At 45.0% G+C, this 288,358-nt stretch overlaps 1 protein-coding gene across 1 annotated transcript; it reads right to left on the bottom strand.

Annotated features, from left to right (window-relative positions):
* Positions 1 to 9,731: 9,731 nt before the first annotated feature.
* Positions 9,732 to 194,021, bottom strand: TMEM168 (transmembrane protein 168). Its single transcript, XM_078674392.1, has 5 exons — positions 193,851 to 194,021; positions 133,897 to 135,182; positions 68,100 to 68,242; positions 39,255 to 39,529; positions 9,732 to 10,542 (listed from the first exon to the last, which is right to left on the bottom strand). The coding sequence occupies exons 2-5, from the start codon at positions 135,031 to 135,033 to the stop codon at positions 9,974 to 9,976; spliced, it is 2,124 nt and encodes a 707-aa protein (XP_078530518.1). The 5' UTR covers positions 135,034 to 135,182; positions 193,851 to 194,021; the 3' UTR covers positions 9,732 to 9,973.
* Positions 194,022 to 288,358: the final 94,337 nt, after the last annotated feature.

Genomic DNA, 288,358 nt, shown 5'->3' on the forward strand with positions numbered 1-288,358 from the left:
TTATTCTTTAACTGGTTCCAATATTCCTCCTTCTTAGTTAAGGATTTGATCCAGGGGCCCTTTCTGCAGTATAGCTACATTCAACTCCTCCTCTGCCTCGGTCAACATTTTAATAAGCTTTTCAACTCTTTCCCTTTCCTGTTTGTTCTTATATATTGTGTAGCTCAAGGTCTCCCCTCGTACCCCTGCTTTGAAGGCGTCCCAAGCAATACCGGAGGAGTTACTTCCTCTATCTCCCAGTATGCTCTAATCCACTCCTTCATATGGTTAACATATTCCTCATCTTTTAATAGTGTCCTCTCAAAAGTCCAGTTGTTCTCCCTGCTAGCGACTCTCCCTAGCTTAAGGGGTGATTATTAGAGGATTATGATCGGAGATTATTTGTGGTTGTTTTTCTATCCGGGTTCTTGCAACTAGGGAGTTAGATACTAAGAAGTAATACAATCTCACGGAGATCCTGTGTGGTGCTGAATAAAATGTACTACCAGTGCCTCCCGGATTAAACCGAGCCCAAAGGTCTGTTAGTGAGTTATGATATGCCAATTTAACTATTTCGAAACATGTCTTTTTTTTACGGCCAGTGTATATCTGCCTCACCTCTGTGCCCAGACCAGTCAGGCCATTAATGTTGAAATCCCCACAACAAATGATAGGTTCCGGCCATAAGGGTAATTCTGAATCCAAAAACTCAAAAATATCTGGGTCATCTTCAGTAGACCCAAAGATTGATACTAAGGTGAATGTATCCTCCTTAGTAGTGCATTTGAGTAGGACCGATCTCCCCCATTGAACCTCCTTCTTTCTCTTGACTATTGCGTCCCCTCTTTTAGCAAGTACAGCCACTCCCCGAATTTTGGACCCTTGATTAGTATGTGCCAACACAGAGAATCCCAACTGCTCCAGGAGGTAGCCTTTTGTTCCTTCTATGTGTGTCTCCAGTAGGCAAGCTAGAGCTAAATGCATTGACCTAAGGAGCGCTTCAACCCGCTGCCTTTTTTGCCATCATTGAGACCGCATACATTTACTGATGAGATCCGGATACTCATTAGAATACATCATGTTGCTGTCCTGCCTTTCCCAACCGTGCCCTGAGAGATCTAAAAGCGTGTGCTGTGTATTCCCCCCTTAATCCCTCTCCCTCCGCCAGCCCCCCACCCCTCCAACCCCTTCCGACAGCCCTTCCCCCAGAGCCCCCCGAGCCCCTCCTTACAGGCAAATAGGTCAGACATGACCTATGAGTGACCGCTTTTAGATTGCCGCCATTGCATCCTTCTCCCTCCCAAATGCCAGTCAAACCTCATTGTGGATACCCCCTGACCCCTGGAAAAGAAAGAAAACCTCCCCCCAGCACGACCAACTTATTACCCAGCCTCAAAAGCCCCTGTGTAGCCCAGAATCCCTAGCCCATTGCCTCGCCTTGAGCAATTCAACCCCCCTTCTGTTCCTTTTAATTCCTCCATGTACTGTTGCGCTTTAATTTCTGAGAAGAACATTTTAACCTGTCCCTTTGTAATCACCTTGAGCCTGGCGGGATATATTAGGTAAGCCTCCGACCCTAGGGCCTGGAAGGGAGCTATTAACTGCCTAAGCCTCCATCTTCTCTCCACAGTAGAGTGCCAAAAGTCGGGTCTGGCAAAAAAAGTAATGTCTTTAAATGAGTGCTTAGATTCCGGCTTTGCCTTGTCCATAATTTGTCTAGGCAGGTAGTTATCCACGTAGATCAAGATTGCCCTGGGCCTATCCTCCTGTGATCCCCCACGCCCTTTCCTCAGCGTGAATGGAAACCGGTGCGCTCTCTGAACTTCGTTCTCCCACTGCCAGGATGGTAATTCTGGGAAAGCACCCTTCAGCAAATTGAGAACAAATAACCTGACATCTTGCCCCTTGGGCACACCCAGTAGACTTATATTGTTCTGCCGCTGCCGGTCCTCAAAATCCTCCATCTTCCACTGAACGTCCTCCGCCATCTTTTCTTGTGTTTGTTTAAAAGTCTGCCAGCTGCTAACGTCGTCCTCCAACTTCCCTGTTCTTTCCTCAACATGTGCCACTCTGTCCGCCACTTCCTCATACAATTTGTTCATTTTCCTCAGAAAAATTTGTATCTTTTTTGTTGCCTGCCTAGCCCTGTGGCTCTCCATCCTTGCTTCCCCTGCATCTGTTTTAAGGTGCTAAACAGTAGCTCCAATGAGGCAGGCTGAGGCTGGGGGGGGGAGGGTGTTGGATGCAAGCTCTCCTTCTGCGCTGAGTGGATTAGTACCATCATGGTACATTTGTGAAGTAGCTGAGTAGTGCCGGACTAATTTCTTAGCAGTATCTGAGGGGCTCCCAGACGGTTGACTCTTATTTTAGATTTTCGCTTCCTCTGCGTGCTCTTTCCATCAGAAGCACTGGTCCCTGAGACGGAGTCCGCATCTGAGCTAGCTTCGCTAGAAACTATAGACTGAATCCTCATTTAGAGAAAAAACAGTCCCCCTCCGGTGAACCCCCCCCCCCCCTCTCTCTGGTAACTGTTGCAGAGCCTTCGCATCATCCTGACTTGCCAGGAGGCGGTCACTTCCCCACCTACTCAGTTTGGCATGGTGAGTTAAATGCAGCTCTATCCACGGACTGCACTCTGAGTTCGTCTTGTTTCCCGCAAAACATGTGACCGGAGTTCTGCTGTTGTCAGCGAGCACCTTCTGGGCACCTCCGACCTTTTCATTGCCTGCCGTGCTGCTCCACTGCTCAAAAAGTGGAGCTCGCACTGCTGAGTCAGTGCGTTGCTTGGCAATCATACTTTCGGCGTACTCGAGGATGACGCCGCTTTCACTTTTCCCTTTCCCCACGTCAGCGTCTGACAGCTCCGGCAGTTTGGCGGTGAAGGCTTCAACCACAGTAGGCTGCCTCAATAAGGATTCCTTAAGTTTGCCACTGTCTCTTTGAGGCTTTTGTAGAGAGGTGTTTCGGGCATTGTCACAAGCCGAGGCCTCGCTTGCATTTCTGCGCTCATTGCCATTCTTCTTCTAAATCGTGCTCGGAGCCCTCCGTGTGCCTGAAGTAAGCTGAGCAGCAATCGGGCTGGTGTGTCTTTACTTGTTATTTTCTCATAGTGGTTCCCCGGTTCCTTTTGCTCTTTCACCTGCTTGGGGGCGTGCGAGGGCATTGTGGTTGTTGCTCTCGTTCGAGAGAAATGCGGACATCCTTATAAAGCCGATTTTGATGATTGCTATTAATGAGGCTGTTGGGTACGCTAACCAGCTTGCGGTCCTGGGATCCTTTTGCCTCGCTGCCGTCTGTAATTCCGAGCCTCCAGGGGTGGACAGCATCCAACTCAAAGCTCCATCCTAGGTCAGGGAGGGAGAAGGAGGGATTTGCGACTTAGCGCTACAATCTAGCAGCGGCCATCTTGCCGAAGGAGCCCGGACTCAAATGTCCAGACTTCATGTAACGTGGTAAGTGTTTTGTATTACTTCTTGATACAGCCACACATTCAATACTGTTGTTCCGGATATTACATGCTATAGATTCAGCCAGTAATAATAGTTACAGATGATTCAGCCGAAACATGTGATGTCCCACCTGTGAACGTCTTCAAAGCTATATCAGGGAGGGTATTGAAATACCAGACAAAGTAGTAAGAAGTAGATGACCAAGATTCTTTTGAAAAATAGACTAAATTATACTTGGAACAGAACAGACATGTTACAAACATGATTTTCCTGCCTTTTAACCGGACAAGTCACTGAGCGTCATGAGTAAACCTCCTAATATGAGACAAAAACGCTCTAGATTTTCGGATTGGTCTGTTTCCTCTGAAATCAAATACTGCCAATGATCTGTCTCATGTAAGAAGAGATCAGATCCAAAGAAGAGAGTGTCCAAGTAATCCGCAATCGAGGTCAAATGCCTCGGAACTTGAGAAGTCTTAGAGCGCACCATGATTTAGCAGGTTGGCGTCAAACCGTCAGTAATATGCAGCATTTGATTTCAGGGGGGTTGGACAATCCAAACCACTTATCACGTTACATGAAGTCTGGACTTTTGATTGTTAAAGTAATAAGCAAGGATTGGTAAGTTTCATATATTCGTTGCATTGCTAGTGAATAGACTGTCATTTTTACGAATTAATCGGTTCATACATACAGCGAGTACTCCACTATCAATTTTGGGACATATCCGACTGACATCAAATTACAATGTACTTGTAACAATTTTTTTCACTCCACTATCAAATTTGTGCCATTGTTTGGGCTAGGGTTAAGGGGCTGTATGGGAATTGCCAAAACACATTGTGGCAACTGATGTGGAATAGTGTGTGAGCACCAAACCAATTGTAATCACTATGCCATAAGACACTCACACCAGACTTGCCATGTGTATTAATGTCAGAAATAATGTTAATTCATCAGTTATAGTCCAGTGAGCTAACTAGAACTTGCAACCCTACCATGCAGGGCTTATATTATATCACTCATGACCTGTAAAATGTAAGTACATTTAATATCCACATAGGTCCTCTTGGACTGCATACTATTCACTGCCCAGCTTGAAATCTACAATTTTTGTTGACAAGGCAGCTTTCCGAATTTCCACTGACATCATTTTTTCTGCATGTGAAGTTATTGATGCTTGATTTTTGTTCTATCTTACGTTTACTTCCCCAGTATAAATATAATCAGTTGACCTACCACCATACAGGCATACTTTTCATGGACATCTTAAAGTTTCCTCCTTTACAAATATGGCCTTTTATACCCCCTACCTGCACAGGTACCGGAACCTCGGAAATTCAACTCTTATCTAAAATCATTATTGAACTAATACCTTAGCCTCAGCTTTAGTTTTCTCCCATGATCTAACTATGATACCATATCTATGAGGTCCACACATTCAGGAGCAAAGTAAGCCTATACACGTAAGTCTTTAAACTCACTTTCTAGCTCGTGATTAAATAATGATGCTCTTTTCTGTTCACGCAAACCAGTCTAAACCACAGATGGTGATGTTTCAAATTTAATAACGCATTATCCTGAGAAAGAGTTTGTGACTTCAAATCTGTTCGTAGAGAAATTAAATAATATTAGCAGTATTACTCTTTAAATATGACGAAACAAAGGCTTCTTTGTTTTGGTCACCTCGAAACGTCATAGGGTTACATAGTAAAAGGAACCAATACTGATTTAGAAATATGAACTTTTCTGATCTCCCAAAGAGGCTCTATAGTTTGTATAGGAATAACTTTGGGATATGAACGTAAGTAACAATTAAGGGCCCGATTAGGAGTTTGGTGGTCTTACCGCTGTTCTAACGAGAGACTAACAACTCTGCCGCGCTGAAGGCCTTCCCGCCCGCTGTATTATGATGTTGTGGCTGTTAACATTTGAGAGCACTCTGCGACTACTGTCTTGGTGGTAATACCGCAGAGCAGATTACAATGTTCCCGATGGGCTGGCTGAGTCTCAGCGGCATTGTCCCGGACAGCGGGGGACCCATGCAGGACGCGGTCAGCAATTCACAATATATATGTGTCAATGCAGGTGTGTGACATGTACACATATGTATGATACATGTGAAAACATATTTTGTACAAGCACTTTAACATTGCTGGAGTCTGGACTATATGTGACCAGTCCAGTCAATGAGAGCAAAGGGAGAAAGAAATTACCTGGAGTTTGCACCCCATTTTCTCAGTTTCTACTGACTTGAAGCAGGCGGTCTCTCTGCATATTCGGGTCAACAGAAAGCCACTAAGTAAGTTGGACGACAGAATCATGGTCTGTACCGCCCTCTGGTAGATGGTTTCCCCATGCCGCCATTGAGGCGATCAGCGTATGTCTGGCAGTGGCATTTCATTCTGCAAACAGCCAACATAGTCATAAGGCGGGCGAACCACCAACTAGGCAGCTGGGAGTCCAATGCTGTTTCGATGGCAGTTCCTTCACTGTCAAATTCGTAATCAGGCCCTAAGAGTACTGTGACAGGTCGTAGGTCCCCAAAGTCTGTTTGTAGGATCTGAATGTAGTTACCTGGCAGGGTACAAAGGTTTAAGTGATAAAATCTATAGGCAAGAAAAGATGTGCGATTTTGTATTCCTCTCATGCAACTATGGCTAATACTTTCGGTTGCATATGATACACATTCAGAATTTCGATTTCCAGCTCTCTAGGTTCTGCTGGAATGCTGAATCTAAATATTATCAATGAAACAAATATTAAAAGTATTTGACTATCTTATTGCTGGTACCTTATTTTATGAGAATACACTCCCTGATTCAAAAGCAATCCCTTTTCCAAACTAAATCATACCTTTAGACAATATGTTGTGCAAGAAAATATGAGTATATAAATCTTAAAGGATAGTTTTTAAACTGTACTAGGAGTTTTTCCACAAATAAGAATGGATTCCTGAGAAGTCTGCTCTAAATTCAGACTTCCATTGATTCCAGAGACGATCACAAAATGTTTCGAAGGGTTTTCATAACGGTGGAAACAATGTCCTGTCTTCTGAAAAAATGTATACTGATTGCTTGGAAAGAACTATCTAGATTATGAGGGACTTCCACTCAGGAACTTCAAAATGGTTATTTCCACTCAAACCATGTACGAGTTTGGTGGCTTCAGGGGACACATAATTTTATTGACTATATTGCTTCCTCGAATGCATACACCGCTTGAAATTGGGACGTATAGCACTCACTATATCCTGCCAAGGGACCTACTTTTAAAGACACCAGTTCCTGACTAGTTACAAAACTATTCATGGTGGCATAATGCAATGACCCACAACAGTCTAAGACCATCTGGACAGTAGACACAATTTCATTCCGATGGCCACAGGTGAAATACCCTGAATAAGACACAAAAAATTTAATCAAAAGTAGCCCTCTAACAATGTCCCTAATAATGAGTTCATCCTCAACCCTTAAAGTGGTTGTTGAACTGTAATAGATCATTTGAAACAGTCTGAACAGACATTTTTTCGGCAGCAAGGAACGGCTGCTAAAAGATCTCCTGAAATAATAAAATGCATAAATATTTAAATTCTAAGTCTGGGGACAGGTTATGCTGATTTTTCAATAAACCTTAAATGCTTGCTTACCAAAGGAAAGTATTTAACTTTTGCCAACTTTAACGTAAAGCTGTAAGACAATAGGTGTATTACCTAACTAACATATCAGCAGCACAAAATAAGATTGGTACTATGATTGGGTTCAGGGTTGTGGATTTATGCAATCTAGGCCTAAAGACTACTTTCAAAGGTACTAAATAAATATGGTGAGAGGAGACAATCTTGCCACATCACCCATGGAAAAATTGATTTTATTGGATTCATTAAAATAAGTATCAGGTTTTAGAACTGTACATGTATTTAGATGTAATTATGAAAGAATATGAACCAGCCAGGACTTGGGAGCACCCAGCAAGGCTGTTGTGTGTCGATTTAGATACCGTATATAGGTTTCCTGACTTATGCCCTTAGGCACAATCCACTTTGCCCTTATTTAGGCATAGAAATCCAATCCTTATTTAGGCATTATCCATGCTAACCAAATACAGGCATGGACACATCCATCCGTCCATCCACGTCACAACGAGTTCTTGGAAAACCAGACTCTTAAGCCTTTAGGACTTCCCCTTGCTTGGATTATTTATTTCTCCAAGAACTTATTTATTATGCATGAACATCTATTCCTTAGGGGTTCATTCATGACGTTCCCCTGCCCGACTTTTCCGTCAATACTGGCATTCCTAAACACCTCAAGGTGTAAATATACCTTCACTTGCCATGGCAAGTCACGGCTGCATACTTGCGTGGCTCGCCACGGCAAGTTCGGAAGGAAGTTGAGTCCCCACCTGACGCACTGACCAGACGCTGTTATCCTCCTCGCAGAGAATCCAGCTCCAGTGTCTCTGACTCCCCTTGCGAGGTGTTAGAGAGGTGTTAGAGATCGAGACCCAGAAAGAGATTCCCACCTCTCTCATTCTAAGGTATGGAGCAGACTAGAACCTAGAGGGACTTTCGGCAAATCTTGGCAACACCAATACTAACTATAGCTAAACTAGACTATAGAAAAACAGCTCCTACTTCTTACCTCGTACTACACTAAGGTTAGGTACACTGGGGTAGAACTAGCTAGAAGCACCAGATGAGTATTCACATTTTAGCCTGTTATTTATGTATGCATTTTTATGAATATATGTCATAGCTACAAAACATGCTATTGTAGTATTATTTTATCTTACTGCTAACGCTGTACGTATTATACTTCGCATTCTGTCTTACGATTGTAGCAGTTCATATCTCTCGCACGAAAAAGAAGACTGTTCAATAAACCCTTTTGATTGAAACACCCGTCTAACTATTTCTGTGTAAACTCTGTAGAAACAAAGCATGCACGATTGACTGAGTGAAACTGTTGTCTATTGTTTCCACGATTCTGAGACTGTTCCGATTCTAAAGGGAAACAAAGTTGTCATGTTTATGCGGTTTTCAGAAACAAATCCCTTCTTGTTTATTTGAGATGTTTCTAGTGACCTCCTAGTTAGCTGGCACGCACATGTAATTAAGTTTAATGTACTAGATAGAGGCATACTGACCTCAGTCCTATGCCACAACTATATTGTATATTATTCCAATGCGCAGAGCCTATCAGGGATATAAGAACTACACTACAAGGCTACTGTTGTAATATGGCATCACAAAGGCAGATTCCTAAACTTCAGATCAACTTTACAATTTCAAAAATAGAATCCTAGGAGAATTAACATTAAAATGAGACAGTAATTGCCTGGGTCACTCCTCTATCCATTCTTGAATATAGGGATTATTCTGTCTTTCTTCTGCCAGGATTCAAATCCATTTTCATGTCAATATGAAGTAAAAAATGTAATAATGTTAAACATCATACATTATCAGCTTCTTAGGATGTCACTCTGTCAACTCTTCAAGTCAGACACTTTAAAGCTTTGCCTATGTCTGCGATGAATACAATGTGACCCTGAGGTATCAATATTTGCAATAGGATGATATTCTGATAATAATCAATACAGCATTCATCAGAGTTTCATAAAGGCATCTAATATATTCAGACAACGTATTTTCATTTATGGGATTGCTACATCTGTCTACTCTGGACGTTTCTTCTAGGTGTTCTTATTCTACTGATCAAGATTTTCTTATAATAATAGTGGCAATACAATATTGTATGACCGATCAATTCTGGAGAAACTAAATTATTCATTATTAACCAATAGTGTTCTTAAAGAACCAGTTATTACCCGCCAATAATAGGGGAACACACATGCCATCGTTCTTGGACTTTCAGGCTAAGGACCTATGTTTTTCATATTAATTATACTTCTCTATTAAACGATGGTGCACAAAGTAGGTTTATTTGTGACTTGACTCTTTTTGCACTGACTGCTGCATTAGCCGAATACTTTAATAACCGTTCAATATCATCAACTGATTTGACAGTCATGTTCAACCTTCAGATAACGCTCTCCCTTCTTGAAACTTCTTACGTTTTATGAAGATCTTAAAACGTCTTCTATTTTTATACCCCTATAGACACATTACAAAGCTAATAACAGACATGCAACTTTGAATGGGAACAATGACAAAACAGGGACATTTTTATTTCAGACACACACTTAAGCATCCACAAGAAACCCTAACCCAGTGCCAGAAATACATTTCAAAGTCACATTAGTGGAATAAATGCAAACTCGTGCAGATGCACAATGAAAACATTTTTTTCTTCAAAAGTATCTTTAATTTACATGTTTTACATATTTATATACAATTCAGTAACAAAGTTTACATACAATGGTACCACTTTGTGCAGTAAAATATTTAACAAGTCTTCTGGAGTGCTGCCTAAGATGAAAAAGGGACTTGGCTACCGCAGTAGCTTTGCCATTTAAGAGAACCTTGTTTAACCATTCATGGAAAAATAAGAACAAAGGCTTTCAAGCAAAACATTTGAGGTCTATCAAGTTGCTCTGGATTTCAGATGGGATTTCACAAGCTTAAAGCCTTGCCCTGTGTCCAGCACAGCAGGTAGAAACCAATTCATTTTTAATCGTTTCATGCATTTGTAGCAGGTCTTGCAAACCCAGAAAAGATTTAGACCACAAAACCAGTTTGCTAAATGTACCAATGGATATGTAATTCGTGGGAAATAAATCATCCAGTGCTTGGCAATGTCGCTTTCTGTTGGTAAATGTAGAGAATAATCACTCCAGTGTCTTGACACCCCATACACTGCTTTCACCATACGCCCTTTTTCAGACCAGCTGATGTTATTTTCTGGGTTACAGTTGTATTCCACCCATTCTTTAGTGAAATCTCCTATTTGAGGAAAATCTGCATCCTCAACATCTACAATTTTTGTCATTTCTGCTCCTTGCACAGCAATGTAAAGGTTACTAACTTTTTTAACGTCTTTTACCCACGGTTGAGAATTTTCACAATCAAGAACAATTATTAGTCGAGAACAAAAAATGCCATTCTTTTCCCTCCACCATTCCAAAAGTGTGTCCAGACGGAACGTCTCACCACCTGCAGAGGAAAAACAAACTTTTACTAAACAGACCGTTTCACTTGTCAATCAGATGGAAACCATGACATGTAACAACCATTCAGACTTGACTGGTTTACTTTGTTAGGTCAACTCAAAATATTTTTGTTCTTTGCCCTTTTGGACTTTACTCAAACTTGACATTCAAAAAGTACACTAGAACTATCCATCAACATTCTGTAAAATCTGCATCACACATGCAGGGTATACGTTTAGCTGAAACATGGAGTAGAAACACAGCAAGTACTTGCCCTGGTGAGTATTTACTGGTTCAGCAGCTTCTTATCTCATAGGATTGGAGACATGCCAAAACTTAGCTCTAAATGCTATATAGCTAATAGAACTGGACTGTAAAGTATATCATGTTACCAGACATCTGCAATAAATTCTAGGGCAGCCAGGTGTAAGAAAAAAAGCAAGTAGGTGTCAGTCACTCATATACCTACTCACTCACCTAGAGAGTCACTCACAGTCATGTACTCACCTTTGCAGTTATATGCACTTACTCACTTGTTCATACAGATACTAACATACTCACTGGCCTATACAGTCACTGACACAATCACACACTCACATGTACAGCTATCACAATCCCTCTCTCATACAGTCACTCATATACTCCAACACTCATCTATACTGCTTTTTACATATCCAGTTACTCACCCATATACCAATGACACATTCATTCAATCTCCAACACACCCATACACAAAGTCAGCTAAACAGCCTCTCACTTACACACTCACTAACCCATACAGCCACTGACTCGCCCACTCACTCATCCATGCAGGCAGTCATACACCCTCTCACCCAGCCATGCAGACACTCATACACCCAATCAATCACCCATCCAGCCACTCCCAGCCCATTCAGCCACTTAGATACCATCTGACAGAATGATAGAGATGTTCCTAAAACCTAGTTACTCCCCCATACATTCACTGAGACAGCTCATCATTCACTTATTCGGTCAGTCATGCACCCACTGAATCATCCATACAGGCACTCATACAGCCACTGATTCATCAATACACCTTGTTATATATATTTAACCCATTTTGTGCTCATGACGGAATGGTTCCATCATGAGCACAAGTGCAATGAATGTGACGGTATGTTGATATTAGTGTACTGTTGTGGGGGATTGGGCCTGTGGTTAGTAGTATTAAAATCCTGTGTGTGGCGTGTTAATGGCGTGCGAATGGTCCATAAAGTGGGTGTTGCCTTGTTGTGGCTTTATGGAAAACCTTCACTCGTCTTGGGTTCACAATTCTGATACTGTGATTAGTATTTGCTCTTTCAAGCTAGCACTGTTGCAGATGCCAAAAGCAACCTGTGTAAGTGGTGGTTTTACTTTGAAAGTACAGTAACAACCCCTCACATTTTTGAGAACTGAATACCCAGAGTTGTCCAGGGTAGTGTAACTTGCATTGATCACATTTACTTTCCCACATTGCCCTGCAAAACGTGAAAATTTGTGTTCATGGGTAAGATCACTTCTTTATTTACATGTTGTAATGGAAATTTCTGAAATCTGTTGTGATCAAGAAATTCTCAACCACTAGGAGTTTCCACATGTCTCTACATAAAAATGGTACCACATATGTGTTGGGGGTCTAGCTCCAGTGATAGAATAGGGCACAAAAAGCCACATAGACAAATCAAATTTTTCCACTGAAAGCAATGTGGGTAGCTCTGGATTTTGGGGCTTATATGTGCTGCCACCCAGGGAAACCTTTCAAACCTGAACATTTGTAATAACTGGGCAACAAGGGGCCCCCACAGTGTAGTGGCTTGCATGGACCTCTCAAGGTTTTCTGATCCAAAAGCCCTTACAAACCTTGGCTAAAACAAAAACCCAGATTTTTCACACATTTCTGTGCTAGAAAGTTTTGGAATCGGTAGGATCCACAAATTTCCTACCACAAGCAGTTACCACATGTCACCCAATGACAACGGTACACCACTGGTCACGCCACCCTGGACTCTTCCAGTTGTCTCATTTTCATAAATGTGCGGGTTAGTAGGTTTCCCTAAGTGCCAGCTGAGCTTGGTCCCCAAATCCACAGCTTAACACACTGCAGGGAAAGCATAGTTTCTGCTGGTAAAATAGGTTGTCTCCAGGTTGCATTTTTGGGTGCATTGGGTCGCAGGTGCTAGGCCTAGCCACAAATGTGGATTACCATTATTGTATGGGAAATGTGTGGGAACACAGCAAAGAACATTTGTTATTACCAACTGGATTTCTCTGCATGTCTGGCTTCCAACTGTAAGCCAGTGTATAAGAAAGAAGACATTTTGCAAAGTGTCCTCTGAATCACATGCTAGTATGGGCACCCATAAATTCAGAGATGTACAAATAACCACTGCTACTAAACCTCAGCATCTGGTGTATGGTTCAAAAACACATGGGTTTCTTTACACCCATTTTCACCCTTTATATATTACCAATGAAGCTGCTCTATTCTCAGTACACAATGGAAAATCATTGTGACGTGCACCTCTGTTGTTTTTGCTGGGTACCTCTGGTTCTTGGGGAATCTACAAACTGTATATATATCCCCACGACAAAAACGACCTAGGGGGCGACCTAGTGCATTTCTTTTGTAAATCGCTCGTTGTGACAAGAAGTTACAGATGAAAATGTTGTCACAAATGGATGTTTTTTCCTGCTCACTTTTCCTGCTTTTTTTTTTATTTCAACAGTTGGTTTATGTGGGAAAACCTTGAGGGATCTACACAAATGGCCTCTTACTGAATTAAGTATTGTCATCCATGGGTTCACCTCTATTTCCAACACAAACTGAAAGTAGGCTGAAAGCACAAATACTCAGAAAAAATGGGCTCTTAGAAAAATGCCAAAAGATCTTACAAATATGTTTGATATAGCTCCACATGCTCCTGAAAGCTGGGAAAATGGCGATTATAGCATACCAAACCTTGTGGTAATGCAGTTATTAGCAAAAAAAACAAAAAGACGTTTTGGCAGAGCATTTTTCCCGAAACTTATTTTGGCTTTTTTCTCTGTCCCCTGCAACAAAATCCACCAACCCTGGGTATCTTTAGACTCCCATCATGTTGTGGGGGGCAGGCGGGGAGGAACAGGGGTAGCGGATGTGACAGATGCCGGAGCTCACTGCGGTTCGGCTCACTGTGTGCGGGGCTGTGAGGCTGCAAGAGTGCTTTTCTCCGGGGCATCACAGGAGCTGCAAGGTCTCCGAAGAGGCTCCCAAATGAATCCCCAGGAGCCGCTGCAGTAGCGGAGCTGCAAGAGTGCTTTTCTTCGGGGAGTGCTTTTCTCCGGGGGATCACAGGAGCTGCAAGATCTCCGCAGACACTCCCAAATTAGCCACAAAATTCAAGCCAGAACAGGAGATTAAGGCTATTTAACCCGCACTGGTGACAAAAATCCCTATGATGTGCGTGTGTATAGGTGCAGGTGGTCTGGGATACAATCCCCTAGATCCCAATAATAGAAAACAAGAAACTTGTTTTACAAATCAAATTGCCCAAAGTGACCCCGCACACTTCAACAGTGAATAAAACAGTATCAATAATGTTGTACATATTGTTCCATTAACTTTCCAGTCGTTCTCCCAAGAATTCCAAAGTCAGATTTCTTTAGTCGACAAATTCTTTATTCACAAGAGATACTTAAAACCAATAGCCAACGCGTTTCGTCCGTAACCGGACTTCTTCAGGGCTTGTTTAGAGTTCTCTATATAGTAAAGCTTCACAATGATCTTTAAGCTTGAGACTTGAGTATTTTCAAATATCAATAAGTTATCCTAATTCCAAGGTGTACCAAGTTTCCCCCTTTTTTGAAGTATTAAAATTGTGAAAGCCGCGAACAGAGTTTCGGCGTCTAGTGAATCATGCGGTCGTCTGGTTCCAGAAGATCATTGTGAAGCTTTACGATAGAGAACTCTAAACAAGCCCTGAAGAAGTCCGGTTACGGACGAAACGCGCTGGCTATTGGTTTGAAGTATCTCTTGACGATTTGAGTGAGTTTGGGTCCTTATCCGGGTTCCTTGTCAATAAGACCAAGACAGAGGTGATGAGTTGGAATTTAGAGTGGTCAGGAAGAGTAAGTAAAGAACTGAGATACCTAGGGATTTGTGTAGTAAAGGAATTGGAGAAGATACCTGAGCTCAATTTAAACAGGGTGGCGAAGGAGATCGATAGTCTCTTCAGTAGATGGAGGAACCTCCCCTTGACTATTTACGGAAAAACCAACCTGGTAAAGATGGTCATTCTACCCAAGCTGACATACCTTTTCTCCTCTATACCCTTAACATTTCATAACAAAAGTTTAATGAAGATTCAGAGTAAAACCGGGAGCTTCATTTGGGGTAATAAGGGAGTCCGTCTGGCGTGGAAAAAATTAAGACGCATGTTAAAAAAAGGCGGGTTAGCCCTACCTGATGTTAGGCTATATGCCTATTGATCCACATTCTGTCCATCACTGTTGTGTTTGCAATTACCGCTCTAAGTGTACTGGGGATGCTCAGACGTGAGTCCCAGGCACTCCACACCACTGGAATCAAGCTAGCCGGGCTGATGAGAGGTGTTACCTCGAAACCGGGCCGGTCCTCGGATGCTTGTTTCCGTTCTGGGAAGGACATGGCTTTTGTAGTTCGGACTGGACTGTTCCCATGGGGCACAGGGTCAGCGCTGATTTGCATATCGCCATTGTCTAACCCAGGGTGGTGTGGAGTGGAAAAACGATGGATTTGGGCCCAGATCTTTGGACTGGGGTGAATGTGTGACATTGATCCACATTCTGTCCATCACTGTTGTGTTTGCAATTACCGCTCTAAGTGTACTGGGGATGCTCAGACGTGAGTCCCAGGCACTCCACACCACTGGAATCAAGCTAGCCGGGCTGATGAGAGGTGTTACCTCGAAACCGGGCCGGTCCTCGGATGCTTGTTTCCGTTCTGGGAAGGACATGACTTTTGTAGTTCGGACTGGACTGTTCCCATGGGGCACAGGGTCAGCGCTGATTTGCATATCGCCATTGTCTAACCCAGGGTGGTGTGGAGTGGAAAAACGATGGATTTGGGCCCAGATCTTTGGACTGGGGTGAATGTGTGACATTGATCCACATTCTGTCCATCACTGTTGTGTTTGCAATTACCGCTCTAAGTGTACTGGGGATGCTCAGACGTGAGTCCCAGGCACTCCACACCACTGGAATCAAGCTAGCCGGGCTGATGAGAGGTGTTACCTCGAAACCGGGCCGGTCCTCGGATGCTTGTTTCCGTTCTGGGAAGGACATGGCTTTTGTAGTTCGGACTGGACTGTTCCCATGGGGCACAGGGTCAGCGCTGATTTGCATATCGCCATTGTCTAACCCAGGGTGGTGTGGAGTGGAAAAACGATGGATTTGGGCCCATATCTTTGGACTGGGGTGAATGTGTGACATTGATCCACATTCTGTCCGTCACTGTTGTGTTTGCAATTACCGCTCTAAGTGTACTGGGGATGCTCAGACGTGAGTCCCAGGCACTCCACACCACTGGAATCAAGCTAGCCGGGCTGATGAGAGGTGTTACCTCGAAACCGGGCCGGTCCTCGGATGCTTGTTTCCGTTCTGGGAAGGACATGGCTTTTGTAGTTCGGACTGGACTGTTCCCATGGGGCACAGGGTCAGCGCTGATTTGCATATCGCCATTGTCTAACCCAGGGTGGTGTGGAGTGGAAAAACGATGGATTTGGGCCCAGATCTTTGGACTGGGGTGAATGTGTGACATTGATCCACATTCTGTCCATCACTGTTGTGTTTGCAATTACCGCTCTAAGTGTACTGGGGATGCTCAGACGTGAGTCCCAGGCATTCCACACCACTGGAATCAAGCTAGCCGGGCTGATGAGAGGTGTTACCTCGAAACCGGGCCGGTCCTCGGATGCTTGTTTCCGTTCTGGGAAGGACATGGCTTTTGTAGTTCGGACTGGACTGTTCCCATGGGGCACAGGGTCAGCGCTGATTTGCATATCGCCATTGTCTAACCCAGGGTGGTGTGGAGTGGAAAAACAATGGATTTGGGCCCAGATCTTTGGACTGGGGTGAATGTGTGACATTGATCCACATTCTGTCCATCACTGTTGTGTTTGCAATTACCGCTCTAAGTGTACTGGGGATGCTCAGACGTGAGTCCCAGGCACTCCACACCACTGGAATCAAGCTAGCCGGGCTGATGAGAGGTGTTACCTCGAAACCGGGCCGGTCCTCGGATGCTTGTTTCCGTTCTGGGAAGGACATGGCTTTTGTAGTTCGGACTGGACTGTTCCCATGGGGCACAGGGTCAGCGCTGATTTGCATATCGCCATTGTCTAACCCAGGGTGGTGTGGAGTGGAAAAACGATGGATTTGGGCCCAGATCTTTGGACTGGGGTGAATGTGTGACATTGATCCACATTCTGTCCATCACTGTTGTGTTTGCAATTACCGCTCTAAGTGTACTGGGGATGCTCAGACGTGAGTCCCAGGCACTCCACACCACTGGAATCAAGCTAGCCGGGCTGATGAGAGGTGTTACCTCGAAACCGGGCCGGTCCTCGGATGCTTGTTTCCGTTCTGGGAAGGACATGGCTTTTGTAGTTCGGACTGGACTGTTCCCATGGGGCACAGGGTCAGCGCTGATTTGCATATCGCCATTGTCTAACCCAGGGTGGTGTGGAGTGGAAAAACAATGGATTTGGGCCCAGATCTTTGGACTGGGGTGAATGTGTGACATTGATCCACATTCTGTCCATCACTGTTGTGTTTGCAATTACCGCTCTAAGTGTACTGGGGATGCTCAGACGTGAGTCCCAGGCACTCCACACCACTGGAATCAAGCTAGCCGGGCTGATGAGAGGTGTTACCTCGAAACCGGGCCGGTCCTCGGATGCTTGTTTCCGTTCTGGGAAGGACATGGCTTTTGTAGTTCGGACTGGACTGTTCCCATGGGGCACAGGGTCAGCGCTGATTTGCATATCGCCATTGTCTAACCCAGGGTGGTGTGGAGTGGAAAAACGATGGATTTGGGCCCAGATCTTTGGACTGGGGTGAATGTGTGACATTGATCCACATTCTGTCCATCACTGTTGTGTTTGCAATTACCGCTCTAAGTGTACTGGGGATGCTCAGACGTGAGTCCCAGGCACTCCACACCACTGGAATCAAGCTAGCCGGGCTGATGAGAGGTGTTACCTCGAAACCGGGCCAGTCCTCGGATGCTTGTTTCCGTTCTGGGAAGGACATGGCTTTTGTAGTTCGGACTGGACTGTTCCCATGGGGCACAGGGTCAGCGCTGATTTGCATATCGCCATTGTCTAACCCAGGGTGGTGTGGAGTGGAAAAACGATGGATTTGGGCCCAGATCTTTGGACTGGGGTGAATGTGTGACATTGATCCACATTCTGTCCATCACTGTTGTGTTTGCAATTACCGCTCTAAATGTACTGGGGATGCTCAGACGTGAGTCCCAGGCACTCCACACCACTGGAATCAAGCTAGCCGGGCTGATGAGAGGTGTTACCTCGAAACCGGGCCGGTCCTCGGATGCTTGTTTCCGTTCTGGGAAGGACATGGCTTTTGTAGTTCGGACTGGACTGTTCCCATGGGGCACAGGGTCAGCGCTGATTTGCATATCGCCATTGTCTAACCCAGGGTGGTGTGGAGTGGAAAAACGATGGATTTGGGCCCAGATCTTTGGACTGGGGTGAATGTGTGACATTGATCCACATTCTGTCCATCACTGTTGTGTTTGCAATTACCGCTCTAAGTGTACTGGGGATGCTCAGACGTGAGTCCCAGGCACTCCACACCACTGGAATCAAGCTAGCCGGGCTGATGAGAGGTGTTACCTCGAAACCGGGCCGGTCCTCGGATGCTTGTTTCCGTTCTGGGAAGGACATGGCTTTTGTAGTTCGGACTGGACTGTTCCCATGGGGCACAGGGTCAGCGCTGATTTGCATATCGCCATTGTCTAACCCAGGGTGGTGTGGAGTGGAAAAACTATGGATTTGGGCCCAGATCTTTGGACTGGGGTGAATGTGTGACATTGATCCACATTCTGTCCATCACTGTTGTGTTTGCAATTACCGCTCTAAGTGTACTGGGGATGCTCAGACGTGAGTCCCAGGCACTCCACACCACTGGAATCAAGCTAGCCGGGCTGATGAGAGGTGTTACCTCGAAACCGGGCCGGTCCTCGGATGCTTGTTTCCGTTCTGGGAAGGACATGGCTTTTGTAGTTCGGACTGGACTGTTCCCATGGGGCACAGGGTCAGCGCTGATTTGCATATCGCCATTGTCTAACCCAGGGTGGTGTGGAGTGGAAAAACGATGGATTTGGGCCCAGATCTTTGGACTGGGGTGAATGTGTGACATTGATCCACATTCTGTCCATCACTGTTGTGTTTGCAATTAAGGCTATATGCTGCAGCATTTCATTTTAAAAGCATACGGACGCTTCTGGTTAAGCCGGGTGAGTCAGCCTGGGGGAGGCTGCTGGGTGAAATGGTGCGAGTAGTAGGGGGTGGAGACGGTGAGGCTTTTCTGTACAAATTTGGCTCGCCCAGATTCTTCAAGCGGGTGCGCCTGAAGGTATTGAGGGCAGCTTTGGAGCTATGGTATAGACTTAGAAGGTGCTGGGGCATTGGGTACTATTCTGACAATGCTCCGGTTTGGGATGCGCCGGGAACGCCAGACTGCCTACGGGACAGTTTGGCATTGCCGATAAGAAGGGCAGGCATCACAGTATGGTCTGAACTGTTAGACTCCGGGGGGATACATCTATGGGAGTACCTGAGGGCAAAGATCGGGCCAGGGCTCTCAAGATTTGAATATATACAGCTAACATCTTGGTATGAGGCAGCAAAGGGGGAGATCAGAGGGAATAGAGAGATCGAAGCCTTGTGGAAATCCACTCTCCCAATAAATAAAGAAATCTCTGTTTGGTATAAAAATATGTTGGAGATGGAGGACCACGAGATGCCCCCCTCAGCGTTGGTATGGGTGGGAACCCCCCTCGGACAGTCAATAGAGTCATTGTACGAGCCATCTCTATTGACCCTATACAAATACATTAAGCCTGCTTGTTTAAAGAAAAATCATTTCTTTGTGATTAATAGACTCTATTATACCCCAGCGAAAATCGCAAAATTCGCCCCAGATCCAGCTCCCAAATGCCCTAGATGTGGAACCCCTCTCGCAAATGACCTACACATTTTTTTTGAGTGTCCATCTCTTGAAAAATTTTGGAATGAGGTGTGGGATAACATTCGAGATATTTTTAACATCAACATTGTGATTAACATGACATTAGTGTTTTTCGGGGATGACGGCGGCCTTAGTCAAACCCTCCCCCAGAAGGCCAGAGGGCTATTACTTTACTTGATCCTGCTGGCCAGAAGGGAGATGTGCAGGAAGTGGAGGGACCCTCTACCGCCGCAAAGAGAGGATTGGCTCAAGGCTGCATTTTCTATGGCTCGCTTAGACTATGATGTTGTGGAGGACAAGACATTGAACATCTGGCACCCCTTTGTGAACTGGGGTAAGAATTTAAGTCTAACTTAATATAAATGGTCCAATGATTACACCAGGGTCCCTTACAAATATGGGGACCGGTCGGACGACCCAAGCGAGTGCGGTAAGCCGTGGGGGGCCACAGATTACGAAGGCGGCTTCATAAGACCCGCAGAGGCTGGAAAGGTGAGATGAGGACAAAAAAAAACAAAACAAAAAAAAAACTAAAGAACTGTGTCCACCTCATTTGCCTCATGGATAATGCTCGTGCTGTTTGTAAATACTGCAAGTTTCTATGGTCAGTTAGTATTGTGACTGTGTGATGTGTGCCCAGAAGATATTGATGCCACTCTCTTCTAGCACTTTCTTAATTGCAAGAAGCTCTTTCTCCCCCACGGCATAGTTGGATTCTGCAGGCGTGAGTTTGTGGGAGTAGTAGGCCACTGGATGTATTTCTCCCGTAGTAAGATCAGCTTGTGAAAGGACTCCCCCCACTGCTACCTGGGAGGCATCCACCTCCACAATAAATGGGCTATTGAGATCAGGATGTTTCAAAATGGGGGCCTGAGTAAAAGCAGACTTCAGTACCTGAAAGGCATTATCGGCCTCCATAGACCACTCAAAAGACACCCCTTTACGCAACAACTTAGTAATAGGGGCCACGACGTCACAAAAGTGATGGATAAAGCGCCTGTAGAAGTTGGCGAACCCTATGAACTGTTGCACTTCTTTGACAGTTCTAGGGGGAGGCCAATTCATCACAGCAGACACTTAATGCGGGTGCATTTGTAAACCTTGTTCCGAAATCAAAAAACCCAAAAAGGCTACTTGGTGTCTGTGAAAAAAGCATTTGTCTAATTTGCAAAACAACTGATTTGTTTGTAGTTTTTGGAGTACCTCCTGTACATGTTGAATATGTTCACTGTAAGTCTTGGAATAAATTAGTATATCGTCGATGTAAGCTATTACACTGATATCAAGATGTTCTTTCAGTACTTCATTAATGAAGTACTGAAATGCAGAGGGAGCATTACAAAGCCCAAAGGGCATTACTAAATACTCATACAACCCATATTTAGTACAAAAGGCCGTTTTCCATTCATCTCCGTCCTGGACCCTGACCAGATGATATGCACCACGAAGATCTAATTTGGTAGACCATTTGGCGTCCTTTATTTGGTCCAGAAGAACAGATATGAGGGGAAGGGGATATTTATTCTTGATTGTAATAGAATTGAGAGAGCGATAATCAATGCAACAGCGCAATCCACCTTCCCTTTTAGGAATAAAAAAAAGAGCTGAGGAAGCAGGGGATCTAGAGACTCGTATAAATCCCAACTCCAGCATATTATCAAGGTATTCTCTGAGGTATATATTCTCCTTTTCTGTGAGAGAATATACTCTACTTGTAGGTATTTTGGCTCCAGGTTGTAACTCTATTCGGCAATTATATACCCTATGCGGGGGCAGTATGGTGGCCTGTTTCTTATCAAACACTGATTGGTATTCTCCATATTCCGCAGGTAATTCTACATCAGGTTGTTCCACCGTAAGGAGTGAGTCTGTGAAAGGTGTTATGGAATTGACTTTCTTTTCTGCTTCCTCTTCTTGTGGACTAGGATCTTCTGACCCTGTCGTATTCTCAAGTGTGATAGGAGCAATCTCAGCTTTTTTATGGGAGGTACATCTTAAACTAAAGGTAAGATTTGAATGTTCCCAATCTATCTGGGGATTATGTAAGCGTAGCCAGGGCAACCCTAATACCACTGGAAACTGGGGGGAATCTATCAAGTCAAAAGCAATTTCTTCCCAATGAGTGGAACTGATCGGGAGTTCAATCATAATGGAAGTATGTGTGATGGGTCCGGATTTCAAAGGACTGCCATCAATAGTATACACTTCTTCAATAAGGGTTTTCCTTATTTCTGGAACAGAATGCTCCATTGCCCATTGCGTATCCATAAAATTCCCTGAGGCTCCCGAATCTACCATAATAGGAACATCTAGTTTGTTTCCCATCCATGTAAGCTGAGCAGGGACATAAAAATGACCCTTGTTAACCATGACAGAGGAGACCATATGTTTCATAGGACCCGAGAGAGTAGTCTCGTTCGGTCTCGGGTCTGCTAGTTTTCCGCTCGGCGTGACTGTTTAGGTTTTACAGGACATTCTCTGAGGAAATGCCCCGCTTTACCACAATAGAGACATAATTTATTGTCTCTTCTCCTTTGTTTCTCGGTTTCTGTCAGGGGACCCTTAATGCTACCTATCTGCATAGGTTCTGGTTCTTCGATTTTGGATTCTATCTCTGGTTTCTTTTCCCTCATACCTACTCGAGGATATTCATATCTACCCTTATCCTTTCTTCTTTCATTTAACCGATGATCAAGCTTCACAACCAAATCTATTAATTCAGGGCAAGAATCAGGGGGGTCCACAACATGAGCTAGAGCGTCTTTTAACTCCTCCCTTAATCCTTTATAAAAAAGTGCACTGCGCTTTTCTGGGGGCCAATCAGCCTCTACAACCAATCTGTTGAATGTTGAGATATACGTTATAAGATCCTTGTTTCCCTGTTTAAGGTGCAAAAGTTCTGTATCTGCTGCATGAGTGAAGGTATGTTTATCAAACATCTTTCTTAATTCTCGTCTGAACAGATCGTAATCTAAGAGGAGGGGATCATCCTTTTCAATTAAAGGAATCGTCCAATTAGCAGCAGAACCTCCTAGATAAGAAAGGACGAATGCGACTTTAGCCTGGTCATTCGGGAAACAAGCTGCCTTGCACAGAAAATGGAGCTGGCATGGAGTAAGGAATGCGGCACATTTATTAGGGTCTCCATAAAATCGCTCAGGCGGAGCCAAAGGTATAGTATGAGGAGTAACCACTTGTACTACAGGGGTGGAGGAGCTAGCTCTGGTCCCTCCTTCTCTATCTCGTTGTAAGGCTTCTACCTTACTTGAAAGGGCTTGGGTCTCCAACTGGAGATTGCCTATCATGTTGGCTACATCTGCAAGTGATAGATCCATGGCACTCGGGAGACAAATAGACTATGGGCTTCGCGTTCTGTCGTGCTCGGTTCCAATTGTCGCAGGAGTGCCACGGAGCTCGATGCTAAGCCCCCAACTTCGCCCCTTATCACCTCCCTGTGCCAGGTATAATCACTAACACATAAGCGGTGACGCGGGGGAAAACGGGGGAACACAACAAGGAAAGGAGGGGAAGACACTGCAACCAGCAATCGTCTAACGGGACAGGTGTAGGCTTCACCAGGTTTGTATCTACAAGACAAAGCAGATGATTATTACAGTTCTGTTCCAGCTTTCCTGAGCGTGTGTTCTTATAGCCCAGAATATATATATATATATACCTATGGAATGTTGTGTGCTTAGCTTTTTCCCCCCGTATAAAGTCTTGATTCTTATGTATGTATATGTTATCCTATAAACAAGAAAACATGAGAGGGTTTCTAGACTTCTATACTGTTTCTCTGTACAGGCACTGTACCTCTTGACATCAGAGGATACACCTATAAGTGCTCCAAGCATCCAATCCCCTTGTTAACCGGCACAAGGTACGATAAAACAAAGTCCCAACAAAACTAGGGACTCGACTTGCAACACAACTCAGAGACAACACTTAGTAATCTGACTACCCTTGAGTCAGAACAATAATACTGCACCCGCTGTTACCACAGCGGAGTGAAATCCTTGTAAGCCAGCCGGCTCTAAACCAAAGGTAATAATAAGCAACAAACAATAATTCAAGGAGAGACGCTATCTCAGGAATCTTCCTGAACTCACGAATACCGCCGTAAACGCCGATGGTGGAGAGACGCCAACCGCTGACTCCTCGGACGGCTTCCCCCAGTGACCCGGAACGAACCAATGACACTAGGTAGACGCGAAGCGCTTCCGGAATGGAAAGGCGGTCCTAAATGCACCAGGAACTACCATGCGCATGCGCAATGCGCACGCAATCTTATGGTGAGCTTTTGCCAACCACTTCTTCTTTGCCAATCACGTCTCCAGTTACGAGCGCTGCGCCCGCTCCCTGCAAGCAGGCATGACATGGAGGCGGTGAACTACGTCAATGAAAGTAAAAATCTCTGGGCTCTGTTCATCGGCTGCGATTTTGAACCCGCCTTTAAAACCGCCTTGTATGATACAGACAAAAGCCCAAGTTCATGCTCAAGTTCATGCACATTCTGGCGTCAATGGTACCCATGGCTGATGTAGCCCTTTCTGCAACTCTGACTGCTCGAAAGGTGATCTATAAGCCGCGGGCCTGTAGTCATGACTCAAATGGTGCACCAATTAAAATTCCCCCGTCATGGATCAAAATTCAATAGATGAGGTTTTTTTGATAGACTCCGACCCATTTGAGGCAGAATGCGCTAAGGGGGCAATTCACCAATATTAGAAATATCTAGCCCTAATGGCCTAAATAGAAGCATAAGGTTATTTAACCTGGACCAATCGAGTATAATGCTGGAAAATAGTCCCACTAATACTGATAAGAAGTGATTACTTACTCCTGGGAAAGTTGGATCTGAAAAGGCGTATATTTCAATGGAGCAAAGTAAATCTACTCAAGCAGCAGCTTCAAATAATCTGTTTAGCTCTGTAGACCTATCACTACTCGACAAATTTGGAGGAAATCATTGTAACGGACCAAATGTAAAGGAAAAAAACTCAATAATCTAGATTGTGGTGTATGGGAGAGTCTATTAAATACAATGGACAATATTACTAATGCCCTCAATTTCCACTCAGATAAATTAAATACCCAAGTTGATTTATTAAATATATTGTCCGCCCACGTAGTTGGAATAGATGCAAAAATTCTCCAATTGTCTAATTTGATAACTAAAGTTCAATCCAACAAGGAGAATCAATAACCTGCACTTGTGAGCAATTGATTGATAAAATTTCGGATTTATCGCTTATCGTTAGCTCTATGGTTGAAGAAGTTAAATTGATGTCGAGCAGAATGGTCCAAAAGAAAACAACATTGAACGATAGATTAGTTGATTCATCCCTGGCAACAAAGTCCTTAAACTTCCTTAAACTCATCAGAAGAGTTACGGATCCAACAGCAAAACGTGAATAGAGAAGAAATAACCACAATAACTCTTCAAGTGCAAAACACAGCAACAAAATATAATTCAAATAAAAACTACTGCCACAGGAGAAAAAGAACGCCTCTTAAACGATGATACATCACAAGATGGCATTAAAGAGAAAAATCTACGGATGAAATATTGATTGATGAATGAAGTCGAATACAAAATAATGCAGATCAAACTTCTATTACAACTAAAAAAGGCCTATCGAAAAGAGCGAGAAAAAGATTGAGGAAAACTCATAATAAATGAACTAAAACCAAAAAAAAACACATAAGTGATGTTGCTCCGAATAAAAAGAGCTATATCCGATCTTCAGACCCTCAGAAGCACATGTATTCAAATTGTCACCTGAGTCAAAGGGTCAAGTCACCGGAATCCCAGCCTCCGATGCGTCCAATGTTAGTATATGGCGCAAAATCACCGTAACATCGAGTTTAGGGGTTAACGGACAAGACAAGGCATTTAATGGAGTTGATAAACAGTGTGCTGAGCTAAACTCTATTGTTCAGAATACCACAAATAATTTCAATCATGAAAATCTTAATGATCACATTATTGAAGAGAAAATTACTCCCGAGCAAATGACAACTGATGAGCCTGTGACGGGAAAAGTGTATATTCAGGCATCAATACCCGACGCAAGGAAGAGCGATACAACTAGTAATATAAATAATGATAAATTAATGGCACGTGATACTTTGAGTGAGTCAAGAACAGTAGTTTTCTGTCCACAATACACTACTAGAGGTTCTCATGACATATTGAATCGGGCAATATTTTAAAATTACTGAATGCAATTGCTGATTTGAAGGATGTAACGTCAGATGATTTAGACTCCGTTGAGTTTAGGAAAGACCAGATCTACCCTAACAATGAAATAACAATAACGACCTGGCATCATGAGGTCACTATTAGTAACATCTTAGCTAATATTAATCAATTTGAGAAGTGGGGCATTACAATCTGGAGAATCCGAGACTCCCAATACCCGACATTAATCATCCCGATGACAACATCTTATAGTCCAGCCCCAAAGTCTAGTGTACGCAAATTAAAACTAGGACCACAAGTCATAGCTCTGAAAGGAGCCATAGGGCCTTCATCAAAATTAGATCTGTCATCTGGGATTAAGATCATGAGTGGTAAACCGGGCATTCGAACTTGCGAAGAGTTAAAGATTGAAAATCCTTTTTCTGACGATTGGAATTCGCTTCCAAAAATATTGGTCAAAGGGAGTCCAATAAAGCATGATTGATGCCTAAATTCCATTAACAAAGAGTTAAAAACACTTAATATATGTTCTTGGAACGTAAATGGTCTTAACACCCTCGTAGAGGATCCTGATGAAATAATCTTTCTTTGGGATTTTGATATATTAATGTTCCAGGAAACTTGGAATATGGAATGTGAACAGCTAATTGATTATTATGAATATCTAAATACTGCTCGTAGTAAGGCTGCCGTTGGTCATGCAAGTGGAGGTCTCTCCACTTATATTTCTTTAAGCTTGGATGTTAAACATTTTTAAATTGATTTTCAAGTGGCATGGCTACAGTGTATTAAGTTGGTATTTAATCAATCTATTATTTTCTTAAATATTTATATAAGTGCAAAAAATTTGGATAAGGCTACCCAATTCTCAAGTTTCTGGGAAATAGTAAAAGTCTTGTATTATGAACATCTGGATTCAATGATAATCCTCTCTGGAGATTTTAACATGCACTTTTTTACTCGCAACACCCCTAATATACCAACGAGATTGTTGTCAAGGCTCATTAATTCTCAATTTATAAAATTCAACCTTAAGTGTTTACTGGCTGATGGTCAAACTCCTACACTTAAAAAATTAGGTAACCCAACTACTATTGATTATACAATAATTTCAAATGTGCTAATAAATTCACTTTGCAGCTATCGCGTAATGTCGAGAATAGAAAGTGATCATAATCCGCAAATAATTTCATTGGAACTTCAGTTGGATCATTTACCGGAAGTGAAAATAATTGAAACTATCCCAACATCGTTTAATTTGAGACGGCTGGAATGGAACCAGAGAAATGAAAAAGAAATATTGAAAGCTTTATCTTCGTTAATCAATAATGCTCAAGAGGAAATAGCAGAAGGAAAATCTATGGTCCTGGCCACGTCTCTGTTCAGCCGTCCTGGATCATTTTCCTCCCCCGAAAACATCGAAAGGTGCGACCATGAGAACAAAAAAAGTCACGATGGTTTACCAACCAGCTGCTTCACTTGAAAAAAGTCACACGGCCGTAGGTTTATAAAGAATAGTTGATTCTTTTAATCAATATATGACTCTGAGCGGTCTTAAAGTAAATATTAAAAAGACAAAATTTATGACTATAGAAGGAAAGAAATTAGGTTCAAAAGTATGGAACATTAATGGGTTGTTTATTGAATCAGTAACATTGTACAAATATCTGGGAAGTACATTTGATGAGAACATGTCATTTGGGCAGCATTTCAGGAACCTTGAGGCAAAGGCAACATCGCTATCATTTGCATTTAGAAAGTTAAGGGATAAGTTATTATGCCTAAATTATGAGCACTTGCTGAATGTCATGAAAGCTAAACTGATTCCATCCCTGGAATACGGTTCGATGATCTTCTGTGGCAAAGATGCAAAAATCTTAGATGACATTCAGATAAAAGTTTATAAATCAGTTTATAGGATTCCCAGATTTATAGTCCGTGCCAACGTAAGATTAGAATTTGGACTAAAAAGACACATTTTGGCTCGGCAATCTACTTATTTAAAATCTTTACTATCATTATCACGATCAAAAAAAGGTTCTCTCTCATGTCAGTGTTGGCATGAGATTCTGAGAAGTGATCATGCAAGCAGTTGGAGATCATTTTTAAATGAGTGCTTACTTAACTTTGAATGCCCAAATTTAGAAGACGAAGTTAGAAGTAAACAGTCATTTAAAAGATCAATAAATCAATCTGTTAATTTACTGTCGACCATAACTGACAATGATGAGCTTAGGAAAAAGAACCATTCATAGTCAGTTGGAAAATTGGAACCACAACCATATTTGTTGTCCTAGCTAAAACCGTTTTTTAAAAATAGATTTATGTTAATGCGGTTTAGGCGATACCCATCTAAGGATGGATTTCCAAAATGGGAAAAAAATGGCCTTCCAAAGTATGTAGGCTGTGTGGATTATGTGATGAAACACTAGTTCATATTGTAACTTTGTGTCCCCAATTATTAGATGAGCGGAAATTCCTATTAAATTCCATTTTTAATGAATTGGGAGTAAGATCTGTAGAAATGGCACCATCACGTCTCACTGGAGTATCGCCACAAATGACTTTTCGTTAAGTTTATTTTTATAGCTGGAAAAAAAAACTATCATCTTGTGATGACGCGGTCTAATAAAATAGGTACATACACCATTAACCCGTTAACCGCGGCGGTAATTCTGCCGCGGTGCAGGCATTCTCTTGCGCAAGTGGGGCCGCGTCGGCCGTTGGACATGTGCAGCACTACAAAGGTAATGCTTGTGACGGCCAACGGCCGTCGGCAGCAGGGAAGGGGTTAATGTGGTTATAAGTATATCTAGAGAATAAAGATGCTTGAATTTTAGTCGGATTATATTGTGATTGTAATGTCAGCACAAATGCACTTTACGATTTGCCATTTACCTCAATTGTCAACTTTATTGATATCATCTAATTTGCAGGTTTATGTAATATATATTTTATCTGTTAAGAACTGTTGCCATGAACATTGCTCACTGCTCATGCTTCCTACTGTTGCTAAATTAACCGGCTTAAGTGGATTATTTGTGCACACAATAATTTTGTAAATGTTAACCTTATCAAACTTTACGTTGTGGCCGCTAAAAAACAGGAATTGGACAAGTCTTTTTTTTTGTGTGAATTTGAAGTCATAATGTCGTTTTTTATTGTTCATGTATGTTTTTTTTATTGATTGTAATGATTCAACAAATAAAATATTTACAACGGATGAAAATTTGGCGTGGACACCTTAAGTGGGAAAAAAATGTTATGGAGTCCTCAGCGCAAACTAACCCTAATAGCTAAAAAAGGGCTCAGCACTGTGGTGGAAATGTCTCTTCAGTTAAGGTGTTAAGTGAACACAATTGTGTGTGTGCACTGTTTCAAACTGGGGCCATTTCATGATGAACTGAGTTGGCTCAGTGCAGAGCTGATCACCTCTTTTTTGCGCTTGAAGTTCATAAATGTAACCTTAGATAGAATAAGTTGTTAACAGAAGGCAATCTCTGATCACCATTTCTGCCTTGTTCGGCCTAAACTTCATGCCTTAACTCAGAGACATTTTGAGGTACATGTAGGGACTTTAGATGACTTAGGCGCATGAAAACTGGTGCTTGGCTCTGCCTTGAACCTGTGCACTTGATCGCGATACAGCCCTATGAATGTATCACAAACAAAATGCTCTTTTGCACAAACCTGTTTGCATACTTCATTAGCACAGGTAGAGGCACATTTCTGAGATTTCTACACTGAATCATCAGTGCGCACAGGTGCTCCTCTCTAATCAGTGTAAAAGCACATACTTGTTCATTAGTCAGCGCATGCACTCTGCTGACCTGACTATACTGTGCAAAAGGCATAACAAGTCATATTAGAAGTTGAAGTGTTTCAAATACGAAGTTATTTTGAGCTGTATCACGGTTTACTCCTGCTATATGCATAGGTAAAAATCAAAGGGAAATAAAAAAAAACCTTAAAAAAACATGCTGCAGCCAAGCCCTTATTTTTGTTTGTAACAGGGAGAACGAACATAGAATGCTTCCCCTGCTAAAAACACTTCCTCTTGCCTTCCTTACACCCCACACCCCCTTCCCTCACACCCATTCCACACACCAGCCCCTGCATACGTTTATCACCTGCTCAACGCAGGTGGTAAAATCAGATGGGACAGGAGATTCCGTGCGGTTATACAGTGGATCGAACAGAATGGTAGTGGGGACCGGCCGAATAAGGCAAATCACCATTCCATGAGGTTTTACTCATTATTGTATAGTACTGGAGTAATTATGCCTAGCAGAACTACCATTTCAGAGTCACTCATCAGGCGTGATGAATTTCAAACAGCCATACTAGTCTTTCATGATCAAACCTGTTGTGTGACAGACTTCTAACCTCCTCTCACAGATGCATTGTGGCTCACAAATCCTAAGTCCTACACGTCTTTCAGGGTTTAGGCAAGGTGTTTAATCCGGATATAGGGAGATAAAGAGAGATAAAGAGAGATAAAGGGAGATAAGGGGAGATAAGGGGAGATAAGGGGAGATAAGGGGAGATAGGGGGAGATAGGGGGAGATAGGGGGAGATAGGGGGAGATAGATAGATAGAGAGATAGAAACTCCAAGGTCCCCGCATCTTAAAAAGCAAAAAATGTGTTTCGCAAGGCCTGCCAATCCTGCTGAACATATCTAGAGTGGTTTTATAAGATCAACTTTCAAACATAATTCCCTTTATGTGAGTGCAGAATACATACTTTACTCATCACCCTCCTGCCCCATGGTTTACAAATGATCTCGTAGTTATTAAGCCTAAATGTAAAGCACTAGAAAGAAGATGGAGGAGATCGTACTCTTTAACTTGTAAAGATGCTTACAAAGCTGCTCTTAAAAGTTATCATTCAGCGCGTAAAGAGGCACGCATTTTTTACGTTGCTAATACAATAACTAAGGCATCTAATCGTCCTCGGGCTCTATTTTCGGTAGTGAAGAAGTTAACTGGCTCTAATACCATCCCCCCTCCTCCTGTCCTTGATGAAAATCAATGTAACAACATTGCTGACTTCTTTATTCAGAAGGTTGGACTTATTTACAAGTCACTCTCTGCTCCTTCCCATTCCTTGTGTAGTATGGCTTCTGCATTTGACCCTACCAGGGGTGTGGAATTTATTAAAATATCTACTTGTCCATGGGACAGGTTGCCTCATAAATCTACTTGTCCTGTAACAAAATCCACTTGTCCCTTGGGTGCCATGTAGTGCGGTGACAAAGTATGGCAGCAATCTCATTATATAAGAGCTGTTATATAGCCTCTCTGATTATGCTAGGGCTCATACCATAGTAGTGTTTGAATACTAGCAATCCCTTTATGTTGCCACGTGTCGGCAGATCTACATACCGGGACTGAAGGTAGTGGTAAGCAAAAGTTCCAGGGTTGAAATGCCCTTTTGAGTCTGTGCAAATCTACTAACTTGCATGTTTAAGGGTTTTCAACAACTCTTCTCTAATCTTTTCCCATACTGAGAAATGTTGGAAATGTACTCTTGATAATGGCAGACGTACACCTTCTTCCAGAGTTGGGAAAAAAGTGGTTGGAGGGAAAATGAACTTGCAAACACTTAGGTTTTTGCATGAGCAAATCTACACATGCGTATTTGCTCATGCTAAAATGCAGTTCACAAATATTTTATAGGAGTACAATTTCTTGCCCTACTTCTGTAAATTCACAAAAGCCATATAGCTGCACTCTCCCTCACTGTGAGTGATCGCATTCTGCTCTTTCACAAGGAGCATATCGGCACACAAAGTAGTTGTGTTCGGTGCCAATAACTAATGTGGTAGTGTGTGCTTTATTGAGACAAAAAACTATTTTTGCTTTTGCCAATGTTTGTTATAATGGTGAGGGTCCGGCAGCTCTCCCATCAATAAGGTTTTCCAAAAACGATGCCAAAACAAGTCCCGCATTGCCAAAACTAAAAAGCTGACCACCAATTTCAGACCAACTGGATTTGCTAAAGCTTGTTTATTTTTATGTTTCCATTAATCTTATTGAAACTGGTTACAGTGATTTTCAGATATGAATATTTTTGAGAAATAGTAGCATTTTACTAAATGATGCAGCAATGAAATGGAACCTGAAATTTTACGGTAGTTTGGCAAAATGTTTTTTTCGCCTACTTTAATTTTTTAGGAAAATTTTATATTAAAAGCAAATAATCATTAATCTTGCTTTCAAGCTTCTGCAAATATTTGCATCTAATCAAAGAGCATTCTGGGACCATTCTGCATAGCCTCATATAGCTAAACTTTGAAACCGTGTGTACACATTTTTATACTGGAACCCCTGTCAGTAATGCAGTCAGAATTTACATTTACTGAGAGTGCTCACCCTAATAATAAAGGCTTTAAATTAATGAACCATAAATACAAGTTTGACAGCATTAACATATGCACACAAATATTAACTTAACTGCAGACAGTGCCCTTCCCTGACCCTTAATGTGGCTCTGCAAACTGGCAGCCAAAGGGTGTGTGCTGCAGGGGGTTGGGCCTACTTGTCCCAAGGACAAAATACACATTAAAACTTGTTGCCCTTGACCCCATACAATATGTCCTGGGCGTCGGGCTATAGGAATTCCACATCCCTGCCTACATATCACAATAATTGTGACCCGAGTGCCAAGATTTCTTTTTGGCACCCATTTGAAGAGGCGTCTTTCCAAAATTGTTTAAACTGTATTAAATCTGGGACTCCTCTTGATCCTTTGCCTATTAACAGCCTTTGTCATCTCTCTGCCACATCTAAAGGCGTCCTTATCGATCTTCTTAACGCCTCTATGCGGGAGGCCTTGGTACCCCCCCAGGTGGAAGCGAGCCACAGTCATCCCTTTGTTAAACAAGCATTAGAAATGCAATCGGGCTCGGATTTATTTGAGTTTGAGCTAATGGCATTGTAAATGCCAATGTATTGTTGCTCTGTGTTATGGAATGTGTTCATGTGGTGTGTACTGCCAGTGATCTCCTTGTGAGTGTGAGAATATTGCACCGTTACTGCCTGTGATGTCCTTCTTGTGAGTGTGAGGAGCTTGCACCTCTGCTGCCTGTGGTCTCCTTGTGAGTGCAAGAAGATTGCACTGCTGCTGCCTGTGATGTCGTTCTTGTGAGTGTGAGAAGCTTGCACCACTGCTGCTTGTGATGTCCTTGTGAGTGGGAGAAGCTTGCACCTCAGCTGCCTGTGGTCTCCTTGTGAGTGTAAGAAGCTTGCACAGCTGCTGCCTGTGATGTCCTTCGTGCGAGTGTGAGAAGCTTGCACCGCTGCTGCCTGTGAGTATGAGAAAGATTGCATTGAGCATCTCTGTGCTGTGCCTGTTCTTTGTAAGGGACTCTTGCTCTGTTGCTGCTGCTGCCTTGGCACAGTACCTGCTGTGAGTGTGTAAGGGAAGCTTGCACCACTGCTGCTTGTGATGTCGTTCTTGCGAGTGTGAGAAGCTTGCACCTCTGCTGCCTGTGGCCTCCTTGTGAGTGTAAGAAGCTTGCACTGCTGCTGCCTGTGATGTCGTTCTTGTGAGTATGAGAAGCTTGCACCGCTGCTGCTTGTGATGTCCTTCTTGTGAGTGGGAGAAGCTTGCACCTCAGCTGCCTGTGGTCTCCTTGTGAGTGTAAGAAGCTTGCACAGCTGCTGCCTGTGATGTCCTTCTTGTGAGTGTGAGAAACTTGCACCGCTGCTGCCTGTGAGTATGAGAAGATTGCATTGTGCATCTCTGTGCTGTTCCTGTTCTTTGTAAGGGACTCTTGCTCTGTTGCTGCTGCTGCCTTGGCACAGTACCTGCTGTCAGTGTGTAAGGGAAGCTTGCACCACTGCTGCTTGTGATGTATTTCTTGCGAGTGTGAGAAGCTTGTACCTCTGCTGCTTGTGGTCTCCTCGTGAGTGTAAGAAGCTTGCACTGCTGCTGCCTGTGATGTCGTTCTTGTGAGTGTGAGAAGCTTGCACCGCTGCTGCTTGTGATGTCCTTCTTGTGAGTGGGAGAAGCTTGCACCTCAGCTGCCTGTGGTCTCCTTGTGAGTGTAAGATGCTTGCACAGCTGCTGCCTGTGATGTACTACTCACTACTCTACTCTACTCACTACTCTGCACTCACTACTCACTACTCTGCACTCACTACTAACTACTCTAGTCACTACTCTGCACTCACTACTCTACTCACGACTCACTACTCTACTCACTACTCTACTGACTACTCTACTCACTAGTCTACTCACTACTCACTACTCTGCACTCACTACTCACTACTCACTACTCTCCACTCACTACTCACTACTCTACTCACTACTCATTACTCTGCACTCACTACTTTACTCACTACTCTACTCTACTCACCTCACTACTCTACTCACTACTCTACTCACTACTAACTACTCAACTCACTACTCTACTCACTACTCTGCACTCACTACTCACTACTCACCTCACTACACTACTCACTACTCTCTTCTCACTACTCACTACTCTGCACTCACTACTTTACTCACTACTCTACTCTACTCACCTCACTACTCTACTCACTACTCACTACTCTGCACTCACTACTCACTACTCACCTCACTACTCTATTCACTACTCACTACTCACTACTCTACTCACTACTCACTACTCTACTCACTACTCTGCACTCACTACTCACTACTCTACTCACTTCTCACTACCCTACTCACTACTCTGCACTCACTACTCACTACTCTACTCACTACTCACTACTCTACTACTCTACTCACTACTCTACTACTCTACTCACTACTCTACTACTCTACTCACTACTCTACTCTCTACTCTACTCTCTACTCTACTCACTACTCTACTCACTACTCTACTCACTACTCTACTCACTACTCACTACTCTACACACTACTCTGCACTCACATCTCACATCTCACAACACTTACGACTTGAAAGCGCTGCAACAAAAGATGTTACAGTTAACCAATGAATTGGTACGCAGTTTACATACATAGGAAGGATGGACATTTACGTTGGCTTTGCTTGTTCTTCCTATCAAAACCGATGTTCGCAGCAAGAGTTTAACTCAGTGAGACATCTTGCTGTACATTATGCATGTTAGTGCTTACAAACTACTGTATTCAAACTACGTTTTGAAGTGTTCTGCTCTGCAGTGCCCTGTATGACCTCTGAGCCCTCCATTGCCATTTGACCCGCACTAAAGTGCACAGGTGCACATCCCCTCCCTGGCCCAGGGCCTGGGTTATTGCCCTGTGTCCTTTATGTGCTGCGTACAAGTGCCTAGATCTGCTTGCGTCCGTTCTGCCGTGCCATGAATAGGCGCTGGAAGGAAGCGTGTCACCTCTACATTCATTGTGTAACAGTTTGTTCTAGCCTAGGCAGCAGTGTAGCTCACTGTATGTCTTGTGCTGTGTCATGCTGCACTGCATTCTGCAGCATTGTCTCCCATCTCATTGTCTCGCCTAGCCGGCTTTTCAAATTTTGGTTATCCATTTGTTGTTGAAAGTGATTCTCCCCGCCAAACCTCACAGGTTATTTGTTCGTCGCTGCATATTTGTTCTAGTGCGGAGAAGGGATGTTCTTGTGCAAGATCCTTGTCGATAACACCTACATCCGGTCTTCGTCCGGCTTTCCAGTTCTGCATCTGCAGTCAATGCTATTGGTCTTGGTCTGTGTTTTAGTTTTCCCAACTCTACTTTAATGATAATCAGCATTTCATCTCGCCACCGTTAGAAACATAGTTGGTCTCGTTCATTATGCAAATATCCAGTTTTCTGTGTTTCATGCAGCCGCAGCCCGGTCAGCTTGGCCTACCCCAGGTGACAGGAGAGGGGGGAAGGGGGAGGGGGAGGTTGGAGGGGGGGTTGAGGGGGGAGGAGGGGGGGGGGAACTGGAGCACTCTCAACCCAATGGGCTTTGCATTATTTCTTTGGTGTTTTTTTAGCTGATCTGAGCCATAGTTTTCATCCGTTTATAGTGCCTGGTGCGTTTCTCAGTGAAAAGATTTGTTGTAGTTATTAGTTTTCACAGGTGCTCGGTGTGAGCTGCTATAACGCATATTTACGTGCTCCGACTTAAAGCATTTTTTCCTTGTAATCCCCTCTAGAAATGTCCTGGCCTTTTTTACATAATCCGCGAACTCCTTTTGGCCCGTGTTTTGGCAAGATAAGAGTGTTCCTGCTCGAAATAGTGTGTTATAAGAATACATAATCCTTGTATCCCACCTTCTTAAAGATTGATGGAGTTTTGGCAGCGCAAATCACGAACAGCTTGGATCCGTGTGCTGTTTTGTGTTTACACAGGCGCTCCTCGCATTGTGATGCTTTACAATTTCAGCTTGGCAAACCGGTGCAGACTAGAGCGCCTCGCAGTTCGGTGCTTCTGCTGCCGCTGCCCTGCGCGTGCCCATTACCCAGTGCGGATGGGCTCGGGGGCCATACGGGAGCACAGCGGCGCTGCTGCTGCCACTTGCACGTCCCCATAAACTGCAGAGAGCACCGCAGCACATATACTGCTCCTGGCACGTGCCCATAAACTTCACACTAAATCAGGCGGGGAGACGGGGGGTGAGCCAGAGAGCGGCAGAGCAGCTCCCCGGGCCGGCAGGAAGGAGCCGCACACGGCGTCTATGCCTGTGTGCACGTGAGGAGGACGCGCGCCAGACAAACACACTGCTAGATGGTGAACGCGCGCACACCATCTGGAATGCATTACACGGCCACCCTGACAGCTCCTAATTATAATTAATGTACTTCTTTGCGCGAGCACGAACGAAATATGCCCAAGATGGCGGAACAAAACTACATTTACCCTATCACTTCAAGCCTATTAAAACGACAACACAACGAAGACGAATCACTGGCCAGATGACAGAACACGCAAAGGAATGTGTGGAATTTTTCTCGGCCAAAGCCCTAGGAGATACTTCTTTTTTTTCTTCTTTAACATTAGTTCTCGAAGCTCCTCCCACTTTCAGTGGGGAGGAGTCCGAGCCCTAAAAAGGCCGGAGCATATCCTTCTGTACTAGCTAACTTTAGACTAATATCTCGGTTTCCGGCTTTCTCCAAAATTGTGGAGAAACATATCAATACTCAACTGACACAACACAGACAAAGTTGGCTTTGTTAATTATTCACAATCCGGGTTCAGAGCCAACTTTTCAACTGAAACCGCTCTGCTTGGGGTTACTAAGAAACTGCGCCAGCATTTAGATCAAGGGGAAACTGCGGAACTCATTCTATTAGATTTGAGTGCCGCATTCGTCACTGTGTCGCATAACATCCTGCTTAACGCCCTTAGGTCTCTTGGGCTGGACGGCACTGCCCTATCCTGGTTTGCTTCATTCCTTGATGGTCGCACTTTTCAAGTCTTTCCTGCTAAGGCATCATCTAAGATCTGCGTATCAGCACATGGAATCCCACAGGGATCAATTTTAAGCTCTCTGCTCTTCAACATCTATGTCAGACCTCTGGCAGAGATTGTGGAAGAGGCGGGTCTTTCCCTATATTCGTATGCAAATGATACGCAGATTGTCTTTTCGCTTTCCACCACTAAAGACGCTACGACACCTGTGGATGCGCCTTAACTTTTTGAAGTTAAATGGGGATAAGACTGAGGTCCTTATCCTGGGCAAGCACAAGGATCTATCTGGCCCTCACCGTTGGCCTCAGGAAATGGGTTCTTTTCCCCTACCCGTCACCCATGTCCGTAATCTGGGCATCATTATCAATAATAGTCTCTCTATGAGACAACAGGTGGTGAGTGTTGCTGCCATCTGTTTCACGATCTTGAGGTGGCTTTGTAAGATCATTTGGATGCTTCCTGCCTCAACGCACGGTAGTCCAGGCACTCATCACCTGTCGACTCGATTACGGCAATGTTCTTTATCTCGGTAGCTGCCAAACGGTACTGAGAAAGCTACAGGTAGTTCGGAACTCTGCAGTACACCTTATTTGTCAAGTTCTTAGACAGGCTTCCATCTCGCCGTATTTAGGTGACCTTCACTGGCTTCGAATTGATTAAAGAATTAAATTTAAAACCCTGTGCTACATCTTTAAAATCAAACAAGGTGTGGCACCAGCGTATCTGCAAGAACTCATCCATCCTTACATTCCTTCTCGTCCCCTGCGCTCTACAGCCCACGGAGACTTCGTGATTCCTAGATTTAAACTTGCAAGAATGGGAGGCCGTTCCTTTTCTTGTCTTGGCCCCAAAATCTGGAATTCTCTCCCGGTGTCCTTGAAGAATGACCTCTCCTATCTCAGCTTTCGAGAAATCTTAAAACTTGGCTCTTTTAGTAGGAAATGGTTCTTGACTGCTCCTTTTCTAGCAATTTGTGTGCTAGGCGCCGGGAAACCCTTTTTGTGTAGCTGCGCGCATTACAAAAGTAATTGAATAATTTAATAATACCTTCCCAATGAGACAAAACGGCGCCTCCTACTGTCACAAATACATAGACAGTCATGTAATAAAAAATATTAAAATAAAATAAAAGAGGAGATCATAGCAGTCACAGCCCTAAGTGCTGTAAATTGTACTATGGACAGATTGTCATATATGCTGAGATCAATTGTATATAAACAATTGTTATAGCATACGCACTTCCTTGCATGAGCACTTCATTAAAAAAAAAAAACATTTGTCTGTGTTTATGTGAAAGTTGTAGGAACTACTTTGGCTCAGTGGGAGTATATTTATTAAAATGTACTGAGTGAATTTTATTTGTGAGCTGATCCAATAGAACACATTTATATATATGTTCTATACTTTACCAAGGTTCTGAAGACCACAGGGTAACCCTATACTGTGTAGGGTACCAAATAATCCAGAGGCAGGTTATTGTGAAGTAGCACACAGTGCCAAACAATACCAAAAAAGATTCTAGTATGGAAAGTCGAGCACGGATTGTTAGAAGGTCAAACTACGGTCATCTAAAGCACTACAGAAATTGTGATGCGGCATATTGAATTTACTAGTAGTATTATACAATGATTTAATTCCTCGATCAGCACAAGTCACTCACACCTCCGCTTGTAAATCTCAGACTTAAAAAATTTAATTAAGTTGAAAGACATACGGCCACTGCCGCATTAGAATACTAGCTGCTTTCTTCAAGTAAAGAGACCAACATACATATCAATAAATAACTAGCTAGAGTGAGAGAGCGAAAACATTTTTGGAGTTGTGCAGAATTACTTGCAGTTGTACTGGTATGAAACAGATTTACTCTTTAAATAAGAAGTGTTTTCGAAATTAATTGCACCTCTAACTGCTTACCTGTTAATGCCCATTCTCCACTACTGTGGGAGTGTCCACTGTAGTATAGAATATAGGTATCATGTCTAGGTCCATCTACTGTACGGAGTTCCAAGAAGGATTTAAGCTTAGAATGAAGGGTGTCCAACGAAAGCCCACTTGTCGAATAGTCACAACCATAAGTCTCTATCATGTGATGAGCAAAAAACCTCTGAATACAATTCAGCATGCCTGTAGATCTCCAGTTCAATTCTTGCACATGGTCAGGTGGAAGAAGGGTAGGCTGGCCTTCTGGACTATAGTATAAGAAGAAGAGAAAATATATTGTTAATCTTTCTTTCACACACACACACACAAACTTGTTCTTATTCAGAAACACAAACACACACAGAAATACATCCTCTTCCAAATTACTCCGATTGCGTAAGGCTTCTAGTTGAAGCCTTAACATGAAGACTGGATTTGAAATACACTTATAGGCAGTCCCAGTCAAATAATAAACACAATCTTGTCAAGATGAACCATAAAAGTCACTAACGTAACCTGTCCTTAACCCTCTGGTAGCTTGGAATAAAGATGTCTGGCTTATGTAAAGGCACCATTTAAAGGAATTTATGCAAAAAAGTGAAAACACACTACAAACAAAATAGAGTAAATTTTTCTTAAAAGAAGACAGCAAAACTAGCAAAATCTAATTAGTAGAGACGAAGATGTGCACTTTCAAAGTATAAAGTAAAGGCAATGTCAAAAAGTACAAAGCGCCAACTGTGGTTATCTGGTTGTGCCAGACTGGGACAAAGCCTAGGCCAACCGCTAAGGGGCGCAGCCCGGATACAGGGACTAGGTTAGTCCCACTGAGAGTTGTACCTTGTGTCCTCGATGCGAGGTCGACTTGTGTTGGTTCCAATCGAGAGCTGCGAGGCGATATCTGGTGTCAAACTATGTAGGTTTTAAGGAGGCCGCTAAGCAGGAGCTGTAATGGAAGGTGCTGTGTAGAGCTGTGTTGTGCTGTATAGGGTCTGTTGAAGCTGTTGATCAGCAGCCACAAAGCAAAGTCTGGTGTCAAACTGCAATGCGAGGTCCCGTGTCGGTTTGCGGCGGTTGGCTTCAACGAAGTTGCTGACCAGGCGAAGAGGAGTACACTTTGATGCCAATGAAAGGTTTAGTACCCAGGAGCTCACCTCATGGGGATCCGGTCTCCTGCCAACAGCTGGCAGGGTATGCTCAGACGTGAGTCCCTCGCTCACTTTGCCACTGGATTCAAGCAAGCCTGGCTGGAGATGGCTGAAATGCCAGAAACCGGTCCTAGGAAGCTTGTTTCCGGCCCAGGGAAGGCATGGCTTGGCAGTTCGGGCTGGACTGTTCCCATGAGGCACAGGGTCAGACTGATTTGCATATGGACATGTCTGAACTGGGGTGGCAGAGTGGGCTAAAGAACGGTGATGGATTAAACCCAGATCTGTTGACTGGGTGTGAGTGTTTGATTGGTTCAGATGCTCCGTCCATCACCACCCCCTTTTGTACACCAGCTGGGCACAGGCAGGTCCAGTTGAGTCTGGTCAGCTTGGCAGATACAGTATAGGTCTTTGGAGCTTGTTGTGTCCCTAAAGCTCATACAGAAAGCCAGCCAATTAGCCCTTGGGGTTACTCTGGTGGTACAAGTTTCAGTAAGCAGGACCAATCTTCTTTCCTCAGATAGAAAGATAATTCTTTCAGTGGAAACACAGTCCTGCCAGTGGCAGGGCAGTCCGACTTCTCAGTCTTCCACAGCTTCCGAAGTGGTCTGATGAGTGGCTCAGGAGGTCTAATATTTAAATCAGCCTTTGAAGTGGGGAGATTCCATATACTGCCCCCCAGCCTGTTTTTGAAAGTTTTTTCCTCTCCCTGTCAAGGATCCAAGAAGTCTGGGGTGACTAGTGTCAGGTTCCTTTGTGTGCACTGGAGGTAAGACCTTTGAAGTATAAGTAGACAAGGCACTGCTCTTCTCCCAACCCCCGCCATCCTGCCCATAATGGAGTCCACTGTTGAGTCATCTGACCCAGGAAGGCACAGATGGCTATGCCACCTTTCTAAAAGTGGTATTTTCAGAATTGTGACTTAAAATACGATTTTATTATCAAAAAGGAATTTAAAATACAATTCATTTGTGTAAACATCATTTACCTATCTACAAACTTCACTTATTAAATGGCAAACGGTTTATTGAGCCAGGTTTAAATGGCAGTTTAAAACTGCACTGCAAGCTGCAGTGGCAAACAAGATATATGTGTTATCATGCTTCTTTATTGGGTGGCACGAGTGCTGCAGGCCCATTAATAGAATTACATTTTCAGGCCGGAGTACAAGTAGTACCATTTACTAGGGAGTTAAAAGTAAATTAAATGTGCCAAATAGGTCTAGAGTAATTGTACAGTGCTTTAGGGAGAGAGCACAAGCATGTTAAAACTGGCTAGCAGTGGTACAGGTGCATAGAGTTATAAATCCAAAGAGGCAATACCATGTCTGAAAATGAGTGCTAGAGAAATGAAATGGGACTATAATGATACCTCTCTTACACTCCTAACTCACGGACAAAAATCCAACAAGTATAGGTACGGATGGTAACAAAACGGACTCCTCCCTGGCAGTGGTTTTGCAATCCATTAAAAGCTTCCAAGACGAAGTCACGGCGGATAGTCGAAGAGCTCGTTTGGCGGTGAAAAAACTGCAAGGAGCAGTTAGAAAAATTGGGTAGGACTTGCGCTGACATTGCGGATCAAATGACCATGGTGGAGGGAAGAACGGAACAACTGGAGAAGGATGTAAATACTTTACAAGTACAGCATAAGGAGCACGATGGGTTGGTAAAAGACCTAATGTGGAAGTTAGAGGAACAGGAAAATCGCCAGAGGCGAAACAATCTCCGCTTCTTAGGGATTCCAGAGGGGGCAGAAAAAGACGACCCAAGACAATTCATGATCAACCTAATAAGAGGAGCTTGCCCAGAGTTGCAGTCTTGGGATCTGGAGAAAGAAGTGCAAAGAGCTCATCGGTTACCCCTGGTTCCTGGCAAACATGCGTCAGCCTCACAACACCCCCGTGCCATGCTGCTACTCTTCGGCAACTTTCTCCTTAGGCAAGCCTTGTTTGACTTAGCCAGGCCAACTAAACCACGGACATTCGTGGGGGTTACGTTCTTTACAAGACCTGATTTTGCGCATGCCACCGTAGAACGCAGATGGAGGCTATGCCAGCTTTTCGAACCTTTCCAAAAAATTGGGGCCATAGTGTATTTGCAAAACCCGGCAAGACTAAAAATTGTTTTCAAGGGGGCTGTTTGCAGTTTTGTCTCTGAAATACAGGCACAGAAGTATTTGGAGGAACTTTCGGGGGGGGGGGGGGGGGGAATTAATAATTGTGTGAGGTGTGTAGTAGAGCTGGAAACAGGGTCTTGGCTCCCGAATCTAGCTGGTTCATTAGGTTAGTCAGTTTAAATATAGTTGGTGAAACAGGGGTAGGCTTGGGGGCACTGTGGGGTTTTGTTCTCCTTTATGTATTTGTTTGATCTTCAGTTTGGCTTTGGCACGATAGGTTTAGTGGTTTTATGCTTATGTTGAAACTCTCAAGATGGAGGGGGGCTCAGACGGCGCGCGGGGCTCTGCAGTCGGATGTCACACCCCTGGCTTGGCCAGGTAACCTCCAAAGGTGGTGGGGGGTGGGGAGGGGGAGGTGGACAAGGGTGTCTAGGCAGACAGGATATAAAAGGGGGAAAAACCAGACAAAAAAAACCAGAACAATTTGCTGGTGTTGTAAACTGGCATCTATATAAGGGGTAGAAAAATCATAAAGAAATGTGATGGGTCTATTGAGAATTCTGTCAATGAATATGTGTGGCCTGAATGACGTAAAAAAATGACAAATGGTGATGGTTGCTTTGCAAAATTGGGGCACAAATATTGTTTGCCTAAACGCATGAAGAAGGGTCACAGAAGCATTTGTTGAACTCGCTAGGGTATCAGCTAATCTGTGCCACTTCACAGGGCGCATGGGTGAAGGGGGTTGCTATTGTAGCAAAAGGTAAGGGCTTGATGTTTAATCGCTCAAAAACTGACAAGTTTGGCCGTTGGGCAATAACAGAATGTTTACTCAATGGAAGTCAGAAATTGACCCTGTGCACCATTTATAGTAGCAACATTGATGAGCCCTCTACTATTGAGGAAATCTCAAACGAATTAGCACACTGGCCTCTGCCTCTGGTGATCTGGGGGGATTTAAATATCAATCTACCCCACAACTGGTCGGTGAAGGAGGAGTGCCTCTCCGCGGGGCGTAAACCTAAGGTATTCAGGGCACTAAAACACCTGTGCTTGACTCACGGGCTTATGGACGGCTGGCAGACAGCAAACCCGGGGGATCCTAGGGTTCACATATTTTTCCAATCCACATCTTACACATGCTAGGCTAGACTATTTCTTGGTGTCTAACTCCATTAAAGCCAAATGCCGGATAACAAAACTCCCCAGGATATTGTCAGACCATAATCGCCTCATCTGGGCATCGGAGCTAGATTCTGGAGTTAATGGACCTAATCCATAGACCTTTGAGAAAACCTTGCTGATAGATGAAAGTTATTGTAAACATATGAATGCTGCATCTCTAGGGGTACCAACATGTAGCCCTATGATGGTGTTAGGGATGAATTTGCTGACAGACTCCAGGAGGTGCATAAGGAAGTCTTGATTCACCTCTCCTGTTATAGCATGAGAAGAGTGCCACCAAACTGCATATCAGCCAGTGAACTGCCACTATAACTGCAACTCTCTTGCCTACTTCGTCTATCTTCTTGCGCTCCATGTCTGTAGGAGGAACATCACAGGTGGGCTGGGTGGAGGTGTGCTCATGGGTGGTATTCACCTACAGAGTTAGGTTTAACCCGCCGCTTAATATTTGTTGGGCTGCTAGGAGAGTGTTTGAATGTATTTTTAATTTCAACCCTCGGGGTAAATACCCTAGCCTTAATAGCCACCTTGAAATGGTTAGGAGCAGATTTTAGCCTGCCATTGAGAATGAGAAGGAGTTGGACAGTGTTAGAACTGGGGGTCTCTAGTTGGCAGAGTTAGGTGCCACTGTCCAAATAGGGACCCTTGCTTCTAGTCAGGGTAAGGAGGATACATTCTTTAGATAACCCCTGCACACCCCCTTGGTAGCTTGGCACGAGCAGTCAGGCTTATCAAAGGCAATGTGTAAAGTATTTGTACACTCACAGTAACAACACCACAAACTGACTCCACAACAGTTTAGGAAAATAAAGGTATTTTAATCTAAACTACACAAGATCAAAACAACAAAAATCCAACATACACAGTTGAAGAATATGGTTTCAAAAGAGTTCTTAAGGTTGCGTTAAAATAATCCACAGTTGTGTCACGTTTTAGCCAACAGTACCTTTAGATGCAACAGAAGTTCCAAGTGAAAGCTGTAGCGTTGAAAAGCAAGCGATGCGTCACTCCTGAGACCCTGGGAGGCTATGCGACAACCCCGCTGGACGCAGCGGGCGTGTTGCGGTGACTTCGGTCTGTATGGGGAGGGATGCGATACCTTGCGAGGATTCCGGTGCACAGGTTTCGGTGGAAGCGGCTCGCAAAAAGTACAATGCGACAATCTTCGGGGGCGGCGACGATCTCCGGTGCGGCGACGATGCACGGCTAAGCGTCGATCTTCTCCTCTCGCAGCCCCTCGATGCGATGCCTCTGCAACGACTCTCGCAGAGACGTGATGCGGTCCGCAAGCAAGCGGTGCGACAATCTCACCCAGTGACGACAGGCTCTGCGACGATACTCGCAGCGATGGTAATCTTCCCACACCGGACTGGTGCGTCCCGCAAACGAAGGATGCAACGACTCTGGCAGCAGCAACAGGCGCTGCGACGGTTTCGGCCTTCGTAGCGGCAGGAATTTCCTCGCACTGACGGGGATGTGCTCTGCAAGCGAGCTATGCGATAAAACTTGCAGAAAGTCTTTAAGATCTTGGTTTCCAGCTTTCCAACACAGGTACAACTTCCAGAGGCACCACAACTGGCCCAAGCACTCTAGGAAGGACAGAACTCTCTCAGCAGAGTTCAGGGAAGCTGAGGGTGAAGTCCTTTTGTTCCTGGGACTTCTTAACAGGGAGCCAGCTCTTTTCAGGCCCTTGGAGATTCCTTCAAGCAAGGGTACACAGCACAAAGCAAAGTCCTTCTCCTCTCCTTGGCAGCAAAGCAACTGCAGGTCAGTTCAGCAAAGCAACAGCAGGACAGTCTTCCTTGGACAGTCTTCCTTCTTCAGTCTTCCAGCTTTCTCCTTGGCAGAGGTTCCTTCTTGATTCCAGGATGATCTAATTTTCTGTAGTCAGGGGCCCTGTACTTATACCCCTAAAAGTCTTTGTTCCCTTTGTGCAGGAAGGCTCCAAGCCCGGACTGAATCAGTTCTGGGTGTTCCTTGAGCACTTTGTTTTCCTGGCTTCTCCTTTCCTTTCAGAGAGAGGGGCAGGGTCGTCAGCCGCTCAGCAGGAGGTGGAGCCCACATTGTGGAATGCAGGCACAGCCCTATTCAGGCCCAGGTGCTATCCCCTCCCAACACTCAAGATGCAGATGCAGTCATTCAGCCTAGGGCTGACTCAGCCAGCCTCCTGGGGGCTCCCCAGCCCCTGTCATTCTCAAACCAGACAGTCAATTCACAAACAGGCCAAGGCACAGAGAAAGGTCAGACAAGAGAACAGCCATTTTCTAAAAGTGCTGTTCTCAAACACAGGATTTATAAATAACCTTTCTTAAAAGATGTGTTATTAAATTCTGAGTCAAGACAGAGTCCTGCCCGTCTGCACCCGTCCGCGGTCGACCGGGGCATGGGGCTGGACCCCCTGATCCTTCAGAGCCAGAGGTATTGCAGGACAAGTCCAAACACCGACTATGTTACACCAAAATGGATCTGCTATCAGTTAGTCAGAAATCGGACAGTAGCTGTTTCCATACTTTACTGGCTGATTCACTACCCTCCTACTGCAATACGTGTAATCTGACATTGCCACTGTCTAGAGGGAAGGTAAGGGAAGTAGCCAAGTTAAAGCTGCTATTATTGAACTGCAGGTCTATGAGGAAACAAAGTCGAGATATATGATTTATTGCTAAATAGGGAACCGGATGCCTTGTTTCTTACGGAAACCTGGCTGGATGAAACATCTTCCCCGGAGGTTCTTGAAGTGGTCCCCCCTGGGTACAGTCTGTTGAGACTAGACAGACAAAAACAACGAGGTGGGGGGACTAGCTCTAATTTTTAAATCAGAACTAGAATGTACGCTAATAAAAGCCACCATACCTAACACTGAGTGTGGCCTCTTCACCCTAAAAGTAGATCCCAAAAACATGGTAAACGGATAACTGATATATCGCCCCCCAGGGAGTGTGGCTCAATTTGGAAACCAACTTTTAGACCTAGTAAGTCAACCAGTAATTAGATGTAAAAAGTGTCTTGCTTCGGGAGATCTAAATCTCCATTGTGAAGACAAAGATTGTAAAGAGGCACAAACCGTGATTGCAGCACTGAACTCCGTAGGGGTTAGGCTGTTATCTACAGCCCCCACACATCAGCTGGGTCATACCCTGGACCCCATTTTTTTCTAATTGGGAAGGTGTTAAGGTCTTACCCCCGGTCCAGTTGATCTGGTCGGACCACAGCATCGTCCCGTTCGAAATAGAAGATGACTCCCCGCGAATTAAATTTAAAGGATCTTTACCACAAAAGCGCAGGGTCTGGAAGAAATTTTCCCCTGAACTAATCGAACGCGCCTTATTAAACCATCCTCTGTCCCCAGGTAACACACTTCAGGAAACTTGGAACAGTTATGAGAACTGGATGTCTAAGGCCCTGGATGAGGTAGCACCCTGGGTGATTAAACCACCGACGAGGCAATCCAGAACTGCTCCGTGGTTCTCTGAAAAACTTAGACTGGCTAAAGCCAAATGTAAAACGGTGGAGCGGAGGTGGAGGCAGAACTATGCCCCTGAGCTCAAAGTATGCTATAAGACAGAGATAAAAAAATACCAGAAATTGGTAAGATTAGAAAAGGGCTTCTATTTTAAAAATAGAATTGAGTCAGCAGGCAACCCCACCAAAGAACTCTTTAGTATTTACAGAGAACTCATGACTTCATCCAGGCTTGAAGCTCAAGATATCTACTCTACTGAGTTATGTGATCTTGTAGCCGATTTTTTTGTGGATAAGGTGGACAAAATTCATGACACTTTTACAGCTGGTAACAATATGTTAACCAGCCCGGGGGTTACTGGAGCTATCTCCACACAAAAATCTCAGCTTACATGATTTAAAAAGCCTGAAAGATATGAACTACTAGGAATTGTTAAGAGCATACAATCCGGATCTCCGTCTGACGCGTGCCCAGTGGCGCGGTGCAAGGGAGTTATGGAGAGCATGCTACTCAACCATATTAGCCACATGGTCACCTTATCTTTCCAGGAATGTCACATACCTGAAGCGTGGAAAACTGCACAGGTTATTCCTCTAAAGAAGAAACCCAACACCCCCACTTCACAACTCCAAAATCTCCGCCCCATCTCCCTTCTCTCCTTTTGTGCAAAAATTGTGGAAAAGATTGCCAATAGGCAGCTCATGAAACATCTAGAGGAGGAAGCCCTCCTCCACTCATCACAATCGGGATTCAGAGCTGGCTACTCTACGGAGTCGGCCGTTCTGTATTCCACTGAGCGCATTAGGCAAATAGTGGATGAAGGCGAGACAGCAGCATTGGTTTTATTAGATCTGAGTGCAGCGTTTGACACCGTGCTGCACTCAATGCTGCTGTCTCGCTTGATGGAGATGGGGGTGACAGGGTCAGCGCTTGCCTGGCTACAATCCTTCTTAACCGACAGAAGCTTTCAGCTGCACTGTCCACCCTTCAGATCTTCCCTACGAAAGGTAAGCCACGGGGTTCCCCAGGGCTCAAGTTTGAGCCCTACCTTGTTTAATATCTATATGGAACCCCTGGCTCGCGTGGTGGAGGTATTTGGGGTGGACATTGTTAGCTACGCTGACGACACACAGCTGGTGTTTAAGCTCACACCCGACCGCAGTGAAGACGCCATTAACTTTTCGAACTGTATGTCAGCAGTGGCAGTATGGATGAACGACAACTGCCTGCGCCTTAATGGCGAAAAAACTGAGTTACTGGTGGTCGGGAGAGCGACATCAGCATGGTCGCGGCTATGGTGGCCTATTGAACTAGGGAGCCCCCCATTCCGATGGAGTCGGTAAGAAATCTCGGCGTAATGCTGGACACCGACCTCTCGTATAAGACCCATGTCAACAAGGTCACGGGGAGGTGTTTTGGTTTACTTAGGGTTCTCCGTAAGGTCTTAGATCTTCTTCCCGCCGGAGCTATAAAAACTATTGTCCACGCCCTAGTGACTCCGCACCTTGATTATGGAAACGCCATGTTGATAGGGCTAAGTCAAAAAGCACTTCATCAACTGCAGTGCGTGCAGAATGCTGCCGCACGTCTAGTGCTTGGCCTCCCGCGCAGAGCTTCAGGGAAGTCCGCCCTGGCCAAGCTCCATTGGCTTCCTATTAGGGAGCAAATTAAATTTAAAGCCCTCTGCTACGGGCATCGCATTGCCCAGGACAAAGGTCCGGACTATCTAAAGAACCTCCTTATTATACATCGCCCTACTCGGAACTTAAGATCTTCTGGCGCGATGCTGTTTAAAACGCCCCGTATTCTCAGGGCCAGAATGGGCGGACGCTCATTTAGGTACTTAGCCTCCAAACACTGGAATGCACTGCCGCTGCACCTTAGGATGGAGCCGTCTGAAATAAGATTCCGGAGGAAATTAAAAACATTCATGTTTCCCATTTTGTAAACCCCCTGGCTGGTAACATCGGCCCTCTGAATAATTTATCAGTAGTTAGCGCGGGGACACACTATTCTCTGTGTAGTCAGGCGCTTTACAAATGATTTATTATTATTAGTTCAGGGATACCAGACTTTTATGTACTACCTTGCTTCTATGGGAAGATAAGCTGGTAGCCACTGTAGCCAGTATTCCCCATGATAGCCTATGGGCAAGGTAGCCTTACAATAGTGAAAAACGAAAATGTCTGTCATTCACTACCAGAGCATGTCACCTGCAATAGTACATGCTCTACCTTTCACATACACTGCACCCTGCCCAAGGGGGTACCTTGGGCCTTCCTTAGGGGTGGCCAATGTGTACAGAAAGGGAAGGGTTAGGCCTGGTCAGTGGGGACACTGACCAGGAGGACATGGCAGTTCACAGACTGCGCACAGGCACTGCGGTGGCAGGCCTGAGACACCATTTTAGGGCTACTAATGTGGGTGGCACAATCAGTGCTGCAGGCCCACTAGTAGCATTTTTATCACCAGCCATGGCACACTCCGTGCACTTTACTAGGGACTTCTTGGTAATACAAATATGCCAATCATGGATAACCAATTACAATAACAATTTACACAGGGAGCACTTGCACTTTGACACTGATCAGCAGTGGAAAAAGTGCCCAAAGCATCTAAACCAGCAAAAACGAAATCCAGCACAGCGTCAAAAATACAGGAGGCAGAGGCAAAAAGACAGGGGAAACCACACCAAAGATGCCAGGTCTAACAGACGGTATATTCAGACTTGGAGTGCATCTCTACAAGTCATCCTCTGCCTGGGTGACATGGATCTGCACCGATCTTTATTACCCAGCTCGATCCCGACGACTATGTGTTTTTCCTGTATTATTCTGCTAGATCCCTACGAATATGTGTTGTACCTGTATTATTGTTTCACTTACCTGACTATTTACTTGCATTATTGATTTACCTGTACTATTATGCTCCCTCACGTATTCATTCTCTGGTTTGGTATTCCCTGCTCTGTAAAGCGCTCTGATATCTGCAAAGATCTTGTTCGCGCTATATAAAACTTTCAAAATAAATAAATAAATAAATAAAATGGAGGCCAACCTTGTGAAAGGCTGTAGCCATCTAAATGACCTCATGATAGGCAGTGGTGTAGTTGGGGGGTAATGTCCTAAATTGGGCTCACCTGGGGGAGATCCACAGTGTAGTAATTCCAGGGATCATTAGTGGGTCCTGGGCTGACAGCTGGTCATAAGGGTGAAATGAGCCACAGGAACTACTAGGCTCTGAATACGAAAGAGGACCCCCTTAGTGACTCTGCTGGAGACAGCATGGCAGGTGTGCATTGGCCAGGTAGTCATGGTGGCGGTGGTGGAGCAGTGTTCTGTGGTAGTAGAGATGGGCTGTGCCCGTGTACTTTTTTGGTACTGGCTGGTTGAAGGTTCCGCTTTGAATGCCAGTCTCCTCTTACTAGCAAGAGGTTCCAGAGGCGGCAGTCAACAGTTTTGTAATTATTTTGCCTGTGACTGGGTGGGCGAACTGGCACTTATGTCTGGCATTGTGATCTTGTTGGAGCCCAGACGTCGATGGAGATCTCTAGGTCCGCTTTGGCGTTAAGGAGGGCTTCAACTTACAGGTAGGTTTCACTATTAATCGGGTCTTTTGCACCAGAATCGATGGAGCCTTTGGTGTCGGTTTTGGGTGGGATGTTGTTCTGAGCCCTTTGAGCAGTTCGAATGGTTCATGGAGGTCAAAGAACCAGTGGCATTCGTGCTCAGGATCAGACAGCTGACTTCCTCAGCAGCAGGGCTCTATCTCAGCGTGTGACTTCTTTTGTAGTCCCAGCTTGGTGATATGGGGCTCAGAGGCCAATGATCTAAAGCCCTGGGCAAGGGCCAGTTGTCGGCAGGGTCGATGGCTCCATCTCCTGGTTATCAGACTTCGTACAACAAAATCTCTGGAGTGGATGTCGGTTGTGCAGCCGGAAAACCAGGCAGGGGGGTCTTTTCCTGTTCTTCAGCACAGAGGGAATCTTCACTGGAAATGCCTGCTGTTTAGATGTCCCTCTGAGGCATCCTCATGTGTCAGGAGGCGTTCCCTTCAATACTAGAACGTCCATTGGATAAGAAGGTGAGGAACAATGGACAAGAGGCGTTGTCACTCCTCGTGATGGTTGGCCTAGGGATATTTCAAGGGGCAGCATGTGCAGTTCTAAAAGAGTATCAATTCTGTCACCCATGGAGCATTCTCTATGAATCTTTCAATGCTATGGGGTAGCAATCGTATTTGTTGCTGCCGAAAGTATCTGTGCATCGGAGAGATGAAGGTACTGGAGCTTGATCGGATCCGGCATGATGGGAATGAAGGTAACTGAACAGAGCCACCGAAAACATGATCAGGACACATGGAGCATATCCGAACCTGATGGGAGAAAAAACAATCTAACATGAAGTTTAAGACCATGCGCACTGAGTCCACCACTTGACGGCAGGAGTATGCAAAGTATGGAGTATGGTAAGCAGGAGTATCTAGTGCCACATGTGCTACAAAGATATCATTATCAAAAGCAAGCACCTTATTCTGCAGGCAGATTTATCTTCCTGCTGCTTTACCTTATGAACAAATCCAAATACAATACAGGCAAGGGATGTAGGGCTGAGTAATGCTAATTACCTAAATAACATAGAATCACAGTTCGGGCAAGGTACCCATCACTGCTTGCCTGCAGTGTGAGGCGGTAATGTTTTCCAAACATTTGCAAGGAAAGCTACATACTTGCCAGGCAGATATCAGCAACTGGGACACCTCTTGAAAGACCTGTTGAGGCAGCAATGGGTCTTCAGGAATTAGCACAAACTCCCTCATGATGGAGTTTCTTAGCCAGGACATAGAATATTTGATACATAAGATACCCCAATGTGAAATGGTGCATTTGGCCTTTTTCTCAGCTCTCTTCTTGGCTCCAGCAAAGTCCAAAAAGAAATGATCATCTACTGACTGGGTCCTGTTAAACGCAGTAAACATGGTCGGATACCACACACCTGTGATCTTATCTATGCAGTCATTCTTCCTCCTTGGCTGATATGGAGGAGGAAAGAAAGTTGGAAGGGTGGGCAATAAAAGGCTGAAACCACCATGGCGAATAAGGATGGTCATGTTCAAGGAACCAACTTATGAGAAGGGAAAACAGTCAATGGTGGGTGACATGAAAGGACCTTTAAGCAGTAGTAATTGTCAAAACCTGAACTGTTTCTAGAAAGAGTTAGAAGCTGAACCAGGCAACTGTGCATCAGCTCTAAAGAAGATACCATCAAGAAATTCGAACAAGGTTCAAACTGCACAGAGCACACACAGAGTGTGAGTGAACAAATATGGCAAGTCTTTCAGAAAAAGCACCACTAGTGGCAATATAACCAGGGACAGGTGATCAGTAATGCACATGAATATAGACAGAGCTGCTAGATGGCGTTTGAGCATAGCCACCACCAGATCCTGCTATACAAAGGGCAATGCAAACATCCAGACTTCAGAAAGATAAGATAAGTAGAATCCGATTAGCACCGTCTCAGGAACTGCAACAGAGGGGTCTGCTTCGACGTCGAATCCCTTCTCGAAGTTACAGATGATCTAGGCTTTGACACTAACCGCCACCTGGTTGACTGCAATGGAGGGCTGCGCTTCGACGTCAAATGCCGTAACAACGGCGACGGAGAGCGATGTCTCGACGCTGGGCGATAGACCGGCTCAAACTAAGAACGGCTCCTCGACGCTGACCGTCACCGAGTTGATGGTGGTGGAGGATTCATGTTGAATTTGACATACCTCTGTGTTTCGAAGTTTTCGAAGACGACCAATACTCCGATGTTTCTCTCAATGGCAATGCCGCCGTCCAAGGGGTTGTCATTGTCGGTTTCTTCACCGGTGGAGGCATTTTCGACGTTGAGCCAGATGCCGAAGGAGAACAGACCAGGAATTTACTTCGGTTTCTTTTTCTCAGAGAGACCATGAAGATGAATCCTCTCTCTCTTCTTGAGAGTGCTTCTTGACCAATTTTGGCAGTGTTGGAAGGTCTCAGGAACATGAGAATCAGAAAGGCAGAGAATACAAACAGAGTGAGAGTCTTTTTTAGCCTTCTTTTTGCCACAGGAAGGGGAAGAATCAAACTGAGAGGAAAAAAATGCCAAACTAGCCAGAAAAAGTGTGGTTTCTAACTCAAACAGGTGTTGAATGTCAAAGTAAATGAAGTTTAGTGAAAAAAATATATCTTTTCTGACAAAAAAAGTCAAAAAATCTGTGGAGCCAAGTAATCAGAGTCCTGACTGAAGGAGCCGGAAAGAACAACTGACCTATCACCCCTGAGGCATGATGGGAAGCTAGAGATCATGGCTGCCTTAAATGCACAGTGCCAGTTTTTGATGTACTACATTTGCTTTCATTTCTGTGCTATTGAAGTTCCAATGCAGGCTATGGGCTAACAATGTCTGCCTGTGTCTTTGCGAGACTACTTCTCTGCTATTCATTAAAGGCAGTTCAAGTGCCTCTTGGTCCTCCTGGTTTGTTTGCTTATGTGCAAAGACATGGTCTCACAGTATAGCTTAGCCTTTTATGCGTTTGTTTTTCTAAGAGGCTGCATGGATTGTTTTTAAAAATTATATATCGCTGTATATACATGTTTTCATATATCATTTTTTATATACTTTCCGGGGTCCCCGCACTTGGGTGGGAATATTCAAATGCTTCTGACCATTGATGAAAATCCACTGGAAGAGAACGTTAACTTGCTCACAGGTGTCTCCCAGCAGGCAGATAGTACCCATATGGCCAACACAGTGGTGGGGCCCAGTCCACCCCCAGGGGTGCGACTTCTGTCCCCATCCAAGGGGCAACTCTGTTCACCAGGACAGCAAACGACGGTGGCCACGGACAGCTTTTCATGATGAGACCCAAGCCCCAGGCCGTTCATAGTTCTCCAACTTCGGTGGTGTCAGCGAGTGGGAGGCAGTAGTTGCAGGAGCCTGGCACCCTTTGTCCACTCTCCCTCCTGTCAGGTCAGTGATGACATCCTGACACTGACCCACCCACCCGCCCAGTGTCTGTACCCAGAGTCTGGACAGGGGACTGGGGTGGGCTCTCCCACAAGTGGTCCTCCCCCTTTGGGGCACTGCACCCTCCCACCTGGAGTGGTACCTCCTTCCAGAATTATCAGGGCACCTGAGGCAGGTGTCCTGCACAATTCGCCCATCAGTTCAGGGGTTCTATCCAGCAACTGGGATCTTAGCCTAGGGTCTTTACCCTTAGACAGGGTAGGGGTCAGGAGTGAGACTGCACTCTCCCCGCCCCCCAACTGGGGCCCTGCAGCCTCCCAGAAGCGGTGCCCCAGAAGACAAACCAGTAGGGGCACTGTTAGCAGTCGCCCCTCCCTCCAGATCAGGGGTGACACCCTGAACCTGGCCTTCAATCCCAGGGTCTGTACCCTTAGGCTGGACCTGTGCCGGACAACCCAGGCCTTCTGGGGGAGTACCCCAACCCTCCGACCCCCAAGGGAAACACACTCCTCTAGAGATGTGCAGGAGTCTGCCTGTCACAGGTCTCCAGCCTCCTGTACACCTAACAGAGCATGAAGACTTCCCAGGCCAGAAGTGGCCTCACCAGGGTCAGTCCTGGGGTGCTCTGACCTCAGAGCTGGCAACCCCTGACCCACTGGCCCTTCCACTGGGGACTGTGCCCCCCCTTGCCCCTATCTCTTGACCCATGCTCTCTCCCAACTGGAGAAATGCTGCTAGACACCGGGTTGGGGAAGGGAGAGGGATCTGCCGTTGACCCAATCCTGGTTCGTGAGCCAACCACAGCAACTGACTTGCAGCCCCCTCTGAGATCTGGACGACATCGGAAAGATTCCCCTGATGCTGCGGCCAATGGAACTTCAGGTCCCACTTCAGAGCCCGCATAATATGCCATCTGGCATGATCTAAAAAAATACAATGTGCAGGTCTCTCTGCTATTTTAGAGCTCTTATTCCTTTTAGCTCATAAGCCAAACACATTTCTTTATGTTTGTACCTCTGTTTTATTTGTACTTTTTTTTAAAGAATTACTTTCTTATTAACTTTTTAAAGGTAGTGAAAAGGAAAAATAAGTGCAACGTTACATATATTACAAATACATTTACATACTACTTATTATACATACTCCAACACAATACATACAGCTATATACAAATGCCATGAAAAGCAAGTTAGTGAATTAAAGTGCAGTTTGTGCAGTGTATAAATCAAACAAACATAGATTTTAGATCAAATATCTATGTCACTAGAAGGGCATATAGACATTAATTATTTAGGTCATGAAAGTAGGAAGAAATCCTTTGTTCTTCTATGCTCTTTTGCCCACGCATTTCTAATCAGAGATAATCAATATCTGGATTCTCATCAGGGATCTCTGTCTCTCTGTACACAAAGTGTGGAAAAAATAAATAAAAAAATGTTTAAGTAAAAAGAAGGAATCTTTCTCTGATCTACTACTGCTCTCCTCTCATTGCACTCTTTTTATACCTGAATGGGTTATTCACTGTCTCTCGGTTTCCCATTTTGGTGAAGATGGTCTTTTCAATTGAAGATTCTCTGTTTAAAAACACAGAGAATCATTATCAGTGATATAAACACAGACGCTCATTTGTATCGGAATCTCATCTTATTCTAAAGCATACCTGCTGAGTTCTCTAATTAGAAGTGGACTCCTGTTTCTGACAGCAATGAAGCCTTTCCCACTCTTTATTTCATCTTCCTTTATTTCAGGGCACACTCGACTTTCTGAGGCGAAAGACAGGTTCGTTTTACATTCTGTACTCGTTTTAAGTGTTTATTTTTATTTTAAACTCATTCGAGTTAAAATCATACCTTAAAGTTTGCTCTATTCACGCAAACTCCGTCATGTTCATAGAGGACGCCACCTGGCGGTATTTGTCCTTCTGAAACATGATGGCAAAACATGCAATCAAAGATCGTAATTTCGGCAACTTTGTTTCAAGCAGTTGTAACCAGGCCCGGACTGGCCATAGCGGGCACCGGGCAATCCCCCGGTGCGCCGCACGGTGGAGGCCGGTTTGGGGCCCCTGGGGGCCGTTTTTGTTACAGGGCTGCAAAATCGGCCCTGTAACAAAATCGGCCGAAAACCGGCCCCGGCAAAGAGCTCGGCGGCACCTCCAACACCCCTGTGTGGGATGGGGTGGCCGGCCGAGCACTTTGCCAGGGCCGGTTGTGGTTCCCAGTCCGGCCCTGGTTGTAACTTGTCGCAGTCGGGCACCTACCTTGAATCTTGCGAGTTCGGTTCGCTCCTCGCCTCTTATTAATCTCAGTGGTTATTTCAGATCCTACAACACAGATCGAGTGTTAAGTATGTCTACACTTCCCAAGCTAGGCTTACAGTTGTACACAAGTGTGTGGGGTTCAATCTTGGTTACCTTATTTCACAGATGCAGTATCACTCTTTCGCGCTTGCCTCTTTGTAACGGCAGCCATCCTAATTCAGGGTATTATGTTTGTCAATTAAGCCATGTCATTTCTCGCGTGATCTCGCGCTCGCATTGCATTATGGGATATGTAGTTACTTAATACTGACATGCCAAAGTATCGACTTTACTATTCCTCCAGTAGCTGTTATTGCAAGATATTAAGGCATGTTAACATTTTCTGGCACAGCATTCCTAAAACGAACCTCACCAGTATATCGCCTTCAGTGAGAGAGTGAATTTGCTAATTTTCTCCTGCAGATATTTAGGCAAAAATCTAGCTTTTATCTATCAGGCACCTGTATGCCTTTTTAGCATTAGTTTTAATTCAGCAGGCATTTCAGAATCTTTATATTCTAGTGATCTCAGACATACTATTTAATCCAGTCAGAGCACTATTGAACTTTAGAATTACGTACGCTTCTTTTTGCAAAAGTGTTTTTTCAACATCCAATGAACGTTTAGTTACATTGATACTGGTAAGAACTTTCCATTTGAAATCATTCTCTGCGTGTGCCTTTTCAATGAAATGTTCCACCATTGGGGCAGTCAATACTTTCCTTTTAAGCCTCAATCTGTGTTGTGTAATCCGTGCATCCACCTGCTGGTTAGTTTTCCCTATATATAGCTTCGTGCAGGGACAGAGTATTGCGTAAATTACATTTCTGGTCCTGCACTTTGTAAAACCAGAATTTTTCCACACGACTCCCTGGTGGTTAAATTCTGTGCCTTCAATCGTGTTCGTACAAGCCACGCAATTTCCACAATTGCGATGGCCTACCACAGGCTTCAGATTCCCTTGGGACAACAAATCACTTTGCGGTTTCCGCAAAAAAATGTCTGCCCCGACTATTTGCTGGCCGATACTGGGATTCTTCTTCATCGCGAATATTGGTTTTTGAAAAGGACATTCTAGATTCTCAAGGAGGTGCCAATTCCTAAGTACTATCTGTTTAAACTTGTTTGTGTCAGGCCCAAAGGTTGTAACACAAACAAGTTTATCAAGTGCTTTTTTCTCTTTCACTTGTAGAAGGGTTTCTCTAGGTGTAAATTTTGCTCTCTTTAAAGAATGGTTCAACAATTTTCTCGGATAGCCCCTTTGATTCATTTCTTTACAGAATTCTCTTGCATGATGTTCAAAATCATTCATCTCCCCTGCCACAGAAGCCAGATGTCGTCGATGTAAGGAGCCCATTGTTTAATCTTATCTTGAAAGGGATTGTTGTTTTCAACGAATCTTTCTTCATACTGTGCCATGAAGAGAACTGCCATTTCTGGGGCATAAGGACATCCCATGGCAGTTCCCTTCACCTGCACAAAGAATTGATCCTCAAATTTTTAATAGTTTTTTTCAGAGCTACTTCTGCAAGTTTTAAAGTAAAGGAAGTTGGAACTCTATGTGGTCGTTCACTCCTTTCTAGATACAGCTCAATTACCTCAAGTGCCTCCTCTTGAGGGATCTGTGTATACAAAGATGTCATGTCTAGTCTGACCATCAATTGTGTGTCTTCATCAAAGGACATTCCTTGTACTATATTGAGGAAATCTGTTGTGTCTCTTAAGTATGAATGTACATCTTTAAAGAATGGCTTTAAAAAGAAGTCCACATACTTCGAGATGGGCTCTAATATTGAATCACAGCCCGAGACGATTGGTCTCCCTGGGGGCTCCTCTAGATTTTCATGGATTTTGGGCAAAAAATCTAAAATAGGGGTTCGGGGAAATTTCTTGACCAAAAAGTCATGCTCCTTTGGACCCAAAACCCCTTCCTCAATGCCCACTTGTAGTATACCCTGTATTGAATCTTGGATTGACTGTACCGGGTCATCTTTAACATGTCGGTACCAAGTTGTGTTATTAACCTGGTTCCTGCCCTAACTGAGGTACATGTCGCGTGGCCAAATCACCACGCCCCACCTTTGTCTGCTTGCTTAATAATAACAGATGTATCTGCTTGAAGACTCTCAATGGCTGCTTGTTGTTTGATACTGATGTTCCTTTGGACATATGTCTTTGTTTTTTCCAATTTACTAATTGATGACAGCAATGTTTGTACAAATGCAATTATTTGCTTAGAAATATTTTGTATTGGAACAAATTTTGATTTATTCCTAACGGCAGTAACCTCCCTATCTATAGAAGGTTCTTGGTTGGCAAAAAAGGCTTTTAGCCTGATCTTTCTACACAACTCCATTGCTTCCAATTTGAGTTTGGTGTAATCCGTTTGTTTACATGGTACAAATTTCAATCCAAGGTTTAAAAGGGATTCCTCATCTTTAGAAAGTATCTTATTAGATAAATTTACCCCAGTAGAATTTTTTACGATTTGTAAAAGCGGTTCCTGGTCCTCATTTCCCATGGTAGTTTGAACTGAGTTTTTTGTTGCTGGCCCTTGTCTAAAAAAGACACGTGCTCTTTAGTATTGTTACCTCTTGTATCTGACCCAGAGGAATCTGAAGGTGTATCAGAAAAGGAAAGGAAACGATTTTTTGACCTTCCTTGGTAGCTAGTAAGGGCTTTCTGAGATTCTAATTGTGTGTAATAATCCTCCTTCAAAAAGGGGTACACTACTTCAATATTACATTATTTTGAGTCTTTTTCAAATTTAGCACTCTTATTATTAATTGTGGTATCCTTAAAAACCTGAATGTCCTTCTCAATCTTATCCAATAAATCTTTTGCCTCTGTGACCGTTTGGTTAGCACGAATAGCTTGTGTAAGTTCTTCCAGCTCTTATTTCTTTTTTGCAAATTCTTTGTGCAGTCTCTATCGTATGAACCATAAGGTCTTGACTGCACTTAGTGTTAATGAAACTGAATCCCTTTTTATATTCTGCGTCTTTGGTAAATATCACTGGTATATTCTTCACTTGCAGTACCCAAGGGATAGTTCCTGCCTTCAAATGTTGGAGGAGAAAGAACCCATGGAGCTCTGTTCTAATATGTTTCTTGTGAAGGCGTGTTAATCGCTCTACCTCATTCCGCCGGAGACCAGAGGCCTCTGATCTCCGCCTCCCCCATGTGGCCACCCAAACCAAGGAGTGATGCATCCGTCACTACTGTGGGGTCGGGTTGGGGAAGGGAGAGGGATCTGCTGTTGACCCAATCCTGGTTCGTGAGCCACCACAGCAACTGACTTGCAGCCCCCTCTGAGATCTGGACGACATCGGAAAGATTCCCCTGATGCTGCGGCCACTGGAACATCAGGTCCCACTGCAGAGCCCGCATAATATGCCATCTGGCATGATCTAGCAGCAGGATGCAGGAGGCCATGAGGCCCAGCAGCCTCAGGGTAATTCTCACCAAAACCCGGATAGAGGTTGAAACATCGCTATCATAGCCCGAATATCACAGACTTGCTGCTCGGGAGGACAGGCCAGAAACTGTGCTGTATCCAGACTGCTCCGATGAAAAGGAGCTTCTAAGAGGTTATCGGGTGCGACTTCGGCATGTTGAAAGCGTACCCTAGCGAATGCAGGTGGGAGACTACAACTTGGGGCTAGCCCGCCTTCAACAGCCAGTCATCGAGATAAGGGAAGACCAGAATCCCTGATCTGCGCAGATGAGCTGCGACCATCGCCATCACTTTCCTAAATACCCGAAGGGCACTGGTAAGACCAAAGGGGAGCTCAGTAAACTGGAAATGCTTGTGGCCTACCATGAACCGTAGATAACGCTGATGGGCAGGCAGGAGCGGGATGTGAAAATAAGCGTCCTGGATGTCCAGCGCTAACATTCAGTTCCCTGGGTCGAGGGTAGACAAGACCTTAGCTAAAGTCAGTATTTGGAACTTCTCCTTGCGGAGGAAGCGGTTGATGTCCCTGAGGTCTAATATAGTACGCAGGCATTTGTCCTTCTTGGGTACCAGAAAGCAGTGGGAATAGCAACCACAACCTACTTATGGCACAGGGACACGGTCGATCGCACCCTTAGCCAAGAGAGCGGTAACTTCCTGACGGAAAAGGCCAAATGATCCTCTGACATGTGAAGGAGTGTAGGTGGCATGGAGGGATGGGTAGTCTTGAAGGGGAGGGAGTAGCCCCTTTGGACTATTTGCAAAACCCACATGTCTGACATGATGGTGCACCAGTGGGGGAGGTGATGCGAATCCTGCCTCCCACTGGAAAGTGGTGTCCCTGAAAGGTCGGACTATGAAGGTTTGGAGGCTGCTGCAGAGGGGGCATTGGTGGACTGGCCCAGCCGCTGGCCCCCAGACCCACAGTGCTGGGTCCCACGTCCCCAGCCGTGCAGAGGCTGGGCAGCTTGCCCAGTCCTGTGGCGCTGGGTGGAACATGGTGGTGCACCCCTACCGCAGCCGCAAAAGGCAGACTGCACTGGACGAGCTGTGGCAGCGAGGCCCAAGGATCTGCCCTAAGCCCTAGAATACTTGAAGTGCTCGAGCGCATTGTCCGCCTTGTCGCCAAACAGGCGACGGCCATCCTAAAGCATGTCCAAAAGGGTCGACTGGACATCCCTAGGGGAGAAACCAGTGGATCTCAGCCAGGCGTAGTGCGTCAGGGCTACTGACGTAGAAATGGTTCTACCCAGCGAGTCGGTGCTATCCAGCCCACATCGGCTGGCAAACTTTGCTGCGTCTCTACCCTCTGCGACTACATGGGAGAGTATGGTTCGTGCCTTCACCGGGCACTGTGGCAGCACTTGAGCGTCCGTGTCCCACACAGAGTGGTTGTAACGGCCCAAGAGACATGGGGTGTTCACCAACCGCAGTCCTAAGCTGGTGGAAGACAACATCTTCTTCCCAAGATGGTCCACCTTCTTGATTGCCTATCTGGGGAGCAGTAGGGAACGCGCCTTTGGAGGTAGAGGCTTGTACTAACAAGCTTTCTGGGGTAGGGTGTTGGGAGAGGAAAAGGGTGTCGCCTGGGCCTGGGCGGTGGCGTCTGGCAATCATCCTATCCACAGGAGCCCCTGTGCTGGGCTTTGACCAAGTGCCCGGAATGATGTCTGCGAGGGCCTCATTGAACGGCAGCAGGGGCTCTGAAGAGACCGCTGCCAGCTGAAGCACCTCAGTCATGTTAGTCCTGACTGCCACCGTAGGAAGCTCAAGGCCCAAGGCCTCAGCCGCCCTACGCAACACCACAGCGTCGGATCCTCGCTCCTCCATGGCCACGGTAGGGGGAGACACCATGCCAAGGTCTGGGGAGGTATCCAAACCACTGACCTCACCCAACTCCTCTCGCCAGTCCGGCTCCTAAATTAGTCAGTTAGAGGGTCACCAGACCCCTCCCAGTCCTCCTCACCCTTCTCTGGCTGCCACTCACGGTGATAGGGAACACCAGGAATGATAAGTGGGTCACAATTACCCTCAGGCGCCGGTATTGACGTTGTGCCCATATCCAGGTGAGGCTGGGGTCGATGCTGGTTGGGAGTGCAACAAGCGCAAACGGCGCCGGGGGCCTAATGCCTAGGATCTGCCTGGATCCATGGGGGCGCCGGGCCCTATCCATCCTGCCAAAGTCTGTATTTTAGAGCACCAGAGGGCCATACAGAATCAGAATGTGAGTTACCTTGTCGCGAGACATTTTCAGTCGCACCGTAACAGCAATAGGCAACTACTTAAATACTTCTGTATTGATCATGTGGCTTGTGACATGAGGGGAGGAGACAGAGAGAAGCGCTTGCGGAGACTTGAATCGCGCTATATTTTAGATATGGCAACAAATCACCGCTAGGATTGAATATGGGGAGGAACTTGGGGTCCACTTGTATATATGTACAGCAATTGAAGGAGAACAGGCGTAGTAAGGGTGTGTTATGAAGTGGATGGGCATCTTGGATACATGGTCTATATTGGCCACAACTGCTGTACGTGCAGCAGTAGTTACGAGGTTCATATAAAAGGAGGGCCACTAGGGAGTGCTGACCCGTCTGACGCACTACTAACCAACATTGATACTGCAATGTAGGGATCGGTGAAGTACATTGGTTCATGGCCCATCCAGGGCATAAATGTGCGGCATGTGAGATGTATTATATAACTATACAATGTCAAAATATTGAAATGCTGAGCGCCAGAGGGAGTGAGCCTATTCAGGCTGTAATCACACCACATTGATATGTGTTAGTTACCTAGATCTATATCTGTAATGATTGCCGCAGCAGATGCGTATTTATGCAAGCTGTCCTACACGTACTGTGTGCGAGCGATAACAATGCGATGTATGGCTTTTGCGTGGTGCCACTTCGAATGTTAACAATGGGTTACCATGGTAATAGGACGCAATGTGAGCAGGAGAGCCTGGCGTTGTAATGGCATACCTTGCCTGGCCTTCAATTAGCCTTGTTTGAAGATGTGTATATGACTAGGTTCAAACGTGGAGGCCGCCAACACTGAGAAAGACGTACCACTGAAACACGTTTGTTTTGTCCATTTGTGTGCCATTAAATCCAAAGAAGGATTTACCTCCTGTGAGTGCTGGTGATTATTTCTTGAAGCGTGGATACTTGCGCGAGTCTGCCCTCGTACACCAAGCACCCGCTAGTGAGTGGGAGAGTGTCCTGCAGAGAGTGGAGCATAGATATATATATATATATATGCAATAATGATGCATCACTGCTTTTCGATATATAGCACACCACAAACAGCAGATCTGGATGACAACAGTCCTCCCTTTTATTAGTAATACACAAGTAGAAAAAATAGACTCCAGACGGTGATAGGTTTTCACAAAAGTCAGTTTGACAGAAACGCAACACATTCTTCAGTTCCTAAAAATTGACACAGGACTGCGTGTAATTCATAGACCGAGAAAACATGTATATGTGTGTATGTACCAAGGTGACGCTGGAGTTCAACACAATTTGCATATGTTTTGGTGCTTTTAATGTTTTATTGCACAAAATGCAGAAGTACGAAACCCTTTTATCAGAGGGAACAGTGAAATGAGGAAAATATTTTATGGTTGCCGGTGCAATATTGATTTCATCATCATGACAAATCCCAAACCACTATGCAGAGCTTTAAAATTGTCAGATTTACGCTTACTATCATAACGTTGATCAGTAACAAAAACCCTATAGTTTGATAACAACCTACTTCCAGTATGTATGTCAACTTTCTGAAAATTTCACGTGTCTATGCGTTTCCAAATGCAAAGCAAAATTTACATTGCTTATTCTGAATGCATAGCCTCTCTTTAATAAAAACACATACTACTCTAATCGTGTACCCTCTGACAGAATTAGTTTTTTCTCTTTGGTGAACTGGATAGCCCTATTTTAGATGAAGCAGAAAACCTAAAAAATATCCATAATATAAAACAAGCATTGGCATAGCCAATAGGTCTCGCCTTTGGGACCTTATAAGTGTTTTGTTAGACCTATTGGCAAACAGCTGAAGCTTACTCTAGCCACACCTAAAAACTTGGACTCGCAATGACTATTAAGATGTTTGGAGAGGGAGTGGGTAGTTTAAGCGTGACTCAATACGTCAAAAAGTAATATCCGAAAGCAGCCATATCTGAACAGGAATGCCAAGAAGCGCTCGGATGTTAAGAAGTGCGAATAACGAAGTGGCTTACCAGGAGGAAAGAAAGTTTGCATAATTCGCTAAAAATAAAAGCATATATCAAGCAGAATTTAAACTTACAAAGTCAAAATGTACTGTGGAAAAGGTAGCACACCAGATTCAGAGCTGCAGGGAGCGGGGAAACAAACACGCAGGGTCACAAGGCAGAATGTGGGATTCACAAGACTGATTCCGAAGTTGTGATGACAGCCCAGAGTCAGCAATGAAAACCAAACGTCACGGAGGCCGCAGCTTCCTGCAGCCGACATGTTCAAGCCATTCAGGAGGGGACACTGAACAAAGGCAAACAAAGGTAGGCTCGGAGAGTGTAGCAACCATCAATTCATGGCGCCTGCTGGCAGACTGCACTTTGACGCGAACCGAGCGAGTTCACGGCTAAATCAACCAATGCACAACTGTGCTCAACAGCAACCAAACAGAAAAAAACACTAGTTTCAGAAAGGGTTAAATCGACAAACTAACAGCCAGGCAGTAATGTGTTTGAATGGCAGCATGCACTGGAAAGACCCCCACCGAGCTATGAAAATGCAGTTCAAAGAACGCAGACCTAAGATCGGCTAAAAGTGAAAGTAAAACAGCAGCACACAGTGGAACAAGCAGGGAGGCAAGTAAGAGGAAATAAATAACAAGCTCTTGGCATTGCTGTGGGGAGGGGGGTGAAGAGAAATGCACGGCCTGGCGTCCGTGAAAGGGAAGTGAATAATTAGGGGAGGAGAAATGCCTGCCTGAGGCCAGAGGGCACGCTGGGGGAAGCTTCAGATGCCAGTGGGAGGGAGGCTGATTTTTGCTTTGATGTGGACGCACAGATGGTGCCTGTGGGGGAAAAGCGCGTGCTTGTTCACGTGAACTGTTGAAAATCCGCCGTTGGTTTGACAATTATTTTGCCTACTAAAATTCTCCCCTATCGACAGGCGAGCCCTAAAAATGCTTCACACAGGTTTTCACCCCTGAAAGCAACAGGAATGACACTGTAAACACAAGGCAACTTGACAACAGGTAATTGCATTTTGGTGAAATCAGATTGGATGGGAATCACTGACAGCACTGGAGTTGAGAAAAGCACTCCGCCTGAACCGGTGTACAAATACAGATTGGATCATCAGTACAATCTTCTAACTTTGCTATTTAATTTTTGTAACCCGGACTGCCATCAACTGTATGTCGATGACACCCAGAGGCAACATACATGAAAGCTAGTACCACAAAGTCCAGGGATCACATATTTCACTGAATCAATTAACAACTTATGTTACAGTGGCTAACAACGGGTACAAGTACTGGGCGACACTTAAGTTCAGCATTACCTTCACATGGCTATCACCTTGGCATAGCTCCCGGGTGAGCACCTTGCCACCATTCCTGCAAGACAATCTCTGCTTCAAGTTAATCAGGGCTCTGAACACTGTTGTTCCTAACTACTACAATCTACTCCGAGCTCACAAAAAAAATCTAATAGACCAGTTTTAACAAGCGCATAATCCGGAACCTATACACTGTCCACCTCTAAAGAGGTGAAAATACATGAAATAAACTTAAAAATACTAACATGCACTTCATCCGAATAATAGACACAGTCATATCCACAAATCCAGCAACGCAAATGTCATTACTAAGGATAGATTCAATCGAAAGACAAATGGAAGCAGATCGATACAGAGGACAGCAGCATAGTTCTGGAATGAGATGCTCCCAGTCATTAGCACCCAACAAAATCTGACTGCCTTCAAGAAAAAACTATCTAAAAATATGCCTCTATGAAGAGACCTTTCTTTAACAGCACAGTATCGCCATGACTATTCTACCGAATTCAAAAAAGGCATGGAGTGGGCCGCACTGCATACATTAGATAACAAATGATCAGCTGACTTGGATTTTAATACCCACAGGACGTCCGTGATCTCTCCTAGTCACACACTAAAAAGTGAGAGTTATGGCGGGGTCAGAAAGACTAACAACTTATCTATATCAGCAAAGCTGTGAATTGGCTCCTGTCTGAAGCTAGTGCCTTATAAACAGTACATTTTATGTATTTGTTCTCGGGCAATAGAGGTTCACATTAAAAGTCCTTTCATCATGCAAAGAGAAATCAGAGGATGTTCAGAAGCTTATTTCACATTTTAGACGAAACATCGCTCAAGCCACAAGTGTACAATCCATAAAACTAAGTACAGAAAATATCAGCATGAGGGCAGATCCCTCAGAGGAGGTACATGGCTCTGCTCTGGACAACTTTATCCCTTCCATGTCTGAGAGCAGAAAAAAAGGTAAACTACAAGCTCAATAGCAGAGCTCTAAAATAAAATACTTGAGCAAGCCGTGAACTAATGACAACCACTTAGCAATGCAATGATCCAAGAACCCCTTTGAGTTCCATCCTCCATTCCCCACCTCAGACTGTCGTGTAACTAAAGCTCAAGAAGTGCACAAATACAGTTGAGACAACTCTTGGTTCAGTGCCCACCCAGTATTCTTTATTGGTCCACAGAAGCATTGGCACAACGTTAGGGTAGTTAGTCTTGAATGAGATGGATGGCTGCGAAATGATTGATACCAAATATATTTACATAAATAAGTTTCAATTGGCACACCAGCAAATTACAGTACCTATGTTACGACTGCGCTAGAAACATTTCAAGTTGCCAAAGAATGCCCTTCAATAAATATTGAGAAAGGACAGTTGATTGCACCCTTCATGGTTTGTGATCAGCACAATACAGTGGAGCTTTCAGTACTCAAAAAAGAATCTCTAAAATCTTGATACCATGTAAGGTGATGTCCCCAAGATTACATAACTGGACGCTCCTATTTAAACTCAATCAGCTAGCAGTCTTGACCCATAATAATATAGACATACAGAAATTGGGGAATCCTCCATCTGATACCATATGTTCAGTGTTATAACTAAGGCTCCTCGACTCATCCTGGATGTGCCAATTACAGAAACTCCACCACTGGCATATAGCTAGCTATCTAAATGTGCTACAGCTTTTTGGCCAATCTTTTGGTTTAAGGGGGTCACTTAGTGTTTGGCAGAGTGGTGGTGCTCCCAACTTGCCAAACATAAGGTTCCCTGCCTCTAGTTGAGAGTAAGAAGTAGAGTTGGATGAACAGTAGCAGAGACTGAGCTGGCTCTGCCGGCGTAAACCTGTGACAGACAGCCAATCTACCACTGGGTGGTTAGGTCACTGTCTAACTCTCCCATACCATTTCAGGTGCGTCAGTCATGTGCAAGGATGAATTTCCCAGTGCATCAGAGCTACCGCCATTTCGTTTTCTGAAAATAAGATCTGGGGGGTCTTTTTTCAGAAAACAACAAACTTTGCAGAGCAGGTCCCTCAAACATCCATCAAACACAGCACCCGCTATTGCTTTCAATAGTCATTACAGCGTCTGCTCCACTCAATGCACAAAGATTCCACCTTGCCTAGCAGGAACCTCTTAACACAACGGGTGGTCTACCACCAGAGGAACTAAGGCCTTAGCCACCGGTGACCTGCCTGAAGATTTAAAGTCCTTAGTGGCAAAAACTTTAATCCCTAATAAACAAATGTAAGTATAAGTAGGGGTACAACTTTAGACGGTCCAATGAGATGCTCAAAATCTTCACTGTTCTATCATAGGTTTTGGGCATGAAAGTCACAGGGACAGAAGGAGAAACAAGCGTACCTCGAATCACATTCAAATTAGAGTTCCTATCAACATAATACATATAGTTGATATCCACTCACCCACATGCATAATCTTAAATCAGCAGCCACTTTGTGAAGATTGTAACTTGGCAGCCTCTGGGGGAAGGCCCTTCCAGGCCACAGTAACGCAAAGTATAGTCATTGTTAAATAGTACATTGCTTTGAATTGGCAAAAGCTGAAGTGCAGCGTGAAACAAAACACCCAGGAATAAATATGTAAATACAGTACCTGCAGAAGTTGGTGGGAATCACAATAGCATATCCAACACATGTTCCACCAAGGCAACTTCCCAATTCATGAAAGAGGCCATGAGCCATAGATTCCAACGGTAAAACAATCAGGAACACACTCATAAAAATCCCTTTGGTTGGCTGAATGGAAACAAAAATGATGTTATCTGCATTTAGTTAGTAGATATAAAATAGAACATTGCAATTTGTCACTAGTGGACACATCAAATCACACTGAACAATACAAAACGCTTAACAAGACTAAGAGACTAAGTGGTAGTAGAGAAGATCAAGATCTGACTATACAAAGACAGTATTTCTAACCAAGCACCAAATCCGACCAGAAACACTTTAATTAAAACACAGAGGATCTTTCTAGGCAAGTCCACATGCCGCTTCACTACAGGAGCACTCTGGCGCAATTAAATGTAAATAACTATCAGAAAACATGGAAGTCCTCCATCCACCTGCACATTACTACAACACATCACATGATGTAGGCAGCAAACGTCCAAGAAAACTTGCTCATACCCGGGAGCATTGCCACTGTTTAAGAGGGACTCAAAATATTAACTTTCAATACTTCTGGTCTTCAGTCACACTAATAAAATCCCATCATACACATTCACAAATAAGCGAATGTCACAGTAGCAGTGTAGTAATGACTTTAAATGAGCTCAAGAAGAAACAAACTTAAGTGCACGACAACAACATGCAGCGCATCTCTTTCTATGCTTGGAATTGATTCAGAAGAAAAAAAATACACGATTTGTATCTCGTTCTCATACCGGTTTTTTTTTTTAGGACTGTAGATGGGTTAGTTCCCCTGCCTTGCCTTTCCACTCATCTAATTTCTGCTTTAGCGGTTGTAAACATTTGGCATAGCATAATACCTCCGTGGAAAACTTTTCTACTTGAGCAACTCCTGAATAACTTAATATATTTTCTCAAAACCGTTCTGCAATTTTCCTAACAAGTTACGCTCCTTTTTTGAATTTAGAGAGGTTTGAGGTCAGACCATTGAAATCACTTGCACCGCACTAATTATGTATTGTACTCATCATATCAAACATGACACCTACATCTTTTTTGTGGGGTCACTGTTATGTTATATACTTTAGATCATTAACATTTCAAAAGTACCACGCTGTTACAATTATGCAGGCCGTTTAGAAATTTCTGTAGTGGTTCATCCATTGTCCAGGGATCTTCCGAAACTTCCTCGGTAGGCTAGGCTACAGTATGTAGTGATGTGCAGTCAGCACACCAGTGTTTCTGTAAATGCCCTACACTGTACACCCACCCACCACAGACGTCACCGGTCAGGTGACGCTGCCTAAATAAAAGTGGGCGAGCGCACGTGCTCTGGGCCAGTTGCACACAGTACCTGACTGTGTCTGTGTTACCATCATTTCTGTAGCATGCGGGCCTAGCGCCCGACTTTACACTGGCGACGAGGGTATCTGTGCCCACGTGTGCCACAGCTGACAAAAAAAAACATCGTGGAAAGGAGGAAGGAACTGCCTGCCTCAAGAGCACCCTCCCGTGATCGTCGCCGGTCGGCGAGAGGCCCGCAGGGCGTGAGTCAAGCCCCGGGCCTGCATCGCAATACGAAGGTGACCGGGAGCCTACCCAGCACCTTCTGAGCCCAGCGTGAGCCCCCCTGTGTGGGGTGAAGAGAGAGCCGTGTGGAGCCCACCCGCGTCGGCCGCAAAGAGTGCTCCACTCCGAGGTGACCAACGCGAAGCCCACCCGCGTATTTGAACAGGCCCGCCGGCCAAAGGTGAGCCAGAGCGCCCGGCGAGGACAGGGGAACTGCACGAGAGAAGCTGCACCCCAGAGATGCGAGGGTAGCGGGTGCCCACCCCGATCCTTAAAGCCCCACGACGAAGCACTGTATGCCCTGATATTCTAGGGGCGTGTGCAGAGCCCCTATACGAGCAGTGCCCACCCGCAACTGCCGACAGTACACTGCCTTGGACAACAGTAAGGCGGAGCCCACCCGCAGTTTGCCAGCAGCGACCCCCTCCACCCGCGCACGCAGCAAAATGAAGTGTGTGGCTGCCGCGTGGGGGAGGGTGAAGTAGAGAGTGTACAAAAGCCCCGCAGTAGTAGTGACGTGGGGGGAAGAAACGGACTGCCCGAGACGGGAAAGGCTGGCCCCAGCACCAGCGCCCAGCACCAGCGCCCAGCGCCCAGCGTGTAAACTGAGAGGATGCTGCGGGCAGGGAGAGCAACGAGAGAGGACAAGCAGCATCAACAAAACGGCCCGCAGTGGTGTAGAGAGCTGCCGGGCATAATTACACGAAACAGGAGCCCACGATCTAAGTCTCAAAACCCCTGAAGTTTCAGGACACCACGCAGCACACAGCCAAGCACTGACGAAATAGGGAAGGATCCAGAACAAGGGAAAGACTGCCGATGCCTGCAAAAGAGCTCCCCTGCAGTCTAGTGGACACTGGGCGGTACTGCGCTAAAAGTAGTAAACAAACCCAAGACAAGCCAAGGAAAGGATTACTAGAGGTGGTCTAGTAATCTAGTAAATGTGGCCACAGGTGATCACCGCAACCGCAGTGAAGAGAATAGCATTAGAGGAGCACAGCGCAGCAGCGTCCAGAGGAAAAGCAGTAGGAAGGACTGCAGCAAAGAGACTAAAAATGGCAGCAAGCCCGCCGTCATGTCAGGGGAAGCTTGCAACGGATTACGCAACACAGAGCAAGAAACAAAGGACAGCACGCAGATGTGCCAGAGGGAGACAAGCACGTCCCACAGTCATAAGGAGGAAGTAAGTGGACAAACTGTGTCCACCTCAGCAAGGATTGTGCTGCCGCCACAGCCAGCGGAGCGAACAAGCAAGACGCAAAAGGGACAGTGCGCAGAGGTGTCCCGGACGTGGATGGTACATGACAACGCCAAAAGCGAAGAAGGCACTGAAGATGTGCGCAGCAAGGATCCGAAGAAACAGAAGCGGACGAGCGCAGAATGCGCGCCACGTCGCGACAAGACGACACCGCAAGGAGGGAGAAGATAGCATGGAGTGCCATCGTGCAGGACAGGTACCACGGACAGTCACGCGACGTGACGCATCCCAGAAGCCGACCAGCCCGATGATCGCACCCAGAAGACGACCAGCCAGATGGTCGCCCAAACAAAGAAGCCGACTAGCCAGATGGTCGCCCCAAGCCAAGAAGCCGACCAGCCAGATGGTCGCCCCAAGCAACGAAGCCAACCCACGGGAAGGTTGCGACAGGAGGTGACCGAAGCAGAGGTCAGCGAGAATCCACATAACAAGAAGTCCGACGCGTGGACTGAAGGTAGCCTGCCAGAGATCGGCAGAGTGGACTGGCAAGAGGTCCAAGAAGTTCAACTAAGACGTGGTCTGCGAACAGGGACCAACGAACTTCGACATCATAAGTTTGCAGAACAAAACCGAAAGTGAAGGGAAGGTCGCGATGCGAACTCTGGTGGTTCGAGTGAAAAGAAGACAGTGTCCTAGGACTAGGACTAGACCGGGAAGACGTACAGAGTGCGCGCGCTGCGCGAGGGAGCCCGGCCAGAAAAGATGCAAGGAGGTCGCCCGAGGTTATGTCGCGGCAGAGAAGGAAAAGGAAAGAAGGAGGAAGACCAACTGGGAACGTGTGAAGAGGTCGATGAACACGACCAAGAAAGAGTCTGAAGATATCAACAGGAAGAAAGGTGTGATGCCTGGTCCGGTCAGCAGGAGACAGGCAAGCGTTGTACTAGGGGTAGGAAACAACCAGGGAGACACATGTGGAGTGCACGCCACATGGATATGGCCTGGATGAAGAAGATAAGAGGAAGGGACCGACCACGTCGCAAAAGGAAAAGAAAGAGAAGAAGGGAATTGAGTGGTATGGCGCCACAAGAAACAACAATGTCCAGGGAGGAGAAAAGAGGTGTGACAAGTCAACATACACACCGGAAGAGGAAGGTGGCATGCGCTGGAACATCAGAGCGCATCGGAGCACAAGGCCTGGGAAGAACATCAGCGGCACGGAGTAAAGACATCTACCGACGAGGACTCCATCCCCAAGGCGATTGTAGGTGGGAGCAGGCTGGACTATTAGCAACACCTACCTCTGGGGTTGAGGGGAAGATTGGATGGCGAGAGTGCTCAGACATCCGGAAACGAAGGAACTGACCACTCCACACCAGCCCGTGGAAACCCATGGGGCAGAGGCCTCAAGGGACTCTGGCATCGAAAGATCCCGGACGAGAGATAGATCCACAGCCGCACATCTGCAGGTCCCAGAAGGGTGAAGACCTTGCATGCAATGACAGGAGCCACACAACACACCCTTCAGGTGGAACGAAGGACAAAACGGTGAGGCTCGTAGTGCGTCCCACTCACGACCCGAAGGCTATGGTGGAGCAACACGACCGAAAGCACCAGTCCCTTGGAAGCCTGGCAAAGAGGGCCTCCCGGCCATCCTGTGAGAGAGGAATACCGGCAAGAGAGGCATCCCAGTGAGAGGGATGTTTGGACCTACTCCTTTCAGTTGCGAAGAGACACTGTTGAAGCCTGCCCGAAGGCAGCGCAAAGAACCAGGACTGAACGGCGGAAGAGCAACACCTTGCCGCCCACCATCTCTCCAGTTGATGGTTGTCACCACAAGAGCGAGGCGGAGCAGGAAGGCAGAGCAAAGTCTGGCAACAGAGGCAAGTGGAGGCCGGACCCACCGAGCCCTCCTGAACTGTGCCAACGTAAATTGGTCATACAAGCCGCTGTTTGCCTACATAGCAATTCTGCAAGCAGCTGAGAGACTTAGCGGTGTTTCCGCCGTTGTACTTTTGTGTTTCATTTTCCGCCCACAGGTTTTCGGACTTTGTCCAGGGTTTTGATTTTTCACCAAGTTTGGGAGGGATGTAGTGATGTGCAGTCAGCACACCAGTGTTTCTGTAAATGCCCTACACTGTACACCCACCCACCACAGACATCACCGGTCAGGTGACGCTGCCTAAATAAAAGTGGCCGAGCGCACGTGCTCTGGGCCAGTTACACCCAGTACCTCACTGTGTCTGCGTTACCATCATTTCTCCAGCATGCGTGCCTAGCGCCCGACTTTACACAGTACATCACTCTTTATGCAGCCATGCACTAGTTTGCTGTTCCTTTACCTCCGCTCGCATCACCATCACTCCACGATCAAACTATCCACAACATCTGATCCCGTAGTGACATTGTCCTTCGAAGTACCTTCAAATGGAGCAGGGCCTGGACCTGTTATTATCTCCCATCCCTCAAGCCAGTCCAAGAAATTGTCAGAAGAGAGGCAGTGCCATGATTTTCCTTCAGTTACAACCCTTGCACGAGCAGGGAAATACTAACGGGCACATATTTTACATTTCGACTTCTCAGATTCTTTCTTTACATCAAAGTTTCTACCCTGTTGTTGCTCTGCCTGTGGGAAGTCCACGAAAAAGAGAATTTGCCTTTGAAAACTGACCGTACCGCAACCTCATTACCTGCAGGATAGCTTCCCTGTCCATCAAGGGCATGCCAAGTGGGTGGCGAGAACTTGAGTTCTAGGTTCTTGTGCCACAAAAAACAAGCACTGGAAATGCCAATAGGTTCCGCCTATATGACATATTGGATTTGCCAATGTTTTAGCAATGTTGTATTACAGCGTGGCTGTTGCACAGCATGGCTGAAACTTAAAAACAAAGCAGAATGACACAGTCAACAAGACTGTTTTATAGCTTTTTTTGTTATGGTGGCGAGCAAGCAAAAACCAGAGGGAGGGAGGGCGTTTGGGAGTTGCAAGTAGCAATGTTTGTGCGGGGTGCAAGCAACAACAGAGGAAAAGAGGAAGAATGGTTTTGGTTGGAAGAATGGAGGGAGGATGTTGGGGGTTGCAAGCAACAATAGAGGGAGGGTGTGTGGCAGTTGCAAGCAACCATAGAGGGAGGGCATGTGGCAGTTGCATGTAACAATGGAGGGAGGGCAGGCGGGAGTTGCAAGCAACAACGGAGGGAGGGTAGAATGGTCCAAAAGACATGAGGGAGCCCACTGAAAAAATACACATTCTGGTAGAGTGCTTAAACTCAAAGGAAACAAGCATTGGCATAGCCAATAGGTCTCGCCTTTGGGACCTTATAAGTGGTTAGGCATGCAGCACATTATCCTGGGTGCAGTCTCGCCATGGATTGAAGTATTATCAGGCTTATCTGCACCACTTTTGCATGTTATGCAATAGCTCATTGGCGTTTTTTTTTTTTTTTTCAAAACCTTTATTGGAGTAAGCATAGAAAAGTACAAGAATGGGCCTACAACCTCACGGGCTGGCCGCTAATAACAAGGCAAAATGCATGTAAGAAAATATACACCCGTGGATAGGTACAGCTCAAGTACAAAGCGTTACTCTATAGACATCACAGAACAATTCGTATTTTTATTTTTACAAAAAGAAAACATAAACACTAAAGGCGAATGGACGATAATTAAGGTCAGCCCAAAGAGCGGAGGGGACGGTTCCACGATCAGGAGAACACATCCAGAGCCCGGAGGCTCCAATCAAGTCGGGGAGGGGGGGGAGGGGAGCAGCGGGGAGAACCGGAAGTATAAAAAACATTACGGAAAGGTTCCGGGAACTCTAGTCTAGGGAGAAAGGACAATCTCAGCAGTGTTTGCAAGGGGAGGGGTACAAATATCCCCACGATAATCATTCCACTGGCCCCAAACCTTCGTCCATGCCCTGGGTCTGCCCCTGGCCACATAAACCGTCTTCTCACGAAACATGGACCAGTCCATATTGTCCTCCCACCTCGAGACCTCAGGGGGCCTGGAAGCGCCCCAAAGTTGCGCGACATCCCGCTTCGCAATCATGTAACCAAGGGTAGCCCATCTGGTGGGCCACAGAGTAGTCAGTGGGTTCCCATACATTCAACAGACATCTGCGAGGCTCCGGTCGCAGGGCCACCTCCGTAACAGCAGTCATCACCTCAAGCACAGCAGTCCAATAAGCAGCTATAACCGGGCACTCCCAAAGGATATGCAAAAAAGTCGCACTCAAGCCACATCCACGCTTGCATAGCCCATCCGAAGAAAAGCCCATCGTAACCAGACGCGGACCAGTGACATAGACTCGATGAAGAATCTTAAGCTGAACCAAACGGAGACGGGCAGGAATGGCCACCTCCTTGGGAGAAGAGAGCGCCGATTGCCAATCCTCGTCGTCCAGTTCCAACCCATCGCGAACCCAAGCCTCCCGAAGTCGGATCAGTAAGTCCACCCGATTATTAATCAACTTCTTGTAAATCAGAGAAATAGTACTATCGGGAAGATGCCCATCAAGGACACGGTCCTCGAGGGGGGAAGAGTCAGGCAAGGCCACATCAGGAACCAAGACTGAGACGAGGGCATGTCGGACCTGCAGGTAGCGAAAAAATTCCCTACCACTCAAACCATATTCCGCCTGGAGGGCCTGGAACGACTTCACACAACCATTCGAGTACACGTCACCCACCTTACAGATCCCAATCACATCCCAGCGGTCGAAACCCTTGGTAGACCAGAGTCCGCCCAAACGTTCGGATGCATAAAGCGGTGTCGCTAACGTCAATCGATCCTCCCACCCCAAACTCACACTCGCAGCCCGCCACACCGTTACTGCAATCCTGGATGGGCCCACAAGATGGCGCCCGGCCGATCGGGAATAAAGCGCTCTAGTAAAGTCCCCACCAGGAAGCTGGAGTCTGTCCATCTCGAATGCAGGATTACGACCCGGGGAAAACATCACATGATTAATGGCAGACAACTGGGAAGCCCAAAAATATCGCTTGATATCGGGGAGCGCCATGACCCCGTCATACCAGGGGATGGTGAGCTTTGCGAGTGCGATACGGGGTCGCCCATCCCATATCAACTGCCGTTGAAGACTCTCAATCTCTTGGAAATAGGTCTTAGGGATAGCGTCATAAGAGTTGTGAAGCGCGTAAAGGAATCGCGGCAAGGACATCATTTTAAACAGGGCCGCCCTGCCCAGCGGTGATAAAGGAAGCTTGCGCCAACGGGCCACATCCAGTCGCAGTCTAAGCAACGGTGGGAGGAGATTATGCTCAAAGCGGAGCGTCGGGTCCAACGTAATAAAAATCCCTAAGTACTTGAAGCCCGAATGGACCACTTGAATGGGAAGTCTACTCGGCAAGGGGGGCAAAACCCCCGAAAGAACATATACACAGGACTTGGCCCAATTAATAACGAGGCCCGAGTTGGCCCCAAAAGAAGCAAGAACATCAAACAGAACAGACAGAGATTTACGCGGGGAGGTGAGGTATAAAAGGATATTGTCCGCGTAAAGCGAAACGCGGTCCTCAAAGTCCGGAGACCAGCGAATCCCCTTGAGAGACGGTTCCCACCGGAGCCAGGCAGCCAACGGTTCCAAGGCGAGAGCAAACAGTAATGGAGACAAGGGGCATCCCTGACGGGTACCCCTGCCGAGGGTGAAAGGAGCCGAGACCCTACCGTTCACCACGACTTGCGCCAGAGGTGCCGCGTACAGCAACTTGACCCAACCAATAAAATCAGGCCCAAAACCAAATTTCTCAAGAGCCGCCCAAAGATAGGGCCACTCCACCGTGTCGAAGGCCATGGATGCATCCAACGATGCCAAAATGGCCGGCTCCGTCAGAAGCCCCGCCCTCGCGATCGCGCCATGAAGACGACGTAGGTTCAGAGCCGTGTTGCGATGTGGGATAAATCCAGATTGATCCGGATGGACCAAGTCACTAATGACCGTCAAGAGACGGGTGGCCAGGAGTTTCGCTAACACCTTGGGTTCAACATTTAGTAGGGATATGGGTCTATAAGAGGAACAAAGATCACGTGGTTTGCCCTCCTTGGGGATGACAACTATCGTGGCTAGTCTCTGATCATAAGGGAGAATACCCCGTTCCCGGGACTCCAGAAACATGGCGCGGAGATACGGAGCAAGCCTATCCAGACGCAATTTGTACAATTCGATTGGCAACCCGTTCGGGCCCAATGCTTTGCCAGAACGGAGGGAACGGATGGCAGTAGCTATCTCATCAACCGTAAAGGGGGAGTCCAACGCCACACGGTCCGAATCAGAAACAATGGGCAGGGCTATATCACGCAACAGAAGGCGAGAGTCAACCACATCCCTCACAGACACAGGGGTATACACCACACGGAAGTACTCGGCAAACCGGTCAACTACCCCAATCGGGTCCGTTACACTCACACCACAGGCAGACTGAATCACGGGTACCACACGATTAGCTCTCTCCTTCTTATCCAGCCACGCCAGCAATTTACCCGCTTTATCACCCACATCATACAAACGTCCCTGTTGCTCCCGAAACATCACTTTGGCGGCATCCGTGACCAAGGACTTATAATCAAATTGTTTCAGACCCAGGGCATGGAGCTTCTCAGGCGTGACACCAGATTCCAAGCCCTCCTCCAGTACAGAAATTTCCTCCTCAAGATCAACCACTTCTCTATTCCTCGCTCTCTTAGCCTCAGCAATAAGGGAGAGGGCCTGCCCACGAATCACAGTCTTAAAGGCCTCCCACAGGGACACAGCAGAGGAGACCGACCCCTCGTTATCCAGAAAATACGAGTCGAGGGACTTAAGTAAAAGGGTGCGGGTCTCAGGGGAGGTAAGATACCACGGATTAATGGGAGCCACCCTGCCCGCCGCTTCGACCCCAACGTCATAACGAAGCCAGAGCGGAGAGTGGTCAGAGATACCCCTGGGCAAGTGCAGAATCTCACGCACAGCCGCAGACTGAGCCGCAGGCATCAGGAAATAATCCAGCCGAGACAAACTCCCATGGGCCCCGGAGTGAAAGGTGTACTGCAGCTGCGTAGGATGCAAAAGCCTCCAGCTGTCCACTAGGCCGAAGGTATCCAAAAAGCCACCCAACCACTGCTGAGCCGCCGGGGTATCCCTAGGAGGGTGGCGATCATGAATGCCAGAGACTACCGAATTGAAGTCACCAGCCAGAAAGAGAGTACTATCAGGAAGGTCCAACAAGACACGGCCCAAATCTGAAAAGGTGGAAGTCTGCAAGCCGGGGGGCACATAAACAGTTAATAAGGAAAGGGTACGGCCTTCATACCGACCCACAAGGACAGCGTACCGCCCCCGGTCATCCTGTATAACATCATCAATAGCCAGGGGGAGGGAAGCCCGAACGAGGATACCCACACCCCTGGAACCCGAGGTGAACCCCGAATGTGCTACGAGGCGATAGCCCCACCTATTCATTGCATGACAGACATTGCCTATCAAATGAGTCTCCTGCAGGAAAACAACGTCAGGAGATAATCGTCGTATACATTTCAACACCACACTGCGTTTGATACGATCACCCAGACCATTAACGTTCCACGAAACAAATCTCAACCCGCTACCCCCCATCCCACCCGACAAAGCCCAAACCCCCCATCAATGAGCACGACCACAAAAAGCAATTCAAATACAGAATAAAGTCGCCTTGAACACAGAACATACAAACAATGAACTTCCCAACCACCCACCCCCCAAATAACAGGAAAACACCCCCCACCGTGCACCCCTGCAAAAAGCTAAAAAGCCACCCCAACCTGAAGTGTGCCTGTCGCCCAAGAACCCCTATTCTACACGAAGACCCCGGAGGAGGAAAGGCTCCGGCCCACCCGCCCCCCGATCAATACATAACGAGAATAAGACCATACATCAAAACACATATGAGGTAGAGGAACATAGGCTTACATCCCTGGAAAAGTCATACAAAACAAGGCATCAGTCAAAAACGAAACGTTTAGCTCTCAACACCACCTTCAGCACCGCCCGGGTGGGCTTCGGACTCAGTCTCAGGAGGTCGATTAGGCAGGGAGTCCAGCCAGTCATTCACAGCCTCTGGCCGATCAAAAAAGAAAGTTCGATCATCATGTTCCACCCGCAGCCTGGTCGGAAAGAGCATTGCGTAACGCATCCCCAAGTCCCTAAGACGTTTCTTGGCACCACGAAATCCCATCCGCTGCCTCTGGACCTGTTGGGAAAAGTCCGGATAAAAGTTCACCGTGGCATTTTCAAAGGCTACTGGGCCCTTCGCCCGCGAGGCCTGCAGGATAGCGTCCCGATCTCTGTAGTGGAAAAGCTTGGCAACAATAGGTCTCGGCGGGGCGCCAGGCTTGCCCTGGCCCCCCGGAACACGATGTGCGCGCTCCACTGCGAAAAATTTACTAAGGCCAGACGGTGAAAGGTGATTCTGGATAAGATCTTCAACCAGGAGATCAACCGAGTGGGGTTCTGGATTCTCCGGCACACCAACCACGCGAACATTACAGCGACGCGCCCTGTTCTCAAAATCTTCCAAGCGCCGGGTCATGAAATCGTTCACCCTGCGGAGATTGCCAATCTCCGTCTGAATATCAGAGACGTCCGTCGTGAGGCTGGAAGATTTGATATCCAACGATTTCACCTTTTCGTTCGTCTTGGAGAGATCGGCTCGAATCAAATTGACCTCAATCGCCACAGTGTCCAGTTTGTGGGCCAAAGTTTCATACTGGTGGCCTATGGATTCCCTCATGCCAGAAATGGCGCCCATGATGTCTTGCAAGGAGGGCTCCGGCGACGCATCTAGTACTTGGTCCGACGCAGTGGGACCGGGCAGGGCAGCTCCGGGGGACCCCTTAGAGTGGGTATAACGATCCATGACATTAGATTGAACCGGACCCCCGCGCAGAGGTGCCTTCGTCTTGCGCGTCTCTCGGTCCCCTCTGCCCGCCATTTTGAAGATGCGTCACAAGCAATGTCACCAGGGTCAACAGGCCGAGCACCAGAAACGGAGGCCCCTAGACCAAAGGACTACAAGAGATGTAGCACCAGGATAGATGCAGCCCACTCCAGAAACAGTGCAGCCAAGGGCCAAACAACCTACGTGGAGAGCGGCCGCAGCTCTGGTCCAGCCCTCTCACCAATGTCCCAGTCCGAGGCAGAAACAAAACCGAAACTTAAGAGGGGGTCTCACACGTCTAATCCCCCTGCCGTTGTTGTTCAACTCCAAGACGGCCACCGAACCTCACCCAGTCCCGGGCGCACTTCGAGGGCGGAGCCCAAAAGTTCAAATGAGCATAATTCAGACACCCAATGTCCAAATTCGTTTATGAAAAGTCCAGGTAGATCAGCCCAACGTCCTCTATATGAATCCTCGCAAAAATCAGGATTAAATCAGGATATTAAGCCGGGAGCGGCGGGGGTCCGGGGAGCGCTGTGCTCACGCGGCCATCTCGGATGCCCGCCAAGCTCCTCCTCGCGTTTTGTTTTTTTAATCAGACTATGCTGCCGGCCATTAGGGTAAAATGGAGAAAGTAATGCAACAAACATATGACACAGCTGTTTATGAAACGACTCTGGTGTGTAATATCATTTTAGCACAAACAAATTCTGATCCATACATAACTTGGAAAAAGGAATGAAACAGATTTGCCAACATTTATGCTGCTTGTTTAATTAGGAACGGAACAAACATTAGAGAGATTATGAGGTGCAAACTAAAAAGGTCAGCAACAAAATTTGTGTACCACCTAGTGGTCAAGTGTCACATGTGACACCTTCAGCCTGTCATGTCATTTTAACCATCAGCAGTTTGCAGGCCAGGATTGGCATGCCTAAACTGGGAACTGCAAGTCCCAGAACGCAATCTGCAGCGGAAGGAGGTCCCAGGCAGCCTTCCAGCACCTTCCACAGCCTCTGTTCGGGAGTATTATTGCTGTTCTGGCTGAAGAGCGTGCTGTGCAGTGCTCATCAAGCGCTTGGAATGCTCTCTCTCGTGGCACATGCTTTCCCCACCCAGGCCCAGCCGTGCACCATGTGAATAATCCGGGAGGTGCACAGTGGGCCATGCCAGCCGGGGTGGTGCGAATGCAAATGAGGGATGTTATATTTACTCATTCCCCTGAGGGAGTTTAGTTTTCGTTGGTGAATATTCTGGAAGGAATGCTTTCCTCGCCCTTTTGAGAGGCTGTCAGTGAGGCGGGCATTATAAAATCATCTCATGCCCCCCTACAGGTGAAGTCCCAGGTAACTGGGTTAAAGGTGCGAGTCTTTCCAGTTCTACGAGGAGTGCTTATGTAACCGGCTTCGCTTTGATGCGTGGCTGATCCCAGGTCCTCGAGGTGCGATCAGGTTATCGTCCCAGTTCTGGCATGACTGCGCCATGCGCTGCCAACCTGCGTTGTGTGGCGTTAGCTGTTGATCGCTCCTTTGAATAGGTGGGGTTGTAACTTGGTTAAATTCAAGCAAAATCCCTAAAACGAGCTACACTCTCAGAGATGTCCATGTTGTACGTAAACTGGATAATCGTAAATCGCCTTGTTAAAGGCTCCCTCTGTGGATTGAATGCAGCTGCCACCCTGCACGCCGCTGCTCGCTCCCGAGAGCAAAACGCTGTGGGAGTGAACCTTTAAAGAAGAGGTGGGACATGCACCCGCCTTTGGCAATATGCCTGCTTTCATTCTTGAAAGACACACACAAAGGCCAAACCAAAAGGCCAATCCAAAGTGTGGGAGGAGTCAGACTCACACTGAGAAGTTAGGAGTGCTCACAAGTAGCCTCCCATAGAGCAGTGCATGCGCGCTGTGCTAGGCTCGTCCTAAAAAGCAGTGCCTACAAAAGAAAAAGAAAAAACAATGGCAAAGCCAAAAGGTCTTTCATTGAAATACAGTAGCTGACCTTTATGTAGAGGAAAGAAACGGGTTTTAGTAGGCAGGAATAATGGCGCTCAGGCACTATTAACGTATATTCCGTAATAAGTATCAGTATTGGGACTTGTAATGACAGGGAGGGGAGACCCTCAAACCCCTCTATCCGTGTGGCACACGCCACACAATCACAAATGAACTAAAGTCCTGCGCACTCAAAACAGAAAAAACAACAATGTGTAAGTAAAAAGTTCTGAAGATGAAGAAACCATCCAACGTCGGTAGTATAATCTGGAGTTAATGTTCTCCCTTTTTAATAGGTCATCAGGTATAGGTTTATATACAGCCAGCCGATACATGTTTCATTGTAGAAAAGGCAAAATTCTACAAATCTTCAGGGCTTAGTGGCTGAATCCAAAGTAAGATAGGCCCAGTTCCGGTGATAATTCCAACCCGGAAGGGTAACTGAATTCTGAGTCAAAAGGGTAGCTGATCAAGGATAAGTAGTGTTAAATCCTGCACCTATAAAGTAGAGTGGCCAGGTATCTGGCCACTCTACTTTATAGGTGCAGGATTTAATACGCGTTTATTAATTTGGACTCGTGGATTCTGGCATCCTCATACTTTAAATGAGATTGCAATACATGCTTTTACTCGAACACTAGTTGTCCTTGATCAGCTACCCTTTTGACTCAGAATTCGGTTACCCTTCCGGGTTGGAATTATCACCGGAACTGGGCCGATCTTACTTAGGATTCAGCCACTAAGCCCTGAAGATTTGTAGAATTTTGCCTTTTCTACAATGAAACACGTGTCGGCTGGCTGTATATAAACCTGTACCTGATGACCTATTAAAAAGGGAGAACATTAACTCCAGATTATACTACCGACGTTGGATGGTTTCTTCATCTTCAGAACTTTTTACTTACACATTGTTGTTTTTTCTGTTTTGAGTGCGCAGGACTTTAGTTCAGTAGCTGACCTTTTTGCTTTGGTAATGCTTGTTGCTCAACATGATTGGCAATAAGAACAAAAAATAAAACCATTGCAAAGCCAAAAGTCGGTTAATTCAGATGAATGTTTCCTTTGTGGTTATGGCTGAACGTTGGATGGCTATAGAAGGTGAGAAACTATATGATCCTAGAACCAACACAAAGTTTTCCATAATGGTTTCTGTGCTCTGCCTCTCTGGACGAGCTGGAAACTAAGGTTTTTTTTGCAATAGGTTTACTCTGATAGTAATGTAGGTCACTAATATGTGCACTAAATTGCAAAACCAAAAATTGAGTGAGAAATAGAATGCAGATGAATTAAAACCAGGTTATAAACTTAACCAAGAGGAAAAGCATATCTCTCCTGCAAACGTCTTTACAATTAAGATGATAGCTGTTCCAATTCTGGGTTAAATCCCTTCTGATTTAGTTATTGAGCACAGAGAGCATGTAATTCCACAAAGAAAGCTTAGCAAAATGCCTCTGTAACAACTTGTCCTTTTGTGTCTCTCTTCATACTATATATATCCCCATTTCAAAGTGCTTTAAGTAGTAGTGTTACTTGCATTTGCGCTGTCATACTGTCTGTCCGGAGGAGGACAACAATGCCTATCAGGTAAGGCAGGAAGGCTTTGAACGTCAAGTGAACAGTTAAAGCTCCAGGTAGTTGATGTGGAGACCCTAGTATTTGGTGTCCCATAGACCCTGAACAGTTAGATCCTGTAAGTGTGCACCCCAACCAGAGTGATGTGCCGTTTGTAACAATGGTCTACAGAACATGGTAGAAGAGCAGCTGCCCCTGCAACAGGCTGTTGGTGTTCCACCACTGCAGAGAGTGGACTGCAGCAGGCGATCAAGTCTAGATCGCCCCAATGACCCGGTCTCTGAGACCACTGTTGCGGTAAACATTCCTGCAACGGACGCCTGTGAAGTTTTGCATGAGGTACTATGGCTATGAAGGAAGCCATCATGCCCTTTAACACACACATCACTAGGTGGTTGATATGGAACAGTCCAGAGGATAAAGGAGCGGAGGAGTTCTGTAGGGACATTCAAGCCCTCCAGCTTGAACTCAAGCTTTCAATTCCCACGCGTTGTCAGGGTCATCTGCTGGACCCGGTATTTGCAAACTGGGGAGGGGTTCAGGTCTCCACAGTCGAGCCGATCCCCTGGACAGACCACTTTTTGGTGGTATTTGCTATTAATAGCGTCAAACCTATAAAACATAGTCAGGCACCCCTGAACTATTTAAGAAGGAAGTGGGCAAAATTCTCCTTGGAGGCTTTTAATGAAGCACTGATAAGGGAAGGCCAGCCTGGAGGTGAGGACATTGAATCTGCTGTCTTCAACTTGAATAGGCGCATTATAGAGGCGCTAGATCAGACAGCACCACTCTGCCGTACATCTGCAGGCGGCCGCAAGGAAAGATCTGCTCCATGGTTCAATAATAATAATAATAATAAATAATAAAGGGGTTTATAAAGCGCACTGGTGACGCCATCCCGGCGTGTCCCCGCGCTGTGGAGAGAGTGACGGAGCAAGCCACATCCGAGGCTACTGAGTGAACAGGTGAGTTTTTAAAAGCTTCCTAAATACCGTTTCGGTCGTGGCCAGCCTAATGTCGATGGGAAGACTGTTCCATTGATTGGCTGCCAGCACTCGGAAGGAGCGACCACCCATTCTGGCCTTCTTAATACGTGGTACTTTCAGAAGGCCCATGCCCAAGGAGCGAAGTGCTCTGGTGGGCTGGTAGGGGATGGCTAAGTCCTTCAGATAATCAGGGGCTTTTGAAACGGTAATCCTGTAGCAGAATAGCAATGCCTTGAACAGGATCCTTTTTTTTATAGGAAGCCAATGCAAGGCAGACAGAGTGGGTTTTGACGGCGTTCTTTTGGGGAGTCTGAGAACTAGCCGTGCTGCAGTGTTTTGTAGCACCTGGAGCCGCCTAATGTTTTTCTCAGTAGTCCCCAATAGCAGTACATTCGCATAGTCAATGCGGGAGGTAACTAATGCTTGGGTCATGGTCCGTCTGGCCTCCAGGGGCAGGAGGTCCAGGGTGCGGTTAAGGGTCTTCATTATCCCAAAGCACTTCCCTGCAATTTTGTTGACGTGGCTCTCAAAGGATAGTTTCGGATCCACCCAGACTCCCAGGTTTTTAGCCTCCCTGCCAGGGATAGGCGTAGGGCCAAGGCATGGGGGCCACCAGTCCTGAGTCCAGCTGGCATCCTTTCCCCCTATCACTAGCACCTCAGTTTTAGAGCCATTAAGCTTCAGGCAGTGTTGGTTCATCCAGCCTGCAAGCGCCTGCATGCAGGCTTTAAAATTGGCCGCAGCTAACGTGGGTGACTGTGATAGGGAGATGAGCAGTTGGGTATCATCGGCATAGGATACTAATTCTATGCCGTATGATTGGACTACCTCTGCTAATGGAGCCATATAAAGGTTGAACAGGGTGGGGCTCAGGGCAGAGCCCTGGGGCACCCCCTGTTCTAAGGCTATGCTGTCAGAGAGAAACGTGCCTCTCTGGACCTGAAAACTGCGGTCAGAGAGGAAGGCCTTAAGCCAGCCCAAAGCCGCCTTGGTGACCCCAGCACTGCTCAGACACTGTAGCAGAATGGAGTGAGCCACAGTGTCGAAAGCAGCGCTGAGGTCCAGCATAATGAGAGCCATAGTGTGCCCTTCATCTGCACCAATCCGCAGAGTCTCGGTCGCTCGCAGGAGGGCCGTCTCGGTCGAGTAGTTCTTTCGAAAGCCAGATTGGGAGCTGTGAAGTGCCTGGTTAGCCTCAAGATGGTCCATGAGCTGTATATTAGCCAGTTTTTCGGTCACTTTAGCAAGGAAAGGCAAGAGGGAGATGGGTCTTAGGTTCTCTAGTATGTCCTGGCTAATGTTAGGTTTCTTTTTTATAGGCAACACTATGGCCTTCTTCCAGTCTCCCGGAAGGGAAGCCGAAGAAAACGAGAGTTGGATGATGTGCCTAAAATGGGGCTCGAGTACTTCCAGACTGGCTATCAGAACCTTAGGAGGAGCAGGGTCACGGGGAGAGCCCGATTTGACACTTTGGCACACGTTTACCAATACCTCTGGAGGAGGGACCAGGAAACTGTGCAAACATAACTCCGTGGGGCTAACCTCGCTATTTACCCCGAGGTCATGGGTGGTGGTAAGGTTACCAGGGAAGCTTGCGTAGATGTCCGAGATCTTTCCCGCAAAGTTTCTCGCAATCCGATTGCAGGTGTCTACAGAGTCACTGGGAGACGTATTCTCAGACGAAAGTACAGAAATCTCCTTAAAGATTTTAAAAAGCTCTCTCGAGGAGTTCTCTGCCTCATCGATCCGATTTTTGTAGTAGGTGGCTTTGGAGAGGCGAACTTCTCTGTAGTACTCCCTCTGCATTTTTTTATATTTTGTCTTCATCAATGGGCAGAAATTAACACGCCATACACGCTCCAGCTTTTTACAGGCAGATTTGAGTGTCTGGAGTTCAGGAGTGTACCACGAAGAGGTTTTCCTCATCTTTTTGGGATTATTGCCATTCCGGATGGGGGCGGTTTTATCAAGGGCGCCTAAGATGCGGGATTGTAGGTGGCTGTATGCAGTGTCACAGTCCGTGCCTCCTAACGGACCGCCTCTTATGAGATGTTCATTGAAGGCAGCCTGAGAGAAGGATTTCCACTTCCGCCGCGGGTACCGCTGCTCAGATTCTTTCTTAGAGTCAACCTCAGAGAACAGAATGGCAAACGGTATGAAGAAATGGTCGGACCAAGGGACCGGGATCGGTGTAGAGGATTGTAATCTAGCGTGGTTACCGAAAATAGGGTCCAGGAGGTGACCTTGTCTGTGAGTGGGGTCCTGATTTATGATATCAAGCTGTAGAGAGTGGAGTGCGGCCCTAATGTCGCTCGCCTCTCTATCTAAGGGATCATCAAAGTGGGCATTCATATCGCCCAGCACCAGGAAGCTCTTTTTCCTGATCGCATGGTGAGCAGTGACCTCCAGCAAGCTGGCAATAAAATCATGCATCCTACCCGGAGGTCTGTACACAAGGATGCCGGAGAGGGAGGTTTGCGGTCCCAAGTTTATCGTGAATTCACCAGCTTCACAGTGATCAATATTCAAAGGCGTTAGGGTGCATTGCATAGCAGCCCTCGTGGCAATAGCAATACCCCCCCCCCCCTGCCATCCTTCCTATCGAGTCTAGCAAGGGAATAGCCAGGGGGCAGAGCCTCTATGATGTCTGGATCGGAGAGTTCACCCAGCCACGTCTCGGTAAGAAACAGAACATCGAGTACCTCGTCCTCGAGTAGATGGTAGATTTGGAGACTGTGCTTGCCGAGCGAGCGGCAATTGATCAATCCTGCTTTGGCCTGCCTATTTACAGGAGCGGCCAGTAAAGGATTGAGGAGTTTGAAAGCACAATGCGGGCAAGCATGTATTGATAGCACCTCCATGGAGTGCATGCAATTAAGGGAGAGTTCAGGACGCAGAGCAAGCAGCTCCTCTCTATCATAGCGTAAAGTGGGGGATGATGTAAGATCAGGGTCCCTGGCCCCGCGCCCCGTCCGGCCGCGGACGGGCGCAGACGGGCTGGACTTTGGCTCGACTTCGGCGCGCTTCCGGCGCGCCCGCTGCACGCGGTCGCTGGCCAACACACATTTATAGGCCGTAGGGGAAACTAGAACGCTGACTTTGCCGCCCGAGCCCGGAAGTGGTAGGCTCCTCCTCGCCCTCCGCAGCAAACGCCCAGAAATGGACGCGGCGGACCGGGGCGGGAGTCGGCAAGCAAGTGAGTTACACACAAGTAATTTCAGCACACAAAACACTTTAAAATTAGCCTAAGTCGCTAAAAATAAAAGTTAAAATGCACCGCTAGGAATCAGCGCTAGAAACAGTGTGGTACTTTCAGAACACAGAGCGCGAGCGGATAGAGCCTGCCACTGCCACCGGCAAGACTCTTCTCCACAGCGCGCCTGTGAGAGGCAGCAGAATATATGCCCACGCCTCCTACAGCGCTACTAGAACGCTGACTTTGCCGCCCGAGCCCGGAAGTGGTAGGCTCCTCCTCGCCCTCCGCAGCAAACGCCCAGAAATGGACGCGGCGGACCGGGGCGGGAGTCGGCAAGCAAGTGAGTTACACACAAGTAATTTCAGCACACAAAACACTTTAAAATTAGCCTAAGTCGCTAAAAATAAAAGTTAAAATGCACCGCTAGGAATCAGCGCTAGAAACAGTGTGGTACTTTCAGAACACAGAGCGCGAGCGGATAGAGCCTGCCACTGCCACCGGCAAGACTCTTCTCCACAATGGGGAGCTGCGGCGGACTAAGGCAGAATGTAAGCGTGCTGAACGAGCCTGGAGAGTATCTTATGACACTCAGGCCATGGAAAGGTTTTTAGAGAAAAGGCGACTGCATCACAGACTGATTAAAAAGTCGAAGGCGGCCTTTTATGCAGGGCAAATTCTAGGGGCGAAAAACTCGGCTAAGGAGCTTTTCTGTATCTATAAGTCACTGACTACTATTGACTCGTCTGTAGACCCGAAGAGTTGTTCGATCGAAACATGTGATCGCATCGCCAACTACTTCTCCACCAAAGTCGAGAAAATCTACTCGACCTTCCCCAACCCTCTTTCCATGGGGACTGAGCCTGAAGTAACATCCGATGGCATGGAGATTTCGGGGCTCCTCACAAATTTCATCACTCCTCCTTCCGAGGAGCTAGTCAGGACATGTCTCTCAGTAAAATCTGGCTCCCCTTTGGACCCGGTCTCTCCTAAGCGGCTGGGGGATAGCCTGGGAGTCCTGGAGCCTTACATAAGGCATGTCCTGGATGTTTCCCTCAAGTCAGGTACATTACCTGAGGGGTGGAAACAGGTGGTCGTGCTCCCCCTCCGAAAGAAAGCTCACATTGGTTTTGAGGTGTTGGAAAATCTGAGGCCCATCTCACTACTACCTTTTCTGTCCAAAGTGGACGAGAAGGTGGTGAACACCCAAATTATGAATCATGTAGAGGAGGTGGGTTTGTTACACGATACGCAGTTCGGTTTTAGACCGCGTCACTCCACTGAGTCCGCCCTTCTCATGGCAACAGAACATCTGAGACAGGGTGTAGACGAGGGGCATACTATGGCCTTAATCCTACTCGACCTCAGCGCGGCGTTCGACACTGTAGCACATTCCACCTTGCTAGAGTGTCTGAGCAAAGGTGGCATCGCTGGCACCGCGCTGAGGTGGATCCAGTCCTTCCTAACGGGAAGGAGTTTCCAAGTGAGGCAGGGTGATTGTTACTCCAGTGGGGTACCTTTGGGCCAGGGCGTGCCTCAGGGCTCGTCCCTGAGCCCGACCCTGTTTAACTTGTATGTGGCGCCTGTTGCATCTATTGTGGAGAGTTATGGCCTCCAACTGGTATCATATGCTGATGATACGCAACTGGTCATCTCCCTGTCGCACGCGCCCTGTCTTGCTGCGGATGGCTTCCGATCGTGCATGAAAGATCTTGCCGATTGGATGGCCAGGAACTGTTTGAAGCTTAACGGCAGCAAGACAGAGGTGCTGGTGGTAGGGAGAGCCCAGTTGGCCTGGTCATCAGCCTGGTGGCCATCCTGTCTCGGGCCGATCCCCACCCCCTGTAAGGAGGCAAAAAACCTTGGCGTATGGTTTGACGCGGGTCTTACCTTCGGGCCCCAGATCAATCGTGTGGTCGGCGTATGTTTTGGGATCTTGAAAAGACTGAGGAAAGTCCTTGACTTACTGCCGCTGGAAGCTCGCCAAACCCTGGTACATGCTTTGGTGACCGCAAGGTTGGACTATGCGAACCTGCTGTATCTGGGGGCACCGAGTAAAGGTGTTGGACGCCTTCAAGTGCTGCAGAATGCGGCAGCACGCTTGATCCTTAGGCTGCCCAAAAGGGCGCCCTTGAAGCAGGCCTTGCAAAAATTACACTGGCTGCCTGTGAGGAGCAGAGTCGAGTATAAAGCTCTCTGCACCTGCCACCGGATTCTGAATGGCAGGGCACCCCGACCTCTGCAGAGTTTGATCGAAGCTTACGAACCTGCCAGAGCGCTGAGATCTGCGGGCGGGGGACTGTTGAGGATCCCCAAGGTGAAGAAGGCTCGCATGGGAGGCAGATCCTTCAGGCACCTAGCACCAACCCACTGGAATAAACTTCCAGTAGATCTCCGCTTGGAACCAGCAGAAACGAGGTTCCGAGCTAAATTAAAAACCCACCTCTATGTTAGATAAGCTGGCCCGCGTAGTAGCCTCATTTCTCTGTTGTATGCCATCTCATCGTCAGCGCGGGGACACGCCGGTGCGCGTAACTCAGCGCTCTATAAATGCCCCTATTATTATTATTATTATTATGGTTGGTACATGGGAGTTAGCACTTGAAAAAACTGGATCTGTGCAGAAGTAGGATAGGCTAAGCCGATCTCTGTGTTGAGAATAGCCCCTAGGTTAGGCAGGATCTGTAGGGTTTGGTTGCGTTGATGGTAAACCCTAATTGATAAAGCAGATCTATTGTGACTTGCTTGTGGTTTTGTCCCTGCTGGCAGGTTGCAGTTTAGATAAGCCAATAATGCAGATATGGGAAAACGTAAATGCTGTGTCTACGGAGAAGGGCGGCAACTACCGCAAGGCATTTGGTGAATGCCCAAAGTGCAGTTATGACAACCAAAGCGGAGGACTTTGAATTGGTAGTGCCTTCCATCACACACTTGAGACAGCGGCGATGAGCTGGATGGATTAGAATATGTATGTAGGCATCCTTTAAGTCTACCGCACCCACAAAGTCGCTTTGCTGAAGAAGCAGGATGATATCCTGAAGGGTTACCATGTGAAAATGCTTTGATAGGATGTATTCGTTCAGGTGCCTGAGGTGTAGAATGGGCCGGATAGATCAGTCTTTTTTGGAAATGAAGAAGTATAGAGAGTGCAATCCTGTTCTTTGTCAATGATTTGGGACAAGTTCAACAGCCCCTTTGAGAAAGAGGACTATGTCCTCCTCTTTGAGTAGTGTTTGAGGTTCTGCTTATAGTCTTTTTGCGAGGTGGAATGGTTGGAGGCGTGGAAGTGAGCTCCTGACAAAAACCATGTTGGATTATAACCAGCACCCACTGGTGTGCGGTGATGGTTTGCAATGTGGGAAAGAACCCTTGTAGACTTCCCTGATAGATGTTATGTGGTCGTTAGGAAGAAGCGGCAAGTCATGGTTTGATTGTGGGTGTAGCTGCTCTGGGAAGCTATCCCTGCCTCTGCCTTTGGAGTTGTTGCTACTGTAGAACCTTCTAAAATAACCACTGGGAGAGGATTGCTGGCACTGGGTGCGTTGGTAAGAGGTGCAGGCTTCAGAGGAGGTGGCTTTTGAACCTCCACAGCAGGATGAGTGGTGAAAGCCAAGCTGGCAAGGGGAACTGGAGTTTGAAGTGCTCCCATTGCTTTTACCGTCTCTCTATCCTTTATATTTTCTAGAGTTTGGTCCACCTGTGGGCCGAAAAGGTTTACCCCATCAATGGGCATGTTAAGCAGATTTTGCTGAAACTCAGGCTTAAAGCCATAAATATGTAGCCATGCATGTCTGTGGAGGCGGATACTAGTATTTAACTCGCTGGCTGCAGTGTCAGCTGAGAATAGGCTACAGCAAATTGAAGCATTAGAAATGAAATTTTCCACTGATACTATTTCTTGGCCAAATTGCCTATGATCCTCAGCAAGGCATTGGACAAGCTCCTCCATTTCGGCCCAGTGGGCACGGTCATATCTTGCCAAGATGCCCGTTGAATTTGCACTACGCCAGTGGTTGGATGATTACACTGCCACCCTTTTCGTTGCCGAATCTATGAGTTTGCTCTCTTATCTGGTGGCAGGAAATCTCCTGTGCAATACAATACAAGAAAAGTCTCCACCTGAAGTAATTCAAAAGGGCGCTAAGAGTAAGCTCTCCCTCCCAGCAAGGAACAACCTAAAAAGAAAGTTAGAACATATTCATAGATTAGCATTTATTTGTATATACAATCAAATAAAGTTCATTAATGTAATATCACAAAAGGAAAAATTAAAGAAAAGATACATATCCCCACAACACAATCATTCAAACATTCAACACAACACATATTCCTCATCCACTCAATCTCATTCGTCCTGATCCTGAAGGATCCAATCATTCAAGCTAAATTTAAAACTATTTTAAGAGAGGCGGAGAAACCACAGTACTAAATAGTAGGCCTAAGAGACAAACAGCATTCCTACATATATATCTTTTTCACTGAAAGTTTACAAAAAAAACAATTTTCAAAAATATAACTAAAGTTTATACAATAGAATTTATACAGTCCAAAATGTCTAACCAAGACTTAGGATAATAAATAAACAAAGGCAATTGGTACAAGATATAGCCATATGTGGTTAATCCGCAGGTTTCTTTTTGTAGTGGTGCCGACGTACGTTTCGGTGTATGGCCTATTACAGGTCTCACCTTCCTCAGGGCACTTGTCTCCGTGGAGACAAATGTGGGGGGTATCTGGAAATAATAATCATCATAATACAAGATAAGGATACTTAAAATTTCCACTGTTTTAATGGGATACCCGGAAACCAGTGTGCAAAACGAATGAAACAGTGCAAAGCTACTGGGTAGGGACGGCAATCCATGACACGATATCGAAATGAAGATAAAAGTACTGGGCATAATAGTGAAAGACGTATGACAGAATAGAAGACGCAAGGCTTGAAGACCACTAGAATAGTGCAAACACATATAAGTAAACAAAAGGAACAGTGCTCAAAAACCGGTGAAGCATAACCCCAAAAAAATAAAAATAAATCCAGGAATAAACAATGCACGAGGACTAGAAAATACAGTGATCATTATGACATAAAAACAAAAGAATAAATAGGATAAAAAAGGGAGAAAGAAGAAAACACGCATCATGGTCAAAGTCGATACCTTTAGGGCAATTACAGGTCACACAAAAATAGTAAGTACAAGATGCGAGCAACTTAGTAGCACAATAAGTCTGAAAATAATAAATAAAGATTAGGGTTAAAAAGTGAAACAGTAAAAAATAAGCGATACGACTAGTCCAAAGAAGGAGATGCAAAAATCAAAGTGTTACCGCTAGGAGAAGATCAAAACGCTTTAAAAAGGCAATGCAAGATAACAATGGAGTCCAAGGCAGTCAGGACAAAAGATATATAGTTTTCAAGGGTGTCGCCTCTAAGGGAGTTAAGCGGTGCGGCTGGCCACTAGGTTTAAAAGATAAACTAAGAAGCAAATGTCAATATATGAAGGGGGTAAATACAAAAGGGACATGAGGGACAAAGCATTATAAAACGGATAAAAGAAGGCACGGAAAATGCATGTATAATTACGGGCGGTCGGATGGAGGTCGGAAATAGTTTAAACCATGGGCGGAAGCAGCGATGAAGACGGGCCCAATGAGAAACTTGTTAGAAGCGAGGGTCGGAGGCTCATAAAGAATACTCCGGTCCCAGGTGCTCAAGGGCATCCAATCTGGTACTAGTGGAAAGGGAGACAACAGTTTGCAAAATCAGACTGTGGTCACAGCCCACTCCCCCACCAGAGTAGCCCAGAAGAAGACAACCCCGGCCCACCTGACAATTCCACTACAGGTAGCTCAACAGCTAGAGACCACCAGGAACTGAATCAAGCCACAAAAAGAAAAGACACTAGGCCACCAGACAATTCCACTACTAGTAGCTCTACAGTAAGAGACCACCAGGAAATTAAACAAGCCACACAAATAAAAGCCACTAGGCCACCACAATGCCAGAAGCTGTCGTCGGACAATCCAGTCTCATCTGACAACAACCCTAGAAATACTGGCCCAACAAAAGTCCGACTAGAACTGGATCAAGCTAGGCAAAGAGAAGGCATCTGGCCATTAGAACCCCAGGACACGCCAACAGACAACTTAAGCATAGCCGAATCCGACTTGATAAATATTACTCCAACCAGAGAACAACAGGAACCTGTACATAAGAATAACCCATCGAATAACCCACGGGAACAAGGCCCTCAACCTGGAGCCATAGACGAAATTGGGAACTCATCAATCGAGAATAATTCAGAGAGAAGACAAAATACACAGAACAACAAGTATAGCAATGGTACAACAATACTTGACAGATCGGCTAACCCAGAAATCAAGGAGAGAGAGAACTATTGGCCAAAGGGAATGAGCAAAAAATCAATGATACACAAATCTAAACGAAAAATCATGAACAGAAATAAAGAAAATAGGAACCTACAGAGGATTCACACTACGGCAACCAAGGTCATGAGAAAAATCTGCGAGATCCAAACACAAATCAGCAACTTAGCACAAGATATACAAAACTCCACGAACGGGATTGTAAAACTATGTGATATCACAAAGAAGACTCAGAATGAAGTAGAACTCATCGGAAAGATAGTAAATACTTCCATAGCGATAAACAATAAGATCTCTTCCACTGACAGACAGACAAAATAGACCAGATAGGAACCAAAATCATCTAATCGAAGAAGACATAACATCACTTCTCCAGGAATATGAATCATCAAACCCCATGATTACACAGGAAAGTAAGGGATCCTCTAAAAACACCAAGTGGATGATAAAAAAGATAAGCGTGGAGATGAAAAAAGAATAGAAACCTAAAGGGCCAGCCAGCCTGGGGACCTAAGGGAGCCTCTAGAAACGTCTGATAAGAAATAAAGAAAAAAGTTTATAAAAGAGACATAAATAAAAATAAATAGAACAACCTATCAAGGAAAGACAGGAGATCCTATCCATACGGGGAGCTCAATGTCAAAGTATACAAATGGCGGAATAACCAAGGGGGGCAGGATCACATTGAAAACAGATCGAAATTCTCCCAATAAGGGGTCAGCAATAAAAAACTGGAGTCTAATATGCAAAGGATTCTAATCATATAGAGGGAACAATTACCAAATGTTGCCTGATGGAGCCCCATCAAAGGCAAGGCCAGGAATAAGGGAAAAGAATCAGATAATAGCATTCTCCCATGGAAGATGCTCATTGAGGCCCTCATTTTGTGGTATTCAGAGTTTAGATCCAAAAGACCGCTCTTTTGTTACATATAGCTTGTATATCAGACCCCTTATGTGTATGGACTCTCTCAAGTATAGTCCATTGAAGGTCAGATTCATTGTGTTTTTTATCTAACCAGTGAGAGACCAGGGGGGCTGTTAGCTTGCCGGTCCTGATTTTAGATTTGTGTTCACACATTCGGAATCTGACTTCCTTGCCAGTTTCTACTGGAACATTGGCTGTTCGACAATTAGTCATTTGTTTGAGCATGATAGTGTGATTGTTAATAGTAATCTGATCGTTAACAATAGCATTGGGACACGCCTGACATGTCCCGCACATGTGGTTGCCAGAGATGGGATGGGGACCTGTGATGGACTTTTGGATAAGACAGTTTTCAGTAGAGTTCTTAGCTCTGAAAAGTTTTTCAGATTTTTGTTCCTTTTAAAGGCGAAGATCAGTCAGTAGATTAAGTAAGTGCCATTGGGAGTTAATTATTTGTCGGATCTTCTGATCGAATGTAGAATGTTTGAGGACGCAAACTAACTGATCAGTGCGCTCCTTAGGGCGAGGTTGGAACATACTTTCACAAATGTAGTATTTAGCGCTCTTGAATGATTGCTTGATGATTCTAGGTCGATAAACTCTCATAGATAATTTCCTCTTCAGGGTCTCTGCATGTGTAGTGAAGTCTTTGACAGTGGTGCAGTTTCTAGGCAAGCGCAAAAATTGGCTAAAAAGAATTCAGTCTTTGTGATGTCTGGGGTGGAAAGTACTGTAGTGTAGTAACGTGTTCCTTGCAGTTGGTTTGGTAAACAAGGACACAGAGTTTATGATCCTGGTGTTCAATCCAGACATCTAAGAATTACAATTTGTGATTGCTAGTATGTGCAGTAAACTTTAAGTTGGAGTCTGCCAGATTAATCCACAGAATGAATTTTTAGGTTTTCCTGGTCACCCTTCCAGACTAGAAAAATATCATCTATGAAGCGTGACCAAAGAGAAACATTCTCACTGAAGGGTGCTAATTCATTATAGATGTTAAGAGATCCTTCAGGATCAGGACGAATGAGATTGAGTGGATGAGGAATATGTGTTGTGTTGAATGTTTGAATGATTGTGTTGTGGGGATGTGTATCTTTTTTTTAATTTTTCCTTTTGTAATATTACATTAATGAACTTTAATTGATTGTAAATAAACAAATAAATGCTGATCAAAGCTAATCTATGAATATGTGAATATGTTCTAACTTTGTTTTTTGGTTGTTCCTTGCTGGGAGGGAGATCTAACTCTTGGCGACTTTATTAGCGACATTTTGAATTACTTCAGGTGGAGACTTTTCTTGTATTGTATTGCCTTTATTCCCCTACGTCTCCGCCCTCATTTAACTTCAGGGGCCCCCTTGTTCTAGTGGAAGGGAATCTCCTGTGGCCTGGGAGTTTGCTCGTTTAAGGGCAGTGGTGAAGACTAGTGCGTCAAGTGGGAGCGGACCACAAATACATATAGGGTCATATGGTGAAGCTATATATTTTTTATCCACCCTAGGTGTTATTAGCCAAGCTCTGACAGCATCTTCAAAAATGCCAAGGGTGTGACAAAGCATGACCTTGAGCATCAGGAGATACTGGGTGGAACTATGAGTGGAGGAAAGGTTTTTGGAAAGAAGATCCTCTTCGAAGGGCTCCTTGTGGAGTTCCACTTTGTGGAAGGAGGCAGCTCTACAAATTAGTTTTTGGAATGATGTAGAGTCATCAGGTAGGGAGAGGCAGGAAGGTAAAGGTTTGGATCTATGTCAGCTGGTGGGCCTCTATCATATAGCTCCCATGGGTCACCTTGTGGAGGAATATAGAATGTGTCTACCCCCGCACCATGGCCACGTGTGTCTGACTGTAGAGACCCCTGAGATCTAATATCAAGGGGGGGGGGCAAGGGATGGTGGAGCAAGGGGCTAGCTGCCTTCTAGCACGGTTTTGTAGGCACTGGAGCATCCAAAGCTTCCTGGAAGGATAGCTGCCGTTTAGAAGGTGGAGAAGCAGGTCTTGAAGGGGGGACAAGGAGGCAGTCTGTGTGAGGGCGGATGACCAGATGCTTTTGTCCTGATTAAAGTTGTTCCTGGAGCTTATGGAGGATGGGCTAATCTATTGTACTGGTGTGGCCTTGGGGGTCAATGTTGCAGTCTTCCGTTCCGAAAATGTCTTTTGTTTTGGCGCATTAGTCTGCCCGGTGCTGAAGTGGATGAAGTTGTTGCCAATGCTTAACTTAGCACCAGGGTAGTCGGAGCCAAAGCACCCAGTTTAGAAGGTGTCTTTGGTGCCGGGCAGAGCGTTCAAATAGGCTTTCGGGCCACTCCTGTCTTCTGGCCATGGTGGGCACTGAGCAATAGTCTCTGATGTTCCAGAGGAGCTGTATGCTTCTTGGCTGCAGACTGCTCAGGATAGTGTCAAAGGGGAGGAGGTGCCATACTCACTGACTGTGGGTGGAAGGTCCTCAATCTCTAGGTCAATATCCAGGTCAGAGCTAGAGCTTCTTTCACAGGATAAAACCTCTTTATCTGCGGCCAATGATAGTATTGTTCTCCCTCTATGTCGCCAGGGTCAAAAAAGGTCTGGTGTATCTTCTATGCTCCTCCGTGACATTGAGTCAATGGTCGCAAAGAGCATTCTTAGTACAGAAGTAGCAGAAGGCGTCATAATCATCCCAGTTGTGTTCCGGTGATAGACACAAATTACAGACCTAATGCAGATCGGTCTGAAGGAATTTTGTGTAGCAGCGAGGATAATACCAAAAGGGTGTCTGTTCAATCACTGTAAAGGCATGGTGGAAACACAAGATAGAGAAAGGAGTAGGCCTTGACAGGTAAGGATCAGGAGGGGCCGCTCTGGATACACACCTGACTTGATCAAAGTATTCGAATGTCGATTTGCACAGGAAAGAAGTGGAACGTGATCGAAGTACAATACCAATGGAAGGAAGATATTGTGTGAACTAAAAAAAGAGCACAGCAACTGGGTTGAAGTTGACCACACGTCCGTATCAGACAGTGGATAGAGAACAATCTAACAATGGAGACAATGCCCATGCAAATTATCACCAAGAGGGGTAGTTACTCTACGTTATTGACTCAAAGACTTCTCTGAAGAAAAAAAACTTGCACACATCCGGGCCAAACACTAGATGGCAGGAGCATGTACAGAATGTGTATCTACAGCCACAAATGCCTTGAACATAGATTTCTTTCAGGATGATGGCCTCCTAAACTTTCTGTATCAATACAAGACCCCCAACACCCTCCCAATGGTCACAATATTGAAACAAACTGCATGGTACGGAACAGCATTAAACTGGCTGGCATAAAAGCAACAAAAAAAACACGTAGCAGATCTCCTTGTATCCAAGAGATTGGCTCTGTTCCACTCCTAGGTCACTGTAATTTAGAGGTTGGTATTAAATCCCTGAGCTGACAATCTTAGCGGGGAAAACAAAATGCATATTTTCAAATTTGTTATATTCCTCTAACTGGGACATATGTTTAAACGACTCCCAGACCAACTGATACACCTCCCACAGTTTAAACCTCTGGAAGGTAACCTAAGGCTTGATGCATTGGGCAAAAGAGTCATATCCTGAATATACAATCCCTCGGTCAACAATACCCGAGAATCAAAGGCACAGTTAGGTGCTACTTGGGAAGAATTTTCGGGCATGATAGATCATGAGGAAAGGAGAGAGACCAGAATGCCTCCCGAACGTTGGCAATCTCATCATCCTTCAGGCTTATTCAATATACTTATCTTCACAGAATTTACTACAGCCCAGAAAGGTGGTGGAGCATCAAAGCAGGCATTTCCCCTAACTGCACTAGATGTCACTGCACGAGGGGTACCCTAATACATACAATCTGGGCCTGCCCCAACGTCATACCTGACTGGCGACTAATTAAGCAAACCCAAGCCAAAGTGGTGGTTCAGCCAGTCAACCAAACACCCAAAATAGCGCTACTGGGAAATATGGATGACCTTGGTGAAACTTGAGGAACTTGTATACTTATTAGACTAGGACTCCTGGTTGCAAAAAGGAACACAGCAAAGAAATAGAGGATAAAGTATCCACCACAACGCAAGAATAGAGACAAGGCTCAATCCTTGACAAAACGGTCTGTAGTGCAAGGGGATTTCCACAAAAACAGGACAGGATTTGGGGGGCATGACGGCCATGTTGTAGATGGAAGACAAGCATGTACCCCATCACCTGACTAAAAGACTGATCAAACTGAATATATTTTTATGTATTCCATATTAATGTGGGCTTATTGTACGTTCTGCTTTTGTTCCGGTAAAAAAAAAAAATAAGGTTACAAAAATATGTCACATTATTTTAATAGGAACAATACCCAGACTGCTGAATTCTTCTGTAATAAGCTAAACCTAAATTTTGTGCAGGGAAATATAGACATAGCAAATTGTTGGTGTTAGACCTGGTGTCATTGGTGTGGGCTTCCCCTGTATTTTTAACTTAGCCTCCTGTTATTTTGTTGTGGTGGACTTAGTTTTTGCTGGTCTAGATGCTTTTGGCACTTTGCTCCTCTGTAAATTGTGATTATGGATTGGCGATTCCATGATTGGCAAATCTGATTTACTAGTCAGTCCCTAGCACAGTGCACTGTACATGCCCAGGGCCTGTAAATCAAATGCTGCTAGTAGGCTTGCAGCACTGATTGTGCCACCTACACAAGCAGCCTTGCAACAAGGTCCCAAGCCTTCCATTGCAGAGCCTGTGTGCTGTCTGGTACTACCATGTCAACGTGGCAAGTGCACCCACTTGCCAGGCCCTAACCTACCCTTTTCTTACGTATTAGTCACCCCTAAGGAAGGCCCATAGTACCCCTGTGGGAAGGGTGCAGTATATGTGAAATGTAGGACATGCCCTGGTGTGTGCGGCAAGTCCCGATAGTGAAATACTGTCAATTTTATTTTTCACTGCTAAAAGGCTATCTGTCTTCAAGGATAGAATAGGGAGTTTGCTTAGAACATCTTATAAGCATAACTGCCCTTGGGAATAAGATAGGAAAATAAAGTTTGATATGCCTGAACTCAGCATGTTAAAATGCATCTTTTAGTGAGGGTGATTTTTACATTCTGGGTTTGAAAACACCACTTTTAGAAAGTAGGCATTTTTGTGCCTAACCATCCAGTGTGCGTCTGCTAGGTTGTGTGTTGACTTGTGTGGCTTTGGAGTAATAGGGACTGGGGAAGTGCGTTCTGTTCAGACAGCCACTTGGGGAGTTGAGGTGTGTCCTGCCTTTTCAGAGTAGGGGGAAGGGGATTTCTTTCACACCAGAATGGGTCTGGTTTGCCAAGGACAATGCTGTCTCCACCTCCTGCCAGGAAGCTGCACCAGAGAGTACAGAACTGGTTTTGGCTGGGCAAAGAGATTCTCTGCACTACAGAAGAAAGAGATTTGCTGTATCAAAAGAGTGGCCCAGTCCTCAGACTTTTAGATCACTTCTGGGAATCAAGAGGAACCTTTACCAAGGAGAAGAGCTAGAGAAATAGAGGAGGAATACTGCCCCTGTGGGACTTGCAGTCTGGGGTTGGCCTGCAGTGGCTACTTTCTGCCAAAGAAAGGGAAAAGGACTTTGCGGTTTCCAGTCTTCCCTGCTTAAGGAAGATCCCCAAGGTCTTGAAGAAGAGCTTGCCTCCTGTTCTGAAGTCTAAGGGATACTAAGACTTCACCCCCAGCTCCCCTGAACTTCCTTGCTGGGAGTTCTGACCTGCTAAGAGGTGTCTGCTGTTGTTTTTGACCCCCGAAGGCCGTTTGCCACTGGGAGCTGGAAAATTAACACAACTTCAAAAAGAGCGATGCATCCGCACCTGTTTCCGACGCATCGCCGAAGAAATCGTCACAGGGCCTGCTCGCGGCTAGAAAAATCGCAGCATGCCTTATCGAGTGCACCGATCTCCGAAGTCCGAGATCACAGAACCGATTCTGATGCAAGCCCTGCTGTGCGGCTGCAAGAACCCACACATCGTCCCAGATCATACCATCGCATCGAGGCGCCAGGTCTGTCACATCGTTGGGGGACGCAGTAAGAAACCGACGTATCACCTCCTCTCCGGGAAGTAACCGACGCATCACCTCCCCTGCGCAGCAGTAAGGAATCGACTCATCACTTCCCCCGGAGCAAGGAACCAACGCATCATATTCCCTGAGTGTAAGGAACTGATGCATCACATTCCCTGCGACCCTTTTTGTTGTGTGTGAGACGCATCCATGGTACTTTTTGTGAAAAGTGTTGCATCTACAGTTTGCATTGAACTGAACTATTTCTACCATTTGAAAGTCACTTACTTCTTTTTCTAAACTACTGTGGTGTCCATTTGTAGTGTTTTCACTGTATTACTGTATGTGTTCACAAATGCTTTACACACTGCCTCTAAGATCAGCCTGTCTACTCATGCCAAACTACCAAGTGAGGGAGCAGGGGTTATTTTAGAAGTGTATCCCCCTTACCCTGACTAGGAAGAAGGTTCCCTACTTGGACAAAGGTACCTACCTCTGCCAACTAGAGACCCCCATTTATAACATTGGTGGTCAGCGGTGAGGATACAGACTTGCATTTGTGCCTTATATACAGTAAATGGTGTACACAACTAGTATAGTGCAGACCATTACGCAACCACGTACTTTTTTTTTTGTTTTCTGGTGTCCTCCTGGAAGTATTTTTTGATATTGAGACTCTGGTTAGTTATTACACCTGTGAAGTATTGACTTCTGTCACATGTTTATCTATACGTTGAGGGAGCCATCTGTGTTCTGCAAAGAAAGGGGGCTGCCTGTGAAGTAGAGGTCCAAGGAGGATCTAGAGACAACCCTACTTCAGTATGAGCTACCCCGCAGGGACCAACACTACAAGTTAAGTCTGAGGAGGAGGACGTCTCTGAAAGTGAGGAAGGAAGAGAAAAAGAGGACTGACTGCTAGTTTGTGAGCAGAGGCTGAGAGAGCTTGATGAGGAGCTTGACAGGGCTGAAGGCAAGAGGGCCTTAACCTAAGTAAAGGAAACGTGTGTCGCTAATGAAGTGAGCTTGGCTGGGCTGTAGGTGGAGTCCAGCTCAGATGGTGGCGGCAAAGAGGTGCTATTTAGTGCTGATTGAACAGTACACACACACCCAGAGATGTGGCGCTGACTTGACCGATTGGGTTGACACAACAGGGGGTTCAGGTTTATGAGGTATCCCCAGTGGTGCCCAGGTCCCTGAAGTGGATTGTGGAACTGGCACAGGGGATCATATACCTAGTGGTGAGGGGGACACTCTACTGACTCTGAATGAGATGTGCAGGCAGAGTGGTTCCCCCATGGTAGAAGTCCTGGTCTGTGAGTGCGGAGACAGCCCAGAAGAGTGTGGGTTCAGTGACAGAGACAGTCAGACACTGTCTTGCCAATCTCAGAAGAGTGATGTGGGGTACTTGTGCGAGGCACTGTATGGTGAGGCAAAGGGTAGCTTGGTTAAAACCTAGGGTGGGCTGTGTGATTCAAATGTTGGAGAGCATAATTTAAGTTCTGTTTTTCAGAGCTATGCCAACACCTGGTGGAGTGTGAGTTCTCTGACCCCAGGGAGCTCACACCGGAGGCAGATCTTTTGGTGGATTCCAGAGGGTGTGAAGAAGCATCTGGGGGTGATCCTGAAGGAGGTGGCTCAGGTTTTCCCCAACCAAGTGAGGTAGGGGAAGGTTGTGGTGGCCCAGATAGGTAACAGAGTAATGCGAGGTGTGTAGGGTCCCATTTCCTGTCTCAGAGGAGGAGTAGTGGGAGAGGGGCTGTGTCTCGAGCTGCCCGAAACCCAGTCTTAAGACCTGGTTGATTCCATGAGGAAACACCAGGAGGGGGACGCAGTAAGAAACTGACGCATCACCTCTTCTCCGGTAAGGAACAGACGCATCACCACCCCTGCAGAGCAGTAAGGAACTGATGCATAACCTCCCCCAGGGCAAGGAACTGACGCATCACATTCCGCGCTAGGATGCCTGAGGGCAGCTACCGCGCTTTATAAATCATCTTTTTCATTTCATTTAATTTCATTCCCTGAGTGTAAGGAACCGAAGCATCACCTTCCCTGCAAACCTTTTTGTTATGTGCACGACGCATCCAAGGTACTTTGTGTGAAAAGTGTCACATCTGCAATTTGCTTTGAACTTAACTATTTTTACCACTTGAAAGTCATATTTATTACTGTATTGTGGATTTTTGTCCATTTGGTCGTGTTGGGGTGAATAAAAATTACTTATTTTTCTAAACTGGTGAGGTGTCCATTTGTAGTGTTTTCACTGTATTACTGTATGTGTTCACAAATGCTTCACACACAGCCTCTGATATCAGCCTGTCTGCTCGTGCCACGCTACCAAGGGGGTGAGCAGGGGTTATTTTACAAGTGTATCCCCCTTACCATGACCCCCATTTCTAACAGCTGGCATTGAGTGTAACAACTGAAGAATAGCAGTTGACATTTCTATGCAAAATTGTTTTATAAAAAAATTGAGATCTCTAAAGAAGTAACTTGTGAGCTCTTCGATCATTTACCCTAGACTGAGACATGAAAACTGTGATCTGATTAACCAATTTCTTAAACAGAATTTGCTCGTCATATTGAAGACCTCAAGATTGGAAAATCCCCTGCATTAGATAGGCTAGCTTCCCAATTGAATAAACAAAAGGTGTGTCAGAAATTGCAGGAATTACAGCTCCCTTAGCGGAGTAATTATAGTATTTTCAACAGGAATCACAGATAATCTCACTTTCAAAACAGTCCAATCAACCCTTCAACTGGGGAAGTTACAGACTAATTTTTAAACAAATTGGTGCAATGCTTCTCTGGGAAATATGGGCATCTACATGTAACTCATTAATTAAAAAGTGATGCATGAAAATCAATTTAGCCTTTATTGTAAAAATAAAGACCTTTGTAGAAATAGGTTAGATCATCATTTATTGATTAAGTTACATACCAAAAAAGCATATGACAATGCTTTAGCAGAATTATTCACCACTAATCTAATTTCTATGAAGGCTCGAAAGCACACACTAATGCTAATGGTTTTCTATGAGAGGACATGGCCTTAGGAAAGATACTTTAACCATTGATATTAGAAATAACAGCAATTAAAGGTGTTCTTATTGGTGGTTATGAATATAAACTTTGTTCTTTGCAGATGATATGCAGCTGAAAGTTCCGAACCAGATACTTCCATCCCAGCTCTATTACGTTTAGTGAGATGTTTCAAATTAGCTTAATGCCAATTTTGAAAATGACTACCAAGTCAGTGTATGAACGGTTTCAATTTTGCTGGGAACCAAGGGAAACAAAATACCTAGCAATAACAAGGAGTACTAAAAATGTATTGCATTAAATGTTAATGGATTGAAATATCAAATTGGCAGACACTGCAAGGTGGAATACATGCAATCTATGTCTTTGAGCTGAGCTTAATAAACTGAACATTTTGTAGGTATTAAGCGGTATATGTGTACCTTGCAACTATTTACAGCTCAAGCCACTGAAACAAACATTCTTAGATTTTGGCTGAGGTACTAACTGCAAATCAAATTGTTCCACTAGCCATCTGAATGCTCCACACCCCAAGGAGGATTTGATTTTCCAAGCCTTAAGAATTACTACAAGGCATTTATTATGCTGGGAGTTAGGCTTTGGCTACAAGTTAGTGATTCAGACTAGCCCAATTGGGGCTCTATAGAAGAGGCCTCCTTGCTAACAAAACTTCAAAAAATTTAAAAAATAGCAAGATTACTATCAGACCCAATCTGCTGAAAAACAACAGCATTAAAAATATACAAACTCATGGAGGCAGAGAATATATTCTGTTTTGGAAAAAAAGGAGATAGAGACTAGAAAATTAAATTCAGAATTCAAATACCATTTGGGACTTGGTTAACTTTTATTAGAAGTATTACAAAAATCAGCTCACATTTGTCAACGATATACATTGTCATCTGGCGAGGCAACTTTTAAGTAAAGTCATGTATCATCAGCTTACAAGTGGTAGTGGATATTTGAAGAGATCAGATTTTCCGTTGAAGGTTCCATGAACAGGTTGAAGACAGTGGGCAAAGTGAGGAGCCCTGAGGGACACCTAATGTGACTGGCGTGGTCTCAGATAGTGAATGATCAATCTTTACTCTTTGAGTCCTGTTTTGCAGATAGGAGGTGAACCAGTTAAGGACGGTTACTGTTAGTCCCATGCAGAGTTCCAAGAGTTCTAGTAGGCTGACATGCCTAACTGTATCCAATGAGGACGATAGGTCGAGGAGGATTAAGGGACAAGATTGGTTCTGATCCAGCATTTTTAGTGTATCGTCCACTGTATGTGTCACAGTGCTGTGCCATGAGTGAAAGCTGGATTGAAATTTGTCTAGTAGTTGGAATTGTTTAATGTGTTTACAAAGTTAGATGTCAACACATTTTTCAAGGAGCTTCGCTAGGGTAGGAATACTAGAGAGGGGTTGGAAGTTGTTTAAGTCAGTTTGATTATTTTTTTTTTAGAATAGTGGATACCGGACCAGATTTTAGGCAATCCGGTATAGTCCCTTGTAAGAGGGAGTCTTTAGCAATCTTGGACCAGAGTGGGAATGTTGAGGGTAAGATCTACTTGAAGAAATTGGGAGGTAGAGGGTTATTCAAGTGGTTTAAGGGTTTCAACGATGTCCGAATCTTATCTTGTGGATGGCACTTTCATTAGAGGTTTTGAAAGAGTTTCATGATGCATTGCAACCTACAACACCTGACTAACTCTGTAGGCATGCAGGTCAAAGTAACTCCTAGGGATGCAAATTAAGTCCTTCTGATGAGTGTTCCCTATACACTGGGTAAGTAAAGCAACAAAGCAACAGATTGCATGGAAAGGAAGGGAAAATAAGGCAACTGTTAGCAAAGTATTGAGTCGAGATTTTAACATCTCATGCAAGCACTAGCAGCAATTAGCAGTTAAGGTTCAATCTAAAATGGATGATAATCTCATTAATGAAATTCATGACACCAAGAAGTAAAGTACCACAAACACATTACACAATCCGCCAAAGTAGAAAAAGATGGAAAAATTGAAAGAATTGGTGCATACCATATCCGACAGGCAATGGCAAGGCGCTCTAAAAACTGCAAGAAGTTGTTTCTCAATGCAGCTAGCAGTACCTTTGGCCATTACTGGAGTTCCTTTGTGCCGGCTATTGTTCTTGTTGTTGACCCTGAAATCAGGTACAAGTGGTTGCTGTAAGAGGCTGCAGTACTTAAGCCATAGGGTTTGATGGGTGTGGTTGGAGAATATCAAGGATATACAGGCAGATAATGAAGAACATGGTAATAGAATAATGACATATCAGGTAAGGATGACAGGGCACGCAAACAAAATGAAATGTCTATATATCTAAACCCCTAGGAGTAGTTGAGATGAATGATACTGCCGTAGGAACGGAAATATGACAAAGGCAAACCAGTAACCCATAATACTTTATAAAGGGTGTACGAGGTGGGAGGATGAAGTGATGCAAGTTTTCTATCGGAAGACATGACTTGAGTGGTATTCTGCATGCAGAGGTGATGTGATGGCTTTAGAATACAAAAAAATAAAATATTTACACATCAGAGGATGAAAATAGTGAGAATGGGGACCAAACTTTAAGATCAAAAGTGATAGGAAGGAAAGGGATGAAAGGGACTAAAACATGAAATATATAATAGCCAAACATGAATTAACTAAAGAGAAAATATAAACTAAAAGTTAAAACTTACAAGTTAATGAGTAGTTCATTACCTACATTGGATCGGTGGTGAATTGAAACAGACAGGTGTTAAGAGGTGTTGTGAAGAACAACCCCTGTTTCCAGAATGGATCTATCAGCAAACGCCTCAGAAGCCAGCTGGAATCTTCAGTCAGTAGCTTCTTTTGTTTGACTAGCACTAAGATGTGCAAATCCTATGTAGTTCAATTTGTCTACGAGGGCGTTGGATTTCAGGGAACGGTCCAGATCAAGATGGCTGAGCAGGCAGCAGAATGGGAACTCCATACTGGAGCAGCCCGCGGCCTCTACTTAACCAATACCAGGTGGTCTTGCTCCTGGAACGTCCTCAATGAGACTAAAATGAGGGCGAATGGAATTGAAAAGTTCTATAAGGGTAAAGAAACTGGTCAGTGGACAAATGAGACGGGGCTGGAAGAGTTGAACAAGAAGATGCTGGGGAAAGGGCAGGTTATAAAACTCAGATGGGAGAGATGTGTGCATAATTATGCAAAATGCTGGCAAAAATACATTGCCAGTCATTTCATCTCTGCCGAAGGACATGACAATCTTTTACTTAGTCAGAAACTGTGCAGGCATTAAATGATTCTGCATTCATCAGACTGGAACTGGGCTGGTGCATGCTTTAAATGCGGTTTACATGTTCAGAAAATTAAGATAACTAGATAACTGCACAGTCAGATGGGGGATCCTTTCTCCTTCGTTTCTACTTCAGCTGGCAACAAAATAAAAATAGGCAAAGGTGTGACTTATTACTACATTTGCTACCAGTGATAACTTAGTCTGCACTCTCCGGGAAATTCCATATCCTTCATCCAACAAGCAATTAAAAGCAACAAATGGCTACCAAATGACAAACAAATCACTATCAATCAGAATATAAACCGAGTGCCTAACAAATCTGTGGCCATATAACATGCCCACAGCTCCAACAAGAATTGATATGTGTGTTCTAAAGACGGACTAGTATATTTTACTGGATTCAGGAGAAAGACGTTTTGTCTCTTCAAAGTTATTACCTGAAGTAGGAAAAACCAGAGTAAAGAAGGTGGTGTGGGAGCAGTGGAGCATTGGGGATGAAGAGGCAGGAGTCTGCAGGATAGATAAGGCAGGAGCCTGCAGGATAGATAAGACCCCAGTGTGAATATCAGAGGCAGGCTAGATCAAAGAGCGATAATGAGAGAAAGAGGGAGGGGCCAAAGAGAGGAACAAGATGGCAGGATAACCAACTACAATGAGCAGCTAAAATAAACAAGCATTTGCAATGCAATAGGTCTCGCTTTTACGAGAGTTTGAGCTATTAGCAGTGTAAATGACAAGGTCTTTTATTTATGTGTTATTTTTAAAACAGATAAATAAAAGGCATTCTCATTTACAATGCCAATAGCTCAAACTCTCGCAAATTCAAGATCTTCAGCATTGCAAATGCGTTCAGCGCTCGTGCTATAAAGATTTTTTTGTAAGTGGTAGGAGAGATATGACAGATTGTGGACAAAGCGATTTAAGAAAATAGTGCTCAGAGGCTATAATTAAAGCCTACCATGTAACAACAAACGTAGCAGGGGTGTCCTAATGGGAGGTTACAAAATAAGACAAAGCGGTACTAAGGGGGGGTACTACTAAGCCTATTGACCAATGAAAAGCCACAGTTCACAGTGGACAATGACACAAGCCAACGAAAAATATGGACGGAGAGTGGGCGGCGCTTCAGGTCCATACTTGAATACAGCATGCCTCCCAGAGCAGCGCATGCGCTGCCCAGGCTCGACCTAAAATGAGGGGCTGCCTCTCTGCTTTGTTCACAAGGGCCTTGATATTATTGAACATTCATATCAGTTATCACAGGATGAATTGTCTCAGAAAACGTTTGATGAAAAACACTATCACAGAATGAATGGTACGCAATGTCTCGACAGCTAAAAGATGAAAGGCTGTCCAGCTTCAACTGCAGCTTGTGACACATAGATACAACAGCTCACTAATCTATCACATTAAAGCAGTTGGGGGAAGCTACCTTGGATGTAAAGAACGAGGATGGGGGTGGGGGGACACCAGCCCTTCAAAAAACCAAGCTGGGCTCACATCAGCACCTCTCATCTTACCAAGGCCAGTAAAAAGGGTACCAATGTCGGTAGGTAATAACTAATGTTACTATTCAAAGTTCTTTGAAGCCCACGCCACGTTATTAAGTGCTCTAAAATGAAAGGCAATAAATGACTAATCAGACACTTGGATTGGAGCGAGTGACTTGCAGATAATATACAAATTACAGCAGGAAGTGCATGACCTCTCAACCCCCCATCCCCTACCCTCTTCCAAACTAAAGTTCCAACCGGATGTAGGTCAGCAAAATAAGGATGCACAGGGTGGCAGGCTGCCCAGGTTAAGCCAGGACGAATAAACGATGTTGTGACTTTACTTTGAGTCATAAATCTTTTAATTAAAAATGTGAGAGCGGTAACAATTGAGCACCAAAGCTTTAGTAACGCGCAGGCAGTCTAAGAATCTTCGTTTTCACAGAGCATGAAAGCAAAAGAAGAAATCTGTGCTCAGATACATATACAAGAGGTAGCCTGAAAAGGCCTGGCCCACAAAGACTGCACACATTCCGGGGAGCTGCGCCCCAGCGCCAACCTGCTCTGATTCCAGCCCCGTCTTTGCACTCAGGCAAAGATCTTGAGTGGTGCAAATGCTGAATGTTCACTTTCTGGGGTACAGGGGTCTAAAACAACTTGGGGACCAATTTACAAAGGCATTTGTGTTGGTAAGCATACTTTTACATCCAACAATTACTGTGTTTTTGGCATTCAGTTTTCAACAAATGACTACTTAGCAGGCATAAATGGTTTTACTACTGCGCAATTGTGTGCCATAATAGAAACTCCTTCAAATGGGCATAATAAAGCGTGCCGCTTACCAATAGCAGGTGGTACATTTAGTGCATGGTGGAGCGGGAGAGGAGGGAGGAGGTTGGGCAGAGCAGCAAATGCTACAGAAGATGGCACTGTTGTGTGTTAAGAGAACAAAAGCAAAGTAAATACCGCCTTCATTGGGACCTTGTTTCCGTTCGAAGAGCACGGTTCGCACTTCCTTACCACCCATGGTGGGCACCTTTACACCGCGGGGTGAAGCCGTCCAAAGAATGGGGTTCATGTTCCACCCTGGTCCTGTGTAATGACATGGGGCTTTCTACTGCTGATGTGGGTCACTACATGTATGCAGTAGTCGAAGTGGGGGGAAAAAAGAAGGGGAACTGTGGGCGGAGACTCCTAAGGGTGGGGATAACCCATGGATTGAATCAGTGGGCGGAGTCAGAGGTGTGGCCAGAATGTGCCAAACATCCCAATTTTTAGTATTTTTTGGGCATTCCCCCAACCAGTTACAGCTTATTGTGTTATTTAATTCACCCAATGGATACACTTGATTATTTAAGGTTTAATAGGAGTTATTGTCATTTAAATACATTCACAAAGTGGGATATATTTCCAATCACCCAATGTCCCAAATACGCTTAAAAGTGGAATCACAAGCCATTTGTCTCCAAGCCATGAAGTTTCACTTATTAGCACTTGTCCTCCCTTATTCCACAAGAGCAGTTCAAACATGAATGGCAAAATATCCTAGTTTGCAAATGTTTTCTATATAATTATGGCTCTGCCATATTTGCAACATAATACATCATCCACTGCATAATCTTACAGTTTTAACTAATAATTTTTGTAGCTCAAACGAATAAAAAGTTACTAAAAAACGGGACTTGAGTTTCTGCGAAGTGGATGGCCCTTTGCAAAGGTTGACTGCTCACCTTTCTCACTGCTGCAATTTTATGTTATACTGGTACTGATGAGGCAGAATACTTGCAGAGACTTAACATGTGTAAAAATGTCTAAATAATAAAGTAAAAGAAAACATATTGCATTACGCTCCAGCCTTTTTTTGTTGCATAATTTAGTCAACACTGAAGCATAATTTTCTCCCCCATTGCTGCATGATTCCAGTGGCTCCAGAGCAGGTAGGAAATGTTAAAAGTGCTTTGCATGAAGCAGAGAGACTGTGGAGTTTGCACACTTAGGTTGGTGCGTGTGCAAATCCTGCATTGCCGATCCTTGTTGAGTTGCAGCTACTACTGCTGAAACAAGGCCAATGGAGGTACCAATGGGTGAGGCGGACTGGCCTCGATAGCAGGGCCGGCTTTATGGCTGGTGGCGCCCTGTGCAACAATGTTTGTTGGTATCTCCAATGATCACTTGCACCTCGGACTCCCTCACTACCACCCTTTAACAGTCCCCCTCAAGTCTCCATAACCACACTCTTTCTCAGATGCATTTAATTTGATTTACAGCATCACTCATACCAGTGTACGGCGTCAGAGCACTTTACATCACACACACTGCACAGAGACAATCTTTACACATCACACACACTACACAGAGACAATCATTTATATGTGTGTAAATCACTGTATAAGAAATGTTACACAAGACAAAGGACTACAAGGTGTAGAAGCCACATGACAACCATACTAGTAGGCAGTATAGTTTAATAGCTGACTGATATATGTTAGGATTTTAACTTATAGACTGCAAGTAACAAAAGGATCTCTCTGACAAAAGCAGTAACCTACTAACCTAGTTAACAATATGTGCACTTTGTGATTTGCATGGTGCATGTTCTTTGCAGCAGGCACATTAACCCTCTGTGCTACCTTTCCAGGAGTCAACCCTTCCACTAGACAAAACTCTGATCTCTCTCTAGGAAGAACATTAATCACCGAAGTTATCATGACATTTTTATTGTTGGTGAAAATTGTTGGAGGCCAGGAAGGAAGCAGTAAGTTTTTTTGTTAATCCATAATATACTTGCAAACACTACGCACTCACCTGAAATAGGTACTCAGTGCGCTCACATCGTTCGCACCGCCCTAACCTGCTCAAGGTTCATATGACCTCAGAGACAGAGTCATAGTGACTGGATCACTGTTGCTCTAGGGTGTGCTGCTTCGTAGGCCTGCCTGCAAGACTGGAGATGAACTTCAGTATGGATTGTGGTGGACAGGCCTTCAAGGTTAACCCACAATTGACACCACTAGGGTACACCTGCCTGTGCTAAGACATCAGGCCTGCCAAGGTCTTTCGGGCTTCAAAGGTCACGCATGGGAATATGCTCCCTCAGTAGAGTGGTCTGGTGGACTGGTCATGATGGCTGAACCCAGTTCCCCAGTTCCAAATTTGACAGCTCTGGCCATAGTGCCAAATCCTCTTCCCCACTGAACACCATACTGCCCCACTGACAGAAACTCGCACTGCCTTCAACTACAACCAAATTGTGCCCGCTATAAACACTTGGATGTGGCTCAATTCAAATTATGCACTTGATAAGAGTAATATCCTGCCTAAAAAAAAAATAAAAAAAGTAAAAGCAAACACTCATAAGGAGTGCAAGATTAAGTAAAGCACATGAAATGTAAGCAGAAACAACATGTTTACCTTAACGATCTCTCACTCACTATTCAGAAATCAGCGAGTGGTTTTACCTGAAAAGTTAAAGACATGAATACAGGGCCCTGAAGGGAACCGTTTCAATGTCCATTGCTTATATCCTTACAAAATGTAAGCAGTATGGTTTTAAAAGACCATGTCCATAAACACAGAGCCATGGTACACATTTTGTTTTCCAATCCACCCATCAACCAGGTATTGCAATACATCCAGGAATGCTGTTCAAAGAAAGACGAAAGACGTAAAAACAAAAGATGCGCTTCACTACAAAGTCTGTAGAGTGAGGCTGATGTGTTCGGATCTGAATAAAACCAATCTGGCCACTTTGCAACCACTCTGTCTTGCTTTATTTAGTTATGTATTTAATTTTCATATTTAAAACCTTTTATTCATCTCCACCCTGAGGCTGTACTTTGGAATTGAAAAATTTCTAAAAAAGGGCATTTCCCCCAAGAGTGTTTTTCTTTTTTGGATCCATTTCACAGGGAAGCAACTAAATGAAAGAAGGAAAGAGAGTTTGTGAACCGTTTCTTCAAGTCACAGTTTTCAGTAAGCAAAAAGCGCGTGTCTGCCTTGTAGTGTGAGCGCGCGGTGGGAGCGTGTGTGGCAGATGAGACGCCATGCGTGCGCACATCGCTTGTCCGTGCGCCACATGGTTTGTCTCCCTTCGCTCACCAAACCCACAACAATAGAGTCTCGCCAAGCATAGCAGCGCATGTGCTCCGTTTGCTAGGCGAGACCTAAAAAGGAAAGAACTAAGTGCTTCTTTGGAGTGTTAAAAATCAAACAAGTAAATGGTAAGAGGGGTGCCAGGTTTCAGCAGCGAAATAATACATCTCAATCAAAACATGATGCATCTAAAATATTCTTCTGGACAGCAGAAACACAGAAATGAAAGCCATCAAATCAGAAGCACGGAACTGAAACGGGCAAGAAAGCCATCGAATCAGGAGCAAGAGGCAGCCATAAGCCCACTTTATTTACAGTATGGTTAACAATTGGTTGTACACTGAGAGCTAAGGAATTCAGTAGTGAAAACTAAGAATGGTGCAATTTAACCACACATGGAAATGGAACTGACGTTTCCCATTCACCAAGGCCAACTTAAAATCATATTCCATGAACATCCAAATTATACAGAGCACAGTCAAACAGTAATTATTTCCCAAAGTCAGCAGTCTTGAGAACATGTAGTAAATATTCATCTATTGCACTACACCGAATACTGAGCATCTGAACATTCATGTATACGGACGTGAAGTTCTCTCCACTGGAAATACATTCATTTATATACATATTTTGTAAAGCATAGGTTATCATTTTGTAATAACTTTACAGTGCTTTTGAACAGAGGGAAGAGAATGCATAACAAACTGCCAATAAATTGTCATTGAACTCTAGCAGGAAAAAGTGAAAACAGTCAACCTACATCCTTTGAGCGCATTACCACAAAAAGTGGATTCAAAGAAAAGATTTATTGAAGAGATAATTTTAAAGATGTTCCCAGAATAGTAAGGGACTAAGCTCCAACATAGGGTTCAGTACTTGTCCCTTGTTGCTGTGTGTGATTTGGCATGGTGGGATGACGTGTACTGAGGCTAAATGAAAGTTTCAGATGAGAATGTAATGTGGGGCCAGTTTCTGTAGCTATGTCACACCTTTGTAACAGTAAGCTTTATTGTCTAGATGCCTAAGGATGTGTTGGACATTTCCTTAGAATTGCCACTAAAAATCTAATGATTTGTCAAGCATGTCAGAGTAGCTGGGGTAGGGAAGCCCTCTATATTTTATGCTTAAAAATCAGCAAGCTCAGACACTACTACTGAACGTTAAGATGCTGGAGTCCCCACTAGACCACCAAGGTTCTTTTTGACCCTACAAAATAGGTGGGGACATGCGGGTGCAGTTGAGCAGTAGAAACCACCAGAAACCTATGTATGGCATGATAGGTTTTTCTGTCCTCTGGGGAGGACATTCTGAGGTTTACCTAATATCTATCTACTCAAAGGGGTGGAGCAGAAAGCACCACTAGATACCAGGGGTTGTAAGCAACAATAAATGGTGTGTTGCTACAATCACTCCTTACTTCATACAAGTAACAATGCCCTATGTTTTACGATCTTATGAAGCCCCCATCACTAAGTGGGCTGTTCGAAGGGGATGGGAACTTTTCTCTGGAGGGGCCAGGATCTCTTTAGACCTGTGGATCAGCAGGAGACTTGTAACAGACCTCTAAATAAGCCCTGGAGCAAGGATTTACAATATTAATAGCTACCAGTATCCAGTTTTCTACAGCAGGCAGTTTCAGGAATTAGCAGGAAAATTTAAATTTGCTTTTCCAAGTAGATTTTTATATGAAGTGCGGTTTCCATAGCAAAAAGAATAATTGTTGGACAGAATGCAGAACAATGTCATACATTCACCACAGTGTTAGAATAAATAAAAATCATGCTTACGTATTGTTCTTAGTGAGTTAGCATTCGCTGCACCTTTTTGTGTACCGGCACTATTTCGTATCATGACTAAAACTAAACTTTTGCCATTTCCGAGGCACGGCCTTCTCTTGGTTACGGTTCTTCGGAATTGAGCTTTGATACACTAATGAGTGCACTGTTCTTAGTAGCGCACACCTTTCCTTTAAATGTAAACCCTCTCCCACTTGTCTTGGGGCAGGCACAGGCAGGATGACCTTGACTGATAGATGTGTGCCTCGCTTCAGAACAGAAACGTACTCCTTTGTAATTTACTGTCCAGCTGCAGTTTTCTGGAAAATTTCCTGGTGGGAGTGTTTTCATTGATTCTGGAATGCACATAATGTATCGCTATACTTGTGGAAGTCAGACTCTCTTTGCAGCACTCTTAGCAACTGGGCAGACAGGGCTCTGCTCGGAACTAACTTTGAATAAACTAATATTAGTTTGTATTCTCTACTGTCGGACTGATTCTTAATTTCGTAGAAGGCAGCGAGGTGGTCGTGAGTGACCCGGGTGACCCGAATCTGGTCATTTCCTTCAGTTTACTCCTGAACAGGGACTCCTTCAGTGAGTGGCCCATAACCTTCTGCGGACAGGGGAGAGTGGGGGGGTCGAGGCTATCGTAGGGTCGGACGGACGGATCAGGGATCCCTATATGAGGAGCAATAATTGCTCGCAGCTGCCCCTTCTGTCTGGCCGGTAGGTGCCTCGCCCAGTGGTCACCCAGACTGGAGTCCTAAACGGAATAACCCTTGGATCTGACAGTTTGGTCTGAAAAGTCGGCAGTGGAGAATAGATTTGTTTTGACCTGCATATATCAGGTGAGTTTGTTTTGGTTCTTTGTGGACATGGTACTATTTTGGTTTGCATTTGGTATGGTCTAAAGACCGTCTCTTGGATAAAAGTGATCGCAATAGTTTAACTAGGCATAAAATAGTGAACTTGTTTTCTTTAAAAAGGTCTAATTTAAGTAAATAATTTTCTTTGTGTTATCGTTGTTGTACTACTGATGCTCGATTAGAAGAAAGTCAACTGGTGCCTTCAGAAGGCAGCCCAAATTTTGACATGTACGTGAAGCATGGTCTTGGCCCTTTTATGTTTAGTACATTATGATCCAAATATACGAGGGACAATGCAGAGTTACATTGGCCATTGGCAGATACTTTTGATGAACAAAAGATCAAGTATTTACAAGAACAGTTGTTTAAGAGACGGAGTACGCATTTTATGTTTAATTCCCTTAGTACGTGGCAAAAAGCAGCCAAACAGAGACGAATGAAAGCAGAGGAGTAGGTCCAGAAAAGGAGAATGCAGACATGGACTCAGAAGGCTGTAGCATATGACAGGGAAAAATCAGGAAACAGGTATTGAATGTGAAGACAGAAGGTATCGATTACATATTGACAAATCATATGTGGCTCAGGAGGAAGATTATGTTTTTGTGAAAGAACTATTGTATGCCCGACCCCCACCTCCATATGCCCCACAGAGAATATATCCTACTGTTCTGGTGCCCTCGCACCTGCACGTTACAGTTGCGTCTCTGTCCCTGTGTCCACTGTTGTCACGTCAATGGCTGTGGCTTCGGCTCCTGCTCCTTTTTCTTACGTTTCTTTGCCTTCAGTGACGACTATGACTGTTGGTACTCCTGCCACACCGAGTGTCTCAGCATCCCTCTCGGCAGCTCTTTGTCCTGCAACGCAACCATCAGCGACGATAGTGCCTGTTACTTCTGTTGCTTCTTCTATGATTTTTCATCCTCCGGCATTTATTTATTTATTTCAGTTTATATAGCGTGTTATCACCCGGGGGTCTCTAAGCGCTAAGGCATTAGCAAGTAGTGAGACGCCGATGCGTGGGCTTGAGGATAGAGATTGGACGAAGTTTAGAGAACATATGGGACCGTTAGTGCGATCTGATGTGGGGGGTGATGAGAAAAAGAAAATAGCTAATCAGGCTGCACAGTGGGCCCGTAATCCCATTTATAGTGTAGAGGACGTCCGGGCGATATAGAGAGATTTTGAGCCTTTCATACAACAACATACCCTTAAACATATGTGGGCAGCTTTAATTGGTCTTTGGCAGCAGTGTTTTGAAGCGGAAGCGTCTCAAATTGTATATGACATTCGAGATCGGTTGTATATTAGTGAATTGGGGCCAGGACAGGTGTTTTCTAATGTTGGAACAATCATAGCTTATAGTGGAAGATTAACATGAGAAAAGTCCCAGGTCAGTGTCTTAGTTCCCTTTGAGAGAGGTTTATCCTATATATCACACAGAGATACAAGAGTTAACAGATGTGACTCGAGCGGCAGTAGCAGCCCGGTTTCAGACGCAATGGGTGTATACTCCATGGAAAAGAAGTGAGGTTTTAACTCTTAAAACACATTTGCGGGACCCTAGAAAGATTCCTACTGCTTATTATAAAGAAGTGACTGAAGCTGCTCCCTCGATGTTAATGACTCTTGCCAATATTGAAATGTTTTTTGAACTTCTTCTTCCGGTTGATATTTGGAGGCAGGTCCGTACTCAAGACCATGTTCCAGAGTTGGATGGGGATCAAATTAAGGCACAACCAGGAAAGAAAGCTAGGTGAGAAGCTGCGGGCAGAGATACTTGCTTTGCCAGGCCGCATCATTACATACATGCATTCTCTTATTCCCCCGAGAAAGGTGGACTGGGATAAATTGTCAGCTTGTTGGCAGAAGAAAGATTAGTGCGTGTCTGATTTTTTTCACTCGATTTGAAGGTACATTTTTAGATCATAGCAGACAGGATTTGTCTATCGAGGGAGGTGTTCGGTTGTTCGTTAATAGATTTGTTTCTAATTTTCTTCCTGAAACTGCGACACGAATGCAAGCTTCTGAGAGTTCCAGGTCCACCTCCTCTCCCTTTGTTATTTTGAATATGGCACAATATTATGAGCATAGGGATAATGAGGAGAAGGAGAGGACAGAGAAGAGAAGAGGCATAAGGATTTGAAGACAAAGGTGTTGCAGCAGGCTTTCAGAGGTAACAGCAGAGTATGTGGTGGTCCTGCCCGACAGCTTCCACGCAGTAGTAGGCAGCCGAATACTACGCCTTTACGGCCAAATTAGTGTGCGTATTGTAAGGAGGAGGGTCACTGGCGTAGCGAGTGTCCGGTGCTTTTGCAGAAGCTGGCAGCCCCTAAAGGACGAGGTTCTCGTGGACGGGGTCGTGGAGCTGGTGGGGCTGATAGGGAACAGAGTGCTGCAGCCTCACAGGGTTGTTCTGATAATTATTTTGATGACCATTGAGATGGACAGTACTACCATGATGATTACGAAATGGATAAAGCGACAGGAATGTCTTACAGCTAGGACAGTCAGGACAGAGTGAAGGACCAGTTCAGATACCTGTAGACCAGTTCTGTTTCTCGAAATATGGTCCATAGGGCGGCTGTGTCTGGCCATAAGAATTTGTTGGTTGGTTTCTCTGGTGTACCGGTTGTAAGCTCCATTTCAAAACCTCTTCCTTTTACCGTGGATTCGCCTTTTTTGTTGACATCCAATTGTGGTTATAATTTGATGGGTTTGTATATGTTAAAGAAATTGCATGCCACAATTTATTGTTCTCCGGCAGGCGTCTATATGACAATGGGTCCAGATGTAGCATGTGCTAAGCAGTGTTTGTCTAAAGATGCTCCCCTTCCTGTTGAGTTTAAAGATGTGCCACCCACTCTGTGGGCGACAGGCGACACAGATGTGGGATTGTTGCAGACATCGCTGGTTTCAATACAGATTAATGATGGTGATATTCTGCCTCCTACACCTCAGTATAAAATACCACAGACAGGAGAGCGAGCTTTATTGTATTATTAAAAGGATTTGATTGGGAAGGGTGTGGTTGAGGAGTCAACTGCTAACATTTGTAATAGCCCCATTCTTCCGATTCTTAAAAGGACTCCCAGAGGTTCTTCTGATGACCATGAAGATGTTTATCGTTTTGTGATTGATTTGCGCAAAGTAAATAAAATCGTCCCCCCTCAGATTCCATTGGTACCGGATATTACTAATCTTTTGACAAGGATTTCTAGTACTGCTAAATTTTTCTCTATCATTGATTTAAAAAACGCATTCTTCAGTATTCCTATTCATCCAGATAGAAGGTATTTGTTTGGTTTTACTCCAGCTAGTAAAAGCTTTAGATTCTGTCGAGCTCCTCAGGGCTATACAGAAAGTCCGAGTATTTATTGTCTAGCATTAAAGATTCAATTGGATTCCCTTTCACTTCGCCCAGGTAATGTATTGGTGCAGTACGTTGATGAATTGCTCATCGATTCGGATACAGAACAAGGTTGTAGGCACAGTACAGTTAAGTTATTGTTGCATCTGGCACATCATGGACATAAAGTTTCTCTTCTCAAATGTCATTATTGTCGACAGGAGGTCACCTATTTGGGTCACCTACTGTCAAAGAAGGGTAGGAGGTTGACCCCGGAGCGCATCAATACCATTATTAAAATGTCCTTTTGTCGCGACGTACCTGGATGTTCCATGACCTGCGAGGAGGATGACGAAATATTTCCCTCTCACGTGTCCTTCTGCTTTATTTACCGTCCCCACCGAACAAGAGTATTCAATACCAGCACTGTCCCTTTAACAATGAGTACTTCCTGGATGCCCGGGCAACCCATGTGACCTGGACACGAGAGCTAATCAGGAGCCACACAGAGACAGCGGCCGCCTTGATAGGCAGTCTGTCCCTTGATGGCGTCGGCAACGACTGGAGACTGGAGGAAGACTCGGAGTACGACGTCCCGGAGAAATGCAGGAACCGTACTTTGGCCAAAGAAAACCCTGAGGATTGAAGAGAAGACCGTCGGGAGACCGTCCATGGAGGAGGCGTCTTCGCACAGCCGAGAAGGGAGCCGGACCCCATCCGGCACAACGAGCTGTCCCGCCACGTTCCAGGAGGAGCGTGGATGTCTAAGGTACATGCTCGCTTCAGCATCATCTTTCAAGCCGATGCCCATAGTACCTCTCAAGTTGGAAAGGGAGGGAGCAACCCAAAGCGCTGCATTCAGGAGGGTACCAATAGAGCACTGTAGCAGGGGAACAGGTCACCGCCCGTTTATTCAACTCTCGCATATAGCGCAACACTGGTAATGATTTGAACAGGTGTATTAGGAACCTCCATTCATCCCCAAAGTCCCTACAACCCTCAAAATAACAGGACGTATTCCTCACAAGGGCATTCTCTTCTCTTTTTGAGGGCACCCCTGAAGGAAGACATCTAAGAGGACCAGCCCTTGAGGAGCCGTATTTTAGAAGAAGGGGAGGAACTTTGTCTATGCACCATCATACAAAATAAAACACAAGTTAAAAAGTGTTTAGTAGCACTCCTGTCGTTAGTCCAGTGCCACACTTGGTGGAGAATGCAGACACTTGCTCCATAGACAGTCAATATGGAGAACCTGCTTCAGCAATTGATACATAACCAGGAGAAGCTAGAATGGGAACAGGAGAGGCAGAAGACATCCGCCCAAGCGGATAGGGAGCTATTTAAGGACTCCATGAACCACCAGGTGGACTGTATTCATAAAGTGGCCAATCAACTTCAATTGACTTCACAGCTATATACGAGACACGGCGCCCAGTCAGGAAGTCCCAAAATGGTCTACAAAAATACATCCCGGGCAAGGACCTGCATGCATTTTTATAAATTCTGAGAGAGCTGCCCGGGCCTCCGGATGGCTGAACCAAATTGGCCATTCTTCTTGGCCCCTTTATTAACAGGGGAGGCGCAAGCAGCTTATCGGGTCACTAATTCTACCGGGAACACACCCTATTACAAAATAAAGGACATTATATTGGACCACCTCGGTATGGACCAGGAGACCCATAGAGTGAAGTTTAGGAAAGAAAGAGGTGCTGCTGGGGACAATCCAAAGACCCTGCTTTACAAATTTAAGTCTGCTGCGGACAAGTGTCTCAAACCACAAGAAAACACCAAGGAGGAGATTATTTTTCTTATATATCTGGAGCAATAACTGGAATCCATCCACTGGGACACCGAAATAACCTCCTGCCCCATAACGGGACCCCTTAGAAACGAAAAGAAACAACCCAAACCTATACCAGAGCCACCAAGTGTTAGAGGACCTAGAGCCGAGGCCGTACCAACAAAAGGACCCCAATGCTTTGACTGTGGGGGATGGGGCCACATAGCCCGATTTTGAACCACATAGCCCGAGAAGAACCTATGGATTTCAGTTTCCTACCTATGCCTGTCCTCTATACAGAAGAACTGGGATCTTGTTTCTATATAAGTTTGCTGGTGAATTGGGACCCCATAAAAACCCTGCTGGATTCTGGTTGTCACCTGTCAGTTATACAAGACTCCTTAATAAAAACAGTTACAAGGTCTGGTGGGGGAGAACATACCCATGCGTTGAGTCCATGGGGGCGTAAAGAGATATCCTATAGACAGCCCATTGTTCCTGAACCTCCTTAGGGGTAATGTAGACCACAGTGATGAACAAGTATCAGGAGCAACAACCCTATCACTCAAGCTCCATGGCTGACAGACAAATGTTTTCGATATGCACAGACCCACGACCCCACTCTCCAAGGAGCCTGGACCCAAGCTAAAAGTAATCGCTCTACCCCTCACCCTACCTACCCTTTTTCCATATTAAAAATGATCTCTTCTATAGAACAAGGAAATCTAGCGATCCCCCTCAGCTACTAGTGCCTTAAGCTTTTAGAGACCAAGTATTCTCCTTTGCACACTCCCACTTGTTGGCCGGGTACAGGGGAGCCGAGAAAACCACCCAAACTATCCTACAACAAATTTACTGGCCGGGTATATTTCGCACGTAACCAAGTTCTGCCAAGAGTGTGATGTGTGCCAATGGAAGAAGACCTCCCCCTGTTCCCCTCCAACCACTTCCGATAATTGGGAAACCGTTAGAGAGGCTCTGAATGGACCTGATAGGTCCATTACCAAAGTCCAAGAGAGGTAACCTATATGCCTTGGTTGTGGTGGATTATGCAACCCGATATCCTGAGGCTTTTCCATTAAGGGCCACTACTACCACAAACATTAGCGATAAACTCATTGAGCTATTTTCCCGAGTAGGTTTCCTAAAGAAAATTTTAACAGACCAGGGTACCCCATTCCTATCCCGCCTATGAAATTGAAATGAAATGGGGTATTTATAAAGCACGCGGATACTCACAAAGAGTGTCCCTGAGCTAATCCCAAAACCCTAACAGAAGAACCCCATCCCACCAGCCATAGTGTTATTGTTGGAGCAACCATGTTTTAAGTTGTTTTCCAAAAAACAACAAATCCTGAGTCAATCTGAGATGTAGAGGCAAGTTGTTCCACAGGCGAGCCGCTTCAGCCTGAAACAAACGTCCTCCTATCCGGGAGCGAGTGATCTTGGGAATCACCATAGAGGTTTGTCCAGAGGACCTTAAGACCCGTGGAGGCTGATAGCGTTGGATCCTACTTCTCAGGTAAACCGCACCCATATGATGGAACGCTCGATAAGCAAGCATCAAGGCATTAAACTGGATCCTCTTTCTCACGCGGAGCCAGTGCAGCGCCTTCAAGTGGGGCGACATGCGCATTCTGTGTTTAACCATAAGAATAGCTCTGGCTGCGGCGTTCTGGACAACCTGCAGCCGATTAAGCAAATACTCTGGCGGCCCCAGATACATGATATTTACGTAGTCCAACCTAGATGTAATTAGGGCTTGCACTATGATCTTACGAGATTCCACGGTGAGTAGAGCAAGAAAGTTTTTTACCATTCTTATCAATCCAAAACAGGTGCCAGCAACAGTTTGGATTTGGGACTTCATCGCTAGACTAGTGTCCAACTTATCTCCCAAATTTTTTACTGTGCTGACTGGGGCCGAAGGAGGGGACATATCGCGAGGCCACTAATCGACTCCAGTCAGCGCATGGGGGGCAACCAAAAATAATAATTTCGGATTTTTCTGGGTTACACTTAAGTTGGTTAAGTTGCATCCAAGAGAAGACATCAGTTAGACATTTGTTTATCTCCATTCCACGAAAGCTCGCCCCTTTGTCACACGTGAACAGGAGTTAAGTGTCATTGGCGACCAAATATACAAATCTTAGAGTATCACACACATAAAAACCTCTGTTTACAATCCACAGACTAATGGCTTATGTGAAAGGTACAATGCTACACTCAAACTAACAACTAAGAAAGAAGCTAACAGTGGAGGGGAAAGACTGGGATATGCGCCTTCCCCTAGCGTTCTTCGACGTACAGAGTAGTCTGGGTTGCTCCCCATTTGAGCTCCTCTATGGGAGAAGGCCCCGCACATTGCTAGACATGACAAAGGAGGCCTGGGAAAATGAGACACCTGATGAGACTAAGTCTTTCCTGGACTACACTCAGAGCTTACGAACTCGAATACGCAAGCTGCGAGAGTTCGCAGATGCCAATCTAAAAAAAAAATAAAAAAAATACGACAGCAGTCTTTTTATGAGAAGGGGGAAAAAAGATGTGCCACCTAAATGTACACGACTAGGTACTAGTGTTATTGCCCTCCTCTCTGTCCAAAGCCTGACCCGAATGGAAGGGTCCCTATGAGATCATCAAACAAGCATTTACAATGCAACGGTCTCGCCTTTGCAAAAGTTAGAGCTATTGGCATTGTAAATGACAACATTTTTATTTATGTGTTGGTTTTGAAAACAGATAAATAAATGGCATTGTCATTTACAATGCCAATAGCTTAATCTCTCGCAAATGCAAGACCTATTGCATTTGCACCCACACACACAGAGCCACACACACAGCCACACACACGCATAGGGCCACGCGCGCACACACACAGAGCCACGCACACACAGAGCCACACACACACACACACACAGAGCCACACACACACAGAGCCACACACAAACACAGAGCCACACACAAACACAGAGCCACACACAAACACAGAGCCACACACAAACACAGAGCCACACACAAACACAGATCGCCACACACACACACACAGAGCACCACACACACACACACACCGAGCGCCACACACACACAGAGCGCCACACACACGCAGAGCGCCACACACACGCAGAGACACACACACAGAGCCACACACACAGATCCACACAAAGAGGCACAGAGCCACACACACAGAGGTACAGAGCCACACACACACACAGCCACACACACACAGAGCCACACACACACAGAGCCACACACAGAGCCACACACACAGAGCCCGTGGGACCCAGTGCCACTGCACCTGATACCTCTGGAAACATCTGGATATCCGCGGCTCATTGAAGCTTTGCAGTGCTGACCCCGTGCAGCGTGACCACACAAGCTGCAGTGAGAGTGGACGCAGCACTAACACTCACCTGGGGTATGCATGGCTGCCAGCCCCGCACACGCCTCATGTCCCAGGCATGTTTGCAGCACAGGTAGGCTGTAGTGGCAGATCCCCCCTCATCCCCAGCCTGCCTGCTCCTCGCGAGGCTCCTGTCTCTGTAGGTGATGGGGTTCATCACCACCCCCTTTTCTGAATCGTTTTTGGCCACTATAGGTGTGGCAGGGTATACTCAGACATGAGTCCCTTGCTCACTGCTCCATCAGGATTCAAGCAAGCCGGGCCGACGAGGCTGAAATGCCAGAAACCGGTCCCCGGTAGCTTGTATCCTTTCTGGTGAAGAATTGGCTTGGTAGTTTGGTCTGCCCTGTTCCCATGATGCACTGGGCCAGGGACAGACTAATTTGCATATAGCCAGGTTCTGAGCTGGGATGGGGCAGTGAGCTAAATAACGGTGATGGATCAAGCCCTGATCTTTGGACTGGGTAAGAGTGGTCTGCTTAATTCAGACACTCTGTTCATCACCACCCCCTTTTCTGAAGGGGTTCGCAGGGGTGCACCCTGCGCGAGCTCGCACCTCTCTCCTCGGCTTCTCTCAGAGCTCGTTAGCTGGGTAGCTCGAGCCGCTAGAGAGACAGGATTTAGGTTTTCTCCTTTGGAGTTAAGACGGCGACGGAGGCCAGCGTTCTCTAGCCATCACACCGGTACAGCGCAAGGAGGCTCATTGTTGATTCTTCCCCGCCGTGCTGGCAGCGCGTTTCTTATTCTGTCCCCGCCGGCACACCGTGTGATGGGAGAGAACATGTCCAAGAGGCTGAAGCTGCAGTTTGGGGGCGTGTCCGAGATGGAAGAGCGTTCCTTCAACAATCCCTACCCGGACTACGAGACAGTCTGCTCTGCGCCACTGGATCCCGAGGAGGGAGGCCCCGAGAAGGACCTGTAGGCTGGAGACCAGGTCATCCCCATTCAACAAAGATGGAAAGGTAAACAAAGCGCTCGGCACGGGGCGTGGGGGCCGAGAACAGCAGGCAGACTGGGGGGCAGGTGGCCGAGCCCCGGAAGGTTGGTGGGCGGGACCGGGCAGCTGGGAGGGCTGAACCAAACAGCAGTCGGCCGCCGAGGGAGGAATACAATAAGACTAAATTGGGGCAAGGGTGACGGAGCAGTAGCCCTGTAGGGCGGATAGGGAAGGGGTAGCATGGAGAGCCACGCTGGTATTTTCTAAAAGCAGCTTCCCTCGGGGCCTCCTTCTCTGGGGACAGAGGCCAGGAACAGCTGAGACCCCGCCACCACGGTCACGTCAGGACAGGGTCAGCGACAGCCTCCTAACTCTGGTTTCACGTGGCCCGACAGGTGTCTGGCCACATAAAGGCTTACCAAGAAAGCACTGGGGCTGAAGTTTGCAACATTAATTCTAACTCCGGCAAAAAGAGGAGGGGAGAAACCCTTGGAAATTGCCCCAGGCCTGGGAAGAACACGGAACCCATCCCAGAACAGCACCAGAGGTGACCGTGCCTGCATGACCTCCCGTGGAAAGGTACAAGCAGTGAAGCCAGAAAGCTGCATCTCCGACGCGCCGCCAGCAGAGGGCGCATTACAGCGACAACATGCAAATCGTTCTAATGACAACGATCTTTTTTCCGAAAAGCTCGAAATACCCCCATAACCGAATATGAGTGGGACCTGAGCTGCTCCAAAATACATTTATTACAGATTCCAAAATGATGATCCACAGTTGGGGACAGACCCCCTTTCCGCCAATCCGGGAGCACAAACAGCACTGTCATCGTCTTCCTAGCTGCTTTTAGCCCCGTCCCTTTCAGACTGGGCGCCCGACTTCCTGCTGGGGTAAAAGGTTCCTTATCTTCTTTATGGGGCCATCTGGACCAATAAAGATGATAAGAAACCTTTTACTTCAGCAGTAAGTCAAGGAACCCAATCTGAAAAGGACGGGGCATAAAGAGAAAGGAGAACGTCACTAGCACCTCTTCTCCAATGGCTGGCCACCGTTTAGGAGGCCAGCCAATGGAGAAGAGGGGAGGGGCTTAACCTCGCTAGTGAATGTCTCTCTATCTCATTAAATCTCGCCAGCGAGACTGCGCATGTCTGCGCGGCCATCGCAGGCTGAGACCTAAAAAGTAGGTCTGACCATATATACAAATCTCGCCTAAAAAAAAAAAAACAGATGTACTATATTAATCTACTACAAAAAAATGGCGAGGACCACTTTCCAAGGATAGTCACCTTGTAATCCCAAACCAGACAAAGGATCCGTTTACTCACGTGCAGCTAGTCATCAACAACTGTTTATCAGAAGCGCAGATGACTTCCCTACAAGAGGTTCTAGCTCCCTTCTCCTCCCGATTTTCAGATCTCCCCGGGAAAACTACTCTAGTTGAACACTCTATCATCACCCCACCTAATAAGGTTGTAAAACAACAACCATATCGTATGCCTGCCGCCAGATGCGAAGCCATAAAGACACAGATAGAAAATATGCTCGAAATGGGAGTGATCAACCCTTCCCAAAGAAACTGGTCCTCCCAGATCGTTTTGGTACCGAAGCCAGATGAATCAGTCTGGTTTTGTAAATGCCATATCAAAGTTTGACTCTTACCCTCTCCCTCGGGTAGACAAACTCATCGAGAACATAGGGGAAGCCCGATACATCACTACCCTCAACCTCACGAAAAGCTACTGACAAGTTCCCCAGCGACTACAAGACCAAGAGAAAACCGCATTCTCTACCCCAACCGGGTTATACGAATTTACGGTGTTACCCTTTGGCTTGCACGGCACCCCCACAACATTCCAGAGGCTCATGAATAAGGTGCTTCATGGGCATCAAACCTATTCATCCGCCTATCTGGATGACATTGTGATTTATAGCCGCACATGGAACGATCCTCTATCACATTGTCAGAGGGTCTTTCAGGCCCTTAAGATAGCAGACCTGCACATGAATTCAAAGAAATCCTGGGTGGGCTTCCAGAAGGTCAGGTATCTGGATTACCTCCTAGGGAATGGGCTTATTTGACCACAACAACCAATTACCAAAAGAGAGGTCAGGGTTTTTCTGGGTCTACTGGGTTATTATCGACGATTTATCCCCAGATTTCCGGAAATATCAACAGCACTTACAGATCTTTTGAAGAAGCAAGTAAAACCTAAAGACCTCCTAAACCCCTCATCCCAGGCCATACAGGCTTTTCGAGACCTAGAAAACAGCATCACCTTCAGTCCCATCCTGGTGTCACCCAATTTGACGGATGCCTCGGATCATGGATTGGGTGCCGTCTTATCACAAGTGTCTGCCAATGGGAAAGAAAACCCTGTGATCTTTATTAGCCGCAAGCTTTGTCTCCGTGAACAGAAATACCCAGTGATTGAGAAGGAGTGTCTCGCCATCAAGTGGGCTGTTGATAAGTTACGTTACTACTTGGAGGGCTCCTGTTTTATACTGTACACGGACTATGCTCCCTTGCAGTGGAAGAGCCATAAAAAGGAGAACAATCCTCGAGTTTTGCATTGTTTTTTGTCCCTTCAACCCTATACTTTTGAGGTGAGGCATCGCAACGGGGGGGGTCGATAACGGAAATACTGACTTCCTTTCCCGTTGTCCTCAGCTCCCCGATCGGGATTCATCTAGGGAAGGGGTGTGTCGCGACATACCTGGATGTCCCATGACCGGGGAGGATGATGAACTATTTCCCTCTTTAACGTCTCCTCTGCTTTAATTAGAGTCCCCATCCGACAAGAGTATTCAAGACCAGCACTGTCCCTTTAACAAGGAGTACTTCCTGGATGCCCGGCAACCCATGTGATCTGGACACGAGAGCCAATCGGGAGCCCCACAGAGACCGCAGCCACCTTGATAGGCAGCCGGTCCCTCGAAGTCGGCAACGACTGGAGACAGACTCAGAGTATGAAGTCTCTGAGAACTGCAGGAGCAGTACGTTGGCCAAAGAAAACCCAGAGGATCGAGGAGAAGACCGTCTGGAGACTGTCCATGGAGGAGGGGTATTCGCACAGCCAAGAAGGGAGCTAGACCCCATTATGCACAACAAGCTGTCCCGCCACGCTCCAGGAGCGTGGCTGTCTAAGCTACGTGCTCGCTTCAGCAGCCTCTTTCAAGCCAGCGCCGATGCCCATAGTACCTTTCAAGTTGGAAAGGGAGGGAGCGACCCAAAGCGCTGCATTCAGGAGGGTACCGATAGAGCTCTGTAGCAGGGCAACAGGGCACCCCCCCTTTATTCAACTCTTGCATATAGCGCAACACTGGTAATGGTTTGAACGGGTGTAGGAACCTCTATTCACCCCCCAAAGTCCCTACAACCCTCAAAATAACGGGACGTATTCCTCACAAGGGCATTCTCTTCTTTCCTTGAGGGCCACCCCTGAAGGAAGACATCCAAGAAGACCACCCCCTGAGGAGCCGTATTCCACAAGAAGGAGAGGAACTTTGTTTGTGTACCATTATAGAAAATAAAACACAAGTTCAAAGTGTTAAGTAGCTCGCTTGTCGTTATTCCAGTGCAACACTGTTCCACAAACTCAGAAAGATGTGGACGCTTTCAAAGTTATCACTTCCTACTGTCGGCAGTGGATACCTAGTAAAGGGTAAAGCTCACTGGAAAGTCACTGATAATGTAGGTAGGGGAAATGCTTTTGCAGCTCATACAGCTAAAGAGACAGCCCAGACCAAAACGAAAATAATGTTTGTAGCAGGACCTGCTAGGTGGGTGCCTGAGGTCATTATGTTTGAAGACACTTGAAAATGTGAAGGAGATTCAAAGCGAGGCCACAATAGAAGAGTTAGCAATGTGCAAGAAAGTACAGCACAATTGAACAATGAGAGCTGTTGGATTGGCAAGTCAGGGAAGCAAAGATGGATGTTGCCAGATGCATATATTTTCCCTGTAGTTACAGTGGCCCATGGACCGGCCCACATTAGTGCTAAGGGTATTTGCAAGTTGCTAGATCCTGTATGGCAGAGTGATAACGTTTCGAAGATTGCTGCACATTTAGTGAGGTATTGTATGGTATGCATGATGCACAATCCTGGAAATGGTGTCCTACCCCACCCAGCAATTTTGCACCACCTACTTTTTCTTTTGAAGTCCTTCAGATGGACTTTATAGAGATGGAGCGGTGCAATAATTTGAAGTATGTCTTAGTGGTTGTATGTGCTTTCCGTAAATGGGTTGAAGCTTATCCCACTAAAGACAATACAGCTATTACGACTGCAAAGATACTCCTGAGGAGTTCTTTCTTCGTTTTGGCTTGCTCAGTTTGATTTGGAGTGATAACGGAAGTTATTTTAATGCCAAGGTCATTTAGTTAATCTGCGATGGTTTGCACATAAAACAGAAGTTCATTCTGCAAACCACCCCGTCAGCAGGCTTGGTTGAAAAGTACAATGGTACTCTCAAGCTGAATATGGCAAAGATTCAGGAGACAATGGGGTTACAGTGGCCAGACGCTTTGCCATTAGCACTTTTGTCAACAAGAACTACAGCACATTCTAGGACAGGATAGTCACCGTACGAGGTCGTGTTTCGACATCCGGCAAATGTCTGTGGCGTCCCGCATCCTCAGCGGTTCTCAGGTACTGAGTATCCATTGTTGATTGATTACCTTTGCCAGTTAACTGAAAATGAGAATTCTATTCACCAACTGGTCGGGGAAGCACTGCCAGCCACACCAGAGGAGCACGGACAAGACATTCAGCCTGGTGATTTCATCCTGATCCATAATTTTCAGAAGAAGAAGAGTTTAGAGCTGCATTGAAAAGGGGCCACTCCAGATTTTGCTGGCAACTCGCACTGCTATCAAAGTTCCGGGCGTAAGGACTGGATTCATGCCTCCCATTGCAAGAGGGCGCCTCTGACTTTGCATATGACCAATGGATCATGGACGGAGTAGGGGAGTCAGAGTGTGATACGGTGCCTCAGTTTGTCCCTTCCAGTGACGCCAAGCTGACTTGGACCAAAACGGAGGCGGCGAATGATGAAGTGCTGAATGCAGCAGTTCCACAAGAGATACGACCTATCCGGGAGCCTCCTTTCACAAATCCATCTGTGCCGGGAGTCACCAGGTACAATTTGCGACCCCGACTGGGGAATAGTGCACAAAAGGAGAAGTCAGATTAGACAAGGATGGACTGTGTAAGTTAGGGTGTACTTTGCTGTAGTACCAACGGGGTTAGTTTAGGGCGATATCAGATTGGTGCACTGTTTTTGACATTCGACAGGATAGCTTGAAAGTACTCTCTTAAGGAGTGCATTGTCCTGATCTACGTGGGATACATCAAGAGCTTAGGATAGAGGAAGCTCCACCGCCGGGGCTCATGAGCCCCAACGTTTGATAAACAATAGGAGCCTGTACCAGTGAGGCTCTGACAGACACTGGGAACTTGTATACCTCTCTTGCTGGATATTTGCCCCTTATGCTTTATTATTGATTATGCACCTCTTTGGCAGAATGGTTGGTGACGAAGAGCAGCCAGTGATTCCTCTCGTTCACATACGAAAAGTTTGTTCCAATAAGCACAAAGTGCTCAGTGCTGTTTTTGTGCTAGTACTGTTGTTGATTCTGGGCAGGATGTCCTGGGTTTTGGAATGTGATCAGATGCCCCATCATTTACTACAAGCAGGATTGTTTTGCACAAAAAGGACAGCCCAGAGTAACGTATTTTTAGATACACATAAAAGGTTCTTCGGAGAAGGTACTGCTGGTTACCCCACTGAGTCTGTCACTAGCGTATGGACTGCATATCCATTGTCATGTGTGAATTATACTTACGCTCAGACCCCTGGTTTTGCAGAAGTGAAAGGGGCGTTTTGGTTTGGTTATCCAGGCCCATGTCTGTATAATCAAAAGTCACAAGGTATAGGTTATTTAGGACGTAACAATAACACTTATTATGACAACTTATAAGGAAAAACAGAATGTAACATTGATAGGTTGGCAGTATAAGCAAATCACAGTTCTCCAAGAGGCTGGTTATTACCCTGCATGTTGCCAAATTGTTAATTTTACTGACCTCATATTGTATGTCAACTGCTCAGATATAATTTTGCGTAAAGACACATACTCTAGGGTAAACCCAAAAGACCCTGGGATCGTTGGGTGGAATTCTAGGTATGCTGCTGTGGATTTTGATGGGCCTATATATGCACAACCAGGGTTTTTACTCCTATCTAATGGGACTTACTCCAATATGCACAATGGTACAGATGATGTGGCTCTTGGGATGGTGTTACCTCTAGGTGTGCCTTGGAAACATGCGAAACCCAAAGTCAGGTGGATTAAACAAACTTTGACAAGGAATTTTGCGAGGGCGTGACAGACCTGGAGGTCAATAATTACAGTAATGTAATTATCTTTGGGTACATTAATTCCTCCATTATTACTTTTGGTGGTACTGCCATGGCCAGGGGTGAAAGGGCTAGGGAATATTTTGGATGTAAACTGCAGATACTATCTAACTCCACAATAGCGGCTTTGCATGACATCACCACCCAATTAGAAAGTATGCAAATATATTCTGAGCAAACTGAAATATGCTGTTGATTTCATTCTAGCTAAGAGTGGTGGTGTGTGCGCAGTAGTAGGAGACCAGTGCCTAGTTGGAATCACAAATAGAGGAAAGAATATTACCCAACATATTTTAGATATTTGGGAAAATGTTAAAGGAATGGAAAGCTGAAATTAGAGTTGGTCCCTCTTTGGTGGATGGGGTTGTATCCTTGAAAGGGTGATCTTTTTTGTAGTGATCCGGATTGCTTGCTGTGTTCTGGTGCATTGTCTCCCCTTATGCTGCTCTTACTGCACCACCCTGATCACTAATAAGAGTGTCTCAATTCATGATACTTCTGCAACAATTATGATTCAAAAGGAAGTGAACGATCTTATGCAGATGGACAAGGGTATTTTAGAGACTTCTCCCCTCCTTACGGATTCCCTTCCTGAACCTGAAGACAGGGAATGTCCCTAAAATCACATTACTATGCTTTATTGAATGGTATATCTTTTGTTATCCTAATATGTTTGCTTAGCTCATGCTAGAGGGTCTGTTACAACAAAAAAATAATTATGCTTTCATATTGTTCTTAGTAAGTTAGCATTTGCTGTGCCATTTTGTGTACCGGCGCCATTTTGTATCATGACAAACTAAACTTTTTCCATTTCTGAGAAACGGCCTTCTCTAGGTTATGTTTCTTTGGTACTGACTTTTGCTACACTAATGAATGCACTGTTCTTATTAGTGCATAGCCCTCTCCCACTTGTCTAGTGGCGGGCACAGGCAGGATGACCATGACTGAGAGATAATGTGAGCCCGGCTTCAGAAATGAAACATACTCCTTTGTCATTTACTGTCCAGCTGCAGTTTTCTGGACTGGTTTCGGGGTTTCACCCCTCATCAGCCAGGATAGCTTGACTCCCGTGGCATGGAGAGCACAGGACCCACGTCTGGGCATACCCATCACACTCGGGGTGACAAATGCAAAAAGAACAATTGATGGACAGAATGCAGAACAATGTCATAAATTCACTGGATTCAAGCTAGCCTGGCTGATGAGGGGTGTTACCCCGAAACCGGTCCCAGGATGCTTGTTTCCAGTCCAAGGAGGACCCGGCCTGGCAGTTCGGGCTGGACTGTTCCCATAAGGCACAGGGTCAAGACTGATTTGCATTCAGCTGGGTCCAAACTGGGGTGCCGAAGTGAGCTAAAGAACGATGATGGATTCAATCCAACCCAGATCTGTGACTGGGGGTGAATGTCTGAAAAGTTTCAGCACTCCAGCCATCATCTCTTTGTGTGTGCAGTATCCTTAGGCCATAAAGTGGTATACTAGCTTCACAGTAATTGTCAACTACCTGCGTCCAGTTCTTAGCTTGATCTCACACTTCCCACTTGAACTTTTTCACCAGTATTAGGTAAACCAAATCTAGTCAAAATTTGGTTTGAGGCAATCCATCTTTCAGGAGGGCCTTCTGAGATTTTCCAAGACTGGGAAAACATTTCTTTGCTGTGAGGATAGCGCTCGTCCCTCTCCAAAATCGAACTCCTCGCTGACGAGTTAGTAGAACAGAGTATGTTACTAACACTAGACTACACACTACCAGTGGCTGAGAATTCAGCTTTTTCCTAAAGGGTTTAATCCCATTACTGAGGCAAAATGTAATCACTGACCGTAAATAAAAGACTGAAACAAAACATATGCAAGCCCAGATTGACTTGCACTGTCTAACGACCCTACATAAAAACTCTGGAATGACGCTTGAGGTGATGAGCATATGCATTGGTGCCTATAGCAACTCAGCATGCACCCATCCTCAATGGCACAATCGTTATGTTTATCTATGTCATATAGCAAAGTCTGTCTGAGATAAATCGACTAACAGAGAAACAAAAGTGTGAAACCTTCCATAAGTCAACACTTGAATACAAAGTCAATCAACCAGTGTCAAAATATGTTCTAAGAACGTTTTAAAGAGCCAAAGGTTGGTTTGTATAGGAAAGATCAAATGACTATCTTTCTTCACCAGGCTCTTTCTCGGTGCACACATTTTTAGAAACTATACAAAAATCAAGTATTCAGGATGGCACGTTATCTTTCAACTTGTGTTAATTTCCATTGGTGGTTTGGCCAACCTTTGTATTTGATACAATCATCTGCTGAGTTTGGTATTATTAGTTGCATTCTTTTAGTCTACAGCCTAAAACTCTTTTGATCAGCTTATAAACTTTGTTTCGGAAAGCATTTTAACTGTAAATTATTTGTGGTCTGCTAATTCCCTCTATAAATAATCTGTCAACCCAGGTAAAAAACGAATCTATTGCAAACACAATCCTTGAGAATTACAGGAAGAAAGAAAATTATAGGAAGAGAAACATTTATAAATCTTCCAACATTCATTTTTCAAAATGCATTAATTCATTTACCTGCCAGGAAACTGCACCAAAAACCGCTGTAGCTACAAGGCTGAAGAAAACAAGGCGTTCCGAAATTAGGCAAAAATGACGCATTCCTTTAGAAGCCATGACTCGATCTAGGCTGTTGTTCTCAGCTTTGTGTGTTGAATAAAGTTTGTGACAATCATTTAGTTTTGTATGGAAGCCCCAAAGTGTGATCAGAAAAATAATATGGCATACTAACCAAAATATCCCAAAAATTGAAAATCCTGGTATTACAAAGTACCACAACTTAAGATGGCTCAGTTTAAAGGTTGAGAGTATAAAGAAAATGAGTTCAATGCACCCAACAAAAATTACTGAAAGTCTTCGACAAATTGCACCACGAAACAAATAAGGTTTCCAACGTTCGGTAACAGAAAGTCCACTAAAGTATACATCAAAAAGTGGATCGCAAACCAGGCAGCTGAAGAAGCAGGCCAAAGCAAATGGGTTTATAGGAATCTTTAAGGATGGGAAAAACAATAAAGAAGCAAGAACTCCAAATATCACCAGGTTTGGAATTGCAAGGAAAGACTTCATCCGCAGGTCAATCATCAGCATTGCAAGAGCTGCTACCAACAAAATGATACTCATGCACTTTTCAACCAACATGGTCGTGCTGGCAATAGCAAAACCAGTGAGCTCCAGAAATTCCACTGATGTCAGCAGGGTGGGTTGATGTCGCACACAGCCGCAGATCCGCTCCACCAAAGAGCACAGCGTCCTTATGGCCATAGAGGAAATGAGCAGGCATTTCGTTGCTTCTTCTTTCATATCATTCTTAAATGAAGAATTGTCAAGGAAACAGAGCAGGCCAAGCAAAAAGCCAAACCACAAATGGGAAAGACTTAAACTTGCAGCCTCCATTGAAAAATAGTAGTAGAGTATGCTTGCAATTCCTAGAACAAAAAGCCCAAGGATAAAAATTACTAGAATTAGTGAGTCCTCCGTTTTCTCCCATCTCACATAAAGACCCATGCATATGGCCACCAGCAAACTGATCCTTGCTAGATAGCCAAGGTATCTGATCGAAGAGTGCATGTTTGCCTCTCTATTTGCTTCATCCAATTTTGTCATTGCTACATAAAGACAATGACTAACACAGTAGCGAAGTGATCTGCACATGTAAACAGGTAGGAAAATGTTCACACAACACCAGGAAAAGTAATCTTTTGAGTTTCTTCTAGAGGGTTCCGATGGTCACATTGCAGTCTCATACATATCGACAAGCATTATCAGTTCACATTTCAGTCACAAATCTTATTTTTGAAATCCTAGAAGAAGAAAAAAGTAGTATTAGATACAAAGTAAAAACACAGAAAAGATTTGAATCACCATTATTTGTGCCCATTTCAAATTTTTTTTTTTTTTATTGTGATTGAAAGTTCAATAGGAACTATATTAGGAGTCTCTGTGTTTCTCTTTTCAAAGTGACCATACTGCTGCAAAATGATATTTAAACACAACACACAAAGGCATGAAAAATGATCATTTAATCTAAATACGCATAAGCAGAATTCACCAATCAGTGCTTTCCATTTTAAATGAGCGCAATGAAGAAATGTAAAATAAAAATTCTAAACATTATCTCGTTAGTAGTATACTATCAGATAAACAGGATCCTCGCAATGCTTAGTGGTCACCAACACTCCTTCAAAAAGAAAATACCAAATACACTGTTGTTTAGGAAATGATGAATTATCTAAGAGAGATGCAGATTTAACAGTAACAGTTGAAAATATTGTGGAGAGGGGTCTTTTTCTAAAGATCGAGCAGAATGTATGGGTAGCCACAATATATGTGACTAGCAGCCCGTCCCGACGTTGTCCGGGTATGAATTGCTGCCGGCCAGTAGTGTATTGTTTTGTAGTATTTCGTTTTGATAGCATTGCTTATCTGTGACAGGCCTGTGAAACGCTCTGATTCACAGTGCACTGCTGATGCACTTAAGAGTGCGCGTTCAGTAGTGTGTGAACTCGAGTTTCCCTACTTTATTTTTCCTTGCAATATTATATAGCGCTAACTCGACAACATGGCATGAGCACAATTTACATTATAGAAGAACACATTCATTTGTGGTAGGCTCCCCAGCTCTAAAGTTCGCAATTCTAGAACTTGTGGCGGGAGGTGTGTCTAAAAGTGTATGTCGGTGCTGGCCATCAATGAGATAGACCTGTGCATTTTTCAAATCGGTGGTGAAAAAATCTGAGTATGTTGCTGGAGATGTGGGCCGCCGTGGCACCAATGTACTTACGGGGGAGGGTAAACACCCATTATTCCGCAACTTTCTTTCCGCATAGCATCACTCCGCATACTTTCATTACGAAAGTACCATGACTCCGCAATGCTATTATAACGCATGGCATTACATTTTATATGCTTTTGCCATAAATGGTAAAAGCATGTTTTTTTTAAATGTTTGGATAAGGTAAGTATGGGTATAGGGGTATATGTTTTGGGGTACTGAGGTATATGTTTTGGGGTATTTGGGTATTTCAAGGGTTCAGATATAGTTTTGGGTTATGGGGTACAGGGGTAGTTTTAGGGTTTAGGGATAGGTATGGGTTTTGGGGTATAGGGGTATTTTTAGGGTTCAGGGGTGGTTTTGGGGTACAGGGGAATTTTAAGGGTTCAGGGCTAGGTTTGGGTTTTGGGGTACAGGTGCATTTTTAGGGTTCAGGGCTAGGTTTGGGTTACAGAGGTATTTTAGGGTTCAGGGGTAGGTTTGGGTTTTGGGGTACAGGGTTATTTTAACGGTTCAGGGCTAGGTTTGGGTTTTGGGGTACAGGGGTATTTTTAGGGTTCAGGGGTAGGTTTGGGTTTTGGGGTACAGGGGTATTTTAAGGGTTATGGGCTAGGTTTGGGTTTTGGGGTACAGGGGTATTTTTAGGGTTCCGGGCTAGGTTTGTGTTTTGGGGTTCAGGGGTATTTTTAGGGTTCAGGGGTAGGTTTGGGTTTTGAGGTACAGGAGTATTTATAGGGTTCAGGGCTAGGTTTGTGTTTTGGGGTACAGGGGTATTTTTAGGGTTTAGGGATAGGTTTGGGTTTTGGGGTACAGGGTATATTTATAGGGTTAAGATGGGTTAGTGTTTCAGGGTGTTGGGGTATTTTAAGGAGTAAGGGTGGGTTACGATTATGGGGTGCAGGGGTATTTAAAGGGAGCAGGGTGGACACCCGGAGCTGAAATGTACAGAACCTGGGAAGAAAAAACAATGAAATATTGGGCACAGCGCTCGGTTTTTTTCCGTAATCCCGCCCCCCCGCACACGCCCACGCCCCCAGCACACGCCCACAGCACACGATATGAGACATGGCATGAAGGGCGGAACGTACCACACGCCCCCGCGTTTGTCACGCCCCCAGCACACGCCCACAGCACAACGCAGACACGCCCACAAGGGACTACTTTGCTGGCACGGTTCTTTTACCTTTTAAATGTTTATGGTGGGCGTCTGCATAGCCTATGTGCTTCTGCTGCAACTGCCCTTTCCAACACTGTATTGGGTGTTGCGATTGGTGCTGTGGTTTCTGAGATTACCCGCCTCAAAGGTTTGGGCTCTCTCTTGATTATATTAGTATGGATAATCAAAGGTCTTATGGCATTTGGCATCGAGATCAACAGGTCTTAGTGTTAGGCTCAGGTGGGCCTTTGTACATTTTCCTGTGGCATTCAATAATATAGACATTGGCTCTTTTAAGTAATGTAAAGCAATAGGACCAGTCAAAGTTGACCTCTGACACTCCTGACACTCTATTTAGGTCAAAATGGGCAACAGCTTGAAGCAAGGCTGCTTCATTACTCCAAACCAATGTACACTATTTTGGTTTACCGCTCTAGTTCTATATTATGTACAAGTATTTTACTCGTAAACTTAACATATGATTGTTAATGTATGTTAAGTTATCAATTTTATGTTATATTGTGTCAGCCTTCCAATGGCAACCTGACACTTCAACAAAAAAAAAGAAAAAGTGCAATACGAGCAGATCGAAAATAAATACAAACTTAAGTGTTGTCTTTCTGGGATGAGGAAAATGTGTTCAATTTCATGACTTACAGAAAAGACAATTAAGGTACTGAGCTCTTATAAATACTCAGTGTTTGTCTTTCCTCAGTCCTTAACACTGAAATAGCATAGGAAACAAATAACTAATGCAGTTATATCTGAAATAGTCTGATAGGGTTTAATGGACGATTATCAAGTAAACTTGTGTAAAAGCATAAAACAGAAAGGCTGTACTAATAGTCCTGTATGGTAGTGATTTTGCATTTACTAATAGATGGTGCCGTGGCATGGTTGACGTTTGTTCTGACTCTAAAGAAAGAGGGACACAAAGTAAATCTGAGGAATCTGCTGGAGGGACATGCAGAGTTGGAAATGCATACATAAAACTGTAAAACCTGGAAGTAGTTTTAAAACTTGATTTTGCTTTCATAGAGCCCCACATAGATGTCTCAATGCTAGGCAGAAACACATGGCCATAAGTGAGTAGATTAGAGAGTGAGGGCCATATGTATCAAGCACTAATGCGTTCGGAAACGCCAAAATTCACAGAATTTCGGCGTTTGTATGAAGCATAAAAAAAATGCAAATTGGCCTTAAGGAATCGCAAATTACCACTAACTCCAAGTTGGTGGTAATTTGCGGATTCCTTGAAAAATTCACTATTTTGCTTTTTTCAAAGTGCAATGTGAGGCACATACATGCCCTTAGGGCATGTATGTGCACAACATGTGCACCCATGCTGATTTCAGGGGTGCAACAGGGTATCCTTTGGACACCCCTGCACCCTTGAAATTATTCTCAATTTGCGATTCTCAAATTGCGAATCAGGTTGATGATACATATGGCCCTTAGAGATGTAAGAGCCAGCTTTTGAGATGTTTCCTGAAATTTAGGTAGAGGACGGAACTGTAAAGGAATGCAGGGAGGGCATTTCCGGCTGATAGGGTCAGGAAACCAAAGGAACAATCCCTGAATCAGACCTTCCTGCTGCGTTTGGCACAGGATGACCGAAGGATGGAAGATATTTGGAAAACAGTTTGCAGGTAAGTAGGACCAGCAGTGAAATGTTTGTGACATAAGCAAATCAATTTGAACAGACATTTCTTCTCAATGTGAAGTCAGTGCAGCCTTCTAAGATGGAGCAAGATAACATGAAATGTATTGATGCCCAAGATAAGTTGGGCAGACACATTTTAAATCTTATTATCAAGGGGGATGGAGAGAATTGTTTTTAATACATGTGTTTTAAATTTCAGGCGGTTATCAAAAAAGATGCCCTGTTTTTTTGCAATGGGAGATGGACTAGGAGCCTAGGAGAATAGGACCTCTGTTTTGGAGGAATTAAGTCTGAAGAAGCAACCATTCATTCATGTGGATATCGAAAGTATACATTGGTTGAGAACAGCTGAATGTCTGAGATGTCGCCTTCCAATTTAAGGATGAGTTGTGTCTCATCTGCATAAGAGTAATACGCAAAGCCGAAAGAATATTTTAGATTATTTACTGGGGTAGCAAACATTAGCAATGTCAATTAGTTTTGTCTATGCAAGATATATTGGCTTTGTCAGGGTGTTTTTTAGATATATTGCACAGCAGCAAAAGCTGCTGCGCAACATGACAAAAGTGCATTTTAAAAAGTGCTATAATGTGGCAAATGTTGACTGCATCATAGAGATTTTTTGTGTTTCTTTAGGCGATGTTGCACAGAAGCCGAGACAGCAGTGCAATATGTTTAAAATAACACCCGGGCAAGCAACACAATGGATGTGAGGGAAGAGGAGGGTGGGAACAGAAAGAACAAACAGACAGTCGAGTGAAGCAACACCAGGGAGGGGTGTAGGGGGAGGGAAAGAGCTGGAGGGAGCAAGAGGGGGAGCAACAAGGGACAGCAGGGTGAAAGCAACATAAAGGAACGGCGTGGGAGAGGGGAAGGATAAGCAACAACAGACAGCAAGAGGAGGGTGGAGGGAAGGAGACATCTGAGTCCCATGAACTATCCTAGAGTGCATAGCAAAAAGGAAAAATAAAAATAAAAGTACCTGGATGAGGGAGTGGCTAGTGAAAGGACAATAGCCGCAAACAGGAAGCTGGGCTAGGATAATGCTCTACTGCAGGGACAGAAGCACAGGGAGAAAGCAGGAGGCGAACAGTGGGGAAGATGCAAGAGGCGTGATCAATAAGAAGCAAGAAAACAAGAGAGGCGTGGAAGCCAAACAATAGTAAGCATTGATAAATAATGTGCTGCTCTAAGCCCACTTTAAGCTTTTTATCTTTTTATTCCATAAGCGATTTTGTTGACAGTGCATGTGCTATATGAGACAAAACTTAAAAGTCAGGTTAATGGTCTAGTTGGGTCTCAGTCGCAAGTCGTTTGTTACAAGTGCATTGCTCTTTCCAATGTACTGAATCAACAGAATTATTTGGTCCTATTGTATTCCATCATCGATGTCTAGCAAGACAGGGAATTGCAAAATAATGTGCTTTCATTAAACTGAACCATAGCAGTGTCTAACATGATATGGAACGACACAATGCATTACCATACAAGTGGGACACCCACCCCAACTCCAGCCTTGCACAGCGAACATACCGGGCTCTTAGAGGAAGGAGGTGGACATAGGCCGATCTGGTGGCCCAGGCTGCACGTCTGTCTACAGTGTTATCAATAAAAATAACTGCATATTTAATTCATTGTCTAGATGAAGACACCTCTCTTCATCAATCTATATTATCAACACATCACTAACACTAAAAGTTTAAAACAATAAAAAGATGTAAAAAGTAAAATTAATCTAAGGAGAGGTAGACAGTCTTAGACTCGAGGAGGAAAGTTAATGATTGCCAAGAGCAACTTTCAAGTAATCCCACGCGGTAGAAGATACACACTTTAAAAAAACAGCTACCCAACAAAAACAAACCCTTTGGCTAAGTATGCTCCAAATCAAGCAAACCACCATCAAGTGGGATAAACACATTGGTACAAAACACGGTCTATGATTTGCCAGTGCACGTTATATTAATCTCCTCAGACACTGATTTTAGCAACAGCATGCATATGCATGAGAAACGCCCCCGTAAGCCACTAGGCACTAACAGGTTTAATGCACATCAATACAGAGCTTTGCAATGTCAAGAGCCAAACTGCAAACACTTAACAAAAACTTGCGACTACCTTTAACGCCCATCAAAAGTCGGTACTGCAAAATGTTTTTAATGAAAATGCCACAAAACTAATCTTTTGGATTTGAAGGAGCGTCCACGCCCTCAACAGAACTTTAGATCTTGCATCCAGTCTGGTTAACTGAGGGTCCAGTTAACTGTAGTCAGCGACCGGAGACTGAATTAATGGGTAGAGATGTGGCACGACTTAATTGTATTTATCTGCCCTTTTTATTTTGTAAATCAATCTGCACACATATAGATTGAGTGCACAATGCAAACTGGCTAAATTCTACAATGTGTTTTCACACTATACTATGTAATTTGGTAACGTCCCCAAAATTGTACACAATATTATCCATTTACATTCAGGATAAACTAGATTGTGCACATACAGCAATTTTGTGCACACGAAAAGTTGTCTCTGCATATGCTTGTTTGCAACGATCCAAACCAGTCTACATTCACCCCCCACAGAAGAAGCACACAAAAGACACTGACTCAAAAAACATAGGCAAAGCCAATAGGTTTCACCTATGCATTATCTATTGGCTTTGGAATTTCTTTTCGTTTTGTGAACAGTGACGCATAACCAATGAATAGAACCATGTATGTGCTCTAATCCTGCTTTGCCAAGTTTGCATTATATAACTCTACCATAAAAGAAGCTCGGTATAGATCCTCTAGGTAGACCGTCATTTGAAAGTCTGTAGCGCTTAATGCACTAATTTCCACTGCATTCGTTTTAACGCATTTACCCCAGAGCGAATACCAAGGCTGTATTGTGTTGCTCAGCAGCAGCGGACTGAAGGTCATTTTGTAGGTTGCAGCAAAGACCCTGGCCGAATTGAATCCACCCAACACAGTTGCTGTGTACAAAAAAAAAGGTTAAAAAAAAAAAGCACTATGCCGTGGTCAGCACAGACCAAGTCATAGCCTTCATTTTTTAACCCTTTAAGCCATATCGCTGTGCAACGTGTAACACAACATTCCTTTCCTGCCTGCTATTAACTCACAGGCGCCACATGCTCTCCAGGTTTGTCAATGTTTATTCAAGTGCTTACTAGTGTGCTTAGGGGTTGGTGCAAGCAACGACGTGGGGGAGGATGCTCTAGGTGCAAGGAACGGCGCAGCAGGATTGCGTTGGGAGGAGGGAAGATAGTAAGAAAACGTGCACTCTTATGAAGTGCTAGAAGCTAAGCAAAAATAAGTCTCTCAAAAAGAATGCGGCCAGTGGAAGGACACTGGCCACCAACCGGAAACTGTACTAGGTCCAAGCTCCTGGTAACAGCCAAATGTCAGGAAGAAGAAAGAGGAAGTGAAACCTGAGGGTGTTACCTTGATGCTGTTGGCCAATGAGAAGCAAGAAAATAGGAGTGACCGCGCAGCAAACCAATGGTTAATAATGGGCGGGCTGTAAGCCACTAAACATTTTTAGGTCGAGCCTAGAGCAGCGTGCATGCGCTACTCTGTGAGACTTTTGGTAAGGGGGCTTCAGAAAGCTCACCACACACTTGTGTGGAAAATTAGTACAGTTTGTTAAACATTATCTGCGCCATCTTGCCTTTTCCCCTGATGCCACACTTTTTGTCGTGCGCACCCGCCATTTTAGGTGCCTCGATCAGAACCACCCTCTGCACGCCACTGGCCCCCAGCATAGCCCTTCGCCCTCGCAAAGCCCGCACGCTGACAACCCCCCCCCCCGCTCTCGCATGCCTTGGGTCATAAACCCCTCTTCAGCGCAGCTCTGCCTCAGAACCCCATCCTGTTCCCAGCGCGACACCTCCCTTCATTCCTTTCATGGTCCCAGGCCCTTTGATACAAACCCCCTTTCCTGTGTGCCCGTTTGTCTTCCTCGTTCCCAGGCCGCCACCTAGCTCTGCGGATACTGTTTATTGCCCCCCGTACAGTAGGAAGCTTCCCCCCAATTAAAGGACCCTCGAATTGATCAAAGCCCCCACCCTATGATATCCGATCAACCCCCCACATCCCGTGAATCGGCGGGATGTCCAGCTGCGCGATAATCATCACCTGTTGTGACCGGGGTGGGGATTCCAACTGTAAATGTGTGTGGGAACGGGCCTGAAGGGGAGATTCCGAGGATGTCCTTTCATACTTTAAAGCATTACAAGAATGTGTTACCTGCAATAAAATTCATAAGATGTGTATAAGAGGCCAGGCCTCAGAGATGCGGTTAGAGCACCTCGTGACGATACTGGCTGTCTGAACTGATGTGTTCTCCTCCGGAGAGAATAAACTTTGTTTCCTGCCTTCCAGTCTCCAGCGCCTGCCTCTTCATTGATTAATATTTTGTGGGTTAAAGAGGCGATACCTGGGGGCGTGGCCAACAGCATGGCCGACTAGACGTGCCTCGCCGGAGCTCCGGCCGAGTTGCCCCATAATCCGACTTTAAAACCCTGACATCGAGCTAAAAAGCCCACCAACTTGAAGCGAACCCACCCCGGTTACCGAAGTGCAGGCGGCCGGGGTAGAGGTGCGGTTTCTCCCTGGAATTCGGCGAGCCCGGAGACTGCATCGGGGTGAGGGCGGCCATGATGGCGGCCGCGCGGCGCGGAGGACGGCGAACACACTGACGCTGTGCCCGACAGGCTGCCTGAAGAAACGAGCGGCGGACCACCCAGGGACCCCTCGCGGTCCGAGACTGTGACGCGCGGCTGGGAGAGCAAGCCAGACCCGCTCTCACCACTCGGCGGAGAACAGCCCCGTCCCAGGATGGCGGCCGGTGGGAGATAGAGCGACGGGAGAAGACACCCGGCTCCTGCTGCGGCGCACCACTGAGGGCGGTGGACCAGACACCTACGGTGAGCGGAGGGAGTGAGGGGGACGACCCTCGCCGGGGCACCAACCCATTTCCACGGGCGCCGCGGCCTGCGGCGGCCCCTCTCCCCCCCCCTGAGACACCGGCTGGAGCCACCTTGATGGTGGAGTGGCCCGGGGGCGCTGGGACCAGCAGCGATGTGGCGGGGACGGCTCACAGAGTGCGGCGAGACTGTGGCCCACAGGAGAGGGGGCTGATCTTGTCACGGGCACCCTGCAGGTGAACCGAGCGGAGAGACCCAGGGCCTGGGGGACTATTGGACGAGGGGAGACGCGGAAGCAGTTACCCATGCTCTCGTCATCCGGCGGCTCACACCCTGACCGGCGCTCTCATACAGAAGCAGGGATCCCGGCATATTCTCCTGGGCGGCTGTGCGGTGAGGAGATGGGGAAGAATAACCCGGCACCCAAACCCCCGCGCCAGGGACCTATGGACAATTTCGCGGCGCCACGGTCCATGGCAGACCATCCAGGCCCCCACACCGACACGGCCATGCTACTGGAGGCCATCCAAGCGTCCAGAACGGACATCCAGGCATCGCGATCTGCCCTAGAGACCAAGATTGGCGAGGTTGGGGCCGAGGTGACGCTTCTGCGCCAGGACTTCCGGAACCTGACCGAAAGAGTAACGGCAGTGGAAGACAAAGTGAAGGAAGACGGGGAGGCGATCACTACGCTCAAGAAAGACATGGCAGAGCTACAGGTTGCGCACCGTCACCTCCAATGGAAGGTGGACGATGCGGAGAACAGGTCCAGGCGCAACAACCTCCGCTTTGTAGGTTTTAGGGAGGGGATTGAGAAAAAGGACATGGCCGCCTTCCTCCTGACCTGGCTGAAAACTACTTTCCCCGAGGCGCCATTTTCTACATGCTTTATTATTGAAAGAGCACATAGGGCGCTTCTGGCCAAGCCACCTGAGGGCGCGAGACCCAGGCCAGTTATAGCGCGCTTCTTGAACTTTGCCGACCGGGACCTTATTCTGAGGGAGGCCAGGGCCCTGGGAGAGATCCGCCTTGAGAACACTACAATAATGATCTTCCCGGACTACAGCCAGGAGGTCTCGAAACAACGCCGCTCCTTTGACGCAGTGAAGGCGAAACTGAGGTCCCTGAATCTTAAATACATGCTCCTCTTCCCTGCCAAGCTGAAGGTGATATATAAGGACAAGTCTATCTTTTTTGCCCACCCGGAAGACGCTTGGCAGTGGTTGGAGGAGCGCCCTATCTTGAACAGTAGGGAGGCGGCCAGTCGGGACGCAATGGACAGAGAGGTGAGGGACAGATCGAGCTGGGAGCGGCCGAAGCCGCAACGACGGAGGTTACGGAGGACCCAACACACGAGCGCGGCGACGCCATATAGGACCCGAGGATCGGCCAACAACAGGGGAGGCAGATCGGAATCCCCAGGCAAAGACCCAGTGGCGGGATCGCGGTTCAGCAGTCTGAGGCGAGGGGTACGCTCCGAGGGGGATGACGTGGAGGGATCGGAAGGCCCCTCATCCGCCGAGGAAGATATGGACCTCTTAGGCGAATCGCTACACCCCTTGGCTAAGGAGATCCGCCAGTTAGAGCAAGGCTCCTCGGGTCAAGACCCGATCGTAGATACTCAGGACTCCCATTCTTGAAGGCAGGAACATGCAGCTCGGATGAGATAGCAGCTCGGCATCAAGGAGCACGCAAGTTGGCACACCCCCTACAGTTTCTTTTTCGGGTGTCTGAACTGAACACAGTTTAATCTGGGGAGGGATGTGCGGGAGGGCGACTGACCTACTCCCATGGATAGTTTGGTCCCCTGTTGGGGCGCAGCTAGAAGGGGAGGGTGGTGGGGTGGGGGAGGGGGGGGCATGTTGGTACTGTTGTTTCCTCACGTTGGGGAGTTGGGGAGTTGGGGGGGGGGAGGGGGGTGGTGTCAGTGAAGCAGCAGAGCTTACCCTTGCTACTGCCCTGGACCCGGGCTCGGGCACTCGGTGGTCGGTGTGAAGTGCAATGGCAGGTACACTAGCTGAACCTAGCCGGGATGGCGCTGGGGTAAAGGCGCTAACCTGGAATGTAAACGGCCTGGGTTCCAAAATTAAGAGGGGCTTGGTCAATGCCTATATTAAACGCATAGCACCAGACATCATATTCCTCCAGGAAACACATTTGAGGGGGAACCATTGTGCTTTTCTAGCACGTGGGCAGTACACAGTCTTAGCACACGCGGGATACACAACGGGCTCACGGGGCACAGCAATACTCATAAGGAAAACGACGCCATTCACGGTGACACGCACATGGCTGGACCCGCAGGGCACGTTTGCAGGGGTACAGGGGACATGGAGGAGGCGCAGGTACACGCTGCTGTCAGTATATGCTCCACCCAAATTACAAAACCGGACGATGCAGGAGATCACGAACATACTGCTAGCCACTGCTGACACGACACAGATTATGGGAGGGGACTTCAACGATGTGATGTGCACGACCAGTGATAGATCGGGGGACTCTCACGCAGTGACGGCAGTGACGGCTTTGGCCCGTAGAATGGACACGATTGGTCTCACTGATGTGTGGCGGTGGCTCCATCCTGTACAGGCAGCCTACTCCTTTTACTCAGGGGCCCACAAGGTTTTTTCTAGATTGGACTATATATTCACTACGAGGCAGGAACTCTCGACGGGGGACTTGGCAGAATATAGGGCGAGGGGTGTCTCGGACCATTCCCCGCTGTTTGTACATATAGGACGAGGTAGGGGGAGTGGAAAGGCACAGTGGCGTATGTCGCCGTGGGATCTCCAGACTCCTGGAATTCTAGGGGGGATTAGAGCGGATATCAAAGTCTTTGTGGCGGAAAACGAGGGGTCGGTGCAATCGGGAGTTACGCTATGGGAAGCCATGAAAACCGTGTTGAGAGACCGCTTCAGCTCCAGGGTGGGGGAGGCCAGAAGGAAACGCACTGAGGAAATAGCGCAGGAGGAGGCCAACATCTTGATTCAAGAAGCTGAATACCACAGGACGAAGGGGGAGGGACGTCTAAGGATTCTGCTAGACACTCAACGGCTATACAGGGAACTGCTCACGGACGAAGCGCGCACGCAGGCGCTGGCCACCCTTCATCGCATATATGATGTAGGCGACAAATCCGGGAAACTCATGGCGTGGCTGAGCAGGCGGGAGCAAGCGGCCAGATGGGTTGATTGGATTGGGCTCCCGGGTTCGGCACGAGCATCAACAGATGTCGCGATAGCAGAGGCCTTTGCGACCTATTTTGAAGAATTCTACAAGGCTAGGGACCTCGGAGATTGCGAGGTGGTAAAGTCGTTCCTGGGTAGTATGGAAGTGCCGCAGTTGACCCCCGAAAATAGTGAGGCTCTGGACGCCGACCTATCCCTGGAAGAAATTACGGAGGCAGTGGCAGTCCTGAAACCAGGGAAAACCCCGGGACCTAACGGCTTCCCGGCGGAGTTTTTCAAACGGACGGGGGACCTCCTGGCACGTCATTTGAAATCACTTTATGTGGGGGCGTTTGACTCCGGAGGTCTCCCGCCGGACCTGGCCCTGGCCACCATAATCCCGATCCATAAGGAGGGCAAGCCCAGGGAGGACTGTTCTTCATATCGCCCTATTTCCCTTCTGAACAGTGAGAATAAAATCCTCGCCACCATCTTGGCACGACGACTCCGACAGGTCATAGCGGACCTAGTGCACCCGGACCAGTCCGGGTTCCTGCCGGACAGGGCCACTAAACTTAACCTGCGGCGCACACATAACTGGCTCCAGGAAGTCTGTGACAAGAGGGAGCCACACTGGTTCCTCTCATTGGAGGCGGAGAAGGCATTCGATGCGGTCCACTGGCCCTTCCTGATGGGAACGCTTGAGCGTTTTGGGTTTGGACCCAAGTTCCGACAGTGGGTGAGTCTTCTTTACTCGAACCCGAGGGCGAGAGTGCGGATTAATGGGCGAATGTCGAGAGAATTCGCGATAGAGCGGGGGACACGTCAGGGGTGCCCGCTGTCCCCACTCCTCTTTACCCTTACGATTGAGATCCTGGCGATACGTATTCGGCTCAATCAGGAGGTAACTGGCTTTCACTGGGGGGCCTTGGCAACTGACCAGGAGAAGATCTCCCTGTACGCCGATGACGTGCTGCTATATGTGACGGACCCGGCTAGGACGATCCCGGCCCTCTTCCAGGAACTGGGCGAATTTGGGGCAGTGGCCGGACACACTATAAATTGGCATAAGTCGATTCTCTACGACCCGCAAGGTGAGCGGCGGGGGGAGTGCCTGCCTGAGTTGCTCATTCACACTACGGAAGGCTTCCGGTATTTGGGGGTGTTTATCACCAGGGATAGGCGGCGCTCATACGCAGACAACGTAAATAGGGTAGTGGTGGCAGCGAAGGCGGAGATGGATAGATGGAGACCGCTACCGCTCACCATGTTAGGCAGAGCCGCCCTGTATAAAATGATCCTGTTACCAAAGTTTTTATACGCCCTGCAAAATGAGTACTATCCCTTACCAGAAGCGACACTGCGGACGATCCATGCTGATCTTCGCTCTTTCTTGTGGCTGGGGAAGCAGTCCCGGGTGGCACTCACGACCCTGCAGCGCCACCAATACAGTGGGGGTATCTCGCTGCCTAATCTGGAGGCCTATTACTGGGCAGAACACCTTGCCCCGATCAATGCTTGGTTACACGCCCCGGCTGACCATCCCACTTATGCTTTAGAGAGATCCAAATGGGGCAGCAAGACGGTATTACACTTCTTGTATGGTGGGAAAGGGGGCCGCCAGCTCCTACCAGCGACGAAGATCACCCTGACGGCGTGGCGCAGAGTGACAATTAGAATGGGCTGGCATGAAAGGCTCACCCGACAGACACCCCTATGGTCGTGTAGGTGGCTGACAGAGCTACATAAACTGAAGGGATTCCACAGGTGGGATGACATTGGCATCTCCACGGTGGGAGATGTCATAGCAAAGGGGGAACTTAAAACCTTCCAGGCGCTACAGCAGGACTTTGGCCTCCAGAACACCCAATACTATAAATACTTGTAGTTGAGACATGCTTGGGGAGCTCAGCACATATCGCTCACAGACATACCCCAGTTTGCACCACTTGAGGGCCGATTACTACAGGAGCAGATACAGAGGGGGGCAATATCTCTGACATACAAAACACTGACAAATAATATGTTGGGAGACTTGCGGACACTCAGGGAGAGGTGGGAGGCAGATGTGGGCACGATGGAGGACCTGGATTGGGAACTAGCATTCATGCACCCGAGGGAAGTGGCCATAAAATCGAGGCTTCGCCTCATACAGTTTAAGATCCTTCACAGGGCCTACTTCGATAGAGTGAGGCTTGCCCGGATGGGGAGGGTGACCGACACCTCTTGCATACGATGCCAGCGTCAGACAGGCGATTTCTTCCACATCATCTGGGGCTGCACAGTGATACAGGAATATTGGGGTGAGGTATTCAGGGAACTGAGTATGATATTGGAGGTGGAGATTCCTAGGGATCCCAAACTGGCGCTTTTGGGCATGTCGACGGAAGTAGACATCACACGATACCTGCTCATTTTCCTGCTGCTGGCTTTGGTAGTAGCAAAAAGAGACATAGCACGAATGTGGGGGGCGCCTGGGAAACCCAACCTGGATGAATGGAGGAGGGGTTTAGATATGTATATGGCGGCCGAAAGAGTGACCTACAAAGCTAGAGGGTGCCCTCGGAAATTTCGAAAAATATGGACTAAGTGGAGGCGATACCATGGACTGGAGTAGGACTGTCCGGGGAGAAATGGGCGGGTGGCAGGGGAGACAGCCGGGGAGGCACGTTTGTCACTGAATCCAACATAGTTGTTTCTGGAGGGTTTGGGTCGTTGAATTGCCTATATACTGTGTCAAGACTTAGAGGATGAGAGAGACTCGGGGGCGAGGGGGGTGGCGGAAAAGGGGGGTATGCTGTAGAAGAGGGAGGGGAGTGGGAGGGCGGGAAGAGGGGCTTTTGATAGAGGCTTCTCAGTTGCTGACTTTCTCAGGAGTTAAGGAGGGGGGGGAGGGAGTTTGGGGTGAAAATAAAAAACAAGTTCGTCACGATGAAAGCTATGTACCTGACATTGAAAAGTTGCAGATGATCGGGAAGAGCGGAATGTTGACGCTCCCCCGAATTGTTTTTGTCTCCTGCACCCATGTTCCGCCTGATGCAACAATAAAAATAATTAAAAAAAAAAAAAAAAGAGGCGATACCGCCGGGCAAATATTGATTGTCCCTGACCTAGATTTTACAATTGGCGTCCCAAACGTGGGGCCCATCAGTGACTCGTGGATCCAGTGGGAGAGGTCCTGACGACAGAGTGAACGACTGCAACAATCGGGAGAGCTCTTGCCCAATAGACCCTCGTCTGGCAGCCGATCATCCGAACTTCACTGGTTCCGAACAGACCTCTCTCGAGTGATCTACGGTCCTGACTGGGAACCATCAGGAGTGCCGCGAGGAATACGAGGAAAAGAGGACGATCGGGCGCTGGATTCGGAAGACAAGAAACTGTCCATACGGTCCGGGTAAGGTCGTGTAAACACGACGAATTGCGAAATGATTGTTTAATGGTTCGGAAAATACTAGTATTACTCTTTGTTGACTTATTTGGAGATTCACTGTCTGCACACGGAGAAACAACAGGCTCTTTCTCTTTGCAAACAGTGAAGGATAGGTAACGCAGCCAGCGTGCCTATCTTTCTCCCCCACTGATTGATTATTTGTTCACGGATTGTTTTCGGGAGATTCCCTCTCCCACACTGATTAACTGTTTTTTTGACCCCGAACTACTGTTCGCGGATTGTTTTCTGGAGATTCTCTGTCTACAAACAGGAAAGAACAGGTTCCTCTTTGCAGATAGTGAAAGGGTAGAGGACGCAGACCTTTTGCGGGCCTACTTATTCTCCCCACTGGTTGTTTATTGATTATTTGATATTGGTTCATGAGGTATTCACTGCCTGCAAACAACGTAGAATAGAAATATTCTGTCTAGTCTTTGCACGCAGTGATAAGATAGGCAGTGCTGACTTTTTGTCCTCGTTGTGAGCCGTCATGTCTGTCTTCTCCCCACTGATTGGTAGTTGGTTCAGCCCGGACCGTTTATTAGAGGTGGACCATCTAGCTCCGCTGGAAGGCACCCCTAATAAAGACATGTTCACAAAATATGGATTAGTTACCATAGCCTATAGTAAGCTGTGGCACAAATGTACCAAAGAAAATCAAGAGAAACAGTGGCCACTGATAGGATCCTTCGATCTTGATAAAATAGAAACATTAGAAATAGCCCTTTGTAGTAATAAGACAACGCCTATTATGCTCGACAGTCTCGGTATGTGGCGCAAAGAAGCAATGCAACGAAAGAAAAGAGACGAGGACAGAGTAGGTAAAGGAATATATCGACAGGACAACCCCAGAACACAACGACCCGAAAGTAATCCCCCGACACTACGCACAGGACGACCAGACTTAGGGAAAAACCAATGTGCTTTTTGTAAATGTTCCGGGCACTGGAAAGCCCAATGCCCGACTCTACTGAACAAGGGTAGGAGCAGAGGGCCGACAGGAATAACAGGCCGGCAGAAAGGGAAAAGGCGCGAGACAAAGATGAATCAGACTGACATGGACAGGCCAGATAGAACCACCACGTTTGATTATGCGCGATGGCACAGATTTCGCCAGACCGATTTCAGCGACATGTTCGAGTCCTCATAGATCGAACAACGCTAAGACAAGAAACCCAGTCTAGCTCTAAGTTACCCGGTGACGAACCCCGTACTACCGCTACTGTTCCCTAACACAAGAAAAACCACCCTTTTTCGGACAACCTACAGAAACAATACACAGAGTAGTCTCGGACAGATTAGTATACATTCCATTAATGAGCTCAAACTTCGAGTGCAATGGGACTGATTACTCTCTGCTGCCCCCCCCCCCACTCTGCAAAAAGAAAGGAGCAATTACAGGCCTGCATAGACAACCCCCCATTACCCAGACATGCCTGTCCAAACAAAATACCTACCCCCACTCCGGAAGTTCCCGAAATGCCGCAGGTCACCGGTCACGCCCATCCGGAAGGTGAACCACACAGCACGTGTGGGGTGGGGCCTGCTGACAGCCATCGATCGAATCACCAGTGGGATGTCCAGGAGGCACCACGGGCCCGGCACGAAATGGCTGTCCCATCCTCTTCTTCGTGAGGTTGGGCTGGGAGGGAGAGGCGACGCGGACGGGCCTCTCCCACCTCCTCGGATAGGGGGTTTCCCAGCCCCAGTCCGGCCATCACAAATACCTCCGCTGAAATTGGTCCAGGTTGGGCTGGGAGGGAGAGGCGACGTGGACGGGCCTCTCCCACCTCCCTGGATAGGAGGTTTCCCAGCCCCCGGCCCGGCGCCGAAATCCTCCAGCCAGGCGGTGCCCATACTTGCGCAGCACCGAACATGCAACGGTGCCCATACTTGCGCAGCACCGAACATGCAACGGTGCCCATACTTGCGCAGCACAAGACATACGATGGCCCTCAAGAGTACTTGTGGAGCACGGGATGTGGAGTGGCCATCATGTATGCCCGTGAGAAGGGGCGGCGTGGGGTGCACTGGGAGAGGGAGACGGCGCGAACGAGTCTCCCTCGCCCCCCCAGGTGGGGGCACCACAGCTGCATCCTAGCCGAAGGTCCTGCCCCTACGGCACGGTGTTCCATTTCTTTCACCCCAAAGGGCCTCTTCCACTCTTGCAGACTCGACGAAGGGCGGCTGCTGCAGGGCCTCAAAATGGCGTCTGGGCCCCCTGGAAGGCGGGTCTAGGCCGCTAGAGTAACTTTGACCAGCAATGTAACTCGGATGCTTGCCCACCGGGGCACGAGCCCCCACCTCCGACAGCATCTCCACAGCCTTGAAGATTCTACAAAAGTCCCCGGAGCCCTCGGCCCCTGCAGGCTTCCAGTGAGGAACAACTGCCTTGGTCGCTAACGAAATAACCACGACGTAGCCACCCCTTCTGTTAGCATAAATTTTTGAACTGCCGAAAAGGACTCTGGTCCAACCGCCGGTTGTAGGAAACATTTTTTTCCTGATGCTACTTCCGGACTAACCCGGCCCCGCCCAAAATGGCGCCGGTATCAATGAGAACTTACGAACACCTCGTGGTGTTTTTTTAGCCAAAAAGACTCGATGTTCTGAGATATATATATATATATATGATCCTTTGTACACTTGACGAAAACGAGGGAGGGTTCACTCGACGAACATGTAAAAGGACCCCGTGAAAAATGTTGTTTTCAATGTACGATTTATTATTATATTTTTGTAACTGATACATAACCTCGCTTGTGACACACGCCCACGGTATGCATTTAGGAAATTTGATTGCAACTAGTCTGACTGTGCTTCCAATTATGAAATGAATGCTCCTTGATCCCTCACCTATTGATAGACCTTTTTAGTCTCCTGCAAATAACTAAATAAACCCTTTTTAATGCTGCAAAATACCCCCCCTTACTGTACGTACTTCAGCCATCGCTGTGTCCGGCCAAATACGATTACACTCTCATATCTACATGCTGAACGATTGTGCAAATAAAGGTTTTCCAAACTATGAACAGGTATTGCATGCTTTTTAAATGTGGGATCAGCGGGAGAGTTTTTTGTGCACCCTGCTTTGTTCTCTTTTTAAAGGTTATTAGAAGATGGTTGCTCAGCCCCAGATGGAAGATCGAATCTAAAACACGATACTCTGCCTCCAGGTATGCGACTGGCTCAGGAACTAACGCATGGAGAAGGACCTCGACTTCTGAGGACGGGTAAAGTGAAGCGGTGTAAATAATAGAATGTTCTAAAGGTACGGCACTAAAAGGTACTAGGGAACAGAGTTGGCCGAAGAACTGATATGCCTTAGAACATCACAGCGTTGGAAAAGATTTAAGGAACCCGATAGCTAGATGCACCTACCAACTAGATACCTCGCACTAAGTGCTTCTGATTTTTAACGTTTCCCTACACGCGGCCTATAAGGACACACTGCCCCTCCTGGCTTCAGAAACCAAGACCCCAGGGATTCTACCCTGAGGAGATAAGACGAGTATGAGGTAAGTAAAGGACTTTCGTGCCCATGCATTTGATATGCTCGAATGTTGTCCCCCTCCCTTCCCCTCTTTTCCTCCCTCTACAGGTTACATTTGAATCACGACCGAGGTACGGTGAAGATCTGAAGCCTCGCTATGTCTGATACATGAAGCGGACTAACGCTGCAAGGTGGCACCTAAGCACACCCACAAACTGCTCTCGTAACGAAAGAGCCAATGAGTTGTATGATATGATGAAACACGGTCACCCCTAATCCGTGTTACGTGAATGGGCACGTGTCACGTATGTCTGAAACTATGAGAAAATGTTTTGTGCGACTGAGGCGCTGACTTGACTGGTCGAAGGACCGAGAGTGCGAGAAGTGCGATACAAAGGTGTCTTTTACTCAATGCATGTCCCCTGTACCCGGCCTAATGCTCGTCCGTCCCAAACTGCATGCTTTCGAAATTCTAACACAGACCCGAAATGTCTTAGGTTGTGTAAAGCGCTGAATTGTCTGTCCGTCCGTCCGTCCGTCCCTCTCCCTCCCTCCCTCTCCTCCTCTCCTCCCTCTCTCCTCCCTCCCTCCCTCCCTCCCTCCCCTCCCTCCCCTCCCTCCCTCTCCCTCCCTCTCCCTCCCTCTCCCTCCCCCTCCCTCCCTCTCCCTCCCTCTCCCTCCCTCTCCCTCCCTCCCTCTCCCTCCCTCTCCCTCCCTCTCCCTCCCTCCCTCCCTCTCCCTCCCTCTCCCTCCCCCTCCCTCCCTCTCCCTCCCTCCCTCTCTCTCCCTCCCTCTCCCCCTCCCTCCCCCCCTCCCCTCCCTCCCCTCCCTCCCTCCCTCCCTCCCCTCCCTCCCTCCCTCCCCTCCCTCCCTCCCCTCTCTCCCTCCCTCCCCTCCCTCCCCTCCCTCCCTCCCCTCCCTCCCCTCTCTCCCCTCCCTCCCTCCCTCCCCTCCCTCCCTCCCCTCCCTCCCCTCCACACTCTCACTCTTCCGAACGATTAGCACCTAATTGGCAAACCGCCACCCCTGGTGCACCACCCAATTGGCTCCAAATACCGCAAGTATTTGCACAAAATTTGTCTTAAATAAAATCACCCTGATGCCGTGTCACTACCTCTCCTTTCTGCTAAAAATTGATGAAACCTAGAATTGGCCAAAAGGGAAAGGATAGGTAAGACGACTGAGGTTCCCCAATCTGACCCGTAATAAGGGAACTACATGTCAGCGGCTTCTATGATAAACAAAAATGCCTCCGATAACGCGACCTTCCCCGTCCCGAATTGTCTCAATACCCAGACAGTAAAAGTGACCGAAACATCCCCATCTTCCCAGAACGCCCTCGGTTTTGTATCAGCTGCCCCGGACGAGAGTTTTTTAATGTCCCTCACCCTCGGTTGTAAGAAATGGGTCGTCTTACGACTAACACAGGCCAGCCGTTGTTCCTAGAAATGATTTGTTGATGAGCAAGCTACGGAGTTTAGAATTCGAGAAATGTCACTGAACGCTTTACCAACTGAACTGTGGCCTTCTGCTAAATAACGCCCCTATGACACAAAGCAAGACGATAGTCCCTCCCCGCAGTTTGCTATGTCCCTAGTTGTTTTCCATAAGACCCCGGTTTTTAATGAAGTAGTCAGGTTGTAAGAGGCTATGTAGGAACTAGAATGATGTTTGCAAAGTTAAGATTAGACCAAAATGAAGAAATTGTTGCAATGAACCCTGTTGAAAGTAAAATGTTTAGCTGAAAGGTAGGATGCATTGATAGAATGAAAAAAAAAAAAATTGTTTAGCCTATGTTCGTCCCTCAGAAAGATACCTATCAGACCATGGTGATAGCACGTTGCACTTTTTTTCGTAAAATATAAAGCCCTGGAGAACGGTATAGCTTCGTAAGGCTCGTACTAGGAAAGTGGGTCTCTGTCAGAAGAACTGACGTAACTATAATACACAAAATGCAATGAATAGGTACCAGATCTCGTACCACGACAATGAATGTAACACCAACAAACACCAAAGAAATAGTTACGAAGGAAAGTTATAGGAAATCCAACAAGCCCATCATCAATTATTTATATGTTGGTTGTGAACCCCAACGTAACGGATGTTTCTCATTTGCTTGGAGCTGGGAGAGAAATAGACTTATGTGATTACCTTCCTCTGCCAATTCTCTAAAGACTGTCTTTTCAAACTCATTTAAGGGTACCACTGTCGGTGGAGAGAGAGACCGGATGTGGGAGCACGCGGCCTGACTACAGATCGTGGAACATCTGCGACACTGGCCAAGGCGAGACCGCAACAGTAAGGAGTCGCAGGACGAGGCACTGTTTCCGACAAAATGAGAGGAAAGGGCTGACCTGATGCCCCTGCTCGATGTTCAACGTGTGCCGACAAGTCCCCGCTCTCTGAACTCGGTCATGAGCCCGCCTACCTAAAATGTTCCGTCCCCCTGGTCTGTTCCCGATCTGGCCCTGCTCCATCCCCCTTTTTCTCCGACCTACCCTAAGGACTACTTACACACACACTTCTTCCACCTGAACTTTTTGACAATCGACTCAAAAGGACACAGGGCGAAAAGGACCTTTTTGACCAGAAAAGCGAGGAAAAGGTCATGCCCTGCAACGCGGAAACTAGAATAGAGCTGGACCCATAGCTCCACCGTGCCAACAGAAGACGACAAAGAATGCTGAGAACTCACTAATAATGGTCCATGACAATAGGACCTCCCCTTCGAACAATGACACCCCTGATTCACCCCTGATTATTGTTTTTACTACGTCTCATTTCTCTCCCAGCCACCGTTGTACTGATTATGCTCCAACCAAATATGAACAGAACTTACATATGTAATAACCTATCAGTTCACATTCCGAATGACTATAAGTATCTATGAAATGTACTCCATGCTCTCACTACAGAATCGTTTTTGTCCGACCTTGCATTACTATGACTTTCCTGCAAACAAGTTTTATCGATAGACCCGCCTCCTAAGACGAAAGATTTTAAATGTAATGTTTATAGCTCCTTCACCTGGGTTCCTACTTCTTTACTTATGACCACCACAGTAGACATGGATAGGAAATAGGCCAGCAAGATGTCTTGGATATGTTAAAGGGAGGACTGTGGAAAATTAGTACAGTTTGGTAAACATTATCTGCGCCATCTTGCCTTTTCCCCTGATGCCACACTTTTTGTCGTGCGCACCCGCCATTTTAGGTGCCTCGATCAGAACCACCCTCTGCACGCCACTGGCCCCCAGCATAGCCCTTCGCCCTCGCAAAGCCCGCACGCTGACAACCCCCCCCCCCCGCTCTCGCATGCCTTGGGTCATAAACCCCTCTTCAGCGCAGCTCTGCCTCAGAACCCCATCCTGTTCCCAGCGCGACACCTCCCTTCATTCCTTTCATGGTCCCAGGCCCTTTGATACAAACCCCCTTTCCTGTGTGCCCGTTTGTCTTCCTCGTTCCCAGGCCGCCACCTAGCTCTGCGGATACTGTTTATTGCCCCCCGTACAGTAGGAAGCTTCCCCCCCAATTAAAGGACCCTCGAATTGATCAAAGCCCCCACCCTATGATATCCGATCAACCCCCCACATCCCGTGAATCGGCGGGATGTCCAGCTGCGCGATAATCATCACCTGTTGTGACCGGGGTGGGGATTCCAACTGTAAATGTGTGTGGGAACGGGCCTGAAGGGGAGATTCCGAGGATGTCCTTTCATACTTTAAAGCATTACAAGAATGTGTTACCTGCAATAAAATTCATAAGATGTGTATAAGAGGCCAGGCCTCAGAGATGCGGTTAGAGCACCTTGTGACGATACTGGCTGTCTGAACTGATGTGTTCTCCTCCGGAGAGAATAAACTTTGTTTCCTGCCTTCCAGTCTCCAGCGCCTGCCTCTTCATTGATTAATATTTTGTGGGTTAAAGAGGCGATACCGCCGGGCAAATATTGATTGTCCCTGACCTAGATTTTACACTTGTGCGTGTGGTTTTGTTTTCCTCACTTTCCTCACAGGCTATTGGGCTTTGCGTGCGTCTTTCTAAGAAAGACAGCACACAATTGGGCAAAGGCGGGTGCATGTCCCACCTTTGTTCTGCCCACGGCCTATTGCTTGCGGTTACCCGCAACAGTGACATCTGTTTTCAATAATCGTGCCCACACACGTGCGCGATAATTGAAAACAGATTGCTCGCTGTGGCGCACGAGCACCACTCACGGCTTGTTCTGGATTCGGGGGATGTGCCTATGGTGCGCGGTTTGAGCGAGCGCTGCCGACAGACTGCAGATTGTCGCCGCTTGGTTTTCCAGCAATGACAATTAAATTAATGGATGAGTGTCAGTCTATGCGTTAAAAAACCATCTGGTGCAGGCAAAGTCTCAGTTCTAGTCCGCATACGTCCAGTGACCCCGGTCACGCCGCTAACACTGCTGTCCCGTTTGGACTACTATTACTACATGCAACTGAACAGACCCTGGGCGTGTCAACGCGTTCGTACGTTCATTCGCCATCACGCACTGCGCTTTGGCAAGCCTTGGAAAGATGGCGAAGGTTTCAGACAAGTACGATGTAACATGGGAAGGTGAAAGTAGGAGATTGGGGTCCAGAACCGTACACGTCACTTGCACGGGCAGGAGGCAGAACTCGCAGAGTTGGTGGAGAGGCAGGGGTAACTTGTTTATTTCGGAGAAGGTGCGCCAGGGGACTTTAATCGCTGACACTCTGCTCCCCTCCAATGGTCTGCATTTCTAGTGTTCGCTGTGCTGCTGCAATTCAGTGTTTGCACTGTCCATCGTACTACCCCTTAGAGATTCCATATCACACCATCTCGTATGGACAACACGTTCCTAATCCCCGACTTTCCTTTTGTAAATAAATATTTTCCGTCTTGTTAGTTTGAAGTGTTTAAAGACTACAGCTATCAAAACGCTCTGAATGATATCCAAGCCCCAGAAACATTGTATTGTAATTGTATTTATATAGCGCTTATTACCCCTGACAAGACGCCTAGCTGACTCTACGTTATCTAGCAACCTGACTTCATTTTTTTCTATTTCCGACGACCTTTCTCATCATCGACCCCCCTTCTCCCCACCATATGTATGTATATATTACGACTTACATACGGACTGTGAAAAGAAGCGCGCTATATAAATGAGTGATACCCACCGCCTGCCTCTGCCAGTTTAAATGGTCCTCCCTTGCAGTAGTCTGCTCGCATTGCCCAGTCAGCCCCCTTTAGTCCACTGCCCTCATTAATCAGTTATTTGCTTTGCCTCTCTGTCTGATCAGCCTGCTCGTGCCCTCATTTGCAGTGCCTTCAGTACAGAATCATAGCCAGGCAGAACCCCTTATCAATTTATACACTTCAGACAACCTTCAAATGCGGTCTTAGCATCTGCACTCTCTCTTTACAGCTTTAAGCGTTATCAAGGTGTAGAACGGGACAGCATTATATTGCACAGGAGCTGATGTGTGTAATTCCCTACATGAGCATAGGACAGAAGTGTTGTACAGTGTTTGCATCATTAAGGAGAGTTGAAGCTTGTAATTCTGTTTTGGATCAAGGAATGAGATGGACAGGAAGTCTTTTTTTTCTGCAGGCTAGATGTTTAATTCTATGTCAGGACCGGAGGCTTCAGATTATGCTTTTCCCTCTTCGCCGTTTATTTTAACAAAACACATAGCTGCCAGAAAATCATTAAATGTGAAAAGTTTCCTACATATCCCAAACACAGGGTCATTAAGAACAGTATAAGAAGTAAAAACCACATGAGAAAACTACATATTCCATCAGTCCATGACACATTAGTCCTTCCGTAGTGTCCACAATCTTAAGGTAGGGCGTCCATCTTGTGTTCCCTTCCTCTTTCTTTGCTGCTTCGCAGCCAGTTAAGTGCCTTTCCTTAATGCTCTCACTTGTTTTGTCATTGTGGGGGTGATTGAGGTTTCTGGATTTTGTTTGACAGTATTATGGTTACTTGGGGCTCTTTGCGGTAGATTGTGATGATTTATGCCGTAAGCTTTTGCCTTTCAGAGCCCTAATTGTCGCGGGGACGTTTCGCCACTCACGCGACAGTCCCCAGTGTGTGCAGCGGTGTGTCCTTGCCGCTAGGGGGAGCCGTCGCGTCTTTCTCCTCAGCGCGGTTTTTCCTAGGTGACGGGAGCCGCGCTGAGGAGAGGAGCCGTGCAGGAGCCTTTGCCTGCCGCCTTACCGAGACACCCTTACAGGTTTGTATTGCCCCTTCTTGTTTCCATGCCCCAACGGGGTCTGTATTAGCGGATTTTTCCCCGTTTACGCCTATGGGCTGTATTTGTGTCAGCACCTTCAGCGGGGTCTACCGCTTCTTCAGTACTGCTTTCTAGCCTAAAGCGCGCAGGGGGGCGGCATAGACCCGGTCTCTGAGAGAGGGTCAGCGCGCTGCGACGGGGGTGCTGCCTCAATATTACCTGGTGCTCCAGAACATAAAAGCCTTGCTAGCCTTAGGTTAGCCCATAGCTCTGGTCCCTGGTGCCAGGGTGAGCCTCTGCCTTTCCCACAGCCTACAGAAGGGTCAGCAATTATGGCAGAGGAGTATTATGTAGAGGAGGAGGAGACACACCAATATTTGCAGGATGAGGAATTCTATGCGGCTGTAGATCAGTCTATCTACAGGTGTGTTCAAGAGATAGTCGGGCCTTTGGAGGATAGACTCTCGGCCCGCATAGTGGAGGAGTGCGCGAAGTTGGCACCAACGCCACTAGGATCCCCTGCTGTTAGCCCAACTCCCTTGGAGGGGAATCCGCCCGCGCCTAAAAAGGTTTGTAGGGACGGAGGCTCTGGGGGTGCGCGGGGTGTAGACAAGGACGCCTTCGAACGCCTAAGAGATGCGTTTTTGGCCAAGGTGACCGAACCTGCCCCTGCGCCGCTCCCAGCCCCGGGACCTTCAGTGCACCCCGGGACAGCCCCTTCCTCGCCGGAAGGGTTCTCCCCTGCGGACACTGACGACGACGAGGACTCTGTGCGGTCGTGGCGGCCGTCCGGCTCCGCGGCTGAGTTGCCCCAGGATGCTTCAGGCATGCTTGACCCGGACGAAATCATTCACCCGAGGTCTGCGGCTTGGGTGCCGGGAGACAAGGTCGCGAAGTTTGTGGCGAGGCGCCTCCGCAAGCCTTTAGAGAAAGAGGCGCGTAGTTGCCTGAGGGGAGAATGTCCGCGTCCTACGCTAGAGGGGAAAGTCGCCATGACCCCAGAGCTGGATGGGAAAATGGCCACTTTTATGGCGAAGTTCGTCAAAGATCCTCGTAAGGGGATTGACTGCTCCTGGCGGTCGTGTCAAGCCAAGTTGTTGGACACAATAGGCCCGCTGACAAAAATCCTGGATATGGCGGAGGAGGCCAAGGTATCAGGCTCCACCATATCCCCGGACGTTTTGTCCAATTGGGCGCAGAGGGCTAACATATTCTTAGGTAACGCAAACTGCACTCTCTCAACAGAACGTCGGCGCTCCTTACTCATCAAACTGGACCTCAAGTTGGGGGACCTAGCCTCTTCGGAGGCGGGAGCAGTAGCGCAAGGTGGCCTGTTTGGTGATCCGTTCATCAAAGAATTAGGGAAGTTTGTTTCTACATTCACCTCCCTGGACAAAGACCAGTCCAGCATTAAGAGGGTGTTCCAGCAGCGTTTCTCCAGGGGGGCCAGTCGTGGTAGGGGCCTCACGACCGGCCGTGGCGGTCAGACTCAACCCAACAAAGGGCAAGGCTCCGGCAAAGGCCAGTACAATTCGTCGGCCAACTACAATAACTTTTATCCGACCAGAGGTCAAGGTTTCCGAGGGCACCGCGGCTTCATAAATGACACAGGAGGCAACAATTCCCATGGTGAGTGTGATCCCTGCAGACCAGGTTCTGATTGGGGGACGACTAGCGGTTTTTTTTTCCAGAGGCTCGGGCGTCGCTTACAAGGGACGCGTGGGTTCTACAAACCGTGCGCGGTTTCCGTATAGAGTTTTACGACCGCCCCTGCCAGGTAAAAGTCCCGCGCCCTATACTTTTTCCCGGGACGATGCGTTTTTGATCGACGAGGAGGTCTCGGCGCTGCTGCGCAAAGGGGCCATTTGTCGATCAACGCGGCACCCCTCCGGTTTCCTCATCAACATTTTCCTGGTGGAGAAAACAGATGGGGGCAAGAGACCTGTGATAAACCTCAGGGAGTTCAACGGCTGGTTAGTTTACACCCACTTCAAGATGGAGGGTATCCATCTTCTGCGGGACGTGCTGTTGCCAAACGACTGGATGGTCCGCTTGGACCTCAAGGATGCGTTCTTAGTGGTGCCCATCCATCCGCCTCACCGTCGTTTCCTGCAGTTTCTCTGGCGGGACCAGGTCTTCGAGTTCACGGCCCTTCCATTCGGGCTTTCCTCGGCCCCTTGATGCTTCACCAAACTGTTGCATCCAGTAGTGGAAGTCCTTTGGAGCCAGGGTATCCAGATGATTGTCTATCTAGATGACATCCTTTTGATGGCCCAATGTCCCAACAAGTTGGTACTTCAGCTCAATCAAACGATTACTCTGTTGCAGGGTCTGGGCTTCATTATCAATGAGGACAAGTCAATTTTTTCTCCTTCCCAAAGGATGGTGTTCCTGGGCTTCGTTGTGGACTCCTTGCAGGCTTCTCTGAGACTTCCGTCGCGGAAGATGGCCAAAATCAAGCACGATCTGAGACAGACGATAGCAAAATCGCACACTTCCCTGCGTCAGATTGCCAGAGTAGTTGGGTTTCTCTCGTCCTCCATTCAGGCAATCTTTCCGGGGCCCCTCCATTATCGAGCCCTTCAACGCCTCAAGGCATATCATCTCCGGAAGGGCTTGACTTACGATCAGCTGGTCCCTCTGTCGGAGAAGGTAAAAGGGGAGATGTCCTGGTGGCTTGCCCATATGGAGGCGTGGAACGGCCGAGCGATTTTTGGGTCAGTTCCAGACTTGGTAATAGAGTCGGATGCTAGCAGATCGGGCTCGGGTGCCCGCTCCGGAGATTTCTCCACAGGCGGCGCTTGGTCTTTAGAAGAGCAAAGACTCCATATCAACTGCCTGGAGCTCCTGGCAGGCTCCTTTGCAGTCCGTTGCTGAACCAGGGACTCAGCAAAGTCGTGTGTTCTTTTAAGGATGGACAACGTCTCAGCGGTTTGCTAAGTCAACCATCTGGGCGGTCCACGGTCCCGATCTCTAGTGGATCTGGCAAAGGATTATTGGATTTATTGCCTGGCCCATCAGGTCTCGGTGACGGCGGAGTACCTGCCGGGTCAGGCCAATGAGGTGGCGGATTGGCACTCGAGGTACCTGCGGGATTCGAGTCTCTGGAAGTTGGATGCGCAGGTGTTCCAATGGTTGGAGACCATGTGGGGTCCATTCTCGGTGAACCGGTTTGCATCCCGCCTGGACTTCCAGTTGCCAAGATTTTTCAGTTGGAAGCCGGATCCCCTAGCGGAAGCCACAGATGCGTTTCTCCAAGACTGGAGTCGGGAGCGGCCTTATGGTTTCCCTCCCTTTTCGATGGTGGTGCGGGCAGCGGCCCACCTTCGCCGCCAAGGGGCGGAAGTGGTGATGGTGACGCCCTGGTGGAGATCGCAAGTTTGGTTTACAGTTCTTCTGGAACTTTCTTGGGATTCTCCAATCCTACTCCCCCGGATACCTCGTCTTCTTCTCATTCCGGACGGGGACCCACATCGCCTCATACTGCAGGATTCTCTCAGCCTCATGGCATGGCGGCTTTCCGGAGACGCTGGTCGCTCCCAGGCCTTTCGGGCTCGGCTGAGTCCTTTTTGTCAAAGGCATGGGCAAGTAGCACCACAAAGAGGTACCGATCAGCTTGGTCCAGGTCGGTTCGTTGGCGTCTTCGACGGGACCTGGATCCCCTGGTCGCAGGTGTCGTTCACATCCTGAATTGTTTGGCAGAATTAGCGGCAGACGGTCTGGCTTATCGGACCATCAATGCAATGCGTTTGGCGATTTCGGCAGCGCACGAGCTGTTGGACGGTGCCCCTGTCGGGGAACACCCTTTGGTTTGCAGACTCCTTAGGGGCGTGCGCCTTTCTTTACCCCCGGAGCCGAGATATTCAGTCCTATGGGACGTTAACGTGGTGTTAAATCTTTTCCTTTCTTGGCAACACAACAAGTACCTTTCTTTGAAAGAACTATCGTGGTGTTATGAAGCTGCAGGTCTGAGAGCATGCATATTATTGAAACCTGGTGATATTTATTGTTTAGTTTACATTTTAAAGTAGCTGCTCTTTGTGCAATCTAACATTAGCTTGTTTAATTTGGTCGTTCACATGTACATAATGCTTCCTTGGTCGAAAATAAGGTAACAAAAATGCTTCCGACACTTCTTTATTATAACTTTTAAGCATGCTGCAGACTTCTGTACAGCACAGCTTTAAGACATAGGCAAAGTCAATATCTCTGGCTAAACACTTATAAGGTCCCAAAGGCGAGACCTATTGGCTATTCCAATGCTTGTTTTTTTATATGACAACAGATTTTGCAAGCACAGTGCAAGAGCTTTGCAGGAGTCAGTACTCAGCCCTGACGAAAACCAAAGTCCAGACCGTTGAACTCAGACTAAAAAGGAGCAAGTGAAATAGCCTATGGCTTGTTGGTCAGAAATGAGTTAAACCAAGCAAGGGCATTGTCTCTCACCTTCACGTTCGTTCCTAAGATGCACTATAGGATGAGGTGCGCGACCATGCAAAGGAGGCAGAAAGATCTAAGAGGATTAACAGTGCTAAGGGGCCTACCTCCTGACACACTGAGATTGCATTGAGAAGTGAGATTAGCTGGTACTCTGTGCAGAAGTTGGCCCTGAAGCTAGATTTGTGCAAGTCAAAATAGTTATGAAGCTCTAGAAACTCACAGATGTTCATTTACATAAGATTCCAAAATCATGGAGTTAGTGGAAGGACAGAAAAAGGCTTGTAATTGGTAAGTATATATGTTTTGTTTTTAAGCGTGGTATCACCAGCGCAAGTTTCAACAAAGTAGGAAACATGCCTGAAGTACGAACAGCTGTTCCGAATGGTTGTAAGATTAACGAACAGTAATTTAAAGGGCCCACAGTTTAAGCTATTTGGCTGGAAACAAATTCTCTGTAGTTTACATTCTCTTATTAAAGCCTAGCCTTTCAAACAAGTCAGACCAAAACCATCTTGCACTCTCAAACTTGTAGAACATATGATGTGAAGTACTCAATATCGTTTTGGGGAAAGAGACAGAAACATTAGTACTATACTGGTATGGCAGCTCGAACAGCTTCTTAATCAGGAAAGACAGTTTTCCCCTAGGCATAAACGTAGCAGAGAAGAAAGGATAAAACAAAAAGTGCAGCACAGGAAACCACAAGCTGATTAGTTCACTGCACATTCAAATTTCAGTCAAATGAAGTAGTGCGACTATAATTAGTTGGAGAGCCCGAGGATTAGCACTTCACCAGAATTCCAGCTCCCCGCCAACCCAAAGTCTTTTTCCTTGGCATCCACTCTCTACTAGTTAAAATTGGGGTGATGAAGACAGGATAGAGCTGGAGAAATGGCAAAAAACACCAGAGGCTGAATGACTCACAGCACTTTAAATTTCAGCCACATGCACTTGTAGTGGGTGTCACCATCATGGCCGCTAGCTTGAGAGCTAGACCACGTCATTCGCTTTCACTAATGTGGACGTTCATAATCAGATCCAGGAGAGAAAACTTTTTTTTTTATCAACTGAACGGTATGCATTCATTCACCTTAAGGGACAGCAGCATAATGAGAAAGAAAATACATGTTTAGGGACTTATGTTAGGGAATTAAAGTTAGCCCCCAGATCCAAAAACTTTCCCAAATAACATTTATTTTAAAAAGGTGCACGGAAGGTAGACTGTTGAGGAATAGCAGGAAGGTATACTCGTCAGCACACTTTAAGATCGATTTAGAAATGTTCATGGCCAAAAGCCATAGGAACACTGGAACAAATCTAAAGAGTGAACAAATATCTAAATAATTCGAACTGTGACTGTCAGGATTTCCACTCTCGAGAACGGTGTAGACCTATTTACAAAAAGCCATACTGTCCCTACTTCTAAATTAAGCTGCCAGCGTGAGGCAAAAAGTGTCCTGATCGGAGTCATGCAAGCTTGACTCCCAAGTGGACTAGTTACAAAGCTGAGGAATGTATGAAGTTTGAATTGATACCTGCTTAGGTACATTAAGATCTATGCAGCCAGCAGCTAGAGAAGACTCTACAGCAGTTATCCCATTCTAAATGAGCAAATTACTTTACCTAAAATGGTTTGTGATTTAAAAGGAGGAGTTTGGAGTTAGTGCAAGCGGGTGGGTCAAACTCTTGCGGCAAGGAGGCTAAGTAAAGAACACAGAGTGAAAAAGAACAAGATTATAATGATGGAGCAGGGGTTCGTAAAAAAATAAAAATAAACCTGCTCGAATTTATACCCCCATAATACGTACCAACAGTAAGTAGTAATACAAACTAACATGCACCTTACACACAAACACGTGGAAATAGCTTTGCGCATGTATTCATTAATATGAAATAATATATGAAAGAACTAAAACGTATTTTGCAATATGCTTTGATAGAAACGAGAATAATGCACGAATAGGCTGCATGTACATTTCTTAGTTTGTGTGTTGCATCTTGCTGTGGAATAACAAATAATACAGCTTTCTGTTTAAAGCTTATGTTAGGTAACTCTAGTGAGAAATAATGCAAGGTGGGTGGTAAACAGTAAAAAGTGCACTGTCATATAATTAATGAATGTTCATAATATACTTACTGTAGCGAACTGGATGAAAAGCCATTTTTCCTAAGTAGGCCACACAAGGGAGGGGTCAGAAAGAGGAGTGAAAATGTCATGACAGCACAGTCAGAAGTGCTGAGTAGTGCAAAGAAATGAGCACAAGTTGAAAGCCAATGTGATGATCGTTTGCCAAGAGATGTGCCGGACCGCGGGACAAGAAGAACTCTTCCGCAAGCACTATTTAAAGTTATGTGTATTTGAAACATGTAATAAAATGTGTGAACTGAACTATAATAATTCGTGGGAACGGTGTAGAACAATGAATGTGCCTATAAGTTTTAATGAAGTCACTATGGTGTGACAACACCACCTCCCAAACCCACCAATCCCCTGTCAATTTACGAGAAATTTTGAAACAAATGTGGGTTGGAAATGTAAGTTTCAGGGTATAATTTGGGTGCCTTTAGGGGTGTGGTTTAGACTTGCAGGGAGGAAGTGTAGACGGGTGAATGCGTCGCTGATCGGCGGTTTGCAGAGAGGCCTAGCTGTTCCTGTCCTGTCCTGTCCCGTTCCCGTCAATGTAATCTTTGTTCCTAGATTCTATTTCTGGGAACCCCCACCATCACATTGGCCAGAGGGGTGGTTTTCTACAGGATTAGTTAGGTATGTATTAGTATTCTGACTGGTACTTTGCATAAATATTTGCAAAAGTATTTCGTCTCTGAAACTTTTGTCTCTTCACCTATCCACTTTATTATTGTCACATTGACTCGTATTATCTAGATAAATCTATAGTCTCTTCATCTATCTCCTCCATTAGATGTTTTATTGTTTCACATTTATTTTTGCTGAAACTGATGTCTCTTAATCTGTCCACTCCCTCATGAATTACCGTGTATTGAAATGACAAAGGTTTACTTTTGTTGCATTTATATATGTTTTCATTGTTTGCATTGTGAATGAATTTACTGATCATTTAAAATAATTTGAGATAAACTTTAACCTTATTGAGAATCTGTGACCTTTTAAACCTTATTGAGAATCTGTGACCTTTTAAAGGCAGAACAGATGGTTAGTTAGTATTGTCATTAACATCAAGTATTCAACTAATTGGTTCATCGACCAAGTGGAAGGAAAGTTGATGAATAAGTTAAATAATTATTTCTTGTAATGTTACACATGGATTTTTAGAAGTAAAAAGATTTGAACGTATATAAATTGTCCCCAGCGCATCAGGGATTCTGGGTGAATGTGTATGGGCCATTTGAATTATGATGTTATTGAGTATTGATCCCTGATCAATTATTGGTGTCTCGATGGATCAATAATAATGGACTTACCAGCTGATTCACAATTATCTTGTGAGCAAGGTACTGACCGAGATAGCTCCTGGGTCAGAATGGTGTGACCTGGGAACAGAATCACAGTGCCTTTTCCACTTCCTTGAGTATCCCCCAAACAGGAACCGGGATAATAACATCATTGGAGACGACGCCTGAAGAGATTTCAACCAGAACCTTTCTGTAGTATTGGGGTTGATGGAGCTGACAGAAGGATTGTACGTTCTCACATTCTGTATTCTATATTCAGGGGTTTTTATAGTAGGCTTCGGAATGCTGCGGGCAGCGAGCTTGGGTGGAGGCACAGGAGCGGTTTTCTTGTGCATGTTCAGAGTTGATTGGACTAAAATAGATCATACCTCTACCGTATTGTCTCAGAGAATCATTTGGCAGCGAGGATAGGCGCCAATCAACCCCAATTCCCACAGTCTCCCGGAATCGTCAGAGAAAATAACTCACCAGCAGAAGTTAATTTTAACTTTAACGAATGTGAGTGACTCTGTGGTTCTTGACCAAAAGAACTATCTGGCACCATAGAAAGGTAGTCAACATTATTTAACCGCATGCGTGCGGGCGGAATTCCGCCCGTACGCTGGGTTTTGCGGAATCGCACTTTACGTGACGAGCTGGGCTCGTCATGAGCGTGCGAGGAGGCTACGCCATGACGAGCCCAGCTCGTCATGAGCGTCGAAGGGGTTAAGACTTACTCGCATGGCCGATTTGGCATTGTGAGGGTTGCTCATTGGTGGCTGGCGTAGGCTAACGCGGTCTCTGTGTACGTTTAAAAGCGAGCCGCGTGCACCTTCGCACGCAAACACAAGTATGCTGGGTTATTTGTTGTGCGTTATGTCATAGCATTTATGAAAAGGTTGCACTGAGTCGCCAACATGCTGTCGTCGTTAAAGTATTCTACTGCGAGGATAGGCATTAATCTAGTGTTTTACTTTCACCAAGTACAAGTGATGTAATACACATGCAATCATTTTCTTGTCTTGCACTTCGGAGTCTCTAGAATTTTTACCAATCTCTGCAAGTAAAACATGGTTGAGGGGGGTGTTTTCACTTTATTTAGACATTTGAAGGTAAGATTTAATTTGTAACACCAATTTTCATTTTACTTCACGATCACTACTTCCACTCCTGTTAAAAATATTTTGAGGACTCCAGGGAGTTTTTGCCTATTTCTGGTGAAGCAAGCAGATAGATTATAAGGAGTATTTTATTAACTATATTGCCACTGTAGAGGATAATAGTGTACTCACCTGAAAAAAACGTATCCTTATGTACTGTTTGGGTCCGGAAGCTCTTCGTATTGATGGTCAAATGCACAAAATTGCCAGAAGTGGATATATTGATGTATTGAAACATGCCTTTTTGGATTTGGAAGAAAATCTCACTCCTACTGTATGTGTTGCTGTTGTTAAGAGACTTGCGTTCTTTCAGAGGAAACAGGAACTGCGTGAAAGTGTTTAAGACTATGGGGCTGACAATGATGGTGGTCAGACGAGCGTTCGACCGTCATCATTGCGGGAACGATACCAGCAGATATTCGGCGGTCCCGTCCCCCAAAATAGTATGCGACCACTGTGGAGGCAGTCGGAAAAATGCCTCTTAGCATTGAGGCTTGTGCTGCAGCCCGGAAAAGGGACGCAGAACAAGCCCCAATGCCAAAAGGCATGTTTTTAAACATCCCTGCACCCTGTGACATCACCATGCACTGCCTGTCAAATGAAGCAAGGATGTTTAGGGTGCATCAGATGTGCCCCTCAGGGCTCATAGGGGAGGGCTGGAGGGGAAAGGGGCCCTATTTTGGGCCTCAAAATGGCTTTCTGCCAGCCTTTTCACATCCGAAGAACCAATGTGCAATGCCTGGCGAAAAGGTGGATAGCAATTACCACAGTGGTGCCTGAGAAGGCACTGCCTACATTATTGGGAATAGGATCTGACTGACTTTCTGACCGGCTCCATAAGCCCGTCGGAAGCTGTTGCTCGGCCCCTGGGGCAACACGGTACAACTGATCGCATCGTAATGTGGTGGTCTGACCGCGGCTAAAGATGTCCGCGAGACCGACAGCATGTCGGTGTCAGTCCCACCAACATCGTAATTGGCTTCTATGTATCTTTCCTTAAGAAATTAGCAGTAGCATGCAATTTATATGATGAACGTATTTGCGACCAAATAGTTATGAATTCTAAAAATAAAGGAATACAAGAAAGGTGTCATGTGTCTTAGTTAGGTCCACGTAGAAACTATGCCATTTTTCACCATGAACACGTTTCTTATGTTCAATGGGAAATGAACGGTCCAGAGATCCTGGTTCTAGATATGAATTCCTGAGCTGCTGGAGAAACTTCGCTTGAGGGTCAGGACCTTTCTAGTATCGTATTAACAAGTGGGGCTAAGGGTGTAGGAGTATGTTCCTCCCTTTCAACCGGGAACAGCTGTTCCCTTTCTCAAATACTTTCCACAAAATAAGCTAAAAAAAGAGTAAAATATATTCATAATGCGGTGTATGCAAATAAAATAAGTACCTTTACTCAAACCAACTTGGACTACTGTGCTGTGTCAAAAAAAGGAATCATCCTATTGGCTAAAACAGTCCAGTTGAAAGGGAGTGTTAGACCTGGCATCTACCTCCTGAATCTTTTGACGCTGTGCTAGGTTTCGTTTTTTTGCTGGTTTAGATGCATTCCTGTGTAAATTGTTATTACGATTGGTTATCCACGATTGGCATATTTGTGTCACCAAGAAGTCCCTAGTAAAGTGCACTGAGTGTGCCAGGGCTGGTGATAAATGCTACTAGTGGACCTGCAGCACTGACTGTGCCACCCACATGAGTAGCCCTAAAATGGTGTCTCAGGCCTGCCACCGCAGTGCCTGTGTGCAGTCTGCGAACTGCCATGTCCTCCTGGTCAGTGTCCCCACTGGCCAGGCCTAACCCTTCCCTATCTGTACACATTGGTCACCCCTATGGAAGGCCCAAGGTACCCCCTTGGGCAGGGTACAGTGTATGTGAAAGGTAGAGCATGTACTGGCGCAGGTGACATGCTCTGGTAGTGAATTACAGCCATTTTAGTTTTTCACTATTGTAAGTTTATCTTGCCCCATAGGCTATCATGGGGAATGCTGGCTACAGTGGCTACCAGCTTATCCTCCTATAGGAGCAAGATTGGACATAAAAGTCTGGAATCCCTGAACTCAGAATTTAATAACACATATTTTAGGAAAGGTTGTTTTTAATCCTGTGTTTGAGAACAGCACTTTAAGAAAGTTGCTGTTCTCTTGTCTGACCTTTCTGTGTGCCTTGGCCTGTTTGTGAATTGACTGTCTGGTTTGTGAGTGACAGGGGTTGGGTGGCTCCCAGAGTCTGAGTGGTTTTAAATACCTTTATTTTTCAAAACAGTTGTGGAGTCAGTTTGTGGTGTTGTCACTGTTTTACTGTGAGTGTTGGCACAAATACTTTACACATTGCCTTTGATAAGCCTAGACTGCTCGTGCCAAGCTACCCAGGGGGTGAGCAGGGGTTATCTCAGAGGGTTTCCTCCTTACCCCGACTAGAAGCAAGGGTCCCTATTTGGACAGTGGTACCTACCTCTGCCAACTAGAGACCCCCAGTTCTAACAGGGAGGAACATGTACTTACACTCTTACCCCTACGTTTCTTAAGTTGCCTTCCCTTTTACCCAATAACTTTTTACACACATTTGCGTGTGTAACAATGCTGGATTTGTTTCTTTGAAACTGCTTTAATTACAGAGTCCACTATGCAAGACTATTTTCACGACTCCTTCAACACCATGTACAAGACCTTGACAAGCATTGTGCAAATGTTGTTCTATTTTCCATCCACAGATGCTTTTAATTATAAATAAATAAAAATTTCTGAGTTTAGTTAGGGCTTTGATGTCATTGGCGAGATTTCTAAAACCACCACCCCCACCATTCTATACAAGAATCATGTTAATTCAATAAACATTGAAAATGTCCTACTGTATATACAATGTATATTTCTCTGAGAGTGCGAGAGCACGAGTGACTGGGCAAAAGGGTTCCAGATCTGTTTCCACAATCCCTGAGGGAGCTAGGTTGTCATGTTCAGTGGTCGCCAGAACCATTTGTTGCCTGCCTAGGTTATGGGGCACTCACGGTGGCATTGTGAGCTAGCTGGCCTATAGGACAAAATATCCTGAGGGGGTGCATAGAATCGGTCTGGCACCATTCCAATGGTTATATTGCCCACAAACGTACAGTTCTTCCCGTAGGGTGGAAATTACACGACAAAGGTTGTGGATTGAAGAGGAATTCACGTTTGAAAGATAATATTGACTTAGTAATAAAAAAAAAGCAGAGCTATCAGAAAGATGTGCAAATGCTACCATGCCTCATGAACCGGATTTATCTGTTAACATGGATAAAAAAGGGAATAACCACGAAAGCAATAGTGTAGTGAATGCGAAAATAATAGGAAAGAGTTTCACAAAGAGATCAATAATGGACAGGGGGTAGTAAACTTTATGTGCTATCAATGTGAAAGCAACACACATTTAGCAAGATTGGACAGGAGAACAGCTAAAACGGTTAGTTGCTTAGAACGTGGCAACTTTTGCCAGTCTGAAAGTTTGCAGAAAAAAAACCAAAGAAGGAATTTTTCATATGGGTGGCTAATAGTATGTCAGATTCATTAGAGAACGAGATCAAAGAAGATATCTTAGTAGGTTTGAACATTAATGGCAATGATCATAGCAAGTCTTTGTGTTACTTTTGGTGGTTTTGAAATTAAAGTGGCAGATTCTGGATCCTCATTTACTATTATTGATTGTTCTGTTTGGGTGAATAATTTGATCAAATTATTGGTTCTCATTTAGAACCTACAGACCTTCACTCAGAATGTTTTGCAGGAGGTAAAACCGACATGTTGGGGAAATAATAATAATAATAATAATAATAATAATAATAATAATAATAATAATAATAATAATAATACAGACATTTATAAAGCCCAACAGCAACCTCAAACAGAGGGGTCTTGGCGCTATGGCGGTAGGATACATGCGACAAAAGGCAAAGAGATCGAATCTGTGCTAAAGAGCGAGGTCTTAAGGGACTTTCTGATATCGGCTCCGATTGGATTAGGCGGATATTATTCGTCAAAGAGTTCCAAAGCTTAGCCGCCATCACTGTAAAGGATCATCCTCATACGCGAGCTTCAGCGAAACGATATGTGCAAAGCAGGTTCTGAGAGTTAAACCTCAGGGAGCAGTCTTGTTGGTAGCGGCATAGCCGATGTTTAAGTTAACTAGGACATTTGCCATGTATTGCCCGAAAGGCCAGAGTTAAGGCCTTAAACTCAATCCTTGTCGCCACCGGAGAGATGTGATGTCGAAACGGCACTCGTCTAATCAATCTCGCAGCTGCATTCTGTACCATTTGCAGTCTCCTGACGAGATAGGCAGGCAGACCTAGGTACAGGCAGTAAGCATAGTCCAGCCTAAATGTCACTGTAGCATGGACAACGACTCTGCGACTGTCCTCCGGCAGTAGATGTAAAGATTTCCTCAGGCTTCTTATTTTACTGAAGCATGAGGCCATCGCTTGCCAAATTTGAGCTGTGAAAGAGAGATCTACTTCCCATTTCATAGATGGCAGGCCCATTTCTGCCGGCCCCCAGATGCTGGCTGCTGGCGGAAGAACCTTGCCAAAGAACAACACTTCAGTCTTCTCTGCATTAAATTTAAGTTTATTATTATTCATCCACTGGGCGATGTCTCTCAGGCATCCCTTAAACCTAGTGAAGAAGTCCACAGACTGGTCCTTAAAAGAAAACACCAGCCGAGTGTCGTCGGTGTATGGTATCGCCTTCACACCCCAGTTCGCTATGAGCACGAACAGAGGGGCCAGATAAATGTTAAAAAGAAGCGGGCTCAAGGCCGACCCCTGTGGTACCCCACACCATAGTTGTTTGGTTTCTGACTGGTAGAGTTGAAGGGCGACCTTCTGCGTGCGATTTTTAAGACATGACTTCAGCCCGGTGAGTACCACACCTCCAATTCCTGCTGCTTGGAGTCTCTGTACCAGGATTAAGTGGTCCACCATGTCGAACGCTGCAGATAGGTCCAAAAGCACCAGTATAACTGATTCTCCAGCATCCACAGTCATTCTTACTGACTCTGCCACTTCCAAAAGTGTGGTTTCAGTACTAAAGCCAGTCCGAAAACCGGACTGCGTATCATGTAAAATGTCATGACCCTCAATAAAATTAGCTAACTGTCGAGTACCATTTTTTCTAGATGCGGGCTTCTGGTTTTCAATTTCAAAAACAGACAAGTCACATGCAAGATGTATGTGGCAGTGGATGGTCCATCTGTGTTGGGTTGGAGGACTGAAGAGCATTAAAAACTGTCTGGGGTCCTAACAGCCCAGAATAAGGATACTTGCTCGTGGTGGTGAAGACCCTAAAAACTGGAGTATGAAGGAATTTCAAGAAGTGTGTACTAGTAAAGTTGTAAAGCTTAAAGGCTTCACACATCAGTTTAGAGTTAACACTTCTGCTGTACCCAAAATACATAAGACACCGAATATGTGAGGGAGGAAGTCAAGCTAGAGTTGAAGAAAAACAGGCTGTTATTAGTGAGCCAAATGAACCATCTGAATGCATTTCACCAATTATCGTACCTAGACGAACAACGGTAAAAGTAGTTTGTGTGCAGATTTTATATGCTTAAATGACAATATTGTTGTTGATCAATTTCCGCTATCGATACAAGTATGCCAAATGACCCATCTTCTGCATATCACCAGGATTCCTTACATTCATCAAGCATTGTGTACTCCATTTGGCTGTTTTCAGTTCCATAATCATATATAGTTTGGGCTTGCTTCCGCAGTTGCGGTGTTCCAAAAGACTAAGGACAGAACTATTTGGTGATGTACCAGGGGCAGTGTTCTTCCAAGGTGATATTTTAATTTTTGGATGGACAAGAAAGAACATAATGAGGGGTTAAAAATGTTTGGCACATTTTAAAAGGAAAGGGTTTAACTGCTAGAATTTCTGAATGCAGGATTGCAGAAAAGAAAGTAGCATACTCCGGTCATGAGATTCATGACAGGGGGATTAACCCAACAAGAAACTTTTGGAAGCAATGTTAATGCACTACTGCCACAATCCAAGGATGATTTCAGGTCATATTTGGGTCAGACTGAGTTCTATTAGAAATTTGTGGACTACTTCTCAGAGAAAAGATATGTTATGCGAGCTTTATTAAAGTAAAAAACTGACTTTGTTTTGTCTAGTGAGTGTAAAAATTATTTTTACGAAATTAAGTGTGCCGTTAGTAAATCTCTCAAATTACAAGGATTTGATCCCACAGCAACTGTGGTTGTAACTACAGATTGCAGTAGTAAAGGTTTAGGTAGTGTTCTCACTCAAGTTGTTGATCAGGAAAGAGAAGTTATTGCCTTTGCATCTCATTAGTTATCATCCACAGAAGAAAGGCACTCAGTCATAGAAAGTGAAACTTTAGCCTGTGTGTGCGCGTTGGAACTTTTACAGACATTTTTTGTAGGGAAGGAAATTTACTTTGAGACGTGATCAGAAACCATCAAACAAATTATGAACTACTGACGGGATATTTAGAGCCTTCGAAGCGAATAGCCAGGTTGTCTATGCTCATATAGGATTTTAGTTATGAGGTTCAGTATGTACCTAGAGCAAATAATGTGACTGCTGATTTTCTAACTAGTATGTGTACAAAAGAGTGATGGATGGAATGCTTGAATTAATCTCAGCCACTGGTAATCACCTAGGCCGCATTCCAATCCATTGTTATTTTGCACACCATTCCACCTCAGTTTGGACCCAGCTGCAGGCAACTCAGTCTTGAACCTGTTCCAATAGGAACGGTCCAGCCCCAACTGTCAAGCCAGGTCCTCCCTGAACTGGAATACTAGCATCCCAGGACCAGTCTTCGCTGTAGCATCAGCCCGGTACAGCTTGGTTCCAGTGGCACAGTGTGCATAACACCCACGTCTGGGAATACCTGTCCCACTTAGTGCAACTGAAGAAGTATACAAAACATTGATGGATGTAATGCTTGAAATAATCTCAGCCATTCAAGCATTCCATCCATAAAAATATAAAAACTAGCAATTCAGTGAAAAAATAGGGGGGTTAAATAACTTTACAGTTAGGTGAAGATTTCAGTGACAATGTAACATTTTAAAAGCACAAAACCAATTCACCAGTTATAGTTATCTCAAGTAACTAAAGTTCATGCCCTAAGATAACTATTACTCGTGCCCTAATACAACTATAATGTGTTCCCTAACGTAACTGTATCACCCCGCCATGCACAGTTTTCTCATCAATCATTTAATTGCAACGGTTGTAGTAATATTATCACTGATGTCACAGAAGACTTCATGACTGATGTAATATGTGGGGTAATTAGCAACGTATGGCGAGGGCGCGAGTTACAGTTACTTTAGGGCATTAGTTAAAAAGTTACAAGTCACTGACATTTTTACCTCACTTTAACCTTTGTTTTCTTCAGTGAATTCCTGGGTTGTTTTTTTTTTAAACATAAAGTAATATTTTATTACCATATGTTAAGCCAACCCCCCTCGCGCAGGGCCACTGCACCCATCAAACCCCATGCTGCTCACACCTGTGGGGTAGGCTGCCTGCATCCACCCATAAATGCAGCCCCCCTTCCCCAAGCAACTTCAGACTCCAGGGACCCTATCCTCCAAAGACCTTTTTTTATTTTTAGAAAAAGTGTGTGGAGGTGGGGTGGCGGGGGTGGGGTGGGGGGGGGGGGAGGTGCATGAGGGTGCGAGTTACAGTTACTTTAGGGCATGAGTTAAAAAGTTACGAGTCACTGACATTTTTACCTCACTTTAACTTTACTTTAACCTTTGTTTTCTTCAGTGAAGTCCTGGGTTGTTTTCTTTAAACATAAATTAATATTTATAGGAGAGGAGGCACGTGGCCCCTTGTCCTGAGCCTTACTTGGCCCCCAGGGACCCCATTGCCCGAGACCTGTGTTTCTTCTAAGTTGTGGTGTCCCGGTGCCCTTCCGAGGCACAGACCTGTTGCATTCTGCGGGAGCTTGCATTCTGACCACCTGGTGGGAGCAACTGTTTGTGCTTGCTCCCACCTAGCAGGAATAATAGGTGTTTCCCGGCCCACATGAGAGCGGGCAGGGAAACAGAAAGCTGCTCCCAGTAAGCGAGATCCAAGTGCGAGCAGACTTGCCTTTTCTGCCCACATTCTTAGGAACGGAAAAGGCATGTCTGCTATCACCCAGCTGGAGCTTTAAAAATGCAGGAAATGAGGGTGGTCTAGCTGGATTTTGAACCCGGCAACTATTAATTTGCTGCATCCAGGCTGGCCCCAGGGAAATATGTTGAATTTGTCTGTAGGAAACTGGCCATATATAGGATATTGCCACTAGGTGGTAAAAACTGTGCACAGAATCCAGGGGTTCCCCAAAAGTGTTCAGGGCTCAATGTAAAACAGAAAGTACTCAATTAGAGGTAGTGTGGCGAGCAGCCTTAGGCCTAACACAGAGGAGTGTAAAACATGTATTGCTCAACAGTGACCAATAATGGGCAGTAGTTAGAGACCAATTTTAGAAAATTATACTTTGTTTGTACTTTATTGTAAGACCAAGATCTTCACAAAAAGGTAAGTATGTTTTTAATTAAAAATTGTTTTCACTTTGAAAAAACAAAACTTAAAAACTTTTCAGCACAGTTCAATGTTATCCTAATGTGAAAACAATATTTCGGTTAAACAGGTAAGTAATGCATTTACAGTCACAGTCTTCGGACCCAAGAGTCAGCTAGGGGCATGGGTCAGGTGAGTATCAAAACTGCGCCATCAGCGGTACAGGGGCAGCCAGGTGCAGAGATCAAAATCAGAGTTCTGCCCAATGGTTTGCAATGGAGACTGAAGATGCCTGTGGTCACACTGATTGCAGGTAGGTAAATCGGTTGCAGGGGCCAGCCTTTGGGGGATAGCACTAACACGGGGGACCACAAAGCAGCACCAAACATACACCACAAGCAGCACAGTGGTAGCTGTGTGCAGGGTGCAAAATCAGCATCGGGAGCTCGATGCTTTTTTATGGAGATTTTTATTTTGGCAAACAGGCTGAAATCTTGGCACCAGAGATCGCAGGAGGGAGATCAACGGCAGCCAAGTTAAGTAGAGATGTAGGGGGCTGTAGGGGCACCATTGGTTCAGCTCACCAAGGCCGAGGGGCTCTGGGTGCAGGAGGGCCTTTCGACATCAGTGTCTCCTTACCAGAGACGGTCAGGGGCATCCTCTGGATTCACACTGTAGGCGCCGCTGGGGAGATCAGGGGAGGTCAGCCAACGCCGGACGTGAGGTTAGGATTGCTGGAAGACTGCCCTGAATAGGTGAGACACTCAGACTCTGGCCGTGGGCATCGGGTGCAGAGTGGCCAGGAGACTGGATAATGGGGTCCTTGGAGCTTGTTTCTTCTTGGACAGATCCGCTGTCAACAGGAGATTGGAGTCTTTTTAGAAGGCAGCAGTCATCTCGTGGTTTTCAAAAGTTGGTAGATGTGGTCACACCTATTTTTCTCATTTTTGCTCCCCCAAAGTGGGGGTGTAAACCAGGAGCTGCCATCTGATGCTTGCAGCAATGGCTGAGGATCACATTACAAAGGCGACAGGCCTTAAAGCATCCCTCTTCAGGCACTGGCCCATCCTGGGGGAGAAGGAGTGACACCTCTGCTCAGAATGTGCATTGTTTCTGGTCTCAGGGAGCAAGGGCTCTCTACTCCGGGGTCCAGAAACATGTCTGGTGGCGGATGGCTGCCTACAGCGAGTCATTTGCGGACTTCAGGGACTCTGCCTTTTCCTTCTTGTCCAGAGAAAATAGGGCAGTGTCCACTTCTCCTGCTCTGCCGCTGTCAGCTGCTCCCCTCTCTTTCTTCCTCTTCCCTCTCTTTCAGTCTTTGTCACACTCCTCCTCACTCACTGAATGAAAAACGCAATTTCAAGAAACGCCTCCTACCCTCTCTTTCCTTCATTCGTTCCCCTGTGCAATTGAACAGAAAAAGAAAAGAGACACTTTTGCTAGAAATGTTGTCTTTTTCTGACATTTTTCTATTGCAAAGAGAAGCCTTGAGACAGAGATGGAAAAAAAAGTTTTCAAAACGAAAAATAAATAAAAGCTAGCCAGAGTGGTCGTAGATTGGCCAGATTGGTTTTATTCACACCCAAACACATTAGCGCCACTTTACAAAGTCGGCCAGCGTAGGGCTACTTTCATTTTCTCATCCTTTTTTAACAACATTGCTTTCCCCAGGTGGGGAAGTACGCCATTCCTGGAGGTACTGCAATACCTGGATGATGCATGAAGTGCAAAATGTCATCCTTATCCTTATTTTAATTTGCAAAATGTGTACTGCTGCTCTGTGTTCAGGGATGTGGTCTTCTTAAACCATACGCCAGCGCCTCAATGGACTACATACTCATCGGAGACCTGAACTTCCCCCTCGACAACCCAAGCGACCACAACTCCTCCACTCTCCTAGACAACATCGGACTGAAAAAACGTGTCACCACGCTCACCCACAAAGCAGGACAAATCCTCTACCCCATCTTCGCAGAAGGAAACAGAACCCACTTCAGCCACACCACGTAACACCCATGGACGGACCACCACTGCGTACACTTCTTTGTCAACAAACCTAAGCCACCCAAGCCTACTCCACACCCGCCGCAAAGAAACTGGAACAGGGTCACCGAGGAGCAGCTCAACTCCGCCCTCAACCGCGAACCTCCACCGCCACAACTGACGCCAACCTAGCAGCCAAGGAACTCCACACTTGGATTTCCAGCGGTGCAGACAAGGTCGCCCTGCTACGCAACTCTGACAAACAGCGCAACAGAAGAGCCACCTGGTTCATCGACAACCTCCAGGAAGCGAGACACACCTGCAGACGCCTTGAGAAGAACTGGTGAAACGATAAAAAGCCTGAAAGCCACACCACCTACAAAGACGCCTTGACCTAATACCACCAACACATCAGAACCACCATAAGAACCTTCATCCACAACAAAATCCTCACCAATGCCAGCAACTCCAAGGAGCTCTTCATCGTCATCCAGCAATTCACAAAATCCCCTGCGAAACAGCAGACATCACCCCCTCCCAGGACCTCTGTGACAGGCTCGGATCATACTTCCACCTGAAAATTAAGAAACTCTATGACAATTTCAACAACCTAACACCTGACTCCGCAACCACCCTGCCTCCCAGCAACACCAGCCAGCCCACCATCGCCTCCTGGACATCAGTCACCACCGAAGAGACCGCCTCCACCATGAAAGGCTTCCACTCAAGGGCCCCCATGGACGCCAGCCCACCACACATCTACCACAGAGCCGCTTCAACTAACATTGCACCGGAATTACGACGCACCATCAACACCACCTTTATGACAGGCACCTTCCCCAACGACTGGAAACATGCAGAAGTCCGTCCTCTGCTTAAGAAACCCACAGCAGATCCCACGACCTCAAAAACTACTGGCCTATCTGTCTCCTCCTCTTCACTGGAAAAGTCGCGGAGAAGACCGTCATCGCACAGCTCACAAACTTCATCGAAGACAACTCCAACCTCGACCCCTCACAATACAGATTCTGCAGCAACCACAGCACCATGACCGCCCTACTCGCCTCCACAGATGACATCCGTGCCCTCCTCAGATTCTGCAGCAACCACAGTACCGTGACCACCCTACTCGCCGCCACAGATGAAATCCGCGTCCTCCTCGACCAAGGCCACACCGCAGCCCTGATCCTACTCTACTTGTCAGCAGCTTTTGACACTGGCAGAATATCTACGGGCCAGCTGTGCCCCACCAGGTTTGATAGTAACCAATGCCCCTCGTTTGTTGTTCCAGCAGGATAAGGCTTTTCTTAAAGATTGGTCCCTAATTTTGATCATTAGCACAGCCCCATTTGAATTGAAATACAACTATTGGAATCCCAAATTAAAACTACTATTATGGCGACCCTCTTTAGAAAACAACAAGAAGAGTCTAATAAAAACAATAAAGAATTTAAGGACTCCATCTTACAAACTAAGATAGAGAAATTCAAAAAAGACCTAGCCAAGTTCAAACATGAACAAGTCTATCCTTATACAAGTGAGACCTACTCTCCACCGGAATTTAAGAACAAAGGGAAGAGATATGGGTCTACCTACTCAGGCTCCAGCTCAGAAGAGGGTGGTAGTGACTCAGACTTCAGGTACACCGAAACAACAATTTAGAGGGCGGGGGAGGTTCAACAGATTTAACAACTACAGTGGATACCCCACATCACATTTTCAACAATGGTGGCCACCAACTCCTTGGGGATATTCACCTCATCCATTCCAGCCCCCCATGGCACCTTTTTCAGGATTCCAAACTGAATAGAACAACCAGCCTTTTTTAGGGTTTGGCCCTCAGAGGTCGAGAGGCAAAAGAAGAAACCAACAAATGCAGGTTCATTGGGACGAGTCGACAGGTCCACATACAGGGTCTCGGAGCCATACCAGGAGAAACCCGCCACAAGCAGGGAGCTCCAGGAATCCGACCTTGTAGTAAATCGGAGTACAAAGGTCACAACTAAAGATGAGTAAACTGTCCTGAATAGGGGTTTGGGTTTTGTGACTACATATGATGGACATCCGTTCTTATTTCAATGTGAATTGGCCCAATTCTTTCGTAAGCTGAGACTCCATTATTTCTTCAAGGAGAAACAGGATGTGGAACCTGACCAAGTGGATGAGAACACTGGCCTCAAGAAACGGTCCACGTTCTATCCACCGGCACATACCGTACCATCTCAGGTACTGACCTTTGAGAAGGCAGTTAAATAGGATATCGCAAAGCTATGGGACACTCACCAGAGTACATATAAGAACCTATCTGGGCGGGAACATCAAGCCCTACGCACTTTATCACAAAACCTGACAATCATGATTAAGCAAGCCGACAAGGGCGGTTCTATCATGATCCTAGATACTACCGATTACAGGGCAGAGTGCCTCCATCAATTAAGTGATAGGAGAGCGTACCAGCCATTGACAGAGGACCTAACAGAGAAACTGAGCAAGCACATCAGTGTCATGGTAGAAGAAGCCCTCAGTGAGGGTTGGATTACGGCCCGGGAGGCACAGTTTCTGCAGACAAAACATCCTACCATGGCGTATTTTTACATCCTGCCCAAGGTGCACAAACCCCAAAGACCATCACTGGGGAGGCCAATTATTTCAGGCCATGGCTCCGTTTTGGAACCCTTAGCCACCTTTGTGGACCACTTTTTGAGGCCCATAGTGCAGAAAATGGCGACGTATCTACAAGATACGAAGGATGTATTACGCGTGATACCGGAGATTGAATACGACACAGAGAGAGACTTTTTAGTCTCCTTTGATGTGGAGTCTCTATATACCTCAATTCCCCAGGATGAGACTTTAGAGACCATCACGTCCATCCTGGGGGAAGCCGATCTGGATACCATCACTCCGGTCCATTTCATTATGGTACTTGCCAGGCTGGCCATGGAAAGATAACTTCTTTAGATTTGAAGAGACGATCTACTTGCAGATCTCGGGGACCAGCATGGGAAGTGTCTTTGCACCAAGCCTGGCTTATCTCTACATACATTCCTTTGAGCAACAACATGTGTTGACACCTGCCAATCCGTTTTTCACCTCAATTCGATGGTGGAAGAGTTATATAGATGACGTGTTGGTAGTGTGGCGAGGAGACCGCAAGTCCATTCTACAGTTCCATCAATGGCTGAACACCAGGAACCAATATTAGAGATTCACGGTAGAGATTAACAAAGAAAGATTACATTTCCTGGACTTATCCATCTATGCCACTCCTTCGGGGCTAGAGAGTGAATTGTACCGCAAGCCGATGGCACGCAACTCACTATTACAGTACGAGAGTCAACATCCCAAGGCCCTAAGGGATAAGTTGCCCTATGGGCAATTCCTGCGAGTACGGAGAAACTGCTCATCAGACAATACCTTTCAGGTTCATGCTAAGGGCCTGTCGAAACAACTATTATCGAGGCACTATCCACACAAATTGATCAAGTGTTCACTCAAACGGGCGAAGAATAATCATCGTGAAGCCCTGTTGGAACCTCCTGTGCGGAACCCCCCCCTGGATCGCTTGACCTTCGTGAGCACTTTCAGTACGAGGGCAAATAATATACAGAAGGTTGTCCGCCGACACTGGCGTATCTTGAACTGCTGTAGTGATAAAACTGCTTCCCCATTGTTTGCCTTTAATAGATCAGGCAGCATACTGGACCGTTTGGTACAGGCACGTCCTAAATCTACACCTAAGAGACTTGTAGGAACACTGTGGGATTTACCAGCAGTTGTGGGACACCACCCATGTGGTGGTTGCTCCATTTGCCTCCAGACTAAGCACTCAACGACAATAGACATAGGCACTGATCGACCCTGCGTCCAGGCAAATTTTACGAACTGTAATAGTGCCCAACTGATTTATCTATTGACCTGCCCATGTCAGACCAGATATGTCGGCATGACCACACGAAAAGTGAGAACACTGATGCTTGAACATAAAAGCTCTTTCAGATGTAAAAAGACGATGACAAGACACACTAAGCATTTAGTCAAAAAGAATCATGGAGAACAAGATTTCCAGTGGACGGTGCTAGAAAAACCATTCATACCTTCACATATCAGTGACATCTCAAAATACTTGTTCATGAGGGAGCAGAAATGGGTATTTCGGCTCCATAGTGACACACATGGCCTTAATGACAATATACCGTGGACCAGTTTGTAGACACTGAATATTAGGTATGCGACCATGAATTCTCAGTGAAAGGCCACAAAGAGAGTTTAAATTGATAGTTACAGGCACATCTTTTTCTGGAGGTAGTGATACACTTCTCATGAATTCCTGTAACAATACACAACCAATAAGTAATGGGTATATTAAGTTATAAATGAGATAAACAAGAAAAGGCATAAATATTATTCTCTATTTCTGTCTTGCAGACTTGAATACACTCACAAATTACTACAACGCTGGGTATATATTGCAGACGTCACGGGCGTGAGGCAGCTTGCAGATATATATAAAATCCCCCACTTTGTGGTAATTGCAAACCGTTGTAGTGAACTTTACCTAGAAGATCAGATAATAAAAATTAATGAGCAATGATCAAACTGCGGGATGAATGAGACAGATAGGAGCTAGGATTTATAGTATCCGATATATCATCCTTTCACGAAAGATAAACACAAAGAAGAAATTATACATAACGAAATATCAAGACATAAAAATACGTATGTGGGCGAGTAGAGCACGCATGATGGCTATGATGACCTTTGGAGCCACATATAATATATCCCAAGGTGGACGGCAATTCAAATTCGCGGCTTTACGATATAGCGGACCAAATGGGGGCTGTCCCGGGTTTTAGAACTACAAACGTCATTTTTGTGACGTCATTTTGGAGTTCCGCTTGTTATCGCGGGAGAGGCCGCGCGAGCTTGAGCGGACTTTGGTTACAGAACAGCGAGACAAATAAAGGTACCCCTTCCAACTTTACTTTTAATCTTTCATTCTATCATGTATATGGCAGTCAGTAGCCTAATCAAAGGGAGTGAGAACAGGCAAAAGGCAGAGAGCGCACCCCCGATCATGACGTGATCGGAGTGCAACATCTCAGATGATTGGAGGCAGATGGAAACGGGCCAATGAAATCACCCTGCCTGTGTAGGTCGTTGCCTCCCCCTTGACTCAGTACATGTCCGAGGCAACGACGGACAGGTAGGGGTGCGGTGATTGCGGCTTATGCTGGAAATGCCACATAAGGCTATGCTATACAGAGTTAGTAGTCTCCTCGAGGGTTGTGGACTGTAGGAGACACTCCCAAAACTGTTTGTGAATTCTGACTTATGTTTTTAAAAACGATTTAAAAACGACATAAGTCTCTGCTGTAAAGATTTTAAAGTCATAGTTTCTTTTAGGGGCGTAAAACTGCAAAGGGCGCCCCCATAAATTCCATTGTTGTACCCAGCAAGTGAGGGTGAGGATGGTTTTACTGAGTCATTGAAGTGCCTACCTATGTAAGATCTCAGTATATGATCCAGATGAGAACACTTGGGCTAGTTAAGAGTCCAGTGGCACCTTGGGGCACATTTGGGCAATTTGAGAGCCTAGTGGTACCTTGGGGTATGTCTGTGTAGTGATGTGAGCAAAGATGTTGTGAAGAGGGGGTTGCGGGACGCTAATTTTTGGGCTATTTTGAAAGGGTTAAGTTGGGAAGGATTAACAAGAGGAGGGGTTCTAGAGAATGAGGAAGATAAGAACTGACAGTGATTAGACCAATTTCTCGATTCTATGGTTTCCCTTTGTTTTACTTTCCAGAGCGGGCCTCTATATCCTGAGCTAGGTCCAGGTGAGGTGAGGTCCAGTCCCCGGTCAAGACGGGTGAGAAATAAAGATTTTATTATAATTTTCATTGTTTTGAGAAGCAATAAGTTAAGAGAACTAAACAGGAGTAATGTTTGATATGTTTTTCCTAGATGCCATGTGCATCCCTTGAAGCGGCGGATCGGTACAAGTAGGTTGTATTTGTTCCAACCTCAGATAATGCTAGTTTTTTCACTATAGTTATTTTTTGTACACATTGTTTTGCAGTAGCAAAGTTTGAGAACAGAGGCCCTGAAGAAAGCTGAGGGCATTGCTTCCCTATTGGTTGAAACATGTTGGCCTTATTTATTGCAGTTATTTGTTGAAACTGCCCCTTGCACTGTTCTGTTTTTAGACTAAGGGGTGAGGTGACATTTAAAATAAAAATTTCTTTGTTTTTCTCCTCATTACCCTATTCCGATCACCACATTTTTCAGGTTTGCACTGCACGAAATTCCCTTGTGGTCTGTAATTTAGAAACGCACTATCGGTTCTTTCTCTTCTTGTGATTTTGGTTTGATCCAATTGAGCGAATTTCCTCTGGATGGAAGATAGTCTCTATGATCAAGAGACATACCATCCACATGGGTGAATGACCAAATGATAAGACTGATCACAGCGATAAATTGATGGGAATCCAATTATTTGCTCCAGGATCTCACTGTTGATTACTCCTTTTTAGCTCTTTGCTTCCTTTGTTTCTCTTTCTCGCTTTTGTATGGCTTCCCCTCTGACTCACTGTTTAGAGCAGGTGGAGTCAGTAGGCGACATTGCTGATTTTAGACTCCCTGTTCTATTTGTTGTTGATACTGTCTCATACTGCACACTCGCCGCCAGACTGCACGCTGCCGGCATACAAGGAACCACCCTCGACTGGATCTGCTCATTCCTCACAGGCAGAACTTCAAAGAATCTGACTGCCACCCTTCTGCTCCCAACCCACGGTAATCAACTGCGCAGTACCCCAGAGATCGTCACTCACCCTACCCTCCTCAACATCTACATGGCCCCCCTCGCCGCCATCGTCAGACAACACATTCTCAGCATAGTATTCAACGCCAATGGCACCCAGCTCATCCTCTCCCTCACCAAGGACCCCACCACCACCAGACTCAGGAAGAAATGCAGGACGTGGCATCTTGGATGAGCAACATCTGATTAAAGCTCAACTCGGAGAAGACAGAAGTCCTCGTACTCGAAACCACCCCATCAGCATGTAACAACACCTGGTGGGCCACCGCTCTCGGCAGCCCCACGACCCTTACGAATCACACCAGAAACCTGGCATCATACTGGACACCTCCCTCTCTATGAACAAGCAGGTCAACGCCGTCACGTCCAGCTGCTTCAACACCCTCCGCATCCTCCGAAAGACCTTCAAATGTATCCCCCCCCCCCCGGAGTCAAGGAAGACAGTCACCTATGCTCTCATAACCAGCAGATTGGACTATGGACACGCCCACTATGCTAGCATCAACAAGTCGCTACTCCGCAAGCTCCAGACCATGCAGAGCACCGTAGCCAGACTTGTCCTCTGCATCCCCCGACACAAGCACATCAGCCAAATCCTACGGAACCTCCACTGGCTCCCCGTCGAGAAGAAAGTCACATTCAAGATACTCACCCTTGCCTACAAATGTCTCCACAACACAGGACCTCAATACCTTAAAAAGAGAATCACCTTCCACATACCCAAACAAAACCTCCGATCCACCAACCTTGCCCTCGCCAAAAGACTGCACATTCGTAGAGCCCGAACAGGGGGAAGAGTCTTCTCCTACATCGCAGCCAAGACCTGGAACGAGCTCCCCATCAACATCAGACGCAGCCCCTCCCTGAACATGTTAAGGAAGGAGCTCAAGACCTGGTTTTTAGACTGAACGGAACTGCTCCCTCCCACCGCCCCCCCTCCCCCCAGCACCTTGAGACCCTCAAGGGTGAGTAATTCCCTGACTGATTGAATTCCCCGATTGATATTACTTACGTTTTGTAAGGATATAAGCAATGAACATTGAAATTGGCCCCTTTTGGGCCCAGCAGCCATTGCCCTAACTTTTCAGGCAAAAATACTAATTGATTTCTGAATAATGAGTGTAAACGCGTTAAGGTAACCACTTTTCACATGGTTTACTTAATCTTGCATTCCCTATGAGTGTTTGCTTTTTAAATCTCGCTTAGTCAGCGCTTGCGCTGTCTCTGCGAGACATGCTGTGTTCAGGATTTTGGATTTAAAAGCTCCACCCATTTTCAAGGACTGCCCCTGTTACATGCGATGTTACTCAGAGCGTGTGAGCACTATTTATTTCTTTAAGCTGGGGCAGTTGAGACCAGTGCTTGTGGTTTACAGAGCTCGGCTGTAAACAGGGCTGTAAATCTTGGTCTTATCTTGACACATTTGCTGTGCATTCAAATACCAAGGTCTGTTTTGGTTACAGCTGCCGCCTCCTGCTTTTGAAATGCATGGCCTGGCGTCATTGTAACCGTCTTCCTATGGCTGATGCTGCCTGAATCTCAGAGCTGAACAAGTATTTACAATGCAATAGGTCTAGCATTTGCTTGCGTCTGAGCTATTGGCATTGGAAATGACAATGCCTTATATTTATGCGTTTTGTAAATCTGCAAGCAGTGCGTAAACCTGCACGTTGTACTTATAGTCACTGCTTAGAAGAGTCAAGGCTTCCACTAAAAGAGGCAAATTTACTGCCAGCCTTGCTTCTCTAAAGCAACGACTATAAGTACAAAGTGCGTGTTTACGCATCGCTTGCAGGTTTTCAAATCACATAAATAAAAGGAATAGTCATTGCGAGTAAAATGTTATAAGTTTGAGCTATTTTTAGCACCTACTAGTCCCATCTGGCGAGTGAATTTAGGCTGGAAAGGAGAAGGGGTTTTGTTAATTCAGAGAGTGAATGAGCAATAAAGATGCCATTAAATCCGTTTTTATCTTCACACATTTGCTGACTGTTCAAGGAAAGAGGTCAAATATCAGTTTGTCTTTTTACTAACTGCTGCTTGCAAAATTACGTTTATTTTTCTCTCTATTACTAGTTAGAGGTTTTTAATCAACTGAGCTGTCTGAAGATGTCCATTATTTTTCACTAACAGATAACTTTTAAATAGCCTGTTAATTAGTATTACAAATATTTCAAAATATGTAAGGAATTATGAAAGCACATTTTTTGGGAATTAAGAAGTGTGATGCAGAGTTAAATAGGAGGAAAAAAAACTGAAAACTATATTAGGTGATATACAAATGACACAAATTTGCAGAAACTCTATTTCCAAACATTATTGTTTGTGCACTATATTGTTCTATCAGTACAACTACATGTCAGTGGGAAAGTTTGTGGCCATTTCAATGTAAAATGCTCTGAATAACAAAGGACAGTGTGCTACCACTTCATACTTCAATTATGTATTTATTAAAAGGGTTTCTTTTTAAACATGATTTAATAAACATTCCAGCACCCGCCCTGATGACAATGCTGTTAATGAACTAAGAGGCAAGTAAGGGGTCATGTGTATCCTGTGGCTAGATTTGTATTATATATGGACAAAAATGTAGTCCATTAAACAAAACAAAAAGGTTTTTTGTTCAGCAGAGATGCTGAACTCGCACATTTGAAGGTGCTCTTATATGTGATAATGAAAACAATGGCGTCTCAAATGAATAAAAATAGTTGCCAACATTCACATCATTTGAAACCAGTTTATGGGTCAAGAGCATTACAAATAGGTTGAGTGGATTATTTAAGTAACTAGACCCAGTTTATGGGTCAAGAACATTACAAATAGGTCGAGTGGATTACTTAAGTAACTAGACCTGAAGGTTTAGTAACAGTTTTATGATTTTTCGAGGCCTGGTTCAAACTCTGACAAATGCGAGACCTATTCCATTGCAAATGCTTGTTCTAGGATGTTGTTACTTATTTTTTTTCAGCAGCATATTACTCCTGTGTTATTGTAAATGAACAAGTAACAATGCTTTCATTTTCACAAATTCTAGTAAACATAAATGTCACTGTCAACCTCTTGGCTTTCAACTCCCATTAACGTCATTATACAGACCCTCCAGCATTTCGCGATTTCGCGATTCATGAAAAAATCGCGAAATTTGCTTGTAAGCGCGATGGCCGCGATATTTACCAAACCGGCCGCAAAAAAAGGTCTCCCGGCATGTCAAAAACAATCAAGCATTTTTATTGGCTGTAAGCGCCTACGTCACCACGTGAACGGCGCTGTACAACCGTGAGAGCTGCCTGCTTCCTCCATTAGACTATTTCTGAAAGGCGAGCGAGAAAAGGAAAGTGTTCCTCTGCGCTCCAGCTTGCAGGCTCACTGCTGTCCTGTAATTGCAGTATTATTGAGTGTTTGTTTACAAATCCGCCTCATTATAAACATTCATTGCGAAGCAACCGGCACGTTTAAAAAATAGGCGCCACACTGTAGAGCCGAGCTCTAATTTGAGATTTCATCGGAGGCTCGATTGATTAGCTGGTTCCTCCTGGCATCCACTGCTAGGCTCATCTCCCGGCCTTTCACCGCAGGTTTAAAGATAAACGGTACAGAACAGATGTTTGTGTTCTATATATTAATATATATATATTAATATTGCAAGCAGTGTGTCATCTTTTAGCCTCCACAGCAGGCCTCTCTGAGCTGTTCAAAACAAACAGAAGTGCAATGGTCTTGTGGGTTTAACTCGCGCTTGAGCTGGTATTCAGGCCCATTAATATATTGAATGTGTGGGTGATGGGACAGGTGGGGGCAGAAGTTATGTGCAGGAGGTGAACGCTTCAGGCGGTGATGCGTAATACTAATGTTCCAAGTAGCTTTGTGCGAAGTTATAAAGGGATTTTTCGGAGGCTTTGTGTAGGTCTCTTGAAAACCTTACATCTTCGCAAGAAGTGCAAACATTTCCACATTGGCATTTCTGTTAGAAACACTTTTCTGACAATTTATGTGGCACATTTCCATAAAATTAACAATTCGATCTGTCTTAGATAAGCTTTACAGGAAAGAGGTTGGGACTGATGTACATACGTTTGCATGATGTGTTAGCAGTCTCTCTTACTGTGGGATAAGTTGTGCTCAAACTTTCGCCACCTCCCCACCTCAAAAACTTTATTGAGGAAGCACTAGATTGCACCTGCTTGTGAAAAGCAATGCATGCTGGGACTGAGGCCTGAGTGAGACAGCAGTGCTCCAGCCCAGCATTTGTTATTGTGGTTTACCTCTGTTCGTGCAGGGCCTTCTCAGCACAGTATGATCAGTTCATGCTGAAGGAGGCACATGGTTCTGTTTAAGTCCACCCATGAAAAATCTATCCTGTTTTTTGGGGCGAGGAGGCATTATGGAACATGAGACTCATTTGCAGGCATTATGGTCTCTCACGTCCTGTTTGGTATAGTTGGGTCCCAGTGCATTTTCATTGCTGATGCTATGCAGTAGTTTTTTTTTTATTTCAGTAATTTTTTATTGAAAATAAAGAGCAGATTTAAGATCTTCTTAGAGTTTCTCATTGCTTACGCGGTCATAAGTTCTGAAATTTATATGCTTCCCTCTTCTTCATTGCTAGATCTTACTGCACGGGAAACAGAGCATTTCAAGGTAGGGGTACCTTTGCGTCTCACTGCGCAGCATACAGATCCTCTCGGGGCACGTCCATCCTCGAGTCTCACTGCACGGACCACACAGCCTTAGAACATCACTGCTCACGGGATAAAACGCGTCTTAAGGCATGTCTGTTCTTGTGCCTCACTGCATTCACTTGTCGGGATGCAAAGCATTTATCAACGCATCTCTATCCTTGCATCTCATGGACCACTGCACGGAATACAGAGCCTCTCCAGCTCACTGCATCACTGCAAACAATAAAGAGCAGCTCCAGGCATTTGTATTCTCTCAAACTCTCACTGAATCACTGCACGGGATAAAGAGTATTTCAGTTCTCTCACTGTATGGCTGAAAAGAATACAAATAATAAAGGGAAACCTCCCCCCCACCTCAAGGCATTGCTGCACGAGATATGGGCATACGCATATCCGGGCATTTCTATCCGCCATCAGAACGTATCACTGCAGAGGTTTCAGAATACCCCAGGGTGGTTTTAGTAAATCTTATCTCACTCTATCCCTGCACAACATAAAGAGCTCCACAGGCATTTCCATCTTTGCATCTCACTCTATCAAGGTACAGGTACAGGTACATAACAGTCCAGGGCATTTCCAATCTATTTCGCTGTTCAGGATAAAGAAGTTCCACAGGCATTTCCATTCTCTTACTGAATCACTGCAAGTGGCAAATTGATTCTCGAGGTATTTCTATTCTTATTTCTTACTATTTCACTGCACGGCATAAAGAGTCTCTCTGGACATTACTAACCAACCTCACAGCATCAATGCATGGAATAATGAGCTTCTCCAGGCACTTTTTTTCCTTCTCACTGTATCACTATACGCAATAAGCAGCATCTCCAGGGACTTCTCTCCATCCATCTCACTGCATGGGCGAAAGAGCCTCTCTGGGCATTTCTATCCGCCTGTCTGGTTATATCAGTGCACGGGCTAGAGAGCCCCCTGGTCCTGTCTATCCCTTCCATCTTACTGCATTACTGCATGGGCTAAACAACACCTCCGGTCATTTTTAACCTTCAGTCTGATTGTATCACTGGAGAAGCTAAAGAGCATCTTCACATATTTCTATCCTCCTGTCAGACTATCACTGCAGTGGATAAAAAGCATCTCTGGACATTTCTACCCCCCTGCCTGACTGTATCACTGCACTGGATAAGGAGCATCTCTGGACATTTCTATCCTCCAGTCAGACTATCACTGCACTGGATAAAAAGCATCTCTGGACATTTCTATCCTCCTGTCAGACTATCTCTGCAGTGGATAAAAAGCATCTCTGGACATTTCTATCCTCCTGTCAGACTGAATCACTGCATGGGCGAAAAATGGTTTCCAGGCACTTCTATACTCTCATTTCACTGCATTGCTGCACAAGCTAACCAGTGGTTGTGTGACGGAACCACGCATGCAATTACCACTCATGTTGATTCCACCCGGTCTGAACCACACAAGTCTTAACCACGCATACGCCTTTACTATGCATGCCTTTACAATGACATATGCATACTCAAATATCTGTACATGCTTTTCGAGGGAAACAAAGTGTCTACATTGTAATTAAACCAAATATACATAGCTTCATGTTGTTAAATAACTAAAAAAGCTCAGATATCTGTGTTTGTTGTAGGAAATATGGCCAAATAAAATGCCGCAAAATTGCCGCTAAATTTCCATATTTGTGCCGCAAAATTTCCATTTTTGTGCCGCAAAATTTGCGAATCCATGCCGCTATATCCTGGGGGGTCTGATTATACCGATTTGCAAAACAGACAGAATAGGCAAAAAATATATATCAGTGATAAAAGAAAACGCAGAACACTTATGTGTAAATACAATAACTATAGATTGCTGGGGCTCAGTAATGTGCTCTTTGCATGAAAGAAAAGGGGGGTTTAGATGTCCAAAGCTAGACAAGCTTCAATCGATTACCAGTACCTTAGGAATACACCGCTCTTTCAACGTTATCGTTTTTTATTGGTTATAAATTATTGTATAATGACGATGCTACTGACCTGGAACGCCTAATAGGGAAACATGAAAGCCTCAATCCTACAAAGAACTGTAACTTTGACTACCTGAAGATTGGGTCAAAATGCATTAGGCGCCTGTGTGACTGATGCCAGTATCAGTGTCCGAATTTCTGAGACACGAAAGAATCGGAATGTCTGTGGAGAGGCACAATCCTGCTGTCACTGCACTTGCAGCAGGAAGTGGAGGGTTCAATGTTGATGTTACCAAAGCAATCAGAGTTGGGCGGGTTCTGGTGAAGCGGAGCCCACAGCGAGGCGGGCTGAAGTCATAAACGCTGGGTAGTTCCAGTGTGTCGAGTAAGACGTTTACGTGAGTGGGTGCGCCGCACACATCAACTTTAGATAGAGGTGAGGCGAATACTGCGTACCTGGAAGTCCAAAACGAAACCAAAAACAGTACACGGACTAATGGGCATCTAATTTTTTATAGAGGATGAAGGAACGGGTGTACAGTCCAAAATGATCTGCAATTAAAATATCTCCCTCGACATCCCCTTATTAAAGCCCCACACCGCGACAGCTCAGTCTGACGTTCCCCCAGACTATTCGCGTCTTAGTTTCATCCCCGCTTTTCTCTCGGCTCTTACCTGTGGCTGCCAAGGTCGGAAGCACGGAACAGGCACTGGATCCGAGGCTTATCAGGGATTTCGCCTTTTAGACAACGCACAACTCCTTCTCAAAAAGTTTATTCCTCCCTTGGAGCTGCCGCCATGTTAGCGCCGCGTCACCGGAGTCTATGGAAGCTGGGAGGGATCAGCTGCGCACGACGCATGCGCATGATCTACATAGAGCTGTCATTCTTGGAGCTTGGTCCCTGTGTCACGCCTAGTTCGGGGCCTCCTTCCTTCATTTACTTACGTGCCACAGGAAAAAGTGTTATGCATGTTACATAATGTATACTATTTTAAGAACCGTACCAAATGTTTTTAGTATTCTCAGTGCATTACGATAGCTAAAGATGCTTTGAACAGCAACTCCTTATCGGCGCTGCCTCCATAGTCCGTTTGTGACCACCTAGCACTTTGAGTGGGATGGAAAGAGGGCATGCAGTTAGGGTGACCAACTGGCAAGCAGTGGCGGCTGGTGCCATTTAAAAGTGGTGAGGCGTAAAAGCGTGTCCTGAATGCCATGTGGAGAGTAAGCCCAATTCTGGTGTTCAAATAATGATGTTTGAAGCATGGTCAGTAATCCACTGAACTGTTTTAACAAAAAGGACTAAGGTTTAAATACAAACCTTTCTGAAAATAACAACTAGATATTTGAACCCAGCAGACAAAATATGAATAACAAGGTTTGCTGTCATCCATCAACCAAAAAGATTAGAAAAAGATTTTTCTTGATAGAAAAGTGTTTTACTTTGAAACGTGACCATATTACTTCCATTTTAAGAATCCCAGTTGCACTTACAGTAATAGGTTGAATTGTGAGATGTCAGCTTGGTAATGAGCAAGAAAGCATTTGGTCTGCCCACCCGCACATGGCTTTGTGATATAATTTTTATATTAGTATTTCATGTACAAAAACAATGCATATAAAATATTTAAAAGTATACTTGTCCATATGTGAAATAAATAATAAATTACATTAACTCATTTCAATATACTATGGAAAGGAAAATGTGTAGCATGTTAATTACACTGTCTAATTATATAAACATTGCATTAGATAAAAGACACCATCTGTAGGACAACACATTAGAAAGTAAAAAGATAAAACATGAAAAATATAGTAAAATCTAAATTATACAATAGAAAATTTAAATAAGATAAGAGAGCGATATGTATATATTATAAGAGATGCTAATATCATCAATCTAAGCAGAAAAAACTAAAACCGTTATAATCTGAATATCATATTAATAATGTGATAGAAGAGGAAAACTGTAAACATAGCCAATAAAACCGCACATGGCTTTGAACAGATTGCAGTGTGTTTGCACGCAGAAAAAGGGGGATGGGGGAGGGGCGCCTTCAGATCGTTGTACATGCTAATGCTAATTAAAATAAATCGGGTTTCAAATAACGCTTAAGAAGAATGCTTAAGACGCTGGGTTGGAGAGCTCTTTCCAACTGCAATCTTGCTAACTCATTATTTTCATGACTACCTGCAGAGCACTATATTATCAGGCCGCTCATCATTTCAACATGTGACTCACTTTTTTCATGCACTTTATGTTTTTTACACGCATTTTGTTATTTTAGTAATCCACCCGCGGCATTAATCCACATTTAGCTCTTGAATCAGACACACCGCACCTGTAACATGGTTACAAGTAGGCTACCGCCTTGCACATTGTCATTTTATCACTAAACTCTTTTTTATTTATTTTGTACAACGCCATAGCAACGCAAACAATATTTTAACACTTGCCTTATTATTTGGTCACTTTTCTCATGAGTTTATCACACCTTACACTTCACGATCACGGACCATGATATGTTTGTAATCTTCCACCTCACGATATTTTCTGCCAGCTAGATGTCACATTTTCTTCATGGTTTTAGTGGGCATCTCGCGATTTTACAGGGCATGCCGTGATTTTATTATGCATTGCTGCTATGTTTTAGCATGTTCCACACTTTTTCACGCATCAAGTATCAGAATGTGAAAATAAAAAACAAACTGAGTGAACTACTGATAACTTGCAACTTCACAACGATCCCAATGCACACCCCGCCTTCTAGCCTTGTACCCCCCTAAAAGCAAATTGTTGAATTAAGTCTTGCTGTAACTTAAAATAATAAACACGTCTTTATGTAAACACTTAGATGTAAATGAACTCTGCTCTCTTCCTAGGAAATCATCCGAGTGATTACGGGCCCACAGGCTGGAGTTGCTTTGTAAGGTGAGCTGCTTAGTCAAAACGCGTCACTTCTCTGTGGTGCTTGAGGGCACCGCAGTCGTGGATGCCTCTTCCGCACTAGGTGTGATAGATTGGTGGGCTACTGCTTCAGCTGCAGAGATGCGTGTTCATCCTACAGAGTCCGAGGTCCAGTATTTTCGAGAATTACAATATTCTGTTAATGGATGGGAATAAGGGTTGTTATTTACAACGGTAAAACATCCTTAGGCAGCCGCATCTACACTTCCTATAATATCCTTACCGCAACTGCCAATATAAAATTACGGCAAAATTAATGCATATAAAATACCGAACAGCTAATAGGCACAGCTATCCAGTGAAAAAAAGTAGCGGTATGGCATTTTTTGATGCAATCTACTTTCAGCGAAGCCCCAAAATCGTGGTAAATACACAGAACAACGTGTTGCATACATTAACCACGTTTGTTACGCCATCACATACTCCTAATGAGGGTGACAAGGTGCCTGATAATCTGTCACCTAGAATCTGTGCTTAGAAGGAGCATAAGGCATGAATCTAGTCTGGAAAACTCAAGAGAAAAGTTTAAAACTAGAAACTTCGCATGTTTCAAACTTCCTCCCGGAAAACGCTAAAAGCTCAAACCGCTCCCGCTGCACCGTCCCTCAAGTCTATGTGTATCTGGGCTTCAGTCGTGGCCGGCATGGGGGGAAGAGAAGTCCGGGACGGTAATTAAAATTTAAAAAAACATACCTTCCGTCCTTCCCCCGGTGGCGTAACGAAAGTTGAAGGGGCCCCCCTGCATGGTACACAGAGGGGCCCCACTCCAGATTTAATCCGGAGCTCTCTGGCGTGAGTACAGTGCTGAAGGGCCCCCCTGCTGTTCGGAGTCCCCCTGCACTGCGGGGAATGCGTGGGCCTGTGTTACGCCCCTAGGTCACGCACTGCTGCCTCTGCTCCTGCTGCTCCTGGCCGGATCCTGCGTCTGAAACCAGGCTTCTCCCCCCCCCAAGCCAATCTCAATCTGCAATGGCAGCATTGTAATTGGTGCGGACAGCGTCCAGCCGGCGCCTATACAGAGGCCATTTTCTCTATGTAGGCTGCATGCAGAATTGAAAATACAATAGGTCTCGCCTTTGATTAAGTTAAAAGCCATTTGCTTTGCTAATGGTATTCTATAGCAAAGCAAATGGCTTTAACTTAATGAAAGAAAATCAGCTAATAGGGTTGAGAGAAGTTTCAGATGACGGCGCTCTACCTATAGTATACGTTACAACCTGTAAGGAGATGAGTTCAGACGCGTGGTGCGTTCAGAGCGAACGGAATGACCCTAAAACCGTTCAAGACAATCAAAAGATTACCATAAACTGTAAACAACTAAGCTCTCGCAACCACCAAACAGTGTGAAAATTAAGACAAAAGTGACAATAAGTAGCAGAAAGCAGCAGATCTCTATGTTCGTGTTCTTATTTCAAAAGGATGTTTAATTGGATCCACAATCAGCCGACACGTGTTTCATCGTGTTGAAGTGGAGTCAACACGACTCTTCAGGGCTGATGAAATAAAATAAACATATGTATAATACATTTCACTGTAACACATCTGGTACACTTGTCAGTGATAAAGACGTGCACGGAAGTAAAAGTGACGGATCGTTACGTGCCTGGTGGCCGTTTAGTGATTACGTACCATGCACATCCACACTCGCAACCTAGTGACGGTGGTAAAGTGCGTGGGTAGCAATAGCACCATTCCTATCTGTTTCAACAGTTCATTCACTATTGGCATAAAAAATTCAAATCACATGGTTTATCGTCTCACGCTCACGAGGAAACCGCGTTAGTGAAGGATCAGGGTATGACACGTGTTAATTGTTCCATTCTATTAAGCATAAAGTGAGTGTATCATGCTCAATACCAAAGTAGGTCCATGTGCAAAAGTCAAATTCATGCGGCTCTAAAAACCCCCAAAAAGTGTCCATAGTAGCCTACCTGGTATAAAATCCAGGCATCTATGGGTTGATGCGAAAAATGTAAGCGAGTGGATCGATATATCTACACATTGAAAAAAGTAAATAAAAGGGAGACACATTAATACGAGGCAAGTGGTGTTGATTACAGGGTGCAGTAAAGCAGTGTTGGCTGTAGCTTACCCTGTAAAAATATTTGACGGGTATGTCAATATATAGTAAACGTAGAGAACCCTGGTGTCGGGTTGGAAGTTAAGTGATCACACAGCTGTATTGGTCTGTTTAAAATGTTGCTCGTTTAATCCAAACTGAGACTGCACGAAAAGAAAAACCAAAATAAAGCCCAATGAGAACATTGAAAGGTAAACAAGTAATAGTCAAGTATCAGACAATGCAGATGCAGTTCAATGCATCGATAGGCCAAAGTGTACATACCTAAACACATGTGGGTGTTCAGCCGTACCGGGAGGGGATCCGACTGATTATAGTATTTTCAGGATAATTACTGGATAAGACTCTCCGTAGGTAAGCGAACTACGTATAAAGAGACACAAAAAGGGGGGGAGGCGGTAGTGATTATGTCTCCAGCCTTTAAACCTGTATCGGAAGAAACGCAAGTATACAGGGTGTTGTGTTCTTACCTCCAGAGCGGTATCCCTCCTCTGTGTGTTCCCGGTCGCCGTGTTCCAGAGACGGACACGTGACCGGAAACAGGATAGAAAGATATAGTCTAGGTTGCTCATTAGCTAGAAAGAGTCGGTCTGATTCACACGTCAAAAGGTGACCGCCATCTTAGATGTGAAAATGTTCGCTGTAAGTCACCCAACTAGCAGAACACACAATGAAAATTACAATTTAAACGATAGTGATATTCAATATGAGGACAATGTGGGTTGGAAAAGAATTCCTGTATATTAGTATTCAGGGCGCTCTTGCCAAGCCTCTCATTTGGTATATAAAGAAGATTGTAAACATATAGATCCGTGAAGATCTATTGGCCACATGTCATGTGTGCGACTATAATAAGTTTATATAAGGAACAGAAAGAATAATTTGCAAGTTGAGTCGAGTCGTCTGTTTCAGAATGTGAAATTTCACAAAAGGTTCAGAATTGCATAAAAAACTAAGCCTCCTGGTAAAACTAAACCATGATGGCATACTAGTCCATAAGTAAATTAGAGCCGGGAATTTCGTGATCACGTGAGAAAATGTGTGAGGTGATCCCGAATAAGCGTTAATACTGTTGCGTTAGATTGGAAAACCTCGACTTAAGCACCCATAAGTGAAAAGTAAAGTAGCATGGTGACTTGGTGACTTTACAATCTGTATGTCAACATTCCTGCATTCTTAATATGAATTTATAAGATTACAAGTCATGAAGGCAAATCCTAAGCCACAGTTTGGCACTTTCTATTACATACATCATATTTGAGTATAAAATAACATTATGGTATTCAGCACATTAAAACCATATGGTAAATAACAATCCCTGGAGGGCTGTAACGGAGTCATGACTCCCCAATTGAATTAATTATACGACCATATCTCCAAATGAATTCATTCATGCAGTTCTCATTTCAGTCTCAACGATTTCATGTCTATTTGCAAATGTATTAACAAATGACGGATCTATAAATCATGTGCAACATTTTATTAGGACGATAGAGCATCAGTTCCCTAAAAAGAATTGAAGCTCTGGGTCATAGTTCAGCCCGTGTTCCACGCATTGCAAACGCATGATCCACGTGGCTTCCCTACGTCTCAGAGTGAGTTCTCTGTTGCCCCCCCTAATGTTTGGGGGGATTACATCAATACCAAAGAAACGTACCTTCACCTCATCCTCAAGTGATTGACATGCCGCAATATGCAGTGCAACCGGGTATTTGGGATCTCTTTTCTGGATCGCCCGCATATGTTCAGCTAATCTCTCTTTAAGGGGTCTGATTGTACTGCCCACATAAATCTTGCCACACTGGCACTCAATAATGTACACCACGTATCTAGTTAGACATGTGATATTATGTCTGATTGTGTATCTGACACCATCATGACCTTTAAATGTTTTAGTGCCATGTTTACCCCAAACACACAAAGAACAGAAACCACATTTAAAGAAACCCAAGCCATGTGTAGTGAGCCAATCTGAGGCTGAAGTGTTGTGTGGGACCGTAGGGCTAAGTTTATTTTTCAGTGTACATCCCTTTCTGTATGTAATGGCTGGTCTCTCTGGTAGCCACTCTCTTAGGGTTGAGTCTTCAGTTAGCAGTTTCCAATGTCTGTTGAAACTCTTGGAGACTGCGTGATGTAGCGCATTGAACTCAGTAATGAGTCTAATTTTTTGGGTGGAGGATTCACTGGCGGCACGTTTCTTTAGACAATCTGGTCTTGAGGCGCGACAAACCCTATTCTCTGCTGATTTCAGAGTTTGGAGGGGATAACCTCTGTTTAGAAATCTGTTTCTCATGTTAATTAGACAGTTGTCAAATTCTCTGGGCTCACTGCAGTTCCGTTTTGCTCTCAGGTATTCACCATAAGGTATAGCCTGTATTTGGTGTGTAGGGTGAGAGCTGCAAGCGTGGAGAACAGAGTTACAGGAAGTAGGTTTCCTGTAAAGTTTACTGTGGAGTTCATTATCTTTAATGTAAAATTCCAAGTCTAGGAATTCCATCTTTTCTTTGCTAAATTGCATGGTAAATTGTATACCCCATGTGTTGTCATTCAGATGTTTGAAGAAAGTAGTCAAAGAGTCTATTGTACCAGACCAAAGAAGAAAGCAATCGTCAATGTAACGTCCCCAAAATAAAATGGAGTCGATATATGTTGAACCTTTAGGGCCCCAAATGAGGTCTGATTCGAGGGCCCCCATAAACAAATTGGCAAAGGAAGGGGAAAATTTCGAACCCATAGCTACCCCCTTTGTCTGCCTAAACCATTTACGGTCAAAGATAAAGTAGTTGTTATCAAGAATGATTTCCATCATACGTAGTAACATCTTCGTGTGAGCCCACAACGAAGCTGGTCGATTGGAAAGTATTTTCTCCATTGCTTGCATCCCTAATTCAGGATTAATGCTGGTGTATAAAGACACCACATCCATTGTGACTATTATAGTTTCAGGTTGCCAATCAATATCTGACATCATTCCTAAAATATGTTTCGAATCTTGGATATAAGATGGTAAGTTTTTTACTAAGGGGCCTATGAATAAGTCCACAAACTCCGCTAGTCTCTCTGTAGGACCCCCAATACCCGAGACAATGGGTCTGCCAGGCGGGAATGGTAGGTTTTTGTGTATTTTAGGAAGAGTGTACAACCAAGGAAAAGTAGGTCTGAAAACCTTCAGATATAGGTATTCATCATTGTCCAGAAGACCAGATTGTTTCCATTCAAGTAATAGTTTGTTAATTAGGATAGTTAGAGGACCCATGGGGTTTTGAAAAAGTGGTTCATAACAAGAAGTGTCACTCAGTTGTGAAAAAATATCGTTATTGTAGTCCACGAGATCCATCACAACTACATTGCCCCCCTTATCAGCCTCCCTAATGACGATGTTAGGATTATCACTAAGGATAGAGAGTGCAAGACGTTCGCCTTTTGTCAAGTTGTCCTTATATCTGAATTTATCCTTTAAGTTCTTCATGTTTACTTTGTTTATGTCATCCAGGACATGCCTATGAAAATTATCTATAGCGTTGCCCCCCGATAGAGTCGGGGTCCACCTAGATTTGTTTTTCAGACCACTGGTCTGCCCATAATCTGTTTCGATATCTAGTTCCTCTAAAAGCCTCTCCATGTCATAAGGGCTTTCTTCTCTATCCGTTAAAGAAAGAAGCAGATGGGTTGCTTGAACATCTTTAATAGTCAAAACTTCTTTGTCACAGACAGTGGGAGAGGGTCTAGATTCACTAGTAACATTAGATTTACAAGCAAAATGTTTTTTCAGCTTTACATTCCGTATAAACTTGAAAATATCAATTTTACTCTGACAGATATCACCAGTGTTGTAAGGGTTAAAGTTGAGACCTTTGCCAAGTAAGGAAACCATGTCAGTGGTTAAAGGAAAGGAGGACAGATTAATTACTTGAACCGTATCCTCTGAGTCGGTTAGTTTCTCTGTGTGCCTGACCTGAGTTTCCTTCGATACTCCTCGTTTGAGGCTGCGCCTCCCCCTGTGGGTTTTGGGTCTGTGGCGCCCCTGGTTAGAGTTGTTCTGTTGCCCTTTCTGATGCGTTCCATTTCTAAAAAAAATGGCATGTTGATAAGATCAGTATTTTCTGTTCTTTCATCCTCAGATTCTATGAGTCCAGCAGAGTTAAGTGAGGAGGTACTTGAAGTCACTGAGCTGGCTACAGTAGATCTACCCGTCTGGGAGCCTTGTCTAGATTTGGGAATCAAGGAATCGTATTTCTGTTCATAAGTATATACCCTCCCATTTTTGTAGTCAGCCTCATCCCTTCTGATTTGTCGGGCTTTCCTGGTCTTGATATCTGCCTGATGTTTAAGGAGAATTTCATCCAAAATGGTATAATTCTTGACAGTGGATTCAGGTTTGTTGAGATCCTTGATCTCTTGTTCTAGGGTGGATATTTCTAATAAAAGTTTGGCAGACTTTCGTTCCGCACTCTCTATTAATATATCCATTAGAGTCATGGAGTTCTGGTTCAAAGACTCCTCCCACTTGACCATTAAGTCAATGTCAAGATTGTCATATGTGGGAAAGGTCTGGGAACGTAAACCTCTAGGAATTTGTTTGTTTCTTCTGTAATACTTCAGGGTGGTTCCATCCCACCACCGAGAATTTTCTTGTTTTTTTAGCCTTTCAAGTTTGAAAAACTTAGCCCTGAGTCCCTCCACAGGTGCAGGACCTGTAGTGGCAGAGGCCTGGTGTGTAGGCATTCCTTTCGCTAAATTGTCGAAGAGGTCTGCTGCTACCTTATCCCTGTCCATAATAGGGAAAACTGTAAAGTGAAAATGATCAAGTAAAGGTAACGTGGAGGCAACCAATCTGAATAGATAACAGAAAATCAGCTAATAGGGTTGAGAGAAGTTTCAGATGACGGCGCTCTACCTATAGTATACGTTACAACCTGTAAGGAGATGAGTTCAGACGCGTGGTGCGTTCAGAGCGAACGGAATGACCCTAAAACCGTTCAAGACAATCAAAAGATTACCATAAACTGTAAACAACTAAGCTCTCGCAACCACCAAACAGTGTGAAAATTAAGACAAAAGTGACAATAAGTAGCAGAAAGCAGCAGATCTCTATGTTCGTGTTCTTATTTCAAAAGGATGTTTAATTGGATCCACAATCAGCCGACACGTGTTTCATCGTGTTGAAGTGGAGTCAACACGACTCTTCAGGGCTGATGAAATAAAATAAACATATGTATAATACATTTCACTGTAACACATCTGGTACACTTGTCGGTGATAAAGACGTGCACGGAAGTAAAAGTGACGGATCGTTACGTGCCTGGTGGCCGTTTAGTGATTACGTACCATGCACATCCACACTCCCTCCTCTGTGTGTTCCCGGGACCGGGAACACACAGAGGAGGGATACCGCTCTGGAGGTAAGAACACAACACCCTGTATACTTGCGTTTCTTCCGATACAGGTTTAAAGGCTGGAGACATAATCACTACCGCCTCCCCCCCTTTTTGTGTCTCTTTATACGTAGTTCCTTTTTGAGTCTCTTTATACGTAGTTCGCTTACCTACGGAGAGTCTTATCCAGTAATTATCCTGAAAATACTATAATCAGTCGGATCCCCTCCCGGTACGGCTAAACACCCACATGTGTTTAGGTATGTACACTTTGGCCTATCGATGCATTGAACTGCATCTGCATTGTCTGATACTTGACTATTACTCGTTTACCTTTCAATGTTCTCATTGGGCTTTATTTTGGTTTTTCTTTTCGTGCAGTCTCAGTTTGGATTAAACGAGCAACATTTTAAACAGACCAATACAGCTGTGTGATCACTTAACTTCCAACCCGACACCAGGGTTCTCTACGTTTACTATATATTGACATACCCGTCAAATATTTTTACAGGGTAAGCTACAGCCAACACTGCTTTACTGCACCCTGTAATCAACACCACTTGCCTCGTATTAATGTGTCTCCCTTTTATTTACTTTTTTCAATGTGTAGATATATCGATCCACTCGCTTACATTTTTCGCATCAACCCATAGATGCCTGGATTTTATACCAGGTAGGCTACTATGGACACTTTTTGGTTTTTTTTAGAGCCGCATGAATTTGACTTTTGCACATGGACCTACATTGGTATTGAGCATGATACACTCACTTTATGCTTAATAGAATGGAACAATTAACACGTTTCATACCCTGATCCTTCACTAACGCGGTTTCCTCGTGAGCGTGAGACGATAAACCATGTGATTTGAATTTTTTATGCCAATAGTGAATGAACTGTTGAAACAGATAGGAATGGTGCTATTGCTACCCACGCACTTTACCACCGTCACTAGGTTGCGAGTGTGGATGTGCATGGTACGTAATCACTAAACGGCCACCAGGCACGTAACGATCCGTCACTTTTACTTCCGTGCACGTCTTTATCACTGACAAGTGTACCAGATGTGTTACAGTGAAATGTATTATACATATGTTTATTTTATTTCATCAGCCCTGAAGAGTCGTGTTGACTCCACTTCAACACGATGAAACACGTGTCGGCTGATTGTGGATCCAATTAAACATCCTTTTGAAATAAGAACACGAACATAGAGATCTGCTGCTTTCTGCTACTTATTGTCACTTTTGTCTTAATTTTCACACTGTTTGGTGGTTGCGAGAGCTTAGTTGTTTACAGTTTAACTTAATGAAAGGCAAGACCTATTGCATTTTTAATAATAAGGCAAGACCAGGGCTTTAAGTGGGGCGGGTCTGTCTGGGTCTGAGCACCGGCAGTTATTTTTAGGGTGCCTCGAAACGGGGCTTTATCGGGCTCTATTTTCAGGCCCAACAAAGGTAGTCTGTTTTATTTTTTATTTTTCTTGCAGTTTATATTTGTTTTATTCTTGGACTGCAGTGAGAGCATGCACATTGATGTGCGCATGCTCATTTTGCTCACTACTGATAAGTGGAGGTCAAGGCATGACGTCATGCCAGGTGAGCCGCGTTGTAGGAGGAAGGGAAATTGGAGGGATCGCCGGGGTCGGCAGTTTCTGCTCTTCCTGCACCATTAGCTCATCTCTTCAATTATTTTCAACACGATTACCTTTGCCAATACTTGTTCTTCATTGTGAGAGGTGAATTTCATGTGAGGAGGCGTCAATGCAGGTTTCAAAAGTAGATCAATACATAGCGAGTTGGAGGGACCAGCCTGTTTTTTTCCGGGGGCTAGCTGTTGGCCATTTTAGGTAGACTTGTGTGCTCACGACATCACTAATATGATCGTTGTTATAGTCTCTTGTAAGACGTCCACTCCACCCTGACACTGCTAAATATATTCATAAATCATAAAAGTAGACGAGGGCTGCTTTTGTAATAAGCCTATGAATAGCCATATAACGTCAGTTTCCGCTAGGCCATGCCATATTTTGGAGCGTCCTCTCTGTGTCTCAGGATAATGTTTATAGTTTGAACGAGGTACTCGTGGTGCCAGAACCCCAGAGAAGGGCTGTGTGTGATGTTTGACACCCAGGCCCCTCAAACGCTTTTGGCATTCCTGGTGACTGATATCAGTGCAAGACAGATCAGCAGAAGTCTAATTATGTTAATCTGGTGCCACATTTCCTCCATAAGCCACACATTTCGAAACCTGTATATTTATTTATAAAGATTTCAATTGAAAAGATGTTGTGGCTTTGACCAAACCTGAAAGCCCACATAAATGTCATAGTATCAGTATCATAAAAGCTTTATTTGATTTTTGAAACTCACAAAAGCGCAGAATAAAATACAGATTCCTTTAATTAAATACATCAAACAATAATTCAACAATTTCCAACGTCGTCTCATAAAATACAAGTTGAACATGTCTTCTCCTAGCCGACAATGCCTATCATCTTAGCGCTCTCAGAGACTTAGCAAATCATCAGGTCTCAGATGGATGCAAAAGCCATGAAGCTGTTTTCCTATGAGCATCTAATTAATCAAGATTAGGGTACAGGGGCAAGAGTAAATGTAGAAAAAAGTGCGGTGTGCAAGATGTTATCACACAGGTTTTGTATGTATTGAAAAAAGTTACATCAATATAACAACAATTTTCTTCCTGTTCAGCAAGTGGTAATTTACCTATGAATCTTTCTTATTGAAAGTGCATTGTGCATCAGTACATGGTGTTTATCATGGAAATTTCATAAATCATGTAAAACGTTAAGTCAGTAAAGCTGCGATTTCCTTCATGTTCAGAAAACAACACTTAACCATAACGCTTTCTTACTAGAAGACTGGCTCTTATAAAAAGTAGGACCAGCATAGCAGAACTCAGGGAGTCGAGAGAATGCAGTAATCTAAAACCTTCTCAATAAGAACTAGGGCAGCAAGGTGCACAGAAGTGAACAAAGTGCAATCTGGATTGCTTTGAGGTATTGTCGCAAGAGCAATAGTGAAAGGTTTTCTGTCCATCCACCTTGGGCCAGAAAAGTTACAGTGTCCAGGCGAAACCTAGTCAAATACAACCTATAGAGTGGATTTAGAATAACAAACAAATAAAACTGCTTCTCTTGGCTGAATGAAGTGTCATTAACCCCTTCGATGCTCATGACGGAATGGTTCTGTCATGAGCATCGATGCCCTTGTGCTCATGACGGAACCATTGCCAAGCCCGGGGCCAAAAACCTTACTCGCATAAGTGGTTCAAGAACCCGCGACAGGTAAGGGCCCAAAAGTATTGAGGAGACATGAAAATGACCTATCACAAAACAACCTGGTTTTGCAAGGGGAGTCACCTAAGTGTTTGGCCCCTGGCTCGGCGGCCATCTTAGGAAACCTACCAAACCCACACATTTCTGACAACTAGACACCCAGGAGAGTCCAGCAAGGTATGACTTGCGTGGGTTCCCCAACGTTTTTCTACCCAGAATCCCCTGCAAACCTCAAATTTAGCTGAAAAAAATAAAAAAATTCTCGAATTTCTGCGTGGGAAAGTTCTGGAATCTACGTGGATCCACAAATTTGCTACCACCCAGTGTTTGCCCAGGTCTCCTGATAACAATGGTACCTCACTCGCGTGGGTGGGTCAAGTACCCGAGACAGGCAAGGGCCCAAAACGTATTGAGGAGACATCAAAATTACCTATCACAAAACAACCTGAATTTGCAATGGGGGGTCACCTGGGTTTTTGGCCCTGGGCTCGGCGGCCATCTTAGGAAACTTCCAAACCCACACATTTCTGCAAAGTACACACCCGGGTGAGTCCAGCGAGGTATGGCTTGTGTGGGTCCCCCAACATTTTCTTACCCAGAATCCCCTGCAAACCTCAAATTTAGCTGAAAAATACATTTTGTTCTCAAATTTCTGTGTGGGAATGTTCTGGAATCTGCGTGGATCCACAAATTTCCACCCACCCAGCGTTCCCCCAGGTGGTACCTCACTTGTGTGTGTAGGCAAAGTGGCTGAAACAGGAAATGTCCGAAATCATATTGTGGAGACTTCAAAATTACCTATAACAAAACTACCTGGTTTTGGGGGGGAGGCACCTGGGTTTTTGTCCCTGGGCTCGGCGGCCATCTTGGGAAACTAACAAACCTACATGTTTCTGAAAACTAGACACCCTGTGGAGTACAATGAGGTGTGGCTTGCGTGGATCCCCAATGTTTCCCTACCCAGAATCCCCTGCAAACCTCTAATTTAGTGAAAAAACGTATTTACCCCATATGTTTGCATGGAATCACCGTGCTGGCACTAATGTCCTACTACCCAGCGTTTTCCTTGTTCTCCCGAGTAAAATGATACCTCACTTGTGTGGGTGTCCAAAGCAGAACTGGCTAAAAAAAATTTTTTTTTAAATGTAGCGCTCAGAATTCTCGGTGCTATATCTATATCCCTATGTTTTGGGCTCTTCCTAGTCACAGGCCTTTGGCCCACCCACACAAGTGAGGTATCGTTTTACTCGAGAGAACAAGGGGAACGCTGAGTGGGAGGACATTTGTGTGGGAACGGTACTCCCCACGCTAAAATGTATGGAAAAAGTGACTTCTTCAGCTAAATTTGAGGTTTGCTGGGGATTCTGGGTAGGAAAACATTGGGGGACCCACGCAAGCCATACATCGCTGGACTCCCCCAGGTGTCTAGTTTTCAGAAATGCTTGGGTTTGGTAGTTTCCCAAGATGGCCACCGAGCCCGGGGACAAAAACCCAGATGATCCCCCTTGGAAAACCAGGTTGTTTTGTGATAGGTAAATTTGAAGTCGCCTCAATAAGGTTTGGGCCCTTGCCTGTTGTGGGTACTTGACCCACTCACACAAGTGAGGTATAATTTTTATCGGGAAAGCTGGGTGTGAGGAAATTTGTGGATCCACGTAGATTCCAGAACTTTCCCACACAGAAATGTGAGAAACAAGTGATTTTTTCAGAGAAATTTGAGGTTTTCAGGGGATTCTGGGTAGGAAAAGGTTAGGGGACCCATGCAAGCCATACCTCGCTGGACTTCCCCGTGTGTCTAGTTTTCAGAAATGTTTGGATATGGGAGTTTCCCAAGATGGCCGCCGAGCCCGGGGACAAAAACCCAGGAGACCCCTCTTGCAAAACCAGTTTGTTTTGTGATAGGTCATTTTGATGTTACCTCAATAGGTTTTGGCCCTTGCCTGTCGCAGGTACTTGACCCACCCATGCGAGTGAGGTATCATTTTTATCGGGAGACCTGGGTGAACGCTGGGTGTGAGGAAATTTGTGGATCCATGTTGATTCCAGAACTTTCCCACACAGAAATTTGAGAAAAAAGTGATTTTTTTCTTAGCTAAATTTGAGGTTTGCAGTGATTTCTGGGTAGGAAAACATTAGGGTACCCACGCAAGCCATACCTCCCTGGACTCCCCCGGGTGTCTAGTTTTAAGAAATGTGCGGTTTGGTAAGTTTCCCTAGACGGTCGCCGAGTCAGGGGCCAAAAACTCAGAGGAACACCCCTTGCAAAACCAGGTTGTTTTGTGATAGGTAATTTTGATGTCGCCTCAATAGGTTTTGGGCCCTTGCCTGTCACGGGTCCTTGACCCACGCACGCAAGTGAGGTACTATTTTTCTCAGAAGACTTTGGGGAACGCGGGGTGAGTGGAAATTTGTGGATCCATGCAGATTCCAGAACTTTTCACCACAGAAATGTGAGGAAAATGTGTTTTTTGGGACAATTATTTAGGTCTGCAAGGGATTCTGGGTAACAGAACCAGGTGAGAGGCAGTCAAGTCACCCCATCCTGGATTCCCCTGGGTGTCTAGTTTTCAAAAATGTATAGGTTCATTAGGTTTCCCTAGGTTCCAGCAGGTAGGCACTTTGCCCTAAAAAGGGTCTTTTTTTCACTGTGAAATTGTGGTGTGTCCACTTTGCGTTTTGGGCCGTTTTCTGTCGCAGGCACTAATCCTACCCACACAAGTGATGTACTGTTTTTCTCGTAAGATTTTGGGGAAGGCGGGGTGGGTGGAAATTTGTGGATCCACGCAGATTCCAGTACTTTCCACCACATAAATGTGAGGAAAATGTGTTTTTTTAAAAAAAAGTTTTAGGTTTGCAAGGGATTCTGGGTAACAGAACCTGGTGAGATGCAGACAAGTCACCCCATCCTGGATTCCCCAGGGTGTCTAGTTTTCAAAAATGTATAAGTTTGCTAGATTTCCTTAGGTGCTGGCAGAGCTAGGGTTCAAAAACTACAGCTAGGCACTTTGCCAAAAAAATGGTAATTTTTCACTGTGAAATCGTAGTGTGTCCACGTTCCGTTTTGCGTTGTTTCCTGTTGCAGCCACTAGGCCTACCTCCACAAGTGAGGTACCATTTTTCTCAGAAGATGTTGAGAAACACGGGGTGCATGAACATTTGTGGAACCATGCAGATTCCAGAACTTTCCACCACAGAAATGTGAGGAAAATGTGTTTTTTGTTTTACAATTTTTTAGGTTTTCAAGGGATTCTGGGTAACAGAACCTGGTGTGAGCCAGTCAAGTCACCAAATCCTGCATTTCACTGGGTGTCTAGTTTTTTAAAATTATATAAGTTTGCTAGGTGTCCCTAGGTGCCGGCAGAGCTAGGGTTAAAAAACTACAGCTAGGTACTTTGCCAAAAAAGGGTAATTTTTCGCTGTGAAATTGTGGTGTGGTCACGTTACGTTTTGTGCCGTTTCCTGTCTCTGGCACTGGGCCTACCCATGCAAGTGAAGTCCCATTTTTCTCGGAAGACTTTGGGGAATGCTGGGTGGGTGGAAATTTGTGGATCCACGCAGATTCCAGAACTTTCCACCACAGACATGTGAGGAAAATGTGGTTTTTTTTGCATTTCTTTAGGTTTGCACAGGATTCTGGGTAACAGGAGCTGTTGAGAGCCAGTCAAGTCACCCCATCCTGGATTTCACTGGGTGTCTAGTTTTCAAAAACATATAGGTTTGCTAGGTTTTGCTAGGTACCTGCAGAGCTAGTGTTCAAAAACTACAGCTAGGCATTTTGCAAAAAAAGTGTAATTTTTTATTGTGAAAATGAGGTGTGGTCACGTTGCATTTTGAGCCGTTTTCTTAAGTGGGAACTCTGTCTACCCACACAAGTGAGATACCATCTTTATCGGGAGACTTAGGGTAATTCAGATTTGTAAAGCAACTGTTATTACCTATTGACTTTCAATGCATTTCTGCCTTCCAAATGAAAGACAATGTGTAAAAAAGAAGTAATTTTGAAAAATGATCGATAATTCTTATGGTAGTATGAGTATTCCCAATTTCAGAAATGTGCAAATATCTACTGTTTCTAAACTCTATATTTTGTTCCCATTTCAGAAATACATACGTGTCTTTCATACCAATTTTTCCATGTATACATTTTCCCAGAATAATTGCTATATAACCGGTAAATAATAAAAAACCATTACAAGTCGCTGCTCAGTTTTTGGCTCTGGGTTCGTCGGGTTCTTGGTGAGCTTACAAGTCTTATATATCCACACAACCAGTAAGATCTCGTGGATGTAACAGTGTATTGCTTTCAAAAGCTGTCATATTTAGAAGAAGTTACAGGTGAAAACGGTGACACAAAAGGCTGTTTTTCCAACAACTTTTCAAATGTTCCTATATTTAACTGTTAGTATCTATAAAGAAACCTTGAAGGATCTACACAAATGACCCCTTGCTAAATTCAGAATTATGTCTACTTTTTAAAAATATATAGTTTTCCAGGATCCATTATTGCAAAAATATTTTCTGTCCCAGAAAAATGCCAAAACTGTGTAAAAATGTTTGGTTTTCTGACTAAAGTCTGTCATTTCCCAAAAGCTGGTAAAATGGTGATTTCAGCACCACAAACCCTTTTTGATACCATTTGTAGGGAAAAACCCAGACGCTTTCATTTGCAGCACCTTTTCCCATTTTTCCCTAAAAAAACTAAATATTGCTATATTTTGGCTTATTACTGGGTACCCTCCAGGGGAATCCACAAACCTGGGTACCTTTGGAATCCACAGGATGTTTGAAGAAAAAGACGCACATTTGGTGTGGATACCTTATGTGGTCAAAAAGTTACAGGGGCCTAATCACAAACTCCCTCAAATAGCCAAAAAAAAGGCTTAGCACAGGGGCGGGGGGAGGCCTAAAAATGAAGGGGTTAAAAAAGCTCAAGGAGTATTGTTGATCAGATGATCTATGATGGTTAGACAATGCCCTTTCTGAATATCCTTTGCTGGATGCGACTTTGAATTTCTTAAGCACACAATGCTAGTTATCATGATTCAGACCACGCCCCCTACTTGAATAGGCCACACCCCTATAAGAGGCCCCCCCCAGGTTTCTTCCCCCACTTAAAGCCCTGGGCAAGACTGTCAAAGTGTGGATGCAAAACAAATGATTAGGATAGTAGCAGTTCACTATGCACCTAAATCGGAGGTATGCAGCATTGGTGGGGGGTGTTTGGAGGAGAAGTTGGAGTTTGGGGATTGGGCAGAGTTGTTGCAGACTAGAACTTCCCCCCACACCCCTCATCCCCCCATTGCCTTTTTTTACAGGCAGATGCTGCCTATGTGTGGAACAAAGTGATTGACCTCAAAGGAGGACCGCAATTATTGTAATTGCGGTCACATGGTATGGTTATATTTTCCACCAACAGAGGCAGATGGCTTTTCATTTACATGTGAATATGCTTAGGTTGGGGGTGAAGGGGAGGAGGGGCAGGCAGCACTTCCTCGAAGAGGTCTTGGATTAAAACACACTGCTAATGAGCTTTCCACAGCATCACTGCAGTCAAGTACACTCTGGGTGTCCAAACCCTGTTCCTTCTGACACCCCCTTACCCACTCCCCCGCCTCAAAATATAGTGCATGCATCATTCAGGATAATAAAGCAATGGGAACAGCACAGCCTGCAGATCAAGACATTTCCTGACAGGAGGTTCCCCTAAAGGTCAGCTGGGCTGGCCAGAGCCAGTTACATGTAGTGGCTGCTGGGATAAACAACAAAAACGAACATGCACGCGACAGCAGTGCGAGGCGTCTGACTGACTGAAAGCAGGACTGTCTGCCTTTCACGCTCATTTGTCAACGATAAAATATTCCGCTCCCTCAATGTCCCGGTTAAAACAGATTTTCGAAGCTTTGAAGCAGCCGTCCGTAGGCGCTAGTGGCATTTAAAACAAACACATAGCGCATAACACAGCCTGTCCATATTGTGGATGCAGGAGGGAACTCACAGAAAGGATTGTCGGAACTGGGACTGACTTTGCCCTAGCCCTTCCAGCCTCGAGATCCACCGCCCTATCAATAAATCTTCACAGTCCTTTTCGCTTCTGGGGTAGGCCGCAGCGGAAGAAGCAAGCCAAGCAGACAGACCTGCAAAAAAAACAATGCTTGTCAGGAAACAGATGGAGAGAGTTAAGAAATATATAACTAAACCGAGCGTGGTGTCCGTGAAGTGGCGCCACGCTCAGTTTCAAAGTTAAAAAAAACAAGGGGAGGAGGAGGCAGCCGAAGAGAGTGAATGAAGAGTGAGCGTCAGTGAAAGATAAAGCGCGGCGTCCATGAAGTGGGCACCGCGCTGAGCCAGGAAACCATTGTTTAATTAAAACAAGAAGGAGGGGTGTGGTACAGGGAACAGGCGCCCTCGGAAATCAGCTGCATGTACTAGAGGCTTAGCAGGAATTTATGCTTCTAAGGTAAAAGCGAAAGTCAACAAAGTTCAACAGTGAAAAACAGTTCTTAGAAACGGTAAGCTTACACCTGTCACCAATACCACAGGACCTTAAAGACGGTTAGCAGGGGCGTGCCGAGAAAGATGAGCAGGTTAAAAACAGGCTTTACACTCACATTGGAAAACCTAGCAGCATTGTATAAGCATTCGAACATTCAAATAGTGAACAGCGGTAAAACTCGGATGGTTAACATATACGTGAATGGAGCGCTAACTTTCTAACAGCCTCCAAGAAACAAATTACGATGCCAATGTAGAGATGTATCGAGCTTTTCAGGTCACAGAACAGGAACTTCTTCAGGGTTAATTAAATAATTTTACCTTCCAATGACAATAAAACAGATGCTCTCCATTTCTTTAACAGTGCTTCCTAAACACACTAATAACTATTATTACACAGCTCACGAGGTAATGACATGTGCTAGGTTTCAGAGACTTCACAACAACAGCCTTTAAGTGAGCTCAGCACCAAGTGAAGTGAATGGAAAGTGAAAGCAGGCATGGCGAGGAAAACACGTTGTGCCTGCAGTAGGAACAAGCTGTCGCCATTGTGAAAAATATAGTGCGCCCGGCTAATGAAGGAGACCGTCTCACGCCGCGAGTAAAGCATCCAGTCCTAGTGGGCGGGGCTAAAAGCGGACAGAGCAGCAACAAGGAGGGATTACAAAGCCTCCTTCACAATAGAAAGACTGCGTTTAGCAGATGCTATGACACAAGCCAATGGAAAGAAGGGGCGGGGCTTCAAGTCCCCTTCAGAATCCGTATTGATTCCAAGAGGCCCTCGCATGGCGATGGAAGCGCATGCGTGCTGCTAACGCCAGGCGAGACCTAAAAAATGGAGTGCGCATGACTGCTTTGAGTCAGGGCCCACAACAGTGGGCAAGCCACCCTCCCTTGCCCACGAGCAGGACCGCCCACCCTACACAACCAGGCAAAATTGCAGTTTTACCATTTTATGTTTCTGCTTCTCGCACTGCGATAAAGCAGTAGGACGACCCCCCGCCCCAATGAAGGAGCCGCCACTGGGCATGGGTGCAAATTCAGGACACTGAGTGTAAAAATGCAGGACAAAGGGTCAAAATTCAGGACAGAAGGTCAAAATTCAGGGCAAAACTTCGGGACAAAAGGTAAGTTTTACAGACACATCACTGCCATTGTGAGATGTAAAGCGGTACGCATAGGATGTAGCTAATTGGGACCTGCAGGGCTGGACTAGAGTACGGTCCTCCAAAAGGCCAGCTTTGTGTGTCAGATCTCTTCAGTTATTACATGTCTGTTCAGCTGGTGATGAGTGGTTTAGGAGGTGGGGAAAGTACTGAGTGATGGATTAGACCCATAACAGACAGGTCTTGGGTGAGGGTAAGAGCTTGAAGCAAGAAAAGGGAGTTATTAACCAGTCTGCATGAGCTATAATTGGCTGCAGACTGCTGAGCGTTATGGTATTATTGTGGGTTAGAACGGTTAGAAAGAAGTTAACATTAGTATGTAATGCCCTGTCTAGTCATAAATTAGCCCTCCTTATTTTACCTGTATATAGGAAATAGTATACTGCTTGGGCTGTTTAATTTCTGTGAGCTGTAAACTGTAGATTCTCATTGATGCACAGACGTGTGCTACATACTAGAAACTGTATAGATTATTGAGGCATTATTGTAGGTCAGAAGTAGGCACTTTTACATACAGAACATTTTCTATTGAATGGAGGCAAAATGACAACATGCAGTTTTACTGATAAAACTATGTAGCGCACAAATACTAATGTGGGAAATGTGGTTTCGGCAAATATGTATAATTTGAACATCACCAAGTAAACAGTCTTGATTGTTTTGATCCCATTAAAACTCTGGTTCCAGCGCACTTCTGAATCACAAACCAGTGGTCCATTTGTGGTTTCCTAACTGCTGATATGTTTTGAAACATTTGCTTAGTTCATTTGCAGATACTTAGAAGTTGTGTGTTACAAACAAGCCGACAGCTTACAGCCTTTGTTTTGGCACACCCCAAGAGAATTTGCAAAAACATAGTGTGTTCTACAACACATTTGCCATTCTATTTTCCATTGTAGTAGCTTCTAAAGCATAGTATATGATGACCTTACTGTGCACCAGGATACAACAATCTTTGATGGGGCTCTCAAATAATTCCCTCACTATAGCCAAAAGTACCTCTCTCTCTCACATGTATTTCATTTGTTTTATAGCGTCTCTCATACCAGTGTAGGGTGTCAGAGCACTTTACATCACACACACACATATAGAGACAATAAATCATATGTGTATAAATCCGTATATAAAAAACGTTACATAAGGCAACGGGGACTACAAGGTGTAGGATGCACGTTCACCCATAGTGGTAGGCATTTTGTAAGACTGCTTGGTCTGAAGAGGCATAAACTCAGGATCCAGAACATAAAACAGTAGTTAGCATTGACTTTAATGATAAGAATGTATTTCTACCCAAACAAACCCTTTTAGCAACGTAAGGATAATGAAAAACTGAGAAGAAAACATAACTTTGTCACCTGTACCATGCAGTTTGCATGCAGCTCTCTGATGGCAGTTCATAGCTCACTGTGCCAGATTACATATGTAACTTATGAACTGCATGATAACAAATGAATCTCTGTGACAAATGCAGTAACCGACTGAGCTGTACACATAAAATACTGTTCTTTGATATGCATGGTACACATTCTTTGCAGCAGGCATATTAACCCTTTGTGCTACCTAGGATGATTCAAAACTGCCACTAAACAAAACTCCCATCTCTCTCCAGTGGGTACATTAGTCATCAGAGGTATTGTGACACTTTTATTGTTGCCTCAAAACTGCTGGATATTCAAGAAACTTTGCAGTGCCAGCCCCCAGTAACAAAACCGCTCACCCCCTCCTCCACCCTTCCAGCCTCCCAGGGAAATGGCCAATATGGGTATGGCCAGTTCGGCCTTGCTACAATCCTCCAATGGCTTTCCTCATCTTCATATAGACCCTCTCTCATGTGTATTTAATTTCTGTTATAGTGATACTATGTATGTATGGCAGTGTGCCAGAGTGCATTACATCACACACATATTATATAGAGACAATGGCTCATAAATGTGAAAGTCAATGTATTGAAAATGTTACTTAAGACAATGAGGGCTACAAGGTGTAAGAGTCAAATGTCATCCATACTGGTAGGCAGTGGTGTAGCGTGGGCTGGGCCACAGGGGTGTTTTCCCTGAGCACAATATTCTTCGGGGTGCACAATTTTAAAAGAAAAAAATGTTGTGGTTGAAGCGACTCGAATCACATTGGTACTGTTGTCTGCAAGCGCAGGTTATGTTGTCTTGCCCGCCTTTCCCCGCAGAAGGGCTGCACGGAGCTGTGCCCTCATGCATCTCTCATGGCCTCGGGGCAGTTGGGGGGCTGCTTGTGCTGCATCCCAGTGGCATGGGAGCAGCACCGCTCAGTGACACAGCAGCAGAGCATCTCTTGCAGTACCACAGCACCATACAAGGAATTTGTTTCTGCTTTTTGGCAGGCAGAAGGAGCAGTTCAAGCCCGAGTTCCGTGCTTGCTGCCTGACGTCATGTGTCGGTTTGGGATGGTGGGTTGAGTCACCCGGGGGTGCGGTATCCATTAATTCCTTTCATCATTCAATCTTTCACCATTCATTCTGTGTGCTCATCCATATCCAAACCTATTCAACTTTTTCCAAACCTATCCATCATCTGTCCTTCCATCCATCATTTCACTTATCCATCCCTCCATCCACCCAATCACTCATCCATCCATCCTTTCACCCCAGCCATCCTTTCAGTCATCCGTCCACACTTCCATCCATCCATTCACTCCATCCAACCATTTACCCTTTCACCCATCCAGCCATCCTTTCACATACTCATCCATCCATTCACCCAGTCACTCATTCATCCATTCGTCCATCCATTCACCATGTCACTCCTCCATCCATCCTTTCTTCCAGCTCTTCACCCTCCCTTTCACTCCTCTTTGCATTATTTCACTCATCCATCCTGACATCCTTCTTTTCAGTCATCCATACACCCATTTGCCCATCCATCCTGTCAATCATCATCCATCTCTCTCCTTCCCCCTTTCGCTTAGCCATCCCTTCACCCATCCATCCACCCATCAAACTCATGAAAGCCATCCATTGACCCTATCACTTATCCATCCTTTTGCCCATCTACCTTCCCTTTCACTCACTCATCCATCCTTACATCCACCCTTTTACTCATCCATCCCTCCATTCACTCTTTCACTCATCCATCCATCCTTTCACTCATCCATCCACCCTTTTACTCATCCGCCCACCCTTTTACCCATACATCCACCATTCCACCGATATATCTATTTATTTACCATTTCTCTCATCCATCCTTCCACTCATTCATCCATTCATCCTTTCTCTTATTATCAATCCATTCACTTGTCCACTCATCCATTCAGTCTTTCACTAATCCATCCAGCCACTCTCCCATTCCTTAATTTACTTACTCACCCACCTTTTCACATTAATTATGAGCTGAGCCTTTGTCTGCAGAGTTGCAGGCAGAAGAGGCCCATCAAGAACTTAACCCTTGCTGTAGTTCCAAATGCAAGGGGTAGGTTGGGGGAGGGTTCACTATGCCCCTGCACATAGGCAATCTGAAACCTTTGAAGTCATGAGTCTTGCCTGATGCACAGTGGCAGGACCTGACGTGACTGTGACATGGTGCTTCCAGGGCTTTACGTGGGTTAAAAAAACGAGGGGGTCTCTCTAAAGGGCGTGTCTGGTGTAATTAAGGACATGGCTTAAAACACATACGCTTAATATCTGTGCTTAGTATAGTGTGCTACCCAACTGGTATTCTGCTACTTCTATCACATCCACATATATAATAAAGTACACCTAGAACAGTGTGGTAAATAAATAATTAATTACCGGTACTATTTTTGAATACATTGAATAAAACAGATAGCTCAATAAATAAGAGACAGGATTCGAGGTATCCAATGGTTGTTAGTTGCATGAAATAAAGAAGCAGCAACTATGGCTTTGTTGTATATAATATTGAAAATGCTTCAGTTCTAAAATGATGAGACTGTGGAAGAACTATAACCCCTTATTTTTAACTTATTTTGCTGGCTTCTTTTCATGATCTGGATTCTGTACATTTCTTCCATCTGGTGAGGTGCAACATTTTTCTTTATATACTGTTAAAACCGAATGCCCTGCCCTAGACCAAGGCTAGAGGAGGCCACCAAATGCTTTAACAGCCCAGACTGGCCCATTGTCCTTCTGTATGTGACAATAAGCTGTAGACAGAACGGCAATGGGTGGTGTGGGGCTGCTCTTGTGCTTCGAGGAGGAGTGCGAGGCGGACCCATCAGGGAGTGGAGGCTTCCCGCAGGGGAACAGCGCTTCTCCCTTCAAACTCCAAAATTATGGACAAAAGGCGTTTGTAAAAGGGATCATCACGGACAATGGATGGTCGGTGAAATTTACGGACGGTTGGTCACCCTACAGACAGTGCTGACTTTGTGAAAAAATGATTGTCTGTGCCACAGCTGTGCTCAGAAGCCCGCATACGGCACTATAAATTGTGCTGAATATCAAGTCTGAGTAATCTTCACTCTTTCCCCTTTATCTCCCTCTTACAGATTCCTCCTCCGTTCTCCCTGTGTGACAGTTTTCCGTCTTTCTGTTCCTGCTCCTTTCTCCTTTGTCCGTTCTCCTTGTGTGACGGTTTTCCGTCGTTCTGTTCCTGCTCCTTTCCCCTTTGTGAGTTTTTTACTAATTTGCTTTCGGGAAATATCTGAAGAGGAAACGTAAATGTCAGTCCCCAAAAATAAGTGCTGTTGGCCCCTACTGCAAACCACTGCCTCAAATTAAGCACTCAAAAAGGATGGAGGCTTAGGTGGCAGGCGGGGTTTAAGTGGGCTCAAAAAAAGGTTGGGGAATCTCTAAAGGGTCTTGCTCAAAGAAGCATAACTAGAAATCCTTTCCAAGATGCGTGGCGCATATGTAATTAAGGGTGTGCCGTAAATCACCTAAACTAAAATCCTATTCTTCATAGTTGTAGTATTCTCAGTTAGTAGATTCTTTAGAATTGTTATGTTTCCTCTGTGCTTCCACATTCTGTATCTGGGAGTTGAACAGTGAGAGAGAGACTTCAGGACTCTGTGGATGTATAAGCTGTTTGCTGATAATAAACTTCTTATCTACATCAATCCTGTCTACCAGATTACTTCACAATTTTGGCGACGATCGGGATTTACAAAGAAAAAGAACCTTACAAGAAGAATTTTTTTTCAATTTCCAAACAGCGTTCACTTCTCTCTAAGGTATTTAATTAGATTTGTGTGTTGATTGCACCTGCGGCTGTTTGTTTAGTCCGTGTTTTGATTGCACCATTGGCTGTTCATCTACTACTTATTATTACCTTCGAATTTTTCAATTGAAATGCTAACGTGCACTTGTTTTTGAAACACTGTTTAAATAATCTTTGGTACCACTGCATAGATATTGTGTGTGGATCAGTGCTCATAATTTTTTTTGGGGCACATTGGATGTTTTGCCTAGCTTCTCTGTCCGTGTTAAACCTGAGAAGGGTGCCAAATTTGCAGTTTTTTTTTTTACACGTAATTGTTTGGGCTTGGCATCGGCTGTCGTTATCGGGCAGCGGCGTATTTAAGACTATTGCAAATCTAACTACAGGATATTCAGGGTGAAGTCTACCGGCATCTTTCTATCGTTAATATTCAATGCGGCATTGTTTCAAAGGCGCACTTCACTTACTGTTTGTCGCACGTCTATCTTGCTGCCTTCTTGGAATTGCCACAGCATTTCCGTCAGTATTCCAATCCAGTGACATCAGCGCGTACCTCTACGCACTACGCTACATTGTGACCGCCATCTTTTGTTTACTTTCATCACCTAACAACGCTGGTACGAGGCAATACTACAACTTGGTGATTCTAGTAACTAAAGAAACTCACATGTTGGAAGCTTTCTACCGCATTTTGCTTTCTTTTCAACGCTGACATTAGTGAGGAGTACTATTTATTATCGTTTTTGGACTTCCTGATTTGTACCTTAATTTGAAAACACCCTGACTTTGTGGACATCGGTGACTACATTTGTTATTTTAAATTATTATTTTAACGTTCTATCTTTTAATTTGGGTATTTGTGTATTGCAATGGTTTAACAAATTATTTATTTAAGCTTAAAGTGCCATATGTCATCCAATATGTCCAATATTATTGCTCCTCCACATTTTCTACCAGTGGCAGGAGAACCAAAAATGGAATGGGACCTATGGTACCCAATGTTTTTAGCTTATGTGGATGTATTGGAGGAAGATGGATGTTCTCCTAAGAGGAAACTTGCACTTTTGAGAAATTGTTTAGGAGGAGCTGGTTTGAAAGAATTAGCTAATCTACCTCCCATAGAAGGTTCTGGTGACATTAATGTCTTTGAGGTGACAGTCAAACAAATGAGTATTAGATTTGGTAGGAAGATCAACACAGTTATGGAGAGATTTAAATTTTATTCCCGAGCACAGAAAGTGGGCGAATCTATTGAAGATTATGTAGCTGCATTGCGCACTTTAGCTGGTTCGTGTGCTTTTGAAACGATAAATTTTGAACAAGTCTTGAGAGATCAGATTATGATGAAGACGAAAAGTAAGAACATTCAGGAACGTTTATGGATGGGAACAGAATCTTCCTTAAGTGCCGTGCTCAATATAGCTAAAGGAATTGAACAATCAGATATTTTTGTTAGTGAAATTAGGGGCCAAACTGTTAAAAGTAAAGAAATAATTCCTGATGTAGCAGTAGTAAAAGACCATGCCAATTTTAGGAAATCTTCTATTATTCCAACTAAGAAAGAGAATTTTGGAAAAGATAACAAGCTTTTTGGAAAAAAAGCTCAAGTGATTTTTTATAGGTGTGGTGGCATGGACCATGTAGGAAGCTACAGAGAATGTCCTGCATGGAATAAAATATGCATTAAATGCAAGAAACCGTGACATTTTAGCAAGATGTGTAGATCTTCCCAAAAAGTTAACTTAATATCATTTGAAGACAGTGAAGACCCTGAACAAGTGTCAGAAATCAATAGTTTACTATGTATTGGAGATACCAAGTGTAAGAGTTTTCCCAGTGATAACATTTCTATAAATGGTAAAGAAATTTCTATGCTAATTGACTCATGCGCTTGGTACACTATTATAGGCAGGAATGTTTTTAACAAATTTTGGAATGCTACGAATTACTACCACCTGATGTTCAACCGGGTGGTTATTCGGGTCACAAAATTGACCTTGATGGGTTCATGTGGGCTGATCTTAAGTTCAAGGATAGGACAACTAGAGGGAAGGTTTGTGTCCATTCTTGGTTGGCCTCATCAACAAGAAACGGGCATTAAGCTTGATCTTAATGCATCTTCACCTGTGTATATTGTACCTCCTGAGAATGATGAGTTCACGAGTAAAATAAGAAATAAGTTTCCTTTGATCTTTACTGATAATTTAGGGGAATTTGTTAATTTCCAACACAAAATCATTCTCAAGGAAGGTGCAGTTCCTGTCCGACAGAGTTATAAACGTACCATTGGCATATCGGGATAAGTTAAAATTGATTCTGTATGATTTAGTATCTAAAAAAATCATTGAACCTACAGAATCTTCCCCCTGGGTTTCTCCAGTGGTTTTATCACTTAAGAGCAATGGCGAACTTCGTTTATGTGTGGACCTTTGTAGTTTAAATAAAGAAATTTGGATTGACAGCCACCCTTTACCCCATATTCATGAATTCATTTCCACACTCTCTGGTGCTTGTGTTTTTTTGAAAAAACAATAGAGGAGTAACCCACGGGGCACGCCGAGCAAGAACCAAGTAGGTTTATCGGTCTGATGAACAGAAGCGACAAGAGACGGAATCCTGTCTACTTGGTTACGCTGGTGCCCATGAAGCGAGAGTCTCGCTTTCAAGCGTTTTTTCAAAAATTGAACAAACGCACTTTTTTTCACGAGATCCCTATTTAAGATCTCTTAATTGAACTAGGGCAGGACGCTCCTTAGCGCGGGCGGACCACCCAGTTCAAATCACCTACGGTCCTGACGAAAACCCTTGAAATCCATGTTTGGGTTGAAACATGTAGACCTTTTTAAACATTAATTTTGTATATTCACATTCACATAGCACACTTTTGCTATTTTTATATATTTTAACACGACTTCTGACACCGAAGCCTTCCTAATTAGGCAAAGGTGCCACACTTTATTTTTAATAAGGGTTCAAGCGCTCAAGAATAAATCTTGAAGTGAGTAGTGTTGGCCCTTTTTAATACACAATTTTGATAGTCTTGTACACATAAAAACGAAACCAGCTCCACTGTAATCAGGTGTCGCAGCACACCCTGTAGGCACTCGGCCTATGGGGTGGGACCCCGATGATGAAGCATGTCACCAACCAGGTTGGTGAGTGAGGGGTCTTCTATAAGGATATGCTTTATCCAGTAACAGGTTGGGGCAAAATGTGCTAGCCAGAGCACTATTGCTCATGATTAGAGAGTTACTTCTCTCTCTACCCACGAGGGGTTACTCCTCTATTGTTTTTTCAGATTAATTGGGGGACCAGGAGTTCCCGCCTCACATAGTGCCTAGCATTATTAATTTCCCTCCCTCTCTCCATTGTTGTGAAGCTTGTGTTTTTTTCACAATAGATCTAGCTAGTGCATACCACCAAGTGGTCCTGCGTGAGGAATGACATTTTCAACTACTTTTATCACACCTGAAGGTATGTTTCAGTATCGACGCATGCCATTTGGTTTAGCCAGCGCAGCGTCTGTTTTCCTAAGACTTATGAAGGAAGTTCTGGAAGGGTGTGCTGGTGCTATTGCCTTCCAGGATGATATCTGAATCTTTGGAAAAGACTATGAAGATCATGATAAAAATTTGGATAGAGTATTACAATGTGTACAGGAAAAAGGTCTGACTATAAAATTCTCTAAGTGTAAATTTAGGCAAAGTAAAGTGGAATATCTTGGCCATGAAATGTCTTCCCAAGGTATCAAGCCCAAATTCAATCACATTCAAAGTATCTCTAATGCTCCTGCTCCATCAACAAAGGAACAACTTGTATCATTTCTAGGTCTTACTGAATTTTACAGTAAATTTGTACAGGATTATTCTTCCAGAGTTCATCCGTTTAGATCTTTGCTAAAGAAAATGTAAAATTTGTATGGAACAATGAACAACAATGTGCTTTTGAATCCCTTAAAAAAGAAATTGTGAATGCTCCTTTTCTACGACCATTTGAAATTGGTAAAGATTGTATTGTATCTGTTGACGCTAGTAATGTTGGATTGGGTTCTGTATTAATGCAAAAAAACATGGGTGAAGAATATGTGGTTTCATATGCATCAAGAACTCTTCGTGGTGATGAATATAATTATTCCACCATTGAGAAGGAACTATTAGCATGTACATGGGCTGTGCAACATTTTAGACAGTTTTTGTGGGGCACCAAGTCTCGTTTGCGAACTGATCATAAGCCACTAATTAATATGCTAGCGGCTGGAGGTGGTAAAACTTTGACTGCTTGCCTCGCACGTTTGGATGCCAAATTACAGGAATTTCAGTGTGTGGTCGAATATGTTCCTGCCGTTTCAACGTACATGCCGATTGTATGTCTCGGTTACCGTTATCTGACACTCTGGATATTGCTATCATTGGTATGGACTTTGATGTAGCATTTTCTATTGAAGATGTTAATGGAGAGAACTCCAAATCCTTGTCTGAAGTTATTTCTGAAAATGAGTGGAAAGGTGCTATGTGCCAAGACAGTGATTTGTCTGATATTGTAAAATTCATGCAATTTGGTTGGCCTGAGGAACGCAAATTGTCTGGTGATCTTTCATCTTTTTGTAAAATAAAAGATGAACTTATGTTCGATCATGGTTTTGTAACCAGGGGTGATAAAATTGTTCCCCCAAAAAAGATAAGAGAGAAAATAATTTTAATGGCTCATGAAGGCCATATGGGCATGCCCAGCACAAAAAGGCGTATAAGAGAATTCTACTGGTGGCCAGGAGTTGATGGCATGGTTGACAAATGGGTTAGATTATGTCCTCCGTGTGCTAAAAGTGACAAATCTGTCAAACCTGTGTTTACTAATGTTTCTCCCATTGAGTTTGTTATGAGTCCGTGAAAAAAACTTGGTATTGACATTATTGGTCCGCTTAATTTGTCTGCCAACAAGGTTGTGTTTGCTTTAGTGCTAATTGATTACTTCTCTAAATGGCCTGAGTTGAAGATTGTTGATAAGATTGGTTCAGCGCAAGTGATCGAGTTTTTGGATGAGGTCTTTTGTAGGGAAGGTATTCCGGCAGAAATCGTTTTGGACAATGGGCCTCAATTCATCAGCAGAGAGTTCGAGTTGTTTCTTAAAAGAGTTTCCAATTATAACCCTCAGGCCAATGGTCAAGTAGAACGCTTTAATAGAGTTATTAAAGAGTCTATTCAATTAGCAGTTAGGAGTGGTTTGGAGTGGAAGAAAGCTTTACGTGCGACCTTGTTGTCATACCGTACTTCTCCTAATTCTGTTACAGGTTTTTCTCCCTTTGAGATGTTACGTGGTAGAACACCTGGTTCCAGACTCTTACCTAGGTGGATGAAAATTAAAATTCCTTGTGATTCTTCTATTGATTGTTTTCAAGTTAGAGATAAAGTTTTGAAGTATCAGGATAAGATGAGAGGTAATTCACTGAGTATGTCTACTCGTAGTTCAAAAATTAGGATAGGAGATTTTGTACGTGTCAAATTTGGTGGTTTCATGGCAATTGGTGGGCTAAATGGTCTGATCCATGCAGAGTATTGGAAGTTTTTAGCAAGGCTGTAAGAGTAGAGGGTGGCAAAATCTGGAATTTTAGTCGTATATCTTTATGTAAAATGGAAAATTTTAAGATGGTCTCCCAACAACCTTGTTCATCCAAGTCTGGTGACAATTCCGAAAGTTATTCTGCCATGTTAGACACATTTGGGGGTGATATACCAATTGCTGATACTGTAGTCTCTAGTTCTATGAGTTCAAGCAATTCTCAAAGTCATGTTCCTTGCTTATCTAGTGACTACGACAAACATGTGGGTAATGTTATTATAGAACCTAGCAATGTGATTGATTTGAGGAAAAGTTCTCGCCTCAAACATACTCCTGTCAAATTGCGGGATTTTGTTCATTAATATTTTTTTTTTTATATATTCATTTTTTTTTTTTTTTTTTTTTTTTTAGGGGGGAAGGTGTGTAGTATTCTCAGTTAGTAGATTCTTTAGAATTGTTATGTTTCCTCTGTGCTTCAACATTCTGTATCTGGGAGTTGAACAGTGAGAGAGAGACTTCAGGACTCTGTGGATGTATAACCTGTTTGCTGATAATAAACTTCTTATCTGCATCAATCCTGTCTACCTGATTACTTCAATAGTCGTATGGAGTTCAATATGAAGTTAAATATAGAAAAAATACCAGGGATTGCATTGCAGACATGGAAAACTGTAATGGTGTTTACAGTAGTCATCGAGAAATTCATCAGCTTACATTACAGAAGGGCAGATTTCTTTTCTTCTTTTAGGCATGAGGGGGTGAAGTGGTTATGCCAAGAAACACAGCATTTTGAGTCTATACCATGGCATAAACATGGTTCCCCAGTTCCAAGGTTAGCGGCTCTGGCCCTTAGGTCACATTCCCTCCCTATACATTATTTATTGAAAAGTAATAACGTCTCACACCTGCTAAGTCTAGGCAAAGGTTTCAGTGATTTAACTGAGCTCAACCCCAGTAGATATGGCACAGAGCAAACAGGCTTAAAAATCAAAGACACAACACAATAAAATCCCGCACCTGTTTATAAATAGATAGAGCAAGGTAAAAGGCAAAATTATACCAAAACGACAAACATTAAATAAGTAGAACCAATAGATGAATTTTTAAAGATTGCAGTGCAAAAGCACCAAGAAGAATATAACGCCCAATGTAAGTCAATGTTCATGGTTGTTGGCACCAATGTGCAATTTCAGGACAACTGCGATGGAGCCTGAGTCCAATTCATCAAGTAGATTGATCCCGGTCAAAGTCTGGAAGTCAAAAAGCCAAAACAGTTTTTAAGTCCCACTTCAGATACATGTATGCTTTGGAAATTAACACAGAGAGTTCTTTCATAGTGATAATAATTAAAATCAGCAACCAACCAGATGGAAAACAGATCATGTAGCACCCTTACTCCGGGCTGTTAGCAATGACACATTTGACGAGGTAAATGGTAAATATATGCTGGGCAATGCAGTCAAATAATTAACCTTACAGACCCTCATTATGAGGAGCTTGGTAACAGGGCTACTTGTCCAAATCAGGATTACAAGTAGCATGGATTCACTGCACTCCTGAGTTAATTTCTCCTTGCAAATTGCACCAGGAAAAACCTGTGAAATGTTCACTAGGAAAAGGCGTCAGATAGAGGTGAAACAGGCATTAATCAGGTGTGCAAACCGCAAAACTGCATTTCTTGCCTTATTTTGACCTACCTTACTCTGGTTTGCGGTGAAATACCAATCCATAGAAAAAAAAATGAATCAAGCAATTTCATAGTTTCCCAGAAAATATTACTGTCCCAATTGCTTACTGGTAATCTTCAATCTTAGTCCTACTCATTCTCATCCCAGTCATTACCAATAAAATGACTGCCACCCGCAGAGGCAGAAACAACTCCAGTAAATGCTGGAAATGTGAGCCTTGCCCACCCTTATTTGGGGTTGTAAGAGGGCTGACATTTCCTGCATCATCCTATCACTATCAAGTATTGCCGAATTCCGTGATACTTCATAGTGACTGGAACAAAGATGCTTTGACTAAGCGAAATGAAGATCACCAGTATGTAGTCAGGACATCACCTCTAGGTTCCTCATCTTCATTCCTGCAAATATTAATGAGGGATATCCAAACTTAGGGGCCTTTGGGAAAAAAAGCGAAGGAAGAACGACCAATGCAAACCCATTAAACTTTTAATGTTAACCTGTAACGCATGATTAACTGCTAACATAAGCAACTAATAAGCAACTTAAAACCTGGATATTCGACAAGTAATTCCCCACCCTTCTCCAAGCACCTTGAGACCCTCTGGGTATGTAGCGCGCTATATAAATTAATTGAATTGAATTGAATTGAACATAATCATAACATTATAATTACAGAAATGTAAGATATGAGTTTATCCAATTGAGAATTCTTGGTCGAAAATTTTCTTAATTCATGAGAAAATGTTTTATTTTTAATGGGTTTGTGTTGAGAGGCCCAAGTTCTAGGTCTACATGTATATTCAAATGAAATTACTTGAAATGCTGCTCAAAATGCAGCCATACTGCTTATAGAACATTCGCCAATTCTTTCAGGAAGCTAACCCGGTTGTATTGAATATACGAAAGCAATGGTGGATATGATCTTTTTGCTTACTTTTAGCAGACCAAGCAAAAATCAGCAACATGTGGTTTAATTTGTTGAAGGTACTGGACCTGCCAAGATAGATTAATAATCTTCTTTTAACATCCAACAAATTATGTTATTGCTTCTCCGAAGAAGGGGCAGAATAGAAAACTGGAAATGCACCTCATGAGATGTACAAAATGAAGAAGTCATATTGCACAAAAAAGCTGGATCAGGTTTTATGATGGCAAAAACATCAAACAATTATCAAAAAGGGGGGATGGCATAACAAGGCAGATAATTCCCCCACTGTATGTACATGCTGATATAATGGCTTCCAGAAAGACTACCTTAAAAGACAAAACATTTACATCTGAAGAAGTTAATGGTTTGAAAGGGTGAACCTGCAGATTTTTTTACTCTAAATATGGGTCCACAAGAAGAGACGGGATGAATTACAGGTCTGTACAAAGACAAATTCTTACACAGTCTATTAACAGAAGAGACAAAGCGAACTGCGCATCATTTATGAAAGAAGGCTTACTGCCTGTCGAATTAATACAGGTTGTAGATTTCGAATAGCGCGGGCTAAATGGAATGGAAGGCCTTTGCCTTGTAAGATTTACTTCTCAGCCTTCAGACTGAGAGAGCAGGGGTTGCAGCTGTGACCTCGGCCTTGTCATCTCTGACCCCTAGTGGTGCTCTTGCAAGCCCTGGCACAATGTTCTCAGGGACTGCCCTAGCATTGATTGCAAACATACGTCTTTCAGTTGGATGCCTTTATTATTCATTTATACTGGTACCATAGCTATAAGTGAAACAGCAGGATGAAAGGGAGCAAATATCAGGAATACATTTGATAGTGGGAATAAGAGAGTGAAGGAAAAAGAGAGGTTACAGCTTAAATCATACATTAAGGGCCCAATTAGGATCGCGGTGAATCCGCATCCTCCGGGCCGGCGGAAGCCACCGTCAGCCCGGAGGAAGCGTATTCACCCCGGCGGACACAGAAAAGACCCCCCGCCAGATTACGATGGCTGGGGGGTCATTTTTCCGTCCGCCGCTTTTCCGCCACGGTCGCCTCCCGAACGCGGCGGAAAAGCTCTAATATGGTGGCGGTGTCTATCAGACACCGCCAGCCATATTAGGATGCCGGCGGAGACATGCTTTTCCATGGCGGCTTTTCCGCCATAGAAAAGCATGTGGAGTATGGGGTGTTGGGGGGTGGGGGGTGCACATGGGGGGGTACCTATGGTAGCCTCCTGCCTTTGCACGCACGAAGCGGCAGGCACCACGTGGTGCCTGCCGCTTCGTGCATGCAAAGGAAAACATGCACATTTAACCTTGCGGCGGGTACTGCTTGAAGCAGCATCTGCCGCAATGTTAAATATAGGGGATGTGACCGCCAGGGTGGCGGTCACATCCTAATTCCGAGGGAGGGAATGCCGCAGCCCCTGCGGACGTTCCCTCCACCTCAGGGGTGGCGGACGGACGCTGGTCCGTCCGCCATCCTAATCGGGCCCTAAGTGTTGATGCGGCCTGTTAATTTTCGATGGTATTTAAAATGAGGAACTCCAAGTTTAAACCATAGTAAAAAAGCAACAATTAATATATACCTTGTCAAAATCATCTGATCTGTTTGTAAGGGAGAACTGTTTTTATTTTTTTTAACAAAAGTAGGGTTAGCAATTTCTTTGAACACAACAATATTTGCTCATTTTATTTCAATTAAATTATTCTTGCTGTTCAGTTTTTGTAAAACACACATTTATCCCACAGAAAACTACCCCATGCATGAAAGACGTGGTGTCAGAGAGGTACAGAAACCCTTTAAATCTGTTAAGGAACACCGTTGAGTCAATGTCAAGTTATCATATAAAGGACACATTTTAGATGAATTGGTCTATTAAATATACAATGCATATTTAAAAACATAAATATGTTCCTGGTGTAGGCAAACAAACATCCGTTCACAACCTCGGTGAGTGAATACACCTTGAGACAAGCTGTACCTAATGTGAGGTTTAAGGCTTCAAAACCAGCTTAATCAGCAGAGACTATTATCCTACTGACCTCTGTGGACTTGACATTATTGAGGTGATTATGTCCATGATATGCACGAATGAAGTGTCCTGTATTATTATGTACAGCAATTAGAAGGTGCTTTGTGGTCATTTATTAGGTTTAAAATGAAATCAAGATAATCAAAGGAGAGATTTAACACAATGTTCTGCTATTTAGCATCAGAAACCCTAGTCCTGACACTATACCAGCAATCTTTGCTCTTTTTGTCAGTGTGAGTTTAAAAAAATACTTTGAAAGTTCACTGGTCCAGAGACTGTAAGGTCCTGCAGTAGATTATTGTAGAGAAAGTGGGTTATTAGTTGTGCAGGAAGTGAGACCAGTGCAACTGATAGGTCCATAATTTCCCCTTACTGGGAACCAAGCACCCCACTCTAGCACTTGACTCTTTCATGGTAATGAAGTAGAGCAGTCCAAGGTCTACTCAGGGAAGGTGGTGTGGGCTAATAATCACCATTCACTTGCACCCAATATTAACACTCAATAAAGGATTATCCAGTCAGTGCTTTTTTTCTGAAAAATGAATAGTGCATTTATTACACACGTGACAAAATATTACACACTAATTTACAAATATATACATCAAGCAGATAGAAATACCTTTAGTGGCATTCTGAAATCATTTTAGACCCCTAATGGGTTATGACCTTCACAATCACATTACCCTCCCACCGATGCCAGATAGATTATTACAATGTAGAGGTTGTCACTTTAAATAAAGCAGGCCTATTGGCATGGTCACAAGTCACCACAGCAATGTATAAGGCGAGCGTATTGGCTTTTTCCAGGTGTCCGCAGAACAATATATAAGGCAATCTATTTGCGTTGTCAAAGCTCACTACATTAAAAATAAATAATCAATAGGTTGAAAATCACTATCTTATAATTGCAATCAATACCTGTGTTTAAATGCAATCATTATTATCAATAAAGCATTGTAATGTTTATAAAAAATCATTGTTAATAAAATATTGGTAATAAAACATTTTACACCAACATACCATTTACCCAAGTCTTTAATTTACACATTAGGCCACATTAAATACAGCCATAGAAACAACCTCTAGATGTCACTGCACTCTCAAGATATAGAACAAAAGCTTCAGTCGGGAAAGTTTTAAAAGTGAAACAAAAGTCTCCCCTGTTCATACATCCTTTGACCTGGGAGAAAGAGGGTTAATAAGTTACTGCTGGGAGGCTGCTGTGCCTCCTGCACTGTCTGTAGGTGGTGCCCTGGTTCTCTTAGGGGAGGGTCACCACGAGCTTTAAAGAAGCATGTGTCATGAATATTTTATGAGCAGTTTGGGTCGCTCACCTTGTAAAGCATTCATTTTTCTTTTGTTGTTGTTTATGTTGGAGGGTGAATTTTTACCTGCATAGCTATCCAAGGACACACCTATCACCTGCACGACATGACCCCTGTGTAGGCCCTGCTGTTTGGAAGTTACAGGCCTCAGTTACGTTGCCCTGAGCACTGCCATTTTCTCTTAGCTTAAGCAGAAGCAGAAAGCAGGTCTGACCCAAGCTTCACCCTGCTGCTCTTGTCTGCAAGGACCCGCACCCCTACCAGGCCCCACCTCATTGTATATTTCCCACAAGCTGTAGAAGTCAAGTTCCTCAATAAATCTTGCAACATACCCCACGTCCCCCACCTAAGCCATGAATAGAATAAGGGAAGCTCGCACCACAACTACGTCAAGCAAGATATCCGATAAACTAAGGATAATTGTGGCGAAATATTATCGCAAACTGCCTGATTGACACATGAATAGAACCCTTTCGAAGCAACAATAACACATTTCTGATTAATGACAAACTTCCAGTCAGAATGGCAGGAACTCAGTCTATGTGCCACACAATTACGAGAAGGTAGTCACATTTACACAAATGATGGGAAAGTCACCAGGCAGGGGCGTGAGAGGCGACAGAAGGATATGTGGTTCGAGGTGACGTGATATAGCGTGACCATAGGCCCCTCACCCCTGAACAATATAAAAGGCTGGTCCGCCAGAGTATCGTTGAACTACTCCGCGTCTGCACTTGAGTGTCGGACAGGAGTTTTTCCCAGGGGTTACTCGAGATAGCCCTTGTTTTATGTACTTAGGCTCTGCTCCTCCATTGTATATTTTGCTTTATAATACTTTTTCCTTATTGCATTCCAGTTATATTTCGCTAATTGAAATGTTATGTTTTCTCTGACATTGTTTTATGCCCATAGCGTTTAGGGTGTTTAAACTTGTACTTTCAGGATATCATACATGCAGTGGTGAGTGAGTGTGTACCAATATGTGCTTAACCTTTTTCTATGCAATCAGCCTCAAAGCTCAAAGGTGTACTTAAAGCAAAGCCTCTCTCATAGCAGCTGTAATCTGTATTTTGTAAATACTCAAACTGGTCCATGTGACTTTCAAGAGAATGCTGGGTACAGGGCCAAGTACTGCGTGGTTTTTATGCTATCGTTAATTATTTCTAGAAGCTGTGTCTTCAAATAAATTGTACAACTCTCAAGCTTCAGTCTCCAACAGCTCATATATATGTTTTTTCCTGTTTTTAGAGCAAGCGTTCCAGGAGCACCGGTTACAAATTAAGGTGTGCCATTCCCCTTAGTTCTCTCTCACGGTCTCCCCAGCGCGGCTTCTGAGCGGCTGCTCTGAGGCCCCTGGCCCCTCCTGCCCCTAATTAATCATCCCCTCCGACATTTTGGTGACCTCGACGCGATAATAAGGAGTTAGACTGACAGGATGCAGCTGGTTCCTAAGGAGGAAGTACTAAACTGCTAGACGATCCTGCGCAACCGTCCTGCTGGACCATTGTGAGGAGACCTCAGCGCTGAGGGGTAAGCATACATATTATTGTGTCTGCCCGCCGCTGCGGTGTCTCTCTCTTGGGTGCGGCCGAATGGTGTTCAGTGTTGTAGTGCAGCAGTGCTTCTGCCAATGGTCCAGGCTTCCTGTCTGTTAACCTTGTTATATGATTCCACGCAGAGGAAGGGATTGTGTGCCATGTGGAGACTGAACCTGACAGTTAGGTGTTTACTGAGATTAATGTATTTCCTCTTTGCTTTGTGAATAGTCGCATGTTATTGCTAAGCCTCGTGTACATACAAAGTAGGATTGTGTTTGTCATCCTTATTTTTAGCTTTTTTATTTAGCATTTATTTAGCGGTTAAAGGGAGCCCCTGTTGCATATAGAATACAGGGAAGGAGAGCCGCACGTGGCAGGTCTCTCAGCTTATGGTGGAGCCTCCTCTCACAGGGGGAGGGCCTTTGATACACCTACAATAGGGTGTCAAGGAAGAGTGAAGGTGAATTATACATCTTACTGCTTAAAGGGAACCTCTGAAGTTACAGGGAAGGAAGAGTTGCGTCTGGCATCTTTTCGATATATTCGTGCAAGTGATCCTCTGTTAGGAGCGACAGAGACGAGGAAATCTCTCATGTCAGTAGTCCATGAGAAAGAAGGAATTTCAGCAGGTCCGATTAGCTACCGTGACCTTTGATCTTTCCTTAATCTAGCGGTGATATCCCCTGTTGTATGTCCAGGGAAGAGTTCTGTGCGGGACTAGCAAGTTTTTTACTCATATTGTAGGCATTATATTTTTGCCAAGCTAAACGTGGATTGTTAATTATTGTTGGTGCACCCCATATGTATAAAGAATACTCTAGCACACTCTAGTGGCCATAGAGCGTGATTTTTTGTAATTGTTGAAATGTTTGCATTTTACTTATGCTTTTATTAGATACCTGTTTAAACACAGATCTGCATGTTAGCACCTAGTGTTTAATGGTGAATGTATTTAGGTTCATAGAACAAGAACACTTGTGTGATCCTTACTGTTTTCATGGTCTCTTTTGTTAGGAGTCACTGGCTGCCACAGAGGCTGACCATAGCAAAAGTATACTATTGATATATAAGTGCATTATGATCGTTTATCTTTCCTTGACTGATTATAAACTGTGAACATCGCATTTCTGTGTAACACTGTGTTGTCTGGCCCCATACCAATATTATTGTTTAGGGAAGGGGCCCGTTAAGTAGAAACTGCTGCTAATATATTTTGTGGCCATCATCTGAAAACTGGGATATGTTGTAGCGAGATCCAATAACTAGGGAGATTGTAAATGTATTTTGGTGTATCCCATGTACGTTGATCTGCCATTGACTAACTGAAGAAAGTCTATAAGCTACAGCATTTCAAGCGCCACGGCTGTCACACTGACATATTGTTTCCTTTTCTTCTTGCTGCTGCTCCCCTGTGTGTACATCTGGCATTCAGGATTTCCCCTTCCCTCCACAAAGCACTGCAGGCTTTACGAGGGAAGTCTCAGGGAAGTGCTCTGCGTTATTTTATTTTTACTACAGATCGTTTGGACTAAATACATTTTTTTCCTTTTTAACTGCATTCCACACAAATGAATAGGATACATAACTATAGGACATACAAAACTACACACGCCATACACGTGCATATTTTTATGACATTACCAGGACTAGAGGTACCTGCTATTGTGACATCATTGTGGCCTCACAAACCTTTGCATAGCAAGGTTCTTGAGGCTTGTTTTGGTAACCATCCTACTGCCCTGGAATTCCCTGACAATTCCCCAGAAGGTATTTACAACGGCCCAGAAAAAGAAGAAATTAGAGAGGCATTTTATTCCATCATTACAGAAGCATTAGGTAATGAGCTTGTGGTAAACTGCCCCACTCCCGAAAACAACTGACAGGAGGTCAGCCAGATGTCCGGTACATACATGAGCTATAGTGGAAAACAAATAGTTGAGGTAGTTCTACACATATTAGACAATAAAATTGTATCAGTGCAGAACGTGAGCGAGCAAACTCATAGAAAATATAACAGAAGCGAAATTTCCCTAATATCTAGAGCGTGGGACTTATTGGGAATCCGACTCACACAGGGTACTGAGATAAGGGCATCTACATTGCATCTAGTGAAAGTGTACCTCCCAGTGCCAACGTATACATCCCCCACTGATAACACACAACTTACACTTCAGTCAGTAGGTAGTGTAGTAAGTAGCGAAAAGCCCTGATACTGCTCACCACTGTTCACTCACACCGCCTTCTCCAAGCACCAGCTGCCCGGAGGGGCAGGGAGATTCACAGGATACCCTCACTCTACTAGGCTGTGAGCATCACGCCCACGAGTTACATGACCAGCTGCAGCAGCAGCCATCACTAAGACTCACAGGACTGTTACAAAGACACCCTTCCACGACGCATTATCCAGAAATGTGGGCATATTCACAAAACAGCATTTTAAAAGGAGATTAGTTTCGCCACATTCACTGCCACAGATAGCCCACCTCAAAGAAAACTCGACTCTAGGAGATGAGCAGACAGCCCAGACAAAACACAAGACTACAGATCACAGTACACATAGTGAACGGCTGTATTGTTGCCCTTTCTGAAGGTACAGCAACATCCCCTGAGTCTGTCTCACCCCTGACATGTACAGTCATTTTGACACTAATCTCAGCCCTAGGAATTGACGTAACATCCTTGCAGCAGGTAAGGCTGACAATAACACCCGGTGGCGTTACACTCTTACCCCTGCTTACACTCAATACAGGAGAATAATGTCAACACCCATAGTACATCCACCAGCCTATGACGCAGATGACATTAATTTAGGACGAGGTATAAAGACTGACATAGAACTCTTATCAGATGTCCAGGCAGCCGTAGCCCATGACGATGCCTTAGCCCCAGACATCCCAGACAATTCACGAGATAGTACACCAGAGAGTACATCGGGTCAGCTATCCCTAAGCCCAGTACTGCAGGATGCAGCATCAGGAATGCCAGGTCAAATTGACACACTATTGATAGTAAAAATGAGACGTATCCAACTCTGCAGCCCCCAGCAGGAAGAAAACAAAGAGAGCCATGAGGCCTCCCACATGTCACTCCCCAGACCTGACCGCCCAGCACCTACATCCCTCACTGAGAATGACGATACGCCAAGAACAAGAACTAGACATTATGGCCCATTCCGATTCCCGAGCCACCAGCATTGCAATACACAGAGTCAGTATAATGAGTGGCAGCCCCTTAACACAGGTCCTAATAGAGAGGAAAAGCACCTGCTACAGTACAATGATGAAAAGAGAGACAGCGAACAGTATCCCTCTGAGGGAGACATTAGCAGGACTAGGGCAGAAAGTGACATACGCCAAAGAACAGGTAAAGAAGAAGAGGACATGTCACACAAACAGTACTCGAGAAGCCCCACCGGTAATACAGCAGCACTCCAGCAACTTGCATTATACCTAGCCAGTATAGGGGATAGAATGACTGAGCATATGGGTGCAAAGAAACGACCAGCACCAAATGAAGTAGCTAGCAGTGTGAAGGAGGTAGAGCCACACAGTGGTGGGGTCCCAACTATCATGCCACAGCAAGGGCCATGGATAGACTTGCATCAGGAAGCACAAAGTGCAGCCCCACCACAGATCAACATGGCAGTCTCTCTCGCAGCCAACTTAAGTGTACCCCAAGCTCCGTCTGCAGTCATTAATTATAACACTCAGGTGACACGACCACCTACGCCTATGCCTCAGGAATCACCTCTAGTAGTTACACCACATAGACTAATGACACCACAGCTAGAGCAAGACTATTTGGATCTGCCAAAATTGTTCGAACAGGCAGAAAAGAGGAGAAGGCAGAGAAGAAGAGAGATAGAATGTGTTACTATGTTAGGTAACGAAGGGCGACCTGGGAACATCCCACAGGAATATGATGTATCAGGTACAACACGCCTGCGTACAGCAAGATCTAGAGAACTGAACAACATTGCCCTTTACAGGCCAAGACAGCCATTGACCAGTGGTCTGACGCCAAATGAGATAGTAATACTTGGAGAAGGGAGTGACCTTTATGTCATTCCATTCTCAGATAACTTGGCAGACTGGACAAAGGCTAATGCATTTCAAGAGAATGTCTGGCCCCGAGAAGGATCTTTTGAGCCAGAGCAAATGGCCACTGCTGAAGAATGTATCTTGCAGGAAGAAGGAAATGACGATTGGAACTACACCTACATGCGCCAAGGCCTAAGGGTCTGGAAGAAATACGCACGCAGGTATGAGAACACAAGACCGACAGGGGTAACACACCAGCTGCCCCTGCCGTCCAAAGAGGTCAATGACCTCCCTTTCTCAGTCACTTGGTCCCTAACAGACAAAGAAAAAATGAAGAAAGAACTCCCACCCCTCACAGAGGGTGCGGGAAAATGGATAGAAGCCTTTGAAAATGACACTACAGGTGTGTCATTGGCTATTTGGGACATGAGAAGCCTACTCACATCCCTGATTGGAAAGGATGCAGAGGATATGTTTTCACGCATCGGCGCAAAGCTATCCACCACTAATTCAGAATTGAATGGTGATCCTTTCAATAAGACAAGATCAGCGCTATGGAACGAACTGCGCCAGAAGTTTCCAGATGTCTCAGACATCGGATCTCTAATGTCACAAATAAGGCAATCAGCTATTGAGAACACAGCTGCGGAATTAGAACAGCAGAAAGTAAAGAAAAGAAAGACTCTTGATGATGCAGTTAGGCTAGCTTCACCAGTGAGTCAAGTGACTACTGTCACTAATGTTTCACAAAGTGCCTTAAATGTGCCAGGAGGTAACGCACAGGTGACAAATGATCACATACAACAACAGGTACCTCAGCAACACATGCCTGTGTACAAAATGGTGTCCCAGACACCAGCCCCGATACCACAGGGAGCTACAGTACTGCCCCCCATCAATTCGGTTTCACAGGGCACCACCCAGCAGGACCAGGCAAGTTAGGATGAGCCCACAGCCAACTCTAGTGTTTCCCTTATTGACATTAGAGAGGACCCCATTGTGAATGTCAGGATTAATAACATGTATAGTTTTTTGATTGACACAGGTGCCACATTCTCCTGTATCAAGGAGGGGGCACTGCCCATCTCCAACCAGAGCGCAAACACACTCGATTTCTCTGGGGCGATATTAAGGGTCCCTTTCACAGAGTTAGTACAAATAAAAGTATTCAACAGCGTCTACTTTATACACCACAGTCCACATGGTCTGATGGCCAAATTAAATATGAGAATATGTTTCAATGAAAATGGCACAATGCCCTTTACGGTTCCCGAATGCACGCAGACTGTCAATTTTATGTTTGCATTTTTTATTTAGAAATAGATAGTTATGTTATGTGGATGGTCACATATAATTCACACACACTGTAAATTTCACCTGATAATGCAAGACTGAGCAACTAAATAGAATGATTCACTCACACGTCCCAAAATTCAGCAGCAGCTGACACAGGCACAAGCCAGAGATAAAACGATGGAATGGAATGCACACTAGTTGCACCACACTTCTTTTCAGATAAATAAATATCATGAGTCACGAGATCATGTGCTGCTAGAGCATTTCATCCTTCTAAGGTGGATTCAAAGAATACCTTGAGTTGGAATACAATAAAGATCTGCTGTTTATTACAAATACACCATTGTGAGTGAACATGTGCATTACAAATAAGCCATCTTTATTTTATAATACAAAACGTATATTTTGCATTTTGCAAATAGAGACAACACATGTTTTCAGATATTATAAAGTGTAGACAAATTAATAGAGTTTCTTTTTATTTTTGGGCCATGTTCACAAGTATCTTTCTTGGCCGAGTGCATATTCTGGGCGTAGAGCCAAAACAGGAAACAGGCTTCCTGTAGTTTGGAAGTGAACAAAGAGATTGATGAGAAAGGGAAATATATATGTATAAAGATACGTTGGTCTATGAAAAAAGACCACACAGGTTGGTAAAGAATTAGTAAGGAATACGTTTTTACAGATGGATTAAAAGAGATAAGGAATATGTTTCCAGATATGCACCGCCGTGTACAGCTATTACTTCACACATGCCCAGTGCTAGGGAAAAGCAAATTAATGCAGAAACACAGTAGATTTCAATGTTAAAAGTACGAATGCAGGGAATAAGCAATGCTCAGTATTACAACATTGTCAGACTAGAATATGACACCATTGATAATACTCAGCACTATGATTTCATTGCACAGCTGCACCTTGGGGAGATACAGGGAAGTGCCCCACCTGAAGGAAAAGAGCTGTGGAAGAAGAGGGGAGTACACAGGAATAAGATTTTATTTGTTTAAATTTTCAGGCACACAAGGATAGGAAGGCTTTTTACAAATAGCACTCACTCAGTTACACCTTCCTACACATGTCCCTCATAATATCATGTCCACTACTTTGCAGACAGAGTGGTTCATTCCCAATGCACATGAACAGGTACAACTCTTTGTGTCCTTTTAGAGTCCTTTTTAGAGAAACAGATGCCTAAGATAAAGACACATCATGTTAGTGGTGTGCCCTTTTTTCACGGTAAATTTGAGTTGGACCGTGTGTCCATTGTGACGCGAAGGCCGCAGCTACCTTCCTACTTCATGAGGTCATATGTCACTGGGGATTACTGGATGCTGTTACAGTGACCCGCAGTGACAGTGACAGTCATTTTATTTTCATTTTTCATTTTTCAGGCACTGTGACAATGTTAGGGTAAGAGCCTTAACGGCCTGTTCAAGTCTCATCGGCTTGTCATTGACAGATCAATAGATGTGGTTATTCTCTCCGCAAGACTTAAAAAGAAGTCACTGGGCCCTCTTCTGATATTGTAAGCGATGAATTGTTCATTTATGTGCACTAATGCGTGCTCCAAAGTTCTTTTTCATTCAGATATCAAAGACAAAGACAAGCGTCCTATCTCTGATGAACTTCCGCCTATCTGCTTTGGGACACACATCTTTTTATGAAGCAGTTCGGAAGTGGAGAAATTTCAATTCAATGAACACTTGCAAATGAACTTTTTGAGGTTCCACCCGTCACCGTCCAAGATCTGAGCATTGACAGCAAAGAAGACATCATGTGCCACTTAACGATCCAAGATCAAGGAAGTGGAGATCGTATGATGGCCTACGGACTGAGACGCAGCAACAGAACAACCCTCCATGTCAAGCTTTCAATTAAAAAGATATGTACAGCTATTATTTTCTTTTTTATGTTTGTAGCTGCAGTAACAGCATTTCACTGGTTAGCAGTGCGATCAGAGAGAGAGAGAGAGGAGCTACTAGTAATATTAAAATTGTCACGACCACAGAGCTACCCATGCCGAAGACACTTCCTGATAACAAGCAAACTGGGAAAAGCACCAGTAGTAGCTATGACACCTCTGTGCCTGTCTTGACACCTTCTGTACCCCATGCTGACCCTACAGGAAGGGACTTGGCACTCGATATCATCTTGACCCCCACTGTGCCAGGTACACCAAGACGATCCAGTCAAAATAAAAGAAGTCTTAGACATAGACTGAGTGGCGAGATAGTGCCAGTTAGATATACATCATGTATCCAACGTAAGCAAGAAAAGGCTTTACAAATTACAGACTGGATCAGTAATCTCCAAAAGACAGTTGTTTACACCTTCGACCAGCACTCTATGCCTGATTCCCACTCCCAGCGCCCTAGTGATAGAGCAGAGGATAATGAGATTCACAACGTTCTATTAGACAACATGTGGTATAGAGACATGAGGGAGGTTGGAAGAAAGGTCACAAATGAGTCCTGCTTTGTATGTTCACACATTCCTCACGCTGTAGGCGCAGATGAATTGTACTTTACCTAAAGAAGTCCCACCACCCACAGCCAAATGTCTCCTACACCTGTTTCTTTGCCGCATACATGGTCAGATATAGCTCCACTCAGCCAGAGTGGATGATGCATTTGTAAATACCACAGAGTGGGATGACTAGTATGTAACATTTAGGGTGATCACTAATACATTGGAAATTGAAAGGAGAATGGAGGTTTACCGTGATATGAAAGTACCTGCCGACATAATGCAGATTTGGGAACATCACTATAAGAAACTAGGGTACTTCACCTTCCCAACACCCACATCCGAATGCCACTCACCTGAACATCACCAATGTAACCACACCCATGACACATGCCCTTGTCAGTGGAGACCTATTCTACACCTGAAGGCCAGCATTTATTTCAATATCAAATGGAATGGTCCACATGACTTGATATGTAAGGCAGCCTCCTTAGGTAGCACAACTGTAGGACAAGAGCACAAATATAATTTAAATGAGGAGATAGAGAGGGAGTGTGCTGAGATATGGGGTAGGGAAACTAGAGGATACACATCCAGTAATGGTACACCATACACACAGAAAAGAGCATACAAGCTAAAAGTCTCCTCTCCTTTGCTTCCTAGGTAATGGGATGGTACCTGTGGGCAGGAATGCCAATTGCAAGAGCACTAGATTTAATTCGGACATGAAGTACGGCACATCCATCCTCATTGGCATCTACGGATCTGCGGAGAAAATATGTATCTGCAGTTGCCTCCTCAATGGCAAGGACTTTGTTCTATCGTGACGAGGCATGAATGGCATCTCGTCGTCCCAGCAACGAACATTTCCCACATCCGCACACACCCAATGGCAGGTGATGTCACCCTGCCCCACCACCGAAAAAGAGAAGTCAAAAAGTACTCCTCAGATGACACATTCCATGAGATTCCGGAAGATATCAACGATGCTGAACTTTACCTTGGGGGAGTTATCCCCATGTTCCAGACCAAAGACAATGCCCGATGGCACCAAGTAACGAGATATGAACTGATGCAGCTTGTTAACAACACCCGTGATGGGTTCAACGCCGTGAAAGAAGAACTACGACCTATGAGACTCGTGGTTCTGAAACAACACTATGTTTTAGACCAGTTAATGGCGATGACTAGTGGTGGATGCGCCAGGATGGGAAAGTCGTTCTACTGTGCCTTGATATTGGCCGATGATGCGGATAACAGAACACTTACAAAGGCCATTGGGGATTTGGACAATTTGGGACAACAGATGCCTGAGGATGGAAGTGCAAAAGCAGATGTTTTAAGTAATTGGTCCAACTTGGACTGGACGCCTTTATGGCTATCTGCAGTACTAAAATTTATAATGCCTATATTATGTGTGCTTGTAGTTGTGTATTTCGGAACACGGATTATGTTGCATTATGTTAGAAAAATAAGGTCTAAAAGAGTTAAGATGAACTACACAGATGTGAACACAGGTATGCACAGGGGACAAGGGGAGGATGTAGAGATAGCAGTGTTGTACATAGAGCGTACTGTCCCCGACCCTCACTTAGAGCAGGTTCCTTCTGAAAGTCAGTACCAGTCCCCAGTACATGGTGGCCCACCACTTCTCTCAGGGAGAGACTTAGTACGTCCCTATGAGACAATGTGTAAGAGACTAGGAGGACCAGGTGAGGATTTAGGAGCTACTTCTTTATAACTCGCCCTGGCCACTTCCTCCGTTTCCGGCTAAGTATGAAGTTCGTATGATGTTCAATGATGTTGATTGGTTCAATAATTTGAACCAGAGGGGGGAATGTTGGAGGGTGAATTTTTACCTGCATAGCTATCCAAGGACACACCTATCACCTGCACGACATGACCCCTGTGTAGGCCCTGCTGTTTGGAAGTTACAGGCCTCAGTTACGTTGCCCTGAGCACTGCCATTTTCTCTTAGCTTAAGCAGAAGCAGAAAGCAGGTCTGACCCAAGCTCTTGTCTGCAAGGACCCGCACCCCTACCAGGCCCCACCTCATTGTATATTTCCCACAAGCTGTAGAAGTCAAGTTCCTCAATAAATCTTGCAACATACCCCACGTCCCCCACCTAAGCCATGAATAGAATAAAGGAAGCTCGCACCACAACTACGTCAAGCAAGATATCCGATAAACTAAGGATAATTGTGGCGAAATATTATCGCAAACTGCCTGATTGACACATGAATAGAACCCTTTCGAAGCAACAATAACACATTTCTGATTAATGACAAACTTCCAGTCAGAATGGCAGGAACTCAGTCTATGTGCCACACAATTACGAGAAGGTAGTCACATTTACACAAATGATGGGAAAGTCACCAGGCAGGGGCGTGAGAGGCGACAGAAGGATATGTGGTTCGAGGTGACGTGATATAGCGTGACCATAGGCCCCTCACCCCTGAACAATATAAAAGGCTGGTCCGCCAGAGTATCGTTGAACTACTCCGCGTCTGCACTTGAGTGTCGGACAGGAGTTTTTCCCAGGGGTTACTCGAGATAGCCCTTGTTTTATGTACTTAGGCTCTGCTCCTCCATTGTATATTTTGCTTTATAATACTTTTTCCTTATTGCATTCCAGTTATATTTCGCTAATTGAAATGTTATGTTTTTTCTGACATTGTTTTATGCCCATAGCGTTTAGGGTGTTTAAACTTGTACTTTCAGGATATCATACATGCAGTGGTGAGTGAGTGTGTACCAATATGTGCTTAACCTTTTTCTATGCAATCAGCCTCAAAGCTCAAAGGTGTACTTAAAGCAAAGCCTCTCTCATAGCAGCTGTAATCTGTATTTTGTAAATACTCAAACTGGTCCATGTGACTTTCAAGAGAATGCTGGGTACAGGGCCAAGTACTGCGTGGTTTTTATGCTATCGTTAATTATTTCTAGAAGCTGTGTCTTCAAATAAATTGTACAACTCTCAAGCTTCAGTCTCCAACAGCTCATATATATGTTTTTTCCTGTTTTTAGAGCAAGCGTTCCAGGAGCACCGGTTACAAATTAAGGTGTGCCATTCCCCTTAGTTCTCTCTCACGGTCTCCCCAGCGCGGCTTCTGAGCGGCTGCTCTGAGTCCCCTGGCCCCTCCTGCCCCTAATTAATCATCCCCTCCGACATTTATTTAAATATTTATTTAAATCCTGGGTGTCTGTAATTACTGGACACACAGTGGTACTCATTAGGGTCACAGTAACCCGAGGATCCCACTCCCAGCTGTCCTATCCTGCTCCCTGCTACCCGACTCTCCGTGTTGACGGTGCGAGAGATGGCAGTTGTGTTCTGCCTGTATACTCTGTGCGACCAGGGTCCTTGAGCAGCGGAGGCCGACCCAGATAGTGGGGCATAAAGAATATGTAGTCTTGGGAGGGGCCCCACACAACCTCCTTCCTGGAAAATAATTAAATAAATATTGCACAAACCCTAGGCAATGGTCCTCCAGGGGGTGTGGCGGAATTGCTTGGAAATTGCGGTGAGCAGCATGAGCTCAGTTTCTCAAAGGGAGTCAAAGTTTGAAAACTTTAAATATGAATATCTGTGGCCCCATTTGGCTGATCTCAATGATTTGGGTCTCATTTTACACCTACCGGTGAGATCTAATTGCCAGGAGCAGTTTCAGCTGGCTTCCTGGCATAAAGAATGAAGCACTCTGTAGGGAGCTAATTTCACTGGCGCCTTGCGCCAGCCTTATCCTCTGCTTTGCCCTCCACAGACCCTGTGGCTCCTGGCCATCTTGCAAGGCATCTGGGAGGAGGAGGGCACAGTGGAGTCCAAGTCTTCCCCCAACTGGTCCTCAGGGGGAATAAGGGGAACAGCATCACTGGCCCTTGAAGACACCTACTAGTCCTGGGGTCAAGTGTAGGTAGAGTCCTTAGTCCATTAGAGTATTAGAGGGCTTGTCTTTTTAGCTGTAAATGGTATTGCCGCTATTGCTGTCTATGTCCAAAGTCTTGCTCCCTTCCATGTCCTGGGATGCCACTTCTATGCTCATCCTTGCTTATGGGTGGGGTATTCCCCCTTTCTCTAACTTCCCCCTTTCCTGGGTGTGGCTCCAGCCAGGTTAGTAACACAAAGGCTGGTGTCGGGTCTCTTTTTGTGTTCTGGAGAAAGACCCTTTGAAGTGTAATCCTTGCAGGGCCCAACTCTTCCCCAGCCAACCTGTGCACTATCTGGCTCCAATATGCATTGTGCAGTAGGAGAGCCATCACCAGCCCAGGCAGCTGGAAATTCCCAGAAACGCAATACAGAAATATGTCATCGTCCTAAAAGTGCCATTTCTAATTAATAATTTAAAATCCATTCTCACCATTGAAGAGGACTTTAAGACACAATTTAAAAGAGAGTAAGAAGTTTCTACCTGTTATCAATCCAAATGTATCATTTCCTGCCAGTGGGGTAATCTAAAGGCGCATAAAATCCTTTATAAAAACATTGTATGCCCAGCCGGGTCATGCATTTCGCATGTTTTTAACCTTTAGGCCAGCATTGTGGTCACTGGTCAATTTTGCAGAAACCATGGTAAGAAATGTACTTGCCTATTTCCTTCTTTGGGATTTGGTTTGTCCTTTTTCTAATCCCATAAACATCAACCTTTCATGACTAAAGTGTAATAACCATTATATTGTTTAAATTACATATTAAACCATTAATGAGTACTGACTGAGCATATCCACTTGTGATGCTATTGACTTATGTGTAATGCAATAGAAAGTCCAAGTTTCCAACAAATGTCAAGGTCAAAAATGGACCCCAAAAAAGAAGCAGTATGTGGTTCGTAATGGTCTGCGATATAGTAGTAGTCTACACCAATCACTGTAGGTCAGGTGCAAATGTTATGTTATGTTATAGCGGTTTTTGTAGCACGCACTGTTACTCTTGAGTGTCCTGGCGCGGGATAGATCAAAGAGGGCAGCAAGGGGTTTAGTAAAACATGCTGAAGAGGTGCGTTTTAAGCTGCTTCTTAAAGATCCGGAACTCCGTGATGTGTTGGAGATCAGCGGGGAGTGAATTCCAGGCTACTGCCGCTTTGACCGAGAGAGACTTGCCGCCCAGTCGGACTCTGCGGAAGCGAGGGACCACCATCCGGCGTTGGGCCGCTGAACGCAGGAGGCGTTTAGGGACATAGAAGGCAAAGTGCTTCCTAAGGTAAATGGGGCCCAGGCCATGCAGCGCTCTGTGGGCCAGTGTAAGCGCTTTAAACTGCACCCTCTGTACTACCGGAAGCTAATGCAGTTCCCGTAGATACAGGCGCGCACTAGAACGCGTTGGCGCATTGAAAAGGAGCCTAGCTGCAGCATTTTGAATAATTTGAAGCCTGTGCAGCAAATATGCTGGCAGCCTCAGAAACAGAGCATTGGCATAATCAAGTCTAGAAACAATCAGGGCGCAGGTTACCATCTCTTTTGCCGCCCTCGGAAGCAGGGGAAAAAACTTCCTGAGCATTTTGAGGGTCCCGAAACAGGTGCCCGTGAGCTTTTTTATATAGTCGGAGAAGCTGAGGTCCTCGCTAAACCAAATGCCCAGATTCTTTGCTGGCCCAGATTTAGAAACCGGGCAAGGAAAGCCTGGAGGCCACACACGAGTCCTAAAGTCCTCTGGAAACTCGCCGTAGAGAAGGACATCTGACTTATCCTCATTGCATTTGAGGGAAGCCTCGGCCAACCATTGAAAAACCGAGGCTAAGCATAGTTGAGCCATGTCGGTGTTCAAGGTGGCATCAATCCAGGTAAAGAGTAATTGCGTATCATCTGCGTACGCAATCACCTTGGCCCCCAATTCCTCAGCCAGGTAGACAAGTGGCGTCAGGTAGATATTAAAGAGAAGGGGGCTGAGGGTCGATCCCTGTGGCACCCCTGTCTCCAAATTCCTGACTGATGAGGAACATGGGGCCATGCAGACCTGTTGAGAGCGGGAGTCCAGAAAGGATTTAATCCATTGCCAGACCAGACCCGAGATTCCTACAGCGGAGAGTCTGTCAAGAAGCCTCTGGTGGGGCACTGTATCGAAGGCGGCAGAGAGGTCAAGTAAGATCAAGGCCGCTCTGCCGCCTCTGTCTAGACACTCTCTGATAGCCTCCGACATCTCCACCAGGGCGGTCTCCGTGCTGTAGGAAGCTCTAAAGCCTGACTGCGCTGAATGGAGAGCCCCCGAGGACTCAACGAAAGCCTCAAGCTGCCGGAAGACCACCTTTTCACATACTGTAGCAAATGCAGGCAGCAGTGAGATGCAGCAAATGCAAGTACTATCCTCACCGCTGACAACCAATGTTAGAAATGGGGGTCTCTAGTTGGCAATGGTTTTCACCTTTGTCAAATAGCGGCCCTTCTAGTCAGGATAAGGGGATACACTCCTAAAAAAAAAACATGGTCACCCCCCCTGGCAGCTTGGCACGAGCAGTCAAGCTTATCTCAGAGGCAGTGTGTAAAGCATTTGCACATAACTAATAGTAAATCAGTGAAAACACTACAGAAGGACACCACACCAGTTTTAGAAAAATAACCAATATTTATCTGTGCAAACAAGACCAAAGTGATGAAAGACCAACATACAGTAATCAAAAATAAGCACTTTGCAAGTATGACTTACAAAAATAAAAATGCAGTTCCTTGAAGATGGTAGCTCCGTCCGGTGCTACAGCGGACAGTTCCGGACTACCGCGTTGGTGCGATGGGCTTTAGTGACAGCAGATTCATAAACATTACCTTTGGTTCTGGCCAACCGGGTTGGTGTGGGGCAGTAATGGCAATCGACGCGGTTGCGATGTAAAGTGTAGTGGTGCGGCGTGGGGTGCCCTCAAGTCACGGTGCAGGCAACGGCCCGGTGACGGTTGTCCAGCGGTGTCGGTGAGACCAGGTCTTGCGGTGTGGAGTGATTTTAAATGCCAAGTCGAAGTGGCAATAAACTGCACACACAGATCTTGTAATGGCAGGCCTGAGACAGGTTTGAAAGCCTACTTTACAGATTGCCTCTTAAGTTAAGCCTGACTGCTCTGTGCCAAGCTACCAGACGATGAGCACAGGTTATATGACTTACTTTGACTAGAGTGATGGCTCCTTCTTGGACAGGGTGCAAACCTCTGCCAACTAAAGACCCCTTTCTAACAGATGGTTTCTTTCTGAATATTCTGGAATGCATTTTAAAATAGGCATGATCTTTTTATTTGTTGTAACGATTTCGCAACAAAAACATTATTATGCACCCAGTTAATTCCCACGCTCACACCTACACCCATTCTACACATCTATAGGCTCAAGCTTCATGCTTTTTTACTTCGCTTTCAGTAATGCTGAACAGCAGATGTGCTGCAATTCAACATGGCCCAAAGATATTAATATTGATCACCCCAATGGCTATCGGATTGCCAAGACCTATTGGCTTTTCTAATCCTTGTTCTGTTGTCCACCTGCCGCCAGCCGTCCGTATTACTAATTCCTGTTTCCGTTTGCCTTCTCTCTGGGATGCTCCTATCGGTGGTGATGGTGGCTAGAGTGAACAGAGGTAAGAAGGCTCTGTTGCTGGGGAATCGCCGGACTGCTCTGCCTCCAAGTTTCCTGCACCATCTGTTTTCAGTGGGAGAGGGAAAAGGGAGAGGGCCTTTGTGGCATAGGCTTTGGTGAGAGGGGAGTAGCTTAATTCATTGCAACAAGGGACAAAGATATTTTTACTGTAGTTAATTGGCGGGGTTAGTAGGATTTTTGACTAAGCATTGTTTGCATTGTAGGTATCAGGACCATAATTCTCAAAGATCGCTTCCTACACCGAACTGTCTCCTGGAGGTAAGGATTTCTCTTGTGCTACTTTTAGTTTCATTTTTTCCTCTTTGGTGTGGCATCTTTCTATGTTAGAGCAGTGCACCATCTCCATGTTCTTCCTAGTTGCCAGTAACTTAGGTGTGGCACTGCATGTGTCTATGCTCTTAACAGCAGAACATGGTCTTCTAGATTGTCCTAGTAACTTTGATGTGGAACTTCTTGCGTCATGCTCTTTACAAAAGAACACAGTCAAGAAGTGTAGAGGCCCCGTTAAAGTTAAAAACTCGGGTATATACTGAGACATTGCTCTTCCTCGGGAATCCGGGCCTGGGCCCTGAGACTGGCAGTGGATACAATTTATAAGATGGGGGCATTCATGTTAGGGTGGACGGCTGTGCGTGATGGGTAAACTCAATTCCGGTGAACTGAGGCTGATGGTGAAGGGGGCTTGACTCTGCAGGGTAGTCGGAGACATCGCTGGAGGGAAAAGAGGACATTTCAGCTAGGAGTTTCAGCTGCGATGCCAAATGTCTGGGTGTGCCCCAGACATTTGGCATCGCAGCCTGGAAGGGGGCCTCGGGGGCCTGGAAGGGGGGTGGGGGGCTGATCCCCAGGGTTTGGAAACGTTTCGCCCCCGAGGGAGTGTGAGCGGAACCCATTCAGAGGTAGGTGTCGCCCCAGATGCTTGGAACCAGGGAAAGGTTCATAGCTCACTGGAGGTAGAGTGCTCGAGGGGCAGAGGTCCTGGTGTATTGACAGCTCCTTCCACAATTAGGTTGCCAGTTTAGCACGTTAGTAAAAACGAGCGCTGTTTTTAATGCTCTGTGTCAATCGGTTGCTTAATGCTCTTTTGCTGTTTTGCTTAATTCATCTGGTGTTCAGGCTGTGTGGGGGCCCCATCAAAGTAAATCAGCCTTGTGAAAGAGGTTTGTGGTCTCATAGAGGTTTAAGGCATTGAGAGCAAGCTTCATATAAAGGATGCTTCAAAAAAACACTGCTGTCATGAATGTATTAGATCAGTTTGGGTGGTTCTCTTTTCAAATGTGTTTCCCGGCTTCTCTCCAGACGCAACCTTTGTATACTGATGCCCCTCACAGCACAGCAATCTCCATCCTGGAGCACCCAAGACAGCAGCACAAAAAGGTGTGAGGGGTCTGCACTTAAGTATGTTATAGGTAGATAAAAGTATTGCCCTCTCCTTAAGACCCCCATTCAACCTGCTGCTCCATCCTTCTTCACCTATAGTATCTACAAAAAGAGAAGTGCCTCAGAAAGTCTAACCAGCAGCCATTTGCTAATAAAATTCTCATTGAATGTGTAAAGGGAGCCTTTTCAGCATCCCTACACTCACACCAGTGTTTGCATCTCCTGCCTTCCAGCCATTTGAATGAAGTAAATACACTTCAACTGTATGGGAAGCTGTCCTCACCTTTCATCCGCTGCCAGGGCAAACAAAAGGCATTCAAAAGGAACCCACTTTGCTTAGTAATTAATACTGTGAACAAAACCTGAGAATGAACACCAGAAGATAGCCACTCCAGCATTTGCAGAATCTCCTTTTCAATGTGTATTCCATTTCCCATGTATATCATCACACTGCTTTGTTCCTGAAGTTACTGCTTCTTCTGAGTGCAACCTAAAGCTCTTGATATTTCTTAATATATGAGCATTCAGCCAATATTTTCCACTTTCACCCATTGGGCATATCAACTGGCCTTGTTGGAGCGGTGGTCTAGCAGTGGCCTAGCAGCAGAGAGATGGTCTACCTGAATCATGTACCTATTTCCTTCTACATTTTTGCATCCTTAAACTACATGCTGTCTCAAAAATATTCTCTACATTTCTTTAAGCCGGCATTAAAAACAGACCTTTAATTAAACATCTGTTTGCAACCTTTTCTTTTTTCTGCTCTCTTTCAAATGTTCCTTTCCTTCCCTTCCACTCTCTGCATGCCTTCTCTCTCTGAGCACAACCTACTCTGACACATGCATGTTTGCCTATTTGCCCCCCCCACTACTGATCACACCTAACCAATCCATTATTTAGTCCAGCATAAAGAAACTGGGATGACTGCATGTAACGCTTTGTGCTTAAGCGTACAAAACAAATCTCAATTAGAATGGGCTAACCACTAACCTTGGGTTCTGGAGCAGCATACAGCCTGGCACAAGGCACTTCAAAGCCTCTTCAGGGGTAGTAAGCGCTATATAAATGCAATTACAATTACAACATAATAAATGTATCCCTGTAACATAATCATTTCCTATTACAGCAAAGCAAACACAAGGAGATGAAGGACGGAGCGCTGAAACTTTTCAGACACTCACCCCCAGTCACAGATCTGGATTAAATCCATCATCGTTCTTTAGCTTGCTTCACCACCCTAGTTCAGACCCAGCTATATGCAAATCAGTCTTGACCCTGTGCCTCATGGGAACAGTCCAGCCTCATCTGCCAAGCTAGGTCTTCCCTCGACCAGAAACACCCATCCTGGGACTGGTTTCGGGGTAACACCGCTCATCAACCAGTCTAGCTTGACTCCAGTGGCAAAGTGAGTAAGGAACACACGTCTGGGCATACCCTGCCAACTTAAGGCAGAAATCGGTCTCAGGATGCTTGTTTTTTCCGGTCCAGGGAGGACCTGGTCTGGCAGTTCGGGCTGGATTGTTCTCACAAGGCACAAGGTCAAGACTGATTTGCATATGGCTTGGTCCAAACTGGGGTGGTGAGCTAAATAATGATGATGGATTCAACCCAGATCTGTGACTGGGGGTGAGTGTCTGAAAAGTATCAGCACTCCATCCATCATCTCCTTGTGTTTGCTTCCTATTGCCGTAGCCAGCCTTGCCACAGTGAAAATCACATTTGGGAATATTTCACTGTGAGGACATGTTCAACATTATTTAGCACATGCCTTACTTTTGAATATTTGCACTCTTCCATTATGGACAATAAGTCCTAAATAGGGGAGAACTAATAATATTTAAAAGGAAGATTTAGGCCGGTCAAAAGGGGAATTTTGACAGTTTATAACTAAGCTCCCCATTTTTCAGTTTTGACTGATTTTAACAGATAAATACTAGCAGAAAACAATGTGTTCCTGTCTGTATTTATTTTTAAAGGCTTAGAAATACTGGAAATTGTGCTTCTCATGAGTGACTATCCATGCTGTCTTTGGTGAATTCAAGGACGACAGCTAAGTAGATAGCCTGCTTGGAGAGTTACAAAACAGGTTGTGGTTCTCTAAATATAGGCATATTTTAAAATATATTTGTACTATAATGCTAATATATACCGGAGGGTCTAACTTTTTGCTATATTTGGCTGCTTAATTTGCTAAAATGCAACCTGGCTTCAAAGTAGGCGTAATGCAACTGAGAAGTTTAGACTGGAAATTAGGCTACACTCCAGAATGTGATCCCCTGAATATTGTAGTGCTTAATGATGACAAATATTGTAGTGGAGCAAGATCACAGAGGAGCATCTTAACACCACCCTCCTCCTAGATCCTCCCTGTGCCACAACTGACGCCAACTCCTCAGCCAAGGAGCTGCACCGCTGGATCGCCAGCTGCGGCGACCAGATCGCACCCCTCCACCACCCCGGCAAACAACGCCCCCTGAAGGCCGCCTAGTTCACCACCGAACTCCAAGTAGTCTGGCGCCCCTGCAGACGCCTCGAGAAAACCTAGCGAAACCAGAAGACCACGGAAGGCCGGAAGAGGTACCAGATTGACCTGAAGGCATACCACCAGCACCTGAGAGACACTAAGCGTAATTTCATCAAGAACAAAATCCACACCAACGCTAGCAATGCTAAAGAACTATTCAACGTCATTCAGCAATTCACCAAACCCCCCAGCAAAGCCACGAACATCAGGCCATCCAAGGGACTCTGCAACAAACTCCGCTCCTACTTCCATCTGAAGATCAAGGCCCTTTACGACAACTTCAGGGAACAGACCCCGGACACCGCCCCTGACACCACCACCACTGACAAAGAGCCAATCATCATGACCTGGAATCCCGCCACCGAACACACCACTGTGACCATGAAGAACACCCACTCAGGAGCCACCACAGACTCCTGCCCACCACGCATCTACCACAGGGCTGCTACTGCCATCGCACCCGAACTAGGACGAACCATCAACGCCTCTTTCAAATCCGGCATCTTCCCTGAGGACTTGAAATGGGCGGAGGTCAAACCCCTCCTCAAGAAGCCTATGGCCGACCTGACAGACCTGAAAATCTACCGGTCCATCTCTCTCCTCCCCTTTGCCGCCAAAGTCACAGAGAGACTCATAAAGACCCAGTTGACCACCTTCATTGAAGAGTACTCCATCCTAGATGCCTCCCAGTCGGGATTCTGCAGCAACGACAGCACAGAGACCGCCCTCTTCGCAGCCACGGACGACATCCGCATGCTTCTAGACCAGGGACACACCGCAGCCCTCATCCTTCTGGACCTCTCCGCAGCATTCAACACTGTCTCACATTGCACTCTGGCAGCCAGACTCCATGACACTGGGATACGAGGATCTGCCCTCTTTTGGATCCGATCCTTTCTCTCCGGCCCCACCCAGAAGATCAGATTCCCTCCATTCCTTTCCAAACCCACACAGATCAACTGCGGGGTCCCCCAAGAATCGTCGCCCAGTCATACGCTCTTCAACATCTACATGGCCCCCCTCGCCACCATCGTCAGACATCATGGGCCCAGCATAGTATCTTATGCCGACGACATCCAGCTCATCCTCTCCCACATGAAAACCCCCAAAGACAACAGAGTCTCCTTCCAGGAAGGAATGAGGGACGTAGCCACCTGGATGAAGAAGAGTTGCCTAAAGCTCAACTCAGAGAAGACAGAGGTCCTCATCCTCGGACCCTCCACCTCTGCCTGGGACAACACCTGGTGGCCCTCCGCCCTCGGGAGTCCGCCCACCCCGACAGATCAAGCACGGAACCTCAACATTATCCTTGACTCCTCCCTCAACATGACCTGCCAGATCAACTCCATCGCCTCCACCAGTTTTAACTGCCTCCAGATCCTGCGCAAGACCTTCAAATGGATACCCCCAGAATGCAGAAAGACCATCACCCACGTTCTCGTAACCAGCAGACTGGATTACGGCAATGCACTCTACGCCAGAATCATCAGAACCCTTCTCTACAAGCTCAAAACCATCCAGAACACCGCAGCCAGACTCATCCTTGGAACCCCCTGGCACGAACATATGACCCAACACCTACGAGACCTCCACTGGCTACCCGTCGAGAAGAGAGTAACCTTCAAACTGCTCTCCCACGCCTACAAATCCCCCCACAACATCGGACCCAAATACCTCAATGAGAGAGTCTCCTTCCACGTACCCAAGAGGAGCCTTTGCTTCGCAGACCGTGCCCTCGCAGAGACTTCCCCCCATCCGCAGCACCAGAGCAGGCGGAAGAGCTTTCTCCTACATCGCGGCCAAGGCCTGAAACGAGCTCCCTGTCAACATCAGACGCTCTCCCACCCTCCACATCTTCAGGAAGAACCTCAAGACCTGGCCCTTGGACTGAACCGGAGCTGCACCTTCCGACCCTCTCCCCCCCCCAGCGCCTTGAGACCCTCACAGGTGAGTAGCGCGCTTTATAAATCCCTTGATAGATTATAGCTCACATATTTCCATAACTACCACCACTAAAATAGCCTGTGTGCACCACAATATTTTAATGCATAGGGAGGGACATAGGTATCCTATTTAGTAAAGCAGTGTTGGCCTGTCATGTGGCTTGAGATTCCTGTAGGATGATCTAAATGGGCACAGAAACTGCCGAATTTATGCTGCAAGGCTTCGTCCTTTAATTCAATTTTGATAGCATAATAAGTTCAAAGGGTCGGGGCTCCGTGTTCCACGTCGTAATTTTAAAGGAGAGATGCAATTGCCCTTTCCCCATGACAACCGGATTGATTAAGTCTTGTAGCAAACTAGCTTCGGGTGCCGCCATCCCGGCTTCCGTTCCTTCCTTCAGCTCTCTCCTCTATCCCACGCCCAATTAGTTCCCCAGAGGTGTATATTAATCTAGACACCTACCCACATATTATGTTTCACAGAGCTGTTGTTCTGTGATGTCGTTGTAACCGAACCATCTTTATTCTTATATTATTAACCTTAAAGCATAAAAATAGTTTGGAAAAAACATAAGTTCAAAGTGAATTAGCTTTCTTCAAAGGTCAGCTATAACATCTTTAAATCAGTTTGCTGCTACTGCTTCCGGCAGTTAGAAGGCCGGGCAGTTCTACATAATATTCTAGGCTTAACTTAGATCCTATTATGGATCCTATTGTGCACCCACTTTTCATGTGTGAGAGAAGGTTGCAGTGCTACCGTCCATGCTGTTCCTGTTTGTGTTTCTGTGGGAATCTTGCAGTTGCGGCTGTGCCTAGGCATTTAGAGCAGGAGGAGTATGGAGCTGTGAATGCATTTTATGGTTGTGTGTTGGTATTTAAAGTTGTAATTACCCTGCAACTGTCTCTCAAACATGGTAACTGTCCCTTTAAAAGATATTGATTTGTCTATGACATATTATAGCTGCACCATCGCCATATCATAGCAGCAGCCTAATTAATATGTGTGTGCTATCTGCATTAGAAACTTATTTTATTCATATTGCACTTATTGTTTCAAATTGCACTCACTGCTGTTTTCAACTTCTATGATGTCATCAGGTTGAAAAGTTCCATGGCTTCTATGATATCAATAAGATACAAAATCATGTGATGTTACTTCTTTAGATGTCATCATGGGATAAAATTTGTGTGATGTCACATTTTGTATTTTGGTGAACCGACATCCATTTGTTTGGGGTGCTTTTTTCCCTAACAATATTTTAGTCAGGTCTAGACCCGGCAAAGGCAGTCGGATCCGCCATTTGTAGCCAAACTGACATCAAGTTGGGGTTGCTGCAGATAGGATAGAGGTTGGTGAGCCCACATATTTACAGCGAGAGGTAAGCCATAAGTGAGCCATGGGTCTGACTTAACTAAGAACCTGTGCAGGAACTGAGCCATGAAAATATGTGGCAGCAAACACCAATCAAAAATATGGTTAGTTGCATCAAAGTGAAGCAGGGATTGAACCTAGATTTTTGGTTTGCAATTGTGAAATGTAGCTGCTAGAGTCTGTTTTACATCAGAGGTCAGTGCGTTAGTGTTAACTCTTGATGCATGAGGGTAGATGTGGGGGCAGGCAGACGCCACATGAAAGCTCAGCTCGTTTTGGGGTCGAGGGTCCAAGAGGACCTAGGGATGAGCCAGGCCTCTGACTCAAACTTTAAATGGCTCCTCCACCGGACTGGGGATGGCAGAATGACCTATGGAGATGTGTGTGATGCACAATCACGGCCAATGGCACAGATCTGATTGAGCTCCTGCCCTTCACTCACTGCCATCAGTGTGCCACCTGCAGGGATTTAAGTTGGTTAGGACATGTCAGGTCTCATGTGGCAGTAATTGAAAACGGTCTTGTCTTTTAAACAGGTCCCTATCGGGTCTTAAATTCATGTCCTTTACAGACAAAAACAATGCTCAAATTCACAACATCAACTAAAGAAAGCCTTGAGGTGATCCATTACAGTGATGACATCCTGTCCATATTTCATTTTAACTTCAATTTGCATTTCCTAAGAGCATTTGCTTTTTTCCATATGTTGTGTTTTTTTAGCTTTTTCATGCAAAATGACTCTATTATCGAGTCGCCTTTACACATAAGGGTGAATTCTGTCTGTGGTTGAGTGTTCATAACAGGGCACACGTGAGGGCTCTAGAGACTGAAGTTAGAATGGATGAATCACAGTGCCTTTTAGATACACATAAGGTTGTTCAGACTTTATGCATATTAAATCCTTAGTCTCTCTGCGGAGCGCACAGAGTAGTGGTTACACATGTTCATTTTAAATTGTGATTTTTATGGCAAAGTGCGTGAGGGAGGTACACAGTTGTTAAAATATTGACAGTGCCAAATGAAAATAAAATGCAGTACTTAAAGCTGAGTTGGTGGTTTGTGCATGTGGGGGGATGGTGAAGTGGGAAGATGGGCAGAAGTATGTGCAGATGAGAGTGAAAAGATGATGTGAAGAGGGAAATGATGAAGTGTGAGATGCAGATGCTTTCAGAAAGATGTGGGGGGGAGGGAGTAAGTGTCTACAGCGCGAGATGGCAGAGGTGTCATTAAGAGGAACAGAAGTGATTGAGACACTTCGAAGGCCACCCCTTCCACAAATCTTAGTAATGTTGAATGTAGTCTCAAATGTTCAGAATATAAACATTTTCATTTCTAATTATTTACAACAAGCTCAATGTTGTTGCGCATGTATTTGATACTGTTAACAAGCACAGGCTAAGCTAATAGGTCTGTCTGTTTTTTTAGGCATATGTCTTGTTGTGTTATATGTCTGGATGCAATACATATAAATCAAGTGAGGCACCAAAACACTTTGTGCTTTGTAAAGCACACAATTTTAGTTTTCATGTTTTAAGCAACACCTTTAGTTATGGAGGCCAAGCCTCTTGGAATGGATTCCTAGTTACACGGAGCCGCAGCAAGGCACCACCTACATCCCTTAGGCTCTGCCTGGATTCTCACCCATCTGTCTTTGCAGTGTGACAGTGGGTCTTGACACTAGTGTTTGTATTGTTCCATATACCTACACAGGGAATAGCATCACAAACTGGTACACTTTACTGGCAGATCATTAGTGTCCTAAAAATTAGATCTTATAGCACTTCATTTTGTATTCTTAAGCACTGTAAATAATTAATGTTTTTATAAATCGGGCACATGGTTAATTCAATCAATGGAGTCACAGTTTCATGAGTAACTTTAGAACTGGAATGTACATGTCAACAGCATGTTGTGCATCATTCTGAGATGGCGTACTGCTAAGCTTCTGTTACGAGCTTCTCTTACTGCCAGCAGTGTCCAAATCAGTGTCTTATCAAAGACTTCATGTTTTGTCATTGTAGAATCTCAAAATTACTGGGGAATGACTCCTAAGTACACTTGGGATAACTCACAGTCACTATGCAGTATCAGGATTCTTGATAAGATTCAGTAACAGAGCTTCCCCATATGCACAAGGGGAGTTGCGCCAAATGCAGCGGCATCAAGGTCATTTACATGCATCCATCCACATATAAATCCATCTTGGCATCTGCGTACACTCAGACACAAGACCGGTCCATACATCACACATCACTACACACACTACAGGCAAACACATATGCCACATGCAAAAAGTGGCCTTTTATCCACTCAGTCACAGAAACGAACCCTCAAATATCCTTGCACAATCACCTACCAATCCACAGATATTTTCCTTTCATATGCATTCTACATCCATATTCTCCAGTCATCTTCTTATCTACATATCTGCACAAATATAGCATTCATCAAAACAAAAATTCATGAGCCATTCAGGCTCCCACGCAACCACTTGTCCAACAATTGACAACACCATCCACTTCTCCATCAATTTCTCACATGTATCAATACAGCCATTCATCCCTCCACACACTGGCATGACATGACATATGTATTCGTATGCAAATGTGTTCACCCTTTTGGGCATCTTGTTGCTTAAATAATGAATGTTTATACTCAACTATGCTCGACATATGCTCGACTGTTTATACTCAACTATGCTCCTGCTCGACACAACATCACCAGACGTCGCCTTTCTCACGGAAACCTCGATGAACGCCTCCTCTGCTCCTGACATCGCCATGCCATCCCGGAAGGGATACAAAATCACCCGGAAGGACTGCGTCAACCAGACTGGAGGAGTCATCGCCATTGTATACAAGAAAACCATCCGCATCACGACCAGCTCCGACGACACCTTCACCGCCGCCGAACATCTCCACTTCCAGATACACACCGACCCCAGGACCACACTCAGAGGCACCCTCACCTACAGACCCCCGGGACCACGCACACGATTCAGCGAAGACATCACAGACTTCATCAGCCCGCACGCCCTCTCCTCCGCTGACTACATCCTCCTAAGGGACCTCAACTTCCACCTGGAGAACAACAAGGACAGCAACACCACCACCCTGCTGGACAACCTCGCAAACCTCGGCCTCAAACAACTGGTGAACATTCCCACCCACTACGCAAAACACACGCCCGACCCAGTCTTCTCTTCCAGCAAGCACATCTCCTTCAGCCACTCCACCGGACTTCACTGGACTGACCACAGCTGCGTCCACTTCAGCTTCAAAAGAGCCACGACCCACCACCGCCCACAACAGATCCCTCGCAGGAACTAGAACCAGATCACCGCCGACCAGCTCACCACCTCCCTCCGCCAGAACCCGCCCGCCAGTACCACGGACCACAGCGAAGCAGCCATCAACCTCACGCAATGGATCACCAACTGTGCAAACGATCTCGCACCACTGAAGACCCCCCCCAGCAGACACGGCAGCAAGAAAGCCCCCTGGTTCACCGACGAACTCAAGAACTCCAAGAAGAACTGCTGCACCCTCGAGAAAGCCTGGCGCAACGACCAGACCACAGATAACTGGACCGCCCTCAAGCACGCCACCCGCAAACACCACCAGCTGATCCACACCACCAAGAAGACAGCATTCAAAGAATGACTCGACAACAACGCCCACAACAGCAAGGAACTCTTCAGCATCGTCAAAGAGCTCTCCAACCCCAGCGCCGGAAACAACGACATCACTCCCTCGCAAGACCTCTGCGACTCACTTGCCTCATTCTTCCACCGCAAGATCGCCGAAATACACAACAGCTGCGGCGCTCCAACCACGTACCCCACCACCATACCATCGCCCTCCACGACCACCCTCAGCGCCTGGACCCCGGTCAGCACCGAAGACACCACCCGCACGATGAACAGCATCCACTCCGGATCGCCAACCGACCCCTGCCCCCACCACGTCTTCAACAAGGCCGACTCCATCATCGCACCCCAACTCAGAGACATCATCAACGCCTCCTTCAAAACCGCCACCTTCCCGGAAAGCTGGAAGCACGCCGAGCTCAGCGCCCTCCTGAAGAAACCGACAGCGGACCCCACCGACCTCAAGAACTTCCGCCCCATCTCGCTCCTCCCCTTTCCTGCCAAAGTCATCGAGAAGACCATCAACAGACAGCTTGCCGCCTTCCTCGAGACAAACGGATCCCTCGACCACTCGCAGTCCGGCTTCCGAGCCAACCACAGCACCGAGACCACCCTCATCGCAGCCACTGACGACATCAGATCCATGCTCGACAGCGGAGAAACAGCGGCCCTCATCCTCCTGGACCTCTCCGCGGCATTCAACACCGTCTGCCATCGCACCCTAGTGCAGCGCCTCAGCAACACCGGTATCCAAGAGAAGGCTCTGGAGTGGATCATCTCGTTCCTCACCGGAAGAACCCAGAGAGTCCGCCTCCCCCGTTCAGATCCGAGGCCGCCGAAGTCATCTGCGGCGTACCACAAGGATCCTCCCTCAGCCCCACCCTCTTCAACGTATACATGAGCCCCCTCACAGCCATCGCACCCCAACACAACCTCAACATCATCTCCTACGCCGACGACACCCAGCTCATCCTCTCCCTCACCAACGACCCAGCCTCCGCCAGAACCAGCCTACACGAAGGGATGAAAGACTTCGCCGAGTGGATGAAGAACAGCCGCCTGAAACTGAACTCAGATAAGACGGAAGTCCTCATCCTGGGGCCATCTCCCTCCGCCTGGAAGGACTCCTGGTGGCCCCCTGCACTGGGCTCCACTCCCAAGCCAACGGACCACGCACGTAACCTGGGCTTCATCCTGGACATCTCCCTCTCGATGACCAGACAAGTTAACACCGTATCGTCATCATGCTTCAACACCCTGCGCATGCTCCGAAAGATCTTCCGATGGATCCCCACTGAAACCAGGAAGACGGTCACCCAGGCACTCGTCACCAGTCGGCTGGACTACGGGAACACCCTCTACGCCGGCACCACAGCCAAACTGCAAAAAAGACTCCAACGCATCCAGAACGCCTCCGCCCGACTCATCCTGGACATCCCCCGACACAGCCACATCTCCGGCCACCTGAGAGACCTGCACTGGCTCCCCGTCAGCAAGAGGATCACGTTCAGACTCCTCACCCTCGCACACAAGGCCCTCCACGACCTGGGCCCCAAGTACCTCAACAACCGCCTGACCTTCTACACGCCCACCCGCCAGCTACGGTCGACCAACCACGCCCTTGCCGCTGTTCCACGCATCCGCCGAGCCACCGCCGGTGGAAGATCCTTCTCCTACCTGGCAGCCAAGACATGGAACTCCCTCCCCATCCACCTCCGGCTAACCAAGGACCATCTCTCCTTCAGGAAGCAACTCAAGACCTGGCTCTTCGAGCAGTGACGGCCCCCCCTCCCTCAGCGCCTTGAGACCCTTCCGGGTGAGTAGTGCGCTATACAAATGCCATGATTGATTGATTAATTGAACTATTCATACTTAACTGTTTTACTTGGTGTTACTAAGTGGGTCTCTAGTTGGCAGAGGTTTGCACTGTTTCCCAGTAGGGACCACAATCCTAGTCAGGGTAAGCCAGATACACATTTTAAAAACCTGTGCTCACCCTCTGGTAGCATGGCACAGAGCAGGCAGGCTTAATATAAGAGACAACGTGTAAAGTATGTGTGCAACACACACACACAGTAACACAATGAATGCGCCACAAAAAGACTCCACAAATGTTTGGAAAAATAGAGAATATCTGCGTAAAAGGACACCAAAACAACAAAACTCCAATAAGTAGAAGTCCAGATATACGTTCTTTTTAAAAAATATATTTTTTATTAAATCAGTAGACATTTACAAAAATAAAAATAGAATATGGCAAAAATCACAAGCAAATAATAAAAACATATAACATGTACAACCTAACCAAAAAATGAAAAGCACATAAATACCATGACGAAAGAGGCAGAGAATAAAGGGAATGCAAACAAAATATACATACACCTCTATATACCATCATACAGTAATGTACTCCTGAATATACTATTATAATATACTATTTGAATCCTCATATATATCAGTCTATTTGACAAACCTTCCGGGGGTACATGACCAACTACACATTATTTACATGATATTTACATCCTAATTTCTTGTTCTACCGGTGACAGATGATCTGTTAAGCCCCCCAGATCTTATCGCCCAGTTTGCGTTTCCATGGGCTTTTAATAGCATATAAACTAGTCACGAGTTTGAAAATAGCAAAGAGCCTGCCTCTCCACATCTCATATGTAGGGGGCTCTTTCTGACGCCACACTGAAGCTATGCACAATCTTGCTACTGCAACCGCAATATATATTAAATATCTATGTGCATACATTACTTGTGTGGGTATTTCATCATTTATAACCCCCAACAGCATAACTAATGGAGTTATTTCAACCCGTACACCTGTCACCTCTGTAGGAAATCTCTGCATCCTATCAATCAGTGTTTTCAAATCTGAACATGTAGCAAACATGTGAACTATGTCTGCCTGTTCTCTCCCACATCGAGTGCATTTATCCTCATTTGCACCACCCCAACGTGCAATTTTAGCAGGTGTATAGTATAAATTGAACATGGTTTTATATTGTTGCGTTCTCAAAAAAAATCAGATTTGTGTAGACCATATTTACTGATCAAAGAAGCATACGTTTTAACACCATTGTTGTCTACCAACAAGCCCAGGGTTGTAATACCTTTGCTTCTCCATCTATTCATGATACTATCTAAAGAAATAGGGGGGAGCAGTGCTGCTGCATCAGTAGGTGTATAATAATCTATTTTGCCTATATTTAACTGTCTCTTAATTTGGCACCAGACCTTATGAGCAGCCTGTAGCACCTTAAAACGGGTCTTCTTATAATAACTTGGCTCTAGAATTTAAAAAAAAGTTCTTTCTGTCCTTGCACCTAATAATAATTGATATATGTGAGGTACCTCATCCGAGGTTTCACCATTAGTTCACACCAATAATATTCCTATATGCTGAGGTAAACCCAATAATAAAATTGGAAGTTTGGTAATGCCCAGCCCCTTCTATCCCGTGGTAGAGTAATACATTTCAGTGCTCGTCGAGGTTTCACCTGTGCCCATGTAAAACTATTGCAGATCGATTGTAGTCTCTGCATTTGTTTTCTCGTAATTTCCAGTGGTACTGCCCTAAAAAAACAGAGGACCTTTGGGAGCACATTCATTTTCAAGACATTGCATCTTCTCAGCAGTGACAGATGTAAGTTTTCCATCCTATCCAAATCTTTTTTGATCTTACTAAGCAGAGGTTCCCAATTCATTTTAACCATCTTTTCTAGGCAAGCATTCAAACATACTCTTAAATATTGGGCCTCCTTTAACACTCTCTGATCTCTAAATTGTGTTTGTTCTGTACATATTACTTGTGTCTTAGCTAGATTCAATTTGTATCCTGCACTCCTCCCAAATAATGCTGCCAGCTGTTCCGTTTGCTCCAACGTAATTGCGGGATACGGTGAGACTATTGCGATATCATCTACATAAGCAAATATATCAACCCGCTCCAGCCTAGGGCCTAATTGTTGTTCATTTAATCTATGCTCTAACAGATTTAGGAATGGGTTGATATATATCGCAAATAGCAGGGGGGAGCATGGGCAACCTTGCCGGGTGCCTCTTGTTATCATTAGTGATTTTGATTCCAGCCCTAATGTGCATATTCCTGCCTTTGGAGCTCTATACATTGCCCTGATTGCTTGGACAAACCCTGCACCAACACCATGCCCCCTAAGTGTAGTCCATAAAAATTCCCATGAGACACGGTCAAACGCCTTTTCAGCGTCCAATAATATCACCCCACATGGCATCTTACTTGTGTTGGCAATATCTAACAATGTTGTTACTCTGCTTATATGGTTGACCGTGTCTCTACCTGGTATGAACCCTTGCTGGTGAACCGAGACTAGGGCCTTAATAACCTGCGATAAGCGTGTGGCTAACATTTTTGCATAAATGTTGCAATCACAGTTTATTAATGATATTGGTCTGAATGACCCTGGGAGAGTAGGGGTTTTTTCTTTTTTTTAAAAAGACAATAATGCTTGCCTCATCACAAGATAACGGAGCAGCCCCTTTCTGTGCCTCTCGGCAGACCACAAGCATATCTTCCTGAATTTCAGGCAGCAATAGTTTGTATATCTCTAATGGGAGTCTGTCGGGTCCTGCAGCTTTTCCCATGGCTAATGCACCTACCGCATCTATCAACTCCTGCATTGATATTGACTCCTCTAATGCCCTCTTATCTTCTTCCTCCAAAATTATCCTATAGGGGTCTTTATATAGTTCTTCCTTACCAACTATACTCTGATCATCCTCCGAATACAACTTTTCATAAAATACTCTAAACACCTCAAGAATACCCTCTGGTGTTTCTATTGTGTTCCCTGCCGAGTCTTCCATTGCCCGTATAGTGTTCTTTACCTCCTTACATCTAATCTTCTTTGCTAGGCACCTGCCGGTTGTTTCCCCAAACTCATAACAGTCTTTTCTAAAAAGATGATATTTTTTGGCGATATATTTAGCCCATTCCTCATTGATCTTGGATTGACCCCAAACCACCTCTGTTTGTGCCTGTGCAATGACAGCTTTGTCTGCTTTGTCCCGTATTACCTACACTAGTCTACGTTTTAAACGGCGTAGCTCCTCATATAATTGGATTTGTTGTTGTCTAAGTTGTTTCTGTATACGTAAGGAAAATCTGAGTATCTCCCCCCTGAGTCTTGCTTTTATGGCATCCCAAACCATCCCCAATCCTGTGGAGCCACGATTTATACCTAAAAATTCTGCCACCCATTTACGAATATGCACAACAAACTCCTCATTTAGTAACAGTTGTTTGTCAAAAGAAAATGTACTTCTAGGGCGTGTTAAACCGGATACCGCTAGTTTCAATATAACTGGATTATGATCCGAAGTTATACGGGGATAGATTGACATTTGTGCATCCTTTAGAAGTGTTTTGGCTGTGGAAAAATAATCTAATCTGGTGTGCTTTTGATGGGGGCATGAATAGTGCGTGTATCCTGGTTCGGGTGATTTAACCTGGGCCATACATCAATTAAACCATGTTCAGAGAGGAGTTGTTGTAGGGCTCTATAACCTTTGTTTTTTTCCCAGCATATGTGTCACCTCCGGGCCCTTTGATGACATCTTCCAGCTGTATATTAAAATCCCCAGTCAAAATCAGTGGAGTTGCCCAGTTAGTTAATTCCACATTGAGATACCTAATAACTTGTTCCTCATCATGATTAGAGCCGTATACCGAACATATTGTACAAATCTTATTAGCCGCCATACATTCCATCATGGCCCATCGCCCATATTTATCTGCAGCTGTTTTAGTCACTTTTAAAAGACCTCTTTTAGCTAGTATAGCGACCCCTCGAGTGGTGGTCACCTGTGTAGTAGACACCAGCATCTCCAACCCCAGCTCTCTCAAATAGTTATGTTTGTTCCAAGGGACGTGTCTCTTGGATACAAACTATATCGGGTGGCATATTCTTTATTTCATAGGCTACTCTTTCCCCCTATCGTGGAGTCCCCGCACATTAAATGTACAAACTGTTAGCCCTGCCATCACTTCTTAATGCCTTTCTCTTTTCTTCTCTTTCCATCCTTCCTTCATACCCGCACAAGTGTCTACTGACTTTTTCCCCCCCAATTTTCCCCCCAAATCTACCCCCCTGGCATCCTCCCCCCTCCCTGAAACCTGCAGGCTTCCCCCCTCCCCTGTCCTGCCCCCTCTGCCAGTAGAAGGCCCCCCCTTCCCCAATGTGTAGGCGAATAGACCCCACGGTCAACGGTGGAGAGCCTCGGTGCAACCCGTGTCCCCTTGATGCATTCTACTTTGACTCATCCCTATGAAAATCAAAAGACAACACCCTTTAAGCAGTGCAATAACAATTACATTTAGACAAACAGAATAACCTATTTCATACTTAATACTTAGAGAAGCAACACCAGCGCCTTTTAGCTTAAGGTATCTGCATATAATCATCAACACATTGCACATATTCTTGCCCTAATGCTTAATCTCTTGCAGATACTCTTTCGCTTTTACTTCAGAGGAAAGAAATCTTGTTTTATCTTTATAGATAACTTTTAATTTGGCAGGAGCTAATAAAAATGCCTGTGCCCCCTTCTCTTGAAAAGACACAATTAGCTGTATAAATTGCCATCGTTTTTCCACAGTAGTGGGACAAAAATCGGGGCGAAAAAAAATTCTACCCCGGCAGCTTTCCTCTGCCGGTCTGGCCTAGCTAAATCAAATAGTGCTGCCTTGCCAAATAATTAGAAAGGCATATCAATATAGCCCTGGGTCTTGCATTAGCCTGATTATGTTTTACTTGAAACGGGAATCTATGGGCCCGTTGTATCTCAGTTTCCCATGACCATCGAGATAACTCGGGAAAAGCGTCAGTAAAAAGTTTAACAACAACATTACGGGGATCTGCCCCCCTCAACCCCTTCAGGCACACCAAGAATTCTTAAATTGTTTCGTCTCAGACGATTTTCCATGTCCTCGATCTTCCAGGATAGATCATCTCTGTGCGATGTTAATGCCTCGGTAGTTGCCTCTGAGCCACCATCTCGTCCTCTAAAGTGGATGTACGGGTACAGGTTTTTGTCATCTGACGAACAGAGTTCTGTAATTTTCTACAGGCTCCTTGCGTTTTCAAGCTTTCTGCCCAGCTTTCTTCCCTGTGGGCCATCATTGTCTCATATATAAGAGTTAGGGAAATACTTTCTAACTGTTCTACAGCCCTTCCCACAGAGTGCTGACCTGGGACTATTTGGCTGTTGAGATATACATTCTCAAAGAATAAACCAAAAATAGTGCTTAGAAGTCACTAACAGTCAAAAAGTTACTTATAGTCGATGTGTCAGTTTTTACATAAATCCCATTTCTGAGGCCCAGGGCTGGAGGGGGCACCTTAGGCAAGGGTAGGACTAATAGATGACAGAGTCCAGCAGCACCAGCAGGATTACAGGAACTCTTTTGTGTCCCTGAGACATCAGAAAACAGGACGCAAGCCAGCAAGCCCTTGGAGTCACTCTGAGTTTAAGTGAGATGGGTCCAGTCCTTGTCCTCAGCAGGGCACAGATCAGCAGGGCAGCTCAGCAAGGCATAGAAGCAGTTCCTCAAAACAGTCAGTCAAAGCAAAGTGGCAATCCCTACAGCACAGCAGTCCTTACTCCAGCAGAGTTCTTCCCAGGTCCAGTAGTGTATTGATTTGGTAGGGGCAGAGCCCCTGTACTTATACCTTTGATGTAGGGGGTGACTTCAAAGCAAGTGTCTGAAGTGCATAAGGCTCCCTGTCTGTCAGCCTATCAGGGGGAGGTGGACCGGTGCTTTGAGTGTACACAGGATACTACCTATTGAAGTATGGCAGCCCCTTTCATTCCTCTCTTCCCAAGAAGACACATCAGAATGCAGATGAGTTCTAAGAATGCAGATGAGCCTCATTTTCATGTGTTTGTGGATGTCTACAGGGAATGCACAAAGCTTAGCTGTTACCCAGTCCAGATGTGTAGTGGGGACAGGCTGCAGGCACACAGAGAAAAGTATAAAGGAGAGAAATGTACACTTTCTGAAAGTGGCATTTCTAAAATAGTAATGTGAAATCCAATTTTACCACTAAAGAGGATTATCATTACCATTCAAAAGCGCATTTCAGCTACTCCTTTCTAATCAGTAATTACAAGTGTTTTAAGGAATTCCCAATGCTACTCTATGAGAGGAGTAGGCCTCACAGTAGTGAAAAACTAATTTAGCTGTTTGTCACTACCAGGACATGTAAAACTTTAAAGTACATGTCCTACCTTTTAGTTACACAGCGCCCTGCCTTTAGGGCTTCCTATGATGTACTTTTTGGGTGACCTATGTGTAATAAATGAGGCGTTTACGGCTTGGCAAGTGGTTTTAAATGCCAAGTCGAAGCGGCTGTAAATTGCACATACATACCTTGCAATGTGAACCCTGAGACAGGTTTGGAAGGCTACTTGTGTGGGTGGCACAATCACTGCTGCAGGCCCACCATTTACAGGTCCTGGCTATATGGTATACCCCTTTACAAGGATAAACCAAATATGCCAATCAGGTACAAACCAATGTCACCATGTTTTAAGGGAGAAATACACGCACTTTAGCACTGGTAAGCAGTATCAAAGTGCTCAAGTCCTAAGGCCAACAAAAATATACAGCAAAAAGTGGAGGGAAGCAGGCAAAAGTTGAGGGAATACCTCCCTAAGGATGACAGGTCCAACACTTATTCAACCACTCATGCATTTAACAATCCACACATTCATTCGGAAACATACTCATCAAATAGGCAATGCTCTGGACTGCGCTTTACCTATTATTTGAGAGAGGAGGTGTACCTTATTCTTTCTGGGCTTTACCTGCTATGTGACTGTAGGTGTCTCAAATTGTTACTGTAATGTCAGGGAAAGGAACTTACAGTGCTGTTACCATGCTATACCTGTTCCTTGAAGGAGGGAAGCTAGCACTTCTGCACATGCTGTTTCTGTTAAAACGAGGAATGGAAGTTTGAACTGTTGATGCCCAGCTGTACCTTTTGTGTTAGTAATGCTGTGATGTACTTCTTTTGTGAAGGTGCAAAGCTTGTCAACTGAAGCACATGATATATCTATTCTGAGAGGAACGCCTGCTATAATAAGGCCCATCAATGCCTGTTCTATGAGTGCAGCTTGCCTTGCTGATGGTGGGCTGTATCTATTCTGTGAGGAAGGGAAGCTTGTACTTTCATGTTTCAGAAGCATTACTCACACCGACTGTTGTGTACCTGACTGTTGATGCAAAGCGGGTGCATCTAGTTGTGGGTTCTAACTAATCCCTCCTGTCTTTTTTAGAAGACTTGTACGAATTTTGCCACCTTTCTCATAGAAGAATATTCATAATGTCTAGGTATGCTGGGATTATATAAAGACCGGGAGATGGTTCTTAAATAGCAGTTTGTGTAATACGCTGTATTCTATTTCTTTAATACAGCAATTCTGGCTCTGTTTGCATTAAACTATTTAGGAATAGTCTAAAATACATTTGTGTTTTCATCTTGAGGCTGCTGCTTTATATTTCAACTGTAAAACAATAGTGGACTGTATTGATTTTCATGTTTTTTTTTAAATCTGACATGACATGGAAATACTAGCCAAACCAATGGTCATAGGATTAGTCATCTTAAAGTAGCCTGAATGGTTTATATATCTGCACTAGAACATTGGATATAATGTTAGATCTCACATTAGTGGTCTAATTAAGATAGCTTAGTAGGTAAATGCTCTGTTAGGGATATCCTTTTATAACCTTTGCCCCCACTTGCTCCTTTCCTTTTTGTGTCTATAGAATGGCCCCTCTTGATCAGTTGCAGAGGGGGTGGAGGTGGGTTTGTTTTCTATCCCCTTCCTGCCTCAGCCTGGTTCCATCTGCCCTTTATATTGTTACCTCTCTTCAAGTCACAGTACCATGGCGTCCTGTCAAAGGCTAGTTGGTGAGTAGACAACTCCAGTGACAATTCATCAGCTGCAAGTCACCATCACAAGCACTATGCAGCTCAAAGTCATACATATGTCTAAGTGTGTTATCCCTCAGTGGTACACCCTTTCAAATTACACTGGCAAATGATATCCTATCGTTATTTGACATATCTATTGTGAAAAGGTTCAAACAAAACTTCTACACCCTCAAACACTTAGAATGGCACCAAAGCCACATAAGTAGTTAGGACAGCTCAAAATCTAACAAATACTTGAAGCTGCGCACTGCACAATTGTACACGGCAGTAGAATAAAAATAAATTGCAATGTCCTTCAACACACAAATCGACATACATACTCTTCATATCTTTTGATCTGAGATACTATTTCTATATTTTCTCTTGAAAGGGAGAAAGAAATAGGGATCACCGGTTCCTTGCTGTGTAGATCACCACTTTGTACAACGATTTTATGGTCCAGATAGTTTAAAACTTTCCTTTCCTGGAGATTTAGGTACCTTATGTCATCACACGCTGCTAGGCATTCTGCAGCATTTTCTACAATTTTGTACTTTTCACTTAGCCTACTCTCCCTGATTCCAAGTGGGGCCTACTGCTGCTCTATGGCTACTAAAAGACCTGCTCTTGCTGCCTAACCTCAGCCTGGTTTGCTGATGTCAGATATGGGATGGGCTTATGCAATCCTGCTCTCTTCAGGCTTTTCTGCCATATGTTGGTACGAGTAGTAACTGGACTAGAGCCAACAACTAGCCTCAGAATTCCAAATAACTGAAAACTGATACCCCTAACCCTACCCGTTACCACCGTTCAGTGGCCTCAACCCACACTGCCCCATTTAGTTGGACATACCTAGTTGTTGGTTGAGAAATCTCAGATTCACATCTCCTAGCACTATTAAATACACTTTTCCCCTGGTTGTGGAGATAACATGTGAAAATGGTACTGTACTAATGAAGGCAATATATTAAATTACTGCATAATCCTTCAAGCTCAACATATGCAATGTATTGCATTTGGTGCCACCTGTATGTAGAAAATAGCAACAATTAGGAGCCATGATTGTCCGATGATATGGAAAACGTGAGAAAAGGCTTTGAAAATTAAGGCGAATTCTCTTGGGGAAAACTTTTAAAGGATATAAAAGGGAATTACTTGGATTAGTGGATAGCTTTAAGACAATACTTGTGGTGTACACAGCAAATAGGCAACTCACAACAGCCCTGGTGCTGATGCGTTTTTTAAAATCTCCAAGTGTTCGCAAACACTGCGGACCTGATTCTCATTGCGGAGATTCTGACCCAAGCGCAGAGATTCCTTTACGACTGCTGGTTCTTCACCACGAGTGCAGAGGCCTTTTGTGAATCAGGCTTTGAAGGTGTTGCAGTTTGGCAACTCTTGCATAATACAAGTTTTTAATTAATGCCAGCCTTAATCAAGGGTGGTGGGTATTTAGCATTTATATTGTTTATTACGACGCAGAAAAATAAGGATGAGTGAAACTCCCATTTATTTTAAAACACAAGTTCACCCTCTCTCCAGTCCAAAAGGGTTTCCGTTTCTGAATACACTTTAGTAAGTGAATCTGCATAGTCATATTTCTGACATGACTAGAACATATATCGGTCAGTGGATCAGGTAGTGGTCAGTGTTCAGATGGGTGAATGGAAAAGGTTGTCCTGGTATCTCCCTCTCGTCCCCTCCCAGTGACACTTGGATTCTTCTAAGCACATGCTCTAGAATGTTAAAAGCTGTAGTGATAGTTGGAATTGGGCTGTTGAAAGGTGGACCTCCTAACCGTGCTGTGTCTGGACCCTGGGTGTCCTAAATAAAGCTTGAAGATACCTTTCATTCAGCTTCCTTCGGTGATTAGTAGCTCGCACACTGGCGACGAGGATGGGATGATAAGTGTGACACCCCAACACGCTGTGAGATGGCCAATTCTATGTCGGATTTTGTGGACTGAAGGTACTATGCTAAATTCCTGTCAGCTATATGAAATTATCTAGTCAAACCTACATCTGGAGACAGTATTTCCATGTCTGCTAACGATTAACCACCTTGTGGAAATGAGACGATCTTATTTTTAGTTTTTATGGTATGCCCGAGTTTAAGCAGCCTCTAATATGAATGAGTCTCAGAGTATTTTCTTTGTCCCCCAAGTACTTTTCAGAGTAAACCACTCCTCTGCAGCTTTAATGTTGGTATTGTATCATAAGCAGCGGCACTAGCGAAAAGCTGTCTTTCATGCTGAGAATACAGGTCAACTGTGCATGCTGAGAATACAGGTCAACGGTGCAAGGACATGCTGCAATTCTTCCTCAGATGTGCAGAGCAATGTACGAAGGCACGAGGACACGCTGCGGTGACTCATGACCTTTCTTTCCTCTTACACGCAAAGGAAATCCAGTGTGTGCAGTGCAACCAGCCTTGATATAACAGTTTACGTTAAAAATACATTTTGCATATGACGACGTTAAATATTTCTTCCAACTTACCTTGCTCAACTCATCCATACATCAGTCCCACCGCTTTTAGGAGTAACATCACTTGATGAAACTCTAAGGCCTAAAAGGATTTCTCATTGGGTTAACAGAAGCGTACCGTTTACTTGAAACGTGATCCACACACTTACAGTGGATTAGCTGTGTATTAACAGCTTGATCGAGTCTATGCACTTGAATGTCTGTTAAAAGATTTTAAAGGAAGTAAAGCAGCATTACTGCAACACAGTGGGACATACACTTGTAGATCATTCTGTTGTTTTATTATACCACAGTACCTCACTCTGTTTCAGGTCATTTTTACTCTATTTTTAATAGATTCTATATCGTTTTCAATAGATGAATTTAATGTAGAGGGGTTCTTGAATTATGAAAAAAATAAGAGGAATTTGTGGCTCTTTTGAACATTTCATAGCAGCAACGGAAGTAAGACACTATGCAAAATATTACCCCTCCACCGTTCTTCATGGTAAATCCAGGTGACCCTCCAATGGTAAGGAACACATGAAAACAGGTATTCAATAGCTATGTAGCAGTGTGTGGACCACATTTAAGGATAGACAGGAAAGTAGCGCGTTTACTAATCTGTTCTGGGTGGAGGATTAAAAAATGTTGGTACACTTACCTGAGTTAAGTAGGGGATGATTCAAAAGGGTTGCATTTATTGGATATCTCCTTAAAGAAACTAAACAATAATTTTTAACACTTCTAAGTACAACTTAAAGAAACCAAACAATCATTTTCTAACACTTATAAGTACAATATTAGAAAGTTAATATTTTGGTAAGAGAACACAAAAGAAAGTTGAAGAATTTGTCTCAGTACTAAGAAAATTAACTCCTACTTATAATTCAAAGCAGCAAGTGAGGAGGGCATACAAGATCAATGAGTACAAACCTGCTATATAGACAGAATAGGGGAAGAAATATGGTTAAAAGATGATTCCTTGAATGAAGTCCTAATAGTAGTAAAACAGGTAGAAGATAGGCTGACATGTATGAAATAGATAAAGAAAGAAACATTTTATAGAGCAGGTGGTGAAAAGGTAGAGGTAAATGTGGTCAAAGAGAAAAAAGAACACTCTAACACAAGTGAGTATACCTTCAAGGGACAGTGCATTAGGTGTGGCATGACAGGGCACGTGGCCAGTTAGAAAGAATGTCCTGCATGGAAAGCTATGTGCAATAGGTATGGGAAGAAGGAACATTATATGGCATGTTGTAAGATTCCCAAAAATATTTAAGAAAAATAACAGTCAACATGCCAAGGATGTTTGTGATGAGATTGTTTTACAAATAAGATTTTATAAAAATAGATGATATGGAAGTAGAAGCTATGGTCTACTTGTGTTCAAGGTTTATGATAATATCAGAAAAGGTTTATAGAGAAGGTTTCAAAGGCAACATCTTTCTGAATGATATTGATATGCAGCTAGGGGGTTATGTGGTTAACAAGTTAGTCTGAAGGGGCATTTCCAAGGGAACTTCAAGTACAGAGATAGAGAACTTCACTCAAATGTATATGTGTCAATAAAGGGGGAAATATCCTAGGCTGGCCTGTTCAAAAGGATTGTGGTATATATTAATAATAATAATAATAATACTAATAATGACACTTATAAAGTTCCTGATTACACCAGCTGGTGTGTCCCTGTGCTGAGACTGCTATTCAGACAAAACAGAGGGTAAACAGTGCAATAAGGGGGTCAAAGAGGAACAGGAGATGTGGAGAAAGTAGTGGCAGATCTTATAGTTGGAAAAACCAAGTTTTTAGTTTTTTCTGGAAAAGGTTCTCTGACGGTTCCACACGGATAGCGCATTCCAACTTTTAGCTGCCAGAAAGCTAAAAGTTCGAGCGCCAATACGTGCTTTTTTAACCTTGGGAACTCTAACCAGGTGAGTCCTGGTAGATCTGAGATGTGGGCCTGAGTTATAAGGAGTGAGGAGGTCCTGCAGGTAGAGTGGGCCTTTATTCTGTAAGGTGTAATGGCAGACACACAGGGCATTAAAGAGAATCCTCTTAGCTATAGGTAACCAGTGTAAGGACTCAAATGCTTTCTTAGAGGAAGCTTTCCTGGTTAGATTCAGAACTAGACGTGCTGCTGCGTTCTGTATGCATTGTAACCTATGGAGGCATTTTATTGTTGCGCCTAGATATAGCACATTACCATAGCCCGGTTGAGATGTCACAAGGGCATGGACCAGGGTCTTCCTAGAAGAATGAGGCAAGATGTTCAAGGTTTTCCTCAGCTTGTTCAGGATTCCAAAACACTTGCCTGCAACTTTCCTGGTCTGAGTTTCAAAGGAGAGAGTAGAATCCAGCCAGACTCCTAAGTTTATCACCTCGGTTTTGGGGCTGGGGACGGGACCTAAACTTGTTGGCCACCAGGCTGAAGACCAAATCGACGGAGATTTCCCTACTACCAGGATCTCGGTTTTGTTGCATTCAGTTTCAGGCAATTGCTTGTCATCCAAGAAGCAAGGTCCTTTAGGCAGTCTGCAAACTTGTCAGCTGTCTTCACTGAATTAGGAGTGAGAGTGACCACTAGCTACGTATCGCCTGCATATGATACAATGATGAGCCCATGGTTCTCCACAATCTCCTCTAAGGGAGAGACGTAAAATTGAAGAGAGTGGGGCTCAAAATTGATCCCTGAGGCACCCCCTGAGATAAAGCAATGTTTTTGAAGGTGTGTGGAGGTTGAGCAACTCGGAAGCTGTGGTCCTGTAGGTAGGAGGTTATCCACTTAAAGGCAGCACCGCCGAGTCCTCCTAGTCTGAGACCGTGTAGGATAATTGTACGTAATACTGTGTCAAAAGCTGCACTAAGGTCCAATAGGACCAGTGCAGTTGTCAGGCCTTCATCCACGTGCTCTGTGGCAAAAATTAAGGCAGACTCCATTGAGCAGGATGCTCTGAAACCTGAATGGGACGAGTGGAATAGGTTGTGTTGGTTGATGTGTGCCACCAGTTGTGTGTTTGCCTCCTTTTCTGCTATCTTCCAAAAATAAGGGAGCATTGAGACAGGTCTCAGGTTCTCCAGTAGGTTCATGTCTGCTGAGGTTTTGTTTGCAGGGGGAGAACAATAGGTTGGTTCCATGTGTCAGGTACCCTTCCAGTTTGAAAGGAGGATTCTAACAGCTGCTGTATACAGGGAATTATACTCTCTAGCCCTATGCTGATGACTTTAGGTGTGGTTGGGGCTGACAGAGAGCCTGATTTAATGCTTAAAGCTATCTTTTTCAGATCTTCTAGGGAGGGAAAGGGGAATTCTGAAAAACAGTTATCCCCCATTCCGGGATCCATATGGTTAAGCAAACAGTGCCATTGCGAGCCTCATACGGGAAGGTGTCATAAATTTTGGATACTATCGCGGCAAAAAAGTCAGTAATTTCGTTACATGACTCCTGCGAACTGGAGGCTGGAGCCACTGTTCTCTCTAGAGAGGATAGATCCTTGAGAACAGCAAAACGTTTGTTGGTGCAGTTATCTGCTTGCTCAATCTTATCATTTTAGAATGCAGCATGTGTCTTCTTGATAAGGGAGTGATAGCGTTTTAAGTTCAACTTGTAGGCAGCCTTGTTTATCTCCAAAAAGTCTGTTCTCCATTTACAGTCTAAGCATTTCGCAAGATTGCTTAGCCATCCTCAAGGCTTCATTAAACCAAGGGGCAAATTTCGTACATCTGCAGGGGGCACTGGATGTCCATGCAGCAACCGCATCCAGTGCTTCAGTAATCCATTTATCAACTACTCTACTTGCCTCATTAATGTCCTTGCATAGGGAGGGTTGGTTCAATTGCAGAGCATGAGTAAAGCTTTCAGCATTAGATTTGGATCATTTCCTGTGAGTGGCATTAGGTACTGTTCTAACTTGATGCAGTGGTTTGCATAGGAAGATATAAAAGGCCACACGGTAGTGGTCGTACCAGGGGACTGCAGTTGGGTGGTCAACAACCAGATCTGAGCAGTTGGAGAAAATAGGGTCTAATATGTGCCCTAGTTGGTGTGTCGGGTGCATGGATTTAAGTGTTAGCTGGAGGCCAGCAAGTTCTTGCCGTAGAAACTGGGCTTTGTCACAAGAGTGATTGTAAAAACGCAAGTTTAGGTCTCCCAGGACAGTTAGATTGATATGTTGTAGTGCAGGTTGGACCATCAATTCTACCAGTTGAGAAATAAATCCCAAAGCTACTCCACGAGGTCGATATATATAACAAAAACCCATAGACTGTGTGGTTCTCGGCTTCCTTTAGTATGAAGGAGGCTGCTTCACTTTGGTCTAAGTCTACTGCAAGTACAGAGCAGGTTAAGGACCGTTTGTGGATTATCGCATGATTAGATCCCATTATACTTAGATCCCAATGCATGTCGACAAATCCAAATACAGGTTGTACAATTTTAGCAATGAGTTTCCAGAAGTCCTATGCAAGACAATTGGGTGCGTTAAAACATATATACACAAGATAAATATAAAGGAAGGGGCAGTTCAGGTAGCTTTATAGGTCAGAACATTGCTTATAAACATACCAGATGCAATAAAAGATGAATTGGAAAATGAAAAACTTTGTGTAGTGTGGGCATAAAAGAACTGGTTGAAGCCGCTGAGAAGCTTGCACCCATTAGTGTGGCACACAAAGCTGACAATAAAATATGATTATATGTCAACTTGAGGGCTCTAAACAGAGAACTGATTGTAGACAGATTTCCCTTGCTCAACATTTCAGAGATTTGCACAGCGCTTACTGGTGCTAAATACTTCTCAAACCTTGAATTAGTCACCACATACTATCATGTACAGCTGCACCTGTACTCTCAAGATCCCATTGCCTTTATCACCTCCATGGAAGTATATCAATTCAAGTGTATGCACTTTGGATTGGTGTTAGCCGCATCTGTATTTTAAGAGGCCATGACCTTTATGTTTGATGTTAGGATCCATATTTGGTGTTTTCTACTATCAGGATGACATATTGGTGTGTGGTAACAGAGGATTACAACATGATGAAAGGGTCAAGTTCGTTTTAGAGAAATTAGGAGAGTATGGACAAACTGTAGAAATTGATAAATAAAAATGTGGCAGTCAAGCGATATATGGCCATATTTAGGTCATAAATTCAGTTCAGAGGAAATAGAACCAATGAATCTTGAAGATGGATGCCCCTAACGAAAAAGAACTCAGATCATTTTTTGGTATAATTGAATTTTACAGTAAATTTATCAAGAATCTTGCTAGTAGAACCTTCAAGATGAGATCACTCATGAAAAGTAAGGTAGCATTTTAATGGGATAGAGTAGGTGAATAATAGTTTCAAGATATCAAAGACAGTTTGAGACATGCCCTTAAATTTGGAACATTTGTTCCTGGAAACACAATTGTGATCACTACTGATGCCAGCTCTAAGGGCTTAGGTGCTGTGTTATCACAAGAGGTCCCAAATAGAGAAAAGACTATAGCTTTTGCCTCCAGATCATTGTGAGGTGCAGAATTGTATTATTCTGTAGTTGAGAAGGAAGCCTTAACTATTTTCTAGGCTGTGATGAAGTACAGGAATTACATTTGGGGCAGCATATTTAAGATAAGAATGGACCATAAGCCTCTCAAAGAAATAATTGGAAAAAAGTTTTTGGATTCTATCTTTAGCTGCAGCAGAAGGTGGGTCACTAATTTACAAGAATTCACTTTGAATTAAGAACAGGGCAGCTGACTGTCTTTCCAGGTTGGTAGACAAAGCATCTCATGAAGAAAGTGAAGTGGAAGGCATGGAAGAGGAGGAATCACTCGCAGAGAGCGCTTGTGTGGTAGCAGAAGGAGTGGTTACAGAAACAGATTGGAAAGAGGAATCAGAGAAAGATGAGGTTCTAAGTAGAAGAAATGGATGGTTGTTTATTACATGATACAAAGTTTAGGTTGTTCCTTCAGAGAAAATACGGGAGAAGCTAGTTGAGAAGGTACGAGGGAAACCTTAGTGTATGCAAAATGCTAGAGAGACTCAGAGATGACCAGAAACAAAGTGATACCATTCTAGTCACTAGGAAACCTCCAATGTGCTCCTGCAAACTCCCATATGAGCTCTGGAATGATCTAGCCATAGAAATCATAGGTCAATTCACTGGGGAAGTATGTAGTGGTTCTGATGGATGTTCTTGGTGACCAGAATTGCAAATTTCTAATAGAGACATTTGCAAGAGAATGCTTACCATCCTCGCTTCTCTCTTCTGTTAAAGTGAAATCCAATAATATTTTGAAAGTAATGATATCAAACATTGCCTGTGCACACTATATTACCCCAGGACCAATGGTGAAGTGAAAAGATTTAATAAAACTATCAAAGAAGGGATCCAACTTGCCAAAGCGAACAGAATAAGTTGGAAGGATGAAATATGTAGGCGGCCTGACGATTTTGGTCTAACACCACTCCAAACAACAAATAGAAACCCTTTTGTTGTAATTCTTTTTATTCATATCACTGTATGATAGCAATAACAGATAATTTGGCCAAACGCACAAGGACATTACAATGTAAAGTTCAATTCAAGACACTGCATGCAACTGGTCTCGCTGTCCTTGTGTTCTCAATATCCTAAAAAAGATCAAATAATCAATTTCAACAAAAACATGGAAAATAACAGGGGTGGAGTAGAGGGTGGGGTGAATCCTTGTTTTAGCTTAATGTATGAGAGTGTTTTGACCCTGTACATGCCGCTTAGCACAAGTCCTGTTAGGAAAGCGCATTTTGTACAGGCACACACCATGACCCTTATGACTGAGGGGGTCATTCACCTCTGGCAAGGCTTGAAGTGACTATGTGTACCAAAAGTCATTGCAGCAAGGATGATTCAGCTCAGGAATTCCCTCGTCATGGTGGCCATCTTGGAATGTTGGCTGTTTAAAACTATGAATAGCAAGCACTTCGCTTGCTGATTTGTTTATGTGTCTACATTCTGGCGTTATTCTTCCTGTAAGGGGCATGGTTTTATAGCTCACCCTTTTACCCTGGAAGCAGATCGCTACATGCGCGGCATGGTCAGGAGATGAGTCGCTGCATGTACCCTGAATCTGCGGTATTGGAGCCGATTGCAGCTTCAATCCCTGGGGGCATCGCAGACCTGTATGCTCCCCATTCATTGGACCCCAGGGGCCGCTTCTGAGAGCTGTCGCGCATGTGAGAGAAAGGGAGCTGAGCGGATGGGCTGTGGACGGCCCCAGCATTCAACTAAGTGTACTGGCAGTATGCCTGCCATGTACAATGTATCTTTATGAGTCATGACTTTGTGCTTTAGTTACACACTTTCCAGATATTCTTGACTAAATGTTCACATGAGACACTTCCCACTGCTGTTTGATGTGTCTAAGTAGGATAGACAGAGTTTCAGTGATGTGTATTTAACTGCATCTAAATAATAAAGAGGATCATTGCTTTTCGTACTTTGATATAGGAGTATCAAGGATTAACTCCTCATTGTTTCTGCATTTCTGTTTTCAAGTCTCTATTGTGCATGTGTATAACTTTCACTATTGAATGCTTGTATGTACACTGTATGAGTGGCCAGGGAAATACCTAGTTAATTTGCCCTTCTCTCTACAACTACAAGTTCCGCAAGTGGGGTGTGAGCTTCTTGCAGATACGTCCTTCATAGAGATCCCTGATGAACCCAGCAGAAAAGACATCACATGGGCCTATCAGGACTTTGAAATGCTTAAATTAGCCAAGGGAAAAACCAAGATGCCACCTCACAAAGCCTAACCTAGAACTGGTGAGTAGTAACTTGTCCCAAGAGCCGTCAATTCACTCTAGATACGGTTTCAAGGATTGGGAAGTTTGAATCTCCACATACTCTTTGTCTGACCCTTTTTTGTAGGTCGTGCGTAGCGCTCTGTGAGACCTCTTGTGATCAAGGAGATTTCAGAAGGGGACTTTAAGCCCTGCCTATTATTTTCATTTAGTCGCGTCAGCGCTTATGCTAAACGCTGGCTTCCCATTGAAAAGAATGCTTTTTGACCACTGCCCTTTCTTCCTTTCGTCTGGCCCATGCGGACTGGCTCGTCTGCTTCACGGCTGTTGTGAAACACTTTCTTATCTTTAGGGGTGGCCATCTGTTTCTAATTAACATGGCCTTAACGCGGCCATGCTAATTAGAAATAGATGCCCGGCCCTAAAGAGAAGAATGTCTGTAGCACGCCAGCCTGAAAATCCAAATCACATGAGCACCGCAATAAGCCTTCTGTCAACTGAAATGGCCCAAACAAATGTGGGAATTACCTTTTATCCTTTAGCAAACAATTTTAATAATTTTTTCCTTTGAATATGGCTTTTATTTCCCGTATCACCACAGCTGAATAGATTGCTAGACGATAAAATGATATACCGTGGACACTCTACAGCTAAGGTAGACATTACAGATAACCAACCTGATTACTCCCTATAGATAATCGTGACATGGGGAAGGGCTTCCTTTACTTATCGTCCCTAAAGATGCACGAATCTGGAAGACGATTTTGTTTTGAGATTTTTAGGCTTGTATAGTAGTTGAATTAACGGTCGGAGTCTGGTATCCTACGGAGAGGATTAGTGAAAAAGGATGTTTGTTATATATATATCTAATGTATAAGAGGCTCCTTTCTACATGGGCATGTAAATGTAGTGTGTTCCTTTCTGTTTTAAAATATAAATGCCAATAAAAAAGATATTTCAAATAAACACAGCCATCACCCACCCTTACCAATAGTGCCAATTTTAATATCCTTGGAAAAATGAAATACATTGTCCATCAGACATGGGTTCAAACCTAAAACATGCTGGTGAAACACATCTGCAGCATGCACTGAGCCTACTACGCTATCTTACAAGTGCAGATGAGCATTGTTGTGATTCATACTGGAACCTGCAAGTTCCCAGAGATCGTTCAGAGTTGGCTGTGAGTTGCGTCATCACTGGGCAGATGTATTCCACAGCAGTGGCTTTATGCATGAGCATGAAGCTGCTGCCCTCTGTAAACACCTACTCATGTGCTGCATAATGAGCAGGAGAAACGTGAAAAGATGTGAAACGTTATTCATATTGCCGCATGCTGATCCATTTCGACTCATGTGTAGATGTCAACTGGTCATATGTTAGCTAGTCAGTTCTATAGTCTGGAATTTGCAAAGATTGGGAGTTTGGACAGATAGATTTAATAGAGCTGGAAATCGTAAATTTGGATTCTTAAATGTAATTCAGTGCTTGTCATGAGAACTTTATGCATCATTATTCACAAATTCATGATCACATCAGCCATACTCTTCAAGCCAAGTTATTTCAAGATGGCTGCCTTGAATCCTAAAGTGAGCTCCTAGTGAGGGACGCACTTAATAGATATAAGTAGAAAGGGCTGTTTCTTATGGGAAAGGGGAGCAGCTTTTAAAGTCCCGCGTGGACACAGGGTAAACTCGCATTTGAGGACCGGTTTTATTTTACACATACCTTTGATGCCTTGAATGAATAACACACATCTTTTATTACAAGTGCATACATGTTGCCTTGCTGTATGCTGAGCTCAGCTCGGTGTATGTATACACAATCTATTTTACTACGGAAGATATAAATGACTTTGTTAATAAAATGAGGTTTCTGTGCCTTCATGGAAGACATTAAATGTTGAATAACATTTTGTTAGGATCCGCTGAATGCATACAGTTGTGTTTTGTCAGTGACCTATGGATTCCTTTCGTGCTAAGATCCCTATTTGTAGTAATGCGTTACTATGTCAATTTTGTCAGGTAACAGTGCTACGGATATTGTTGCTTACATTGTATATTATCACATAATATGTCACATTATGTGCGTTCCTTGCTGCATATTTTATCTTTTCTTTGTACAAAATTTGTCATCTCTGCCACATACTTTCGTCCTGTATTATCACTTAATTGTAGTGTACATGGCTAGTAGACATGAGTTTCTCAGCGTGTGCATGCATGTGTGCCCGTTTGTAGTGCGGTTTCTATGTATGTCTGTATGCAGGGGTCAACAGGGGGTAAAAGACATTGTCATTTACAACACCATTACTTGATTAATGCTTCACAAAGGGAAAAAAACCAATAACATTTTCAATGCCAATGGCTCAAAACAATGTCAATGCGAGACCTATTGCATTGTAAATGCTTGTTAGTTCTTTGTCCTTCCTAAGGGCTTTCAACCTTTCCTCGAATACAGATTTTACCCCAAGTATATCCACTTTGCATAATGACGAAGGAATGGTAAAAAGGGCTGGCCTACCTAATTTCGTGAATTCAGTATTACTATAATCAATCCACAGTATTTTCATGCAATTCTCACACTTGAGGCAATCAGTGATAGGCTCTCTATTTACAATGTATGAGCGTTCTCCCAGATGGATCACCACAAAGTCAAGGGGGCTTGTTTAACAATATCTTCTGCGAAATCAATCCCACACTCTTGGTGTAAAATGTAACTAGAACATGATGGTGGGACACCTAAAGGTCGCCTAAACACCCTATTTTGTTCCACCTGTATTGAATTTGTGTTGGAGTAACCCCAGATCACTGTGCCATAAGTATGCATTAAATGTATTACACAGGACAGGAGCCCATATGTCTGGAGCTGATTTATAAAGATCCATGGGGACACGATCTGGGCCCTGGGTTTTATTGGGAGGACTTTTATTAATTGCCTCCAGAATTTCACTAGAAGTAAAGTCCAGGGCTAGTGGAAAAGCCACCTCCTCCTCTTCATATTGATGGTTGGCACTCTACTATAAACCACTGTAAAATAGTCTACCCAGGATTCTGACCTGATGGACGAGACAGCAAAATTGGACTTGGGACACCCAGATCTAATCCTATTTGCATCCATACAAAAATACCCAGTATACTTTAGCCTACATGCCCCAGCCTTCATTTTGCAGTTTCTTGTTCCTATTCGTCATAACTGCCTTATACTCCATTCTGCATCTGAGTATTTTGGCAGGATCTCTAGGTACTTCCTTCAGGGCATCATGAAGCAGTGAGGATGCCTTTCTACAGGGATTGTCAAACCACTTGGCTTCTGGGGTAACTGGATCTACATGGCTTCAAAACCAAATTGAAAACCTCCTGATTCTGCAGGATGAATGAGCAAGTCATCTCCCTACATTCGGCTGAAGCAGCGAGGCATTGAGAAACCAGGTGCAGATGATTTGAGCACAGCCTAACAAGAAGTATATGCATATCTGCATTTTTCCAAGCCAAACTCAGTCCCAGGATCTTAACTACCAATGACTCTGGGGCTACACTCTTTCCCCCCTCGTCCTTCTTGGGTAAATAAAGGGGTATTTAGGGGATTATGGTCACTATAGGCACTGCGGATGATTGATACCTCAGTTACCCTGTCCAGCAATTCCTGGGCAGCAAAGATGTAATCGATAACTGAGAAATACTCACCTCTCTCAAAGGTGGGATTACCAATATAGTTGGGGTCACAGACTTCATTTGCGTTGACCAGGTCAAAAGACTTTGCCAGTTGGGATAAAGCATTCCCCCATTGAGAAAAACGTGCCCTAGTCCATTAGTTAAACCCCAGGGGTGCCCATAGTCCCACTGCATCAGGCCATTTTTGCATTAAAGTCCAGCTGCAGGATAATGTCAAAGACTTTTTGTAAATACATAACTTTAACCTCTAAATCCACCATAAAATCATATGAGTTATATTAATACCCTCATAAAAATCAATTATAGAAAACAATAGTAGTATTCTTCTCCCACCTTAAAAAGTGCATGGAACAAGGTGCTGACAGAAGGGACCAGACTGAGACTACAAACAAGGGTTACTCTAGCCCAGGACATGAGTCCAGCCTTGGCTCTCTGCCTGTCCAGGATGGAACAGCAGGTACAGAGTAGGGGCTGTACCCATCAAAGCAGTGGTTTGCACATGTGCATGTCTCCTGAAAGAATGCAACATCATGCTTCTGAACAAAGTTGCCCCAGTCTATTTGCTAACAAGTGCAGTAATGGTCCAGAAAAAGGCCTTTAAAGGCATTGGTTTGCACAGCTGATGGTGCTAAATACCCCTGGTTTGGTGACAGCGACATAAGGGTGGAGCCACTACCAAGTGGCATTCCACTCCGCAAAAGTACCGGATGGTGGCAGGGTCTAGGGGCTGATGGGATCTCTTTCAGACTGATTTCTACAGCGGACCGCCCTTCCGTCATTTTGGGGCCCTCGGCCTACCACGTCTTAAGGTCACAATGGGAAGCCAATCAATCATTGTCATATCTATAACAGTCATTCCACCGCTAGCAGAGCGGTTGTCACGGGCCAGTAATACTGGAGCAGAGCCTGGGACAAGATTATGTGGTGAAGAAAGTGACAGTCAGCTCTCACCAAGTTCAATCTTCTTATAAATAACGTTAACCGCCAGCTTTAAGAATCCATCAATAGTTGTGCCAGGAGCTGCCATTGAGGCCGCAGTATCACCCATATCAGGCAGGCAGATTCCATCAGAAAGTAATAAAGGTGGAGCTGACAGTACCTGTGATGGGGTAGACTAATGGGGGGTGACCCTGCCCAGCCTCTGCCAGTCGCTGACAGGCGCAGGACGAGAGATCACTTGGTGCTTTATAGAGTGTCAATGGGAAGCGACTGAGGCAGGCCCCTACTGCCATGCCAAATAATGCTGGTCATTGTAGTCTCTCCGGGGGCTGGCGTGGCAACTCCCAGCACACTGCTCCAAGGCTAGCACCTGCCACATTTTGTGAAACCAGAGGACCAGAAGAGTGCAATAAGTTGTTTGCCACCTCCCTATCATATAGTAAATCAATGTCCTGATTGAACAGGTTTTTAGCATCATACTGGATGGCAGAATGCCCTGGAAGTCAATGAGTGTGTATACCAGGTTAGGGTATCCTAGATTTTTTTTTTAATGTATCCTAGTATTTCCTTCCAGGACGTCTGTAAGAGTGCGCAGTCACACCATATGTGAAGAAAGGTCCCCTCGCCCTGCGCACAGCTCCAGCAGAGGGCTGTTGTTGTGGGAAGCTTTTTATGTAGGTGTGTCAGTGTGAGGTACCATTGAAACATAATTTTATATGCCTATTCTCTCTGGGGATACTTTGTAGAGCTTTTATTATTTCCTTCAAAAGCCTATCCCATTACTTGGTCTGTATTGTCTCCTGCCAGTTGGTTTCCTACAGAGTTTGGTGTGAATGAGGAATTATGAGTTTTGAGGCCCGTATTACCTTATATGGGCTAGAAATGAAACCTTTTGTTGCCGAGTATGTTCGTACTAAGCTCTCAAAGGATGTTAGCTTGTGTATGGCTGCTTGGGCGTTAGTGGGATATAGGAACCGTTGTCGCAGCTTGCAATAGTGAAGTCTGTAGGTTTCACGGATACAATATTCCTGTTTGCACTGCTCTAATGATTTAATGATGCCGCCTCGGACTAAGCCAGCGTTCAACAGTTGTTTTCAGTCCAGTTGGAGAAGGGTTTAGTATCTAGTCCCGGGGAGAAATCATGATTCTAGTTGATGTTGATCGGCGTGTTGGGAGATGGGAAGTTTGTAAGGCCTTTTTTAGGAGCCAGATGGTCCTAGATGTCCTGGACAATTTTTCATAGGCATAGTTGTATAGGCACTTTTCGGACGTGCAGAGCAGGGAAGCCAGGCACAATTACTATACAAAAGGGAGAGGTGGGGGACCAAGGAGGTATTATAAGGTCCAGTGTCCATGCTCCTATTTTAAACTGATTACCAAAAAAGGGGACACTGTTCCTAATGCAGGGTGCAAAAAGTCACCATTGCATAAGGGTGCTAATGTCACCCATATATGAAAAAAAGAAAAGAAAAGGGGAGAAGGAACAGAATCCCTAGGTAAGGGGACCCACAGAAAACAGGGAAAACATTTTGTGTCCTCTGTTGCCCTCACACACCTCGAAAGGTGTCATGCTTCATCATCGGGCAGTTGCTCCTCGTAGGGCCGGCGCTGCAATCCCCTACGGGTCCCCCGAAGGGTCTCTTTATCGGAGATCTTTTGTAGGACTGCCGGATGGTGCATGCGGGTGTGCGGGGAGGGTTGTGTGTGGTGGGTCAATAGGGTAATAAAATGCGTGCTAGTGTGAAGTGAAATTTATAATGGGTAACAATGCAGCAATTGTTCTAGTCATGTACCCTGAGCAGACTTAACTGCTAAAATCTAGCCCCAGTGGCATACTATGCCTGGGTATAGAGACATAGGTCAACATGTTTCGCGCCTGCGTCGCCTTAAGGGTCGTTGGCGCTTCGTCAGGACCAGAATTAAAAGTTGTAAAGTGCACGTGATAAATGGATTAAAAATACCCTCATAATCGATCAGGGCGGGCAGTAACCTGTATGCCCAACATCTGGCTACAGCTGCATGTTTGTAACCGCTCCTGGTCAGTACCTCTCTCTCCTCATGGTTCCTCGAAGCGTGGTTCCTGAATCCCAGGCACAATCCCAAAATGGGCAGCATGCAACAGTCCAACCTGTATGGAACCAGTGTAATTCACTTTCCCTTGGTGTGCATTCAGAGACAAATCCCAAGGGAGCTGCCCAGTAGAACTCCAGAAGGTTTGGGCATGTCAAACCCATTCGTTCCTTGGGGAGCATGTGGAACTTATTCGATATACATGGCAGCTTCCCTTGTATTTTAAATTGTAAGTTGGTAATGTCCATAGTGGGGATGGGTGTAGAGAGAGATTGGAAGAGGTACAGAAGATGGGGAAGGGCTGGATGTTCACGTTGATGATTTAATCCTACCCAGCTATGACAAGTTGAGCTGTTTCCATCTAATCAGGTTGTTAATAATTTTTCTATGGCATGGGGCCCAGTTCAACTGGGAATATTCTTTTAGGAGGATTCTAATCTAGAGGACTGGCTAGCAAAACGATATAGTGGCATATTTGAATGGTGCTTGCGCTTTCAGATGTGGTTTGTCCTGGGTGCTATTGAGAATGTATGACTTTCCTTCATTCATTTTGAAACCAGACCCGTTCTCAAATTGATCAAATGCAGACATTAGCGCTGGTAGGGAGTCCGAAGAGTTGGTGAGCGTGTAAAATATATCATTCGCAATGAGGTTGAGTTTGTGCTCTATAAGCCTGAATGGTATACCTGTGATAGGGCAATTCTACGATAGAGTAATTGCCAGGGGTTCCACCACTAGGGCAAAAAGGAGGGGGAATAGCGGGCATCCCTGCCTCGTACCTCTAGCCAGCTTGATCGGGGCAGTACACTGGTCATTGACCTGTATAACTGCTGTAGGAGTAGCATAAGGCCCCATGTTTTTTACCTCATCTTGGGGCCAATCTGTTTTTTGGGGAGCACAGCCTTCAGGAAAGACCAACTGACTCAGTTGAATGCTTTTTCAGCATCTAGAGGGATCATTATGCTGGAAAGTCTCTTTTAGGTACTTTACAAGATAGACAAGTCACCTAATTGGTCTGTACATTTCCCATTATGTAGAAATCCAACTTTGTCAGTGTTTATTATCCCTGGAAGTAGGTGTTCAAGCTGCATTGCCAGAAATTTGGTGTATAATTTTGCATCTTTATTTAATAGTGCAATAGGGCTGTATGATGTGCAGAGCACTGGATCCTTTCAAGGTTTAGGGATCAATGTTATCTCTGCTTCCCACACTGTGGGTGTGAGGCTGGTGTTGTGTGTGAACGTGTCAAACAATGACATCAGAAGGACAAAAACGCATTTTGAACTACCAAGGGGAAGAAAACCAACTTCTAAATTAGACCCAGCTTAGATGAAGTGGCAGAAGGGGTGGATCAATGTCAACACTAGGCAACCCTAGAGACAGAGAGAAATAAGGTTTCAAAGAATATGGAAAAGTAAATATGATAAGGATCGTCAGACGAAGCTGATAGGTGTGAAAGTGGGCGATTGTGGTAAAAGTTAAGTGCCCTGTTGGGAATAACCATTGGTCAACATTTTCAAAGACCATGAGAGTACTCAAATAGTTTCTTAATGCAGTGAAAGACGGATGATATGGAATTTAGGTAGGCTAGTTACATTTATTTACTCTGATGCTAATACTAGAATGTCAAAATCAACAGGAAAGAACTTCAGCAATAGTAACTTTCAGAATGTAAGTGACAGTTAAAAGGTGGGTGAGAGAACAGATGGAAATTTCTTAAGATGTACTCTGCACAGAGTGAGTGTTCGGCCAATTCTGGCTCGACATTTAAGGAATTGCATTACCTATTAGATATAACTGTGAAAGACTGTGTATTCAATTTTTCATTCTGTCACTTACAATTTTTTTTTTTTGTCCTCATTTACCGCCCTTCATGCTGTGAGTGTACTTTTCAGACCGTCCGTGCCCACACTCAATGAACAGAGAGACATAGGCGGCTTAGTTTTAAACCTCGCCTGCCTACCAGCACTAAGACTTGCTGATGTGTTCCCCCCCAACGCTCTCTGAGAAAACTCTATTTTACTAGCTTCTAGAGCTAGATGGATTTGTATTAGAAGCTCCCCGATTATACTGGAAGTAATCCGGGCCTGGCCTTGGAGTATTCAGGCAGCATAATCATAGGACCCGGGAGGGAAAAAAAAAAAACTCCCCTCTCTGGATATCATTGTGATTTCAAGATGTTCCAAAAAGTTCTCTTCTTTTGGCTGCCAGTACTTGATAAAGGACCGAAGACCGAAGACTGCCATTCTAAGAAAGTAGGAAGGATACCTTCTGTCGAGTTTATGCAAATTTGTCTCCTGGCCGAGAGCACCGCTTAAAACCGTAGAGATCTTGCATGGCCTGTAATGTTCTCCTGGAGGCCAAAAAAGACCAAAGGAACATCGATGCTTACAGGGATTCCAATTCGATCTGACATAAATTTACAAAAACTGTCCCAAAAGGCAGCCAAGGCAAGGGCAAT

The sequence above is a fragment of the Lissotriton helveticus genome, chromosome 1_1, assembly GCF_964261635.1.
Source record: "Lissotriton helveticus chromosome 1_1, aLisHel1.1, whole genome shotgun sequence".
In the NCBI taxonomy this organism is placed as follows: Eukaryota; Metazoa; Chordata; class Amphibia; order Caudata; family Salamandridae; genus Lissotriton; species Lissotriton helveticus.

Bases quoted from the DNA above. Each gene is read 5' to 3' on its own strand.
- TMEM168 (XM_078674392.1), bottom strand. From the start codon at position 135,033: ATGTGCAGATCACTTCGCTACTGTGTTAGTCATTGTCTTTATGTAGCA. The intron at 68,243-133,896 runs GTAAATGAATTA...GTTTCCATTCAG, and splicing joins TTGGTGCAGTTTCCTGGCAG to CCAACCAAAGGGATTTTTAT. The intron at 10,543-39,254 runs GTAAGCAGTTAG...TTTCCTCTGCAG, and splicing joins TGGAGAATGGGCATTAACAG to GTGGTGAGACGTTCCGTCTG.